Raw genomic sequence first — 254100 nt, forward strand, 5'->3', positions numbered from 1 at the left:
TTAAAGTGGTTCTATCAAACGTTTTTATTAGTTGCCAGCCGTACAACTCATGTAGCTATGATTCCAAATGGCACACATGTTTACAGCCAATCAAAATGCCCCGCTATATTCACACGGTCTTTCACAACAAAAATATGTTAGCAGATACTGGGTTAGCTGAAAGGGGGAGTTTGAAAGGTAGGCTTGAAAAAATTTACATGTGTGACTTCATTGGTAGTTTAGTTTAGATTAGAAGAACGCATAAGAGCTGAAAAATATTGATACATTTCACTTTACTGGCAACATTTTCAACACATGGGTATGCCTATGTTGTAACAAAGCTAAAAATAGCAACCAGAAACAGAAAACAAAGTGAACACTGGAATGTTTTGCCACATTTGACAAAAAGTCGGAAATGTAAAATATATCCTTCCTTTTTTAAACCACGATGGCCGAAGGACGGAAATGTGTGAATTTAATTGCAGATGCACTTGCGAGGCCATTTTCAAGAGAAGCTAGGTCGTCCAACACTCACTCAGTAGTGCATAAGCGTCTTTCTGTCTATTAATTCTCCAGCCGTGTTGTCATAAATGATGGTAATATGAGGGGGATTAATTCAAGTCGGACTAAGTAGGACTTCACTGAAGGCCTGCGTGTGAAATTCACGGCTCGCCACTAGTGACATATCCCTTTAAAGAAAAAGAAAAGACGTCAATCATTTGCCGTGCACTCGTGGGCACGCTGATAGTCAGTCGGCCACCACATCACATACGCACACGCAGACCCTGTTAACTTGGGCTACAGGGGATTTGCTGGTATTATTCTTGAATATCCACCTCAGAAAAAAAATATCATTAAAATGACTAGCTAGCTAACTAGCAAATGACTGGGCACAAAATTAACAAACAGGAGCAGTGTGACGGAACCTCAATATTTCTACTGGACATGTACTTTTATCAACTCTTTTAAATTTAAATGGATTGTATAGTTCCCCAAATTGTAACATAAAACCCAATTAATTTTGTGTTTTAGTAAGTCAAGCAAGTCACATAAACGCAGAGGCTAGCGTTGGCACGTTTACAGTTCTACTGCTATTTTAATATTGCAAGCACCGTCAATTGTCTATGAGGGGCGCAGCTTTGGTCAGAGATTCAGACATTCTAATCTTGCTCGCAGTTTTAAAACTGCTGAATCCCCCTTTAATATTGAAGCTTAATCTTTATTTGTATTCTTTTGTAGTGTGGCCCTAATGCTTCCTTGATTGATCCTACACGCTCTATAAGCGCCCTGTGATTTTTGATGACCAGTCCAAGGAGTATTCTGCCTGTTGACAAAAGTCAGATGGGGCAGGCTCGTGGTCCCTGTGACTCTATAACGAGATAAAAAGTGCAGTATGGAAAAGGTATGCACAAATGTTATTTTTGATGCCCCTCCCTCACAATCCTTCACTGTTGTGGTTTTGCAAAATGAAAATCAAGTTCCGTTAAGATCGTGTCATCAGTTTATTTATGTCTAAAAAAAAAAAGTGAACAAAAGAGCGCTCAGGTGACCTTCGACTTTGCGTAATCGTCTCAGTGCTAATGAGAGCAACAGACCATGTGGATGGAGCAAAAACACTTCCTGGTGTGGGATGCTGAGGAAATCTTTATTTGGAGCTTACAAACAGAGCACTAGGGGTCCGAAACAACCGCTGCGAATGTTTGGCTCTAAGAATGAAACCAAGGACTATTCGCAGTCTGGCAAGGGTGTGGGTGAGGTGAGTGTGATTGTTGTTAAAAATGTTGCGAGCTGAGAGTAACAAAATCAAACGGCCCTCAGTAGCCAGCTGCAGTTGCAGTTGTTGTCTTCCACTTCACATACAGCGCACGTGACAAGGGCATGTGCAGGTAATTTCTTTTTCAATTGTCTCTAACAGGACAGGCGCTGAAGCCACACACGTCAATTCCAGGAAGCTGTGTTTTGGGAGGAGAAGAGCCATTGTGTCATTAGTCTAAATGGGCCTCTTCTATGTCCAAACAAGCCCAGTGGAGCACAAACAACCTTTGCACGAGTTTAAGCCGTCACAGGAAATCAGGCGACTGCAGTGTCGGCCTAAAGGCGACAGATTTTCGAGCCTTTTTTCGCTGCACACATGCGAACAAGCGCCCTAAAGTTCAACCTTGTTTGCATCGGACCAGAACACATTTTCCGATATGTATTTGGGAGATTTTAAGCGTGGTTTGTTTTCCGGTATAAGACAAGGCTTCCATCTTGTCATGATACCCCATAGTCGAGATTCCTTTTCTTTTCAGTTCCAGTTCTTCTAATGTCACTATTGTGCCATGTTTTCTTTCCTTGATGATGACTGTGCTTGGAAATTCTTTCATACCCTTCTCCTGACTGAAACCTTTAAAAAATGACCCCCCCTCCCCCCTCCCACCCATGCTGTGGAAGCTCTCTGCAAATAACACAGCTTGAGCTTGAAGATATCACTACAAACATATTAGGGAAAAGATAAATTTGAATTATGAATTGGTATTTGGGGTGATTCAAACGGTGGCAGGTGTATGCTGACTCCCATTCAGAATGAATTTGAATGTGACTGCTTGATTTTGAACACAACCACATCTCCAGTCATAAGAGGGTGTGCGCACTTGTGCAACCATGCCTCAATTGTTGATTTTTACATCCCATTTCTAAAATAATCGACTTCCAATCAAATTGAACAAGTTATAAGTTACATTAATGGAAGAAAAAGTCGATTTTTTTTTAAATATTACGTACACACTAAAACCTGGAATTTGAACAGAGGTTTGTCAACTTTTTACATCCACTCTCGTTCTCTGGGTCTTGCTATACTTGGCTGTGTTATTATCCGAATTCATTTATTTTATTTGCATTTTAAATGGTTCTCATAGCATCCACAGCCATGGGAAAAGTAGTTTCTAGTTTTAAGAAAAAAATAACAGCACACTTTTCTTTTTCTCCCTGCCTTTTAGCTTTTGAGTAATCAGAAAATAACCGAATAATTCAAATAAGTCAACATTCAACGGTATTTAAAAGGCACCCATTCACCCTAATGAGTATATGGGAAATGGATGGACGGAAATAAAAAGCATGCTCATATTTGATTGGGAAATTTGCATATTTAAAGTATTTATTTATTTTGCTTGTCAGACACTCCAATTATCAATAGCGCTGATGTAAGCGTAACTAAAAGGAAAAAGCAGTGATGAATGATTAGCTGTGTGGTTGAGAACCAAGAATCCAGTCGTTATATTTACTCCAGAAGTGCCACTGTAGAAATAAGTGACATACTGTACTACAAAGTATTATCAGAGTGTAGTGTTCTTTGCTTTTTAATTGATGGTCATTTCTATTTCAAAGTCAAAATAGTAATTTTTCTGGCAGTTTCCAGTGAAGCAAACTGTGTCAATTCCCGCAAATAAATATTTACAGTAGTTATTATCTAATACTCTTATCAGCAAGTAGCACCACCCTGCTGGAGCTGTACAGTATTTGTTGTTCTTACTGCTTAGCGCTAATTTTGAAGTCAACAGGCGTGTGCAATTGTTTTGTGGTCTTACCCAGATTACAAATAAAGCAGTGTATTTGTTCATTATAAAGTGGTGTGTACTCCGTTGCTCATCATTATTGCAAACAAAGGCAGAACGTTTAAAGCAGTACCAGGGGCTAAGTGAAAACTATCAGAAACAACATGATGGAGTGTATTTCTGCAGCAATGCAAGCTCAAGCCATCCATCTGTCCATCATCCATTTCCGACATTGCTTTTCTTGTTCATCGCCATCGGTGAGCTGGAGCCTTGCCAAGGTAACCTCGAGTTACATTGCAACCACACTAATAAAACCTTTTTAATTAACTGTCAATCACCTCTAATAATTACTGTTGATGGAAAGTACTATTTCTTGGTACAGTTCCTGTTTTAAGATTAGATTATGCAAGTGTAACATCTCAGGATGGGTCCTGTGGGTGTATTTGTATGTCATATTTAATCAGTGTTGGAGAATGCGAGATAAGAACACTTATTTGGTATTCAAATTCACACAGGGATCAGTTGCCATTCTTAAATGTCTTGGTCCACATTGCAGGAAATATGTCTTCCAGCTACCCCAACAAGTGTATGGCCATCTTGTGCTCTCTCTCCCTCTCAAGATGTTCTAATCCAACAACAGGCAGGATTTGCACTTTTTAGGCCTCAATCTGAGAAGGGCATAACATGTATTTACACAAAACATGTCAAGTAGGATCAGATTTAAATGTCTTGGAAAACACGTGCAGGGGCCCTTTTACTAATGCTGCAATATTTTAGGTGCTGTGGAACCTCTTAGGTTGAAGGCAATATGTTTTGGGACACTGGTTCAGTTAAGTTAAGTCAAGTTATAAAAAAAAAAAAACAAGAGTCATAATCCACAGTAGACACGACTGTATGCTAACTACAGCTAGCTTCCAGACACAACTGTCCCTATGTCAGGAATAAAATCGGACATCAGCCGCAACGTGCTTCATTTTTAGGGAGCTCGTCTATCACTGGTGTGCTGCTATGAAAGGGAGCTTTACATTGTATGAAGTAATTTGGGCAAATGCACCCACTTTCGGACTCTGTTGCTAACGATAACACGGTTTAGCCATGAAACTACACTATCTGTAATGCTTCTGTTTTGCATCATAGATGCAGAGCGGCTCTTGTTGACATGGCGTTGCGAATCGATACTTATTTTTTTACACCGATGCATATTTAAAGCAGTTTAAATTGAAATCATATCGATTTTCAATGAATCTTTACATCCCTAGTGGACGCGGGTACTCACCATTAACGCTGAAGCCGCGTTGAATGTGAAGAATGAGATTATTACGACCATTTTTCATCCTTTATAATTGATGTCCACTTATTATTGCTCTATCCATATTGAGCTGAGCTGCCACGTGAGAGATCGGTGGCCCACTTTCCTACATGGCAATGAGTCTAATTTCCTTCCCGTGGCAAAAAGTCAACAAGAAATATAACGGACAGAGGATCTTCAATTCCATCACATGTCTTCAGGCTCTTTTTTGGGGGGTCAGAAATTCATCACCGTGACAATTGCAGACAATAAAGACAAAGATATATCTATAATTTTAACTTGCGTTAACATTGTTGATAGAACAAAAATGGGTTATGTAAAGACTTTCCTAAAACCCGTTATATATAGTTTTTGAATTCTCAATGACCTTTGAAGACTGCATGATAAAGAATTGAGGATGAGCCAGATGTTTTGACAGGAAGTGAAGGAAGACACAGGGAGGGTTGAAAGGGTTTCCCTCCAGCTTTGACCTCAGTCTCAGTGACCTAATGAGGCCTGACACCCTTCCAACAAGCACATGAAAGATTTCAAGCTTTCATTCATCATCATCATCATCATCACCGTGACAGGTTGAATCCCACACTACTAAAAGCATATCAGTCTGGACAAAGTAAAGAATTGACTTATAATGCTGCTTAGCTGGCACTCACCCACTGTGAACCCTCATACTGTTCCCACAAGCCACCACGCAGCCATGTTCAGAGGCTGAGAATAATTTTGGAGTTTCCTTCCGTCTTTTTATCTTGCTGGAACTCGTGTCGACCCCAAAGCTTGGCCTTGCGGTTATTGCTCCACATCAACACTGGCTGTGCATTATCAAATAATGGGATGAACTGCAGCCACCCTGACGACAACAGGAAGCCTTCAAGCAAAGCTACGGGTCAGAAAGTGGCTATTAGTTTCATGCTCATAACCATACAATCCGAGACCAAGACTTTTGGGTGTCGAAACCAAGATCAAGACCAAGACCGTAAAAATAATCCAATTTAAATACCATGACAATATTGAGCACTTAAATTGCATTCTGTTTAATTTCAATTTTCGTTTAATTGCATTTGAATTCCAAAAACAATATTTGCAATTCAACATACAAAAATATAAAATCTCAACAATTTCAATTCTTGCAAAAAAAAAAAAAAAAATCTTGTTCATATTGAAAATGGAAGTCAAGTCAAAAATGTTCTTTACAATATGCTCACAGTGTTACAATTAATATTACGTTGGTGGAATGTGAATGAACCTGTCTTCTGAGTTTGGTCATGTTTGCAACCTGAACTTCGCTCGTTACCTGAGCCGTGCACAAAGAATTATTGTTCTGATCGTTCTTTAATCAGCACTTTCCTTGACGACGTATGAAATTGTGGGGATCGGTGATTTTTTTTTTTCCCAAAAGACAAGCACATTTGGCGGAATCCTGGATGACATAAATGTACAGTAAATTCTTGTCTGTGCTGGTCATGTGTGGTCTTGAAAGGAATTTCCAAGTCTGGCCATTCAAGACCGAGGCAAGACTTTTGTGAATTGAGTCCAAGACAAGACCAACGCCTTCAAAATGTGGCCTCAAGACCATTATTGGCGTCGTAAGTTACAAGCTATGTGAGAGAGTGACCCGACAGATAGTGGGATACGTTAAAATTCTTCGGTGGCATCAAAATACAGTCATCTGAAGTCATGACAGAGCAGCACATGGAAATGCCTGAAACATCCCAAGCAACACTAAACTATAAAGAGCTTTATATGACCTGCTCCCACTGCCGTCAGTATTTTTGCCTTCATCTCCACGTTTAAAAATGACCTCTTTCCAATCATTGAGCTGGTATTCGGCCACATGTGCATCCCAGCTGAATTAATTTTCAGGCTCTCATGCAGGGATGAGTGGAAAATGCTGTTAATCATTTCTATGACTTGTGTTAAAGTAGTCTCTCAAGACTCACATAACCATTAACGGATCCTAAAGGACCATATTTCACGTCTTCATGCCCAAATATTCCAGATGAAACTATTTTCTCAGTGATTTTTTTTTTTTTTTTTTTGTCAAAAGACCAACGCATACCATATAAATATAACATGATGCAGTATATAAATCAAATAACTATTTTACAGTACATGGAGTCAACATATGGCGTCATTAATATAATTCAAACTCTGGCACATACGAGCCATTTATTGCGGCACAGATTCTATGATTAATCGTCGTGCCCTTTGCAATCATTCTGAGTGAAAATATATCTTGGAGAGTGAAAAATCACCACGGGTTGTGGGAAATTCCATGATAAGTTACAAGAACTCATTATTAGACTTCAACAAATGTTGTAGTTAAATAGAGGAAAAGTATCAAGTAAGTATAGATTGACAAGGAAATGAATGCGTCTCTAGAATACATGCGAGGTCGCTGACTGGCACGATGAGTGCAAGAAATAATGATTATTGCTCCGCAATGACCAAATGAAAAATGTACTGTGTGCAGTGGATGCAGGATGGATCTGATCTCAATCAAAACTCATCAGACACGTTAGAAACACGCTCTATGATGAAATTTTTAAGGCTAGTGCACAAATCCAAACATATTCACGGATGACTTTCCAAATTTTCAAGGTACATATTATTATAAGAAAAAAAATATCAGTCCTAACCTGCGTGGGAGAAAGCGCTTCTATGGTTGGAGAGCGTGAGCCTGCCAGACTCATCCCACAGTCCAAACTAAATAATTAATTATATGAGCATGTCACCCTTGTACCCAGATTCCATCGACGCAGTATGACGCCAGGACATTAAACAAGAAGCAACAGGAAATACAGAAGCCTTCAACTTCTCAGCATCCACTTCCACTGTGTCCCGCTGATCAAAAGAGTCACTAGCACCAGTATGTCGATGACACCATATCACGGCAGCTCATATAATCATGGCGGATGGCACGACATCGTTTGCTCTCTTTATGTAACTGACATTCTAGTTTGGATTGTTGTATCAAAACAATACTTTTATCAGCCATTTCACATTTCTGGCAGTTGGCTGGCTAATAGAGCAACATGTGCGTCTGCTGGTACTGAATACGAATTTTTAATGAGCAATTATGTTCCCCTTTGACAATTATTGGTTGATACCCAACATACTCGTACATGCAAGTGTTCACACAATGAGTTTACGCAAGCCAGTGGGCTGACTAAACACTTTCTAGTCTTTGCGGGATGGGGAATGACAGGTGCACATGTGGATAGAAATGAACACCACTCACAAGTGGAGAGCAGAATGTTGTGTTTGCTAGCATCTGCACACATGCAATGTGTGGGGGTGAAGTAAAACATGCAATGGTGACTCTTGGGAATCTGTCTTTGTGGGTCGATACTTCAGAAGAGAAGGCGTTCTCAGCTAATTAAGACAAGAGCATACTGGAGCTTTGGGAGTTGTTAGTTGAAAAATAATGTGCAAAATGAAATATGTATTAAGTATACTAAAGTCTCTCTCGCTCTCTCTCTCTCCTTTGACTGGTTAGCACATCTGCCTCATAGTGCAGACGTGTGGAGTTTGTATGTTCTCCCCATGCCTGTGTGGCTTTTCTCTGAGTATTCTGGTTTCCTTCCAAATTCCATAAAAAAAATAAAATAAATAAAATTTAAAAAATAACACAGTCGGCCACCAGATTGACAGGCAATGTGTGCTCATCTTGTCGGCTTGAAGCAAAGTGACGTTCCTCCCTCCCGCTTTCAAATATGGTGAACACACACGAGACAAGTGGTGCATCGTGAAAAGGGCGTCCGTGGGTACTTTTCACGGTTAGAGACGATTAAAGGGACGGATACACACCCACTTCCGTCCTTGCTTAGGCCGTGTTTTTTATTCAATTATTAAATGAATAAATTATCCAAAATGGTCGCCCATCAAGGGCGGACGGACCGTTCCGTCCCGAGGAAGGAATGCCCATCTCTGCTTGTCCGCTATTATGGGACAAGATGTTGAGACACATTTTTCACTTTCCGTAATAATTTCCAGTAAATCTCATTATTGACATAGCCGCGCGCTTTGAACGGGCATTTGTCTCTTCAAGGTGGTGCATGATGTAAAAATGATGCCCATGATGAAGAAAGCATCTCGACAATGTTTCATGCGTGAAGGATGGAGGTGAGTGATGGTAACCCCGTGATGTTTTGAAGTGGACGGAGGTACGAAGCTGGACTGAAGGCTGAGCGAGCGGGCTGCAGATCTGCTGCGACTGGGACGTGCGCTGTGCGGGGTCTTGAGGCATGGAGGCATGGGCAAGGCGGAGAAATGAAGTTGACTTGGGAGCGTGAAGTGAGAGAAATGTGACACAAACCAGGACAGGTAAACAATGGCGAGTAAGAGGAGAGAAGATTGGAGTGGACATGCGGGAGGGAGTCAAGTGGTAAATGAAAAGATGCCTTTCATATAAGATTAACTTTCATGATTTGATTTAATGTGGTTGACAATTTATCTGGGATACTGACAGTGAGTGTCAGTTTTGAACCACCAAAATAAAATCCCTTTAGCCACACTCATGACATGAGCACTTTGCAGACTTTCCTGGCGCTTGGAGGAAGGATTACGCCGACTTCTGGTTGCAGTTCGGCTCGAAAACATTTTGAAATCGCTCATGTATTTTGGTAAAGTCACCAAGGCATGAAGCGTTTCTGACTTGCCTCTGTTTCGCTTCAAGGCCTACAAACCTTGCCATCAGTGCATGTAATGTGTGTTTAGTGATACTTTGCATTTTGTCTTGCGGTAATTACAGTTTAATGATCGTCACCAAGGTAATTTCATCCATTTCATGCCTGTAGCTGCAGTGATTAAGAATTCAGCTCCTCGCTGTGCCAATCTGCACATTGGCAGATGATGTACATAATATTAAATTCAAGTGAAAACATCCCAAATCCATCACAGATGAAGGCTTCAGCAGCTGGACTATCAACATGCTGAATGCAAGGCCTGATTCTTTAAATGGAATTTGAAGACGTGAAATAGTTTTTACCATTTGTTTTGCATCGGTTCAATGGACATTGGCCTGTTCCATATATATATATATATATATATATATATATATATATATATATATGTTTATATATATATATAAATTAGGGCCGTCAAAATTAAAGCATTAACCCAGGTGATTAATCCAAAATATTTTAACTCAGTTAAATATTTTAACTCAGTTAACTCAGTTTGATTTACTTAAAAAATAATTTGCATATTGTGCCATATTAGCTGTCTTTAGCACGTCTCAGAACAAAACACTGTGTTCAAGTTACCACTGGGCCTTGCAAACCAACACTGCTGGAGTGTGGCGCTTGTGGGCAGTTTTGAGATGAGTTTAGAAGAAAAATGCCTGTAAAGATGTCCCCATTTAGACCGTATTCAACAATCCAAGAAAGCTATGAGAACAGTCTTTGAATCAAATATACTTCATATTTGGTGATTTTGCAGCAATTCCAAGATATTATTCAAGTAAATATCTGTTATAAGCTTCGCAAGAAATAATGGTTGAAAAATGTGATTAATCATGGATTTTTTTGGTGATTAATTAGTTTAAAAAAATCACTTGACAGCACTGTTCAAATATGCATTGCTTAAAGCCATGTAACACAACAACACCATTGCTATTTGTTAGCCTATCTGGAGCATTTGGAATTGTTTGTCATCATTCCTTAAGTAAAGCGATGTGGTCGTTTTATGTTTAGCTTGACAGTAAACTTCAACAGCTAGTGGCAATCAAGTTTTTGAAGAATTGGTCACCATTTGGCAAAAATGTTCAAAACATTATTCACAAGCCAAACACAGACATATGTGGTAAAGCTCAGTGAATTCTTGATTACTCAACAGCACGACTGTCTTTTTAAGTAACCTAACAAAAACGTTCACTGTTTTAACACTAGCTTTTGAAATGGCATATAAAGTGAAGTGAGCCGTTGCTTTGATTTGAAAATGCTACCTTTGAATAATGTGCCTGCACTAGGCTAATAAATTTTCAAGCGTAAATATGGAGTCTACTGTACTATGCAAAATTCTTAGACCACCACTAGCTTTGTTTTTCTAACGTAACTTTTTCATAGCATTCATTTTGATATAAAGTATAAACCAGTAAAGTAGGATGAATACACTTAGCAACTACGTGAAACAACTACACTGATTTCCACGAAACTTTGTTTAGGATGGTGGTGCACTTGTCCCATTAATGCAGACTTTTGATGCTTTGTTAGCATTTAGCACGGACACTTTTTTAGCTTCAGACTTTCTGTGAGCAAATCTTGTGTGTTGTTGCTTTGTGTTTACCACAGTGGCTAAAAGTAAATTCATGTCTATCGCATTCCTACTTGTAGGAGGGGTACTGGAGAAAGAGAAGAAAAACAAACTTGCCGTTTTAATCATACTTCTCGTTTTTTGAACCAGGACATGAGGCTGACAGATTGCAAGGCTAACGCAGCAGACATGGATAAAAATAATGCTTCTAAACATGGTTGACTGCGCTGACATAAAAATAATGTTTTTTTTTTCAAAGTGAACTCTGAGGATATGGCTTAGTGTTGATCCTCTCTATGACCATCTGCAGCACTTTACTTTACACAGTGAGCTGATTTTCTTTTACATTGCATCCTGTCCTTTGCTGACGGAGGTGAGCTTTCATGTCACATTGGCTTATTACAGCGATGGGAGCATGTACACTACCTATGAATTATGCAATACTCAGGAGGCTTTGACAACAATGCCCGACAATGACAGCTGCATAGAAATTCCTAACGTTTCATTCCCATGGCCCAAATTCAATTTTACAATCTTACCACTGAGGTGATGATGGGGAGATTGGATTTATTTGTCCGCTTTGAAAATTATTAAAGGGGCTTTGTCAATATTGGATATAAATCCAAACAGCATTTCACAGTTGGGAATCTGGAAGACCCATGGTGGTCAACACTGGCAAATCGAGACGAAAATGAAGGAAGAGTAAATATCCCGTGATGACAAGTCAAGGCACTATGATGGCCACAACACTTTATGTTTGGCAAAGCACAAGGAAAATCAGTTGGAATGCTGGCAAAATAATGAACTAGGAATTTTGTTATGGGGAAAAAACATTTTTAACGGATTGTCATTAATGTAAAACCACCAAATATGAAGTATAGTTTAAATCAAAGTTTCCTCTAAAAGCATTCTTTGATCCTGGAATACGATCTAAATGGAGTCATCTTAACAGGAATTTTTCTTAGAAACAATTCTCAAAACTTCTACAGTACCTTTAGTTGTAAGCACTCCAGCAGTGTTGATTTGCAAAGCCCAGTGGTAACTTAAGCAGGGTGTTTTGTTCTGAGATGATGTGCTAAAGATGTGCAGCTAATATGGTACGTGTTTGAATTTGGCTTTGAAGTAAAAGAACTGAGTTAGCTGAGCTAGAATATTTAATCGCATTGATTTTTACAGCCCTACTATTTAGATTTGGATTGCCTGTCTTACTTCTCGTCCCCTTCCCTGCATTTGGGTCCACCTTTTGCCCCCATCATCGCAAGTCCATGTCGGTCTAGAACAGGGGTGTCAAACTCATTTTTGTGGACGGGCCACATCGTAGTTGTGGTTTCCCTCAGAGGGCCGGTATGACTGTGAACCCATATAAATTGATTGGAAAGCCAGTTTTGAAATCAGAAGCTAGTAAGTAATTGTTCAACATTTTTTCAATTTATTTTAAAAGGGGACGATTGGTTACAAATAAATGGCAATATCTCATATCTCAATGTTGTTAAAAGTGAAGAAAATATGCTAGAAACAGGAAGTTGATGCAGATGATTTGCCCTTTGCGGGCCACATAGAATGAGGTTGCGGGCCAGGTCTGGCCCCCGGGCCTGGAGTTTGACACCTGTGGTCCAGAATGTTGCTCATCTTCAACCCCATTGGTTGACGTTAACTGAAAGTACGTATCACTGAAAGTGCGTACATTCGATCACGCAATATTTTAAAGACTACCGCCCACTCTGTAATGCAAAACGTTGATCCTAATAAATTTAAGGCCAAGTGAAAAAGGCCACGCGAAGTGTAAGCAGCCTAAGGGCTTCTCACAGCAGCTGCTGTCAACGGTGACAGCAGTTGTGAGACAGTAGCAGAAAGATAAAAGCAGCACACTGGGAGAGGAGAACTTGTTTGAGAAGAATAACAATCATCATGATGATGACACTATTATAGACAGTCACTGGCGAATTTTTTTCCCCTGGAAGTGACTGTGAAAGGTTGATTGTTCACCACCATGAGAAATGAAACTGAGACATTCATTTGCATTTTTGGTCAGTTTTCCTCTTCAGAAATAAATTGTTTTGGTGTAATGTTTGAGTCTTCATATTGCACGCTGTATTTGACAAGTTGGCCGCTTCTGTATTCTTTGAGGGATATTGGACAGGCACTCAAACATTAATAATCCTCCACCGACCGAAAAACGTGAGATGATTTTGTACAAAGATTTTTCCTGACTAACATTCACACTCATCGTCACAAGTGTCAAGTGAGATATTGCAGAGGCTTGCTGTCATTCCTCATCCCTTGCGTGCATACTCACACTCCTCTTTAAACAAACTATGAATACAAATATACTTAGTTTATTTCTGTATCTTTAGCTCTTTGCGAGTCAACCTCACAGCCTCCCTTCGTCTTCATCTTTTTAGATCGTAAATGACACGGACCACGTCTTCCTCATCGTGACATTGATTGATGTATTCGTGTGGAGCATCCTCCACTGCTGCTGTGAGGAGCAGTTCAGAAGGGTCCAACTATCTACGTCGCTGTCCTCACTTTCGCTTATCGGTCCGCACCTTGTCATTTTAGCCATGACCACCCGATGCTCCCTGAGCTTCCCTGACATTTTCTCACCGCACCTCATCTAACACCATTCCACTAATCAGCTAAAGTGTGCGATTGAATTTCTGAGAGAGAGATGGACAACTGGAAAACATGAACTTGAATTATATTAGCACCAATGGCAATATAATGGAAAATGTATTTTTAATATAGCCTGCCAACAATCACATTCCATTATTTTGCATTTTCATAATATGAGCCTCCCTTCAGAGAACAAGACATGATCTCCGTGTTCTTGTGAAATTTGAAGTCAGACTATTTTCTGATGTATCAAAATTGCCTCTTTTATAGCGGGAGCCCATAAAATTGCAGCACCAGAGCTGTTACTGAAGACCTGCGATATTGTCTCAACCGTGTGCGTTATCACACAGCGACACGGCATCGATGTAATCACACAATTCTGTTTGTGGTCAAGCTAAAATACTTGTTGGAACATGATATTGCATTAAACACAACATGCTTCCTGTCCAGCCTGGCGTTCTAGTATTCGATTACCTACAGAGTCTTTCCTCTGTTGAGATTTGGATTCTACTTCCTAAAATGGAAAATTGCCGGCTTATCTTTGTCACCCCATTCGATGTTGATGTTTTTAATACAGAACAACAAAAAAAAGTAAAATAAAAATGGAAGCTTTTGGTGAAAAAGGGGCTAAGTATCAAATAATTCACCACTGTACGGTTTGCTTGTTTTGTCTTAACATTCTTTTAATATGAGCGTTCATTATTTTTCATTAGCAATTTCTGTATCTTCTGTATCCTCTCTCATTGTTAACTTATTTTTTCCTCCATTCCCTACGTTTCAAAATTTTGGTTACCATAGTTGTATCATGAAAACCACAGATTACAGGCTGGTAGGGACCCGAGGTTTATAAAGTGGGGTTTATATCAGGTCCTCCGCATCCAGCACCTCAATTCAAACTCGGCGATTGAGTGAAAAAAAATGAAAGCCAAGTTTTATTAGAGTAAAAAATGTACTTAAGTTAAATAAAAGTAAATGAATATTATCAAAATTGCCTTAGTTGCATGGCGCTAAAAAGAAGTCAAAATCCAACAAGAACCAAAAGCTAGAGTCTGAACTGGTCTGGTTTCAAATAATTTATAGTCAAAGGCAGAGAAACAAGAGGGACGGAAACACAATGGGCAAAACACGTGCTTGTATCTAAACATTTAGGACAACCCTTTTTCTCAGATGGACTGATTAAAAATTGCGACCTTAGTTGGCATAATTGGCTTCCTGGAAAAGCGAAAACCAACCTGTAGTCTATACATCTTTCACCACACAAATAAAGCAGTCGGTTTCCTCCTCTCTTCAAAAGTTTGGCGGTGGGCTGTCTGACTTTCAGCATATTTGTTCACCTCTCCTTTTGCATTTCCGCTGAATTTGAAGCGAATGAAGGGAACCGCTTCGAATTGGCTGGGAATCAAGTCGACTGTTTTCACTCCTGCAATTGTGCAAACACTCACTTCTAACCTCGGTTGTCTACGATAACACCAAAACAAAGAAAACATCACCCATGCGCACAGTAATACTGCACTTTACTACACTTGTGCTGGGCACAAAAATTGGATCCTAAAAGACTCTCTCACACTTGAAAAATATTAAAGCTCTTAAATTGTAATCTAAAATCGTGACTGGGGAGCGTGTATTAGCATTCAGATAATAATTAAGTGCACCACCCCTTGATTGGATATTCCAAACTCGCATTTATGTTATGCTCTTCAGACATTCCCCACAAGGACTATCATTAAAATTGCATCTTTTCATTTTTATTTGTTCTGATCTCCCACTGATAGCTGCCTTTATCTATAACCCCATCCCCCAAGGGTTTAGAATTTTGGAAAGGACAGCCTGAGTCACAGCATTTTCCAGGCTGAATGGAAGCTGTCTATGTTTTCTTGTGTTACATTGTTATTATTGTCCCAATTGCCAAGCAGATTAATTCTTACACCATAACGAGTGTTTTTAATGGATGCTCATTTATTATGCAACTTTTATATGTGCAGCTTGATCTTTGCATGAATATCTCATCGTTCTCTCGTCGCACACGGCTAGTAAGTTAGCAAGGCGAGGCAAGCTTGTTATTTTTATATATAGTATCACATTTTTAAAAAAACAACTCAATGTATTTCACAAACTGTACTTTCAAAACATTTAAAGGCAAAATGGAACATTGATAGGCAAAAGAACACATTTGAAAGCTAAGTAGTGAAATAAAAAGTAGTTTACTCAAATTGTGAAAACAAAATACAGCGCAACATTTATTATTATTATTTATTAAAGAATGCTCTAAAAGACCTTAATCCTAGGATTTAAAAGCGTATTGTTTTAAACGTTGAAATACGTTGGTCGTGTTGCCTCTGGAGCTGATGCTTTTTTTTTTTTTGATGCGGTTCATTTTTGTCGAATCTGCCGTACGTCCAAATAATAGACGTATCGCCCGTCTATAGAACGAGCATCTCCCTCTCCTCGTCTACGGTGGCAGAAGTTACTTCCATTACATCCACTTCGGTACACGCCAATCACAGAAAAAAAACCGAGGTGCGTTACATCATGATCTACTTTATCAAAAGCTGCTGAGATCCAATAAGGCTAGAACTGATCCCTTTCCTCTGTCAGTGGTCAATCTTATATCATTTCGTACTTCAATAAGAAATGTCTCTGTATTGTGAGGTCGGAAACCTGATTGATAATTATCGAAAAGATCATTTGAGATCAGGAAATTGCTGAGTTGATTAGAAAAATACTCAACAATGTTGTATAAGAAGGAGCGATTTAACATTTTTGTAGTCATAAAACTACCCAATGTAAATGAAACTTTGATATTTCTGTAAGAATGAGATAGTTAATATTGTATGTCTCCTGTTAGCTATCGCATGCTCATCCGCAAAATAATATACCACTTTCACCTTTTAGACACCTCACCGAATTTACCCTTAAGGGTTAAGTAAATGTTCCTATTCCTATCATGTACAATGAAAAAAAAAAGTTCAAAATGTTATGAATAACCAATGCCTCTGTGACTAATTTTCTTATTGAATATTGCGTGATGCACTGCCTCTGTGAAAAGTTAATAAAGGATTTTATTGCACCAACATAAAATTATCATTCGAGCATACAGTTTATTGGTCATTTTCAAGTTTTCAATCAAATTAAATGCATAATGGTGGTTGCTTTATGATTTTTAGACGCTTTTGGAGTCCTGTCTAATGGTCATTTAGAAAAGTAATAAAACGTTATGATGTTAATCCTATCTGAACAACTAAGCACTGTATTTTGCGGAAAACTGGATTATTTTCCAGCAAGATGAATGTCACGTGACTCTCCAAAAAATGGAAAATCCTTCCAAAACAATACAAAGAAATATGGCAGAATTTCTAATGATTTGTTTTGCCCTAGGGCAGCACGGTGAGGTGCAGGGTTCGATTCCGGCTCCAGCCTTCCTGTGTGGAGTTTGCATGCTCGCCCCGTTCCTGCCTGGTCTTTCTCCAGGAACTCCAGTTTCCTCCCACATTCCAAAGACATGCATGGTAAGTTAATCGAACACTCAAAATTGTCCCTAGGGTATTGCCGGGCTGACTGATTTGATCATTTTATTTGCGATGTGCGAATAATAAGCAGCTAATTATGAATTCAAAATCAATGAGTTACATCACTCCGACAATAAAGTGACATTTTACACAACAATAACAATGAATTTAACTATTGTTTTCGTACATTGTGTTACAAGCCTTGCGTCATGTTTCACACTAGAAGTGCCCATTTGACCCGACAGATGCACTAGACTAAGAATATGAATGCTAATACTGAACGATGAGCAAACAATGACAAGGATGATTATGGAAGCATGAATAACAACTTCACACCACCATTGTGTTCATGACTGATCACCGCCTCCTGAGAAACAAGAATCAAGAACAAAACAAATCTCACCACACACACTCTGAGCTGACTGTCAAACACCTTTGCGCGTGTTTTGCTCTTATTAGCCTGTCATTGAGGCAGCGTCAAATGTCAGACTTGCCTCATGTACCTTTAAAGTTGCCCTGCGTGTAGCTGCGGCTCAAACCAGGCTTATATCAAATTGAAAACGATTTCAAAGAAAACATGCACTGATTATATAACCTTAAAAGGAGAGTTGCTTTTGAACCTTTTGATTGATATCGATTGAATCTCAGGTGGTGAATAAGAATGTCGCTCAGCACAAGATGAGGCTGAACTGTTAACAAAAGTGAAACAAAAATACAGCGCACTGTATTTCGTGAGTGGAATGGCGCAAATCAGTCCACTTACATTGAGTCGATTTGATGAATTTGACATCGAAAGCTGACTACGAGCCAAAAGATCCACATTTCACTTTTTTTCCCGCTAGGTACTAATATCTGGATACAGAAGATATTAGATTTTGTTTGAGCTCACCGAATTTTGATGTGAGCAGGCGCATGACTGACAGGTGTGTATTCAAACATGAAGTAACACTGAATATCTTCACTCAGTTTCAGATGTGAGTTTTTGTCTGCGCAGACTACATTTAGACTACCGTTGTTTGAGGTGTTACTCACATAAAAGCCTGGGAGCTTTCTAAGGGAGAAAAACAAGCAAAGTAAAACTAAGAAGATGGAAAAATCTGAGCCATTGCAATAATTTGTCTTTTTCAAAGTTCCTTGAGCCAGCAAAGAAGTTCAAAAGGAAAAACAGGAAGGAGTCTTATCTAGCCTGTTCAGAATTTAATAAATCTCCTTTTCTTTGATTGGTCCATCTTGGAAGGGCTGATCACCATTTGTGCCACAGAACTGACCATATTTGTGTAAGCTCTCTTCCATAATGTCAAGAGTATGATCTATGTGTGAGTCATTATTTTTTTTTACCTGTCCTGATCAAGGCTTCCTCAGTGACTCTCTTTGTCTTTTTTTCTTCTTTAATGTTGTCCCACTGTTTACTTGATTACATTGGAATCAATGATTCTGAAAAGCTATATTTTAAAAACAAATTTATGAATTCAAACATTTATAATAATGACAAAAGACTAGCACTAATTTAATAAAAAAACATTTATATTCATTGCATGTCACTCTCGGCTGGAAACATGCTTTATTGTTCATGGGGAATGACAAGACATTTTTAATTGATGAGCTTTGCCACTTGATTCTGAAATACATGGATGGCTTCCTTTTGACGGCATAGTAGATCACAGCAGAAAGCATAGAATCAAAAATAAATGAATAAATCATGCAATATTCCAGCGCGACTAAAAATTTCAAATGATGAAGTTCTGAAGAAAGTTCTGTCTTGGTGAATGTGCCACCTATCTACAAAGGTTTCTGCAAATCACTAGTGTCGTTTTTGCATAATCCTGCACACCAACCAACAGCAACCAAAGTCATTATTCCTGCCTTTGAAATAGTCACTCAAAAAGCAAAAGTGAAAGTATTCACCCTGTAATATCCTAAAAAATAATATGGGCTCAAGGTTTGCACTTTGACCGCTCTTTCAATGTAACATGAAAATCACTTGGGTGACTTGCACAGTAACAAAACGATACAACTTAACCTATCAAAGTTGCCATCTGAAAACAACGTCTGAGAAACTAAATAAAAACAGAATCAAAACAAATATTAGTTGTCCTCGGGGAAGAAATTTCCCTTCTGCCTCTACTCTGCTAATTTTACAATTTTTCCATGACTACATGCATTATCTTTGTGCTGCAGAGCACACAACCTCAAAAGCACCATCTGCTGCGCTAAGGTCACCCTGCAAAAGTGACAGGTGGTTGAGCATCATCCCGTAGCCGGCACTTAGAGGCTTGGTGTCAACACAGGTGACTAAAAAACTAAGAAGCAGAGAGCAACCCAGGATCCAAACCCGCTCATCTCCAAACCTGAGACTAAATACAATATGGATCGGTGGGAAAAAGAAAAAAAACAAGTGGCATTTGAAATGAGCTTCGTTTTTGTCAGCCCGCTTCCACCACTCTGATCCACCCCTCCGTAAGCCTGCCTCTATCAAATGAATCTTTTATGCTGGTGATTCATGCAAATCCTTCCTTTTATACCCTGCATTTACACTTAAGGCGCAGCCCAGCAGCGCAATACATTGCACATTTCTGACACTGTTTGTATCTTTACATGAATACGTAACATCGTCATCGCTTCTCGACAGGAAATATCCCCGTCCTCAAATTCGCCACATCTAATTCTCCTTTGCCTTATCTTAAAGTTCTTTATTTTTACCCTGCGCTGTAAGATCTTGCATTGGAGGGTGACAAAAAAGAAGCAACGACATTTTCCGTGTGTGACACCATTTCCTCACATGCATCAACGGCCACAATTTTGTCCATATGCACATTTAGCATAGTTCATTTAGTGCACATGAGGCATTCATATGCATTCATGGCCAAACAAGCTGCTGGAGGCACAAGGACTAAAGCAATTAAGTGCCTGGCAGTGCCACTGCTTGTTGGAATCCAAAGCAGGTAGCCCCCTCATGCATTACACATTGCACACAATCAGGCCAAGGTGCAACGGGAACCTGCCAATTAGAAAAGAGTCACTGGATTCTAACTCTAACCTATCATGATAGGTGGGTGGTGGTGGTGGAGCGGGCGCTTGGCGGGGAGGACAAGAAGAGGAGACAATATTCCCAAAGGTGTGAACACAATACCAGTTATTCACTGAGACAAGGACACATGTACGCAAAAGCCAGATAGTCACTTGTAGCATTCCATACTCTGGAAATGATTCTAGCCAGGATTGTCATAGCAACCCATCAACCCATGCACCTTTTTGTCAGCATTCTTGGATTATTAGCATTGAGAAGGCGCTGCGTTAATTCCAATGACGGATGATGCTAATGCAGCACATGCACACCTTGATAAATTAATCAGTACAGGCAGTATTCAATGGCTGGAATTGTGCTCGGGAAACCCCCCTGTGGGAATATAATGTAGGAATGGAATGGGAAATACAAAGTGCCTTACAGTATATCCATGGTATGGGCACCATACACAATGAATATATATATATAAAACAATGATGGAATATATACATACATGTTTTTTTTTTTTTACTTTTTTTTGTTGTTGTTCTGGTTCCAATTGTGAAAAAACAAAGTTGCCTTTAGATATGCGTTTAATTTGTTCTGTCACGTGATGCTTATGTTTACAAAAGGGTTTCTCAACTTTCCCCATCAAAAGGAATGCAAATGACATTTATCTGTTCTTTTCAAAGGAGAGTCAGCCACATTGCCAGCCATTTAAAGGAATTATCCAGTCGTGATGGCCCATTTTGCTAACAAGCTCAGTTTGTATTTTTTTTTTATCAGGAAACTGAAATCAGTAATCATTTTCTTTTTTAGAAATAAGTGATGACTGGAAAAACGCATACTTTTTATGAGGAATATGGCCACGCCCCCTCCACTCTCTCTATGTCTCGGTAGGGGTCAGTTGGGGAGTCGGCCGCCTAGTTGGAACCTTTGTGCTCAGAATTTTTCAAAATTTGTCTTTTCATGCATCCATTTCTGCAATGCATATTCTCACTATGGTCGTGCACAGGCGTGCTGGATGTTTTCAAAGTCCAAGTTTTCACCGAGGGACAACAACCGGCGTGGTCATGAAGCTTGCTATTTGACATTGACGCTCCTGAAGCGGCCCCGGCAAAAAGCACATCCCGCTCAGCGATGCGGACAGTTCAAGAAGACCACCTCAGGTGTTCGATGAGGTCGTTATCTGAAATCGACTTTCATAAAAAGCTCTCTTCTTTCACCAAAAGAAAAGTTTCTAGCATTTTCTGATTCTTTCACAGCATGTGTTTTTTTGGGCAAAAACAATTGTTTCTGACCTCGCACCTCCAAAAACAAGATAAAAAAATATGGCTAGCAGAACCGTGACTGCAAATCCCTGCAAAAAAATTGCAATTTGTACTTTTCACAGTACCCAGATTTTTTAAAAAAAGTGTCCTCCTGTGGCATCTGGATCACACTTCTTTTTCTAAATTGATTGCATTTGCTGTCCAAGCGTCACCGCCAAAGAACTGCCAACAAAAAGGAGAGTGTGAGCTAAAAAAAGTAACATGCTTTGACTTCAAAGGACACAAATCCCTCCGTCCATCTGTCTGTCTGTGTTTGTATGATGCGGCACGTCTGCCGGCTGTCGTCATTCATATTTACGGGCGATAGACTTGAAAACCCCAACTTGTTGTGGGCATCTCTTTTTGATTGACGTTGTTTGAAGGTGCAAATAATGAAGACCACACTGCATAAACTTAGTTATGGATGGAGTTTTTTGCCACTAGAGAGCATTAGAAACAAGTGTGTGTAGCGAACAGGTACATAGGGGTGGAGATATCACTTTTCAACTAAACACACATTACCGCACGTCTGTTCTCCCCTCTCCTTCTCTCTTGATCTCTCATTGGCTCTTTTTCTTCTTCGACGGTACGTAGGGCAGATGCACTGAAAAGACATTATAGATACAATGGGTAAACGGGCAGTTTTTTGAATAAAGTAAGATGACATCCATCACTTATTAGTGGAGTGCAGCATCGGTCTGCCTGCGCCTAGATCAAGCCCACCAACATTACGCGACACAACCCGCGCCACAACCTCGACCTGGTTTCACCCGGTCAAAAGTCTCATCTACTTTCTGTCACTAAACTGTCAGGAGCGTCACGGGCGTGTAATAGAAAACGCCCTCGGTCCGCTGGAACGCCAAGCGAGGCACAGTGCAATCTGCCAAATTCCCTAAAATGGTAAACGCGCTAGTTTTTACCCCGAGCGAACATATGGCTGTCTACGAAAATAGGGCCTTTTGTCTTTGCTGTGTGTATGTGCGTGTTTGCGTGTGTGACCTGCAAGAAAACGTGTGTAGTGTGTACAGTATATTTCCTTCCTGTTAGTAATTTACTGCATCATTTGGGATGTGTATTTTTGTGTGTAGTAATTGTGTGTGATTAAAGGGGCTGGTCATGAAAATGAACAAAACCAGACAAACTCCTCCATGGCCATTATCACGACAGAAAACAAAAGTAACAAAGAGAAGAAAAAGAAGAATAAGGAGTGGAAGGATTAAAAGGAACCACAGGAAAAAAAAATATATATATATTCAACGAGTTAGGAAGAAGCTGGCATTTGTTACTTTCTGGCAGGATCCACTGTGAAAATGTTTTTGCCAATATTCATGTTCCTGACATGGGCAACACCTGCTCTTCTATCACAAGGCTTTGTTATTTTAACTTTTCAAACGATGAAAGTGTCGAAATGGCAAGGTGACGTCAGTAAAAACATGGTGCAATACTTTCTGATGCCTTTAAGCAAACGATACATCATAAAAGTTAAACATTCCCGACTTAAAGGGGAATTAAAGTAAAAAATTTTCCTTTGTTGTATGTGACCCCTCTAGTCTAAACACTGCATTCTGATTAACATTTCCTCTGTGGAATGATTTAAGCAGCAAAATCCATTTCGTTTTGATCAGACTGTTTTTATCCATCTCTGGGTGCAGCCATTTTACCACTTGCTGTCAACTGAAAATGACATCACAATGCCTAAGGGCTTAGGTAACGACCAATCACAACTCACCTGTTTTCGGGGTTTGATCATGTGATGTTCGCAAAACAAGATGGATAAAAACAAGTGTATGTTGCCACTTAATTATTATTCCACAAATCTAACATTAATCCGATGGCCTTGTTTCGACTTGTGAACCAGCATTGGACATCTTATTATAAAGAAAATGTTTGGGTTGACTTCCCCTTTAAGAGCTCATACTGCTGGAAATACAGAGTGATTTATTGGCTTTTTTTAATGGCCACATTGGAACCCTACATACTCAAAAGCGCCTATTGTGCAAGAAAGTGAGGATGGAGATATTTTATAATGTCACAGTTCACCTAATTTGTAACATTCTCGCAGTAAAAATGGGTTCTTTTGATAGCGATAAATATAGTGAACAAAAATATAAACACAATGCTCATGTTTTTGCTCACATATTTCAAGAACTGAACACAAGCATCAACAATGTTTCTATGTACAAAAAAAGACCTATTTGTTTTGAATATTCTTCACAAATCTGTCCAAAATTGTTTTTGAGAGCACTAATCCTTTGAGATATAATCCATCCACTTCACGGGTGTAGCATATCGAGATGCTGATCACGCTTTAGGCTTCCCACAATGACAGGCGACTCTAAAATGTGCAATTTTACTGAACATTGGGGGGATGTGTGGAGGTTGTCAGGAAACCAGTCGATATCTGATATGACCACCATTTACAGCGCTGCATATTTCTTTTGCATAGAGCTGATTATTCGTGTCATTCATCTGAGCTGATTTTCCTCACTTGGGTCGCGGGCATGCTGGTGCCTCTTGCCGCCGTCTTCAGGCAGAAAACTTATCTTCAATAAAATCAATCAATCTATTAATCAATCAATCCATTTTTCTGTCCACCCCAGCTCAAAAAAAAAAAGACGCCAACGGCAGAGGTTTCATAAATCAATCATTATTTAAAGCTGATTAGCTGGCTAATTTCTTATTCACAACCACTTACTGTAATATCCGGACTATGTGATTAAAAGCCACAATAGCTAAATTTAACCATAAAAATGGATTTGTACATACACAAGGAATAGCCCTGGGTCTCCACATTATTAAATTGTGTATTATCTATATAAAAAACACCAGGAGACACTTTTTATCCCCCAAACAACAACAAACTCAGCTATAGTTACAGAGCGCACCAGAACCTTTCTCAGACTCTTGTTGTCACATGAGGCAAATTCACAGATAAGCTCAGACCGGGGTCGCACTGTAGAGATGGCTGTATTAATTGCACTTCATCCAAATTTAATGCAACTAAAGATATTTAATTTGGCTCTCAATTGCTTCTTCACAAGATTTCTATTCAGAATTCAGAACAAAATAAAATGAACAAAATGAATATTATAGATGAAAAAAATGTATTGTCAATGAAAAATACATTTTAACAGTCTCAGAAGTCTCTTATTGGGGTTTGCTAAGTGCAGATTTTGATGATTTGCTGGTTTGATGGTGATTTGTCGTCCATGTGCTTCCCTCCGACACAACACTTGTTGCGTGCCACGCTGACCGAGCAGCACATGGCTTTAATCAAAGCACTTAGAAAGCGAACCGATGTGTTGAGACTTCCGAATCGTAACACACTCTTGCTAAGGAACAAACCAGAAGTTCTCCTTTCTTCCTTCATAACACATTCATGCAGGGTTATTTAAGGATCACATTATAGGTAATTTTGTAATGGTAAAAAATGAGTCCAATTAAGTATAATTAAGATGATTATTATAATTGGCATTCTGTATCCGAGGTGATTCTTATATGGAGATGGAGGCCCTAAAAACTGTCAAAACAACAATACATATTTCTAATCAGTCACTCAACTGGCTGAGAGAAACAACTTTTTTCTTGTTGCCTCTACTTTCACATTCAAACTGTTTATGCGAATGACTTCATGTGAGTGGCACAGATAAAGAGTCATAATCTAATTGAATTGGACTGGTCTCCAATTATTTATATTCACTACATTGCTGAAAACAATCCTCCATTGTACCTCCGGATAACACCACCCACATACATTTAAATAGCAAGGAAAGTCACAAATATGCACCTTTCTGCAAGTCTCAATTTAAATTCACGACACTTTCTAGCTCGTTAACAAGAGTCAGAGAGAGGTGACCTGGGAGGACTTGTAATCACCTTTTTGTCCTCCTTTAGTCTTTAAAAGAGTTACATTGGGAGCTGACACACCTCCTCCAATGGTCACTGATAACCAACTGAGTGTCCATACAAGGGCATATGAACACTTTACTGTTCTATTCTAATTTTAATTCTATTGAGTCATGATCTTGTGTCGCTATGAACAGGCATGTTCACCCATCTTTGGATGCTGTTTCTGGAAGGCTCTAATCAAAATGCATCGTCATAATTCCATTAGGCCTGATCTAGTGCTAGTGACTGGAGCCGTAATGCAAACACGCATGATCAAATGTGCAGTGTAAACTCAAAGTAACAATGAAAATGCTGAATGAGAATAACAACAACGTGTATTAAAGTGACGCTTCATTGACGTTAACAATGCCTCTTATATAATAGGTTTGCAAGTAAAAAATGCCCCCACCTAAAAGACTCTGTAGTGATTTAAGGTCTTTTTTTTTTGTGATTAGATTTCCAACAAATTGGAACGCCCCCTTTAGGAGCTCGGCTTGTTAGATTTTTTTTCCGGTTTCAGCGTCTACGTCACAGCAAACAAGGTAAGATTCATCGAATTGTCAGTTCTGTTGTCTAAAAAACTAAATATAAAAATATTATAATAATTTTGCGCAAGAGCCCAGGCCAGGAGCTCTGTCAGTAGGAGGTTTGCGCAACTGTGGGAGTGGTTATAGCTGACTTCAATCGTGTGAATGGAAGAGGCTAAAGTGGGAACTATAATAAATTCACAGCACATTATAAAACAAAATGTGATAAAAAGTATAGAAATAAAAATAATGATTGCATTTCAATTCACTCACAAATGTACTGTGTGAAATTGAGACCTGTTTAGGCGAAAACAATGCTTTTATTCGGTTGTATGAATGGCAACAGGTGGCTACACAGGCTAATTGCACCGCCTGTCTACTTGAAGGAGAACATTTCATTTTTCTGCCTGTCGCTATATGTCACTGGAATAGATAAACAAAGAGACATCGTTTGTAGTACGTAATGATTTACGGACAAATTATGTGGAATTAGTCACAGCCACTGTGCTATTTGAACATTTGAATGTGCACTTCGTGGATGTTTAATGGAGGCATCTGAAATTACGGTTCTTGAGGACCACGTTTCATCTCTCCCTACTGCAACACACCTGATTCAAATGATTAGGATTGTTATGAGGCTCCTGCAGAGCTCACTGATGAGCAGATCATGTCATGATCTGTTTTAGTGGATTTTGGTTTTGAATTTAGTTTAATTTTTTCCTTGAGTTCCTTTGTCTGTCTAGTTAGTTTAATGGGTGCACCTGTGCTTGTCATCCAGGCCCCTAAGCCTCCAACACTTTGTGTCTTCTCCAGGTGTTCCTTGTTGTCTCATCAATTTCTCTGGATTTAGTTGCCTCACTCCTATTCACGTTATTGCTCTTTGTCCAAGTCAGGTTAAGTTGCTGTTTGTTTGTCTCCAGTCCAAGTTCTTGCCCTGAATTTCTGTTAATTTAGTATTTTTGATAAGCCTGGTGCCTTGTTTGCCTTTTTGTTTTGTTCTGTTGGAAATGAAAAGCCTTTTGTTTTGAATGGATCCTTGCTTCCCTGCATTTTGGTCCACCTGTATGTCGTACCTTGACAGATCATTTGAATCAGGTGTGATGGCAGCAGGCAGAGATGGTAAACGTGCAGGAAAGCGGCCCAGAGGACCGGTGTTTGAGACCTCTGTGAAAAATATGTAACTGACTAGTGCTGGGAGGAGTATGCAAATCGCTGTCGAGAGTCCGGTTAGAACTCCAATAATGAGGATATGGTCTTGTGTTTCTCGTCTTTTAATAAAGTTGCAGTCAAAGTACACATTTCTTGATGCTTCAAACGCTCTATTCGTGTGGTTTTGTCTCACGCACAACTCAAAGCAGGATAAATGTGGACTACAACTCAAACTTAGCTCGATAGACAAACTAACGCGATTCTCGCCACTTCCTCCTTCCTATATACGCCCACGCACGCCCACGCTACGTGAGTTGGAGCACTAAACTCCGCCCTCTTAAAGGAGCCGGTGTCACAGTCTCTGAGCAGCCTTTTCTACACTCTGTTTTAATATACCGTACTCTTTGGGGCTGTTTTCTCAGGGTATTGTGGCCTCCTGCCGCATTTCAAAAAGAAATGTTAGGCTGATTAAAGATTTAAAAATTGTGAATACGAGTGTCTTGCTATCTACCTATCTGCAAAATTATATCTCTGAAAGTAGTAAGATATTCCTTGTATCGTCTGTCATTTTTGCTTTAATATCCTGTCAGATCCCAAAATGGTTTTGGTTGCATGAGTGGTGACTGGCATGTGTGATGAAGCTCAAGCAGCTTGAGCACTTCTTCTCCACACTCTTGCCTGACAGTAGACACCAGGTGTGTCAGGTGAGCAACGAGGCCGCCACCAGTCTCCAGTGACAATATAATCAGAACCGACAGGCAGCTGAAACAATAGTTGATTGTGGCCTCAGCACAGGCTTTGCAATAATTCAGTGTTGACTCAGGTCAGCCGTCTGTGTGATTAACAACTCTGAATGATTGTGTTAATCTTCTCTTCATGCCCCAGACACTTTTGAATGAGAAATGTAATGAGAGTTTTTGGTTTGAGGGTGTAAGTACATTATGAAGGATTAATAATTGATAGTTATTACTATGACAAACATTTGGTGTGCAATTTGTCATGTGCTATAGTGATTCATGCCATCCATCCATTTTCCACACCAATTGGCCCCATTCAGGTGCTGGGTAAACTGGAGTAAATCCAAGCTGACTTCTAAATTGAGAGTTACACCGTGGACTGGTCGACAGCCAATTGCGATGCACATACAAACAACCATTCACATTCACACCAATGAGCAATATAGAGTCTTCAATTAATCCACAAGAGTTTTTTTAGAATATGGCAGCAAGAAAGGCACCCCATGAAAGCACCAAGAGAACATGCTAAATCCCGATTTGAACCCTGAACATTGGAACTTAATGTCTGTGGAGCGATGTATTGCAAACAGGTGGCTCTGTTAGCAGCTAACAAGCTAAGGGCTAGCTTGAAAGGCTTCGATGACGTACAGCAAGGCGCGTTTATCCGGACATAAATGTTTTCATTGTTTTATACTATTGGTAGTAGAAGTAGTAATGATTGGCATACTGTTTCAACCAAAAGCAGCATACTTCTGCTGTCACGAGACAATGATCCAGCCAACATTCTTCCCCCATCCGGACACAAAGTAATTATAAGCCTCAACGTAATAAATTTATTAGAGTAAAAGTTACTCTAGACTATATTTGGTCCCAGTAAAAAAAAATATATATATATATATATATATATATATATATATATATACTCTATTTACTTTTTACATTATAATGTATGCTATGACATTTATTGTTTAGATATAAGTAGACTCATGACCAATAACGCTAACAGTGGATAAAAATCGGAGAATATGTGCGTACTGCACATATCTGTTTGATTCCTTAGTGTATAGCTGAAAACAAGCAGTAGCTAACAACGGTTGCACTAATTGGTCAGAATGGCTGCAGCAAATGAGCTTTCATCTTTTTCTTCTGTGTCTCTTGCCTCCACAACCCGCCACACTTACCTACTTTTCGCTTTCTTCACCGGTGCTCATGTACTCTCACTCCACTCAACCATGATCAGGCCATCACCCCTACTCTTCAAACACTGTCCTCTGTGCCCATGTTGTTCTTCTTGGCGGTGATTCGGAAACGCCCGGCTTGACCTCGAACACTAAGGGGAAAGCATGCAAAGGTCTTTCTGTCTTCGTCATAAACACCCTTATAAAGTTTTCACCTGCGACTGCTTCTCATTGGACATAAAAAAACTCTAAATGGGTATTCTGTGTGGGGGGTTATGCATTAGTCATAGAGACCTGTGCCCTGTCACATTTCACAACGCACCGTGAGTTCTAATGGAGAGGAGAGGTGACTGTCAGCAGTGGGCGGGTAGTGGCAGAGGTTTATGGCTGATGAGCTTGCGTGATGTCACTTCAACACAGACGAGCTGCTGCCTACAGTCTGCCTTAATACTGAAAGGAAACTCTGAAATTGCTTTTTTAACGCGCTCAAGCAAAAGCAGAAAGAGCTTGGAAGCATTTCATTTCGAGCCAAATCCTACTATCCTGTTGTTCATCAATAAGCATGCTTCTCCAAATCTGAAACATTTTTTTTGTTGTTTTTTTACGATTAAAGAAAGCATTTTTAAAAATCTGGAGCTAGTCATCCAAGCGCATTGAGTCTACAATGGTAACAATCATTCTCAAAGCTGTAGACACATATTCTAGGTTTACATTAGGATTGATAAATGACATTTCATCTGCTAAATTAATCTATTTGGACATACTGGTACTCCTCTCACAACATGCAAAATGAGCTGCTTGGCAAATAAGACCATTTGGCAAGGCCTTTATCTCTATAAACAGCACTTAACTTCTGTTTACGTTTGGATGACAGTTACGAATGTTGTGCCTGCACTTAATAAATGCTTGATGATCGAGGAAGTTTGACCTCTATTTGTTTCCTGTGGGAAAAATGAATGAACCTGACCAGCATTGCAGAACAGTTTTTCCCCTGAATCCAAAAAGGTCCCATTATATAGGAAATGGCTCTTCTCAATTTCAGATGAACTAGTTTTGCAAAGGTGAAAACCAAGGTGACATTAATCTAAACATACTGCCTAAACCTGAGTGTCCTTGTTAATGTTTACAAGGATGCCGACCCCATTTACTCCATATTGCTTGGAGGAAAAGAAAAAAAAAAACGCCTGCACACATGACAGAGTTACTCAATGAAGAAAAAAAATCCACATTTCCCCTAAATCCTGTAATGGTCTGAAGCTTAAATGATTAAATACACATTAGGCTGCTCTGACTCACTACCTTGTCAAACAGGCTCCCGGAGTCACTGTGAAAACTCTGAGGGCTAAGCGAGGGCAAAACTTAGCTCCCTGCGAGGTGGTGGGCAGAGGGAAGAAACAAAGAGGAAGATGAAGAGCAGCGTCATCTAGGAGAGGCCGATGGGGACCTTTGGAGATTTTTGGCAACACAGCGGAGGGTCAACACCGGCTGATCTGTTGACACTAGAACTCGCAGGATTGCCTGACTTCTGGATATTAAACCTTTTAGATGAAGAATGTCGTCACATTAAAAACACTGGAGACCTATTCAGATTCTGGCCCAAGGCAGACAAAGCACCGTGTGAAAATTAGGAGAAGGCCAAGAGCCTTTAATACTTTGGCCACTCCTGTTTTAATGGCCAACCTGGGGCAGAACTCTATAGGATGCTTTAGGGTGCTTTTTGTTGTTGTTGCTTTCACCGGTGCCAGTGAGGGCAAAGCTTGAATAGAATAGAATAGAATGAAATAAATACACACTCGCACACTGCTTCTTTGCCGATCACAGAGAGATCACGGTGAGGACGTGCGCGGCATAAACGCACCAGTCGGGATATTTACAGAGACTGAAGTGGGAACATGAATATTTTTTTTTAGGATAAGGACAACCGTTGTGGTCGTGATGCTTGCTATCTGACATTGCCGCTGCGCGATGCGGACCGTTCCAGAAGAACACCTCCGGTATTCAAAGAGGTCTTTACCTGAAACCGACGTCCACTCACTCTCATGGCGAAGCCGGCGGCTGCAAGCGGTGTCAGACATGAAAGTACGCCACTACTTGAGCAGCAACAGCCATCCATGACATGAAGCCGCAGGCTGGACAGTAAAGAGGGAATTTTGTTGTGCCAACAGCTTGTCGCGTGTCGCTATTAGCCATGCCGTTATCCTACTGTTAGTTGGGGAGGGGGATAATCATCGTTGCCAGTCTGTTGGCTGCCAGCAGCTTTCTGCCTCCTGAGAGTTGACACGACTTTGGCGTAGCTAAGTGACCGAAATATAACCAGTTGGGGTTCGTGTGCACATTCTTGCTCTTGTCCGCTTCAGCCTGTGTAAGGGGAGAAGCGATTGGTACGGTATTTTTGATTTTGTGGAGGTGATCACACGTTTGTGGTCAATAAATCCAAACTATTGCGCAGAACGCTTTTGTACTTTGACAGGTTGAAGTGGAAAGAGTAGTAATATACATCTGCATTTTGGAGGCTGTTTTACACAACAGAACTGACAAGGCGAGCAATATTACGTTTGCTCCTCTGCTGTGACATAGACCGCTGAAACAAACAAAAAAACAAATAAGCCGAGCTCTAAAAGGGGGCGTGCCAATTTGTCATAAATCTCAAAAAAAGCCCTTAAATCACTTCAGAGTCTTTTAGGGGGGGTGGATTTTAGATCTAATATAATGTTTACATGCAAAAAAAAAAAGCACTAATGTTTAGCTCAGGCAAGCTTCCCTTTAAGCTGTTGATTTTTTTTCTTAAATGACATTAATTATATTCCTGTTGGGAGAAAACAAAATGTATTTTTTTTTTGCATTTTGTAACCTAACTGTACCCAATGTAAACCAAACTGTGAATTTAAAACCACGGTGATTTCTGGCATACTAGTGACATTTACTCTATGTAAATGGGCAACTTCTTCATTTCTGCGACATTTAAAAGGTACACGTTAGTTGACTTCATGTTTATGAAGGGTTCCTTAGGGATAAATCTCCCTGGAGTCGAAAAGTTTAAAGTGTTTGTGCTGGAAGAAAATAAAAACAGGTTGACACTAAAGAGCACATGTAGATGTAAATGAATGCGTTGATCAGCCTCCTGGAGCAGGAAGAAGATGTGCACTATGAATTAGATGAGGACAAAACAGCAGCCCACGTTGGTTCCTGCTCTTAAATCACATACACCGCCAGGCACCAACGAGCCTCTCCACCAATAAACACCCAGTCAGATTCAATAAGGGAACATCAGCAGCCTTTTAATGTCGTCCCTTATAAGCTGTTTCCTGCAGCTGCGGCAAGCCAGTCACTCCTTACTCTCTCCACCCGCTACAGAGCTCAACTCCATTCAGAGGCTGGCGGTTGAAAAAGAAGAGCCGTTTGTGCCCCTTTTCATGTCTGCCACTTCACTGTATTTTGGGGACTCCAGCCGAGGAGGAGGCGCGAACGTGTCTCTCAAAAGCAAAGAGGATGCAAGTGATTTGACTCATTCCAGCAGCCGGAATTACTGTAATTACATTCAGCGGCATCATTATCGCCCTATGTGGCATCCTGGTGGAGGCTGCATACAGGCACTGACAGCGTACACTGAGACTGTACCACATGTCTACTGCAGTCACTTTTAGGTGGGCGATATCATCCAAGCTACCTGCACAGTGCTTATCTATGGCTGTCACTCATAAGTTTCTTGTAAAAATTCATTATCCTGCAGGTACCTCAAGAGACGGATTACTTGCAGACATACCCTCAAGTCTGCACTGCTTTTGTTTTAAAGAACAAAAAATGGTGGAAGGGAACTTTGTTACTGGTACAAATGACTCTTTCTGTATGCAGAATGAGATTGCTCACCTTTTGTAGAGTGTAGCTCAGCGGTGTCAAACGGATTTTCATCACTTCATCGTTGTTATAACTTTCCCTCGGATAGCCGTAATGACTGTAAAAATCATATACAGTGATACCTCGACTTAATGAGTGACCCGATTAGCAATGTATGCAGCCGGTTTAAAGATTCTTTTTCTTAAATCGAACACAGTACATTTTTTTTTTACTTTTTAAGTACAGTACATTTTTCATTAGGTCAGATGTAATTTAACATTTAAGTACAGCACAATAGATTTGAATTCAATCTTCACACTTATATGGTTATTCAAGTGCAATTTTTTAATTTAACTTTAAGGCACATGGCTCAGTGGTAGAGCGGTTATCTCTAACTCAGAGGTTGGGATTTCGATCCCTGGCCAGTGCGACCATGTCCAAGTGTCCTTGAGCAAGATACTGAAGCCAACAGTTGCTTCTGATGCCGCATCATCAGTAGGTAGATGAGGTAATAGTGTGAAGTGCTCTGAGAGCCAAAAGTAGAAAAGCAGTATACAAGTACCATACTAAGTGAATCATTATTTAAGAACAGGAGCTGCCTTAATATTCAAACTCTGCGTAATGGCACAATGGCTTCCAATAAATGTAGGTTTATTTGGAGTAATACATTTGCCTCATTTTTGGGAGACACTTGGGCCTACTACACTTCTATAATATTGGTCATGATTGTGGCACTTGGAGAGCCAAGAATTTTGGGAAGGTTTTGTTATTATATATAACTTGAGAGCCAACTACTGCACTAATTGGTGACACCGAAGCTCAGAAGCAACATATAGTAAACAATTCTTCCAAAAGGACGCCTCAAGCTTTGAATTAAAATAAATATAAAACTATGAGAATTACACAGGGTGTGAAACCAAACCTCATTTCTTTGCTTTTCTGAGGATCCGCTAGCTTAATGCTAACACAATGTCAACGATGCAATCGATGCTAATGAGATTCTCATCAATATTGCAGTCGTTATAAAAACTCATGAACAACTTCTATTCGAACATAATAGGTAACTCGTTAAGATATAGAATAGAACAATACTCACGGGTTTCTTTATTCTGTGGGGAAAAAACGCATAGTTTTGCAGCTTAGTCGCGACAAGTTTCTACTTTGTTTCACCATCAAATCTAATACTAGGCTGTCTGTATGTATTATACTGCCCCCTGGTGGCAAAGGCGCAATCTTAATTTGCTTCCAATTGAATTAATAAATTGAATTAAACATTTTATATTTGTATGCCGTAGTTTTGTCCCCACTTAAAGTATTTTTTGTGGCTCCCAGTGTTTCTTTTCCTCCTGTTTTTCAAATTGGCCCCGAGTAATAAATGTTGCCGACCCTTGGCATAAACAATGTACGTCGATATTGTTCATTAATTTGGCCTCATTGGTCAATCAATAACAGTATTAAGTTAATGTTGCCTGAACATTGTTAAAGCATGCTTTGTACCAAGACATTAATGATTTGGCCAGAATTTCATAGTGACAAGATGCTGATTAGAATTAATGAGGAATGTTGTGGTTAAAGATAATTTATAAAATAATGGCCCTCGTGTGACGTCGAACACAAGTAGGCGTCTGCCATCTAGTGGCAGATATTGCTACACATTTTCGAGTTATTTTAATTGTGCAAAAGACTGGGTACATCCCAGACTTGTCGCCAGCCAATCACATTCAGGCACATATATAGGCATCCATTCGCACTTGCATTCACACGTATGAAGCATTTAGAGGGAATGTGAGAGGAAGCCAGAGGAATCGGTCAAAGCCTACACAAGGACTGAGAGAATATGCAAACGCCACACAGGAAGGCCTGAATATAGATCTGAAGCAGATCACACTTGCTAAACAGTACTAGTACACTACTCTGCCCAATGATGATGTTACTTGATGTATTAATTTGCTAGAGGCTCTCTTAAATATTTCCATACAGAATTCTTGAGGGGAGAGGAGAGAGAGAGATTTAACAAATGGCAAAAAAAAAAGTTAACTCGGTTGTTGCACATGTGGTAGTTAACAATTTGTCCATCCCCAGTTTTGTGACATCAGCAGTGTAACCAAACAAACGTTGTAAGCTCAACGTGCAGACCTCAGAGAAATGCAACTTAATCACTCCCACCTCCTTCCCACAAATTGTTTTCAAAGCAGTGATGAGAGCTGGGACTCAGAGGCATAAAAGCTCTGCGCACAGCTAAACTGAAGATGAAGATACTGCTGTGTCGGTGAAATTACACTTGAACTACCTAAAGTCTTCCTTTTTTTCTTTACAGATGGATGTTGCAGCTCCATTGTGTGCAATGATTCCTGTGAAGTTTTAACAGAATACTTCTTTCTTGCTGCAGTTTTCCTTTTTAACTTAACTACAGCCTCACGAGACCAGCTCTAAAACAGACAAACTTCAAAATTAATATTCCCTACATCATCCACATATCCTAGTTAGATTCAAGTCGGGAAGGATGATTCAGCTGACATGGTAACAAATATGCAAAACAGTAAAAGTTCACTCTTATTTGAGTAGAGGATTTTATTAATTTTCCCACCAAACCATCACCTACCGCAATAAGCGCCATCATGAGTTTTTAATGAGTTTGGGTTTGAATAACACTGAGTGGTCTTAACATTATCTTGTTGTAGGTATGCACTGTACTTGAGCGGCGCACCGAACTAAGCGGATGTCCTTTTACAAAATCGGTGTAGAGAAGAATAGAGAACCAACACCATCAACCATCACCATCTGATACATTAGCACTAACAATGTTCCATAATTACACCTTCTACTGGTAGGAGGCCAGGAGATGAAAACTAAATATAGCCCTTGATATTTTTTGTTCGATGACTACAATATGCACTCCAAAACGGGATTCATCTTTCATGGAAGGTGAACAGCTCTCCACTTTATTTAAAAAATAAATAAATAAAGCAACGATTACTATTATAAACTAAGGTCCAGCAAGAACCTCCCAAAAAAAAAAACTGATTTTTTTTCTATCCCCATCAGAAGGTATTTTATTGATTGTTTTTATTTAAGCAGCCAATTAATTGATTATTGGAATTTTACCCTACTAAGTATCAGAAAAAAAAATATATCAGTCAGGTCTCATTTACAACAGAAAAGGACAAAAACATGTTTATTTTTTTTTACATGCAATGTCTTAACGTCAATGCGTTTGTTAGTTTACAGTATTTAAGCCACGTCAATCTCCGTATCGCTCACATTTCCTTACAATTGTGTCATATTTGTTTTGTGTCCCGTGTATACGTATTGTATGTACATTTTCATGTTTGATGGCAAGATTGCTATTTCTTCATCCCTTTAAGTCTTCGGTGGAGGACAAGGGCGTCTCTGAACCCTCAAGGCACTCCTGCAAGACAGAAAGCTGAAAAGTGTGTTGTAAAAAATAAAAAATAAAAAAAAAATTAAAAAGTTCACCTTCACTCTGTCCAGCTCTGGTCTTCCTGGGAGGGATTTCTGTGAAGAAATCCCCTGTAAAGACAGACATGATGGTGACAGTGCATTACACCGAGGAACAATTTTTGTTGAGTTTGGTCTGACAGCTGTTTATCAAAGTTTTGGGTGCGGAATCCAAAACTTAGTTGGGTTTCTCCCTACCATGTCAAGTTTCTGAGCTAGGGGATCTCAAATAAAACACTAAGATGAAAATATTAGATGCTTTGACATCATAAAACAAACCGGAATTTATAATGATATAGCCGTGGTTACAAGATTAAGCGAAAAGCCTTATCCTCTTAATTCCTACTATGCGAGCTTTCTGTTTGCAGATATTGACAGTCCGGACCTATTAGGAGCCATACACACCTCTCACCGCACCCAATTGTGACTACAAACAAGCTGCCACGCAGCTGTAGATGAGTCGAATCATAATCGTCTCTTCTTACGATAGCTAATCAGTGGAATTTCCTTATTTTTAGGGTACGAAAGAAAGAAAGAAAGAGAGAGAGAGAGAGAGAGAGAAAATTATCTGCTTGGGGGGGAACAAAACTGACACCAGTTTTGAATTGGCATGCCAATTTTAGTTTTAATCATCATAAAAAAATTAAACATCAAATTGTTCCCCGGTCTCATCATCATCATCAGACTTGAAGGACTCCTGTACTGTCCTCACCCTTTTGGACTGTTGCGTTTCCTCTATGGATTTGGAGCGGTTCTTCAAGTGTTTCTGAGGTGAGGTGCTGGTGGAGCACTTGAGATAAAAGCGAAATATTAGCAAGGTCTTGCCTCCTCCAGCAGTACTCATTCATAATTCATTATTTTATTAACTTCATACCTCATTTTTCTTCTGCTCCATGGCTGACTTCAGTGAGGATGACTTCAATTGTTAAAATCCCTATAGACAGAATTCACAATTCTATTTAGTAAAACCTACACAATACCAACGAGTCAAGATTTGAGGCTGATTACAGTCAGCCAAGTAAACTTGGATTACGACTCCAAAGGAAACATTTAAATCTAGGTTTCAGAATAACTTGTCCACAGTTCTTGCTGATGTCATGCTCGCGTCACATTCGTGTTGCCAGGAACTAAATTGGATGGTTCCAGGTTGATGTGTCTGTACAGCCCATTGAAGTCACTGAATGACCCAGTGGGATGCTCTCCGCAGCGCACATACTTTGCATGAAACCCATTATGGACACACCAAGCTGGTTCACTTGGCAAACAAGGCTGTGCACTTAAAATGAAAAGCATGCTATGGACCGAAGATCTCGGCAGGATGGCTGAGTATTTCACTGACCAGCTCACGTAGGTAACGTGACCCAAACCCGGAAGATAGTCTCAGCAGGTCGTTAAGTGAGAATGAAGACTCCGGCAGAAATGAAAAGGCAAAAAAAAAAAAGACGGCTCGTACGACTTGCATGCACAAACATGTCCGTGCTTGTATATACAATGGCGTGCACTACGACAAAAGCAACAGATTGGAGTCTTAAAAGCTAATGCGGTACTCTTTCTGCAAGACTGGGCAAACACAAAATGTGTCCTCACAGTCTTTTGCATACATTTCTCCCACCCATCATCACTTTTGACCACACAATACAGTAAGAGGAGGCGGAATATGAGATGGGAAATGCGTAACAGTGAATTAGTAATAAAATACAGAAGCAAGTCTGTTCTACAGCTGATAGGTGGCTATCTTGACACAAAAAGCAGTGGCCTTGAAGCCTGCGGTAGGCAGCCGTCAGACAGGTGAGGCTCCTTGTGGGGTTAACGCCAGAGAAAGATGGTAAACGAGGGATACAGGGGATATAAAAAGTCTACACACCCTAGTTCAAATGCAGGCACTTTGGGATAAAAAAAAAAAGAGGCCAAGATAAAATCGTTTAAAATGTTTTGTACCATTTTGACCTACGTGTTAAAAATAGTCAATACACCAGCGACCATCAAGCCAAAACAAAGTCCTGATGTTTTAGTAGGCTTTCCATCCCATCAATGGCGTTGTTCAATATTTTATCTTGGTGATACTTTATACATCACAAAAAAGACATTTTAACAGCGGTGTGTAGACTGTATATGAATCACAGAATCCAAAAATTAAATGCCAATAGGAACATATAATTGGTATTTTAGCAGGGTGGCACCCATCTCTCGGCGTATGGAACACAGGTATTGTATCAAAAGGGTGCCGCTAGGAACACTGCTGTCCAATGATTGGTGGACAAAAAGGAAAAATCCCTTCCATGTCACAAAAGGAGTGGAATGGGGGAAATGGAGTCAGAGGGTCAGAGACCACCAAGGTGATCATGCGGACTGAACTCACAGCTGGGAGAAGAACTTGAAATGGGCTGTCAGGGATGAGGACAACATGTGCCGAGTTGTATCATATTGTCACACACATACCATGCTTTTTTGGGGATGGGGATTTGTCCCTGTGAAGCAAGCACATGCAGGCTCAATGATACAGTACACCAGCAAAACAGTGATGCTCATGCTCATTTATTTCACACGTTTTCCATCCCATAACATTTGTGTATTATTCTGGAAGACTAAAACGCAAATTAAGCACTGAAATGTTTAAAAAAAATGGTTGTGTCACCCAAAATGCAAGGCTACAGCATGGAACTAAGCTCAATCGGAAACAATAGCTAGATTTATGATCAAAACTGGAACTGGGTAGTTAGCATTGTCATCGTACAAAAGGGAACCACGCCGTAGTTGAACACAAATCAAGCACTCACCTGATTTTCTTCCTCGTCTTTGCAGACGTCCAGCCAAGGAGATGCTTCTGGTGTCACTGCTGCTATGGAGTCTGTGAGCACACGTACGCCTCTCCCCGTGCCCATTCAGAGCTCCACCGACGCACCATTCATGCATGGATAGATGGATTGGATGGAGACACGCACGCACACACACACACACACACACACAGAGAGAGACAGAAGGGGGAGAGAGAGAAGGAGAGATAATGCCAGACACCTGGTATGCCAAACACCATCCTGCTTGCTAATGTATGCACCTTGGCAAACAAGAGGCAGATATACAAAGTACTTGATTAATGGAATCCCTTTCCTTGAAATTGATTGTTAAAAGCTCTATGCTGCAGTCTATTAGTCTAAGAAGTTAACCATAAAGGGGCCAACACGGCCATACACTGTATGGGTCCAAGTACAAGTCATAATTCTGTTTCATTTAATGTGTTATGGATTGCAGTTGTGTTGTACGACGTGTAAATAGAAGAGAGAAGTGTTCGTATTTGACAAGATTTTAATTGTTTGGATCATTCCCCTCTGAGCTGTTAAACCTACTTATTGACTTCCTGCAATACAACACTAAGTGATGATTATAATCCTGAGAATTACAAGTGTCAACTGGCAGCAGAGCAGGACTTTTCAAAGTGCCATCACAGCAAACAAAATACTGGGAAAAAAAGCAATCATTAGGAAACCAAGCAGGCAAACTGGATGAAGTCCCTTCGAACTAAAAAACAAAACTTAAAACATCATTTTGACACAACATGCAATATTCTTCAAAAACTGTGCAGTCCCACGTAGCTATAGTTGATAGTCAATGCGAAGTGAAACTCAGCGCCAAGGCATTTACAGCAAGCTACTTTCATTTAGCTAAATTAAAATATTTCACATGAAACACTCTCCTTATAAAGTGTAGTGTTTGTCCAATGTATCCCCATGCCTTCTTTTTCTTCTACTTAGAGTCAAACTTCAGTAGAAGACGGAGCACAATGCTGCCTGCCAGCTTATTTGTTTACAGTGACAAAAAAAAGTGCGACACAAAAATCATGTGACCTCATGACTGTCAAACATGTTCTTTACATTTATGTTTTCTCCACCGTTCCAAAAGCAAGGTCTTTCATACAGATGTTTCCCGCAAATCTTTGTGTTCAGATTCTGCTGAACTAGAGGGCGGCGAGTTCTCAGTAACCTTGTCTGGATGTGCAGTAGAACAGGCGATTGTGTACGACTCTTTGGACTGCGGCTCGTTTCCCTGGTCTGCGGGTAGCTGCAGGAACAGAGGAACCTCGAGCTGTTCTTTGGTGAGAAGACCTCGCTGGTCGTCGACCCTGCTGCACTGGGCCCTCGTCAGCATGTCCAGGAGTCCTAATGTTCAGAGCACGCACAACCTGGCATTCACTCAAATAGCATCAATTCAACTAGGTGTAAAACCTTTAGAGGAAATTAAGGCTATTCAGAACACTAAATGTTTCTTTTGACAAGAAATCAGGGGTGTTCTTTTCTATTTGTCTGGTGCCGTCTTAGCAGCCTGGCACTTTCGTCCTTCCTACATTACTGCTAAGGAGTCCTACCATCCATGTCGGGGTTCTTACTGGGCTTTGGTGAAGTATTCGCTTTGTCGGTCTGAGGCGACAACCGGGCTTCTAGACAACCTGATCCTGCCTGGATCCAAGAGAAAAAGGAGTCACATTATGTGATTTCAAAAATGACTAGGCAACATTTCAATTCCAAATCAACAGCCAACATGTTATAGGAGGAAGAAGTACTCCCACATCTGCCATTCAAGACTTGCTGTTGTGAAGGCACTTGTGTTCTACTAGTGTTTAAGGGGCTAGTAAAACTATTGTACACGCTAGAGTGAAACCCGACATTGTGGTGGTTCAATAATTGCAAATTCGGCAATTAGCGAATTTTATTTAGGAGCCGAGACTCATTCGCTAAAGACTCACCTATTAGCCATTTTTGTGCTTAGGTCAAAGCCGTCTAAAGATAAAATAATCATTTCCTGATCGTGGACAGGAAATTTAGCGGTTACAACAGATTTACTATTATTGCCATTTTTTAAACATGCAATTTTTCATATGAATTTACTTCACAGCAAAACTTATAGTGTTGATTTAACTCTGGAGAGTGTGGTGCCATATATACTCTGAAAATGTGTTAAAAGCAACTCCGTGGGAGTCAACACAAACATGGAATTTTTGCCTTTACTGTAACTAATGTCACACAGCTAGAATGTTTCCTTTGGCAGCATCTTGTGCCTGAGTTACTATGTTTTAGTGAAGAGAACAGATTCAGTCATTTTAGTCCCGATAATGGCCGCATCAACATTTTTTCTGCCATCTTGTGGCATTTAAATGCAATTAGAAACATTTTGGGGTGGCCACCAATTACACAGGTTTTTACCGTTTGCGACAGGGCTCCGTCCCAATTCCATGCAAATAGCGAGGCAGCACTGTAAAGCAATTAATGTTGCTAATCAGACATTTTCTCACCGGTGTGGCAGCAGCAGTTCCACTGGCTCTCGTGATATTGCTTTGGTCCGTTCCTGCTCAAATGTAAAATGCAAAGTCAGTTCCTAATGTGAAAAAAAAATAAAAATCTTAAGAGGCCAAGCTCAAAGGAAAAGAGGAAAAAGAGAAAGGCTTGTGTTAAATTAGTGTTGTAAGGCGGAAAAAAAGGCACATTTTCTTCATGTCAGTTAGAATTTGGAAGTAATGTTCAAAAGGCTGTAGAGATGTTCCGTTAAATGGGACCTCTCGTGCTATAACCATATAATGTATACGCATCTTTCTACAGCAAGTGTGAGAAGTTGAGGCGAACGTCGCTGATCTAAAGTGAAGTTGGTGCTGGTCTTTCAGCAGGAGTTCAAGTGGGGGTGTTAACTAGACATGGCATAGCATTCAGCAAACCAAATGAACTCGGACATTGTGGAGGGAAGTAGTGAGACGCACGCTAATCAAGAATATCGGGCTAAGAACGATGACACATCGACCGCAACACAGGAAGAAACGTAGGACAGTTAAGTGGACGGTGAAAAGACTCTTTCGAGGGTGCATTAAAGAAACAAGTCAATGAACAGGAAGTGTGTGTGTGTGTGGGGGGGAAGGGGGCAAGCATGTAAATCAATCATTAGGATAAAGTATTTAGACAAGTACTATCAACAATAGTATTCAAGTTGACATTTATACCTCTCGCCCTGTCAAGCCGGAGTGTCTTATTGGCTAATTTGAAAACAGTAGTGTTCATGCTCACAGACTTGTCACTCCCAACCTAAAATAAAAACAATGGAACATCAACAGTTTCAGTGGAATTGCATACACGCACACCAATTTAAAAATTAGAAAGAAAATTGTTTGTGCTTCAAATACTCACAATGGTAACCAGGGCCTCGTGAGGTTGTAAACTATGTTTTTGTAACACCGTGGACAGGGCGTCCTGCAGTGTCTTACTGGACTTTGCCATGATTCCACCAGTCTTTCCAGTATACATATTTACCAATCTGAAACGCAAAAACAATTTCGTGAAGAAAAAGCTAGAACAGGATATCAAAATGAGTCAAGCTAAGGCTTCAGTCATACACGAATCTGTCATACACACGGCCGTCTAACTTCGCATTGACTGCAAATCATAACACAAATCATTCCCAAGACCGTGTCAAGTGTTAAAACGTGGACTTTCCCTCGAAAAATGTGACAACAGAAGTGTTGCGGTATGTGCGTGCGTGCGTGTAAGCCTACTAGGGTGAGAAAGACCCAATATAACACACAGAAATGAGTCAAGAATATTGACTCACACAAACATCACCCGAAGCTCAAGTGAAACCTGCTGATCTCTCAGTACAGAGCAGTCCTGGTCCAGTGATAATGGCTGCAAGGGAACACGGACCAAAGTGTGATTTTCAGAGATGTCATTCAGACTATTTGAAAAATTAACATACATAGCAAAGGGTAATTGTCTCATAACACCTGTTACCAAGCAAATTTGGCATGTGAAATTCCTTCCCTTCTTCTGATGGACTGTGTCATACAAGTCCTCACCTTGTCCTTGCCTTGAAGGTAGATGTAGACATCTTTCAGTGAGAAGCCTCTTTTCTCACATAGGCCAGCCAGCATTTCTCTGATGGGGAGGCCAAAAGGGGTCGGCGCCAAGGAGGCACTACCATCAGGCAGGTAGACACAGCAGTAGCCGCCCTCCACCCCACAGCGTCCTCCAGAGACACCAGCTTGCTCCGGGGAGCGAGGACACGATTGGCCGTTCTGAAGAATTTTGGGCACATTTTGAGACATCTGTCAACTGGCAGAGATCCTTCATCTAATTTATATCCCTGTTCATCCACCTCTGTATGATAGAAGGTCAGAACTAAACTTATGAAAACAATACCTAAAAACTATAACAGCGCTACTGTTAAAGGCTGCCACACTGCATCAGTGCACATTAAAGGGGAAGTCAAGTGTCAGGTTTAAATGCCCATTTTGGGAGGGCTTACTGAAATAACTTACTAAATGTAACGGCCGAAATAAAACGCTAGCTGAATGGCCAGGAGGAACCAGACACCGCTGTTCATTTTCACCGCCGGCGGGGGAAAAGAGTGGGACAGAGAGGCCGCGAGCAGCAGCTCGCCTGCTCGCAGCCGCTCCATGTAACTCCTCTCCTCTCTTCTTCTCACCGGCTCGGCTTTTATTAGTTTGACTCAAGAATCACATGAAATTAGAATACAATGAAGGTCTGTTTAGCCTAAACTAAATCACCAGAATACAGGAGATTAATTAACAATGGTGGTCTGTTTTAGACTAAACTAATCAGCAGAAGACAGAAAACATCAATAACTAATCATCAGTAACTCTAGCAGGCAGAGAATCACAACTCACAGTGTAAAGGTCAATTTAACTATACACATCATCAGGATACAGTGTCTGTGTGCGTGTGTGCTAAAATAACAAGTAAGTGTCTATGTGTGTGTGTTTAAACATGAATGAGTGTATAAAAACATGATTATAAATACACAAACTGATTAACTATCCTCAGCCCATCTTACACAAGTCAAACATTTTATACGTCCCATGTACCCTAACTAGTCCAAACATGGCATTTGCATTAATATCACATTTGTGGAATATGAATTCCACAGCGAATTCACCCATTTAATCCGTCACAGGGGGCGACCATTTTGCCACTTGCTTTCAAGCAGTGGCGGGCCGTGCATTTCACACCAAGGCCTTCAGTAAACTCAGACTTAGTTCGACCTGAATAAACGCCTCTCATATTATCATTTAGGACACCACGGCTGAAGAATCAGAAATAATATACAGACGCATACTTATGCACCATTAGGTGTTGGACCACCTCAGCTAGCTTCTTTTGAAAATGGTCTTGCAAATATATCTGCAATCAAAACCACACTTTTTTCTCCTTCGGTCACCGTGGGATAAAATACCAAAAATGTATTTTAGATTTTCTAATGGTTACCGGGTGAGACTGTCTGGTGTCAATTTGTTGATTCCGCATAACGCAGCCCTCTCAAGTGATTATCAAATCACAGGACACGTTCGCACCTTCAATGCGAGGCCTGCGAGAAGGCTCACTAACTCGATCTGATTGGCCATCGCAACTGTCCATCAACTTAAGAGCCCATTCACTGTCACAGCGTACTATGAACTCTGAATGGCAACAAAAGCTAGCTGAATTCTAATTGGATAAATACTCACCAAGAAATATAACACGGACTATAATGTGAAATGAATGTGTAGAATTCAAAATTATTTGACCACCCACCAATGCCGTCAAGCGAAAATGACATCATCGTGCCTAAGGTCTCAGGTAACGACCAATCACAGCTTACCTGTTTTGGTCATGTGACATTCGCAAGCTGAGCCCTTAGGCTTCGTGATTTCATTTTCAGTTGACCACAAGTGGTAAAATGGCCGCCTATTGAGATGGCTAAAAACGGGTGGATGTTGATATTCAAGAAATACCATATTGATCAGAATAGTGCGTTTAGACTAGTGGGGGCACACAAAACAGGTGGGATTTGCAAGCAGAACTGCCGTAAAAACTGAAAAAGAAAAGACTCGCCGCTGTTACAGATCTGTGCTTATTCCTTCAATTCCTGCGATTATATCAGTCATGAGTTCAACTAATCTAAGCCAGATTTCACATCAAGTAAGTAAATTTGGGAGATCAGTTTAAAAAAAAAGTATAATTTTGGTGATATGGCATAAGATTTTGTAAAATGTGATTTGGTTCAATAAAAGGGATAAATAACTCAAACCATTCATTCGTGATAAGCGCACTGACCTCTGTTGACCTGTAGAGGGAGTCAAGCTCCACATTACTGCTCGACTTGACAGCTTTATGCTCTCTGTGATAAAGGGAAACATTGCTGTGGGATGAATCTAAAATTCGACAAAAAAAAAAATCAATTAAGTGAGATCAAGCTGAATGAGTCACATCAAAGTCTAATTTAGTAGAGTAAAAGGGAATCAAATAAAAGATCACACCTCCCCAGGATCCTCTTTTCTGTCGCTGTTTGTTGCTCTTGCCAGCTGGAGAAGCGCTTTCATCTGACTTCTTGCTCTATTTGAGACAGTAATGACCTCATTACAAGGCTATTAAAACTCACATCCCGGATCCGTTTTGCAAACCAATGCACTGACTTTTGATTTATCTTCCTTCCCTGCCTGGCGCTACCTTTTTGTCACTTAGGTCCGGGCTTCGATTGACCACATCCTCCCAGGAGACCGTGCGAAAAGGTTCTGCAGACAGCGCAGGTAAACGTTTGCCTTCTACATTGGCCAAAGTGCAGCTTTGGTAGAGAGGAGAACGCACAAAGCGTCTGTAGCTGTCCATCTTCATCAACTTAAATATCTGGCACACAAAAGCAAACAAAAAGTTAAACCACATCCTAATTGGCTGTCGGTGTTGTGTCAATTGTCATTTAAACACACCTGTGCTTGAGCCTTGTCAAACATATGAGGAGTTGGTTGTTCCAAGTCCTTTTCACCTTTCTTGGCTGTGTCATCAATGTTGATGGAGTGGGGAGCATTTTCAGACAAGTAAATTTCATAGATGGAGCGAGCGCTTGTCTTCAACTACAAATTTAACAGATTCATCAGAGACGATACAAAAAAAAGCATCACGTCTTTGATTGTGCACTTTTATAAAGCCTGTAATTGTGTTTTAGTCTCTTTTTCAAACTCAAATAAGGTTTTCCATTTGCTTCACTGCAACCTGATCCTCAGACCAATCTAAATCTCATCAGCATAAAAGGGAGGGGAAGGAGTCATACCTCGTCCAATGATGTGGCTGGAATCTTCTTGAAATTTTCACACGCTTGCCAGAATAAAATGTTCTCCGCACTCACCTCAGATTTCAGAAAAGCCTGCAATAAATGGACACAAGGCAATTTACTGTACGCGCACGCCTACCTGGCAACAGAAAAACCTCCCCTTTGATTAAATGTTGCAACCCACTGTAAAGTAGTTGACTCCACTCGGGTCTTCCAGCAGCTTCTCAAAGGAGACAGCCCAGCTTAGCACACTGTTGGCCAGACAGGCCTCCCCGCCAGGAGTCCCAGGGAGGCTGCAGCTGCTGCCTGTACTGCTCCGTGCAGACATATTCAACTCTGCACACATCAGCATAACACACACACCCATTTACCAGAAAGCATAAGCAAAACAAAGAATGAGGTTGAATCAGATATGTTCTTGCATCGACTTGTTCCACTCTCCGATTAGCAGGCACTTCATGCTCACCTCCGTCTGACACTGCGAGGCTCTGTTAAGAGAAAGTGAAAGATTTGGAAAGGACTTGAGTTGCACAGGGGAAGCAAAACATTAACAACCGAGATTAAACATTTCAGAAATAAATGGATTTAGGATGATGCTTATGGTAACCTGCACACATTTAGCTTTTTCTTTGGCTCACAAGTGAGATTCTTTTCCAAAAGAGAAGAAGAGTTATTTTTTTTTAAATCTTTTAGTTCTGGTTCTAGTTTGAAGCTAATCATTTCCTATTTCGGCTATTGAGCAATTAAGAAGCGAACTTGGCTTTGAAAAGAATCAATACTTGGTATCAAAACACAACACCAATGTCATTGTATCGATACTATGGTGCACGTGCCCGCAGAGACCACCGCACGCACTCTGGAGCGCAGCCGACCCGGCCAACAGGTTTTGGCAGTATGGAGAGCCCTCACTGCAACCATGCTTGCAGTTCTACATTCTACTGCTGCGATGGCAGGAGGTCCAAACCAGTCAGTTTTGCTCACGTTAATAAAAATATTTAATTTTTTTTTTTTTTTTAATTCACGCAAGATTGTAATTTTTCCAGGGTATCAATATTGAGTTTCTAATTTTAGCAGCATCACATCCCTATATAATATAACATCGCACAGCAGCTGCATCAAAATGTGAATGGAGGATTTTTTGTCACAATTAAAGCTTAAGTTCTATAGAATAGTTGTTTTGTTTTACAAAATCAAATGTCGTGTAGGAAATCTGTAAGTAGGTGTGGCTCTATTTTTGTCAAAATGATGCTTGAAGTCTTCATGCGCAGTACAGTCCAAGTTAAGCAGACCATCATTCGAAGAGGCAAGACTAATAACGCCTAAATTTGTAACGCAAAAACCAAAAAAAAAAGAGATCATGCTTGACCTTATATGCTTCACGGCAAAACATTTATATTTTGAATTGAAATCATCTACTAGAACCAGTAAGTTATCTTAAAAACAAGAGCAGATTTAAAAGTGCAAAATCATGACAAATGTTTCTGTTTCCATTTCTAGTAGTAACAAAAAGGGCGTGCAGGAAGTGGTTATGACACTGATGGGTGGCTCTCATTCAGCTTTTGGAGCTCGAGATGTCTTCAAGCTGAGCCCAAACTTAAAGTTACCTTGGCTCACAGTAACATCGTCATTTAGCAGTGACAACAACGGTGAAAACCTCAAAGTGTTTCTCACAGGATTCCAGCAAGCACATTTTTTTTTTTGACAAACCACAAGTAAAAGGCATCAGTGCACACTTGAAATGAACCCAAACCTGAGCAAATGTTCATACAAGAGTCTGCACTGCCAATGACGGGAACAGTCACGTCACACAAAATGAAAAGCGTCGAGTGCCCAGTTCTAAAAATAAAACTGAATGCAACCAGGTCTTTTTCATAACAAAAGTGGACCATCAGGCATGATCGCACGCAGCCTACACATGACACATTGGCAAATAGGCCTTGTGTGATTTCTCCCTGTCAATTCTTAGTAGCAATAGAAAATGGTCAACAAATGGCTTCACGCAAAAACGTTATGAGCAGTGATGTCAGTTGAATAACATCCAAACCGTTCAACATCGATATCTGAGGACCTCCTTAGTTCACCCTTTCAGTGTGTAAAACTTGACTAACGGAATCAAACTAAAATAAAACCATTCGGTAGTCTTACTAACTCACCATGTGGCCAACAGGAATCCCTCGAGAATTACAATTCTTTGCCATCGTAACCAAGACACCACACTTGGATGTCCAAGTACAATATGATGCCCAGGGTGTCTGAAGACACAATGAAGATCTCCACCTAAACACCCAAAACCTCTTCACTTGGGTTCCCCTGGTCACTTCCTGCCTGGAAGTCGTACCATAGCAACAGGCCGCAAAAGAGGAAGTAAAGTTACTATGATCACATCACACTGTTCGCAAGCAACATCTTGAGAAACAAACAAAAATGCAAGTGAGCGGCTAATGAACAGCGGACTCCCCTGAAGCAACCAAAACCACTCGACTTGCTCACTTTTAATGTGCTCGCCACTCTTAGTAGTTTGGAATATTTCACTTGGGAAATTTAAGAGGCAAGTAAGCATAAAAAAAGTTTATCAATGAACAAACTGGGGGCATTTTTTAATTTGGTAAAACAAAACCCATGTTTAATTTCATTGCTTATCAAGATAATTTTAGAAATGTTCTGCTGAGGCCAATACGGTAACACCAGTTTCATAAAGGGGTCCACCACTTGAGGCGAGGAGTGGGCAAAGCACAGGCTATGGACCACATTTGGCCTGTTTTGTTCGTTAATCTAGCCCATGCAGAATTTACAGCACATTAGACCTGTAATATTTATTTTATTTCATTTACCATGAAGAGCTGCATATTCACCGCTCAAATTTACAGTTTTTTTTTCTTCCATAAACTATCCCCATTACGTTTTTGTGCTCCCACAAAAAAACGTTAATTACTTTAGTGCCATTTGGTGGAATCCTGGTTTAATTACATAATTGATGGCGTGCCATCTGTTTGAGACGTCCTGCTTTGTTGGCTGTCCTTAAATGCACCTCAAGCACAGTCAAAAGAGAAATTTAAAAGTATCTCTCGATCCATATGGTCTACTTTATTGTTTAATTTCCCAGTATTCCCGAACATTAACATGTGTAAATGCCAAAAAATAAATGAAAGTAATGACTAATATTAGTGAACTGTATCCGTAGCGGAGTGTTAATGCACACCTTTGTTTGTCCATGAGTGATACCAGGTCAGTTTGTGCAAAATGTTTAGGCTAATATACTAGATAAGACTCTAGCTTAGCATCATGTTGATGGCTTACATTGAAAAAAAAAATACCAACAAGTCATTTTTGTATCGTAGGGTCTTGAATGTCTATACTGTACAAGTGCGGTGTTGATGCTTTATGAGCAAATGAGTGAAGCTAGCTGGTGTTTCATATGTATGTGGTAATAGTAGGCCTGTCAAAATTAAAATGTTAACTCTGGGGATTCGTTTAAAATTTTTAACGCAGTTAAATAACTCATTTAAAAGTTACTTCAAAATTAATTTGCAAAGCCAAATTCAGATATGGAACCATATTAGCTGTACCTCTTTAGCACATTATCTCAGAAAAAAAACACCCTGCTCAAATTACCAATGAGCCTTGCAAACCAACACTATTGTTGGAGTGTGTTGTTTTGAGATTTTTTTCCAAGAAAAATACCGGTAAAGATTATTCCATTTATCAAGGATTAGAGATAGCCTTTAGAACAGTCGTTGAATTTAAATGCACTTCATATTTGTTGATTTTACATCACACAGGCTTCAAAAAATGAGTAGTTGAAAAAAAAAAGATGGCAATTACAGAAATATATTTAGAGATTAATTTTAAAAATTCGCTTTACAGCACTAGTTAACAGTAAAGCCAAGGTGCAATTTAGGCAACTGGATGAACTTCCTACTGTATTTGAACACAAAGGAGGAACAAAATGATCAATTTAAAGTATTCACAAAAGTAAATTTCCGTTCATGTGCATTACATGTTGTTCATTGCATTACATCATATTAAAAAAATAAATCAACCAAGTACATGGTCAATTTCTTTTTATTACTCACGATAGGGAAGGAAATTAGGTATAATTGTACAAAACAGTAATCCCCTCCTCCCTCGCCCCAATGTTTGGCTGGTAGCGCAGCAGCCCCTGGCCTGTATCATTAATTGTCTTACCTTTTCACCGTGCATTTCTACTACAGCTCGCCACTTGTCATATCTTCTTATCTGCTTGTGTGCGATGACCTTGGCCAGGTGGGAGACGTGACGATAAAGACCTTTGAAAGCAACCATGCTGCTTCTGAGTTGCAACGGAAGAGAACTGGCAGGTAGGAAGTGAGTGGCCTCTTTTGATTCTCCTGATTGTTGCCAATCTCACCTAAAGTATGACAGGTGAGACCACTAGCTAATTGCTAGTTAGCTGCTAACGTTTGCGACCAAGGCCGGGCTAACAAATCCCTTTTTTTAAAGTGTTATTTTTACATTGCCTGAGGTGAAAAAAAATGCCCCAATCGGACATTTCTTTTAGTTGATTGCTTAATTTGTGCCAAAGGTGTATTTAGTTAGTTTGTCTGGTTGTTTTTCAATGCATAATAGAAACTTTAGAATGGGACAAATGTGCTCAGGGGCCGAATTAGATTTTAAAAATACACGAAAAGAAAGGAAATTTGAGGGGAAAAAAGTTAAAATGTATGATTTTAAAATTAATTCAAATGGACTTTATTTATAATTAATTTTATATATCGAGTTGACCAATTATTTAATAAATGTATTTTACTAACATCATGAACTTTATGTAAATTTTATTTTGTTTATGTTTATTTCAAGGGAGCATGTTGAAAAGGTGGTTGGCACATCCACTACACAGGGTTTCAAAGTAGCGCTTTGGTTGTCCCGTGTAAAATGCAATGCAAATTAAAAAGGTAGCTCTTGTGTAGCACATTTTCGCAACAATATGTCTGCCTCACTGCTCTGAGATTTTGAATCTCAATATTGAACTCCCTGTGTATGTGTATGTTTTTGTCTGGCTTATGGTTAGCATTAGGGACTTATCAATTAATAGCTCACTAATATACGCTCTCAAAACTATTGTGTGGAAGGCAGTGTCAAGATTAAAAGAGGGTTTAGAAAGGATTAATTCAGGGTAAAATTGTTTCACATGGTTTAATTACATTCAAATGAACTGCTTGTGTACCCTTGTACATACAGGAAACATGCATGTGGCTTTTTTGGCTTTGAAAAGCGCATACAGTGGAGTTTAGTCATAAGCCGCATGGCATACATTAGTGTAAATTGTTAATGTCAGACTGCACCCTGAAAAGCAGCAGGGCTCTGCTGGGCATTTGGGCATTGTGCAATTACATTTTGTGTGGGAGGCACTTGCATGACCTGATTAAAATAATGCAGAATATTGTTGCTCCAATGATGCAGTCCATGATTCATTTTTTTGTCTGCAAAGGTACCGAGTGGCACTGTGGGCTGCTTCTACTTCATAGTAAATTTTCCTTGTGGATGAATGAAGTAGCTATCGATCTTCAGAGTTTACAGCTTTAGACTTCTTTTTGCCTTTTACACCCCTCTGTGCTGCTAACAAAATATGACTCAACAACAAAACAGCATTACTGAATTCCACTTCCTTGCCATGATTCCCTACACAAATCTCAAAAAGTTATGATAATAACTCATCCTGCTACTATTCAAATCCGACAAAATGTGAATTTCCATCGATATCTATGTTTTATCTGTTCTGCTAACAGGGCAAAATAAAGCAGCACATCAGCCAATACACCTGCAGTGATCCATTACAAAGTCGCGCTTGCTCGTGTGCACGCCTGCGTGTGTGTGCGTGTGTAACTATTGATCCTGGGAGGCGGAATGGAGTAAACGTATGATATTAAAAGGCGTCTTCATATGGCAATGCACAGTGAAGGTTTCTGGTGGCAATTACGCGTCTTTGCCACTTGGTGTCACTGTTAACAGCAAGAAGATTGCTGGATCTTGCTAAAAAAAAAAGTGGGTCGAGGAAACCACGACAAACCTTAGAACGCCCTAGTAGGCACGCTAATACTCCTACGTGCGTCATGTAATTACTAAATAAAAAGTAAAAGATTGGAAGGTGGGGAGTTTAAGGGACACTAGATTTAGTTTAACATTGGCACTTATATAATAGGTATGTTTGTAAAAATTACATGAGGGCTAAAATTCATCCCCCGAAAAGACTCTGTAGTGATTTGAGGGCATTTTGGGGAAGAGATATACACAAATTGGCACGCCCTCTTTTGAAGCTCAGCTATTCTTTTGGGAGTCAGCTGTCTACGTGTCTAAGTTTTGTAATTCCAAAATTAAAATGCACATTACTACTCTTGTCCACTTCAACCTGTGAATGTACAAAGAAAACAGACAAGAAATGTCAGAAAGTGCACATTAACTGCTCATTCCCTCTTTTTAGTCAGCCATGGAAAGGTGAATCGTTTTGTGATGTTTTCAGAGGTTGAAGTCGGCCAAAGTAGAAATGTCCACATACATTTTGGGGCCGGTTGGTCAAGTTATTTGCAACGTATTTACAATGATTTTGATTCAAAAAATTGTGATCGGTCACTCCCATGACTCCCACAAAGACAAGGAGCGAGGTGAGGGGCGTAGCCATATTCTTTCTTTTTGGGTTGCGGTTTTCAAATCATTATTTAGTCACTGATTTCTCCAAAAGAAATTGATAAAATAGAAAATACAAGCTAATATACTTTTCCTGAAAAAATAATACATAAATTGAGCTTGTTATTGAAAAATGGGCCGTCCTGGCTCGATGATCCCCTTTTGTAAAATACTAGACTGCAAAGTGCATACAGTCAGGAAAGAAACAAGAAAGCTCTAAAAAGTCAAACGTGCCAAAGTTCAGTCGGATACAAAGTGATGATGACAATGTAGTTTCCATTATGCTCAGGCTGCCATCTGTCTCTTGCCCTTGTGTAAGGCAAATAGCATCTGGCTTCTTATACATAATTGAACCAATTCAGACACAAAAATGCTATTGATCAAATTGTAATTGAAAGCAAACACGACAAATCACATTATTTTAGGTAAATGCGACCCCTCCTCTGGGCTTTGCATGAGCTGAAGCATGCAAACAAAGGGAAGGACACACGGAGCACACCATGGTGGTCCAGCTCCTTTTACGCTCATAATCGTTAATAATAATAAAAAAGGGGAAACAAATCCTGTTTATTTTGTCACATGGATATGTTGATTGATGATTTGGATCTGACTTTCAGCAGTCCTAGCAAATCAATCACTAAAAAGCCTTTTATGAGCTGAATAAAATACCCAGATTGAAGGCTTGCATGCTCCAAGCAGATCAAGAGATTTTTTCTCCAGTGGACTTGATTATTGGAATTGTCTTCTTCTGACTGAACTCCCTCAAAAGAGCATCAAACAGCTGTAGCTCATTCAGCGCTCTGCAAACAAAGAGAGAAGAAAAAACATATTACTCCAGTCCACTGGCTCCCATTTAAAGTTCAGCTACGGGTCTATAATTGACTGAATGGTTCAGGCCCTGAATACATGAAAGAAATGCTCATTGAATATAAAACCAGCAGCGTTCTGAGGTCAGCAGACTCGGGTCATTTTTTTGGAGTCCAGAGTTCAATGCAAACATGGTGAATTAGTTTTTAGCCGTTTTGGTGCACATAAATGGAATGAGCTGCCAACAGAACTGAAGTCAGCATATGATAACCAACGATTAAGGTCGTTTAAAGCATTTCTATAATCAGTTTTTCCAAAATCTTGTTCTTGCGCTGTAGGTTCCTTTAGTAATTTTAGTAAGCTGTTATTATTTCTTGACTTTGCTTTGAAATGGCTTCTCTGAGTATTTTTTCTTTTAATTGTCTTAAATTGTTTCTTTTGTAAATGCTTTTAAGTGTTGTGTCTTTGCTTGTGTGAAGCACATTGAGTTGCCTTATGTATGAAATGTGTTATACAAACTGCCTTGCCTTGCCTAAATGTTAGCACGCAATTTCACTTCTGTTCGAGTTGACTGAACACAACGGCTCTACGTCGTTTCTTTTTTTAAAAATTTTTTTATTTTGGGGCAGAATAAATTGCACCATCATAAATTTTAGTCGTTGAGCCAAAATATGGCAATATTGTTTTTCTATATCAGCAACACGATGGACAAATGGTTTTCAGCCCTAACACTTTAGAGGTTTTGGGTTTGCATGTCCTCCCCGTACTTACCCGGGTTCCAAGAGCATGCATGTTAGGTTAATTCAAGACTCAAAAGTCTACATAAGTTCGACTGAGAGAATATTCATTTATTTTATGTGCCTGTGAGTAGTCCAAGCCGTAGCCAAAGTCCTCTGAGATGGTCTGGACTTCATCTATGAGCCCAATGAGGACAAGTGGAAAAATAGACGGATGTATTTGATCAGGATTGACTTATTTGCCAGTGCCATATCTCATTCTAATTGCACAAATGCTGATATTGCAAGTTAAGGAAGAAATGTACTGGAAGCATGAATACGCAGTATTTCGTAAGGTACCTAACTGTAGCTTAGGTGTTGGTGAATGCTTTCTGGACCATTTGCACCGCACAGTTCAAACCATTGTGTAACATAGCACTGGCCACACCCACTGAGCAGAAGAGCCTTCAAATGTTTTAATCCAGACACAGAACAGGCGTGCTCAGACTAATCCCGCTGAATGCCCTGCTCACAGGAACGCTCCCTAACAGACACCGAGCAGCTTTAGACAGGCAGCCGTGGAAAAGATACACGAGATGATGGCGCTATCAGCTCCTCCACCGGAGAGGAGTGGATGTGAGAATGGGTTACGAGTCGATGCGTCTGCTCAGGAATAAATTCAATGCTATAATCCTTTTGAGTTTTACCGTCAATCCTCATCTTTGCTTTGCTGCATTAGCGGCATTCCGCCGTCAGCCATATGGCAGACTGTCCCAACTGTGTGATAATGTGCATGTGTGAACGTTTACTGGGTTCCTCTTGTAGCAGGTGGCTAAGGAGATAATCCAGGTAAAGCCACTGTGGAGTGGAGATGGAGGGATGGACTGAGGGAGAGGGTTGGGCCGATGGATAGAGTGAGTGGCCTTTGTATGGACTTCTTGGGCTAATTATGGCCTCCTAATCCTGCTCCCGTTCGCCCTCCCCCTCTTCCTGCTTGCCATCGCCACTCTGATGGTTTGGGGCAACCGATGGCCAGGTAGAGACAAGCATCACGCACGCTCACGCTAAACTTTAACAGGTTTTCTGAGCAGGAAGAGGGTGAAAAAGGAGCCTGTGTGTATCATTGCGGCTAGCTAGCCTGTCACACGCATGAGTGAGCCACATTGGAGAATGTAGCATCGGCCCTCCAGACAAGCTAAAGGATACGCGCCACCATGGGAGAAGCTCAGAAGGTCAGTGGAGTGATCCAACCACAGGTTAGTCAATATTTTTTGATTGTTCTTGTTGTTTCTTGTTCAGATTGTTTGTATTTGATGAAAAGCATGTTACGTATTTTGTGACATTTCTTGAATAAGCATCTGGTTGTATTGTATAGGTTATTTTATTGGATAAAATGTAAAGGCAAAACTCATGATTGTTTTATTGACTCCACAATTTGACATCCACTTTATCGTAATTTAAAGCGACAGTGCCTCAGTTTCAGTAGCACAGCATTGTTTGGCGCACCTTGATTTAGGCTAATCACGTTACATCGTGCATCGTTACATGAAGGGATACGCTATTCCAAACGAAGCTTCAGATTACGTCTTACAAAACAGGGCTCAGATGATGTTAGTTTTCTGTGTCAGGGGCGATTTGACTTCAAATTACGAGGAAGTCAAGATTTTGCAGATGTCAGGAGTGCATCGTTAAGTATTTCGTTTCATTTTAACAGTGTGGCTAAGCATTACATTTCTTTACTTATTTTTAGATTTCAGAATAGTTTAAGTCTGGTCAAGGTTTGGAAAGATTCAAGTGAGCCTATTTTTTTCAAAGTAAGAAAAATCTCATGACACATTACCAAACAAAAATGTCACCAAGAGTAGAAATAGTGAACTGATAATGAGCTTGACTCAATTTATTCACATTTTGTAACCCATTGTGAAATCTGGGGCTTTATAAGTAAAATAAAGCTGATAACATCTACTCAAAAGAAGCAATGACTCACTTATTCAGTAAGAGCTTTCAACATACGTCATGGGCATAGCTAGATACAGTATACAGATGTTTTTCTCTCTCTCAAGCCAATAGTGTGCCAAGGCACCTTGATTGGGAATCAGTCATTGTCGTGTGTTCATGTTGAAGCAGACTTCTGGAGTATGAAATAATACAAAAAACCTGTTTTCATTTATTGTTTCAGTCTTAATATTTGATAGTGTGCATCGATACAATACTGTACGTATAACTTGCCATAGACAAACATCGCATCTGAAAGGCCTCCCCTGCTCCTCTTGTCCATGCAGGGCTTACTTTCCGTCATTGAGAAACTAAAAGGAACTAGCGAGCAGGAAGTGCGAATAGTTCTTCTGGGCTTGGACAATGCCGGCAAGACCACTTTGCTCAAGAGCCTCGCTTCTGAGGACGTCAACACCATCACACCTACGCAGGTGAGGCGACACATGTTGTAATGTGACCTCGAGGACATAGTACGAAAGCTCAATTGACATCAACTTTAGCTAAAAAAAAAAAATCGACAGCGGATACCAAGCTAATCACTGGCTGAGCCATACAAAAAAAAAATCAGATTTCATGAAAGTCTAAACACAGAAGTGTTGTCTATTCAGATTTGTTTACTTGTTGTTCAACGTCAGCTAATTAACTCAGTGACTGTCGTGTTTAATCCCTTATCACATTCCTGCGAACAAACAAACATCCTGTGATGCTTTTGAACTTGAGGCAAACATTCGTATGTTCCAGCACTTTGGTTCTTGAGAGTACGGTAAACGAAGCGAATATGAGAATAACTCCAGCTTTGTGTATCTTTTCAGGGCTTCAACATAAAGAGCGTTGCCTCCCATGGCATGAAACTCAATGTGTGGGATATTGGAGGGCAAAGGAAAATCAGACCTTTCTGGAAAAAGTATCTGGAGAATACAGATCTGTTGGTGGGTGACCAAAAATCAAATAAAGTGTCATTTTCGCCTGTGCTCTGACAAACCACAGTCTGAAGCTAACATGCAAATTAGATAAATGATAAGAACAAAATGTGTTAATTCTTTCTTTCAGATTTATGTAATTGACAGTGCAGATAAAAAGCGATTTGAAGAAACTGGACTGGTGAGTTTGAGTCTGAAACAAATTGTATTCTCGCTGAATGGTTGCTACATACGTCATATCCTGACCATGCTTTTTATATTGTTTTTTTTGGTTTGAATAAATCACAACACACTACACAGTTAAGTTGCTTAACAAGCAATTTAGTTACAATGCAGGATTTGAAGTGGACTTGGCATCTGATTATTGGCATTTTAAATTATTTTCACCCATGATGAAATAAATGGACAGAGGTGTTGAAGCTTTGCATAATTCCTTGGCTTTCATCATAATCATCCAAAGGGTCGAGAATTTAGATTTCTTCATGCGTTGCTCTCACCACCCTCTTCATTTGGTGCTCATATACAAGTTAATGAGATCCATTAGCTCCAACTGATGCATAGAGCATGAGGAACAGCTCTCAGTCGGACCAACTTGAGTTCTCCATCACCGCAAACTACAAATTAACATTAAATCTACTTGTTTATCTGAAAATTTGGAAAGCAAATGCTTCAGTTGTTCCAATGAGAAAGCATTTTTAGACTTGGAAAGTTGCACATTTTTCATCAGATTATCAGGTGTATTTATGAGGGGAAACAAATTGGATACATGCAAAACTGCAGGCTAGTCTACAGCAGGAGACCCAAAAGCGGTTGGGGGGGAAAAAAGCTTTGAATAACCATATTTAAAGAAATACAGCGAACTTGCAACAGCAGAAAGAAAAGAACAAGAGATTTAAAATGTATATAATATAATGCAAAAGAAGCATTTTCATCATTGATCAAATAACCAGATGAAAGAGAAAAAAATATATATTGCACCGAATACCGAAACTGCATTTAATACAAATCCAGTTGAATGTGTACCGTTTACTGTACATGATCATATAGTAGTTGATTCTTTGTTTTTAGTAATTTAGTTAAGAAGTGCTATTCACAAAAAAAACATTTATATTGCAAAATAAAAATAACACGTTTTTTATTTGTAAATGGTACAGTTGGTATAAATGACCCTATATTTGTCGTTAAGTCCTTTCTCTTTTTTGCTGTTCATACAGTTCCCAGCAGGCACGCTTGCCAAGATGTTTCTCTCCTGCGGTTAAGGGGGGCGGGGGGCTTGACCAAAATGTGGGGGCCTGAAAAAAAATCATCGATTTTCTTTTTTAATGTGGTTCTCGTATTTTCAGTAAAGGCAAGATATAATGCACAAACACGCTCAGTATAAAGCTTTTTAACTGAATTGAACAACAATAAAAGTGACTACAGGGAGATGGCAAAATATTTAATGTGGCGATAAAGGAAGAACTCCCCCGGTTTAACTTCTGGTTTGCCCGCAGGAGTTATCCGAGCTGATAGACGAGGAGAACCTGAAGGGCGTTCCGGTGCTCGTCTTTGCTAATAAGCAAGATTTGGCCACAGCATCGCCGGCTAGCGAGATCGCCGAGGGACTCAACCTTCATACGTACAGAGACCGCGAGTGGCAGATTCAGGCCTGCTCAGCCGTGTCCGGGGAAGGAGTTCAGGTCAGCTGGAGACATTGGCTTTGGTTATTTCTCCTCTTACAAAGCTTTGTGAGAGTGCAGACTGAGAACTGTGGTCTTATTTTGCTTCTCCTACAGGACGGCATGAACTGGATTTGCAACAACATCATGAATAAGAAGAAGTGAACCCAAGCAACAATGAACAGGCAACTAGCATTATCAAGTCAAAAAAACACTCACTCATACTCACAATACAGATGTGAATAATTTCTTTTTACAGTCGTCTTGCTATTAAGATTTAGGTTATGATCAGTAAATTAGACTTCTGCAATGTTTATCATTACTAAATGTTTCTGCCCGCTCCTTCCTAAAATCCTTGTCTGGTGATCCTGTGAAACTATGCAATCTATGCTTAACTGTGTTAGCCGTCTTTACCATTCATGTTGGAGTTCAGTGTGGATGTAATGTGTATTTTGGAGATTTTTGACAATAAAATGTTTGATCGTCTTCGTTTTCTTCTTGGATATTCATCTCTGATCAGTCTCAAATAGTCTTCATCTGAAATGATGAGCCATGTGGTACGATATCCAGCCATCCCATGTATCGCTTCTCCTCACTGGGGTCATGGGTGAGCTTTAGCCTACCCAGCTGACTACCAGAAGCAGGGTATACCCTGAACCGGTTGACAGCCAATTTTAAAGCACAAATTGAAAAACATCCCTTCACCCACACATTCACACCAGTATGCTTTTGGAATGTGAGAGATGCCGGGGAAAACATATGAAAGCACGGAGCAAACTCCAAACAGGAAGTTTCAAATCCTCAACCTCAGACCTGTGAGGCGGATGTGTTAACCACTTGTTCTGTCTGCTGCCTTGTTATATCACACTTAATCATAACCAAAATAAAAACAACATAGCAACATATTTCCTGCTCAGTGAAAATGAGTTAGAAGTTTGTTTTACAATAATATGTCATTTGTGGGTTTGAAGGAATGGGTAAAAGGTATTTTGGGTTTACTAGTGATTCACAGGGACAACAATACTACTTTTTTATTCGAAGAAGTGCAAAACTACATTACAAACCACAAGGATAATAACATACTTGCTCTTAGCAGTGTAAATCAAAATGTCCTTGTATTTGATCTCATTGGCATACCTAATAAAGTGGCCCATGAGTGTCGATGGACATACAATGGAATGATGGCAACAATAAATAAATGAGCTGTCGTCATGAAGCTTCCTTTCAAATAATTGACTGAACGATGAATGCATGTGCGCCCTTGCTGTGTCTCGTTTTTACTGGGGGATGTTAGATTACTTCTCACATCACAAATATCTCATACACACTAAGGCTGTGCAGTTAATCGAAATTCAATAACGATTACGATTATTACACTCAACAATTACGAAATTGGCATCTTCATAAAAAACTATTTTTATATATACACATATTATTCATATAAAAATTGTTTAAAAAGTATTCGTTTCACAATGACAGATGGAGAGCATACTTGAGTTTGAAATTTCCAATTAAGAGATCTATGGAAGTTGTTTATTGAAATATATTGAGCCTAGTAGTCCGGTGTGCCAATGGCCCCAAACATATAGTAGTGGTTTGCATGAGAGTCTTTTTCATCATTTCAGTATGTGGATGAGAGCATTTCAGTATTGTGTTTAACAGTGTTTGCGTAATATATGCAAAAAATGAGTGCATTTTAGTTGTGTGTGTATATCTTTCAGTTGTGTATATGAGTGAAAAAATATTCAGTGGTGTGTATGAGAGCATTGTTGTGGTATAAGTGAAAAAATCAGTTGTACGTTTTATGAACGTGTATGAGAGCAATTAAGTATTTTGAATGAGAGATAATCCTAAATGATGTCCCTCACGTGCCCTCATACAAAATTGTTCTTCATAAGCACAAAACTTTCAGGTCATTCTCCTTCACTTTCATTGCTGTGATCTGCAGAGCAATTGTTACGTTACAAAGCCCCCCTCAAATCTGTCCAGAGGCCCACCCAGACCATATATATTTGAGTTTGACCCTGATGTTTGCTGAAACTTCCATTTGGCTGTCAAAGCTCAAATTGAATGGATCTTTTGTTGCTATCATGCGGCGATGTCATTAGACATCTGAAAGCACTTGAACACCACATCAGATTTGGTTGGCTTGCCTCCAAATGAAGTGATGACTTCTTTCTTGATATATGGGGAGGGCGGGGCACATTTTGGCATAATATACTGTATGTGGTGAAATTCTCCATGGCAACACAAAGTAGAAAGCAATCCGTGAACATTCCGTGGGCGGTATTATCTGTTGAAGGACTCTGCAGGAGGTGGTGGGAACCATTTGGAGCGTGAAAGCACACTGCTTTGTTCAGTGGTGCTTATTCAACCAACAGGTGGCAGTGTAAGAGAAGTTATACTGGATCAAATGCTCAAGCGGTTAGCACCTCTGCCTCGCAGAGGTTTTGGGTTTGAATTTCGTGTACACTTTGTCCCTCTGCTTGTATGGGTTTTGTCCAAAGACGTTACATTCAGGAAAGATTGTAAATTGTACGCTCGTTTTTTTTTTTGTTTGTTTTTTTATATGTTGCCTTTCGCCCAAAATCCGCTGATGCAAGCCATCCAGAAAAAGGATGGATCTCTGAAACACTCTGAATCAATGTGTGATGTCACATTGTCACACGTGTTTCCATGGCAACCCTCCTTGTTATTCTCCATCCACCGTCTCCCTCTCTCCTCCAGGCGCCCCCTGTCCCACCTCCTTCCCTTTGTACGGCTGTCCCTTAATCGCAGCCGCACTCCTCAAAAGAAGACACCCTGACAGACTGGATCAAAACACAAGCGCATCGGTAAGAACAAAAAGACATCCTGTGCCCTTTGGATTTTAAATATACTGTACTATTTCAACATGCCTTGTTTATGATGAACAATGTCAGTGAAGGGTACATGTTCAACAGGCCATTTTATTTTTGTTGTAGGACTCCAGTCATGCCACGAGTCACCCTCCCGATGCCCACATTAATGGCACCAGGCAGTCGCAATCCCGCACAGATGACCTTTCGCCCCCAGATATCCACTACACAGCTTCCGTGGGAGGAGGCGCACATGCAAGTGCACACCGTCGTGATTGTGGTGATTTTCTGCGCCGTCTGCCTTCTGCTCCTCCTGGCGTTCTTCTATGCTTTCTGTTTCCACTGCTCCATCACGTCGACGTCAACAGAGTCCAACAGCGGCACCAGAAGCAGCCCAGATCGTGAGGATGCCACCTTTAAGCGCACCTCGACTGAAGGCCTGTCAATTGGGAATCACATCTGACTGGCATCACTTGATTGTGTTTAATGGCATATACATGATGTGCCAAAAAATACAATATATGTGTGAAATTATGTAAAGCACACAAGTGTTCGATACAAAATCACAAAATTATTCATAAGTGCTTTATCTCGCCCTGAAGTACATGCAAAGTTAAAATGAAAGAAAATGTAACATTATTTTAAATTGGTTCATTTAAATACTTTTTGCTCAATTGTTAATTGTATTTAAACCTTTTACAGGGTTAATTAAATTGACAAATTATTAAATCATGTCTAAATTATATTCCTTATTTATTTTGGTTATGTTGTTAAGGTTTATGTTTTATTTACATTATAGTGGGTTCCATTGTGTTACCTTAAATATTGTTATGTAACATTACAGTGTCTACCAGAGCTGGGCACGTGACCCTTTTATGCTGGTCAGTCCCCCAGCCTCGGGCCACAATCTCTGTACAGTTCCAGCGTCGACCCTCCGGCCTTTTTTCATACAAATTGTCGTGCCCCAACCCCGTTCCGGCCACAAAAAAAAGTGTTTTGTAATTAAACCCTGTTTTTAAAATTTGTCAGTCTCCGCCCCAAAAATGGGCCTCCGTCCTGGCCAGAGGGCCGGAACCGTTCCGCCCCTGGGACGGACTGCCCAGATCTGTGGATTACACAACCCTACGTTTCACTAGGTTGTGTTACACTAAATTGCATTATGCTACGTTGCGTTACGCTACATTGCATCGCACTAGATTGTGTTATGCTACGTCGAGTTGCGCAATGTTGCGTTACGTTGCGTAACGCTACATTGTGTCATGCTGTTACGTTACAATACGTTGGCATTACGCTTTTTAATGTTACACTACATTGCATTCTGCTACTTTGCAGCTATAATATGCATTAAATACTTTGCGTTTTGCTGTTGTGATATACTGTATCATGCTATGGAATGTTACACTACACTGTTACATTGTTGCGCTAAGTTGCATTGAGCCACTTTGTGTAATGCTACTTTGCGTTATATTTGGATTATACTACATTATGCTGTATTGGTGGTGTTTTTTAATGTTATCCTATAATATGTTATTTATGTAATATGTACCAGATTACCTTACATGAGGTTGTGCTTTTTAACAGATTTTTTAAGAGACACATTTCAACAGAGGAAGTGGCATCCATGAGGGTGTACAGTTTGGTCCTGATTATTCTAGTATTTATTTTATCTGTTCAATGACATTTATATACATAGTTTTAACTTTTTTTCCGCTATTACGTTATTATGTCACACAATAGCTTTCATGCATGAGTGTACGTTGCAAAATGTAGAGTGTTAAAATAAACAATAACAAACAGGTCAGGTTTGCACACACCTTTGAAGTCAACTTGCTTTATTTCTAGCTTGTTGCTACGGGAACATTGCGAAAGAGAACGGACAAGGCCATTCAATTCTAGCTACAGCGTGCAACACTGCAAGAAAAAAACAAAAAAAACATCTACTGACCCACATAGCAGTGAACGCGTACAGTGGAAAAAATCCCCCGAATGCCTTGAGGTGAAGTTGTAATGTGTTAACTTCACACGTCAAGCATCAACAGACCAAAAGGTAAAAAGCAAATGTATCGTTTAAACAACGGGTCACATTCAGTGTTTTAAGTCACATGAACAAAGAGTCGATTACTGTCTATGGCATCAGCTAGCTTGTCCATTTTATTGTGTACCAGCTCAGGACACTGAACACATGGCACTCTTGGAGCAGCGGGAATCGCAGGAGTTGTCACGTGACTCCATCATGGAATCTCTGCCATCACACTCTGGTGACTCCAGCTCCAGGTGAGCGTCCTCCGAGCAGTCATGCAACGTGTCTTTGTAATGGGACTGATAATACGAGGAGACAAATTGTGATTTTGACCAAAAAAAAAATAAAATAAAATCAACAAAACTTAGGCAAACTACTTTTCAGGTATACCTTATGAACGGACATCTCCTCCACCCGACATTCTTCCACGGACTCCTCCAGAGAATGTCCTGAATTCTCCATCTTGATGCGATGAGAATGAATAGATTTGACATCATCCTCGTCTTCGCCTGGCACTAGCGGGAAAACCTGGAAGCAAGAATACAAAGTCCAAAGCAGTTCTCACAAAGAAAGTAAATGAGTAAGTCCACATTTACACACAAAATTAAGGATGTTCAGTTTTCAGGTTCAATTTCAGGATAAACCAAATCTGCAATATAACCTTTACAGTCATTTGATCTTCTCTAAACTTTTGAATTCACGTGTTCAACTGTTTCTGTACTCATTACACAAAATGAATCCTGAAATTTCACCCAAAAATTCAATATCCTCAAACTTCTTTGCCAGTCGAGTAAGGTCGAAAGGCCAAAAGCAACTGAAGTCGACCTTGGAAAAAGAAAAAAATTACAGTTGGGATCTGAGCACAATCGCCCAACATGATGCAACAAAAACACTTTGACCGTGTAACAAATTCTGACGCTCCACATAGAATTTCTACTGAACCACAAAAACATGGTGTGATTGTCAAGAAAGTAGTTGATGGCCTGTGAGGATTACAAGAGTGTGGATGTTTTGAGACACTGTTGGCAATGATCAATCACCCCAATCAGTGACTGCACATGTGCCTTTTGGCATCAGAGACTCCTCACGCTTTGCTTTCTAGCAATGGGTACATATTTAATTCTAAATGTACTTTTTTTACTACTGTTTTTGTGAAACACAATATAAAGTGTAGGTGTCACTTGTGCTGAAAACCAGGCAATCTTGTATGTGCATTTTTGATTGTCTGTTTCACTTGCGACCTTGTGACGCCATGTACCAGCGACTAGTGGTACACCCTACTCGTTTCACACTGTACACTATGCGGCAGTTCAGTCGCTTTCGTCCACTTCGCTCTGCAGACTCAAGTACAATTTTGTGACATTCCTACCAGTCCCTCCTCGTCTCCCTCAGTGATGACCTCAGTGATGGTGGCTTTGCTGATGGCCTTACTGATGGTTTGGGTATCGAATTGAGGACACGCCGCTTGGGCGTTTCCGTCTTTGTCCCGCTTACCTTTCAGCCAGTAGGTCTCAATCTCAACATTGCCCTGAAGGACGGGAGAAAGTATTGGTTGAATGGCTATTTTCCTCTTGCTGGAAATAAAACAGACAAAACTAAAAAAAAATTAGTCTTATCGTCACCTGGCTAAAATAATGATGATTAGAGGGTGACAATCTACTTAATAAGAAACCAATTGAAAGCATGGTCTGATTTGGGCACTTTACTGAGGTAACCAAGTATGGTTCCTTCCTGGAAAAACAACCTTTGCTGTTCCTATATTTAAACATTCATAGGACAAGTTGTCTCGTGAAAGGAAGTACAAATAAATAAATAAATGAATACAAACTTTTCTTAAGATTCTTCCTGACGGCTGCTTTGGGAGAAACGTTGCTGGCATTATCATCAAATGTATTCTACACAAGTCAGACTCGCGGAGAAAAAGAAAAGCAAGCAGGCGACACTTACAGACTCGAAATGCTAAATATGTTCGCTGCCCACAGCCAAAACATTGCCAGTTATTTTTGTTGGTTTGCACGTATTCCATTTGTACCAGCTGTAGCCTCAGGGAAGGTTTTGTGCATGCAGATAACATTTATTTACTGCCGACGCATTATCCCACTGTGCTATTCACATGTCCTGCAGCAATTAATTATGTTGTCAAAGCGCAAAATTACAGTACAGCCACAATTTATGTGGTATGTCTTGTTTTGACTCCAACCTTGATGGTAATGGTGCCCCTCCTTTCAAAAATAAAGTGGCTTCCTTTCAGGTGCTCATAGGTGGCGCTGCTGAGCTGGATATGCATTTCCTGATGAAGACAAACAAAGGTAAATACATTCTTGATCCATTACTTTTATTTTTTTCAGTCACCCCTACTTTGAATGCTGAGATCCAATGTTTACATTTAGGGAACATTCCAAGGAAATTACAATGTCCCATCACTGGTAAGGTATTCGTAGACCAGGCCCGTGGGCTATGAATATAGGTCCATGGGGGCTACATGTTGCCTTTGGACATTATTTTGGTGACCCTTGGCCGATACAGAGCTGCATTAAAATAGGACTGCTTCGACCTGTTGTTTGACCAATTTCTTTTTTGTCTTGGGATAAAAGCAAAAATCCGAGGCAAGAATGTGCTACAGAGTCCAATTGTTAGATGGTGGCAGCAAATTCCATACCATCTGGCCTGCACTAATTTACAAAGTTTGCTCTGCAGTAGAAGGGCAATTTCAGTTGGTGACACTAATATATCATTAAGCTGGTTTGCCAATTGCTAATAAACCTCACATATAAAAAAAAAAAAGGGGGGAAATAATTACAAAGAGTAATGTTTTGTTTTTAAATAAACGCCTTTCAGGTTATTTCATTTTGACAAATAAATCGCCAGAAGTGTGCATGTACATGCACATGCAGCGAACTTCCGCTAACAACCCAGGTTAAACTTTACTTCTCCTGAACATACAGAGCTCTTGGTCTTTCGCCATCTTCTGGCAAATGTGAACTGGTGACTTTATGAATTGCAGAGTTCATTTTTTTTTCTGCCCTCACCTTTCCGTTGCTCTCCATGGCAGACGCCGTGTGGACTGTGTCGCCATGCAGACCGTAACGGGGCATTTTGTGTCCGACCACACCTGCTACCACCATGCCAGAGTGGATGCCTGCAGCCACAACAAAGCGGGCCCATTTATGTAAGACTTGTTTTCATCACAGGCCTCATTGTAGTTATGGTCGCACTCAGGGGGCTGGTTATGAACTGAAACCTCATAAATGTATAATCACTAAGGATAAAACTGAAAAAAAAAACATGATTCAGTATGGACCTCATCTTTTGTACAAACAGAACAACCTGTAATGACTTTTAAAATGAAACATCAAACAGATTAATTATGTTCTTATTAGGAAAGTGCACAGTCACTAATTTGTCTTCTTTTTAGGGGATGAAGGATGCAATGGTAACACTTTGAACAGTCTGAATTATAGTCCGATAAATCACCACTGGCATTTGTTATTGCTTTTGCTTCTTTCTAAAGAGCCCGGGAGAAGCTCCTTTAAATGCCCCTGGAAGATGCATTTGAACTGTGCAACTTCTTTTTTCTCGTCTTTTTTCTCACGCTGCGCTGATATTCACATATGCTGTTTCAAATGAGTTAACAAGTTTGACGTCGTGCCAAAAATTATATCGCCCACACATCGGCGAGGCAGAGGCTGAGCTGCACGATATTTGCTTATAAACGAGGTGTGTGGCCACTTCAGCTTCTTCTCCCTATGTGGGAAGCCTAATAATCGGTCCATATTACATAATTGTTTGATTATTATCAATTATATCGCAGATGATTTGGAACACATGGAACTCACAAATTTTGGCGTGGAGGGCTGGATCTGGCCCGCAGGCCTTGACTTTGACACCTGTAAATTATTTGGTCTAACACCAGCATAGGCGTGAACTCCGACCCACCAACACGAATCTGGATGTTGTTTCCATTTGAAGGATCTTTCAAGTGATCAATGGAGCGCACCATGTCCAATGCCATGTCACAAATGTTATGGGCGTGATACTTGGTCTTCTCCGGAGCCCCCGCGACCACCATGTATGCATCTCCGATGGTCTCAACCTTGCAAGGCGACACACTTGACTTCAGCGTACAAAAACTCACAAGATACTAGCAAACCGAGGAATATATGCACGTACCTTGAAGACTCTGTGCTTCTCGCTGAGTGTGTCAAACAAAGTGTACATAGTGTTGAGCATGGACACCACCTGCAACGGAGTGATGTGGCTGCAAATGCGAGTGAATCCCACCACGTCGCTGAAAAGAATGGTCACATCTGGGAACACCTGGAAGAAACACGGTAAATTCATCCATCCATTATCCAAGCCGCTTCTCCACATGAGGATCGCGGGTGTGCTGGAGCCTATCCCAGTTGTCTTCGGGCAGTAGGCGGGGTACACCCTGAACTGATCGCCAGCTAATCGCAGGGCACACAGAGACGAACAACCATTCACGCTGACAATCGCAATTTAGCGTGTCCAATCAACTTACCATGCACGTCTTTGGAATGTGGGAGGAAACCGGAATACCCAGAGAAAACCCACACACGCACAGGGAGAACATGCGCACTCCACACAGAAAGTCCACAGCCCAGGATGGAACCCTGCACTTGTGAACTGCGAGACGTACATGCTAACCAGTTGTCCACCGTGCCCCACAGTAAATTCAGAATAAGGTCATTAATACACAGTGATGGAAATTGTAGAAAAATATCTTTAACATCTAAATGCTAACGAATAGTATCGATGTTTCCTGTCAAGTGCGAAATTAAACAGTGAAGTTAATATTTTCTTATGCGTGGAATCTTCATGTTATGAAATGTTATATGTCATGTTAGCTCCATGCTAGTGTACCTAATGTTTTAGCCTACTACTGTACAAAAAAATGATTAACCATAGTGACAGATGCTAAATTGGATATTATCTTTATTTAGAACCAGCGCTAAAAATAAAGCAAAGCCTGGATGGATGAAAGTGAGCTAAAGAGGAGCAATGAACTTTTGTGATGAAGCATTTGTTACTGTGTTTTGGCACATTGCATGTGATCTGCGCTTGCTAGCGTTCACATTATTTATTTAATTGTAACTCTGGGGAAATTATTTGCCTAAAATGACTTGAATGTCGATGTGCGTCATGCAACCAGAAAGTGCTTTTTGTTCTCCATTGCTGACCTCACAAGTGTTCACAGCTGGCTCTCCTTTGCGAAGCCTCTTTGCAACCGGCTTGGGAATCATTCGGTAAAGGAGGTCATCTGTCTTTTTCATCTCGTAGTCCAGCATCTTCATGCTCTCTTCTAGCTTGCTGGACTTCTTTTGCTCCTGTATTCAGACAGTAAACCGGATTACAGTACACAGTACTACATTATGCGCAGTAATAAATAAAGATTGCAGAGCCACAACAGGTATGACATGTAGCGTGTTGTTTGTTTTTTTTTTTGTTTGTTTTTTCAAAGTGGGAACCTGTATGAGTGCTCTTTTCAGCTCCTCCGACTGCTGTGTGCCTGCCAGCACCAAATCTCTGCTGGAGTCGTGCATGCTCAGGTCATTGATGTACAGTCCAGTTTTAAACATAGCACTCAGGCTCTCCATCCTGTCCATGCACGCAAACAAAATTAAAGACGAGGGGCAGATGGACGAAATGAAACTGGAAAATGAGCCTCATTGTACGAGAGTAGAACCATGTGATCGTGACACTGTCCTATTTTCAATTCATATTATGCCTTCTTCATAGGGTGAAGCGCAGCCTTCCCAGTCTAAATATACATTCAGTGAATATAAAAACACCCCGGCTATTGTCAGGTGACTCAAAAAATGAGACTAAAATAAATGACTTGTAAAACTAAATTTTCATCATTTTTTTTCCCCAAAACGTTCAAGGTAAAAATAAAACAAAGCAACTGAGAAAATGTTTTTGCACATGTGCGCACACCCTCTTAACTGGTATGTGGCTGTGTTCAGAACCAAATACCGTAATCATATTCACGCTGATGTTAAAGGGTCACCTGCCAGCATTTAAAACGTCACCAATTATACCCAAATCCATTTCAGATATTCAAGTAAGCTTTTCCTGACTTTTTTGCTTTTTGTCAATGAAGGCTGAAGGTTTTGGCCTGCCTTCTATTTTGAACTGCTCAGCTTGTCCAGATCTTATGTGACAGTCTGATTAAACTGAGCTGGAAATTCAAATTGGTCAAAATATGGTGGTGGCAGTATCATGCCATTTTTTGCCTTCGGTTGGAATTGAGGTCTTATAGAAAGAATTATGAACAGTTCAAAATAGAAGTCCGTGTTAGCATAAAACCTTCAAGCTAATGACATAAAGCAAAGAAAAAGTCTGGAAAGCCTTATCTGAAATTTATTTGGCATTTTAAAAGGTGACAGGTGTGTGATGATTTTCATTCGCCATTAGTTTGAATGTGCCACATCAACACTGTGAGTGTGCACACATGTGCAACCGCAGGATTGTCATTCTTTATTTTTACTTCCCCTCAAAGATCTTTTCAAGTCAATTGAGTTTTACAGGTCACACTGGTCTAAAAATAATTACATTCTCGGTTGTAAAAGTCACTCTTAACGTGTTTTCGCATAACATTAACGTTCTTTTGTTTTGTTTCCAGCATAGCTCAAATGCTATGCTTTACCCTGTAGAGACTTGAAAACAGTCTAATGCTCATTACTGCTTCAATGCAGGCTGAGCTCACTTCATCAAAACAAAATCTGTTTTATAGAAGGATGTGGATGTTTTGGTAATGTTCTCTGTGGAAAAAGAAAACGCTCTCTGTTGCAAATGAGTTCCCATTAGGCTCACAAGAGCCGCGCTGTCTGATTACAAGCTAATTAGCACTTCATTTCATGCATGGTGAGAGCCGCTCCAATGGGCCCCTGAACTGATTCAGTGCCGAGCCTTTTATTTGCACAGTCACTGTAGCGCTCTTTGCACTTAATGTTTCGCTTTGCAAGCTGAAAAGTATTCACGAGGGGTTTTGTCCTTGAGTGTGCACCTGTTTGTGTAGACGAGATGTGCGTCAATGTAATTCTTACACAGGCGTTCCAAGAAAGATGATAGACTCCCACTCGGGCATGTATCGCATTTGTCCTTTCAGTCTCAGGCATCGGCTCCCGTCGCCCCAGCTCTCCATGGCATTGGCGCTGTTGCCATCTAAAATAGGAGCACGATGAAATGTTTGACGTCCCGAAAGAGTTTTTTCTGTCTTGTTCTGTCCCAAACAAGGAGGTCCAAACCTTTGTAATCGTCTCCAATAATGGACTGAAAAGCCATGAGCTCCACGTCCACATCAGCTGAGCGATTGGCATTTTCATAGTCAGAATCTGTAGAGTACAAGATGGAGTTTCAGAGAAAAGTCGTGAAGGCCCTGTCAGTTTAGGACAGTGAATCCCGACAAGTCAAAGATTTGGACACACTTTCTTATGCAGCGGAAGGAGAATCGTAGTGTAGCAATAAAAGACTTGTGTTCATCTTCGTGCCAAGGAGCTGTGTTGAAGTGATTTGAGGGGCTTCAAACTGACAAAACGGGCTTTGTTACTATGTTGTGGCATCTTGGTACCCAAGAACTATGTTGGATTGAGCTGAGAAGATTCATTTACACAAAAGTCGTACTTTGTCACCATCTTGTGGCAATTGTAAATGCGAATGTTTACATGGCTTCCACTCTTACTCTGGACTCGATTGTGGAGATTCCTCTCTCTTTTCACAGGTTCCTTGGACATGATCTCAAACAAGTTGTTGGGATGGGAGATGATCTAGAAACCCACAAAATAAACACACACAGCACTTGTTGTACATTGCAGCCTGGTTGTCCATGAAATGCGTTACAGACAATTCCAAAATTGCCACTTTATTCGGTGTGGCATCATCATGGGAAGAGCTAAATCACCATGTTCCAAGTGAACTCCACCAGGGGACGAGCCAGCAAGAAAGCGTCATTGATCTTCTTTCCATCTAAATCCGGGAAGACTGTAGAAAGTCCCGAACCAACATTGTGCACCACCATGTCCTGGAGATTCAAAGCAATTTCAGGCGTCGCTTCTTATGCATGATACATCATTTTAGTGTATCACTGGAATCCGTGCGTGCAGCTGTTACCTGTCTGAAGACGATGTTGAAGGGAAAGACCTCAAAGAAGAAATCAGAGGTAATTGGCAGAATCTCTTGCTCTTCCTCATCCTCTTTCATGATGTAGCGGTAAGCGGAGTTGTCAAAGTTCAGCCTGAAGGGAGACAACATTTTTACGAAAAGTACAGCGTTGTCAAGGATAGGCAAGGATATACTTCTCCGAATCGAGGTGTTAAGCTTGATGTCAAATATTTTTTGCTGCCGTTGCAGGTCGGAGAGGAAAGTACAGAAGTTAGTCTTTCGCTAGCGGGATCATGGAATGAGGGCCGAGGTGCAAAGTGAAACATGTTATGTCCAATGAAGCCAAGGCGATAGCTGTGTGATAACAAGAGCTTTATTCATAGAATAGACACCAACATCACAACGCGTGAATCGCTTTTTAAATCTGCGGTCGAACACTTGTCGCGTCACAAAACATGGTTGTGCTTTGCTATAGCGAGTGGAAATATTTGACTAAAAACAAAATGGTAGCGTGGTCAGACTGGACATGTGCAGGGCTCCCACTATTTGCAACATGCATATTCAGTGCAAATTGATTTTTTTTTCTTGGCCAGTCGAAAAGACGTGGAACCGGTTAATGGCACAAAAAAGGTCGGAGACGCTGAAATGTGCCGAAACAATATCACTGATGTCATCGGTTAAACGACTGACTCGACTTCCATCACATTATATTTGACTACAAACAAATATTAGTGCACGCTACCATATTTTCCTTTCTAGCGACAGTTTGAGTAGCTAATTGAAAAGCGGTTGGACTCTTCATTGTTCATAGGATGTAAATGGATGTTTGTCAATTGGCTGGTGACCGGTTCAGGATGTACAACCCCTCGCACCCAAAAGTCAGCAGGGTTAGGCTCCAGGTCGATGAAGGGATGTAAAATTCAAGTTTCACCAAGCTCTCTTCTTTCAGGCTGGATTGTGGTACAAGCGGTGAACACGTCTGCCTCTGAGCCAAAAGCTTTTCTGGGAGGTGTTTGCATGTTGTCCCGGTCTGCGGGTGTGCTCGCCTACCTCATGGTGACATGGGAGTAGTCCCCGACCATCTGCTCAGACAAGACCTCCACATGGATGTCAGTGTCATAGAACTGCTTCCCCATCTGCCTCAGTTGACCCATGGCATAGTGCAGGTAGCCTTTGCGCTTACTCCTGCAGATCACAATGCGAAACAGAATTCAATAAGCACGCTGAGTCCCCCTCATTAGATGAAGTTCAGGTTGTACGTTCCATTATTGAACATGCTGCCTGAGCCACTCTCATTACTTTCCCAAGCAAATTCCACACTGCGACTGCGTTTGAAATATTTTTATGCTTCAGAATGAAGGACTAATGCATGCAACTCCATCAGTTTCTCTGACCTGTAGTGGAGGGTGACTCCAGTGGCGGATTCTTCCTGGCAGAAGAAGGTTGGCGGCTGCACCTTGGGGTAGCTAAATCGCAGATACTCATGGAGGTTGTCAAGACCATTGACAAAGTCACGGACATGACGGCCCAGCACCTTAGTGCACAAACATGAATGAAACATCAGTTTTAGTCCAACCGTCCACATATTTTTATCCAGGAGGCCAGAAGGGGCTGCAGCCAATCACGGCTGTCCGAGGACAGACTGTCAACTGTGGATTGGCCACCGTTTTGCGTGCCGCTTGAGCATTTAATTGATTTACTTGCTCTGCAGGTTCAGGTGCATGTACTAGTATGCTGTTTTCCGACATACATGCAGAATGAGTGTTTCCTTACTAAAATAATGTTTAATAAATGCTCAGTGGGAAGCCTTTAGAACACTGGTGTCGAACTCAAGGCCAGATCTGGCCCGCAACCTCATTTTATGTGGCCCGCAAAGGGCAAATTTTTTGCGACAGCTTCCTGTTTCTAGCACACGTATAACATTCAGATATGCGATATTGCCATTTATTTGTTACCAATCCTCCCCTTTTAAAATATATTGAAGAAATGTTGAACAATTACTGACTGGCTTCTGATTTCAAAACTGTCTTTCAATCAATTTGTTGCCCAATGACTTTGCAAAGTGAACACACCACTGAGGTGAACTTTAAGTCAATTACTGTTTGCGAACCACTACACTTGTGCATCTCAGTAGACAATTTGATTAGCTTAACTTTAATGACAGGATAGGAAGTTGAATGAATCTTTAGGCCTCAAAAGTTATTGACATCAGGTTCAAAAGTGCGTTTTTGTTATTCTTTGGCTTTTTATGTTTTGTCCTGATGGTACTACAAAAGGAACAGTGAACAGTGAGTGGCAATTAGCCAAGATTGGCAAAGAAACTGCCTGCTCAGTAGAAAGTACAGACAGAAATAATGAAATACTGCAGGCTTTAATAGAACACAAAAAATGTGACTAGTCCACTCTACTGGTCCCTCTCCATTAAGTCTTTTACACAAGATTACAGCGCCCCAGTTGCCAGCGTGCCCATATTTGGAAGTGAGCATGGCGATTAGCAGCTGATTTAGACGGGATTGGGAAGCGCACCGCACTTGGACAAGAACCATCTTTCATTGTTGCCAAAGAAAGGCAAGGCCTTTGCTGAGTGCGGTGTCAATGCATGTCATCTCTTATGTGTCCCAAAGCTCAGGACACTGAGACACCGCATTTATTAAAGCGTCCTCCTTTGAACTCATGCCGAGGTTAAGTCTGCCAAAATAGCACTAAATCACTCCACCAGCTCGTTTGCTGCTCTGACTTTATAGCGGCCATTCAAGGCGTTTCACGGAAGAAGTTCTCGTGCCACACTGCACCATTCCGCTCACCCCGTACACGATGGATTTGTCATCACCTCTTTTCACCATGCTAAGTGCAGTGTGAAAAGGGCTTGAGAGTCACAGATATCAAAAGGTAAGTAGCCACTTTATTTTAGGTGAATTTATAAAGTGGTTAAGATCTTGTAGTTATGCGGGAGGAAAAACACATTCACTGTATAGCTAATCAGGGTTTGACGAGTCGAGCCTGGAAGTAATTAATTCACTTATTTCCTATTTAATCAGAACTAGGAAATCAACAGATATCATGAAATGTATTGTGTTCCATTGTAAAGGCCAACACATTTTCATAGTTTAGAGTTCAATAGGGTTTTTGTACAGTCGGTTTCGCCACAAATAGTCAACATACAATTGGAACATGAGGTCGTTGGTTACCTTGAGGATCCTGTCATAGCCGTACTTCCCCACAAATCCCAGGAAGTAGACACCCCAAGAGTTCATCAGCTCATTGTAGGGCGTTCCCGTCACCCCACTGGCTGCCTTTGCAATGCGAGGAATCACACTCTCGCTGTACACCTACAAGTACAAAAATACACCAGAAAATCCACTACTTATGATAACGCTGGGTATTTGGGGCAAGTCCGACAAACATAGTGGTTCTTTTTTTTTTTTACATAGCAATTATAGAATGTGTATATATATATATATATATATATATATATATATGCCAGAGAAAATTTCAGTTGGAAAAGAAATTCCCAATGCACACAATGGTGTGGCAATTCCATTTTCACACGCAGTGTATAATAATGTAATAACACAACATTTGTGTTATTACATTTTAGAGAATACCTGGTGAGTGACAAAGGAATGCAATCTGACATCTGCTCTCTCTCTGACCAGCTTCCAAACGTCGTCCCCGTAAGACTCCTTGATGAAGTCGTGCAGACTCTCACAGAGAAGCCCATACATTATGACACCTGAGATTAAAAATCACACTGCAAACACGGCACGCTTCCAACAGTATTCCCAAAGGCACCTGCAAGTGAATGAGAAAAGTCCAGACTTCATGGTGCAATCATTTCAACAAGCCATTAATTGCACAGTGCTTGTTTTTGCCATTAACGCTGCTACCTGTGGAGCTCAGTGCTAGATCAGATTAGACATCCCAATTGGGTTTCATCTGAGGGACAACGGCACAAACTGTTTTAAAGGGCCTCTCATTACACAAGTACTTCGGTGCGGTCGGGTGTGCATTGTTCTTGTGTCAGCTGTCAGCACCTGGTGGCTGCAGAGCTCCATGTGACACAAACACACCACAAAAGCCATCACTCAAACACAGATGACACCAGTCACAGGGCGTAAACAATTAGAGGGTCGGCCCAGCTTTTATTTATGGACTCGGATAAACAAATAGACACCAGAGGATTTAAAGGGCAACAATTCTTCTCGTTTAATGTCTGCAGATGTGATTTTTTTTTCCGGCTTGAATGACACCACATTTTCTCTTAGAGGCCGCGGGGCTTTCTAATAAGGGAGGGTGGCTTTGTGGAGCCGGGAAGGAGCAAAATCGATATCTAATCTCAACAGAGATAAAACGAAAAATATGCTTTCCTTCCAGACGTCTGCTGTCCTCAATGAATCAATCTGTGTAGTACATAAAATCCACTTCACTTCAACAGGATTCCACAAATACAATTAAAATGTATTTAATTAAACAAAAATAAAAGAGTAATGCGATGGAAAAAAAACTCCAAATATGTTAAATACATAGATAGAGATATTTCGAGGTCCTGGACAAACAGATAACTAATTTACGTATATAAATACATCATCACCTGTCACAAGAAGGGAAGCTCAATCACAACCATTCGAGTGTTTGTCATAATTTTGTTTTGTATTGATGGGCTCAATGTGATTTGCATAAAAATATTTAATGTAATTGTCAAACGCACCAACGCCAAGAGACTGCGGTACCTTTTGACTTATGTACATGACTCGTGTCGCTGTAGGAACGTAACTTTCCAAGGACCACCAGTTTGTTACAAAAAATTGCAGATAAATCGGAGCTGCCACGTGATGTCAGTGGGTAAATAAAGAGACAAAAGTGACAACATTGGAGCTGCACAGCTCAGTGGTGGAGTGGTTATCTCCCAACCCAGTGGTTGTCTTGTGGATGTACCATGACATGCACTGAAACTCCTTTTATTAAAAAAAAATAAATAAAAAAAATCCAATTTACATGTAAAATATGACATTAAAATCCCATTTCAATTGTACAAATTAAAGTATAATGCACATATTATAGTTTAGATTTAGTTCAAAATGGATCCAATTATACTCAATTAAAGTCCCTGTAAAGTGAAAATAAAACCCGTTTTAACAAGTGTGTTTTAACAAGCTTGCCAAATTTGAATAAAAAAAAAAAAATAATCAGAAAGCATAAAAAATGAGGTACAGAATACAAAAATCGAGCTTCCCCTCCAGCTGTCAGAAGTTGTGTCCGTTGAATGAGCTAAAACACGGCCCACTCAACTCTTACCTGTCACTCAAATACATTCCTGCACAAAACCTTGTGCTGACAGTAATTGTCTTGGGTGTGAGCCACGGGCTGAATAATGAGCCGCTGTGTTTAATAAACAGCTAACATTCCCTGAAGTGAGTGTGAAGCCACTCACGATACGAAACGAGTGAGGCAGTGACTTGGAGGACGACGTCAACGGCGGTCCGTGAGCTACCGCGCTTACATGCTAGCTCATTAGCGTTCCAGTTCACAGACCAGCAACTGTGTCATCTAATAAGTCACCAATTGATTTTGTATCGTTTGTGGTTCCACATATGTGGGCTTGAGGGCTAGCGAAATGTAGGCTGTAAAAAAGTGGGGAAAAAAAGTTGAAACCTACCTCAGCAATTCAACACTAAACTGTTCTCAGGACGCATTTTTTTCAGGATTTATCTTTAAACGTAATTAATGTATTCAGAAACAAATGACTGAAATCGCCTCAAATCCCAAAACATGTATGCTAGGTTTGTTGTACCCTGGTGTTATCAGCTATTAAAAAAGGATGAATTACATTTTACAATTCACAAATACTTCAGAACCTTTCACAGCAGGTGGTCCGATAAATAAGAGCTTATAGCTGTTTGCGTTATTTTACAGAGGAAAATGAAAAACGAAGTGACTAGTAAAATATTTGTTTATGCAGTACAATTGTTAGCTTGGCCTCGTGTTAATGTCGGCATACCAGCTGTTATAAGGCGCAAACAGACTTTTTTTAAATTATTGTCAAATAGCTTTGCGGTCAGGATGAAAATCTTTAGACTTGCCCCCGACCCCCTAATCACTTCATTCATCCATCCTCACCCGTGTTAAAATAACCCGGTGAGCTAAGAGCCCGAGGCATTCCGCGATGCGTTTTATATACGGGCTATTCCTTCTCGGTTTGGGGAGTGTCACGTTGCTGTGGGGAGGCTTCTTGTCCCGGTGCGGGATAAACCCCACAGCCACCCAGATTAGTTCTGACACCCCACACGCAGAGACAGACAACCAGGCGCTCAGGTAAGGCGGCAGATGCAAAATGATTCCTACATACACGCAACATCAATCATGTCCTACACGTCTATTTCCTCGTTGCAAAATATTATTTATTGTTTGCTTGCGCTGCAGTGTGGCTGCCATGGAATACTGATTGTGATGTTGATTGTTAACAAAGAAAAGCAATCATACTAATGCAATTGCTGGCCCCCTGCAAGGCAAGATGAATGTCTCGTTTCATGTAATGCAGGTGCACCGCTTGTAAAGATAGTCAATGTTATAGTAGCCAAACAGATCACTGGATCAAAAGTCATGTTGGATTGGATTTGGCTCATAAAATCTATGTTAGGGTAGCAGTGTTAAAAGGGGATAAAACCAAATAAGGTGTCTTGTATTCAGGAAGCATTAATCAACCTTATTTTCCCACCTGTACTAGTGTATAATACAGTCCCCTGATTTGCTGGACTCCTTTATTATCAAAGAAAATGAAAAAAGATTCAAACCATTTCAATAAAGTGCAAATGCATTTAAATCCAGGATAAAAATTAGGCTACCTAGGATTATGATCTTTTCAAGTATTTTTTAAATCAATCGTAATTTTAGTAAGATGTTTTTTTTGTTTCTTTACTTTGCTTTTTTAATCTTTTTGAAATCTACTTTTAATTCCGGTATGTGAGGCATAGTGAGTTCAACGTTTTTTGTTTGTTTGTTTATTTATTTATTTTTTACATTCCCAAGGCACTTGCAAATGTCTAACCAATGTGATTAAAATGTTTCTTATTAAGCCCCCTTTTATATCTGCCCCTCAATTTTGGATCTTTTTTTGTTGTAAATAATGATAATAAATAGTATTTTCACAGGATTTTACCGTTGCATATATAATAAGGGCATCACAAAAACAATTTGAATCAAGGAAATCTTTTTTAATTTAAAAGAGGTGAGTGGATGCAATCGTTCCAATCCAAAATATATCATGATACATATCGAATTGTCTTTTATTGGAGTGATAAATCTTTGAAGGAAATGCCACATTTACAGTACTGACAAGTTTATTGATGTATGAAAAATAAAAAAAGAACAAACTCATCCATCATACACTCTCAAATTCAGCCGGATCGTAATCCCACTGAATCAAACCGAAATAAATTGCTTCACTTTAAAATGAAACGGTGCGTGAATCGTATGAATCGTACCCCATGCATTGAGATACATATCGAATCGTCTTTTAGCGTGTGATGCACGCCCCTAATACAAAATTAGGCTCCAATGTGTTGTTTTGCAAACAATCGCAACAATAATGAAAAAGTGCCTTTTCAACTAACAATCTGTCTTCAAGTTTTTGCTTTAAGTCAGGTGTGGGCAAACTACGACCCGGGGGCCACATGTGGCCCGTTAAACGCCCTCCAAACTTGAAAAAAAAAAAAAAATGAATAAACCTAATATTGATGTTCTATTTTCTAAATACTCTGGTTTTTCAAAGACATATTTTGTTGGAATGCTTTCGTTCACTTTCATTTAAAATTAAACGTATTTTTTTTTCTCTGATGAGGTGAGGTGACCAAAACACTCCATCCATCTGCTCCTGGTCCGGCCCCTCTGTCAAATTTTAGAACCCATTGTGGCCCGCCAATCAAAAGGTTTGTTTTAAGTTATTCTCAATCCTTATCTAGTCCTTGCAATTAATATACCTCCTCAGAACCATTACTTACACGAATAAATAATATTTAGTTAATATTGCACTTACACCTGTTGGGTTTTGAGACCTGAGCCATATGTCTTTGCATCAGAGGGACAAGATGATGTTCATGCAGTCAGGCCTGGATGACGTCACCAAGCAGAGAATGTTGCAGGCTCAGATGCTGTCGAGAGAGGCCAGAGGCGGTAAGTCATGAAGATGACGCACTTTAAAATGACCCACATAAACATGATACTGCACTTGCTGCTACAAGCAATGTAAAGGCTGCCTGGAGACGCTGCAGAGGTGCACATCCAAATCCCCAAAGTTTTGTCATGTTCTCCAAACATTCCAGCAGGGAGCGTCCCCCTCCTCTGTGTTTGTTCTCCAGTGTTGCCCCGCCAGCTCAGCTTTGAAAGAGCGTTATACCTCCTAACCTCAGCAAAATGCGACTCCCACCAGTGGATTTCATGCCGGGGACGCTCCTCGAAATGCCCCGGGGGCTTCTCTAAACTCTTATCATGAGCGGGACATACGGCTTTCCTTTCGTTGGGAGCGCCTTTCATCTGGAGATTGCTATTTATATGCCCAGTTACCCTTGCAACCTCGGACAACAACAAATACACGCTCTGACATCATCTTGAGGCTATTTCAGTGTCGCTGCTCGGCCATGATAGCATATGAGAGGAACTCTGTGGATTGCGACTCAATTATGCGTGCTATTATTTAAATTAGCGTTCCTCTGTTGTTTCGCTCTAGAAGGAAGCAGCGGTGGCCTACATTTAGTGTGAAACCTCAATTATAATATCTATTCCATGAAATTTTATTAATTTATTCATAATAGTCAAGTCTCTTCATTTTTTAGCATTTCTCTTGGTTGCACTGCTTCTAATGTATGGTTGTGAATGTGGGATTTTTTTCCCGACGAAGGTATATCTCCACGCGTGTCTCAAACATCCTTGAACAATGAAATGATAGCAAAGCCCACCAGAAAAAAAAACAACTGCAAAATTCATAACTAACCTCTATAAGTCACGTTTCACGATGCTGATAAAATACTCATAATGGCCGATGCAAAACAGATGTTTGCTCTCAATACCGCATACAGGGATTCTAGTTGAAAACACGCACTGATAACAGTGTTTTAAGCGAAAAAAAAAAAACAGATGTTGCCTCATATATAAACCAGTTGGGCACAGATAACATCTGCATTTTTTCGTCCTCTTATTGGTTGGTCAGAGCAAAACCTGAACTTTGACGAGCACAACACATCTGTAGCAATCTGCACACATTCAGGAATTTAATACTCAGCACACATCTCGGGTGAGTATGGTGTATTTTATTTGAGTCTTTTTGTTATGCTTTTCTCATTTTATTAAATGAATATACACTTTGAGTGATGTATATGATAAAGTTACGTGCTATTATATTGCCTTTTTGTTCAGTATTGATGGTTTCTATAATTGCAATAAATCATCTACTGAAAGCCACAGGCACTAATTGCTTGCTACTGACAAAAAGAAAAAGCACGAGGAAACAGTGAAACGAGAAATTGTTTCAGTGCCATCCAATGTTAGCCCACATGTTCCCTGCGCAGCAAGCACACGTGTGGATTGTGTGATCGCTGATTAACACCCATTTGTCTTCGTGTCACGTCAGGGCATTTGGATCTGGTGAAGAAGGTCAGCGTTCCAAAAGACGTGATGATTGAGGAGCTCAACCTACCGTCCAACCGAGGCTCTCGCATGTTTCAGGAGAGGCAGAAGCGGGCTGAGAGATTCACGCTGGAGAACGTGCCCAACAGCGCTTATAACGCCATGAGTGTAAGGCGGAGACACACATGATTCACAGCAACTGATTCAACTGCTGGTCGCAAAGCACATTCAAATGAACAATGGATGGATGGATGACATCAGTCGCACCTCAAGACAATTTAGAGTCTACAATAGCATGTCTTGAGAATGTAGGAGGAAGTTGGAGTGCCAGGAGAGTACCCACTCAAATTGGAGAACATGTAAACTCCACACAGGAAAACTACAACTGAGATTTGACCATTTCCATCTTGAAACAATCAGCAGCAAAAGAATATAAACAAAACCGGGAAAAATGGACAACATTCCTTTTAGGTCGTAAACAACCATTTACTTTGCTATTTCTTGGTTCTATGGTTCATGATTTAATTTTTATGTTAGCAGGCTTGTTCTCTCCGGATTACCTCAAACACTTAGACTGTACCAATTTGCATACCGAAGCAAAAGTATGGCAAAAAGACATCTGTAGTTCCTCTAACATCAAAAAGTGAAATGCTATATATCAATTTGTGGTCCATTGTAAGAAAAATGGCAAATATAGAAAATGAATTCCTACACAGAAAATAATGAAGTTAAATTGTGTTTTTAGTCCACTTCCTAGTTCTGGGAGGATGACATAAATTGATTGGACTGCACTACTGTTAAGCACTTGGAATATTTTGGCAGCAGTACAGTTGCCTCTTGCATAGGCTTTTCCAAAACACGCCCGTTATCTTAATTCAAGATTCTAAATTGCTCATTTGTGTGACTGTGAGTGGGAATGGTTCGTCCTGCGATCAGATGGTGTCCAATTCAGAGCCCAAAGTCAGCTTTGATAGCCTCACCTGATCCAAATGAGGATTGGTGGATAATATTTTAGTTACATTATTAGATTTAAATAAATAGTTGTCTGACAAGATTCAAACAATACTTTGGCACAGCTGTTTTTAATAGATCTCATTGTGAAGGTACAGTACATCAAATCTCTGGTGAAGGCACACAATAAAAAGATGATAGCTTCCTCAGTTGGAGATTCTGGTCTATTCATCTATCGTTATAAAAAAAAAATACATTCAATGTTGTTAGCAGCGTTGGTGAATTTCACATTGGCTGCAATGTTCACTTTTATTCGGCACATCTTTAGTCTCTCGCACGGCTCGTCTGTTATAGAGTCTCAGAGGAAAGCTTGGATAACCCCTGTCCTTTCATACTTAAGAAAACTTTGCAGAACTGTGTCCCCTGTAGCTCAGAGGCATGATTAAACTCAACTCCTAAAACCCTTTGACTGCAACCAATCTAATTGTCCCTTTCTCAGGCCCATCCAGTGGCTGTTCCTCCCCCGCAAATCATCCAAAAGCCTCAGGGAGGAAAAGAAAACCAAGCTTTCGCTTCCCCTGGTAAGCATAGCCTGGTCATGAACCTTCAGAAGACGCTCGCAAAGAAGGTCAGTCCTGATGTCCTCGCTTCAGGTGAATGGTGCTGCACTGCGCTCATTGGACGCCGCAGTGTGACACGAGCATAACGGCTCATTCAGCCGAATGCTGGACAAAGCCAAAGCGGGTGGATTTTCTGCGTCGTAGTCAGAAAACAATGAAAGCATTGTTTTGATTGCCGCTTTGTATAACTAGTGTAAATTATTCACACTGAGAATTTAGTAGTCACAATTCATTGCATTGAAATTTACAGAATATTAGAGCGGTTCTAGTGCCAATTTCTTGTCTGCAAATCTGTTTGATGTTTGGAAGCACTTGTAATCATCCTTTGGTACTGAGGTGCTGCCCGCAATAAAAGGGCACTCTGAAATGTCACAAACCAGTCAGTATCTGAAGTACCCGTAATCACCGTTTTCCTCACATAGCCAAACACATTTATGGCAGTACTGTGCCTTCGGCGGCCCACAAGAAAACGACTCTATCCAGTGCTCTAAAACTGCACAGTTTCAAGGGGCCTTTTGTTGTGGGCCTTCAAGGCACACCTGTGCGATAATCAAGCTTGATCATCTTGATATGCTACACCTGTGAGGTGGATTGATTCTTCTGGCAAAGGAGAAGTGTTCAGTAACACGGATTAAGAATAATATATTTGCGAGAAATAGGCCTTTTTGTTTACATTAGTGCACAAATACTGCAATATTTGAATTCGGCTCAGGACAAAACATGTGTTCAATGCTTTATGCGCACATTTGTCTTTGCACTCAGTGTCTGCACTTGCATTTGTTTGCTTACTGATAATATACTACTGGTGTACAAATTTTCAGTGGTTCCAAAACCAGTCTCTATATTGTCCATTGACATTTTGTTCAAATTTATTTTGGTTTCTTTCTGATAATTGAGTTGAGTTGTTCTCAATACTGTTTGATTTCTAACGTTAGTTTTGTTTTTCAGTGTCTTGTAAACCAGCAAGGGCTTGGCACCTCCTTTGGTGTATGGCATGATGAAATTGACTAATTGAAATTAAAAATCATAGTCTCAATGAAATCATAGCCTAAAGTATGACAAGCTTTTGCTTACCTAAACTGTGATGTTAACATAGCTTTGTAGGTGACGTATTATCGTTGAGGTGTAAACTTTGCATCTTACACCCTGTCTTAAAAAAATATTCCTTTGATCCAAAATGAATAATCTTTTGTTTTCCTTCCAAGATACTTTCTTCATGAAGTGACCTCTCCACTTTGCATCATAACATGCTGTTGTGTTGCTAGCTTAGCTAGCATACTCCACAAAAACAACTTTTCATTCAAAAACAAAACGAATGGCACACTATCTGGATCATGTGAACAGGCAGTCAGGTCAAGACTTTTGATTACCAAGTGAAAGTCAAGTTGAGTCTTTCATAAGCTTTAGTCTGAAATCTTAAAATTGGCGACTTATACGTATGACTCGCCCACTTCTCCGTTTGGCCACAATGACAAGTCTTCATTCAGTGCTATTTTGAATTCATCTTTTCTTCCATCAGGACACGCTGCCTCTCGGAAGGAGAGTCCCCATGAAAAATTCAACACAAGGGTGATTCCCATTTCCTACTGGTCTCCATGGAGGGAAGCTTTGCGCCATGACAAGGAACTTCTGGAAGGCCTCAATGCTAGGCAGCCCTTACCACAGAGACAGCAGCTTGCCCACCACAGGTGTTTTAACAGGTAAATGTTTGGAAACAATGCAGTAGTCTTACCTAAACCTAATTGCTTAATTAAATAAGAGGTGTATCTTAATAGTGTACACATTCGTCTCTAAAGTGTTCTCTGAAACTACAGTAATTATTAAAGGTGGAAAGAGGTCATCCATTACCAACAGATGATCTAACCACCACAATCATCTAGGCTCTAGTCCATGTTTCCACAATTTAAATATTCTGACAAGGTCTGCTATGCACTTCCTTGGACTGTAGCTGCATGACGGCTATTTTCAATCTCGACACTTGAGATGGCCCACTGAGGCTCAGTTTACAAATCTCTAGCAAGACATGGAGAAGCAAAACCATGGAACAGGGTGAAATGCATCCGCACTGCGAGGAAAGACAAATATTGCTTTTTGGCAGATGGTGAACAAGACACAACAGACTTTATGACCCAAGAGGTTATGTTGTTCTGGGCATAGGCTCGTCCATCTGTTGGTGTGTTTGCCACTTCCTAATTTGAAATACAGTCAATGTTTGAACAACTTTTTGACTACGGTCATTTTAACACAATAGTTTGAAATAGTTTGCAGGCTTGCACCAAACACACAAAACAATTCACAGAAATCGTGGCTAAAAAAAAAAAAAAAAAAACAGCCCAGCAAGATCTCGATATAAAGTGCAGAGACAGAACTTTCTTTCATTATTTCATTGTCCACCATGTAGAATCGTGAAAGAACAGACAAAAAATTCTTTAAACTCTTGATTTTTGACTTTGTTTATGATTGATCTGGGAGTGGATGAGATTTAAACTACTTTAAAAAAAATTGGGGGGCGGGATTCAGAACAAACCCCCCCCTTTTTTTTTTTTGTGAAAAATTTTTCATGGTGGAATATCCCATCGTATTCAAGAATTTGGCTTGTTTACATTTTTTATTTTTCAGTGTAATTGAATGACCGTCAAAAATTGACATGATTTGCAAGCCGGCCAGGTCCCTATTCCCTGCGAATGGTGGGTGTCCCTTTTATTGGTGGGCCACATAAAGTGAAGCAGCAGGCCGGACCTGACCCCCGGGCCTGATATTCGACACTGATGAGACACATGCACACGATATCACCATTTTTCTGCCAGCCGCTCTGAAAAGGAGCACCCTGTGGCTGGATCTATTTACACCCCCCCAAGATTTTGATGAAATTGTGAAACCTCTATCAAGTCAGAGCTCAACTAATGGACAGAACAGCTGGTGATAAACTGGTTGAGTCATCCTGAATCCCATGTGGCCCTCTGCCCCCTATCAGACCTTCAATTCAATCAGAAACATATCCAGGGAAGCTATTGTTGGCATTTGATTATTGCGTGAGCAGCATAAAGCATTTGGATCAAACTAAGGCTTTTCCTTCAACTTGCAGGTCTCCCATGCCTTTTGGAGGTGCGCTGTCCAGCAAGAGGGTGATCCCCATTATTAGCTTTGAGGCCCAGGAATCGCAAACCCTGCCAGGCGCCACTTCGGACCGCATTTGTCATCGGCCTAATTTTAACAGAGCGCCCAGGGGATGGGGAGGTCATCAATGCCCTGAATCTAATGAACTATGAAAAAGGACTAATTAGCTTAAGACGGTCATATCTCTGTTAGTCAGCAGCAACAGCAGGAGGTAGGCAAAAAAAAAAAAAAAAACTAATAGATGACGTGGTTAGCGGCTACACTGAGTGGTAGTGGCAGCTGAAGCAAAGTCAGGATTTTGAAATTGTAATTTCCACAGTCAAGCACTGGATTAGCAGGATGCATAAAGCTGATCCGTCACAGCCAACACTCATTTGTATATGCTTGGCTGAATATAGGCTTGCAAAATTGAAAGAATTTTCAAAGATGGAGACGAATAATAAAATGAGATTTGACATATTTTAAGGATATTCCTCATCTTTACTGTTGCAGGAAATGTAATAAACTTTCCTTTACAATGGTATCTTCATCTAAATATTTTCCAACAATTTTCCTCTTTTTTTGTCATATAGCTTGATTATTAATAGACAGACATGGAGACTATTAAAGACTAATGAATCTTTTAATAGGTGAAAGAAATATTTAAAGAAATCCTATCAGTAGGCTAAGTCATTACACTGTGGAATATTAACATTTTTAAAAAAAAATAAGCATGACAAATCTTGACAGACTGCACTGATTTTGTTTGTGTGCTGCACTGCTGATGCAAAATAAACCTAATAATATCCTGCATGTTGAATTTTGTAATTCCATCCAGTCCACAGCAGATTCCAGGCCCACAGGCAGCATGGCGCCAGGTGTGACAAATAGGGAAAAAAAACACCCATAGTAGAGTTTGAGCCTCGCCGCTAATCGCCGTGGCGTGCGCCATGTGCAGCATGGGCACCCATCCGCTGGGGATCCTGGGAGGGGTAATGGATTTGACCTGGAGGTCTCATGCTCATGGGCGGGGGCATTGGTGGAGCCATGGGACCCATGGGGTGAAACATTGGTGGACCAAAACCTTTGAGAGCAAAACATCAACAAAACAACATTAACTTTTCAGATCCAGGCGCTCAGATGAGCATTAGAGCAGATATTGGTTGCGAGTTTACCTGGAGGAGGTGGGTTGAGGCCTGGGGGTGGCGGCAATGTGAGATTCATGACAGCTGGAGAGGTGCCCGGGTCCAGGTTGAAATAATTCGCTGGAGCTTCTTCATCAAGAGGCGGTGGTGGGGGTAAGGCTGCAAAGTTGTCAGAAAACAACATCACTAATAATTCTGTGTTGTCAAATACATACAGAATGAAAAACTAATTTGGTTATTCATTTAACCAGGAGTGTCCAAAATACAACTTGGGGTCATTTGTGGCAGGGTGAAATTTAGGAGTCAAAAAGTGGAGGAGATTGCACTCACCTCCTGGTAGTCCTGGCACTGGATCAAGTCTGGTACCCATCTCAGTAATTCCCTCACCCTCCTTTCCTCTAGCTGCCTGAGACCTGGAACGGTTTAGAAATGCACATTTTAGGAGTCATTTCTTGGAAAATGCGCAGCCTCAATGACATCTTACCTTCCCCACTTGACGGTGAGTCTCTGACCGTTGACGATTAGCTTGTTGAAGGACTTTTCTGCAGCCATTTCAGCAGCTTGCCGTGTGGCAAACTGGATGAAGGCACACTGTTGCCTTTGGACTATTGTGATTGTACGAATCTCACCAAACTGGTAGAAGTAGCCCCTTAAAAAATAATAGAACAAAAACAAAAGAAAGGTCATAACCCAGCACACTTACAAGTGTCATGTCAAAGGAGAAAAAAAAAAAAAAAAAAGGAGGATGCCCACTTGAGATCTCCATCAGTGACTGTTTCGCCAAGACCCCCGATGTAGAGGGTGGTGATGGACTTGTCGTCCGGGGGGTCCAGCCTGGGCATGGTCGAGGCCCGCTTCAGCAGCTTGTCAGCAACTGGATCATTTATGCCATAGTAACGGTCCTTGATGTTCTGGTCAGCGAGCGGATCATCGGGATCTGTGGGCTTCTCATGCCTGTGTAAACCCCAAAAGGCATCAGGTGGGCCTACATCATACATTACTTATTAATAACAGCTGAGAATTGTATTCAGTGTTTCCACCCATTATATTGCATTTAGTCCTTTGCACCCCTGCTATACTGCAGATTTTTAAGCCATCACTTTTTATGAGTTTTTACAGTATACAGACTCTTGTCTAATTGCAAACATTCAGATTAATGAACACCTTTTTTTTTAATACTTTCAAAAGTCCAGATTGACCACCACAATGTGCTGCAACATACTGGGTAGCAAAGAAGTATTTTGTAAGAGATATATAAGCACCAAAAAGAAGAGGATGACCATTATTGGGAAACAGTATAGAACCACGTTTGGCTGTTTTTGTTCTACCAGACAAGAGAGAATTTATGCCTGTGAGCATCGCTTTATGTTCTGTTTTTGTGGTATTGCTCCATGTGTGTTAAACATAATTACCATAACATCTATCCTACTTTCTGTGAGCCAGTCAAGTTTTCATGTTAGCATTAAGATAGCTGTCTTCTTTAGATGAAATTTAATGGTTTGGTAGAACAAACTGGTGTTTAAATATACAATGTTTAATTGTCTTTTATTCATTGTGTCAGTATTACAGTAAACTTAATTGCTGTTGACCAACACCAAACCAAAGACATGTTGCCTCTTACACGGCAAAGGCCCCTCGTACACTGTGGTTCATTTTTCTCTGCCTTGTTTTACAGTTCTATTTTGCATGATGTTTTTTTTTTTTTGATAGCATTATGAACTCATACTGTGTCCGTCCTGTATTTTTCACAGTGCAATTCTGCATGCTGTTTTTTACAGCATACAAAGCAGTATATTGAATTATGCGTCCTGATTGGCTCAAGTAGCATAGACCAATTTGAATCCATCTCCTTGGTGCCATGTCAGCTCTACAGCGCTGAATGCTCGGTTAGCTAAATTTAAATTGGTTTTTCAGACTGATGCCGACTCACAATCGCTGACTGAAAAAGACCTGGTAGAGATGACAAAGCCACCAAGTGACTATGTATATACATGGTAACTGTACTGCAGATTTTCGGGGTGAGTCTAGAGCAGACCGTATCCCCAATAAATGAAGGTTTAGAGGAGCGGCCAGAGACCAAGGACACCTAAAGCATGCCTATAGCAGTTATAAGTCAAAAGCTGCATTTATGGGGAATCGATGGCTATCAGGCCTGCCAAAGTAGATAAAACCTCAAAGGAAAAGGCCTAAAAGCTACAATATAGAGAGCTTGCACTAGACAATTGATACCGCAAGTGTAGTGTGTTTTGTGGAGTGCCACTCACCGGTAGGGACACTCTTCCCCTCTCCTACACTCTCCCTTAACCCAGAAGGAGCAGATGTGCGGACGGTTCCTCTTGTAGTACGGTGTTGTGCGGGCCAGTTTCAGCAACATGTCACTAGAGCTGGTCGACTTGCCGACCTGACCGCCTGGCCGTGTGCCATCGGAATCGGCAAACTGAGAATAAAAACATGAACATGGAAGAGACATGAGTGCTCAATCAACTGACTGACAAGGCTGCTTAAAATAAGTAACATTCAACAGTCGCAAACACGTTCAACAAAATGTACATCCGTGCTATTAATTGAACACTGGGCACAAGCATCATAAATCAAATACCTCTCTCTCCATGTTCTGTGTAAAGTATTCTTTGTTCACGTCGGAACGAGGAATGTCATCTTTAATAGCGAGGCCAGTGTCACGAACCTGGATGGGTAAACCTGAGAAAAGGACAAAACACATTGAGAGGTATAACTCACAAGTTAAAAACGACATACATAAACAAGCATGTAACATAAACCATGAACATGTAACAAACCACAACCAAACACTCACCATACTCCAGATCCAGCAGACATGTCTGACAAACATTCTTCATTTTACTGCAAGTCTGACAGACTTCAGTCTTCTTGAAACGCATACGTGTCCCTGGACACCAGCGAAACACGGTAAAGGGTCGAGCACAGATCTGTTGGCAAAACATACAACCGTTAATACAGTGAAGATAGCATTACATGTTCAAACTTCAATTGTGTTTGCTGCTTGAGAGTATAAAAACATACCTTGCATTCTTTTCCATATTTCTCTTTGGTCTGGTGGGAGGCAAGATAGCATGAATAAGGTCAAGTGATACATGCTTGGATATGCTACAAAAACACTGAACGAGGCGGTACATTCATGATTCAAATGCTCACTCACCATTCGAATGTAAGGATTTTCTCCTAAACATGTCTGACAGAGAATTGGGAAATCCTGTAAAAGAAGCGTGATTTAGTACAAGACATATTTGATCAGCAGTGGTGGAAAGTAAGACGGTACAAAAAACGTCAGTAGATTTTTCAGGCAACTGTATTGGAATATTGATTTGTCTTATGACTATTTGCTTTGTCTCCCTACCGCTAAACATTTTATTAGTAGAGCACTCTGTAAGTTCATAATCGTAAAATTACTTAGAGTGTCGTTTTTACCCCACATTGGATCAATTTATTAAAACAAGGACAAGCACACAATTGACTGTAAAAAATATATGTAAATATATTTTAACTTTAGTAATTAAACGCATTTCACAGACTGTATGGTTTACGTTTTTTTGAAGTACGGGAGTTGAATCAATTATTGTACTTTACTGGGCTCTTTTTTGAAGTACATGCATTATTACTTTAGTTTGCCACCACGGTTAGTCCAGTCGAGCAAAAACTACAACAATCCACTTCGAACTTCGTAATCATTCAAAATTGACAACGCTAGGTTGGTAAGGCTGGACTCCATTTGGTCAACGTCCATCCAAACTTCCAAATGATGGTTTAATCGTGGCTTTTTCACCAGTTTGCCAACAATCTATCGATCGCGGATGCTTCTATCAACCAGTTTGTTAGTGTAACGATTCGAAATACCAGCCAGTGTTGAGACTCACGTGAAAAAAGGCTAGCATCCACGTTACTAGCCAACAGCAAAAGCTAGCTTGCTAATGCTAATGAGCCCGGCAAATTACAAACAGATTAGTGGTAACAAGCGGCATCTATTTAAGATTGAGTTATTCATGTACAAATGTTTCAATTGCAGCGTTTACTGTTTATAAAGTAAGTGTCGTAAAACGTACCGCGTCTTCCCAGTTCTGTCTATTGTAGGTGTTGGAGCCAAGGGACGTCGCCATTTTGCGAAGCGTGATGTCAGACCCCGATGCACTGTGAAGTCGTTTCGCCGCAGGGTGTCGCCCTTTCCAAGAGACGTCCTCAAGTGGAACTGTCCACGACTCAAGGAAAGAAAGCGGAACAAATTATCATGAAGCGTCCCTCCATTTTCATGATCATTTATTTCCAAATTGTACGAGATAGTTAGTAATACAGTACGACACAACTACTTATTTTCTCTGCCATTTGAAAACCGATAGCTTTACTTTCTGCTCCTTCATCAAACCAGGGTGGCTACTTTTTCAACAGCTGCAGGTCACAACATGATGTAAAAACAAACAAACAAACTAAAAAAACAGAGGGCGCTAACGATGATGACGCGAAAGATTCAGAAAAGCAAGATATTCCCCGCACAGTTGATGTTGTCAGCTCCGTGAATAATTCGTTATGTGTTGTGCCATTTGACAGCCTAAAAACGACAACATTTTGGCTATTAAAAATTCACCGTCTAATCTGAAAAGAAACACAAAAAGATTAAGTGTATTTTGCCGTTATCACTGACTAATTTGGCATTTGTTATTATAGTCAAGGTGGAACCAAGATGGCTGGTTAACACATCTGTCTCACAGCACAGAGGTGCAGTATTCAATTCTGGGCTCCGACCTTTCTGTGTGTGCTCACACTCATACCTAGGGACTGCTCCTGGTCCGGCCCCTCTGTCAAATTTTAGAACCCATTGTGGCCCGCCAATGAAAAAGTTTGCCCAAAACTGATTTAGTGTGTTCAATCAACCTACCATGCATGTCTTTGGAATGTGGGAGGAAACCAGAGTACCTGGAGAAACCCACGCAAGCACAGGGAAAACATGCAAACTCTGCACCTCTGTACTGTGAGGCCATCGTGCTAATCAGTCGTGCACGTTGCCGTCCCCAACTCAGTACAAAAAAGTATTCAAATATAAAGCAAGAAAAAAGGGAAACCATTTTATGTGCAGAAAAGTGTCTTCTTGTGGAAAGTTATTAATAGCATGGTGTATAAATGAAGGTACTTTTTACTTAAGAAGGCCGCAATCAAGACTGAAATACAAATCTGTCGTAAAATGCTGAAATTGTGAAAATACAACAAGGGGGAAGAAGAGCTTATAAATAGGTACTCAGTAAGCCAATTCCTTCGTCTGCTTACAGTTCAGCTACCCACCTGTTCACTCCAGGTCAGGGTGCCGTTTCTGCGTGAAACTCCAATTAGTGGTACACAGGATGTTTGCCATATCGGATTGGCAATAAGCCCCTGATGTTTAGTTAAGTTCAGGATGAGGTTGTGGAGTCAAAAGGATGAGGATTAGATGATGGATGTCTTTCTTGGTGTGTCTGTCTCAACATTCAGGACCTCATTAAAAATATTTAGCTCTGTTTACAGGCCATTCTCCTCCTTAATTGCATTTCCATGACAAACAGTCAAAAGTGTCACCGCCCCTTCCTGTTTCCCTTTCTGTGCAGTGAGAATTTGTTTAGAGTAGCTCTGAGACATTTAATGAGTCGTGTGACCCTGTCTTCTCTGTCATGTGACGTGGATGAGAAAACCAAAGCTGGTTTGAAGGACGGCTTTGTTTCGGATTTAGCCACTACCTAATCAGAATCACCACAACTTCATAAGTCACAAGGTCAGAGGACACATAGGTGAACAACCTCACAGCTGCTCCAAAAAGAATTACTCTGTGGTTGCCTCGAAATTCCAACTTGTGTTTATACCAAGCTCACATTTAATTTCCAATTACAGTAGTAATTGGAAATTGCGTGATCGTGTTGAGTCATAATAAGTACCAAAATGTGTTTCTCATTTCTCATACAAGTAGAAAAATGAACCTCACGAGGTACAGTACTTCTTGAAAATATTATATTATGCATAAATTCACTTGAGATGGTAATTTAGTGAACATATACATTCACAGGCCACTTCATTAGGTACACTTGCACAGTTTGGTTATGGTGACATCGAGGGATAGTTTCGGTGTGATGCCTGCCCCTCGGAAGTACTAGCTAAAAACCTAAATATTGATATAAAATGGATAGACAGACAGACAGATAGATAGAGCAGAGTTAGATAGATTATAGAGGAGGCTGACTTTAAACGTCAAATATACAAGTACAAGTTTAATACGATAATGTAGCCAGTGACTGAGTAATCTTACCACGTTACTGTAACATAGCCTTTAAAACTATCCTAAAATAGGCTAATCCCAGTAATACTGCATGCTTTTTATTCTCGTGTAGTGGAGATAGATATACACGCACCCAAACACAGTTCATCGCGGACACTATAATCTCTTGACTGAAGTGCACAGATTCATTTAAACCCCGTCAGGAGTATGCACACACGCAACGTTTCTTTGCGGACTTGGGCAGTAGGCATGTGTGTGAACGTGGGGTGGTGGGAGAAATGTCCAACGGCAGTGCCCCCTATGGACAGTTATGGAGCACTGCAGGTACATAGAGCTGCAGAAAGAGAGGGGGCATTCTCAGATTTCCCGACTTCTCCCAGCCGCTCCGCCGCTTCCACATCACCGCGGCGAGCCGAGACGACTTGCGCCCAGCTCGCCTCAATTCCGCGGTCGTTACACAAATCAACTAACGATAACGGTTGATGCTGCTCCAAATGAGGTGAGTACATCGACACCGAGCCGCTTCGTCGCGGTGTTTTCGCACATGTTCGCCCCGCCGCTCGCTTGCCCTCCCAAGCTAGGCTAGCAGTGTGTTGTTGGCGCAGGCGGAGAACGAGGCCAGCCTTCGGCCTCTCCAGGCTCCCCGGGCTGGAAAACGGCAAGTCCCGGTGGTCGAGCGGCTCCCTTCGCCGCTTGATGCTACTCCATTTGGCGGTTGTAACGGGAGGTGGCTAGCCATATTGTCGAAGTTGGGCTGGGATTAGAGCCGCTATGCGGTTGCATAGCGGGATTTAGTCCTCGTTTATTCCGCAATGGAGCCGAACCGCCACAGACGATAACTTATTTTTCCAACTTTGTAGCTTCTGCTGCGGTTTACTACACGGCCGCGAGACCATTGCGGTGATTTAGCTAAATCGGGGGGTCGGGATTGACCTACAAATGTCACCGTGTAATGTGTGTTTTGCTATCAGGTATTTAAAAGGCCAAACCAGTTTGTGTGCAAATGATATTATAAAGGTCGACAAGGCTCTCTTACGAAGGTGGATAAACACGGGTGTAACGGCTGTTTTATATTTCATTTTCCCAAACGACAATGGGGGTTCATAAATATCTCGGCTGACAGAGTTGATGCATTTTGGAGGTACCTGTATAAATAGTCTCGTAGGCTTTTGGATAACTAGTAATATTGCTGCACAATTGCTTGGTTCTATTATTGGGTTTGCGGTCGAAAATGCACGCTGGCATTAATATATTCTTGCCATGTATTTTGGTGAGTGTTGTGCAATGCTCCATTATTTTGGTTTTCGATTGTCTAAACAATGTCATTCTGCTTTGTTGTGTACAATGGTGTGAGGTTAAATCACACGCCCGCCCCGTTAAAAGAAGAGCTACTTCTAATCACGTAATTATAAACATTAGACTTCACACAAGAGGTAAAAAGGGGCAGCCCAGACCTGCCTGAAATCTTTTGCCCCTGGGTGTGCATGCATGCACCTATAGGAGTAGGATTGCTAAAGTGCAATGACTCATGCCCTGGATGTGTTTGCCAAAGTCCTTAGGACTTTCTGTGGAGTGTGTCCCATAAATGTTGTGGTTTTTGTTTTGATTCCAGATCTTCATATTTTTCTTGGATGATTTAATTTGAATCATGGTTTTTAAACAAATGCTGCCATTTATTTGTCAAAATTGTGGTGTGTTGAATCTTTCTGTTCCGTTCCGTTTGTCTTTGCCAAATATTTGTATGGTTGTTTTAACGCTCCATCTGACTGCTTCTGCTGCCTGCCAAACTCGCTGTGATCTAGCACGTCCACTTCATGAAGGCTGCCACAGTCATTTGATCATGTTTATCAGCATCTCTTACTTGGATATATGCGTGTAAAAAGCTGCAGCTCCTTAGTCATTATGTGTACGCCTTGTAAAGCACACAAAGCATGACAGTATGTCTGATCTAATGGTGACAGTCAAACAATGACTCGTGAGCATCAGTATCAGATGTGATTACCGCATTGTGCTTGAGTGTAAAGCGGTAAAGAAAATGTTGCTTCTTGTCAGTCGTCGCTTTGATTGGATTGTTGTGATTTAAAATTTTCTGGAAGAGAGCCTGAATGAAATGGCTCTACAGTCACTGCCCCATCTTATATATTAAGTAAGCTGCAGTGCCTAAAACATCTTCTGTATTTTTCCATGCCATCCTTCCTTGTTGCCATGCTGTGTATTTAGGATAGACCTCATTTAAAAAAAAACAACAATGGGTGGGGGGTGCAAGGCATTTTTCCAATATTCATATTCGACTCACTATAGTCTCCTTTAAGAAGAGATCCTGCAAAACTGACACAATGGAAGATCCTGCGCATTTATCCCCCTGTGATTTTTACATTGAATCCCAGCGCGACGCACTAGATTGCAGAAACTGTGTGCGCTTTCACACAGCAACAGTTCAGATGCCGATGCCAGCATTGCAGAATACCCTTACACACACATGCGTTGTTCCTCCTGTGTTACGGCTCCAATGCTACCTTAGGTGGCGGAGAATTAAGAGTCTCAACTTTGTGTGCTCCTGTTTCAGGCTGGTGCTATTTATACAGAAAATGAAAAAAAAGATGAAAAATGTTGGCTTTTGCAGCCAGCGTATAAGGGCTTCTCTCTCCCTACTTGTCGTTCTCATTCATGTTGTTATAGCTTTACAGTATTTTCCAGGGGGTCTTGACCCCAATGAAGCTTCTGGATGAACAGTAGGTAAACTGCAGTGCGGTGGCATGTAATATTGCATAAACTGAGGTCATTCTCCGTGCTGGGCTGTCGCTGGCTGAGAAATGTTTTATTATTTTTGGCTGTGGCTCCACTATCACGATTGAAGTTAGTGTAAGTACATTTCAAACATCATAACACAACTAAGTATTAGCAAATGATCCGTTACCGTTTGTAATCCTCTAGAAAACCTGGACAGTTGCATTTGAATGGTGCAAGCATCCATGAGATTATTGGCAGGCAGTAAGCGTATGCACATGTGTGAGTGACTGGACAGGCTAGCGATGCGGCTCAATGCTACAGTATGCAGGCGGGTCAGATTACTGAACGATTAACCATGACCGCCTATCCCAGCCTAGGGAAATGATTTTCCACTGTCATAATTCCCAAGACTAAATTACACAAACTGGCGAATCAAAGATACTTAATACTCCATACCTTATTATTGCACAGTTCAACTGTTTGAGTGTCTTACCATTGTTTGACTTGAACTCATTTCAATTGGGTTATTTTCAAGCAAGGGGAAAGTGGTTTTACATAACAATAGCCAACACCGGCGAAAGTTTTTTAGTAACACTGGAGATTAACCAATACACTTTGACATAAATGTGTCATCAGACAGTCAGGAAAAAAGTGCTGAAACAGGAAACTGCCCTTACATATTCCATTGTGACACCCAACACATAAGCGCGTGTCAGGGCCTTTGGTGGAATTCAGTTGAATTGAAGCTCTGACCGACAGAGAAGGGAAGAAGATAACGACTTTGGGAGAGGCTAGCTGCTGGAGGTAGGGTCGCGTTTCCAAAGTGAAAAGAACCCCCTGAGGCGGGAATCTGATACATTCCAGAGGTTCCTCTATCCAGAGGAATAACTGTTACACGGGTGTTATATTTCATCAGATGGCACATAATTGGAGTTTAAATGCTGTGAAAAGGAAGACTTATGTCAAAAGTTGAAGTACAATCACCTCTGGTTGTTTGGAAATTTAGGAAAAATATATTTTATATCCTTGCTTCATCATATTTTTGTCCCCCTGGTCACTCTTTGGTACTTTCGCATTACTTAGGCGTTATGGCCTACAGATGCAATGTGGCACATTTGTAACTCCCTAAACCAGATTTTTTTTACTATTTTTTATTTTTTTGCCATTTAGAAATTTGGTTCCTCCGTTACACCCAAATGAATAAAAAAGGTTTCTTGTATTGGCACGGAAATAAACAAAAGAAGAGCACATCAGACATGCAATTAATACGATGTGCATGCATCAAAAATCCTTTGCCAAGAAATTGCAATCCCTGCTTGATCAATAAAAATAGCCTTCGGTGTTTCACAATCTGACAATTCATAACCTTATAGAAATTGACCTGCAACCCATTTTATGCCCCTACCCTAAGTTTGGGAAGCCCTTTACGCTCTATACCTAAGGTGACAAGGTCCAGTCGTTTAGGGCCGCTTTCCTGCATACTTTCAATCTCTCCCGGCTGCAACCCACGTGACTCAAATGATCAGCTCATCAGCAAGCTCTGAAGAAGCCTGATATGTCTCCTGCTCATTTGAATCATGTGTGTTGCAGCTGTGAGGCATGGAAAACAGGCAGGACGCTGGCCCTCAAGGACTGGAGTTTGACACCCCTGCTCTATACCATCATACTCAATATTTTCTAATATATTTTAATATATTATTCAATATCTTCTAAAGTATTTTCACAGCCTGTTTCTACCAGACTGCGGTATGACGTGCTCCTGTTGGATCAACACTCGTGATTTTCTCGATGTAACAAAGTCAATTTTTTTTTCAGTTTTGTAATGTTCTCCATATGCGACATAGTGACATACAGTAATCCCTCACTGTCACATACAGTAACATATAGATTACGCATAATACCAATACAATATGCACATGAGGTACGGGTGTCATTTTTGTTTCCTCACATCCTGTGACTGTTTGAATTTGTGTGACTCCAAAAGGTGGGGTGTGGTCTGTCGGTGAAATCGGAGTCAGCAAATGAGAGTGTAGAGTTGCTTGGCTGTTAACTGGCTAAACCGTTCAACTCTCTGTATGGTGTGACTCTGCCTCATTTTTGGCAAATGGCTGTCTTTGTGTGAATATCCGCTTGTGTATTTTGTGACATATGTTAAATAAAGTGACTGAAAGTGCACCGATCATAGGGCGTCATAAAAGCATCAACCGTACATTATAATACCAATACAATATTTTAGATTTCCCTCTCTGCTACTAAGGGAGTACTGTAGTTTCTTTTCCTCCCCGGTCGTCTGTCACTGGCAGGGTCACCTGTTCTGGACAGTCGTGTTAGCTTGTTGTGGTATTCTCAAGAAGCAGTCGTAGTTCCTTTTTATTCACTTTATTTAAAGCTGAGTACACCGAGCTAACACCCATGTATGTACCTGCATATCCACACGACTCCACTTTCTTGTTCAGCTCTTATCTACATCTCTTAACTCTGTATCCCTTTTACATTGTTGCTCCTTGTAAACCAGGGTCTTTAGAACAAGCTTAAAAAACTTGTGTTTCTAAAACGCAACCTTAATTTATTCAGACCTTCACTGGTTAAATGGTATACTATGCATAATATTACATGTTTTGTTATTATACTGATTTTAATTCTGGAGAATTAACTCATTCACTACCAGCCGAGTAAAAAAAAAAAGAAATAAAAAAAAAAGGGATCTTTGACGTCTTTATCCGTCAATGGTAATGAATGAGTTAATAGCGTCCCTTTAAAATGTTTGTGGCAACAGATATTTTGAATGACACTTATTAGGCCACTGGATTAAAAAAAAATCTATTCATCTTTTGTTCATTTTATTTTCTATATAAAATGGATTTAAAATAAACAGAGAAAAGATAAAAGAAAATTGCTATCCTTACAGGGACATAAAATTAACTACTTTGGGATGTCAAACAGGTCCATATCGCACAGCAGTACCTTGAAGCGCTGTTTTATTTAGTTGTCAAAAACAAGTGGTCAGGCATTAATGGACTTCATATCGGCCGTTCGGATGGACTCTTGAGGTGCGGTGTTTTCACTCTCTCGGCGAGCTCTGTCCCGGTAATGAACCCATTTTCTGAGATGTCGACCGGCAGTAATAAGAATGCACCACTTCACTGTAGGATATTCTAACCCTGTACTCATCGTAAGTGCTATCAGTCATCAGGTATGATTAGATTCCCTCCAGTCCCCACTCCCCACCCCCTCATCTCTATTTAGCCATTCAGCATACTCTCTCCCTTGGTTAGGTTTGTTTGTGCGCATTTTGAAACAGTCTTCTACTTCCTTTGAATATGTATTATGGTCAAACTCTTGAAGTCATCCAAGATTGCATGCAGTTTTCCTACTTAACACAATTTATAGATTGTGTGTCGTTAGTTTTGGTCTAATGGTTGTTGCTCACGAGTGCGATCAAGGGGGACAGACAGGTGGACCAGAGTTGGGGTGGGGGTGGCTGCATGTTTATCCAGTTGTCCAGTGGGCCTGGCTCAGACCACACATATTCTCTCACCTCATGTCGTCAGTAATAATAGTTGGCTGCGTTTACATGCAGTCAGTAACTCTTTCCAAATCCGAATATAACCTGTATTCAGGTTTTGAAAGGCCAAGTAAATATGCACAAAAACAAACCAGAATAAGACCCCTGGTTACCCCTTTTCTAATCCGAATATTAGGTCATATAAACAGAATACCTCCATTGAAAGGCAAAAACGTTTGTGTTCTACACATGCTCTGTCCGCAAAGCATCTTTGTCTTTTGAGTACAGGAAGTTCTTGTATGGGCAGAGTTGTCGTAGCGAGAAGAGAAGCCACTGGCGGGTGTCTTGCATTGCTGACAAGTGACCCTAACTTGAATAAATTGATTTCCCTGCTGTGGTTTAACGTTATTTCTGTCTATTCGCCGAAAATGATATGGTGTGTATAAGGATACACATAAATGTGTGTTTAAATACGTCAGTGAGTCTGGCGTGTAACTCACCGGAAATACATTAGCGGAGGTAAACAAATTTTTGAAATGAAATTTCTGTTATTGGTCCAGCCCTAGGCTGAACATTGGCACTTATTTAATGGGTCTATATGTAAAAATGTCAGCACTAAAATTCACCTCCCTGAAAAATGTAGTTGTGATTTAATGCGTTTTTTATGACTACATTCAGCACTTCTTAATGACGACCATTATTTATTGGCGGCGACTGCTTCCCCTCGGCCCCCACAGATCAGCCTGACTCCGTCATTGAAGGACGGACAGCAAGAATTATAATATTCTTTAATATAATATTACTATTCTTACTTAGAATGTCACGTTCTGTTTTCCAATCGTTACCAAAATTCATATGCACAGCCATAATCACGTCCATTTCAATCAGAGAAAATATAAGTGATCAGGATAATATTTTCTATTATATTGTCATTAAATACAAGTATGACCTCCTTTGTGGGAAGAGCCATTATCACTTCCGCAAAATCGAAAATATTGTGTTGATCGTTTTTCATTTTTACAGGTTGAAGTGACAAGCGTAAGGATGTGCATAAGAGTTTTGGTGACGTTTGGTTGAAATTTTCAGACATTTAGCGACAGGGAAGTTTTTTATCTAGACTCCGTAGGCAGCCAGTCCTGGCAGCTAACCCCGACAACTAACTGGCTCCCACCACTGCCTCTGTCTGGGCAGCAATTGACCGCTAATACAGGCAAGGTTAGTGGGACGAAATTGGCTTCTTACGGGCCAGACATGGAGCTCTGCATCGTAAACAGTGCGCGTCTTCCCGGAAGTAACGTGTTGCCGCTGAGAGTGCGTCTATCGGATAGGCACCTGAACTAAAGCTGTCATGATGGGCTTGTGACACTGAGGAAAATGAAGAGTGAACATTTAGACAAGATCTCTCAGAGGTTCCAGTTGTACCTCATTATTCTGAGATAATAGACTGCCCAAACATCCATGCATCTTAACATCTCACCAGTGTCTGGTACAGTCCCCCATTCTTGAAAGCAGACCAGGTCATGACATCCCACCAGGTCAGAGTCAACTTAAGCAGGGCTTCTGGCGGCCAGTCCCCTCGCTTTCCTGTCTCCGAGCCCCAAAGCAAATCCCGCTGCCACACAACAGAAAGTCGCCTGGTGTCTAGTTGGCTCCCATCTGTGAATGAATTTGGCTGCAGTGCAGCAAAAACAAAGCACCGCAGCAAGTGAGTGGTCTTGACCACATCAAAGTATTCGAGTGGAATCTTTGGGATTTGGGTGTTGTGGCTAAAATCTGCCAATTGCACATGTGTTTTTTAGTGATACCCCCACTATTGAATATTTTTTAAATCGATTATTCCATCAATTAATAATACATTTATATTCTAACCTGATAACATTTTATTTTGCATTAAAATGTGATTAACATTTTTTTCACTATTACTGTAAAGTTATGTATGTATGTATGTAAAGTACAATGACAATAAAGGGATTTCTAATTTCTAATTTATTTGGTGTTGTTTAGTGATTTAAAAAAAAAAATGATCGCATTCGTCAATGTGAGGTGCATCTTTAGTGCCGACCTCAATGCCAACCACAAAGAGATTGTTTGCTTTGTTAAATGTGCGAGAATTGTGAATTCCCCATGACAACGTGCTTGATCATAATGCTCTCTACATTCTACAATTGCTGGCCAAGAAAAACCTGACTCAGCTTCGTTAATTTTTTTCCCTTCTTCATCCCGCTTCGTTCTCAAGCTCAAGGCCGTCATTAAGTGGACCCATTTTAAAGGCACAGATGACATCAAGATGGTCATGTTGATGGAGTTGCAGATGATCCCGTAAGAATCCTTCAAGGAGTGAATGAACGTGTGGCAGAGAAGGCTGAGGTAGTGTTCGACTGCAACAACTGGGCGAATAATTGTGACTGTTGGCACAGGTGGAAAATGCGCGTTCACGTCAGGGTTCCTTCAAGCCAGGCGACCGTTTGGCCAACATTTGCCACCTTGAACTATCCCTGACGAGAACGCAACATTCGTTGCCTACGCAAACACTCGCAATTGTTCACCACTCAGTGTGTTAGGAGCGTCATATAACATCAGTTGTTTTCATTAATAATAACTTCTATTTTTATAGAAGGAGATGTAAAGGAGACATGTCAACAAAAACATGCTGGATGTGCGGCATTTGTTATTTTTTTTTGTTACCAAGTTGCATTTCTTTTTGTTGGAATAAACGGTCACGCCGGTAAACTATTATTGAACCCTACACAGCTATCATATCCAACCTGTGAGGTTACAGAACCAGTCTGTGAAGAGCTGAATTGATCTGTACTGCTTGGTTCCATTACGCAACAGAAACTATAACGTGTGGGTCATTTCCAGGTCAGTTCATCGACTTTAATAAAAACCTGACCACAGTTCCTGGCATACCTTTTTCCCATTTTGAATTGCTGAAGTGGAAACATTTGCATTGGTGCCAGTCTGAGGTTTAGCTACTGGCTGCTGAAAGTGTACCCTTCACTGATCCCAGGCGCTGCCCTGTCTGCCAATCCTGTTTTCCTCTCTTCCTTTATGGGTGATGTTTGTGTGTGTGTGTGGCGGTCGGTGCGTCCCACGGGACGGGACAGGTGTTGGAAACCCCAGGGCTCACCACAGACATCACTGTGGCACTCAGACTGGAGGGCGACGAGAGATTGCAAATGACTGAGCTTTGTTTTGCCAGTTCGGTTCTGGATCTTTGAACACGGTCATTTGTGTGAGGGTTACGGCTGGTTGCTCTCTGTGGGATGCGCCGGAGCTGAAGGCACTCCATTGTGACAAAGGGGCTTAGAATATAGTTGAAAATAAGAGCAAAACCAGTGAAACCCAACGTAGTAGGGTCCACAAGCCCCAAAATACAAACCGCACCCCAGCTCCAGCGGTTAAGTGTTTAAGTGGCCGGATTTGTTTAGTGAATGGTACACGGGTGTCTGGGCCTTTGCGTGTATGCCTGCTGGCCAGAGGTTTTGTTTGTTTTCTGTTGCGACAACTCGACCCACGCTCATGGACTGCGCTGCCCTCGGGTGGCCCACCGTCACTTTTTTGTCCTTCACTGACCAGGGAGTGGATTTGGATCTGGTCAAGAATGTGATAATGAAATTCAAGACACCTGACAATGAAATGTCTGGGTTGCACCTAAAGCAAATCCTACTGCTTTTTCCTTCTTTCATATTTTTCGTTGCCCGTCAGCTCGTCAGCTTTGGCCCAGCAGAGCAGGTTTTTGATGTCGAGACGGCGGCTTTACCGTCGAGTCCTCAAAGCGATTCATGTGACTGGTATAGAAGAGCCGGAGGGCCGTAATGTGACTCCCACATAGTCCACTGCCTCTATCCTCCACGCCCTATCTCCCACTTTCTTCCCACACGCAGCCTGTCTCCCGAGTGATGTCACTCAGCAGAGCTCGCCTTTGTTGAGGAACAGCCCGAAGGTATTCCTTGGGCCCTGTGGATAACTCGTAGGGTGCTGCCGCAACCCCACATGGGTCTCCTTTGGCAGGGAAGCAAGGTTGAGATAATGGGCCCCTCGGTTGCTTCAATGTTTTGACAATGTACCATCAATGGCGGCTGATGTACTCGTTTCAGGAACTCCTGTGGCTGCTCCAGATGGCCCAGCCTCAGAGCAGGTTAATCATAAGCATACCCTTTATATCTGGGCCACATGACAAACTCACAGCTTCCTGTCTTTCCTTGTATACGATCACCGCAAACTTGTTCTCATTTCTCTTCACTGTCCCTCTGTTGTTTTCTCAGCGCTGCCCCGATTTTTTTACATTTTATTTTCTATATTCCTTCCATACTTTTTAAAATTTCAGAATCCATTTCTGTTACCCCCGAGGCACAACGGGTGATGGCAAGAGACTGTGTCGCAAATTAAAATCGGTCTCCCTTGTTTGCTTCCTGTGGATGTTTTAGCAATGGCAGAGTGAGCGAAGGAGAACAGCGGCAAAGAAAGCGGAGAGCGGGACAAAAAAGCCCATTTCCTATGCATTGTCTCTTTCCTGAGGATGTATGGTGGAGTAACACCTTCCCCATTTTTTTCTCTCTCAAAAGTCTTTATCTTCCCTCCCTTTTTTCGTCGAACAAAGCATGGGCTGCTACGTGCCCCAACTAGAAGGTCTCTCTGCTCTTTCTACCATGTGTGCTGACCTAGTTTATTAGTCTGCCTCTAGTGAATCATTAATTGACATTATCAAACTGTTCCTGTAGTGTTGCAGCGGTGACGCGCGTGTCAGAGATTCCGTCACGACCATTGTTCTTACTGTGGCACCAATATTGGCTTTTTACAATCACGTATCATTCTCAAAACTCAGACTATATGTGTTTAATAGGTGAGCTGTGCACTGTAATATGTCATTGTGTCAGAATACAATACAACGACTAAGTGCACTGAATGCAAATTAATCATGTGCGATGGCAGCAGTTGAATAGTGTTGGGTTGTGGGCAAGGCAGCAACAGAGGGAGGGCTAATAGTGGTGGCGGGGGCAGGGGGGGGTGTTGTAGGATGGAGGCAGTCATCGTTGGGCCCATTCATCATGCGAGGCCTGCTGGGATGAGCTGGGGTCAGTCCTCCGCAACACAATTACAGGCTGTTCTGCTGTGTTGTGCTCGGTGTCCGCCGCGTTCTGAGTATGTTCTATTGTTGTTTGTTTCCTCTGTTCTATATGTCGTAAGTGTGTTTGTTCTCATGCGTGTGTTTTCCATCAGTACTCAAGGTGTGGTAAAATGAGCTGCTGCATCTCAAAGGGATCATTTGGGTTAGTGTCTTTCATGTTCTGGAATAAACCATCTTTTCTTTTTTCTTTTTTTTTTTTCAGAATTTTTACATTTAAATTTTTAATTCTTTACACCCAAAACATAAACAAATCCTGTGATTGACATGCCTGTTTAACATGGTGGCATATGTTGGTTGTAAGTAGGGTTGAGTTTTAAAAAAAATCATTGAGTTTCCTAGTCATAGCCCGATATTGATTCATGATACCATAAATTGATCCAAAGTAGAATTTTTACTTTGAGGCTTGTTTTTTTTTTTGTGTGTTTTTCTGCTTTCTTGAAATTTACTGTTCATAGGAATGTATTTAGTATTTTCTTACATATACGAAAGTACTAACTTCTTACGCTTTAAGACAATTCAAAATCTTTAATTTATAAATATAGATTTAATTGTATGGCTGTCTCACTTATGTTCCAGTTGTATTTGTTTTGTAACCACTGCAAGAATTGCAGAAAAACGTTGAGGCAGTCACAGGAATGTGATTGTCATGAATTATGTTATTGCCACTTTATTACACAGCCTGTTCTATGGTTGAAAATTGAAAGTGAATTAAATTGGTTCTTGTTTTGATTTTGTTTGAAAATATAATAATGTAACAACATTGAGTTCAGTTCTTAATGTAAATATAAATTTTCTTACTAATGCACCAATTTAGCGCCAGAAGTTTCTACTATTTGCAGGATTGCGTCTGTTGAATGTCTTACAGGTGAAAGTAAAATTGTTATTGCATGAAATCCTCAACTGCATTGGAAATGAAAGTGAATCAAATCAATTTTGGCTATCTGAATCAATACCGTTTACCTGGCTTGCCTGACAGTCTTCTGCCAGCTTTCCAGTTGTTTCCAGCGAGCTGTAAATATCTGCATGTTCTAATGTCACTTGACAGCTGATCCAAGCATATCACTGTCTTCCTCTCTGGGCGCATTATTCATGCACTGACATTTTCCATGGCAGAAATGCTGCATGTGGTCTGAGTGTGTGTGAATAGTAACAACAAATGAGCAGGCGGCAACTTTTTAAAGATGGCTCTTTTTATACGACGCAGGCATTGTATCTATTCAGATTAACCTTCCAGAAAGCATTTTTTTTTTTTAAAATGACACTCTTTATGCTAATTATTATGCATATAATGCGTGGTAATGATGTCCAGTAAACAAACTATGGACTGTGTGGAACTGGCGTTTTTGTGAACATTGCTGCAAATTCAAATATTTCTGAAGTTGCTAAAACATTTGTAAAACTTGGAAACTGATAAGGCAATGGGAAGGAATAGTTCGATTGCTCCCTGGGGGGGTCTTTTGGAACCGAGAAGAATTAAACGGAATACCCAAGATCGGCTGAAAGGATGACAAAATGGGCCAGAAAATTCCGAGTGGCGTCTGGAAACAATAAGCTGCCTGCAACTGGCTCCACTTCTAACTGTAAGGATGCTTCTCATTTTTGGCTTTCTTGACTTTTGGCCTCTTGTGGCAATTTGGCATACATTAAAAGGCTGTCAGCATTTCTGGCTTTTATATTCAATACACTGAACTCCATATGCACATTTTTGTGTCAAATTGCTCAAATGGGCAAAGTGACTGTAAAATGTTTCCCCCTTCTTAAAGGATGCGTCGTCCCAGTTACAATATTAGCTGGTGTACTGACTATCCGATATTGATAATACACAAAACTCTGGATTCGTTTAGGAGTACAGATGACCCCCGCTAATTGCAAGCGGACCAGGCAGGGAATGTGAAAATCCACATATATTAGATGTCCATTCAATGCATCGGGTATGAGGGAGTGTGTTTTAATTATTCCAAAAACTCTGATTAACATTTGTTTTGTTTTTGGGCGGGGTTTGGGGTGCAGGCATTAACTCTTTCGGTTAAGTGAATACTGTATTTTGGATATTCCCAGAGAGATTCCGAGTTCCTACCGTGAATCTTTCATTAATAAAAGTGAAGAGCTACATGTTTTAAGGGTGGCAAAAAAGATTTTTAGATGCAAACTGTGATTTTATTGATGCATATTAGTTATTATTTTACCTACAATTGAAATATCCTGTTTTGGTAATGGTGACAGCCATTCGTTGGCAAATGTTTATTTGTGTTTTACGCACTGTCGACAGACTTCAACTCCTCACTAGTTACTATTACAAAACCCCTCGTATTGTTTTGGTCGGGCAAATAGACCATACTCTTTGTTCTCATTCTATCGACAAGTAAGATACAAGACCTACTGGAGGCTGTTTTCAATTTCAAGTGACCTTTGAGCTCTTTTATATCCACACTGCACAATAAACCTGTCTGTATTATCTCGGACAAGTTCTAACAGCGTCCCATGGCAACAGGTTGGTTGGCTTAGTACACCTCCTCATTGCCTCACAACCTGCGAAAGCAGCACACTCGTCGTCCGTTGTCAAGTCGCCTTTTGTGTGTCTTGATGAAGTAGCAGAGCACTAGTGACATTTCACTCTACACCGTTGTGCTGCGGTGGTGTGTCCTGCTTCCATATGGGGAAGTGATTCTTAAAAAAAAAAAAAGGGGGCTTTGGACTAGTCTTTCTTTGAATTTTTATTTTTTACTGGAACCAAAGCAGCCCCTGGCTTTAAATGTTAGGGGCACCAAATGTATGGGTGCGCACAGCAATTCCAACTGTCCACTTTGCTATTGTTCATTGTCTCCAAGAGTTATGCGAGTTATTTGGATTCAAACGATAACCCCAAGACGCGTCTCTTTTCACACACGTTGTCCGGTTGAAATTCCGTTCTCACAAATTCCACCGTTTCGATCTCTTGTTTTCAAGTGTAGGCAACTTGGAAGCTTGAATTCCTGCCCAAATACGAGTCGGAGATGAAAGTAATTGGAAATTGCACACATTAAATGGCTGAGTGGTACAATAATGCTGTGTTTGATTTTCCCTTGAGGGGAAACTGCAAGGAGTTTTGACTGACTAGGGCGTGAAGCCACTGGCTCTCAATTAGACGGAAGACAAGTCTTCAGCCCTTGCCAATGGGAAATCAGATGTGCTAATGGCTTAAAAGAAAACGTTAGAGGAGCTTTCACAAAGAGGTCTTCTACTTTTCCATGTAATTTACAACTGGAATCAAAAGCAATACATGTTGAAGCATTTGGATTTCATTGTCGTGTTCTCTCCTGTCGAATTTTCTTTCTCCTTCTCGCCTGCTGCTCGTTACATCAAAATTAGCTGATCCTCGGCTAGCTGTCCTCGAGTGACCAGGAAGTCAAACTGCACGAGGGTTGGTCAACTGTTTGGCACTCGTGTTATGAGGCTCAGTAGAGCTGGTAATGCAATATGACTGCATCGCTTCAAGGTGCAAGGATCAAATATTACATTAAGCTCACGTTGCCTGTCGACAACCTACTTGAGTATAGAAGTGCTGTGTTGGCAAAATAGATTTCGCCGACTCATACTCCGAGACTGCCTGAGGTCTTTTTTTTTTTCTTTGGGACAGATTCTGGCCGACTGCCAGTGACATCCACAGGCCTTTTTTCTCATATTGATGGCGATTAAAATACATTGCTCTTGGTTTAAGAGGTTTTGCAACATCCCGAACCTATAATTTCTACTTTTTTTTTTTTAACTGTCAAAATAAGCTCACCTTTGTGTTTAACAAATACAGGGGTGCTTTGAGATACAAGTGCCCTGACTTATGAATTTTTGGAAATGCAAGCTTTAGCTTGGCCTCATTTTTGGGATGTAAAGTTGTCGAAAAATCAAGATTTGCTATCACGATATGAATATGAATAAAGATAATTTAGGTATAGCAGCAAACGATGTAAGGTCAAGGTCAACTTGAGTACAAATTGCTTTTGTTTCTGAATGCGCAGATGTGGTAGGATATAAGGCTTGCTCGCCATCCCCAATCTTGAAAAATACTTTATTTGGCTTCATCCCTTAGCTGCGTTTTAGGACAATTTTCTATAATAAAACGATACAGAATTACTTATTTTTTACCCAACTGCTGGACTGATTTTAGCATGTTCGCCAAATTAAAGGTAAAGAATGTAAAAGCGGACTGTCCATCATTTTATGTATGCTCTTGGAGGAAAAGGTTTGGACACCCCAAACTGTATGTTTGTGTTTATGTATAATACATATATATATATATATATATATGTGTATATTTATATGCATCTATCTACATGTCATATCCTATGTCAATCTCTGAGTTCCTTCACCCGAGGGACGTATTATTCAGAGGAGAGATTTATTTCTCCAAAGTATTAGTGACAAATGGAGTTCCTCCGTGGGTTCAGCTGTTCAGCCTTCACCAGACTAGGAGGGCTCAGCATGACTTCTCGTTTGTTATTGATGTTAAAACGCAGGGTGACTAAGATTTGGTTTGCAGAGTTGTAAATGCCTTGGTTAATCTGAATTCTTGGTGACGTATTTGTGGTAGGCTAAATTTGGACTAACTTTGTAAGGGAAAATGTTCCTCTTCCCTAGAAATGTCTTGCATTCCAAAATATCCTTCAAAGAGATTTGTGACTTTTCATTGAATGGGTAGTTAGTTTGAAGTCAGCTGGTTTGGGCTGAATGTTTATGGGATGCTGCCGTTTTCTTTCAATTTTGAGACTAAGGATATGAGTGACAGGCAGAAATTTCAACTGTTTTACATTACTTTTCACTTTTCACGTGCCTTTTCTGTTGCCAGTCCTTCCCTATGGAATGAGCTCCCATTAAATGTTAGGCAAGACCCTACTCTGTCCATTTTTAAAGCCGTTTCAAGACACATTTTTATTCTTTAGCTTTCGACTCAACACGAGACTGTCAATGTTCTGCTGTTCTTCTGGATAATCTGTGTTATAATTACCGGCTCATTTATTTGACGGCATATGGAAAGCGCTTTGTTACTATATGAATAAAATTGTATTCTATTGTATTATCTTTGTCTCATGTAGTAATGTCTAAATTAAAAAAAAAAAAAAAAGAATGGCCTACTTTAAAAGCGCTATAAGCCAATTATATTGTCTGATTAATAAACCGGGACTTAGTTTAAAGTTCAAGTGGTTGCTTTTGTTTTTAAGCACCAAAATGTCGCCATATATCATATTGTTAGCTGCAACACATTTGAATGTTTGAAGGCCGTAAAATTACAAAACATATTTACTCTATGCTGTACTGTTTATCGAGATCTCAAGCAAATATGTTTGGTTCTTATTTCACATCTGTGCCACCTCTCAGCACTTGGCACGGTAATTATGTAAGAATCTGAGTACTACAAACATCAAATCACCAGACTTTTTCTAATAGGTACCTTTTTCAATTCATGACAGTATGAAATCAGAAGTGACATCAAATCTTTCTCTCTCCCCATTGGTCGCACAGGTTTACAAACATTTGTGGACATGAGCTTATTATTCAAATTTTTTTTTAGTATGTCAATAAGAGACGGCTGCCTAATAAGTTTGTAGTCCCGCAGGATTGCAGCCATCACTCCACCTTTCTGCTCCCTTGCCCTTCACTTGATACAACAGTGACATCATCCCTTGATGATGAAATTCAACCTCCTGTCGTCTTTGTCCATCTCATCAGCTTCTTGCTTTAATTAGATGACGGTGCGCACAATAAAGTTTCCCTCGTACTCACTCCATTAGTTATATTAACACTTGCCATTGCCATCTTGGCATCATATATCTTTTTATCTCTCCTTTGCCTTTCACTGTGGAAGCCAATCCTTTTTTTTCCCCTCATGGATCCATCCGTGTTAACCTAGTTACTGAGGCCCAGCAGGGGAGGCCAATCAATTAATGAACAAAGAAGCCCACTCACTGAGCAGCGGCGTGAGTCTGGGCACTCTAAAAACATGGTCACCGTCAGTTCAATGCTCATCTGATGAGATGTTTTCTGTGTTGTTGTTTTTGTGTGTCCACTTTATCGCTGTCCAAAGCCAATGAAACTGCTGTTACCTGTTTGATAAGATTAATTGCCATTACCTTACAGTACCTTCATAAATGCAATTGATCAAATTAAAAGTATAATTGCCATTCCGATCTTTCTGCAATCAGAGTTGTGTATTGTGACCATCGCTGCAGATGAAACGGTGTGGAAATTTTACGTCATGCAGTAAACAGTTGATTGTGACGACAATGATCATGGTTATCTGTTTAATCACAATGTTGCTAAAATAAATAGTGGACCCGCTCTATTCGTGGGGGATAGGTTGGCCCGCGAATAGCGAAAATCTGCATATAATTGACGGCCATTGGAATGCATTGGGGAAAAAAAAGACATTTATAAAGATTTAATATGAAAAAACGAGATTCAAACGAAATTCAAATTCACGGTTTTACACCCAATTTTTATTGTAACGCTTTGTAGCAGGGGGACCCATTATTTCGATCATGATCACATTTCGAAGTGCGTTTGCCTCATCTGCCAGTGTATTTTGGCTGCACCAAAGAAGAGAAATGTGGAGCGGCATTTTCGGGCCGTTGATTAAAAACAATAATTCCCAGCCAATTCATGACTAACGATCTGTTGGAAGTCTGCTTGCGACTCGCTATCAGCAGCCGATGTCCTGACTGTGCATCCGTGGCTGATTCCATTCAGTGCAAGTCAGCATCAAGGGAGGACAAAAAAGTACACTACTTGTATTGTGAACTATGGGTCTGATACCTTAATGCGATCTACACCAACCTGTCTTTATATTTGTTGTTTTTTAAGAAGCATGCTTGTAGGTTTTACTTATTTGCATTAAGCAGAGTCATAAGATAGCATTCAACAACAGTCTATCCGTACACTCCTTCTTCTCTGACTCTGTCCTTCTTATTCTCTTGATGCCCCCATCTTGATACTAATCTGTAGTGCCCCTAGTGGTGGAACCAATAAACTACAATATTAAAGTATTCTCGATGTCCTTATAAAGGTTTTTTCTTTTTTTTAAATTTTTTTTTTTTATTGTAGGTGTACCATTTTGGCTTGGTCGTTTTACAAGCATCGTAGTTCGCATGCTGAAAAATGCTGGTACCCATTCTGAGTAGTGTTTGGAAATTATAAACTGCCACAACCAACATTGATTTTGCAAAAGAGAGAGGTATAAATAATCAAGTTGTTTCTCTCTGAATTGTAATGGAATGTAGGGCTTGATATTACTGCACGGTCGTAATCTACCTAATGATCATTTTATGATCACTGCCCGACTATTTTAGCCACTGAATTAAAGAACAGGGCTTGTCATATCATTAGGTGCCCATTTTTATACATGATTAATTGTCCATTAAATTTTGATACACAACTGAATGATTAAAAGAAAGTTGTCTTGTCTTTTTTTTTTTTTTTTTTAAAGAATCATCAAGCCCAACATAGTTACTCACACTGCAATCCATTACTTAGTTTTATTGTCCATTTGTTTGGTTGTTACTACAGTGAAAAATTAATCCCCCCCGTTTAGTTTAGAAAGACTGTAATCTGAGATGAAAATGAATTGCGTGTGTTGGGGGAGGAAACCCAAATGCCCATATTTAGTGATTTATCTCCCTTGGCAGCAGGCAAGCTTTGACAGACATCCACCCTCTTCTCTGCATCTCACCCACCTGTGTTGGTTCCGTCTTTCACCACTTTTTCATCCCTCCCTTTGCTCAATACGTCTTTTCATCCCATTGCGGCTCCCGCTTTTCCCCCCACGTCTCAGCGGTTTTTTTCTATCACATCCCTCAGGTCCTCCCCTCATTCTATTATCTTTCTTTTCTTCAGCCGCTCTCCCAGTCATCCCATTTTCTTAATCCGGCTAGCGTCCTTACGCTTTCCTCCCTGGAGTTTCCATTGCTGTCTCCCAGTGTAGGAGATCAGGAAGCGGTGCTGTTGTAACAAGCTGTTGAATAATGTAAGCACAGGGAGGGCTATAAGGCAGGGTTTCAGTTAACCCTTTGATCTCTGATCACACGGTGGATGAGGTGGACACACAAATGACGGCCCAACAGCGGGACCAAACAGCCCAAAGGCCTTTTCTGCTTCCGTCGACATCATCCAGCCTTCACCTAAAGGCGGAAACTCAAACCCCCCCCCCCCCCCCCCCCGCCCATTTACATCATCATGGCCTTTGTGAGTGGCATTGCATTGACATCTTTAGCTTTGTTATTCCTAACATTGATGCATAATTAAACGGGTTGAAAAGGCGCTTGTTAATAATTAATTGTGGGGCAAAGATGTCATAGCATCCTTAACCTTATTATACTACTCCCTCGTATTTTTGCACAATCGAGGGATTAAAGATTTACCAGTTTGCTTTTCTTTCTGGCCATCTACTTGTGTTAGTGTTGATTCACGGTGGCACACGGTGCTCTCATGGCACTGAGGAGCTGTGCTATCTCTGCAACTCCAGACAGGTTGTATTAAATCTGCAGTAGCAGTTCACTTGGGCTAGTGTTTCCAATTTTGATCAAGTTGCAAGTTTCAGTCAACAATAATTCATAGCTGGCTCACCAGATCCAATTAACTCTTTGCAATCAATGCAGATTTTCCTATCCTTAAGTGTTTCGAGTTGGCTTAGTTTCAAGGCTTATAGCCCGAGGCTACGGTGTATTGATCTGTGGGGCTGATTGGATGCTTCCCTTCAGGAGGTGGTTAGTACGGGGAATGGGGATATCTTGATGATGGTGTTTATGGCTGGATCATCTTACTACTTCCTGCCCCCATTTCCGTGACCACACCTGTCACAGCCAAGGGGAGCACCAAGCCGGCACTCTTGGGCGTGTGTGAAAGAGCGCATGTGTGTCCGACCCAATTGATTGTCTGTTGTGAGAGCGCTGTAAAATGTTTGTGCGCTCAGCAAATGTCTGTTAGAGCCCTATCATGTGAGAAATGTTACACAGGGTTTATGGTGATGGCGCATAGCACAACCAATGTCAGCAGCTGTCGGCCTGTTGTGGACGAGTGGCGGAAGACTGATTTGAGATTTTACACGGCTAACGCTTTTTGGATCATGTTCGGACTTGTAACCCATCACTGAAATACTTGCACGCCGTCATTCCATGTTTCAAGGGCGTGGAGCCAAAGGAGTGCACATGTTTTTTTTTTTTAACATTTAAAAGCACTGTTGAATCAGCTGGTGTTGTCACTTATGCTAGATTTACACTGCATGGCCTTTTGTCAAATTTGGATTTGGTACATACTGTATGTCTCCTTTTACAGTCTTAAAAACATTCCATCTACAACTACTTTCAAGTGAAATCAGAATCTTATATCCCTGTAGCTTCTATTTGTTGTACCAACATGAACACTAGGGTTGTAATAATAAAGTATCAAAAACCAAAAATTGCGATCCTTGAAGATATGAACCAGTCGCCACGACAAAACCCTTTCAAGCGCCCAGAGTTTGTGCCTTCAGGTGCACTCACCATACTACAAGCTAAGCTAGGTCAGCGATATTTTTATCTTAATTTGATCAGTCAGACACATACTTAAATGTGCGTCACCTGCCTATATTTGAGCATTATTTTAGGTAATTACAATCAATTTACGAAGAATACTTTGAGCTTGCATATTTTGGTGCATGAAAAAAAATCATTAGACAATAAAAATGTCATTTCTTTAGGCACTATTTAGTGATCTCTATCAACGTCGCTGCATTTAACATCCATATCGCATGTTTTCCCGATATCGTGAAGCCCTAATATATATCTGTGTGTGCGCGTGTGCATGTTTTCAGTGTCGAGGTGGCTCAACAGCAGTCGCGGAGATGGTATTTTAGGCTAGAGGACGGGAGGGGAAATAGGAAGAGCTAACACGGTAGACGGAGCTCAGATAGACCTGTCAGCTCCGTGACAGCCACGCATGCCTCAACCTCTGCTTCAGCACTAGAACTCTGCGTGTTCGAGAGGCAAACGGCTTAAATTGTATCTTGATTCACGGCAGAAATAAGGCACACTGGGTCCTGAGCTGAGTTTATTTTGGGTAACCTGTGAGATGGTCAATAAAAAACCTGGCAGGTACATTACCTAAAAGACATTGCAGTCAGGATGTAATTATCTTTTTCAGCACGGATAAATTGGAGACTCAGAAGATGACTCACATGATATATTCTGAATATGAAATGAAATATAAGCTGTCACAATGTGTGATGGTAGACAAAATCTTAATGGAGGTAACGAACCTCTGCAAATGAGCTCAATGAAGTATAAAATATACCATATGGACAAAAGTTATCAAACACATCTTTATTCAATTACCAGTAATTATGCAATTAGTGCTTTGACTCGACTCCCTGAATTTCAAGTGTTTGATACGTCTTATTATAGACCATTTTATCCATCCAAGCCTCCGAACAGCAATGTTTTTTTTTTAATGATTGCATTTGTATAAATATGTAACAGTCTGATATTAGTAACAATTATCATTTTGCTTACAGTCAGGAGAAAGTTTCATACTTTCATCTACCGTCAACAGCATTCAAGCATTTACAAGTTTGGGTTTTTCAAATTTGATTTACTTGCAGGTTTTGTTCTGTTTTTCAATTGAGTAAAAAGAGTAAATCATTGCTTGTATTTTGATCATTGCATTATCTCTAAATTAAAACGATTGAAAATGTGTTATATTTTATAGAAACGGATGTTAATTTTACTCTTAAAACACACCTATAGTATAAGTAGAGAAATCAGAAATCAGAATTTTATCCAGAGCTGTATATAGAATGCTTGAATTTTTATGAACAAACTACAACTTTCTTCATTTCATCTTCTTTTCTACTCTAAATTAACATGTCCTTGGCTTTGAATAAGTTTGCATTAGTCTGTGTTTTCAGGATGAAACATGCTGTGTTTTGGATTTAAAAAAAAAAAAAGAAGGAAAAAAGAACTTTCCTCCGATAGTTTTACACAAGCCTGCAGCAGACCTTTTCTTCAGCCTCTGTGAACCCCGGAGGCTTTATGGTGGATAATGTTCAGAGTTCAGTTTGCACCAAGATTAGCATTTAGTGTGATGGCCAAAAAGCCTCACTTTGGTTTTATTGCTCTTCAGGGGCTACTTTGGTTTCCGTTTCCTCCAAATGCCTCTTGGCAAACAATAAGATGTCATGTCAATTTTCACTAGCACACTTTTTTTTTTTTTTTACCACGCTGACTGGTGAGTCACCCATGCCAATTTTTTATTTTTATATATTTTTTGGGGGAGGGGGGGGGGCATACAAACAGAATCTTGTACTCATACTACCCTGCTGCTTTAGAAAGTGCCACAGGCCTCAAAGTGCTCTTGACATTTCTTTGCAGAGATGTCGCTTTTTGAGGCTTTCCTTCTCTAATTTGTCATTTGACCATCATTTTTATACCACCTTGTGGCTTTTATTGGAGCATCCTAACGAGGGATGTTTGATCCTACTTTTTTTCAGACCGATAACAGTACTAATGTTCATCCTTGTGAGTGATTTTTTTTTTTTTAAATGCGTTGTATGGAATAAATATTAATCACGATTTAGGTAATTGAAATCACGCTTATTCAAGTGAGCATTTATTTTTTGCTACAAAACAGGAAAGTGTTTAAACATGAAAAAAATATTAAGACTAATTTTGGACCAAACATTTTAAAATTAGTAGTTATTTTAAAATAAAAAAGGGGCAAATAAATTCAAGTATGGATTCCTTGTATAGACAGCGCATTGGAGTTAACTTGTGACAGACTTATAAATTGCCATAAAAAAGTAAGTTGAGATTTAAGTTACGGTAATGATGTAGTGGAATTTCTGTTATGGAGAAATTGTAAGTTGAGAAATTTGTTTTTATTTCTTCATTATATTTTAGTAGGAGAGCAAAAACGTTAAAAAGAAGTAGCAGGGTGCCACACATCTACTGCTTGCCAGCACGAGACCCAGTTCTCATTAGCAGGCAACAAATTATACAGTTTTGCATTCGGTTTCTTCTTTTCAAAATAATAAGCACTGAAACTCCTTAGTTTCAAATTCCAAATGCCTCAAGGGCTGTATGTGACTGATATTACATTGATCTCAGAACCAACAGCCTAATGGTTTTTCATAATTGGCTGCAGCATAAATTTGGACTGATACTGGGCTCTGAGTTTGGAATCAAATGATTAAATGACACACTCTGTTGCTTTCATATCAACCTTGCAAATGCAAACTAGTTAATAATCATATTTTTATCCAATCACAGTAATCTTGTTGCGGTAAACAGCGTCCAGCCTAAGAATGGACTATAAAAGCAATGAACTGTTCTTTGTTTATGTGGAATTGATAAGATGTTGAGGCGACATTGTGTTCATTTGATTCAGTTGCAATTGGTCATCCGCGGCTTGTCATCATGGTACAAGCCCCCCCCCCAAAGTGTTTTATTCTGCACACTCAACACTCAACTGGACACAAGAGTTCAAATCACTGAGAAAAATTCTCGTTGCATTACATCAATTGTTCCACCATAGTCCATGAATGACATTTAGTCCAAAACTTAATCCTCGTAAAAAAAAAAAAACTTTTGCGTACAAATTTGTTAATGTATGATACGCCGTTTACGTATGTCACCGTTTAGTTTTTACAACTACAGCAAAGTTAACACACATTGACTGTACATTGTTTACATAAACCCTGTTTGCATCCATTTCCCCCCTCTCCTTGAGTACTTTGAAAAGAGGCTGGCAATTATGAGCACATTTTAAAGCAAGAGGAAAAATCCTATCCGTTTGATCTCAGAAGCATAAATATGGGCAGCACAACAGAATCTCATCTCCTGTGTCAGCTCTTCCACCGCAACATGATATTCTCATGGGAATGCTTTTCTGCTCTGCAAATCAGTCAGATCAGTGCGGGCCGTTTCTTATCTGAACACGCGGGGGTAGGTGGGGGGATGAGGGAGGCAAGTTTCTCCACTCAGGAATAATACCTGAAATCTCCTGGGCGGCCCCAGAAACCTATCTCATCATCATTTTGTGATGAGGTGCGGTACTTATTGCTAATACAGTCCAAAATCCTTCACTGCTTTTCCCCCTTAGTCTATTCCATTTTGATTGAGTAGATTAGTCACTTCTTTGCAAGCCGTAGTAGCGCTCCTGCCTGCCTTGGGCCTCAATTATTAGTTTAGCTTTCATTTATCTGCGGCCATCATGCCATCTTGGTTCTTGATAGCATCACCGTTTCATGTCAGCTCAGCAAATCTGTTTTGCTGTTGTGCTGCAGGTGTTAGTCTTGATAAAATGGTTCTGTGGGGCTTTGGGAAAAGGTTTCTTAGCTGAATTGACTTTTGATTGGTTTGGCAAGACCCAGCGGGGCGATACCACACAGACTGCTGCTATTTCTACTTGTTCCTTTCACCCACCTACCACACTTGCTCGGACATGACTTGCCTTGGCCACCAGCAGTATGACTTTCACCTCTGAGTGATATCTATTGTCGACGTGGCGAGAACCATTAAAATCCCCCGGCCCCAGTGGGGACATTGTGCCAGTCGCCATACTCGTTCTTCGTCCTTCGCCAGAATCACGAGTTGACAGTGGACAAACAATGGGAACAAACAGTCACTCCCACCAGCATCGATCCGACTCCCTCACTGCCGCCTGCTTTTTGCTAACAAACACCACGCTGATTCCACCTAAACACAATTTATATGAAAGCTCCCCCCCTTGCGCCCCCTCCCCCAATGCCCCCACCTTTTGTACCACAACTGACAAAAATGATAAATGACCCACCACTTCCTCCTTCTGCATCCACCTCTCTGTGCGTTGGCTGTCCAAGGCACTACAAGCTTATTTCTCCCTTCAGAAAATCCAATAGCGTGCTCCATCTCTTGAAAGTGTACATTTTATTCTTTGCAGGAAGTTGAGGAGGCCTGTGCCTGGCAAATTCATTGCTGGTGCCCAGTCCTGTAATTTCTACTTGTAAACACGTAATTGGCGTATATTCAACCACGCAAGATCAAATATTTGCATGACTTCAAACTTTCAGTCTACAAGGGCAGAAAATTGTTTTCCAGTGGTGTGCGCAATAAGGTCCTCCTTTCAGTGGTCTGTCTGCGGTGCCACTCAAAAGATTAAATCAAACCGCACAGCATCCAAAGTGGGGTCAATTATTTCTCCTTCGCCTTCAGTCTGTTCTCTTGTTTTGTATCTGATTAATTTGTCCTCCATGTAATCACACGGATGAGATTGCAGATAATTTTGACATGACAGTTGGCGATCGGGATCTGTTGCCATCTGTATTAGATAATGACTTGGCTGTTCATTTCGACTCCGATTGCTTCTCCTAAATCGGCTACCCAATACGAATGACCTTTATTTTCCGAACTCTTCCTAATATTTCATTGTACCGATCTAGTCTCCCTCTGCCTGTAAATGGCGCTCATCATGTCTATAAATAGGCTGCGGGAGCAAACTAATGGGGTGACGGTGCAATGTATGTGTGATATGTTTTATTTATTGCATAGAGGTGATCAAGGCTATTGATGAAGGCGACTCTCACCACCGGGGGAGTAATACCGATGAGAAATGTCTTCATTTCACCTCTCAGCTCCACCATTCCCTAATGACTCCTAGCGCACTATCTCTACCTCTCTGCAGTATTCCCATCACCCCCAAAGCTCATCCACTCAGCCTTTCCTACTGTGTGGTAATTCATTTTACACTATCATGCGCTTCCCAGATCCTCCCGACCATATAGCTTCTGCTTGAGCTTGCCGGGCTAAAGTAGCATGAATGATTTGTGAGATTAGCTGTTTTGTTTTCATCTTGGCACTAATTATCACCACAAAGTGAAATTATGAATGTGCCGTGATGGCAGTGTCTCGCACGGTCTATTGTTTTGGATGACTTTTGCTTCGATGGGATCTGACAGGATTCAATCTAATATTCATTTAGTCTGAGCTCCTTCGTTGCAGAAAACATTTCCCTGTCTTGCCTAGTTTTTCTATAATCACTCACAGAGAAAGGTTATGATGAGTCAAAAAGATAGCTATCAAGTGGTCTGAAAATGTGCACAGTTTAGTAAGTTAATCACTGCTTTGACATCAAATAAATTGCTGCAGAAGAAGCAATTGTGTAAATATTTGCATCTCAACTGAAGCTGCTGACTTGTGCATTCAGATTGCCTTGCTGGTGTAGGTGTAGGAAGCTGGAGTGGGAATTTGGCGCAGTGTTCCACACTATTTCACAGCGCTAAGCCTTTAGTCACAGCAGTCTCAATGAACGCGCAAAATGGAATGCACCTTTCAAATTGATTCGATATTGACAAATGACAGGGTTGGCTTGCATCAAAAAAGCAAGTGAGGCTTCTGAAAGCAACCTTCACAAGCAAAAAAATCAGCATGTTTCTCTCACTTCAAAGAAAAAGTAGGAGGCAGAATACAAATTGCACAATTATTGCTTCTACTGTAATTTTAATATTTATGATGGCTGGTCCTCCACCTTTGGCCATGACATCATATCACATTATCACATCAGTTTACTCTCATTCTCTGCCTGTTTATACTGTCAAAGCAACTTGTGTAATTACACACCTGGCATACACGCATTTGTTACCGTTTACAGTGTCAAGATTAACAGGATTACAGATTGCGGTTTAAACGATTCTTAACTATTTAACTTTGACCCATGCTCACTCGCAGCTGAGCTTGTTTTTGTTGCCATGTTTGTCCATTACGCACCATCTATTCCGGGAAACCTGCGAATCAATAAACTTTGGGGCAGTAGTGCATCCATAGATTGTGTGATTTAGTCTCCTAGGTTGTGCTTATATATGATATACGTGGTGAATGGCGTCAAGTTCACCTTTTGCTCTGATTTCAGGAGGACCTGGCACCTGCCAGTACTGTTTATTTTTTAACTAGACCCATTCTGGTTAAAAATAAAAATGGTATGTCCACGTTAGGGCTAGGCAATATATTGTCATTGTATTGACACCAAGGTATGAACGCACGGAAACACAATAATTCTTCTGCCATAGCATAAAATTGTTATCATTAAATCAGTACAGTGTGCATTCAATATTTTTTATTTTATTGCTGACTTTGTTTCTAGACTGTAGCTGTCAGTAAGTGCTAATAAAAATACCCTTTCCCATCCTTTTGGATTTTTTTTTTTTTTAATTTATCGTATCACGCAGCCCTAGTGCATGTCGAACAGTCACACATCCTCTTCGCGTTCGCGGCTTTTCACAAATTGGGGATAGACTACCAGCTGCGGCTTGCTATCTGGCGTGGCTAAACACTGTCCTTCCACGCTGCGGATCCTCTCTTCTAAGTAACTAATCCTCACCTCTGTGGTGGCGAATGGAGCGCCACTTCTGAAAAGTATAGAACAAGGAGTAATTGAAAGAGAACAGGAGGGGATGGTGAATCCATACTAACTGATTACCTAATTAGATTCAGTTATTTGTGATTGTTTTTTTCTTGTTTTTATTTTTTTATCAATATGGCTTTACATGCACATTGGAATGAATCTCTTTTCCGTCCTATTTAATGGAAATTATTTAAATTTCATATTTAAACACCCCATTTAGAAATGGCTCCTCAATACAATTTACACTGATATGTTACTGTTACAGCAAAAATGATTTTAGGCCATATTGCCCAGCCCTATTTAGTGACGTTGGTTGATAAGCGCCAATAATCTCTCAGGAAGGCAGAACTATGTGACATCGACAGTTGCCTGTCCTAGTCACTACGAACCCCATCCCACACACACACACCCACACACACCAATTCGCCATACCTCTGAATGTAACATAAGTCCAGTGTTACCATGGATAATATGTGGTTGCCAAGACGTGAACACGGTAATTCGTTTACTCGTCTGTCAGCAGCAAGGCAATGAATTGGATCGGGTTTGCTGGTGCGGAGCAGAAAGCAAATGGGCAATTTTCATTTAATGGTTCTTAGAGATCTAGAATTCCTTTGATATTTTGTCAAATACATTCAACCAACTACCTCGACTGTTGTTGGTTATATTAATGCACTGACTCTCCTCCTCACAAGGCCTTGGCATACTTCGACTTATTCACATAAGTGCAACGACAGTGTCACAAAGGATGAGGAAGCACTGTGGTGGGGGAGGGACGTGCTTCATGAGGCTACATATGGCCAAACCTAGCAATGTTTACTCTCAGAATTGTTACAGCTGAGAACCAGGCTCCATCTCCCTGTTCCTCATCACTTCTCATTAATCTAGCTGTGCAGCTCTGGCCTACTTCCCATGAGAGGGAGCAGGTTTGACCGGCCTCCTTCTCTGAGTGAAATCATTTGTCTAGCCTCTCTGCCATCACCTGCTTCTTTTTGCCAACATTTCCTTCTGTCCCTCTCGCCCTTCAAAACCATGACTGCGTATATTTTAGTTGATGTGGTGCTCTAATGTGGTTTCTCAACCCATTCATAATCTTTTTTTTTTTTTTTTTCCTTCCTCGCTCCTTTTCTGCATAGATATGTGTCTGATGGCTCTATTTATGGTGACTGTCAGTCCATGTGTACAATTACCGGGCTCATATTGAGAATGAGCTCTCTCTGCATCTTTTTGAGGGCAGAAATGGTGTCTTGCTGATACACATTATCCTCCCATCTGCCTCTTTGTGCATGACATTAGACAGTGACTTACTTTGGCAGTCTGAAACACTCTGGTCTCTATGCACCTTTTGGCTGCTCTTTATCTTGTGGATCTGGCAACTGGCAAGCATATAATATTCATGCTCTCGTGCGTTCTTGCTCTACATTGTTGCATCTGTTATTTTGGTGGAGCGATGCATACAATTGTTTGATATTTCCCTCATCAGAGGTAATCGGATGAAGTAGATAAAGGCGTGTTGCTTCACTCGCTTTACCTTTACCCCACTCTCGAGGGTTAACTTGGGGTCATCACAGTCTGAAGGTCAATACCGCTAGACAGATGTCAACGCCGTGACTTGGGAAAGATGTGTTGTGTGTTCCAACTCTGTGTATTTTGTGTCTCAATGCAGTCTGCTCTCGGGCCATGTCAACACCATCATCATGGCTCAACGTACCTTCTCCCTGCAATTGTTAGTCTTTATTCCATGTTACACATTAACGCAAAAATGAGGTTGACGTTTGGACACACCAAGTTCGTTATGTTGAAGCTGGATAAAATCCCAGGTTGTTAAATAAAGAAATAAGTACATACATGATGACATATCCGCCCGAATTGAGCAGTTTTAAAAGTCCTCACACATTTATGAAACTACTGTACCACAGCTGACATAATGTATTCTAATTCTTATTACGTGGCAAAGAAATCCTGTTTGATTGACTGCAAAGGGAAGTTTTGGCTAGATTGTATTTGTTTTTCATCAAAACATACCTGGTTTTAAATTTTGCTTGTGCCTTCTTGCTCCTAAATATTATATCTTTAAAAAGGATTCTGGGACTATAACGAAAAAATCAAAAGAAGTTGTTTTGTTTATTTAATAAAGAAAATAAAGCCAAACTTGTTCAGGTATTCAACCTCCTCGAGGGAAAATATGTCAATGCTATTCTTTCCTGTTTTTTTTTGGGAACTGTTCAAACAATCAATTAGTAGAGTGGATCTTCACATTCTGGAGAAGAAAATTATTTGTTCTAATGTTACGGATGGAGAATCAGTGATGAAAAATTAGGAGGGAATGACAGACATAATTTAGCTTCATTTGACAGGCAGAAAGAACATTGTGGTATCGGGTAAAGTCTTTAAAACAGGGCTCCTCAATCCTATTCCTCGATGGCCAGTGTCTTATCTGTTTTCCGACTTTCCCTGCTGCAGCACACCTGACGCAAATGATCATATAATCAGCAAGGTCTCCAGACGCTAGATAACAATCCTGATCATTTGAATCAGGTGTGTTGCAGCAAGGGCAGGCAAAACATCAGCCCTCAAGAAACAGGATTGAATACCCTAGCTTCAAAGTTTGACTGAGAGTCTCTCCGTGATTGAGACCTATTCAGTCTCATTAATTTAGTCTAATTCAAACTGGTGGTGTATACAGCGGACTGCTTTCACATCAAAAAGCAAAACAAAACATTTGTTTATATTACTGTGGTTAATAAAAAAAAAAAGGACAAAAATAACTTGGATCCAACTGGTACGAGGAAGTGTGATTGCACTTGCAGAGAGATGCAGACGTGATGTTGAGATTAGCTGCAAGGCTTGGGGGAGGAAAGAGCGTGTCTGTTGACCTTGATCACTTTAAATGGAAACTGTGCTGGCTCCATTTCCCACACCCAATAGGCTGTGTAAAACGATAGTTATCTTTATAGTATTCTGTTATAATCTGTGGGGTGTTTTGCTCCACTCAGTCTGTGCTAAATCAATGCATCGATTGTAACCGATGGGCCGCATTGTGAGTGTTTAGCTGTGTTTGGTGTGTGTCTGCTCTCATGCTTTTAACGTGAAGCAATTTTTAATTAAGCGCCCTTCAAGCAGTAATGGTTTTGTCAAATCAATTATGTGGTTTTGCTGGTGACTGTTAATTTTGTTGTTTTTGTTCTTATGACCTTGTGTGTTTTTTTTTTGTTTGTTTTTCCCAGCATGTTTGCGATTGCCCGTTGTATTACATGGAAAAGTAATATTGCTCAGTCTCTTCTCCAGCGGACCTCTTTATAGAAATGTTTTTTTCCCGTAATGTACGGCTTGAACCAGGATTTGATGCCCTCCAGTCTTAGTTGCTACTCATACTCTGCATATTAATTATGTGAAGCCTGCATTTTTGTGGGAGTTAACTTGTGTGCACGGATTGGGTGTTTGCGTAGGGGGAATTGGCACCTCTTTACTTTTGCGTAGGTGAGCACAAGAGTGCTGTGGATTGAACCTTTGGCAAGCGGGCACAGGCAGTGTTCGCGCTATCTCCCAAAAACCTTTAAACCCACACAAAAAAAGATGCCAAGTTATTATTTTATGAGGTGTGATAGATAGTTAAATGTCTTGTCTTTTTTTGCAGATATTCTGCTGCCAGGATGACATGTGATGTCATTGGTCTCATGAGATCGTTCTCCAATCAAGAACATTAATCAAAACCTACTCAGGACAAGGTTGAGAAGCTCGCGTGATGGGCAGGTGATGGAGTCTTCCATCATTTCTACCCGCCACTGACTCATCCTGTCAGCTTTCCTGCAGAGGCAGAAGTGTGTACCTGCGATCCAAGGCCCTCCACTTCTCTGCCATGGTGACATAAGCAGCATTGCAATATGAGGGACAGTCGACGCGAAACCATCTCATTTCTTTCTCCAGTAGCTGCTGCAGCTGCCACCTCAACACCTTTTGTGGTTTGTTCCAAAAACGTCTGATTTTTCATTCGTGAACAGTCACAGCTCGCCGTTTTCAACCCTCCTCTGGGGGGGAGCGGTGTGGCGAGAGACGATGCTGGGATGCGTGACTCGCCTCCGTCGGCTGGTCCGTCTCCTCCCTCTGCAGACGTCCCTCCTCCTCCTGTTTCTCTTCTGCACTGTCAGCGTGTTCATCTCGGCCTACTTCCTTTATGGCGTCAAGCGGGAACTAGAGCCATCAGCAGTGGCCGTGTCGGGTGCGGAGGGCGCGTCGGCCGACTCAGACGACCTGAGGGTCACGCCGTCTCGACTTTTGCCGCTGCGTAGCGTCTCAGGAGGCCCCGGAGTGGATCCTGCTGGGGCCAGGACAGATCCTGTTGTTCTGGTGTTTGTGGAAAGTCAATATTCTCAACTGGGTCAGGAGATTGTGGCCATTTTGGAGTCTGGCCGGTTCCAGTACCGGACTGAGATATCACCCGGGAAAGGGGACATGCCAACATTGACGGACAAGGAGAGAGGACGTTTCACACTGGTGATTTACGAGAACATTCTCAAGTATGTTAACCTGGATGCATGGAACCGAGAGCTGCTGGATAAGTACTGTGTGGAATATGGAGTGGGCATCATTGGCTTCTTCAAGGTTAGAACACAACACCACAGTATCTCTGCCTCCTTCACTCTGCTTCCCCCCAGCTTTAACTCACACCTCCTGCCTTGTCCATCTGGTTGTGCCATCTTAAAGCAGATGGGATTCATGGGGTTGGAAAAATCTGCTTGGTTCAATATCACTTAGTCCCCTTCCACGCCTTTGCATGTTGTTTTTGTCAGTCTTTATTCGGAAGTCCCGCCACATTCACTTTCTGTCCTCCTGTTTTTCTTACCTCTTCGTTTTACTTTGACTAAAATGTAGTTCTGTCTCTCCATCTCACTCTTACCTTTTAATCCCCAAAGTCCATTAGCTCAAGGGCAGTTTTCATAGCTTAGTTTTTTTACCCACTCCTGCAACATGAAAGAATATAGAGTGAGTGAAAGACATATGGATGGTGTGTAATGATAAGCGGTGCATGGAAGCTTGGGGGGGATTATGTGAGAGAGGAGCAGAAGTGAGGAGTGCATCCCAATGACTAACATGCTATCTATCTTTTATTTATCTGTCTATCAAAGTGATACAGCTTCATTAGCACATGGTCAACACTTAATTTATTTCTTCAGGAAAAAAAAGGCCTTTTGCATTGATGGGACGTGCACTAAAACATTTTCCCCCATATCGTGAGGTGTTCAAAACCATTCTAGTTAATTTTATGCGCTTTATTTTAAAAAAATATATTTAAATTATTTTGCACTGAAGTATGGACAAGTATTAAAGCAAATATTAGAATATTATCCAAACCATATAACTGCTTGTTTTTGTTTTGTTTGTTTTCTGTATGTCAATTTAGGTCAAGTTTTTCACTTTACGTCACATTGCATTATAGCGTATTTATGTTTTTAATTCATTTTATATTATTGCACCCACTTCACACGGGCTTGTCAGAAGGCCCAAGTGGTGCTACTTTTAGATATCCAGCTACATGTTAGTGAGACACCACATACCATGTTGCTGCATGCTTAGAAATACATACGTAGATCATGTGAATTGTTATGAATACTAGAAGGTTAGGATTTAAATTGAATTTAAACGTACAGTACAATTACATACACTTCCCTGTCAATAATGTCATTGAATATTTAATGCGATAATGATATTGTTACTGAGCAATGATAGAAAATGAACAAAAGCAGAGATTTGTATAGCTTGGTTAGTCGGGCAGCAGGATAAATGATGGTGCATCAAAAACACCTCAACACAAAAGTGGAAATTTGCAGCCATGGCAATAGAGATGTGAGCGACCTGGAGAATGGGGATTTTAGGCGGGGAATGTTTCAATGAATAAGCGCTGAACCCCCCTATCTTTGAATGTTAAAGGACACAGCAGGAGGCTTTTTCATTTTGTCTGCAGTCTCAGATCAGAGCAGATTGAGCATAGCAGGTAGAAGCTGCCTCATGCATTCACATTTGAGTAGGCCTGACATCCCTTGTTTCACACATGATGGGAGAAAAATGGGAATTTTACCCGATGCATTTCTGTCCTCATCACTGTGCTGTGTGATGAATTGGTGTGATTTCTCTCTTCTTTTGATCAGGCCAACGAGAACAGTCTGCTAAGTGCACAGCTCAAAGGATTTCCCCTCTTTCTCCACTCCAACTTGGGTCTAAAGGACTGCACGGTCAACCCCAAGTCGCCTTTGCTCTTCATCACCCGATCCGGGCAGCCGCTCCCTGGACCTCTCCCTGGAGATGACTGGACCGTCTTCCAATCCAACCACTCGACGTACGAGCCCGTGTTACTGGCCAAGACCCAATCGGCTGAGAGCATTCCATCCATGGGACAGAATGCTGCTCTGCTGCCGTCGGTGGTGCAGGACTTGGGCCTTCATGATGGCATCCAGAGGGTCCTGTTTGGGAATAACTTGGTTTTCTGGCTTCATAAACTGGTGTTTGTGGATGCCGTGGCCTTTCTTACCGGGAAGAGGCTCTCGTTGTCCCTGGAGCGCTACATCCTGGTAGATGTGGATGACATCTTTGTAGGAAAAGAGGGCACCCGCATGAAGGTGCCTGATGTTAAGGTGAGTTTGTGTGTGTGTGTGTGCTCGTATGTCATTCAAATTGGAACAACTTTATCAGAGGGGGGGGGACTCAATTCACTTTTAAAATGTATCACAGAGTAGTTGTCGACCATCTGTTTGCTGTAATAAAAAGTTGCCTCCTGGTGGCATGCTGTGCCAGTCATATTGACAGCTCCTCTTCTCCATCAGCTTTTCCTTTTGAATGCGTTTGTCCCTGTAGGCCGCTCAAAGCTGACAGGCCCCACCGCTCACACAGTCACAGAAGCCCCACCGTGATGAATATTTCAGGGGCCCGGAGACATAGAAAGAATGTTTTAAAGCTCCTTACCCGTGTCCCCTCGCAGTGCAACAGACCCCCCCCACCCCCCTCATAAGTTGAGGCAGAGGATGTAGGAAAAGTTATGGCGGATACATAAAGGCTTTCTCGTGGGCGACGCCGCAGCAAACTTTTAGGAATACATCACACCATGACAAGATGGTGAAATGTGTGAGCGGATGTGTGCTGGGAGTCTCAACCAGCGAGCAGATCAAATGGAACAAACACCCAAAATCAGAGGAGAGCAAAATATCAAACGGAATGGAGGAGAGGAGTGAGTGAGGCAACAGGGAGGGGACGGTGGATGTTTACTGAAAGCAAGCTACAGGATGAAATATGCATGCGGGCCCGTGTGCATCGTCGTCTTCGTGCTGCCTCATTAATGTGCCCGTGCACCAGCTCACTCCTCGCTCACACTCGTTTCCTCCCACTGTGTGTTCAGGCCCTACTGGAGACGCAGAGGGAGATGCGCACCCATGTTCCAAACTTCACCTTCAATCTGGGCTTCTCAGGGAAATTCTTTCACGCTGGTAAGGCTCCTCGTGTGACGAGCGCGAGCATGACACTGAATAAAATAACGCTTTGAGCTTGTGAATTTGGGGCTCATAATATTTTTATTCCTCTTTCACCCTGACCTTTTTTTTTTTACTCCCCCTTTTCTTAACACCCTCTTATGTGTCCTGCCTCACTAATATTTGATCTCTGCTCTACTGACTCATTCATTTCTTAAATCACTCACCCCATTTCACCTTCTCTCTTTCTTCCATTATTTTCTGTTTTAACACATCCTCTTAACTTTCCCTTCCTGTCCTTCCCTCCCACCTCTTGCCTCCTCCTCCTCTGAATATCCAGGATCCGATGAGGAAGACCTGGGCGATGACCTGCTTCTTTCCTATGTGAAGGAGTTCTGGTGGTTCCCTCACATGTGGAGCCACATGCAGCCCCATCTCTTCCACAACCAGTCTGTGCTGGCTGAGCAGATGCTGCTCAACAAAAAGTTTGCTGTGGTGAGTGGAAGCTGGGATAAAAGGGACGGCGTAGTATATGCTAAGGTTTCCTGGGCATTGTGCCTTGTTTAGTGTTTCATCTCATCTCACGCCATTGACTTGACAATAAAATCACAACTATCTAACCTCTCATCTAAAAGTACATTATGCCTTAACACACTTTTTAGGATTGGTGCCAGTGGTGTGGTATGTTCAACAGTGCTGGGTTTTAGCCCTGGAAAAGATATAATATGGCACTGTTGGTTCGGGGTGGCAAAAATGCAGATTTAATGCATGACTGCAAGTCTTTGAGGGATTGCCTCCATTGGGAGGTTCTCTGCTCTCTAGAGACACCAGCAAGCTTTAAATACATGCTTGCTGCTCATCAGTAGCTTTTTAACAGCTTCTCGCTTGCATTTGCCTCTTGGAAACGTTCCTTAAGACGCCCTTATTGGAACAAACCCGTTTGCTCAGTCACACACTAATTATGTAACACTACCATGATTTTCTTAAACTGTCTTTTTTTTATTTATTTATTTTTTACTCTTTTCGCAATGCATTTCACTGTTCCATGATTTTTATCAGCACAAATAGCCTTCTTTTCCCCCATTATTCATGAAAACCTCGCCAGCCTTCGTAAGGAATTTTTTTCGTTTGGTCGGACTCACAGATCAAAAGAATTGGCTGACCTGGTTGATAGCAGTGATTTCAATAGAAAGGAGAAACGGCATATCGTCGCTGCTGCATGGAATCCTCGCATGTCTGATTATGGTAGATTTCTTTTAACCGTCAGCCACGATCTGCATAAAGTTCCACATTTAATAATTTGAAACATGAATTTTGGAACATGCGAGTTTGTCCCAGAGACCATCCAACAAACATCATGAAGTGCTGGCAAAGGCTTTTTAATTTTCAGTGAGCTTTCAATATTTTACAATTACAATATTCTGGTATATTATCCAACCAAATAAACATACACAAATGTTTTTTTTTTTTGTCAATTACCAGTGCTACTAATTTAGGACGGCTGTGGCATAAACTTCCCATTATGTGCTGTTCTAAATCATTTGTTCTGCGCTGTCTACCTTTTACAGACTCTGACTGTTCTTGACCTTTTTTCTCTCCTATTGTTCCCTTGATGTCCAGGAGCATGGAATACCTATCAACATGGGCTATGCTGTGGCGCCGCACCATTCCGGCGTCTACCCTGTCCATTTGCAACTGTACGACGCCTGGAAGAAGGTTTGGAGCATCAAAGTGACTAGTACCGAGGAGTACCCGCACCTCAAGCCGGCCCGCTTTCGGCGAGGTTTCATCCACAGCGGCATTAGCGTAAGAGCACTTTTCTTCTGCACCCAGACATCCACGAGGCCTCATTACCTCGTTACCTCTGGCGTCTTGCCATCCATCAATGTTCTCCTTCACCGTTAACATGCGCTATCCTTCATTCATTAATGATCTCCTTCCTCTACCTCCTCCAGTTATTTTGCATTCACCTCCTCCTTGGCCTGCAATAAATCTTCATCCTATATTCTTCAGTGCGCAAGATGATAGTGTAGCACTTGCATGAGACATCTGCCTGACTACAGCTGTCCAGTATAACGAAGACTGGCATCTCTACATCACCAGCTGCCCCTAGAAAGCTGCGCTAAATATCCGTCACTGTGCTGAATACAGTGGGCCCGCCCCCACTATGCGTGGGATAGGGACATTGCTCATGTAGCGAGCTTCCTCAAATAAATGACATGCAGCGCATAAAACGGCTTTCTGCTAATTATGCAGATAGTCGCTGTGCTGTATGTACACAGCAAGAATTCTGATGATGATGAAGTGATGTCTGTTGTTTGGCTGCTTCGCAAAGCAGGACTTGTGTCAAAGGTGCAGATACTACTGGGGTGGCCTTGCTGGTGGGAAAGTACGCTGCTTTATATCCCGCTGGCCCGATGTAGCAGTTAGCGCTTTGGCGTTTACTCACTAATTGCTGGGGCCACGATGTAACAACACAGCCTGGCAGTTTTAGATATATCCAGCTGAGCTACTCCTCTGGATTCCACTTCTTTTGATACTGTTGTCATTGTTTTATGAAACCTTTGTGAGGCAAACAGACATGGGTGCCATTAGTTTGATGTTTTTTGGGTGTTTAAAGCCAACAGTAACTAAAACACCATACATAAGACATTTTGACAAAAAAAAAATCTGACTCCAGGGCATTTTGCGCCTACAATTTGAGACAGCGCAAGTCAATTTTTCATTTACCCTCACATGTGTGAACAGTAAATTATTATTATTTTGGAGTATTTTTTGTTGCTGATAAACTCCTGCTCCACACTTCAGCCAGTTTAACCAGTAAAAATTGTGGAGATGAGAACATTTACACAAGTGAATTTACCATGTGCACCCATACCGTTTGCGCACCTAAAATTTCCGGTTAGGGGCTTCTGTGCGCCTAGAAAAAAAAAGTGTAATCCTGAAGCCCTTGACCAGTTGAGGGAAAATTGTTTTGCTTCTCTCCTTGAAGTGGTGAATCTTAACAGTTTCTGTTAGGCTTGTAATTGCCACAAGTAGGATGTCATTTTTGGCGTGCTTTATGGCCACTACAAACTGTTCATTGCCTCAATTATGGATATGCTCTGGTGAGGAGAAGCGGTACCGACGATGGATGGATAGATGGACAATAAATGTATAGCTGTTTAATGTAGGCAGTATTTTGCCACAACAGTTTAAAATTTTTTAGACTTTTGTTTTTGTCATGTCACCGAAAATCGTGAATTGTTGACTTTTTCTTTGAATAACTGAAATTAGGTTTAAAACAATATGTCGAAAGAGTTGTATTTGGGCATGCCAAACCGCAAATATGCGGGGGTCCTCTGTATTAAAGTTCCAAAGCAGAATCAGAACCGAATAAATTACATTCAAAAGGAACAAAAAAAATAATCTTATCTGCTTCTCTCCCCGGGTGACCTTCATAGCTGATGGAAAACTGTGCAGCCTCAGTCCAGTTTCTTTGTAGTCTTGGCATTCAGCGGGCCTGCGTGGTCTCTACGCTGTCCTCCCCGTCCTTGAGATAGTCTGAATGGACTCGACTCCCCTGCTTAGCGATGATTGATATTCAGTCCCCAAGACACTTCAAACTGTAAATGCAATCCCATCCATTTCCATATAGACGTGGATGTGAAGAGGTTTGCTTTGGCTAGATGAGCTGCTTATTATGGATGTTATCGGGAGCAAACAATATATGGGGTAACTGCCTGCAGTCCGAGCCGCACGGCTCCTCGTCTCAGCGGTGGGCCTGACGATGTGTGTTTTCAGCTGAATGAAAGCATTTGGTGTGTGCGTGTGGGGTTTTTATTTCATTTCCGCCATTTGGTTTGTTGACTTTATGTGTGTGTTCTCACAGGTGCTGCCCAGGCAGACGTGCGGCCTTTTCACACACACCATCTTCTATAAAGACTACCCAGGCAGCCCCAATGAGCTGGACAAGCTCATCAACGGGGGAGAACTCTTCCTCACGGTTCTGCTGAACCCAGTATGTCCGAACGCAGCCTTTGTCTGACACATTTGGGATCTTGCCTAACATTTGATGTTAATCTGAATTTAAATAAGGGGAAGAAAAATGACTCGCCGGTGAGTCATCCAAGCGACATCGCTTTCTGATTTGCTGTCCAATCTATAGTTGTCTCTTGTATCCTTATTCCAAATGTTACTTGTATTTCATCCTGTTCCACTCAACTATGCACTCTGGTTATCTTGCCCTTGATTAACTAATCACATAAATATTTACTGCTTGCACTGATAGTTGCAGTAGCAGTTGCATATTTGCTGTCTTACTATCTTCATCACATCCTAGCTGTTTGGCGTTCTACAGACATACGTCATCTTGAAAATTAATTCCAGTCTGTGTCCTTGTGGTGTCTCGTCCAGTTTTAGGAGTTCTCTGACCATAATTAATTTTATTTTATCTCCAAGCAAGGTATTATGTGGCAATAGTGTTCCAATGTTTCGGAGCGGTTTTCTTCGATTCCATAAAACTAAGAAGATTGTTTTAAAATCTACTTTAGTCTCAAAGCTGCTAAAATGTCATCATTGTTTCCATAATCTCAACCTTTTATGAGAGTCCAAGTGTTTTGTCACTTTGGCTGATCCTTTCTCATCTCAACAACTGTTTTTCATCATGCAGTTTAGTCTTCACTTCTGACAGCTGCTTCTCTCCCAACAGATCAGCATCTTCATGACGCATTTGTCCAACTATGGGAACGACCGTCTCGGCCTGTACACCTTTAAAAGCCTGATGATGTTTGTCAAGACCTGGACAAATTTAAAGATGCAGACCCTCCCACCAGTGCAGCTGGCCCAGAAATACTTCAGCCTGTTTCCATCTGAGAGAGATCCACTCTGGCAGGCAAGAACACAGTGCTAATTAGGGCACAAGCAGCGACTGCTGCGAGGTCCCATTGTTTTCCTTTCTTGTTTATAAAGCCTCATTTCACTTTCACTTAGGCTTTAGTAGGCCGAATAAAGGGCTATAATAGCTAACGTTGTTTTAAATGAGTTAAATTCAATCAAATTATTCAATTGAATTTATTGCGACATCAAGCAGTCATTCAACTGTGGTTTAACATCTTCATTAATTTGATGATTTCAATTTTGTGAAATTAGTTTTTTATTTTTGTTACGACTACAGGATCCATGTGAGGACAAAAGGCATAAGGACATCTGGTCCAAAGAAAAGACATGCGATCGCTTCCCCAAACTCCTTGTCATTGGCCCTCAGAAGACAGGTGAGAAGCTGTACTTCATCCCCCCCTACAGGTTGCAGAGAAAGTGTTGTTGTGCCGTCTAGTTGGTTAGCCCTGAAAGCAGCATCATGATTTGCTCTCAGGAAATTAGATATTGCTTCTTCAATGGGCACTGGTTTGTTATTAAGGTGTTACTGCTCCGTTACGCAGTTTCCATTACACAAGTGTCAGTCTTCACTGTACGAGGTGCAAAGTAATTGGATTTGGCCTCGCGTAATCCTCTTTTCTTGCTCTTTATTTCCTCCCTGCTGTCAACCCCACTCTACCTCTTTCTGTCCTCTCAGGCACAACGGCGCTCTACCTGTTCCTTAGCATGCACCCCGACCTGACCAGTAACTATCCCAGCAAAGAGACTTTTGAGGAGATCCAGTTCTTCAATGGCCACAACTACCACAGAGGAATTGATTGGTAAGGCAGGACATTCACGTCACAAATAGAACATAAAAACAGCAAATAGTTAGCTGAACACCATATATGAAGACTATCTGAACATGCCTCAAGGTGGCGCCAAAACCCGGTCTCTTAGAAAAGTAGTCCTACTTGTGGCATCTTGGTGCCAAGGAACTATGATGAAATGACATATCTTGACTGAGAGACAAGCGTTGATGTTACGGGAGTCGCTGCTGCAGTTCCACGCATGCTTTGGGTGCATAAAAAAAAAATAAAACAAATTCATCTATGAGCCTCTTTTATTTACTGCCAGAAATTTTCAAAGTTGGGTTCCACATATTGTTGGCCATTTTAGAACATTTAGATTGATCTTTTCAAGGACCACAAAATAAAGTTTTAGCTTTTTCCTTTTTTTAATTAATAGAAAAATACTGGTTGATTTCACCAGAACCACCTGTTCTGAACCACCAAAAAGTGGAGGAAACAAGCTTTTCATGTAAAGGAATTTGTCAAGCTGAACAGAGATTTTGGGAAGCATTGTCATATATATGAAGGCGATTCTGTACAAATTGGTAATTTCCACTGTAAAAATAGTCTAAAGCAACAGACTGTTTACAACGGAATTTCTGTGCAAATGGTGCATTAGAAATGTAAATTTATACCAGGGACGATCACGACAAATGCGCTTATTAATGAATGACGCCCCCAAGCTGAGTGATATTTACATCTGCCCATAGCCACACATGCACTCAGAATTTCAAAAGATTCAATGAGAACGGTGTGAAAGAGAGAATGCAGGATTGGAATGCTTTTCCCTCTGCTTCGTGATGCTTAGTGGGCGTCAAACCATGTGTGCAGAGAACGGCAGCAGCCACATCCACAGAGAACAAATTGCACTCGATCAACTGGAACCGCCATTAACTCCCTGTGTTTGTGTGCTGTCAGGTATATGGAGTACTTCCCCCTGCCCTCCAATGCGAGCTCTGACTACTACTTTGAGAAGAGTGCCAACTACTTTGATTCTGAGGTGGCTGCTCAGAGGGCCGCAGCGCTCCTGCCCAAAGCCAAGATTGTCACCATCCTCATCAACCCAGCCGACAGAGCGTACTCCTGGTACCAGGTGGGTAATACCGAAGAACCCACGCCTCATTAGATCCACTTCACTTTTCACAACACCTGTGCACCTTCTGGTTCTATGATGAACATTTTGCCACCTTTGCTGAAGCTGTGCAGTTTCTAATGAAACAATCTATTTCACACCCACCACAGCACCAAAGAGCCCACGATGATCCGGTAGCGCTGAAATACTCATTCCATGATGTCATCACTGCCGGCCACGAGAGTCCGGCCAAGCTCCGGGTCCTCCAGAATCGATGTCTTATGCCAGGCTGGTACGCCATGCACCTGGAGCGCTGGCTCAACTACTACCATTCCAGCCAGGTATGGATACGTAGTATTTAGTCAGGCAGCCATCAGCCCAGAAATCTAATCTAAATCTAAAATGTCTGCATCATTTTACCCAGCTGCTAGTCTTGGATGGGCAGATGCTGAAAACTGAGCCCGCCTCCGTTATGGATAAAATCCAGAAGTTCTTAGGCCTGACTAACATCATCAACTACCACAAGATCCTAGCGTGAGTATGCACCTGCTTGAAAACCTCCCAATAGAATCTGACTTTGTTCTGCAATGCCGATGAATTGCCTATTTATTAGAATTTTCAAACAGTTTGCCTTTGCACTGCAAATACCGGCTTTGGGGGAAAAAGTAATCGAATGAGAAATATTGTACTTAATTTAAGTCAATTCGTCTTAAAAGTGCTGTGTATTCATAATACCTTATTAACTTGTTACTTGTCTTAATATAAATCTGTGGAATAAGTGTCAAACCAAAATGAGCCAGAGCCGCCATTCTGTGTTGAGATATTTATTGAATTGGACAAATAGTCAAACGTACATATCAACAAATGCTAACCTGCTATGTTCCTGTCTTCCTTCACTAAGACACACCCCTTAAGAGGCACACATGAAACACTGCAATTGTTGCTCTCTCTCCATCAACCTGTCCATCTTATATCAGAATTAAAAACAAGTTTAATTAAACTAGGAACACTGTATAATAATTGGAAAAAAAAATCCATTGCATTTATTGCCTTCTGATTAGTTGGTCATATTCATACTTGATTGTATACTCAATGGCGTATTTTTTGTCTGATGCAGGTTTGACCCCAAGAAGGGTTTCTGGTGCCAGCTGCTGGAGGGTGGGAAGACAAAGTGTCTGGGGAAGAGTAAAGGGCGCAGGTACCCTGACATGGACCCTGAGGTACAATCATTTTCACTTTGGTGTTTACCTACACAGCACAGACAAAAGGGACTCCTGGCCGGTTAGTGTTGAGTGAACATTAGCGTTGCCACAAATGTATATTTTTTGTCATCTAGTCGCCGACAGCCCCATTTTGGAGCTCAGTTTATTTTTTGGGGAGTTTCAGCAGTCTACGTCACAGCAGCTCACCTCCACAAAATCAAAAATATCGTGCCCATCGATTCTCCACTTACACAAGCTGAAGCAGATAAGAGCAAGAATGTGCACACAAACGCCAATATCTCGGAAATTTAGCTCCTCTAAAGTCGTGTCAACTCTCAGGAGGCAGACGGCGGCTGACAGAAAAAACTTACAACAATAGTGTGGCGTGTGTTGTGGCAATTGAGAGACTCTCTTGAAAGTACGGCTGAATGATTTTGAAAACTAATCTAATTGGGCTCATCCACAATATTGTGAATGTGATTTAATGTTATTTCTCCTTTTGATTTAATGTTGCATCTGTGGAAGATTTTTTTTAAATATCTTGACACTTGCTGTCAACTGAAATTGACATCAAAATTGATCAAGAATCAGGTAACAACCAATCACTGCTCCTCTGAACCCAGTCGACAACAAGTGGCAAAATGCCCCCCCCCCCCTGAGGTGGATAAAAATGCTTGGATTTTGCTGCTTAATTCACGTTTCACGAAGGCGATATTAATCAGAAATCCGTGTTTAGTCTCGAGACGCTGCTTAGAATCTAATATTGTAATGAGAATTTTTGGCTTGACTTCCCCTTAAAGCACTCAACATATCTAAACACAAAAGCATAGGATTGTTCAAAATGTCTTGGGATCAAGATTTAGACTGAGCCCAAATTGATTGATTGAATTAATCTGCTCCCCCCTCTCTCCTTCAGTCTTTGGCATTCCTGAGGGAGTACTACAGGGATCATAACATTGAGCTGTCCAAGCTGCTGTACCGAATGGGCCAGCCGCTCCCCAGCTGGCTCAGAGAGGAGTTGGTCCACACCAGGTAGCAGCCCAACCAGGGAGAGAAAAGCAGTCCCGCACATTCGACACCACCATGTTGAAGGAGACCGTTTCGCTACGAGGATCTGCGGGTGGGACGTCCAGCTGGAAGGCAAAACAATCACTTCTGCATTCTGTGATCTTCCATAAAATGTCGGAAACTGATGGAATGGTGAGCAAGAGTGTTTACAGATGGAGCACTCCTCTCTCTGAGCTTGGAGATGCCGCGAACCTTCCAGTTTGACAGGCCAGGACCTCGAAATCCTCTTCATGCCCCTGAGGAGGAAGCGCGATGAGTAGGAGGCACTGCATTTGCTTGCGAACCCCCCTCCCTCTCCCACCTCAAGAACACCCACCAACCCCCGCCCGCCCTCTCTCCCTCCATGGTCAAATGTTTTCTCCCACGCGTGGACTTGAAAGAAAAGAGTAACCCTGTCCCACGTGTGCAGGCTGAGTTTCAGATTCAGTCTTCAACATTTCAGTTCTGGAAATAGACCGCAGCTGAAACCAGCGTCACGGTGCTGATGTGTAAAGCACAGAACCTTGCGCTGAGGGACAAAAAGACGTTTGTTGTAAATGCCTTTCGAAACATGAGGAAGTTTGGACATATGGCTACATGTTGTAGCCTTTTTTGATAGGCCTTGCTAGAATCTTGTAATTTCATTTACAAATGCCAGGACATAATCTCCATGGACTATTACCATTTGGATGTTGTTGTTTTGTTTTCAAGACTCTTTTGTTTTTTTTTTTTGTTTTACTCAGACATTGTTCTGTAGAGTCGTGATACTTGTAGAATGTACCGAAACTAAACATCAGATTCCTCCTTCAGGCCGAATGCAAAGGACGTCAAACTGCTGCCTGCCATCACTTGACCACTGAATGGGCGAAAGCAGGAATTGATGGACTCAATCGAAAGCACAATATTTAACGGTACTCAATATACATCAAACTGGATAGCACACGAGCATTTGGTTAACCAGTCCAATCTGTGAAGATTATAAGCTAGCTGCTCTGTCAGAGACTCGGACTGTAAAAAAAAAAAAAAAACACGGTTTCCCATGCTTTTCTTATACTTTCTTTCATTTCGTGTCATAAATTAGTCAGCGACGGAGTGTAAAAATATGTCTCTTTGGAAAATGTCAAGTTGTCAAGGCAAAGCTTCCCACAATAGGCCCAGTGGCACCGCACCAGACATGTTTTATTTTGGGGTTTGAAGGTGTTATCACTGCAACTAGATGTCAAAAACAGAAAGCTGCTCTTACTGCAATAGTTTTGTACAAGGTTCTGACGTAAGAAAAAGAAAAATGCACACAGCAGTCGTTTTTTGTTTCCTGACTGTAAATGTACATAACTGGCTCCCCTTTGGTAGACCTAAATTATTTGAATGTGTTTGGCTCTCCATCGGTGTGCAACGTCAGTGCTGTAGGGAAATTCAACGCGATCATTTCCTCCAATGTCCTCTCACTGCCAACTGTTGTCTCCATATAAAAGTATTAACGTGATAACACATAACAGCAATGATGGTACTAATAATATCCTGGACTGTATGATAAAGATTTGTAATTGTTGTCAATAATTTTTACAGTGTAACTAATATTGTCGGTGCTTTTTAATTTGCAAATAAAACACCACTGTATTTTTCACAATTGGGATGTTTTTTTTCACCGCTATACTCTTTCACTTCTGTCTTTCGTTGCTAAACTCCCTTTTAGTTTCTGATTGCATAATGGGAAGATAACCTTCTCCCTGATTTTTTTAGATAATTTTCTATTTGATTACATACAGTGGAGCTCTAATTGTTTTTAAAAGTGTTGAGAAAATTTTATTTGAATGATTTTTTTTTTTTTTTTTTAAAGTTCCATGTGCACAATTATTTACGCTCTTTCTCAATGCATACATACCTATTGTTGTAGAGCTGAGCTAGGCAACTGGTGGCTCGCGGGCCGTATCTGCCTTAACCCCAATTAATAATTAAAATAAATGCCCCCCCCCACCAAAAAAAAAATTTGGGGGATAAATTGTAAATTGTTTCCTGTACTACAGTGGAGCTCTGCATACTCACGGTTTGTCAGCCGCAGATTAATTTACATTAAATTGGGATCAACTCTATCTCACCCATGACCCTAATGAAAATAAGCACAACTGAAAGTGTATTGATGGGGAAAACCCTCTAAAAACACGTGATTTGCTGGCATATCCTCTTGGCCAGGACTTCCTTGAAAAAGAGTTTTTTAATCTCAATGGGACTTTCCTGGTTAAATAAAGGTTAAATAATGTATGTGTGGGTGTGTATACATATTAGTGCTGTCAAGTGACGAATTTTTTAAACTAATCCCCAAAAAATCCATGATTAATTGCGATTAATCAAATTTTGAACAACTATTTATTGCGAAGCTTGTATCAGATATTTACTTCAATAATATCTTGGAATTGATGGAAAATCACCAAATATTGTTGGTTTGCAAGGCCCAGTGGTAACTTGAATGCAGTGTTTTGTTCTGAGACCTGCTAAAGATGTACAGTTGATATGGCACAATATTTGCAAAGTATGCAAATTATTTTTGAAGTAAATCAAACCGAGTTAACCGAGTTAGAATATCTAACTGTTAAAACATTTTGGATTAATCGCCTGAGTTAACGCTTTAATTTTGACAGCCCTTATATATATATATATATATAAACCCCGTCTTTAAATTCTGAATTAACTAGCTAATTGGTAAAACATGCTTTTTCCATTAATGTGCTGTTAGTATTCATTTTTATGACAAATACTCGGGCAGGCTCTGAAGTCAGTACGCTTTAGGATCTTCTGCCTCTACCAACAAGTGATGCATTTATAAATTGGCCAATCACAGCTTTGCGTTTACTTAGCCCGCCTACTTCATTTGTTTTTTTTTTCTCCTCTCCGGTTACCAACCTGTCTGGTGTCTCTTCCTTGTTCTTGAAGGGAGCTATATATACAGGAAAGCTTCGTTATAGACCCAGTGCCAGTGTGGGCGCAGTCGTGTGTCAGGAAGAAATATCGAGGCAAAGCCAAATAATGGAAGAGGCTGGAGAAAACTCTCCTCTGGAGAGGACAGGCAGTGCTGAAGGTTTGATTGGTGGGGCAAGATCCAGAGGGTGAGTACTGGTACCAGTTCTGAAAGTCCAGATGAAATCTATTCATTTTTAATTTCAACCATTTTATTGTTTCCCTTTCGTTTTTTTTTGTATTTAACTCTAAATAAGGATAATAATAATAACAAAGAGCTCATTTACACGAGGAACAAATGTTTGTAAATGCGTAGCAGTTTTATACTTTCGGTTTTCATTTCACGAGGAAAAGTTTTTTGTTTTGTTTATTTTTTTGTTTGTTTTATTTATTTATTTATTTTTTATGGAGAAAGTCTTATAATCATATTAACCAGTCTTTTTTTCCCTCAAACTGTTGAATTTGTAAGTCAACTTCCTCCTCCTGGGACCTAGGTGCTTCTAATGGCAAGCACGATCATAAAAAAAAAAAAAAAATGCCAAGACGTTTTAATATATATTTAGTAAAGTAGAGATACGTCATTTCGAAGTTATGAACTAAGAGCGGTAGAATACCTCACCGTGCTTGTTTTCGAATTAGCACTTGTGTTTTACATACAGATTTACCGAAACTAGAGCCCAATATTTCAAATTAATGTGTTATATTTCTAGGTAACTAACCACGAAAATAAAAAATGCTTTAGTGATTATTTTATTAATCAATAATTGAATTAAATCTACAAAAGTACTAATCAAATAAGTGCTGTTTGTGATAGTGAAGTTAATGTCCAGCATCTATGCAGATATTTGTCATGTTTTATGTTTAAGTGGATCCATGCAAGTGACTCTGAGCTGTTAAATCATTCTTCCTTTCCCCCTCCTCAGTGGCTCCACTGGCTACGCCCTGAAAGTGGCAGGCCTGACGACGCTGGCATGTCTTCTGCTTGCCAGTCAGGTGTTTGTGGCTGTCATGGTGTTTGACCAAAGGCAACAGATCCAAACGTTGCAGAAGGACTCAGACAAACTTAGCCAGAAGCTGCATGCATCTCAAGGTAAAATAATGCAACGCGCTGCGTGGCGTTACAGGGCACATGCAGACAAAACAACCATTCACACCTTTGGATAGTTTAGCATGTCTTGGGACTGTGGGAGCATGTCAGAGAACTTTCAAAAAAGCGACACAAGCAAGGGGAAACATACAAACTTCACACAGGAGGACTTGAGCTCAGATCTAAACTCTGAAGCCCTTGACTGTGAGGCATACTTGCAAACTGCGCCGGATGTTAGGTTTATGTTATTTATTATCGGAAGTGTTGCCCAAACCTTTTGGAAAAGAGGCACATATTCTACACAGCCCCTCAAAAAAAGTCACGCAAATTGGATATGTAAATTGTAGCCTCTGCAAACTCGTGGGTTTTTTAAAAACTATTTTGCAATCAGATGTTTCATACTAGAATTATAGAATCACTGTAATTGACACACATAATGCACAGCTATGGATAGCAAATTAAATAGATTACAGAGTTACATGGTTTACAAGTACCACATAAATTCTGTAATTTAGTTTTTTTTGTACTGGTACTTCTGCACAATTCAGCTGATAGCGAACTTAACAGGAAAAAGAAGTTTAGTGTGCTTGCTGGTGCGCTTGCAAGCTGTTTATTAGTCACTTTTTTAAAAACAGGTACGGTATTTGTAGGTATCCATGTCCAAATTGACTTACTTTTCCTAACAGCTAATTTCAGAAATTTAATAATGACTGCAACAACATTCTCAGGACACAATATCAGTTTCAAATTTGTCCCCACAGTGGTTCCAATAAAGATGAACGAGCCAATGAATCACTTCCCAAAGATTAATTTATTTGAGGACTTCGACTCACTGGCAACCAAGGCGCCCGTGGAAGTAAGTTCTACCCCTTCCTATCTGTAATCAAATATAATATAAAAGGAACAAACATTATAACCTACAATATTATTGAAAATGGTTATTATTAAAACGATTTTTTTTCTTTCAGAAGGAAGAGAAAAAGATGGATTTCGTTGGCGTGGATGAGATGATTGGTCTCATGGAGGTAATTTGCGCTCCGGATCTTTTTTTTTTTTTTGTTATCCTCATCATTTTAACTAAGCAAATGCGGTGACAATTTCAGGAGAACTTTGAGATGCCCAAATTCAACGAGAGCATTCTGGGTAACCTGAAAAGCCTCAAGAAGCAGCTGAACCAGATTGACTGGAAGGTGAAGCAACCATGTTCACAAACACCAACACACACGCATACAAATATATTATTTATTAATTGAAAAAAATATTTTTGCAGAGCTTTGAATCTTGGTTGCGCAACTGGATAATCTTCCATATGTCTACAACCCCTGCGATTGGCCGGCAACCAGTTCAGACTGAACCCCGCCTACTGTTCGAAGACAACCCTCGTGAGTATGCCTGGTTATCTTTGTTTATCATGGCAACTCGATACTCAGGTCACGATACGTTACGTACCTCGATATGATTCGACATACAAAGTAGTCTGCTTCGGATTCTCCCGGAGATTTTTGGGCAGCGACGAGACTATCTTTTGAGCATGGTGTTGTTTCTAGTGGTAGCGCAAGTTGGAAGTATTACTAGTCTATGTTTGCAGATTGTGTTTGTTTCATCAATTCTGTGGTTTCCTTCTTTGGCTTTCAAACCAAAATGAGTCCAAACATCTGCCTTGAGAGATGACAGTGCTTCAAAAATTTAGTTGGCCATTTTCCGCATTAACTTTCCTCATTTCGGTGCTTCTTTCTCATGTGTTTCACAGGTGCCACTGCGCCCCCTAGCTTCAGTGAGTAGTATCGATACTCAGAACTAGAATACTGTATAGTTTTTAATTAATATCGGTAGGTACCTCTGTATCAATAATAATTAGAAAATAATTAGTTTCAGCAGGCTTTTCAACGGTCATAATTGAAATAATAATTCCCTATGAATTATTTCCCACTCTGCCTACTCTGATGCTCTTCACTACATCAGACTCAATAGACAAACTTTACATTTAAGTGTTTTTCCATTTCAATCTTCCATTTAGGATCTTCCTCTAAGACCAAGTGTCAAATGAGGGCAGAAGTAGAAGGCCGATCACTGGGTTCCTTCCGTCCTGTGTGTGACTTGGAGGGTCGCTACGAAGCCATTCAGTGCTGGGTCTCCATCGGTGTCTGCTGGTGCGTGGATGTTGACAGTGGCGATGTCATCTCTGGCACCTCCACGAGAGGCCGCCCCCAATGCGACACAGGTAGCGGTTTATTTTAGGACTTGTGATTCATGTGAGGCTGTCAGTCACGAATGTTATCAGATGAAATTGATTTTTTTTTTAATCTACTCTATATTGTCTCCCTTTTACAGTTTGAAGAAGTGAAGCCAAGTGCTGATTAATTCTTCATCTGCTTGATGTACGCAATAATCATTTCACTTCATCTACTGTAATGGGACTAACGAACTACAATTGTGGGGCCGGCTGCATAATGTGTGATTGCTTTTTAAGTGGAAAGCTTTTGAATGTCTTTCCTCATTTTCATCTAAATATCAAAATAAATCACAGAATATTTGTTTATTTTGTTTGCCTTTAAAAATATTCAAGGGGGTGATTTTTTTTTTTTAACAGATTCCTTGTATTGGCTCACATTGGTTTATGGTAGTCTACTTAATGAACGTCTGAGTGTATTTTGTCTGCATAATCTGGTATTTGGATTATCTTTTGTCCATTAACTGCTTTACACCATCATGCAGATTGACATTGTGATGCAGGCAAAGTTACACTAAAATTTGTTTTTTGTTTTTCCTACAAACTTGCATGCGAAATATATATTGCAAAGCTTGGGTGAATCAGTTTAATAGATTAACCAATAATTTTATTTGGGTGGAAAGAAGTTGGAATAAAGTTTGTTGTGATTCAACTGTGCCTCTTAGGCTCGATTTATTCATTTATTTTTATATATTTTGATTCAATCAATATCTTTGGTACAATTCTGCACTAACATCCTGCAAGCAAAAGCTAACTAGCAGAAAGTTGTTTGTTTTTTTGTTTTTTTAAAGATGTACAGTGCTGTGCCATCATTGTCAGATTTATTAAACCTTGGAACTCCATTTGTGTAGTGTACTCTCTTGAACCATTTCTAAATAAAATTACATCAAAACATAAAGAAAAAAATACTAACTTCATTAGAAATAAACATTTGTAGGCATAAAAAAACATTTGCAATATCAAGTGTCTTGTTCAGCTCATAGTAAAGATCTGTTCTCAAAAATAATTCATTAACTTCATTTTAAATAAAATTTTCAGATAATTTTCAGGTTATTCATGGTGGCATATGACAGTTTGCGTTGACCCATTCTGGTATAGTGGACACTAGATTTTGAGGATAATGAAATTGAATAGCTTACCGAATATTAAATTCATTTTATGATCTTATGTTTACATAATTTAATAAGTATTTTAAAAGAACATTTTCCCTTATCCCTTCACTTCAACCCATTTGAGAACCACAAATGTTGCCAGTGCCACTTATTTCTCATGGTCAAATGTCAATTTTTATTAAATACTTAATTTGTTATCTTACAAACCTTTGGAATAATAATATTTAATATTATTTCGCACTTGAATTTTTTTTCACTGGCCTCTATAAATACATTCAGAGGCTGCACTGACACTGTTGACGAAAGACTCATCTGGTGTGTGAAATGGGTCAGGAGCTCATTAGTTGCTGTATTTTCTTGATATTTCATCATTTAGCAATGACATGGGCCATTAGCTCGAGTTAAACCAACTTCACAGTACTGAAACAAGCCAGAAATGAGGCAAAAACAAAAAAGAATTGTCCTGTACTTTAATTTCTGCCTTTTCCAATTATTCTAATAAATTACACTTTGGAGCATATAATGTCTTTTGCCAGACTCAACCTTTCTTTTTCATCTTGGTAAGCATACTCCTTGAGTGAAAGTAGATTGTGTGTCCTTAATAATTTAGCAGAGTGTAATATAATCCATGTCTGCTTGTGGCCATGCAAACTGTACATAAGCGCAGCATGGCCTCCAAAGGCACAAAAGACACTGTGAGTACTCATTATTTTGCAAAAATGGCAAAATGGCTGATCTTTTATCTGTTAAATCTCCTGTGACCTTTATTTTTTTTTTCTACAGATGGTAATAAGGAATGTTGAAGCGGTAAAAGTGGGAGTTGTACTAAATGCAATATCAGGTAAGGCTTGTTCTGACATGTTAACCTACGATACTGGAAGTGAGTTAAATGTGTGGCAGTGTGATGAACGTTAGCACGTCTTCCTTGCAGTTCGAGGTTCTGAGTTGGAAACTTGGTGTTTGCATATTCTCACCATGCTTGTGTGGGTCGGTATAGGCAAGACCGAGCAGCAGGAGTAATCTTGAAAAAGTATTTATTTCGAAAATCTTGAACACGGAAAACAAGGCACTTTGGAATCGTAAAAAATACCGAATTAATAAAAGCTCCAAAGGGTAAAGATAAGATTCAAAGCAGGGCTGTTGTGTTTGAGTCTGGACTCGACACATTTTTGTTGTCTCAGACTTGACTCTGAATCCTTTGCATTCGACTCAGACCATTCAATTTATAATGAATAAATATAAATAAATGATAATGAATAACAATTTTTAAATAATTTGACCGAGTCAAACTATGTTTTTATTCCTCAAATGTAACAACCTCCTTCAAAAAAAAAAACGTAAAGTTTTACTGATTATCAAAATATCCATCTGATTGGTTAACGTGACCACAAGCGCCAAAGCACGCGTCATGTCAGTTGATACTGGGGGTAATAAAATTTGATTTTGCCAACCAACAAGAACTGGCAACTACCACACCTTTAAAAAAAGAACAACAACAACAAAAACATGATGCAACAGATTGTGTAAGAAGACAAATTCTGACGCATACGGCACCAAATTTAATTTTGTTCGACATTTGCAGAAAGGCACCACAAAAAGAGTGAATTGTTTTTCTTGTTTTTTTTTTTTTGTTTTTTTTTTGCAAACACCGTTAAATTACGTAAGCAAAGGGTTCCATGCCTTATCGAAGAGTGCTGAGCATAATGACATTTCTCTCATTTGGTGGTTGTGAAAATTGCATTTTTTTGTGTCTTAAGGTTTACTCTTGGACTTGACTAGAATCCTGAAAATAACGAACCAAAACTGGGAATAAACTCACTACACTAGGAAAAAACACAGGGCAGGGAAATGTGACTGATGACGAAATCAAAAGGATGAACTGCCAAAAACGTAAAGAAATTAAATACAAGCAACATGTTTACGAGTTTCACCTGGATTCGGTGAGTGACTCGAGGGAGCTAATTGGTTGACGCAAGGGGTGGGGCTGATGAGAACAGGCAGAAACAAAAACCTAACAAGCAAGACAAGACATGAAGAAAGAGACATCGGCAAAACATCAAACTAAACTCAAGTTAATCCAAACAAAGTTTGTTTCTGCACAATGTTTATTTTTCTGTCAAAGGTAAAGAGTGCGTCTTTATTCATGAGGATGGACGAAGTTTGGATTACATATCAAAAGAGGAGGTACATCTCACAGTCACCATCTCCAAAATATTAAGAACTCGCCTCATTTCAATGCTTCTCCAAACAGAAACCACAGCGCTTGTCGTTTGACCAAGTCGTGACTGTAGAAAACATGCAGGTAACAGCACGTCTGTTCAATTTGAGTCTTGCACGATAGAAACCAGCTTTAAACTGGTGTACGTGTCTCTGACAGAGTTTCCACGGAGAGCTCTTGCAGCCACTCACTGATTGCACGTGTGGAGGTTGCAGTGGGACACTGCTCATATGCGGCGCCTCCATGGAAAACATCGGCACGCTGATTGACGATGTTATCGTTCAACAGGTTTGTTACAGTTTTGTGACATTGCCTCAGCTTTTCATGCGGGGAATGTTGCTCGTCACACTGAATGCAACCAGTGCCAAGGAAATTAATAAATAAATATATATATATATATATATATATGGTCACCGTGTTTGTTGCCTACCTTGTGTTTCTCTCAGGTGCTGACAAATGTGTTCAATCGTGTGATGCCACCTGTGAAAGAGGACCTGTTAGTCTCTGTGTACTACATTCAGGTTTTTTTTTTTGTGTAACATCATAACATGGCAGCGTGGACATGACATTGTGAACACGTGTTTTTTGTTTTGTTTTGTTTTTGTGCAGTTCCATCCAGATGGCAGCACGGCAGACCTCTTGAACCCTGACACACAAACTCTAGAACTTGTCTCTCATCCGGTCCTCGGAGGGTGAATTTAAATCAGTTTCCCATACAATGTGCCACAGTGATCATTAGGAGTGCCATGGAAAATTATCCAATTTTTCTTAATTGGTTCAAAATGTATTATTTGCTTCCTCCGACAACTGTTCATCTATCTAAGCCAGAGACTTATAGTGACAGACGGAACAATTACAGGAGAAAACTAAAAATGACAGGAGATGCAATTCACTTGTGTATCCATGTGATGCCATTCAAACAGGATAATGCATTTTGCCCAACAATACCGATTTCACACGAAGTAAATGTATGTGTACATTCTGATGAGCTCATGACTGTATTTCAGTACAGAATGGATGTAAAAACAATACACACCGCTGTTGTAATGTCAATCTTTTGTAAAATAATTAAAAAAAAAGTCCAAATAAAAACTGGCAAAATAAAATATATCTGGTAAAAGAAATAGAAGAAAAACAGGGGTGTGTAGACTTTTTGAATCGCCTGTCACATACTTTTGTGAACAGGAGCAGTTCAGCATTAAGATGCATTGCATAACATGACAAAAGTATAAAACATTTCAGTCCAATGCATTGCTCTCACCAGAGATGCTGATTATTAAACGTATTCATGTGTGAAGATCGTTTCAAGTGTGGTTGGCTGGTTGAAGTTGAATGTAACAAGTTTGACTCATCAACCAATTGGAGGACGGAAAAATGTTGTCGTTGCTGAGAGGCAGGCCGATGACATTGTGAGGACGAATTTACTATGAATCGGTCAGTACTCATGATTCTGAAAGCCTTAGGCAGATTCAATTGACATGGCAACACAATGAGGCTGAAATCGTATTGGACCAAAAATTCTAACATGCACATTATAGTACTGGAAGCAGTGCAGCCAAGAGAAAATGCGACGAAATGAAAAGAACAGACTGTTGGAAATAAATGAAAACAATTTCATAGAATAGATAGTACAACTTAGCTTGTAAATGTATTTGTAAATAACCGCTCATCACTTATGTAAACTACGTGCATTGGCTCAATAAAAGATGCGAAACTCTGGCAACGCTTTCAATGACAAATACTAACACTGACGCATGTACTTTGCTTTCATTACATTGAGAAATTGACTTTTGTTTTCCATTCAGTGTTATCAGAGGATTGGGCGAGGTGTGCGTAGGCTCTGCAGAGGAAGCTTACACGCTCTATAAAACATGCCGGGAAGCACAAAAGGCCAAAGAAGAGTTTATTTCTACAAGGTAGGTCAAATGAACTCTGGCTGTGTGAGGCAGAGACTCACACTGTGTGGTGCTTACACAACCTAGAAGTGTTTGACTAGATCACGTCAAAGGACTCACCTTGCCTGGCTCTTTTTTTTTTTTATTTGCTTTATTTTATTATTTATCGACTGCTTTTGTGTTCAGCAGATGTAGTTGGCTTTTCACAGTGGCAGTGGAGTGGAAACTCCGAGAAGGTGAAGAGGCCTTTCAGCTCTGTTGTAGCAGACTGCGGGTGTTTGGTCTGGTGGGAGGAGCCAACGGGGTGGACCTTATCGGGTCTGTTGACAACATGCACAGGTTTTACACAGTAGTCATCGTGATGTTTGCCATAAAGTATAATTGCAATGTAAATTTGGCTCAGATATGGAATATGAAAATGACCAAACCGTATCGGGATCCAGACGCACTGATACACAAATTTGACTACACTAAAAGACATCGTGGCCAGTCTTCAAAACTTCAACCATAAAACGTGCATTTTTTATTCTTAGTCCAACAGTTTGTACAAAACATAGCAACGCAGTTCATTTAGTGATTCTTCGGAGTAATACTATATATGCAAATAGATGCCTGTGCACCGTGATTAATCAAACCTGAAATGCTTTACTTTTAGTGTCTTTGAATACAATATCTAGAAAAACGATAACCACATAATTTTAAGAAATATCTGGCGGTGTTTACGTTTTCAACAACATTTATGGAAAATCACAATGGCCCACCAATGGCTATTATTTTATTTTATTTTATTTTATTTTATTTTATTTTATTTTATTTTATTTTATTTTATTTTATTTTATTTTATTTTATTTTATTTTATTTCATTTCATTTTATTCAGAACAGTCCCATGGGCTAATTTTGTTGTCTCTGGAAGCTACTTAATGCCCGCGGGCACCATGCATTCTAAGGAATGGCTTGGAGCAAGAAGGAGCCATGTCTCTTATGACAAAACTCCTTTCAACTCTGCATTTCTTTGCATCTGGGACATTTTAGTACACTGTGAAAATTGGCTTCTCTACAAGGGCAATTTTTAGGGTGACCAAATTTTAAGTGCGATGGCATTCATTCTTGGTTAAGTTAAATCAAGCAAACCATGGCTTTTGTGCAGTCGCTGACTTCACCAATGTGATGGGAGTGATAAGAGTTCGTCAGTAATAATGCTTCTCTTCTACTGACACTTCCAATTCTATCACCACAAACATTGTATAGTGCTTGTGGCGCTGTTCCAGATTTCATGGGGAAAAACCAAGAGTTGTGCAAAACACTCTTAAACATGCCATTCTCTGCTTCACTTTTACGCTTATTCCCAATAACGCCTGCAGTTTGTTTGTGTGAACAAGCAATTTAGCACCTGTTAGTCAGCCACTTACTTTGTAGTAAGTCAGTTCCTATGTGCACCTTGCAACGGATGTTTTCAATGACCGCAATCTAAAACGTCAAAGAAATGTTTAGTAAACGTTTTACCATTCCATATCATTGTTGGCAGCATTGTCATTTCATGTCATGTCTCTAGCGTCAACCCACTGCTGAAGGTTTTGGAGCAAATCCCACGTGAAGCCACCAAAACCGACCCGCTTTTGAATTTCCTTCTCAGCGACGCTCTCACAGGAAATAACAGGACGGCGCTCATCTACTTTATCCAACCTCAAGGTGCTTTGCTCTGCTTTTCCTCCACATTCAATCTAACCTTTGCTCACAAGACGAGTCTCACTCCTCCTCATTACAGGCGATTTGGATGACGAGACGCCATCTGCTTTAGCTTTGGCCCAAAAAGTCAAGCGTTTAGTGACGAGGGCCTCCCAATTTTGCTGGAGTCCAGAGAAAACGGAGCAAGAGATCCGAGGTCGTATTATGGAGCTGAGACATGCGATGATATCAGATGCGGCTAACGGGACGTATAACATCAGCAGGCTTGCTGAGCTCATCCAAAGCCTGCAGGTCATTTTGAGCGTCAACATTCAACTATGTATCAAATATATTGAACTCATATGTGAGTGGTTCCTTCAACAGATTGTGAAAGAGCAGTCGTGGGAGAAGAAAAGGGACTTGTCAGAGAGGATTAAATTCAAGGTTTGAATATTCCTTATTTGCCATGTGCAGACACAAAAACTGAACTATTCTAAAATTATTTTAATAAAGCAACAGGCGTGTAATACTTTGGGATTTTTCATCATCGTTTTTGTTTCCTTTTGAAGTTTTAATTAGTTAAAGCAGGTTTCTTCTTTTTTAATCTATTTTTTAAATGCTTCATTTTAGTTTAATTTTAATCCTTGATTATTCTTTTTTTTTTTTAAATATTTGCTGTATTTGCCGAGTGAAATCTAAAAAAACAAATAAATAAGGTCACTAAATATTGTGCAATAAAGTAAACTACAATTGTCAAACAACAGCATTACCGAAATAAATACATTAATAATGAACCCCGAAAGCCAATTAGTAAACTTATAAAAATAAAAGCAAGATTTAATTTCAGTTAGTTTTAAAATTATGGAAAATGTTTTCTCAATTTTATTTGGTTATTTCTTTAGTTTTTGTTATTAACAACCTTGCAAAGTAAGGTGTAGGAAGTTCAGATGTCGGTTGACTAATGTAGGAAATGTAAGCAAAAAGTCAAAAGCACAAATACATCAAAGGGTAGATACCACCACTGTTTTTATCCCCCCCACCCTTCCAAAATAATATTCTGTTGGTCTGGCAGCTGTTCGGGCCCCAAAAGAGCCAAATGCTCGGTCTCTTATCTGGAGGTGACAGCATAAGGAATTCAGAAACGGTGAAACGCTTGCAGGAAGAGTTGAGGCAGGAAATGGAGGCACATGTAAGAGGTAAGAAGACACACCACACTTCAGTACACAACTTTATTGACCCTTACAAATATCCTAAATTTGAGTTGTTGTTTTTTTATTTTTGCCAATGTTTAGATTCCAAATACTGTTATTTCCACACAAAATATGAACATGTTCCACAATATATCCGTTTATCTCACAAAATAATCCACATACTTCCAAGAATCGAATATATTTGATTGCACAGGTGTACCTAATGATGTGGTCACCGAGTGTATGTTCTGTTTCTCACGTTTGCAGGAGACACAGGAAGCGAGGAGAAAGTCCAGGAGAGCGTAACGAGGATCCTGCAGTTGTTGGAGACTCTCCGAGAGGAACCGATGAAGGACATTCCTGCAGAAAAATGTGACCTCTGTCTGCAAGTAACACGCTTCATCTCTCTTGTGCCTTTTCAATCAGTTTAAGCCTCTTCGTATGCACACGACACTCTCAGTAAAGCCCCCCCCCTCCCTGTTTCCTATCTTGTTTTAAAAGTTAAATGATGAGTATCAGTTGGAAGAATGCCATGCGCAGGAGCGTAGGAGGCAACTGAAGGAACTCAGCGGGAGATTAATTCAGCGGGAGGTGGAAAAAATGGAGAGAGACATGATGAGGGAGCAGCTTCCAGTAAGCTAATGAGATGAGCTGTATATGTTTCATGCTGTATTATTCAGTGTGTTATCCGTCTTGGGAGAGCATGCTGAGTCACTCGTCAAGCAGATTCATTGTGAAAAAGGACATCAATCAGTGCATTTTGTGGGAATTGTGGCCGAAACTGTAAAACACGCGGTAGTAACGAGAAGTAAAGCTCAAATGAAGAAAATAATCAATCTGCATATCCTTTGTTAGAGCGAGGGCGTGCAGAGAGAGCTGCTGGTGATGAGCCGTGAGAGACGGGTTCTGGTGCTGCAGATGGAGGCCCTGCGAGCAGAGGCCCAGCAGGCCCACAAGGACCTGCTGGAGCAGCGTTACGAGCATCAAAATGAGCTGCGGCGTCTGAGAGAAGAGAGCCTCCAGGTGTGTCCGAGCCGGTCAAAGTCCAAATGTAAAACTAATTATTCTTATTTAATCTTCCACTCTTTTACTGTACTTTTTAGGGGACTACTATGACTGTCTGCAGGTTATAGTTTAACTTCCCCTTCAAAATATGCAGACTTAATAAAATTAGCGGTCAACAATGTAACATATGTAGACAAACAATATGACAAAAATCACACAGACATATATTCTTTATCGTCTGCAAGAAATCTTGAAAAATCTCGACTATTACAGCGACTTACTGAGTCAGTTGTGTAAATGTTCTATTTAGGTGTTTTAATGTGTGAGTTACACAGTCGCCAAGTGGCCAAGGCATGCACAGAAAGGACAGCACAATGTCCAATGGAGTGATGTATTATAAAAAATAAAAGAAGTAAAAAACGGTTTAAGCCCTAACTGGCATCAGCAATTAAGTAGAAGAAAGTTAAAAAAAAAAAAAGAAAAAGGCAAGAGGATTTGTGAGAAATTTGTTTTATATACAATAACTACTCCGTATAAATACAGATGGACACATTTACATTTTCTATTGCTATTGAAATATTCATTAATGTAAACTGCCCTTTGTGAACAAATATAACACAGATCAAGGAAACAGGACAAATTTCAACCCAAGATGGATTTATGTTTACCTAAATGTATTTTTGATGCTGAGTTTAAAAAACGTCATTAGTTTTTTTTTTCTAGTTTTTGTTAAAAGCTTGCACGATATGGATTTTACCCTGCCTTGTAGTATGACGTAACGGAAATATGTTCTACCTGTCCCACCTTAATTCATAAATATTACTGAATATATATTATTAGATTTTATATATATATATTTTTTCTAGTATTTCATTTGCACTAAAGCCTTGTTATTAAAAAAAAAACTGTAAATCTAGTTAGTTGCTCACTTGAAATTTTTTGACACTGAGAACGAAGCGTGCCATGTTGTTTTTCTTTCATGTGTCTCGGAAGGTGTTCAGGAGGTTTCATGAATCGAGCGAGGATCTGAGGAGGACGTCTGAGGCCAGATACAGAAGCGTGCTCCTGGAAGCTGTGCACGATGCCGTTTACCTATCTGCGCAAAATCAGCAGTTACATGCTGACAACAAGCAACTCCATAAAGGTGGATTTCGGTCGACACTTGCTCTTCCTACACTGTGCCTCACTTGCTTGAGTTTTTTTTTTTTTTTTTATAACAGCTCTGGGGGAGTTGAAGGATACTCTGACCAAGCAAGGTGAGCACAAGGATTCTGTATAACATCCCCAAACCGGGTATATGTCAGTAAAAGATGCAGATGTATGATCATTCACCGGACCTTATGATAATAAATCAGATACTCCTTAACATTTATTTGTCACTCAATTGGAACTTTTAAAACAATGACACTTATGCCGTGAACAAAATTCATTAGGTTTGCAACTTGTGTCTGTTTCCATGGTGGGAATTCACAGTGGTGTGAAAGTGTTTCAATGCATCCCTCCGTCCAGTTTCTGCCTTGTCCTTATTAGTGTTGTGGGTGATCTAGAGGCTGTCCCACCTGACTTTGGCCAAAAGGTTCTAAGTCTGCTTCTGTAGCCGTGACCCTAATGAGGACAAGCAACACAGAAAATGGATGCATGCCATTCATAAGGCTAACGAAGGGCAGACATTTTGATGCAGCTTTTATATCGGATTCTATTACGCATACATACATACATAATTGTCCAGTGAGTACAAATGAACATGTTACAATTGTAAAGGAAAAGTTGAATTTTCATCTACAAACACACGCGCACACACACACACACACACAGAATACAGGATTGAAAAGGCAAGGGAAAAATATGAGAAACCAGACAATGAGTAATAAAACGGCGATTGGAACTTTAGTGAAGACTCCACTATGTGTAGTAAAGAAAAGCTGCAAGGGCGACCATGGCCAGTGGCATCAGGAAGAAAAAAGTAAGCTGCAGCCCTAAAACTGCCCACGACATCACAGCGTTGACCAGCATGGAGCAGGAGATGACAAAGAGCCGAGTGATGCCGCTGCCGTGTTTCAGCACGACAGACATCAGGAGGCCGTTAGCCGCCTGTCCTGCTACGATAACCCAGACGGTCCACGAGTATCCTTCCAAAAAGCTCTTGTCACTCGCAAGGGCAGAGAGGGAAGATAGCCCGTTGATGAGTACGCCAAAAATGTAGAGGTAGAGATTTTGCAGGCTGAGTGGCAGCTTCTGACTCTTCAGCACCCTCTCTGTATAAACAGCCGCCAGTCCAGATGCGCAGCAGTACACCAGCATGAGGAAGAGCCCCCACACTGTGATATGAAGCCTGACCCCTCGCTGCGTCGTGCCCACGTCTGCCGAGTCCAGGCTCGTGTAGCTGTGGCACACTCCTGCCGCAATGAGGAGCCCCATACTGACCCACTGACCCCAGCGCAGCCTCTTTCCCAAGCACAGGGAGTAGAGCAAAGCAGTAGCGGCAATTTTGAGGTTGCTGAGAACCTGGAAAGAGCTGGGGTCCATATAAGCCTGCATGAGGACAACCAGGTTGTTGTTGAGAGCGTAGAGCGTGGCAGGGACGGCGTAGGGGGCCACGAGAAACAGGGAGGGAGGGGTGAGCAAGGCTGAAGCGCCCCCGGTTGTAACAAGAGCGGTGAACGACACAAGCAGCTTGGCCAGCTCGATCATGACGACGCACGAGGAAGGGTCGAAAGGGACGCGGCCCTCGACTTTGCTGAGAGCGATGAGCGGTGCGTGAGAGCCGTAGATGAGGACCATCACGCACAAGAGGGCCCCCCACCTAAGCTTCGGCAGCCACCGCCTTCTGTACCTCGCCCTCTCGTTCTGGATCACAATCATTGTTGATAACACAAAATTAAATATACAACTGCAGCGCAATTAACTTAAGGCAATCTCAAGGAGCAACCAAACAAAACATGTCATGAAATGTGACAGACCAAACTTAAATAAAAAGCAAAAATTGCTGATTGCAGTCCATCACTGACCAAACAAGAAGCAGCACCAGGCTTTCGTTGGTCCCCTCAAATTACTTTTTTTTCAAGTTGTTGAGAAAGTCTTTGACAGTTTTTTCAACGTTGGGCACTTGATAGTTCTGTGCTGCGTACATGCCAGTGACGGTCCCAAGCAGCACGCCAAAGATGGCGGAAGAACGCAGCTTAGCCGCCACATAACCAGCGAGGAAGCCCTTCAGGAACGGAGATCCCAACAGTGAGCCACCCTGCAAGAGGAAGATGACATTAAAGTCCCTGTACACTGAAAATAAAAGTCTTATAAATTGTACACGCCACAGAGAAAAGTGTTGATAGCAACCCTGCCAAATTTGAATGATTAAAAAAAATGTCATGCAAACACGGGGAGTCCACACACTGACGATCACGTAAGACAATTCCAGATAAGGTATTAAGATGCAATTAAAATGTTTAAAATTGTGAAAAAAAAAAGGCCATAAAATTAATGTCAGCTGCCTATGAACGTGAATAAAATGATAGGCACAAATATTTTCTAATTGTGTATTGGATAGAGTATGTATAGTTGAACAGAACAACATACCAGTTATTACTTTAACATTTAAAAACAATGTTCATGCACATTCTTCCAACTTATGTGCTTCAATCATGAGACAGTAACCACCTACTTGAGGAATTCCTACAGATATTTCGTTCTCCACTCGCCTCTGGATCTCCTCCAACTGATTTTTGAGCTGCGTCAGGTCTTTCAACTGTTTCAGGGGATCCTAAAAATAGACAAGCGCTTCACGTTTCCGTTGGTCATACGAATCATCCCAATTCATCATGTTCATATTTTCATAAACAGACAGCGATGATATATGCATTACTCTGCTGCAAAGATTCCCATCAAAAAGTTAAACACCTCCGTTTATCGACACACTGGTGCGCCCACGGCTTTGGTAACAGATTGTCACCTTTAAACTACACCCATTTACACTTTTTCGCACCTTGTCGTCACTATGGACTCACTTAATGTTCAGAATTAACGCAGTAAAAGCCGGAGCGCTCTACTAACCTTGTCATCCGCCATTTTCCCTAAGCGAGTTGCTCAGTGTTCGATTAACTAACCTAGACCCAGCTTTGCGATTAGTTTGGTCTGAATGCAACGCCCAGGTAAATCAGGATGTAGTTTGGCGTATTATATCGGACACACTACTATCAAAATAAAGACTTTACTTTACTTTTTTTGTTTTTTACTTCAAAATTATCGGCGTTTTTATGTCCAATCCGACGAACGCGTATCATTCAAACCGGAAAAAAGGCTTCACCTTCCGTGTCAAAAACATCGAACATGATTGGCTAATGCTTCCATGTGAACGCGTGCGATTGGTTTAGAACCCAAGCAACAAAAACGCCATGTTTTTCGCTAGTGGGTGTTAAACGAAGCGACTTTTGCAGACATATCTACCTCGCAAATTGCATACTTTAACTCTAGCATTTAGTCTGTAGCGCTGTTATCCAGCGTTTTTTGATGGATGTATTTTACACCAATTTCAGAGCATCGTGAAGAGCAAGGGCCACCCGAGGTAAGATTTCAACAAGAAGCCATTTCATTGGACAACGCTGTGGATTTCAGGCAGCGCAGTCGGGCCATTTACGCTGCTTTAAAATGTACAAGTGCCGGTGTTTTTAACTTGTTAACGCCCCATTTGAACTCTTGTCGGCCATCCGCGTGATATTTCAGTCGAGCGTACTTGACTGTGAATAAAACATTGGTCGTTTGGTGATTTTTTCTTTTGACTTACATCGTAGCTGGTTTCAGGATTTCAGCATCTCAGAACCACGGAAGAGTTAACAATTTTGAAAAACGTTTTACAGTTGTTTTTCTCCTGACTACGTGTGGTAATAATAATAAAAAAAACAAGCAAACGAACAATGAAGTTGCAGTCAAACTCATTGGACAACAAAAATCAACTTTATTATTCAATTGGTCCGGGATGCAATTGTATCTAAATGTAAAATACAAGTGCATTTCAGAGTGTGAAATTTTTACCAATTATGTTGAACTCCATTGTTCAAATGGTCCTCGATCCAAGGCCATCATGGAGAAGGTGGACGTTTATGAGGTTGTGAGGCTGACAGAGGAAGTGGAGAGAGGCTGCAACCAGGTTGGAGTACATTCGCCCAAGAAGCGAAAACGCAAAAGTCAGGAGGATGGTGATGTGAAACCAAAGAAGCCCAGGTCATGCTTGCATCAACATATTTGCACACACACAAACTGGGATTTACCTTCCATGATTTAAAAATCCAAATGAAATGTCTTACAGGTCTGCCTACCTGCTATACTACTTTGATGTCCATCAGATTATGCAACAGGAGAGGCCCAATCAGCCACAGTCAGAGATCAACAAGCGAATCAGCGAGAGCTGGAAAAGGCTCAGCGTGGCAGAGAAACGCTACTATCTGGAGAAGGCCAACTTGGAAAAGGATGGCACCGATACAGTAAATGACAAAAATATTTTGTTGTTGTTACGCTACTCAGAAAAAAATGGCATAGTTTGCTTTTTGAGTGAAATTTCAATATGATGCAAAAATGCACTATAATATGTACTAGTAAACTTAATTCACCTTCTCTTGCTTTTGAATGCACATGTTCAGCCGTTCCACTCCTCGTTAGAAAATAGTAAATTGTGCAAAAAGTACTGAAACATATACAAGTTGGACATATGGATTCAAAAGTTTGAGGAATTAAAATTAAAATCACCTATAACATAAAGGTGAACCAAAAGCAGAAAGTCCCTGACTTTTTGTAAGTATTTAAGTAGATGGGTATTAATGGCCAAACCTCACCATATGCAGGAGTTGATAACCCTCTATAAAAGTCTTGCTGTTTAAATGATAATTTTCACGGATATCCCAACACAGTAAACAGCCGCATTCGAGTCATAACAGAAGACCTGACATTCAGCTGCTTTTACTTGCAGAACCCACCGAAGGCAGAAATTTCTGTAATAACGTGTGCTTTTGCACAATGACACAGCATCCTGCAATCAGTTGATTAGATATGTGACAACAACAGTGGTAGCATCCAGTAAAATGCACAGTATGGTGGAGAGCGATAATTTCAATCCAGCAGGGCTGGGGGAGTGAAACTTTTCATCTTTATCATTCCATTCTGGTGTGCTGTTTATATAAGGCAGGGACCTGAAAAAAGGTGGAGAATTCTTTTACAGGCAATGCAAAAAAGAGGCAGCAGTGCAAAAAGTAGGGGAAGTACACATCTTAGTAAGGTTTGGCTCGTTAAAAAATGCCACATTTTATCTTGCCACTGTCTCACAAATCTTCCATTGGGCTAAAGTGGCGTTTCAATTAACAAACAACAAAATTATGAAAAATAAAATCATGAAGGATTTTACTCATCCACAGTGACTTTCTGAAGACCCTTATGAGTCTCAGTTTTGACTTGTGCGACTGGAATCTGTTTTCCATTTATTGAGAGGCACTTATAAAGTATGCCAATTTTTGCATTACCAAAATAAATCTAATTGCAGCCAAACATGAGCACAGAACTGCTTATGTATGTTTTGCTGAAAGTGCCCGAAACTAATGTTTTAGAAATCATGTCCTACAATTAGAGATTTTAGAGTAATAATGTTTAAAGCTCTTGATGTGTACAAAAGTTGCCATCCAAAGATCTTTTTTACACAAGCCTTTTCTGAATCTCATTGTTTTTGATATTACAGCTGTCTCCCAGTCCATCCAAAGACCTTCCAGGCTTCCGTAAGATCCTACCCAGAGCTAGTTACCTTGTACTGACCGACGATCCCCAGGTGGGAGGTTCTCTGGCAGAGTGTCCCAATCATCCAGTTGATGGAAATGTGCCCTTCCCCACTCTGACTCAAGAGTCAAAAAAGGGTCAAACGCTTGGCTTGGCCTGTCAGGCGAATGTTTCTCAGAGCTCCATGGCTAACGCTGGAAACGACATAGGCGAGACATCATATTCGTCGATTGCAACCACGTCTCCAACTTCCAAAGACGTTTCTTCCTCGCAGAGGGCTGCGGATGCTTTAGAAAACGTTGGCAGGAAAGTATGTGAGATAGGAGATACTGCTGGTTTTAATTGTGGGGTGACAATGCATCAAACCCATGGAGAAACGACACAGGTGGTTGCCATCATCCCCAACCAGGTGATGCCTTCACATCCGATAATCATGCTTAATGACAGCATAGTGTTTTACTCATTAAATTGAATTCCATCATGCTTCTCTTATTTCAGAACCTGCTTGAAGCAAAGTCCTTGGCAGGGGTGAGCTCTTTAGGCTCCGTAATGATGCTTCCCGTGGCAGTCAGAGAAGAGCAAAATACTGTAGGAGTGCCGCCATACAAAATGGTAATCACAGACTTTGGAACATCCTGATTGTGCCGGCACATATTAAATGGGAAGATATCAAAGTTAACTCCATGTAAGATAGCATTTTGTCCAACTGTTTTTTTAGGCCGTAAAGACGTACACCAGAAGAGGCAGAGGGAGGTGTCTGAATCCTCAGTGTCCATTTGTGTACGTGACTCGCCACAAGCCAACAAAATGTCCCGACTGTGGAACCCACCTTGGCGGCAAATGGATACCTGCTGTGAGTAACACATATTCCCTGCGAATAGTGAGGTGCACTGTATTTTCATTCCGTGTCAGTATTTTTACACTTTGTGTTGCCTAAATGTGCCAACATTTCTACATCAGGCAAAGAAAACACAGCAAAAAGATGTTCCCGAAGCCAAGTCTGTTTCAAGCTGCCAAGACACAACGCAAGAGGGGAATGCTAATGCCAGTAAAACCAAAGCCAGTGAGAGCAAAAAAGAAGGGCAAAGGTGCTTGAGAAAGATAAAACCAGCTCCTAGTGTAACGCCAGCAGAGGGCGGCATCACGTCGCCAGAGAAAACGTTATGTGTGGCCGTGCCGCCACTAACTAGGTGAGTGGATGTACAAATTGGTTCCTCTATCTGTGTTTTAGTTTCCCCTGGTCTAATTAGACATCTTACTGTGTCCCTGTGTTTGAATAGGCGCATGAAAAAAATAGCACTCAAAAGTCAAACCAAGTGCGATGTTCAAGGGAGGCCTGTAAGACCCATCTTACCTTCCTGTTACAGTCCAGGTGAAGGGAAACCACCAAACATTTTTGATGTTTTGATGTCATGTAAAGACTGCGGTTCCATTGTTTTACGCTGACGTTGATAATTGTTTCTCCAGGTCCTGCTTTGTTCCAGGTTATCGCCGTCCCAACCGTGAACCGAAAAATTCCAACACGAACCAACAAACCACCAACTGGTACATCCTGTTCCCGTTTTGTTTGCATGGACTGTGTTTCATATGATGTCATTCTTCACCGTACTTGACGACAACAACAACAGGACGTTATATCGGCAAAAACAAAAAAAACATTGGACATTCTTTGTGGTCGTGGGATGATATATTTGTTCTTAACCACAGAGCCACGAGAGAGATTCTCGGGTCTCAAAGCTGGTACCTTAAAACAGCTCGGCCAGCAAATCCACTCCAAGCAGGTCAGCACACGCTAACAAATTTATTGATTGCATCCAATGTGCCTCACGGTTTTTACTTTACGGTTCGAACTCTGCTCTGGCCTTCTAATGTCGAGTTGACGTATTCTCCCTGTGCTTGCATGGATTTTCTGCAGGTACTCCAGCTTTCTCCCTCATTGCAAAAATGTTTATCTTTGCTTTGTTGCGGGCTCTAAATTGTTCTTTGGTATGAATGTGAGTTCAAATAGTTATTTGGCGAGCATGTATCTGCTCTGTGATTGGCTGACAACCATTGTTTGGTTTACTCCGCCTCTCACCGAAGTCTGCTGAGAAAGGCTCCAGCTCACACGCGACCCTTATGAGGACAAGCACCATTGAAAATGGGTTGATTGATGTAGTAGGTGTTTGTAATCAATTTTGGTTGTTTTTTGTTTTTTACAGGATGCTCCTGTCACAATCAACGAGCCTGTTTCTTCCCCATCTGATAAGAGCATGACCATTGTGTCAGTTGTTCCTTTCAATCATGTGACAGTCAACAGTTTTGTAAGTGTACCTTTACAAATCATTTTAATGTAGTATTTTGTGAGTAGTGTTGTTGTTGTTGTTTTTTTTTTGTTTTTTTTTTTTTTAATTTTGCTCCCGCATAAGTCCCACTTCTTTCTTTTCTAAGGACCTGGGACTGTCAACATTGAGAGGCCGAGGTCGCTGTAAGAACACGTTCTGTGACTACATGTATAAAAACAGACACAAACCATTAGTGTGCCCTAAATGTGGTTGTGAGCTGCCTAAGGGGAAGCCTAAAGCAACCAAGGTGAAAGCTGACTTTCTACATATCAGACATTGCAGACTCGTATTTAAGAGTATACCACACAAAAACAAGGATTCTTAAGTACTTGTTTAGAAAACCCCAAACAAAGTTCAGACATCCATCCATCCATTGTCTGTTCTGCTTCTACTCACAATTTTTTTTAACATTTGTGTGTTTTGATTGGGGGGGTATATATTTTTTTGTTCGTTTGTTTTTGTTTTGGAAACGGTCTTTCTCTTTAATATGTTCTGTCTTTGTAATTGTCCGTCTGTTTTAGAGGTTGAATCGATTGGTTGATCCATACCAGCCTCTGAGTCCACTTCAGAAGGACATCCAACGGCAATCCACCCTGCTGCTGATTCGCCATTCCCTGCAGATTCCAGAGAGCGAGGACGAGCTCCAGGAAACACTTGCCCTCATCCAAGATCTTAACAGTCTTCAAATTGTGTTGGTCCAACCGGGGGAGCAAAAAGAGGATGGGACGTTTGAGACTGAGACTCTGTTAGAGTCCGGGTGGCCTCAATTCTATGAATCATCAGCCACCCAATGTGGGCTGTGTAAAAAGCCCCTTTACAAAGGCGATCAGAGGTGAGAAGACGGGAACAACAACATGGTCATATTTATAAGCGCTTCCCAATTTCTGTTTCTGTTTTTATTACTTTACATCACTATGATCTGGTTTTGTGGGTGTCTGCTTCCTTAACAACATGCTCTGTGTATCATAACAAAGCACCATAGCGGGACAGGAGGACTGCTGGCTCATTACTGAGATGCTGATTCAGACAGCGTCTCTGCAGCTCAAAGTCTGCCTCAATGCCAAGTGTCTGGCTCTGCACAGCTTCACTGACCTGCATCCAGGTAAATTCCATGTCTCAGACTAGTACAATGCGTTTAAGTAGGTAGCCAAATGTCTCCCAAACACTCAGTGAAGACCTCCACCAAAGAGGAATTGTTCTAATTGTGCATGGGGGGGGGGGGTGTTGGCCGTATATTGAGTAGAGTGGGTTTTGTATGTGGTATTGTTTTACTCATATCACGAGCATGTGGGTTTAATATTAGCATTATGCGACCGAGACAAATAGCATCTTGACGTGCGTCAACTCCCAAGTTTTTTTTGTTTTTTTTTCCGTCACATGCGTCACTGCACACCGGTGGTTGGGGACCACTGCTCTGTAACATCCCACAGCACACAAACTCTCCGTTAGCAGAACACAATGCAACCGGACCAGGAGAAAGAAAACCATACAACACACCCTCACACTCTGTCTATACGCCAAATGGGCTGTCCAAAATAGAAATAAAAACAGCTAAACAAAACCAACAAAAGAAAAAAAACAAACATGTTGCCAACACTGAAAATAGGGACACAATAACACTTGCATATGGCAGAGGAATTCAACACATCATGAAAAAAACATCAAATGCATACTGCACTAAAACCACACTAAAATCTTGGACAACTTATGCACCCGTATGACCCGATAATATTGGACAAGTAATGCGCTACATCACCTACAAAATCTCATGCAATTACAATTATTAAAAAAATAAATAAATGAGCACCATACACAATGCAAAAAAAGAAACAACACTATACTAGAACACAAACGAAAAACAAAAAGTCGAACAAGACATAAAGAAATCAGCTATCAAAGATCACTACAGATGCAATAATTACATTCTGCACTAGGAGAATAGGAAAGTCATCACATCAGATACCAATAAATTCAAACAATGGCCAAGGCAATACAAGTAAGGAGGCGAGGAGATGGTGTAAGAGATTTTTTTTTCTTTACTTGCGAGGGGGGGGACATTCGTCTGAAGAAGGAAAAAAAAAACACACAAGATGTAACTAGTGTTATGTGTTTAGCTTTCCAAAGAAGTCAATCATGTGCCCCAACCTGACCATATCTTTTTAGATTAGATTAAATGCAACTTTATTGTCATTATACAAGTCAAAAGTACAAATAGAAGGCAACAAAATGCAGATTAATCTAACCAGGAGTTCCTTCAATATAATTAAATGGCATATGCTGTACATTTGTGCGGTAAATACAAAATGTAAGTGGCATGCAATGTCATATAAACATGTCATCATTAGGGCTTATTTCTACTGGTCCTGTTTATACCGGCTTGCTTTAGGACATGACAATTATTATGAGATTATGACCGGATGGTAATAATTAATATGACAACTGCTTAAAATGCACAGTGCAAATTCCTCTTATTGGAGGAGACCAAAAAAAACGATGATAGCGAACATGCCTTACATGTGCACAATGGGATGATTTTTAACACGAGAGCTAATATTTTTTAAACTGAAAGTTACCTCTAGAGGAGATACTGTTTAATTTGAAGCGTTTCCAGTGAAGCTGCTAGTCCATCAAAAAAATGCCGCCATTTGCTCTGGATTGTCTACATTTTTAGGCTAATGCTAACACAATATGCACAAAACATATTGTAAACAACCAAAAATTGTAATAACATGAGATGTGTGTAAATAACTGACCATGTAGCATGATTTTTCTTTTGAATTTGTTTTCTTTGGCAGGTTTGTTCAACATTGGAAACAGACTACTAGTTAGTATTGATCTGTTCCTGAAGATCAGAGGCAAAATCAAACAGGGCCTCCCGCCCTCTCTGGCTGTCAGGACGTTATTTGACCATGTCTCCAACCACCCCGGTAATTAACGTGTAATAATATCACAACTGCACACTATTTAAACTGAACAGCGTATTTTTATTTATTTTTTAATCATGCCCACATCTCTGTGTTTGCATCAGTCCATTCGCTGAGTCCAGAGGAGATGCCTCAAATTCAAGAATTTCTCTTGATAGGCTACTGGGCCTTTGAGAGCCTTACGTTGCGAGACTATAACGATATGATCTGCGGTGTTTGTGGTGTCGCTCCCAGGTTAGAGATGGCTAGGCGACACACAAACAATGAGCTGGAGCTCAAAAATGTGGAGGTGACACACACACACACACGCACGCAACTTAAGAAAATAATGAAACAATATTTGAGGTTATTACATGCTAATTAATCATCTCTCTGTAGTTCACCTGGCCTGAGTCTTCAGCGTCAGACGAAGTGCACGTGGATGACTTCTGGCTGACCATGGAGACTGAGGCAATTGAGCAGGCTGCGTTCCCTACCGACATCCCCATCACGCGGATGGATGCTTCAATTATCGCGCCCTTCATCCCCCCGCTGATGAGGAGCCGTAATGTTATCAACACCGAGAAGGACAAGGTCATCTCACAAACACAGCAGCCTTCAGGTACACTTTAATTATAATCCGCTGCTGCATTTCAGTCCCAAAAAAATTCTGCATCTTGCATATCGTGCTCTACACAAAAGCCAGTCAATCATTAATGATTTACCAAAGTCATAGTTACTTAAATCTGTATGAGAAAAACTTTTTGGCCTTAAAACATCATAACTGTGATATGTGCCAGCATTTCCTTATGCCTCTGCCAAGCGTAGTTTATCGCATGCTGTTTAAGCTGTGTAAGATGATCCCCTTTTAAACATGAGGCTTACTAAATCCTTGTCTAAATATATAAAATAAAATATAATAAATAAATATGGATAGTTCGATATGATAATCGCTTCCTGTTTCAGGGGCGCCGTCAGTTTTGGTCCGGCTCATTCACGATGGTGAGTTAAAGCTGGACAAGGTTAAAGACTACAGTGAGGACGAACTGAGAAGTCTTTTGGAGCGCTGTGGGGCGAGCATCACTCTAGGCGCCAGTAAGGTGGGTGCGCCACAGTTCTGCAATATCTACACACAGTAATAATACTGGATTAAGACTGTAGATTCTATTAAACGTATCCAAACAAACACATCAACTTTTGAATTTCTCTTCAATGCTTTTTGATGCACATTTGTGTTCCATTTAACAAACGAGATCTGCCTGATAACAATCTTGACAGTCCACGTGGCAATGTAGATATTTTTTTTTTTAACATGTTGGGATTCTTTGTTCTCATGTCTACCACTTTGAATGAGTATAGTGGTCATTGCTTCTAATGCATTTATACTTCTTACAACATTTTTTTTTAAAAACAGTCAATGTCGTTAATTGTGTGTTTTCACAAGATAATCCGCTGTCAATGTTTTATGGCTCCTCAGAGGGGAAAAAAAAGCAAATGAGACATTGATGGTTGTCATCGAAAAGTGGCCATATGTCAATACCCCCTCAAGCATCTTGAATCATGCCTTATTCATGATTCTTCAAACTCTGACATACAGTAGGGATAATAATAATAATAAAAATTAAACGAATGAGCTCAATTCTAAAGCATTTGTGACATTTTTTTTTGTTTGTTTCTTTTAATGATGACCTTAGCTACCATGACCATGGTGTCGTTCCGTATGTGTAGCACTGGACATGAACCGGTACCAACTTGCCCTTCTAAAAAGACGAGTACTCTTGTTCACAGAGTTTTAAGATGAGATGAGAAGTCTGATCGTAGAAACCTGATAATGAACATCTACTGTAACGCACACAATGCAAGTCCAATGATTGATAGATTCACGACTCACAAAATGGTTTGACAGTACTCTTTGCACAATTTGTTGTGTGCGGAATGGCAAAATTAACAGCAGGTAGCCTACTTGATCCATTAATGGATACAAAAAAATGTCCGGCTTCACTTATAATTGATATTTGGACAGTTCTCAATCTCACTATGAGAGAACAGCAAACATGTTGCATTCGTGTGCATTCAAAAGTTAGGAAAGGTCAAATTAAGTTCACTTGTAAAGATTGTAGTCCATTTTAGGTTCATCCTCACTTTTTGTGAGCAGTGTCGATTGAGAAATAACTTACCATCTACTTCATGTACAATGTATGAAACACCTTTTGCGATAAAACGTGTGACTGCGATGATGTGACATGCTCCATTTTCTCCCCTTGTTAGAAGGAGCTGCTGACTTCTCTGACCGCCATGTGCACGCTTGTTCATAGCGGCCTCCCTACAGGCCCGCAGCCCCCTCAACACCTCACTGCTGGCAAGCTGTCCAAGGTCTGCCCTCATAAGGTAAAAGACAAATAACCCTTTGTTGCACTGTACACATTATCACATCAAAAGATGACATAAATACAGTGAGTCAAGGTCAGACTGTGTTTTTTTTTTTGTTTTTTGTCAGGTTGTGTGCGGTTCCAAGTACTTGGTGAGAGGCGAGACGGCCCGGGACCACGTGGATCTGCTGATGTCCTCCCGTTACTGGCCCCCGGTCTACGTTAGTGACTGTGCTCGACAAGTGGCTCTTTGTACAGACATGCAGTACCCGGAAATGGCCGCCCGGATGTGGGGCAGAAATCAGGGTTGCTTTTCCGAGCCTTTTGATATGCCAGAGGTAAGTTGAAATCATTAACAAGTCAACGGAGTAGGATGAAAATGGACCACGATGTTTCCCTGTAAAATGAAAATAAATGTCTCCTTCTGCAAATGTGACCCCCCCCCAACAGAAAATGGGGCTGTTAACAATACGAACGATTTAAAAATGATCAAGTACATAAACGCCATCCATCCATGTGGAGGGTTCCATAACTTGAAAAATCAAAGTATTGTTTCCATTCTCAAACGCTGTGGTCGTGCCATTGAAAGCGCGCGCCGCTCAACTGACACGTTGAAGTGCACGTAGTGCTCAAGAGCGCACGTTACAAGCAAATGAAAAATTGCAGAATTGGGACAGAATTGGGGCAATTTTGCTGGTTAAAATGATTTCATAACTGCAGTAAGGTAGTTGTCTAAAAACTCCGGCTATGGCTTCATTGGTGCAAATAATTTATTTATTTGAATGTTTGCGGCCACTGCAGGATATGTGGCGCATGTACAGAAGTAAGTACGCCGACTACACTAGGACAAAATACGGAAGTGACATTGAAAATTTGTTGGTCATTTTAATAGAACATCGATTGAAATTACACATATAGAAATGATCAAATTGTAATCATTTGAGATTTACTCTTAAAGAACGATTTTCGGCACTGGCAAAAGAAGTCCTCCAAATGCCGCCTGTTTCCCGCTGTTTTGGTCAAATCCACAATGAATTGTTAAAATCGGAATACATGGCTGCATGTAAACCCGACTATTGGAGCGCACAAGGGATTGGAATTGGGCCTTACAAAACCGGATGCAAGTTCGACTTGAATTTTCTTTTGTGACACATATAAGTAAGAAAAAGTATTTGCCCTCTTCACAATTCTTTTATTTTTTTTGTGCCATTTCCCAACTTTAATGATTACGAATGTAAATACCCAAATAAGTTAACCCATTTCAACTTAAAATGCTGTTTTTAAGTGTGATTTTATGTTTTAAGGGGAAGAGAAAAATTCTACTTGGCCCTGTGTGGAAAAAAAATACTTGCCCCCTTGTTGAATTATGAATTAACTGTGACTAGCGTAGTCACATTTTCTGGAAGGCTGACTTCATTTTCACTGCTCGCACCTAAACCTGCTGACCTCCAGACCTGTTCAATTAAGAAATCACTTAAATTGAGCCTGTCAAGACAAAATTAGCTCAGTCAAATGATCACAAAAGCGACAAAATGCGACGATCCAAAGAAATGAAAGCAAAAATAAAATAAAGGACATCTTGCAGTCTAGAAAGGATTGCAAAATCATTCCCTCAGATTGAAGTCTTTTCAGGTTTTTAGCACTTATCTTCAAACATGTAGAAAGTATTTCGAAACAAATCGATGATCTCACTTAACATGCGGACAATACTGGTCACGTTCGGTACACGTCATCATTGATTGCAATCAAATACAGAAGTAAAAAGTCTGTCCCTGCAACAATGATGATAATGCTTAGCTTTCATTGACACGGTGAGAGCAGAAATAATATTAAAAAAAAAATTGTGTGGAGTTTGCAGTGGTATACAATTGCACATCACACTGTATGATGTCGGTTTTTAAAATGAACAAGGTAACAAAAAACCTGAACATGGCATTGTTGTTAAATTGAAGTTGAACTGTAAAATATTGATTACAGTTTAGTCCTTTAAAACTTGCATGCAAATGAAAATAATCAGAAAATGGTTCCATTTTATTTTTCTTTACAATTTTTCACAGTAACCGAACCACTTCAAATTGACTTCAGACTTAAGTTGTGGTCACATTTTAGTGTGCGTGTCTGAGACAATTTCCTGGCGTTTGCTCCTCAGTTCGTGTCATGTGCTGAGCTTCAGGAGAAGCCGTACAATGCCGATCTTTCTATGTTGGGGGACAGCCAGCATGTTCACCCCCACACCAAGTCATCCTCTTGTTGGCTGGTGCATCCTTCTGCGAGTCACAAGCCTCCTGTTCCTCCGGAACACCACTCCATGGCCTTGTGCAAAGACCTAGAGCATCTCATTTGCACAGTGACCCAAATCGTGAAGGAGGAAGGTGAAAAACAAGGCGATCAAAGTTCAGTCAAGCGTACACTTTTCAACAACCCGGCTCATTACTACCTCTACAATCGCCTGCTGGATTTTCTCTCAAGTCGAGACATTGTGAATGAGCAGATCAGCCAAGTGGTGAAGGTGTGCCAGCCCGGCGAGGTCGTCATCCGGGATGCGTTGTACCGCCTCGGCGTGGCAAACGTCAACCTGGAGACGGTGCCAGAGGAACTGGAACAAGGGGCAGCGACGGACTGTGATGTTCTGCCTCAGTGAAAGCAGTCATAATGCAACTTTTGTGACTCAATGTGGACATACTGTAAACTACTCACACAAAGTTGCAGGTGATGAACCTCAAATGATCATTGAATGTATGTGGCTTCAAACACGTTCTCAGAGGGGAAGTGGCTGATGCAACAGAGAGACTGGGAGTGTCACAGAAAGGCATAGAAGTGCATATTCTTGAACTATGATGATTAATATCAAAGTCAGCTTATTTATCTACTTCAATTAGAGACGCTAACTTCCTAAACACTTTGACTTGCAATCTTAAGAGTTCACTACGACAACGTCACAAAATTCTGCGAAACAGGTGTGGCATGAACATAAGTCATAAATCGCAATCGGTCTACAATGATCCAAAAAAAGCTGAAGCTTTGTCACTTCAACATTTTATGTTTCACGGGACTATGACATGTTAAATTGTGAACTGCACTTCTTAAGCACCAAACGTATCTAGACACAAATATACTGCATACAAGGTATATAATGCCTACAATCTGACCAAAAAGAAACAAAGCCTGTATTTTTTTTAATGTACTAAATTTCTTTGCCATTTCAAAATTACATTCTACTTCATTGTGTTGTGTTGAATGCAATTAATTGTTCAGCCCTAATAGCAAGTTATGCAAAAAGTAGTTAATTGAAGATTTGGACATTCAAGTTCACCTGTCAAGGTTATAGTCAGCTCTTGGTTGTTCCTCAAAGCCCCCCCCCTAAAAAAGCCCAATATCGCGAGGTTTTTGTGAGTAATGAATATGGCTAGCATAAGAAGCAGATGTGAAGAAAAGTTTATATGGATAAAGTGGAGCCTTGAGATACGAATTAAATATTGAATTAAATGGAAATGACATTAATCTGTTTCAGCAAAAAAAAAAAAAAAAAATAACGAAGTTTTTTTTCCTCTTCATGCATATTGTGCTGCTGCCCCTTTTGGCCACTTGGGGGCAGTACGATACACAGACAGATATGCAGTCCTGTCTGGCTTGTCTGTAAATAGCCCTCGCATCTCCCTTCTGCTCGTCTTAAAGAATGTATCACTGAAGACTAAATGTCTTGGTAAACGTTTTATTTTGCTTAAATGGTTTTATATGCGTTTCCCATGTTTTAGCATTTGCATGAAGCGAGCTGACGAAATGCTAAGCTATGTGATGCTTTAAATCTTGGTTGCTGGTGTATCCGCCACTGAATGGCTCGTTCCCTCCTTTTCAGCCAAGCACAATATAATTTATGACGTGGAATAAGTGTCCTAGTTTTAATTACTGCTTTCACTTTTCTTGAGCTCAAGAGCGTTATGCGTGATATGACTTGGACGACACTGAATTTAGAGTTGACGAACCCTTTTTTTTTTTTTTTTTCAAATCCTTATACCGGTATTTATAATATATAAAGTAAATTGGTCAACGCACAGACACATTTTTGCAGCAGTTCCCAACTATGATGTTCCACCAACCAACAATTTTCTGACGCTTCCAACACTGATTTCACGAATTATCAACGACAAGCTACTCTTAGCTGTCATGTCTGTTCCCTACGATGTATATGAACAAACTTATGGAGTGTTTGTTCTTTTCTTTTTTTAACTTTTTCCCCCCAATGCTGGCCACCCATTTTAAAGTGTTCTACAGCAATAATAGTTGTTATATAGCCACTTTTGTTTTATTTTACTACATTTATATTTGTACATTATGTTATTATTTTAATTATATATATATATTTATATATATATAACATAACTTAACAATATATATATATATATATATATGTCGTTAAGTTATATTATATATATATATATATATATATATATAAAACTTAACTTAACAATATATATATATATATATATATATATATATATATATATTAGGTTTCATCACAAAAAGTTGGACTTCAGATTTTTTTTTCGTTTTATATTCATTGTAGTTTTCAAATTACGATGGTTATTTTTATATACTATTATTTATTTATCCTGAAATTAGCTTATTGTTTTACGTAGTGAATGAAATTAAGTAATTAACAAATAATGAACTTGTTTATTATATCTTGTCCGTTTGTTAAAAGGTTTCCCATGAAATGAGCCTTTTGAAAATAGGATGAAGAGTAAGAGAGCTATGAAAGTATGGAACTCGTATTCTACATAATTCGAGACATCGAGAACTCCACTGACCATGAATTGTTGCATTTTTTTTTTAAATAGTTAAAGCTTTAATATTTAGTATAGGAAAAAATGCTCTTCATGTCACTCGAATCATCTTTAAATGATCGGTCCGTTAATGCTGCTCTTATGTAAATTATTCATATTTCGTTTTGAAACTTTACACACGTAGCTATTAAATATAACATATTCCTCATAGTTTTAAAAATTTAGCGTGACAGTAAAGTTCAGCTGGAAGTAACATTAAACCGCTTGAAGTGTCTTTCTTAGTGTCATATATATATATATATATATATATATATATATATATATATATATATAACATAAAATTCGTTCAATTTGCAAAGTGCTGCTATCGTGAAGTGAGTTGAGTTCACTGTCACATAGTATTGTATCTCGAGTTTGAGCGCACAAGTCAAAGCAAAAAAAAAAAAATATATATAAAATTGTCCGAATGACGGCGCACATCTCGAAACACTCGTATCTCAAGGCACCACTGTACATCTCAATTTAATGTCTGCTTTGCTTATGGTGATGGATCTTCAGAATTATTACATTTTTACAAATATGTGTTGAAATACAAGTTAAAATTGTGTTCCTTTAGAAATAGTTTTAATGTGGAAGTAATCTATACACACCCCTCGTAAATATTGGAACATAGAAATTGGAAAATGTATCGATTCAATCACAGGGCGTTCGTTATCTTCTATTTAGTGGATGCAATGCAGGTGTCAAGAATGGGAAATAAAAGCAGAGCGTGAGCTCTTCTGTCATCTTCTGATGTCAAACCCAAACATTTTGGTGCAGAGCAAAAATTGAGTTAGCCTCACCGTTCCAATATTTTTGAAGGACAGATGAGTTTTTGAACTTGAAATGGAACTGTGTACCTGTATAAAACTTTGAGCGATTGTATCTGTCATGCTGCGCGCTTACACACACTTACCTCCTTATTTGCCATTTGTTGCCTTATATGAATATCTTCTGTATTTATAACTGCTTTCACATAAAACATTCTAAGATGAGATATATTGCATACTAAGTTTTATTTATCCAGAAATGTTCTGTAAATGTCAAGCTTCATGTTCCATTTGGTTTGTGAAGGGACAGAAAATGTTTCTTCTGGGAAGTTCATATGGGGAATCTTGGAAATATTCTGAAGTTGGAAACGTTCCATGGAATCAATTAGAAATGTATTTAAATTACCCTTTAGAAAATCCCCGATCAAAGCTTTAGTGGAATTTCTAAAATGGAAATAATTTCTTGACGAAATAACTTGTCTTTCGTTGTATTGTTGCAAGGATAAATGCAGTGCAGCATAACCGTTGTAATCGCTTCTCGCCAAGTGTGTTGTCTGTGGGTGAGATGTCAAGATTTCGCGTGACTATAGTAAAGCTATGCGAAGCATACGACGCTTATGATTGTTGAATATTTATTATCTTTTCTTTTTTTAAATTTTGGGTGTCTTCTGGCTGGACGCAATGGCAAGAGACATTTTGGTAGTAGTTCTGATGACAATTTCAAAGAATTTTGACACAATCTTTTGCACCAGAACTCTGGTTACGATTCTACAGCATTGTGAGAACAATAGTTCGTAATTCAATGTAAAATAGTAAAAGTAACTGTGAAATAAGACGACGTTCGTTATGGTTGCACGTTACGAGGAGAGAAGTTTGTTAATAATGCTTCTACTATTTGTACGCTTACGCTTGACTGTGTTTGTAAAGTACGCTAAGTTACATTTTAATGTATTGCTGAACTCGACAAATGAAATCTTGTGCCCTGCTATTTAAGCTGCTAAAACAAACAAACATTTTATTAAGTTATACTGACTGCACGTTTGTAGCGAAAGTGGTATTTTTTATTTTTTTAACACACATCTTTAAACTGGAAGTGACACATGAAAGTGACAAATGACTTGGAAGTTGTGTAACTATTCTCGGATTTTTTTCAAACATATTTTATATTTGAAAAAATATTCACATAACAGATCTTATTGGATAATTTTGATGAAAAAACCCTTTGCATGATTGCATAAAGGGATGCTAAGAACTTCTTGCATAATCTGTAGCCGTTTTAGCATTTATTCCGAACATTGTATTGAATATATAAAACATCATTTGGGGAATTTAATCAAGATTTTTAAAAAAAATGTTATTAAAATTATTTCCAACCAAGATAGCCAATCAACAATTGAAAAAATGCTGACTTAAAGACGTGTTTATTTAGTTGCATAGTCTGATATCGAAAGTAAAAGTCACATAAAAGCACGTATGATGGCGGCAGGCAACACTGAACAATGTTTTTGTTGAATTTACTCCATTTTATTTCATCAATTTGTTGCACGAAAAAAAACAAAAAAAAACGAGCATGAATCCAGATTATTTTAGCTTGTGCAACCACTTGATGAAAAAAAAATGGAGTAAATTCAACACCCTTTTTTTTCCGGTGGAGGAGCATCATTATTTTTGTTGAAACCACTCAAAGGGTGACTGCATGCAACGTTATCTAAGTTTGGGCATTGTTTCCTTCCTGTGGAAAACACAACAGAAGAAGTGTCTTAATTATCAAAGAGTAAGTCATGAGAGTTGCCGTCAAAAAGTACACTTGAGGACAAAGTTCACTCTGGCGTTTCATTATAAAGCTTTTATTCTAATCGAAGATTGTCTCACTTGCACACATCTCGCACTTGAACTGTGCATTCACTACAATATCCACAACCTTTCCTTAACGCTAAAATAAACATACTTCTTGATATACATCAGGAGTTATATATTTACATGATCACAAATCTCACTCATTTAGATGCAAGCACATGTGCGACGCATCTCTCACAGTTTTTATATTACTTCATTCAGTTGGCAGTGGAGGCTGACTGCTACATGTGGTCAAAAGTCAGGATTATATAGGACTCTATAAGAAAAAAAGATAAAGTCTGAAAAACGTCACATTTTCTGTTCTATCCTGGCTCCATTGGTTGCCATGGCAGTTCCGATATACGGTCCTGAACCTGTGGTGAATGGATTTGAATTGAGTGGGGTGATCACATGTTACGAACAAGCTGCTGTAATGGTGTCACAAGAGATCCGACTATGACCGAAGCGTGGAGGGTAAAAACAACACCGCCATTCTTTGCCTCCTTCACAGTCCCATTTGGCACGTAGTAGAAAAAAAAAAAACCAGAAGGGTCAATTAAAGTGATCGGAGAAGAAAACCGAGCTTGTCTAAGCACTTTATACACAGTCGTCATTTATTTTGCGTTTGACTGCCTACGTGAGGTTGTCATGGATTGCTGTAATGTACAATCGTATTTTTATGATCTTCTCAGGATTGATGGAGTTGGCTTCCTCCTACACCGATTGCGCTAAAATAGTCCATGATGAAGCATTCCCGCTCGTTTCCTGCAGTCACGTCTAAAAGTTTGATGTTGACAAGAGCGGAAGTCACAGACGTGGCTTTCTTCCGTTCGGCGACGATTTTCAACAAAACTGATAGTTGTTGGTCTTCATCAAAGGCTGCTCCTCCTCCTCGGGGTCACAAGACTGCTCACAGGGGCCGTCACAGCACTTGGGGGGGTCACACTCTTCGCGCTCTTCAGCCTCACTGACCTGCTGTTGTTGCTCTGGCTGCTCTTGCTGCGGCTGCTGCTGCACATTCTGGTAGATTAGCTGTGGAGCCAACACAATTTAGGTGGTTAACTTGGGGAAGACAAAAAAAAAAAATATGCATGACTTTTGCTTCTAATTTGCTCAGTAAAATATTATCTAGGAAAGGCATAAAGAGTGATTGGATCGGTTTGACAGCACACTTGATTAAATCTCTTGTCTGAGCCACACGGTCCATCCATTTATTTATTTATTTTTTTATACCGCTTATCCTTATTAAGGTGACTTGTAAAATGGAGCCAATCTCAGCTGACTTGGGGCGAGAGGCAGGTTACGCACCTGCACTGGTCCATCACATGGCACACATAGACAATCAAGGATTCACGCTCACATTCACATCTACAATATACTGAATGTCAAGATTTTTGGAAAATGGGAGGAAGACTGAGAAAACCTACGCAAGCATGGGGAAAACATTGCACACATGAAGGCCCGAGCCCGGATTTCCGTGTGACGAATGTTCATACCACGTAACTGGTCACATGGTCTCAGTCGAAAATAGTTGTTCAGTTCACCTGTTCCTGTTCCTGTTGCGCTTCTTCACCGAGCTGTCTTTGTATCATCTGACTGATCTTGCTGAAAGTGGGGCGCTTGGTGGGCTCCAGATCCCAGCACATCTTCATGATGTCGTAGCTGAAGCGAGAGAGTGAAAAGAAGGATTTTCATTTTTGAAGGGCTCAGTTGGCAGAATCCTCGTCTCCCAACCCGAAGGTTGTGGGTTTCGATCCTTGAGCAAGATTCAGAACCCCACGTTACTCCTGATGTTGCATCATCAGGCAAAAGTGAGACAGTGACTACATTTATATGCCGAATTATTGTTTGGGGAAACATTTGGAGTCACCCGCTTACATGCGTGTGCAGGCAGTTCCTCCCATATACATGGTAATTGTGATCAATGCAAACGACACACGGACGACATGATGCAAATTGATGGCATTTCTGCTTCTTGCTTTCTACCGTCAATAAAATATATTATATACATTTCTTTCACCACACTAGTAAAGTAATTGGTTTCTTCCACGCTACAAAAGTGTGCTGGTATGCTGTGCTCAAAAGACAAAGTTTCCTCGCGAATAGAGCCTGCGCAGAACACAAATGAATGTTCCTGTCATTCAGGATATTCTAGTACGTGGTTATATACCCAAATATTCGAGTTAGAAAGCGCTACACGAGTGAAAGTCCATGGATCATTACCATTTCACATTCCATTTCCAGGTGTTGGCTGTTCATTTTCCATGGGCACATACTAGATGTGTCAGAAAAGTTCCAGGACTGCCCAAACTATGAGTTTCACCCTAGAAATGACATTTTCATACGCACCAGTTTTTGTTTGATTCCGTTTTCAACAATTTCTTTCTGAGCTATTGTCCCGGTTTTCATAAACTCACTCGAGTGAACATTATGAACATTCACTTCACGCCGTTGAAGCATTTCCGTCCGAAGCATTTCGTACGATGACTAAAAAGGATTCAACCAAAGGCATTGTGCATTCCACTGTTTCAGTTTGTTCTATATTCACATGAGGACACACTCTATCTGTTGAAAGTATAGAACGTGTGCAGTACATTCAACTCGGTCTCACACGTCAGAGGTGTGCCAACAAGTAACCAAACAATTACTATTTCTATATTATAACGTCCACAAAGCAAGCTTTTGTTGGCAATTTCAGGAAACATCGGCGCAACAGATCCTATCACCAGTCGCACCTTCAAAATAAAAGCATACAGTATAATAGCAGCTGCGGAATCCTTTTTACACAAGATTGCTAAAGTAAGCCGACGACAAAAAACAGATGAATTCAATGCTCATTGCAAACTACAGAAATCGTCTCCTCCTCACTGCTTGCTTCTGTTATCAAAAATCATCATGGAATGAGTCAGTGACTATTAGAAAGAGCAGTGTTCAAGTTTTGAATAGCTGCCAGAAGAGCTCTCACTGTTCCTCCAACAATGTTCAGTTATTTGATATCCTCGAAATGACTTGCCTGTTGCTTTCTAGATCATTTTTATTTATTTATTTATTTTTATTTTAGATCTAATAGAATAGAAAATATTGTGTAATGAAATCGGAGTAATCTGTCCTGGAACTTTTCTGACACACCTCATACAGTAGTATGTTCTGGGTCAATTTTGATAAGATACAGATCCTTTCAAACTATATTTTAGCAGCCTGTCCATCTTGAATAAATTCCAAGGGATGATTATTCATTAATCAAACTGCTGATGCCCTCTGGCAGGCGCTACAGGTGCATCAAATCAAGGACCAATAGACTGAGAAACAGTTTCTTCCCAAGAGCCATCTCCATTCTAAACTCACACACACACACACACACGACCACCCTTACTTTGCAGAACAGCAACGTGATGTGTTTTTATATATCCTATTCAGTATTATTCTCCATTGCACTAACTATTCTCTTATTTATCTAATTTATATATTTATCTGAATTATTGTTGTATTGCACGGGAGAGGGGAGCTCTCTAATCTCATTGCACACTTGAGTACAATGACAATAAAGGGATTTCTGATTCTGATTCTGATGTGTGATCATTCTTCAGCTGTTTTATTCATTCACTGTTTCCAAGTTCTCTCATGACCTTTCAGGCACATGTTCTCGGTGGAATCCTTGCAAATGTGGTGGATACACAAAACTGTCTGGTGTAGTCTTGTGTTTTCGTGACAGTTCCAGTCCCCCTCTCCCCTCGCGCTTTAACATAGTTACCACTGACCCATAAAAAAGACACACTTTTATTTCAGTTTCCCTGTCTCAAGATTGCAACCATTTTCCTTGATTTTTAACCCTCTGATAAATCTACAATCCACTTTTAGACATGTTATTGATGTCAAATGCCACTATGATTTAAATTCGACTTGAACTGTACAGTCTGCAAAGGTTAAAGCTGCAGTGATAACAAGGGGAACTACAAGGAAGTGTTTACATGCTTGGACAAAAGACACTTGTTCCCTGCCCCAGTCTGTTTTTTGCTGCCGTGAAATAGCAGTTCCATGGCTTACCAGCATGGCGATCATGTGGCTAACAGGCAGAACTGAGGCCTGACTCACACGGACAACAGATGATTGGGAACTGACTCACATTCACTGCACCGTTTCCACAGAACAGTTATTCCGGGGCGGTGTGACAGCCGCGACAAATACGTTCACGCTCACACACACACACACACACAAACACACACTAGAGGTGAAAAAAAAAAAAGGAATTCTGTATTTTCCGCTGACTCTTTAGCTCGCAGTTTGTCCACCATTCATCCTCATACATTGTCTACAATCTACAATCAGTCTTTCTAGTCACACATCTATCATCAATACTTGTTTGCCTCAATCCATCTCCATCCATCATCAAAGGAACTGTTCAGTCTGTTCGTCACTCAAAAACTCTTTGTATGTTTTGATCAGGAAAATGTTATGAGCTTGCACTTTCAATTTTTTCAATTTGTTTTGGAGAAATCAGTAAATAACTAACAACTCTCAAAACGCCTCCCCCCCTATTCCCATGTCTTGGTGGGAGTCAGCAGACGAACAGGACACAATTTGTCCTTTCAAAATCATTGGACATACATTAATAATAATGTCCAAAAATGGTGATTGATCGGCACCAAAACGAATGTGGACATCTCCATTTATGCCCACTTCAACCTCAGAAAATATCGTAATGATTAGCTTCTCCATGGTTCACTTGTGAGAAAATGAGGAAATGAGCAGCTCACCTGAAGTTTCTCTCATGGCGGATCTGTTTTTCTTTGATAAGATCACAAGATGCAAACACAGTACATTCGCGAGGCTTTTTGTAAGATGAATTGTTCAGTCATTATATTGTCAGCTCCATCTCTGCCCGGTTAGAAACCATCGTCCTGCTGACCACTGCCATGACAGCGGCAGTGAGCCAGTTAACTGCAGGGGGCTATGGAGTCTAACAAAATGTTGACCAACTGCCACCAAAATTCCAAAATTTAGTGCTAACTTAATTTGAATATACCGACCTATAACGAAAGTGGCAACATTCAGCTCAATCTAGGGTAGAGGTGGTGAAGCTTACATCTCAGGCGGTGCAAAGTCTGGCTGACACATCTGGTAGCCTCGCTTCACCATCTTGTAGAACCTGGAGTCCACAGCCATGCTGGGGTACGGGCTCTTACCTGATGGAGCACAAACATGTGAGAAAACAACACCACAAAAATAAGCAGACGGGCACGGTTTGAGTGTATGTTTTTGAATTTGACCTAATAGGATGATATCAATGATCAATTACGAAACGATCATTATGCAAAATTGACTACATTTCTGTTCTAGGTATGTTTTTTGATTTTTAATGTATTTTCTGTCTCAAAAAGATGAACATTTAGTGTTATAGAAACAAACCATTCAGCCATACTACAAATTTGGCAGCCTTGGTTAACGTTGTCTTCTTTAAAGTGCGAATTTCTACCTTAGGATCGCGAGCAGTGATGTTTTCTTGAAGCTGGTCAGCGTTCTCTGTGACTATTTAGCAAGCCTGTGCACTTTCAGAGTTGCATGGCCATTTATGAATGCCCATGTTTGACGCTTGTGCACATTAGTGAGGAGCCAGATTATGGGCTTTCTTGTAGTTTTAACACTGCAAAGTCCCCCATTAAGGAAATGAATCAATACTTCAACTTTTGCAAGAATTGTTTTTATCCCCTACTTTGTGTCTATGTAAACTGATGTTAAGAGTGAGAGCACCACTGGTGAGTGTGTGTCTGTGTGTGTGTGGGTGAGGTGTATTCTCACCTAGAGAGAATATCTCCCACAGGAGTATTCCATAGGACCAGACGTCACTTTGGACCGTATATACGCAGTCGAAAATGCTCTCTGGAGCCATCCACTTCACTGGCAAACGTGCCTTCAAACAGACATGACACCCCAATCAATGAAACAAGTACGCTCCGATAACGGATTTACGGTTGACAAATGTGTGCTTACGTTGCCCTTCACCACGTAGTTGGAGTCGTTCATGATGTCCCGTGCCAGGCCGAAGTCGCAAATCTTGGCTACTCTGTGGTCTGTCAGGAGGACGTTTCGAGCAGCCACGTCTCTGTGAATGCACTGCACGCAAGAAAGAAGCTTTTCTCATTGAATGCTAACGTAACAGACCCGGTTATATAATGGCTTTTCTGTTAAACAGCAAAGTTTCTATCTGATTGCAGGATGTGGGAGTGGTGCTTTTAGGCTTTAACCATTAAACAAATGTTTTCCTTGTAATTCCATAATTATCCATCCATCCATCCATTATGTGAGCTGCTTGTCCTGTAGCTCATCCAAGCCGTCATCGAGGTATACCCTGGACTGGTTGCCAGCCAGTCGCAGGGCACAAAGACAAACAACCACTCGCACTCACAATCACATAGAGAGTTTTATCAACCAAGTAGTTTTTTAGAATGCAGGGGTGGGAGGAGTACCCAGAGAAAACCCATGCAGGCATGGGGAGAACGGGAGCTGGAATGGAACCCTGCACCTCTGTGCTGTGAGACCGAGGTTCTCTCTGTGCCTGGTTCTAGGCTGTGATTGGATTAATGGCATGTCGAGAATGCGAGAAGAGCGATGTGTTGAGAACTGGCCGTCACGGGATGGTTGGGTGGAGGTCTTGTCATAGGTGAGGCCACTCGGATGCTCACCTCTCGGGAGGTGGCAGTTTCGATGCAGTGGAATTCTGTGATCGTATGGAAGGTGTTTTGAAAAAAACAGGTTGAATATGTTCTTTGTTACAGAACAATTCTTTGTTTTGTGTGTGTGAAATTAGTTTTAGAGCGAGTTCCATGCAAAAGAAGCAATGTAAATATTTCCAAAATGTTAGTAGCCAGTTTTATCGCCTGTATTAATATCCTGAGAAAAAAAAAATCTGTATGTTTCTTCCTCAGGAATCATTACAGATTATCAGTGCATGCTGCATTACAGTTATACTGAAGCAAACAAATTATTTTATGTCATTTATTTCCTTCACCAAATGAGAATCATTAACAGAATGGATAAGGAATTGGTCTGAAATCAGTATTTATAATGGAACAAAAATAACAAAATTTATCAATTAAATTTGATCAATTCCCATCCTTGACTATGATTGACTGGCGACGAGCCCAGGTGTTAATTGTTGCTTGCCCAAATTCGGCAGCGACACTAATGTGGAGAATGTGGATTGCAATGAGGATGTTCTTCTGGTATCTATTGTATATGTGTTTATGCGTTTTCACTTGTGTTCTATTTTCCCTCTAATTTATATTGAACCATATGGAAAGCTCCAGCTGTTGTAAAATGTGCTATATAAATAAAGTTGAATTGTATTGTGCATCAAATGGTTTAAATAGCTGAATATGCCAAATGAATTTTCCTCCACTTATCTTGTTTAGGGTCACAGGTGAGATGAAGTCAATCGCACCTTTGACTGAGAAGTTGGGTACACATTTGACTGTTTGCCAGTCAATTGCCAGTGTACATTCACACCTGTCTTTCATAAACGTAACATGCATATGTTTTTTGTGAAATGGGAAGATAACTGAATACTCTGAGAAAAGTGACATGAGCACGGGAACAAAATGCAAACTCCACACAGGAAGGTCATAGCCCAGATTCGAACCTTTGACAATTGGGGAAGATGTTTCCCCACACTTTGCACGACTAGATAATTAACATACTGCCAAAAAACACTCACATTTTTGGCAGCCAAAAAGTCCAAGCCTTGAGCCACTTGATAGGAAAACCTCAACATGTCATCCAAATCCAACGGCCATTCTCCAGTCTCCTCGCACACAGCGTCTAGGCACAAGTCCCATCATGTTAGACAAGACAACGAGGCTATGTTTGTTTAAGGAAAAGTGCTCATGTAATTAGTGACAATGTTACTTTGTATTGACTCGCTGTTTGGCAGCTGACATGGTCTCATCTCCAAGTAGCTGCTCGACGACTCGCTAGAGATCCCACTGTCACTGTGGGATGAAACGGTCACAAAAAAAAAATATTATTTGACCTGTCCTGAGTTTCCCTGTGAACTTTCCATCCATGCATATTCCACATTAATTATCAACTTTTAGGTCCATAGAGGAATCATATCAAACATTACCAGATAGGACCCGCCCCCTCCACAATTCACCCATAGTCAAAATTCTCATGCCTATGTGCTATGACAACCCAACTCCGTGGTCGGGAGGAGGAGGGGCTCCCAGACCAGTTGCTCACTGGGCAAGGGGCGTAGGGCATCCTCTGGATTAAGGGGACCCTGGTGGAGACCAGGCCCCCTGTCAGACGAGAGGTCCGAAATGGTACCAAAACGTGGCACCCATGTGCTGATGAATGTGCGGGCCACGTTAGAGGACGCAGTTGAGGAGCGGGGGCCGCCTTTCAGCCAGCGGTTTGTCCAAGGTGAAAAGGCAAGAGAACTCATGCGAGAGGGGGGAAACGGGCCTATGGGGTCAATTTTTAATGTGATCGACCCTCCTTTTGGGCACGGTAAAAAGACGGGCGGTGGCTGCCTGGCCCCGCCCAACCACCGTTCATGAACTGCACCGACTGCCAGATCCGAGTCAATCGTGGTCACAGCGACCAGGACCCCAGGCAACGAGTGAGCCAACAGTCACATGAGCCAAAGCAGCTTTCATCAAAAGTGGATCTCGACTGTCCACTTAACAGGTTGGTTGCCGGACATGCCCAGCGGATGAAGCGGATGAATGTCACTATTCCAAGGAATTCACAGAGCGGCCGAGCAGTGGAGGGATGAGAGAAAGGGGAGACCGTTCCACCCTTGTCCGAAGAGGGGCAGCGCCATTCTTGGTGATGAGATGACCAGGGAAATAGATGGAGGGCATTCTGGAAAAATGACTTGGCCGTTAATGATCAGGCCATTTGCGGCAACCCCCTGTCACAGAAGAATTTGATGGTGAAGAGGGCATTCCAGACAAACATTTTTTCACATCTGTGCCCACCACTGCTATTGGGTGCACTCTTTGGTATTTCCAGCAGCATCAAATTTGCAAGTGGGACGGCTCCTTGCCTTGGCACCGAAGCGGGCATGGAGATAGCACATGTGTGTCATCAGGCCGTCGGTGGTAGCAGGGCCCCTTCTTACCCTTTCCCCATTTTTTGGGGGAGCATCACTACACGTTGTGGTCAGCACAAAGCTGGGTAGCGAGGACGACGCAGTCCGCCTCCTCCGTCAGTCAGAGTAGTGTTGGCGAGCACTGTCTGAGCAAGCGGAGGCATGTGGCGGAGAAACAGTTCCATAAAAAGAAAATTAGGCTCCTCATTGTCAAGGCTTAGCATCATCTCCATGAGTTTAGAAGGTTTCCTGTGCCCCCTGCCCTTGATAGTAAAAATCCATCGAGCATGCTCTGACCATGCCAAGTCTTGTTTGATACTTCACTGCCTTCACTGGCACTTCAGAACTGCCATTGGTGTCACCAGTGTGGTGCCAAAGGTGAGCAGACACAGGAGGTGTGTCGCAAAAGACTTGCCTGAACATCATTTTACAAAAAACGGAAGTTAACCTTAATTACAGCATACAATACAACCCTCAACTGTTAGTTCCATTGGGGGGAATAATGTCAACAAGCATCATACAAGCACATTTTTTTAAATGTGGAAGGAAGCCGAGACGTTCCAGAGAAACGCCACGCAAGCAAAGAGACAACCTTTAAGGTCCACAGAGAAAGGCCGGAGCTGGGATTCAAACCCTAAACCTTTAGGGTTTCAGACTTTTACTTTACTTTTACATTCTCTATCATCATTGCCATTTCTTGGCTGCCTACCTTCTTATGAAATGTTTCTGACTGCAGATGTTCTTATAGTTGTTGGAGTTCTCAGTTATGGTAGGCATGTTCATGACAAAGCTCATAAAAGTTTCTGCCTTCTGGCGGAGGAAGTTCAGTAGGTCCCCAAGGCTGCAGTACTCTGTGATTACAAGCACGGGTCCTGAAGAGGAACCATGCCACATTAAGACCATTTCAACTAAAACATGTTCTGGATCTGCACGCATATTATCATTATTACGATCATAATTTGAAGTAGAAATAGGCTTGCGAGTCATGTTACCTCCATAAGTGCAGGCCCCCAGTAGATTAACAATGTTCTTGTGATGTCCCAAGTGACTCAGAATCTTCAGCTCTGACATCAGAGCTTCTCTCTCGTCAGAATGGGCGCTGGCTTCAAAGAGAAGCACAACACACTGGCGTCAGTCCGATGTCGCTGACTCGATCACGTGAAAATACTGATTATGTCTTTATCACGTTTTCTGGAACAACATTTCATAGTCACACCTTTTAACATTTTCACAGCAACACGCATCACATTGTCTTGCTCTCCCAGGCCGATGGCTGTGGCCTCCACCACTTTTCCAAAAGCTCCGGCACCCAAAATCTTTCCTGCAAAGTTGGATCTGACGTCATGACTTGGAACCACCTTTCATTATTGTAGCGCTGCCTGAAAGCATTGCTGAATACCCAAATCAACATTTCTCTGCCAGTATAATTAACATCAAACATTACAATAATGGTCAAGTTTTTAAATACGATTCTTGTTATGGATCTCATTATAGTCTGCAGATGTACCAAATGGTTTGAACTACTTGATATGAAACTCGCTTCTAACCTAGCTTGAGTTTATCCCGTGGGAATTCCCATTTATCATTGTAGGGCAGCTGTGTGGGGTCAACAAAGGTGTAGTTGTTTCCATCTCTTGCCTCAATGATCTTCCAACGGATCTCATACCTGGGCTTCTGGATAAGGGAGGAAGGGAAAGAGTCGTTTTAAAAGCAAGTCGCGTTTGTTTGAAACCAGTCATCATGGTACGTTACCTGCTTATATTTGTAAAACAGAAACACCAGAAGCAGAAGGAGGATGGACAGAATGCCTGCCGATCCACTCAAGGTGGAGGTGAAGAGTTTGTCTGCATAACCAGCAAAAGATCGGTTAGTCGCGGCGGCTCAATGTCTTACAAAAGCCCGTTCTTTGAATATGGAGCTGTAGAAAATGGGCTTAAATTTGCATTAGCTATGAGAATGGATCATTAGTGTCATAAACAGATAACATTAAGTTCCAAAGTAAGCAGCTGACTGTGAGAAAAACAGACATTTTCATGCAGAACATCAAATGTGGTTTAAGTCACGTCACTGTGAGTCAGCAAAAAAAAAATAAAAAATCACAAGAACGGCACTTGTGATTGGATGTTTACCAGAAACCTCCATGGCGAATGTGTCGCTGCTGACTCCAACGAGGTTAAAGGCTACACACTCGACTGTCATCCTCCGGCTGGATGGTCCCACGGTCAGAACACTCTCCACCGCCACCGCCCCGTACTCCTCCCTTTGAAGCTCCACTGTCTGAGCATGCAGGAGGGTTGCCATCTGCAGCCCGGTATTGCTTTCGTTGCACCTGGCTCAATGCAAACATGTACACATTTAGATCATATCAGTATTTAGTATGATTTTAGACAAAAAGCCCTGTAATGTCGAGGCACATGGTCAACCATCATTTAGTGACATTAGAAAAATAACGATGGTGAAATTCCTTTTTTTTCTTTTTAAAACGACATTGGTCACTTTCATAAGTTTATGTTGTCCTAGATCAGATATGTATCAAATTTTTTGCAATGCGACCTTAGTCTGAATGGACGGGTCACATGTATCTGATATATATGTCAACAAAAGCCCAACATGTGCTCAGAGCGAGCGGAATCGAGTTCTTGGGAGTGTGACTGACAATTGTCCAAGAATCTGCAAAGTTGTTTTGAGTCACAGTATTTACTTTATATTTGACTTTAATTTATTCCCACTTGAAACATTTAGCATAAACTGAACCTTTGTGGTTATAGTACTAATTCAGCCATGTAGCCGGTTCATTTATCATGTGCGGCAATGAGATCATCTTTAGTAGACATCTCCATGAAATGAGGAGATAAAAAAAGTCTGGCCTCATTTCCTCAAATATTTTGACCTCCTCCCACATTGCTCTCCTGCAAATATGAAATGATAAAAAGATGAGCCCCTACACACTGAACCATAAACGCTACGTTGTGAAAAATGTTCCCTCTGAACATCAGACATGCACATCACACCAGTCCCAAAAATGTGATCAGACCAAGTTACATGATCTAGATATGTTAAAAAAACAGTCAAACTACCTCCATATAAATGAATTAGAGATTTGAGATCAATAACATCAGCCCAAGTTCATGACCTAAAAAAAATATACATTTTAGCACACAGGTCATTTTTAGCATACAATGATTAATGAAGTCTAAAAAAAACGCGCGAAAGATCCTCATTTAAGGTGCTCGTAAACTACGTCCATGTTTGGACTTGTTGAATAGAGCAGTTTGTTTGTCGTCTTGCAGCACCACGTCGGCGGTGAGGAGTGTGCGCACTACTGAAATTGTACGGGGGTGGAAACAAAGAAAGGAGTGTAAACATATAACGTGTGTGCGTGGTGTGCGCCAGCATCGGCATGTGTGCTGAGAGGGTGAGAGCAGTGCGCAATTGCTCACGCACGCAGCTTAGAGGGAACATGCGACAAAGGTCGCAATTAATTAAAATATAACGATTTGACCAAAAAAAAAAAAAAAATCGTAATTCACCAAAAAGTCTGAATTGAGTATGCAAGACCTGCAGTTTGAAGGTAATCTTAGATACGGTGTTTTGATCACTTCGCTGACACTTGGATAACTGGAGCAATTAGAAAGGTAATACAGTAACTTCACATCATATTTTAAAGAGTTTGCTGCTATCATTGTTATTGCTATCTGTTGGACTAGTGACTGGAAATTAGCATGTCGCCGTACCCCAAAAGTGGAAATGGCGCATGCATACAGCACTCTCCTATTTAGTTCATTTATTGAGTAGTATAAAGACCCAAGGCTCCGCTTATGGCACTACCACCCCAACAACTGGCGTGTTAACATTTTAGCTATAAAATGGCTGTTAAATATCCAATAAACACTATTTTTTTGTTACCATTAAATTGAATAAGAACACATTGCTTCGTTTCCATTCGGCAAGAACACTCACGTGGGGCGTATACCAAAACATTGGTACCAGATGATTCGAGGGGCAGGATAGCCAAAGGATGTGCACGTCAGAGTGGTCACATTTTCCCATCTCACCATGGCAACTGGTCTCTCTGCCATTGAGAAGAAAATACTGGTGATCAACATAGAACAAAATCTGAACCAGGGAGTTCAAGAAAAGCTGCTTAACTGAAGCTGTCACTTACGATACATCTGGACTTGGAATGTGACGGAGGCGCTGGTCAATTCGCTTCTGGCATTGAATGTGTACTGGCCTTGCTCCTGCGCATTCATTCTCTTCAATTGTAATGTAGCGTGGTATCTGATGGGTGAAAAGGGAAGGTGAATTGAATTGTGACTTCTTCAGAATTTTTACAGTTGCACGTCGGTAAAGAACAGAACTTTTGTTGCAGCAGTCATTACCTAGGAACAAAGGTGGCAAAAGTATTCACTCTTTGTACTATCATAGAAGTGCAAATTGAAAACAAAACTGGAAAATTTACTGCTCAACTATTTTGCTGAAGTAAAGGCTAAAAACAAATAAGAAGATCTATTTGCAGCTACCTGGTGGCGAGCGTCTCTTACCGTGGAAATCACCGTGACGACCAGGTGGGATACATTCCTGCCACTATAGGCCTCAAGTGGCTCTATTTTCATAACTCAAACGCTTCGGGATTTGTAGGCATTAGATAAGTTGTTCGACAAAGCAGCATTCCTTTTTCAGCGGGGTGAGGCTTCACGCATTAAGCATTTTAAAGCGAAGACAATTGCTTGATTTTTCACAATTTGGAAGCCACATTTTACAAACTCTCTCCGTGTTGGGGTTAATTTAGAGGACATTTCTGTTCCCTTTGCAGGGACTGAAATAAAAAACTGAACTGAAATGGCATTCATGTCCTATAGCCTATGGAAAAACGTGCTTCTCCTCGGAGCTGTATTTGTAGAATGGATGTACATGTGCAGGCTATGCGATGAATTTTCACCTGTTGTTATATCGGATGAGCTTGTTCTCCTGTGCGGACGTGCTGGGGGATGTTGGCGTTTGCCAGCTGTGTTCCACAATGTGGGGGTACGCCTCAATCAGCACTGTGAGTTCTAGATCTTCTCCCTCATTCACCTCAATTGCAAGACCCTTGTGGGTCAGCTTTGGGGAGAGCTGAGGCAACAGTCGAATGTATGGCTTGTCTGCGTACATGACGCAAGAGAATCAGTCCCTGAATACATATTTTTTATTCTGTCTCAACCATGCCACAAGTGATTATTCTCATAGCTTACCTACAACCAGCAAGTATGTCGTTGAACTGTTCACCCCTGCTTCATTGGTGCCGATGCATGAAATATTGCCCGTGTCTGCAAGGTCCACAGCAGGTATGGTGAGGATGCTCTGTATGTCCAGACGGTTTTCTCCACTGGAGCGGACCCTCTCTTCTACGGTGGGTTTCTGAAGGCAATAGCAAGACAAAGAAGAGTTCGTGATTTTTGTAAAACCCAATTCCTATTCCCAGCATGGATCATACTGACTGATTTGGTGGTGTATATCCAGGTGACATTGTAGTTGAAATTGGGATTGTGTGTTGTGCAGCCGATCTTGAGTTCCTCTCCAGTAATCCGTATGTATTCATCCGTTTCCAAAAATACATACGGAGGGAAACGGAGCTCTACATAGGACAACATTTGACAATTAGTCCCCCAAAAGGCTGCAGGTGTAACCTGAGTGATTGAGGTCTGTTCTCTCACTCTGGATGACGTTAATGGAGAAGGCTTTGGATGTGCGCTCCACTCCGTTGACTTTGGCTGTGCATACGTAGTCAGCGTTGAAACTGGGGTGGAGGCTGTGGATGAGAATACCACGGTGCCGGTAGACAGTAAAGTTCATCCCAGGAGGAACGGTGGTGCCGTTGTCCATGCGGAGACTCATGTCTGTGGCGCTTGGGTCAGTCAGGAGGCAGGGTAGCATGTATCCCTCACCCTCTTTTTTCACCACCCTCAGCAAAGTGCTACTGGTCCAGAACACACGGCTGGGATCTGGCGTAGGGAGAGCAAAGGATTGGAATCAATAACCAGCACTGACCTGAGTGGAATGAATTGCGGAATGTGTCGGAGCTCACCTTTTACAAACAGGTGAACTGATGAGGTCAGATTACGATGCTGGGTCCCACCCGTGTAAAAACACTTGTAGGTTCCGGTGAATTCGGCGGTGGGACGTGTCACCTTCAAAGTGGAGACATTTCCTCTCCCCTTGGACATGTAACGTTTGTGTTTGGCCAGCCTGGGTTGCCAGTTCACAGGTGCATCACCCTCACACCTCAGATCCAATGGGCTGCCGGACTTGACCACCACCTCAGGACCTGACACCAACTTTGAGTTGAGCCTGATCACTGGATGCCTCCACTCCACTAGGAAAAAAGAAGATCCATGATTATAGTTACGCAACCACATGTTCTTAATAAATTCTTTATTTGGTTGTTTCGGTAGACGGGCGCAGTCAGAAAGCGCCGTTGTGGTGGGGAACACAGCCGACTTGTTTGCCATCCTATGGAAGAGTCTCTCATCATTTCGTTTAAGTACAGCGGACGAGGCGTCTACATGGTAGAATGACTCGCTGGAGTCCATCCATGAGATCGGCGCACTCAAAGTATATTTAAAAGGAACTGCGAGAAGATCTCCATTACCAGATGATGTAATGTGAGCCACTGTGGAGTGGGCACTTGAAGATCACATTCATTCATTCACCCCCTGTTACTCCTTCCCCCGCATACATAGCGGTGACGTGGTCAGGTGCGATAATAATAATTTGTTCAAAGAATGGATTAAGTGGAATTGACGCTCTGTTGTCATATTTATGAATGAATTATAACCGTGGCGCTGTTTGATGTGCCTTGATCAAATGCATCAAAATCCCATGAGCCTATCTGCGCCACAACTTAGACCTGTTTTTAGCATTGGCGACCCCCTTGCATCATCGTCTGTTCGCTATTTTATAACTGGCGGTAAAAAACTATTTACAAGGTTAAGTAAGAGCAGTGGTGGGCGCATCAGTATTTTTTTCAACTTGTCATTATTTCAGGCCCGCCCAGTCTATCATCCGTCACTATGACACAGGCGCCGAACAAGCAGACACACAGCCAAATAAGGTTAAAAAAATAAAATAAAATAACGACAAAAAAAACTCTTTAGGCTGTTCCATTAGTCTGTTAGCACTTCAAAGTTTCCCTCATTTGTCATTCGACAATAAAATGGGAGCCCGTCAGTGTGGAGTCTGAACCTCCATCACTGCATTAAAAGGATTTGGTTCAAATTATTGACACTGAGACGATGCGCATATGCAGACCGTTTTAAAATGAGGTTTTAGGGCTTCCTATTATCTTCTGGCAGAGGAAGTTTTTTTGTTTGCGTAATTTTGACAGCTAGAAAGTTCGGACATTTGGTCAAGGGACCTATTATAAAAGTAGTGCGTTTTCAGTAGAAGGCTGTGTGTTTCAGCCATCACATGGTTACACTGTGAACAACTGTCTTAAAATGTCTGTTCTACAGTCATTGCCTCGTGTTGCATCATGAACTGAAGTTTCATTCATTTCAGCGCAGGTGCAAGTCTGCAGTTAGGATTTAAGCAAAACAACGAGTCAGCCAAGGATGTTCGAGACATATCAATCAGTATTTAGGCACTAACATGTTACCTGTCTCTCCTACGGAGCCCCTAAGATGACAAGGAAGGTTTCCCAAAAAGTGAAAGACCTCTGAAGCGAGTGCTATAGAAAAGAGGGCATCTCGTGATTGCAAGAAGCATCCCAAGTCCTGCTTTTTGATTCTTGTCGTCTCTCAAACACAAAAAAAAAATACATTCTGCCGCTCAAAAACTTTGAGTTGTCTTGCAACCATTGCGGAGAAACGCAAATATTTTTGAGGAACCCCACTCTTCGTGAGGGAACTCAAAGTTTGCTAGGGGACTCAAAGTTGTTGATTTATTTATTTTTTAACTTCCACGTCACCGTTGGGGCTCCGTACTTTCCCACCAATTCATGCCGTTCACTCAAACTCCCATTGACCCTCCGTCCCCCCGCCCCATCCACACGTTACACAGTAATCCAGTGGAACGCGAAGCCAATTCAGTCAGTCGGAATCAACACAACACAAAGGAGGCATTTGTGTTCAAATGCTAAAACATGAAATTGCAATTAGAGGCCAAGCAGCAGCATCCCATGTACATGCTCGTCTTCTCCTAACACCCCCTCAAACACACACACTCAAAATCAAGGTATCATCATCATCACGAGAAGGATGCCTGGAGAAATTCATTATGCTACCAGAAAACAGCATCCCACAGAAACAAGCATGACTGACTATACTTGAAAAAAATATGCAATATGTAACACAAAAAGGACAAAGTAATTCACACACACAAAAAAAAGGGTTAAAAGTAAAAAAAAATGATTTGATTTCCTGCCTTACCTGAGGCGACGGAGACCACAAATCCCAGCAGCAGAGTGTAGAGCGACTGCATCCTGAATCGACTCCAAAGCAGTGATTGAGTGTTGACGTGTGCGAGTGCAACACAACACTCTTTTGAAGTCTGCAGCGTGCCACGGAGACAAAACCACATTACAAGCAGCGCTTTTAGTCATCACCCTTATTAACTTCTCTTTTCTCAACACATTCCATTCGCTAACTTTATTTTCAAAAGGAAAGTGAGCACAACAAATGTAAAAAAAATCCCCGGAAGCAACTCACCTTTACCTATTTCATGAAATCAGACGTTGACTCGTTTCTTTGGTATTACAAAAATGCCAAAATGCATTACATACATAAATGAAGGTTCAGTTTAGGGAGTCTTTAGTGTATGTACCCCTATGTATAGGCGCCCCTAAAAATGATCGGATACTATGTATGCAGTGCACCGATACCACGTCACCAGCCTGACGGATACCGTACGCGTACATCAGCCGTGTGTGCGTGTAGGGATAAGTTATGGCCAGCAAAATGGCCGATGAACACCCAGTTTCGCGAGGCCTGTTGCCTACTTTGCTCACGGTGTGGTGAATCGTGCATTTTTAATTTCGATTTTTATTTATTTATTTTGGTGGGAGAATCTGGAATATCGTTATTTATAGCACTGGTTGACAGCAAATGTAAATCAGAGAAGGCTTTATGTGTCCTTAAATTTTTGATGCTGAGTTAAAAAAATTAGTAAAGGTCTTTACTTTTTTTCCCCGCATGTCAGGTTTTGATATATTTTCTTTTAAGTTTGACCAAAAAATCTTGTGCGATATGGACTTTAAAGTGCTTTATAATTTATAGTTTGTGAATAAAATTCCACCTGTTGCATAACCCCTTATTTCATAATGACATAATTATGAATGATTATTATTATTATTTTTACGAAAACCTGATGTGCTATAGAAAAAATAAGGGCAGATTAGAATCAATGCAAAAAAAAAAAAAAAAATCATTTAAAAAAAAAAAGTGTGCTTGCATCGCTGATTAAAAAAAAAATGTATGGTGGCATAATGGTTTTGCTTTGTATTTTACTCGCTTTCAGTAATTGTTATGATCCCAAACTGTGATCTGTGACCTATGAAGCCACATTTTGCGGACGGAAACTACATGCATTATTTTCCATACTTCGTGAGATGCATTCAGGTGCAGTTAAATGAAAAATGATTGTTTCTTCAACTACGGTATTATACAAGGATTAGTCGGGTAAGTGACCTTTGTATTGGATGTTGCAAAATGGTGTTTATTTTGTTTTGTAATGCAAGATTATGACATTAGTGTTGTCATAATTTAATGTTCCTCGAAAAATACGGTTATAGTTGAGTGAAAAGTATGTTAAAAAAAATTTTGGTATAGAACAGTATTTGTGATGTACACTATAAAAAATGGCGAGTGATATTTACTTGAAAAAAATCTAGTAACGTTTTTTCATTCAGACATTCTGAGTAAATTTTACAAGTAAATTTCAGTAGTTTATTGAATTTAATAAAAAAAAAAACACTCAAGGGAAGTTAGCTTTTAGTTTTTCACATTTCTCATTTCATACACAATGTTACTCAATGTGATTGAGGATTGAACCGACAAACTCCAGACTAGGCGACGGCTGCTCTACACCTGACGTCTGGCTCTGCGACTTGGGGTGAGTTAATTGTTGGTATCTCCAAAAGGAGGCCAAAAATTACATATTGACGATAGGATTCCGATGTTTGCACCTGACACCAATAATATAATAAACAAACCATAGTAGTGACATGACTCAAGTTTAGAGTGGCCGTCTCCCAACTGTGAGGTTCTGGGTTTGATCCGCTACCGCTTTGCGTTCTGTTGTGTATGAAATGTGTTGGAGTGACTTCTTGAATGAACTTGTAAAATGCACTCAAAAGCTCTTCTTGCAAAATCTACTTAGAATTTATGAATGAAAAAACTTTACTAGGATTTTTCAAGTAAATATCACTTAAATGCATTTAAGTGTGCGATATAATACCATTAGCAAGTATCTGTGCTTGATATCAGCTCATGTTTGGACTCACGCTTGCTCTGAAAACTGCGGTATCGGTGTATCCTAGTTCATTTAAATAAACATAAATCGGAGTAAACATAAAATTGAGCAATTTACAGTTGTTTTTTTTTAATTTATTTTTTATTTTTTACCAACTTCAGAAAGTGTCAGAGTCATTTCCAAGCTAAAAGGAGCGTTTAGTCGAGTTTTCCAAACGGGCAATATATTTGTCACTTTGTTGGCTGTAGAACAGTCTACTTTCAGCAAATAAAGCTTAGTAATGTAACACACATATTGGAAAAAAGTACATTGGGTATTGATGTCAGTGAGACAATGACCACCACTGTTTTGACGCAATCTCTAGTTTTCAATATGTGGGCCATAAAGGGTGACAAAGGCCCAGATTCAAATAGGGTTAACTTGTAAGACATCAAACATGAAACGTACTCACCGGTGGTTGTGTTCAGCCTGGCAGAGGAGATGTTGAAAATGCAAGTGTCCCTGTTTTGAACATCAGGAGCAGAAGCAAGAGTCTCCTCCTGCCTTCTTCTTCACACAGTCTCCGCCACTCATGTCACACAACAAACATGAAATCTTTGAGGCAGGCAAGCGGATGGTGGAGGGGAATGAGTGGGCGTGTAAGAGAGGGACGCTCTTCACCACATTATGCTTAACAAATTAATGAGCCAGCTCCAATTTGCCAAATCAAGGCCAAATTCTCTCATGACGAGTAGGTGCGACGAATCGCCTCCTCTGCAGAACTACGGCCGCCTACGGGCTTATCCGGCTGCGGGACCAGATACGTTTAATGGGAAAAGCACTGAAAATGAATGAGTTTTTTTTTTTTGTTGTTTTTTGTTTTTTTTGCTGATACACATTTATTGACACGTTACAAAGAGCATACACGTGGTAAACTTCACGTTGAGCTTTGGTAGCATAGCTTGTGGTTGTCCGACATGATGGACAAAGTGTTGCATACATGACTTTTCCATCAGCGCACAGTAGCCCTTCCTTATAAGCAATATGTACAGTGAATAGACTGTACAAAACAAAGGCACTCATTTGTTACATTTTTGTGCAAAGGCAGTGATACGCTGTTTTTTTTTTTTTTAATTCTCCTCAGTGGAACAACCACACATCCTCACTGGCGGGTGGACACCTGGATCTCTTACTGCTGTCTATATTTGTTTTGTTTCTTCTTTAAATCACTCTCTATTTACTTATTTATTTATCTTGTTGCTGTTAATGCAAACTATACTTGAGATATGGGATGAGACCTCCTGGCTATAACTGATTCTCAGGTTCTTCTACACCAAACCCATCCAAGCAGGCTTGATAGACCTTGCTTTGTCCATAGAGATGTAAAAAATCTAGGTTTATTGAAAAAATAAGATTCAGGAATAACCAAGACGTGTGTCTCAATACTTTTGTGCCTAAAAATGTCTCAATACAGTTAAGATTATCCCGCCCAATTTAGTGTTCATTGTCATAAATGCATTGCGGAAAAGGGCCGCACACATTCATGCTAATTTCTTAAACATGACCACATGCCAGCGAGGATGTTCAAGTCAAACATCATTTAACAGAATGAACATTTCAAATGATCATGAATATACATAGATTTTCGACATAAAGTGCAAATCTGGCACAGACCTATGAATGAAGGATTTTACACAAAAACAGAAATACAAAGTGAAAGTCATACAAAAGGACAAAAATATTTCATAGAGTTCCCGTTAGCTTCTTCGACTAAAACCAGCGATTATTATGGCAATCAAAACAGTGCATAGAATATCGGCCCGCATTTCAACATGCTTATTTCAAAACACGTTATCTTAGTTTCTATATAGAAGACCTGCCGATCAAACATCTGCTAAATGAATATTCACTAACAAATATAATGCAGTACCAAGAAATATTATAAGGAATGTACCGTATCTGTGTCATTGCAGCCTTCTAAGAATGACAAAAGCATGTTGATTATTGTTTGTGTGGACTTTCAGAGGTATTAAGTGAGAAAAAGAAAAAAAAAAATAGATGCAAATTAAAATAGAACATCTTGAATGCTTAGTGGAAATACAAAGCTTCTTTTAGTCTCCACGATGCTACATTGTACTTTAGTCATGTTCCCTTTTTATGGCCTATTTAATAATAGAAGGAAAAAGTCCCCAAGTAAATGTTTTTTTCCAGGATTCCTAAATGTGACTACAGAAAGCTGTCCTCTACCTCGGGTGTCCCCGACAAGCTCAGCAGAGCGTCTCTCTCGCTGGCCCCTTCCAGCCGGTCCTCCTCTGGAAGCGTATCGGCCGTGCCCTGAGACGCCGAGTCCGTCTCCTCCTCCAGAGCGACAGAGCTGAGACGGAGATGCAATGACACAGTTACAACGTGCCGCCAATCTGTTCGTCACGTCACACCACTTTTGTTGCTTTTTGCCCTTAGGGTATCACGTCTCATGCATCTCTCTTTATAGATCGCAATGTCTTTTTTTTAAGCTCAAACAAACAAATAGAAACAATCATTTGAGTAAACAATTGTTCAAGAAATCCTAAAAAGTGACGGCTCTTTCTTCAATTCTGAATGAAATTAAATCAACCATATTTTGACAATGTGATCGCGGCCCACTTTATAACTTCCTTCATTGTGACCAGGAAAACAATTTGCATATTTGTGGTTCAGCATTTCTGAATTTACCTCTTACCGATTGTGGGGGGGAACCTATCTGCCATTATTCAATGAAAACAAACCTAAGTGCTGTTTTGTTCTCAGGCCATAGTAATAAAAAAAATATTTCTCTGGTACTATATTGTGGCATTGTGATGTAGTTGAAGTATGTTGAAGAGATTAGAAAAGTTTTTTAAAATATCACCCAGGAACGAAGGAAATGTGATTTGTTGACGTGATTGGGTGAGAAAAAAGGGTTCGTAAAACCAGTTTAAGTGACTGAAAATAGCAAGACCTTGTGCATAAATGGAAGAAAAAAATAATCAATTTTGCAAGAAACATTTAGTGGTCATACTTTGGGCTTGTTTTAGGAGGGTACATAAAGGGATGTTTGCCACCTGTGCTGCCTGCTGTTTTGATCAAATCACATAAGTACATTTAAAATATTTTTTCTGAAGGACCTCCAGCAACAGGAGTGGTTAGAGAGACAGAAAACCAAAAGCCCAGTTCTCAAATGTTGTGGTTCCAAATATTATCTTCCCTGTAGTTGCTTGATTGACAGTCTGTTTCGAGACTCCAATCTATTTCACGAGCATGAGAAAGAGTAGACATTCAGACTAAGTAAGTGTAAAAGTTGATCATTAGATTTGGAAGACAGCTCTATGATTTGTGGCTATTTCACATTTATGTTATGGCTTTACATCCCGCCCACACCCCCTTCCTTTTGACTGGCTTTTCTCTTCAGGGTTAATCTAACGAAAACATTAAACAACCCCCTTGAAAGCTCAATAATTTATTTGGCCTCCAAGGCCAATTGCACTTGGCTTCATATTCATCTATGTGATAAAAGCGACTTACAACATGCAGAGCTGTGCTATTGTCTCAACCTAACATCTGGATGGGTGGGTGTTTGATAGCGAGAAACAGAAACGAAGCATTTGGTGCACATGTGCAGGCTGCGTCCGAACGCCACTGGTTGGCTACCTTGCGGGGCTTTCTGACTCCATGTCAGTGAACACGTCCTCTGGCTTGGGGTCAGGGATGGGTATGATATAGTCGTTGTACAAAGGAACGACATCCTGCGGGGGGGCCGGGCTGGAGTGCTGAACCCGAGCTCCCGGAGCGAAGGAGAGGGCGACGGGGGAGGGGCTGCTGAATGTCGAGTTGGCATCAGTGAAAGGGGAGGCGAGACGTGGCTTTGTGCGGGCCACTGCTGGGTGGTCACTTTTCAGGAAGTTCTCACTGACTTGGCTGTATCTCTGTTGAAAAAACAACACTTATTGATTAGCTCCTTAAGGCGATGATGCATTCACTGACCTTTGGTATATACAAACATTTTAATGTACATAGTATTGTGTTTATGATCAGCGCTTTATGCGTTTTATTCAATGTACTTGATCGTAGAGCTGAACAATTCATGAAATTTAATATACCGTATTTTTACAGCCAAAAGACGCCCTGTATCAAAGGGCGCAGCACCAGTTGAGGGTGCTATTTCTGTATTTAATACTTAGACTGGGCGCGCCGCCCTACGAGGCGCAGGCTAGCTCGCGCATGCTAGCTCACGCTTAGCTAGTGTAATACAATTTTCAAATAGCAAATGCTGCCATTTGAGGGGAGGGGGAGTAAGACATCATGGCTTTAGCTTCACAAAACAGACGAGCTGCAATTGGTCGTTAGGTCTGCGATGTAATTTTCAGTTGACACCAAGTGACAAAATGGCCGCCCGCAAGATGTGCAAATGTTAAATAAATCGATTAAAAAAAAATAAAATAAAAAAAGTGGCCGCCGCTGTGATGGCTAAAAATTGGTAGATTTTGCTGCTTAACTCATAATTCACAAACACAATGTTAATCTGGATCTTGTTTACATTATAAACAAGAAATGTTTGCATTATTTACAATTACTTCAGAGAAGCTACTGTGATTTAAATAAAATGTTGAAGAGCACAAACAGAAAGCTGTAGTGTGTAATCAAATACCTTTTGAAAGCTTTCAGTCAGCATGTTACCCATACTGTGAACGAGGAAGGAGAACTCGGGTCGCTTCTCAAACTTCTCGTCCCAGCACTTTTTCATGATCTCATAGCTGAAATGTAAACAAACCCCATACACCTTTCTCTATTTTTGCATTGCTAGCCCCGTGCTATTGTCGACACTGAGCCTTCGGTAAAACTTACACTTCATCAGAGGCGTGCGCAGGTTTGGCCATCCTGTAGCCTCTCTTCAGGGCGCTGTAGAACATCTCATTCATAGGCAGGTCAGGATACGGGGTTCCTCCTGCAAAAAGTGCACGAGCACATTGTTGACCTGAATAGTCTCAAATAACAGCAACAAAGTCATTGAATAGTTTTAAAAGACATTGGGAGGAAAGTTGAATAGCAAGCATGGTTTTCATCTCTTTCCAGAAATCAGAGTTTAATTGATTAGAAGAAAGGGGGGAAAAACAATGTTGAGTTACCAAGTCACAGAGGCTCTGTTTATTTGTAATGCCTAAGGGGGTCTTAGTCTTCAAATGCAATAAACAAATCTATAAACTGCCTCATTTATTTAACGCTAATTTTCAAAAGGCATGCAACAAGCTTCTTTTTAAAAAGTAAATATGCATATGCTAGCCATATCCAAATGCACGAGGAATGCTAATTTAAAAGTCTAACTAAAGGCATCTCATCTGACTACAGCCGCAGTTGGCCTCATAGAGGTCCTTTTAGGATCACTCACAGCACCTGAATGGTTTGTAATGTTTATAGTTTGCCATTGTCTGTGTTGATGACAGTGGGAGATATATATATATATATATATATATATATATATATATATATATATATATATATATATACATATATATATATATATATATATATATATATACAACTACACTACCAATAATAAACATGACAGAATATCATATTAGTTTGTGTGGTCAGATTTTGAATCCAGCTTTCATATTACATTACAGTGATTGGCTGAATGACGGTGAGGTTTGATTTATGGTACAAAATAATTACTTGGTAGCGTGTGTCTTTACCATGGCTACTTTTATCTAGGAACTAAAGCTCATCAAGCAAGCTCTGCAGGAGATTGTTAATCCTGATTATTTGAATCGGATGGGTTGGAGCAGGCAAACATCAAAAACATGCAGCATAATTGCCCTCGAGGACCGCAGCCGGAGACTTGCGTTGTAATGAGTTACTGTATCCCAAAAAGGAGAAAGATTGAAATGACTTTTTCTAGTCATTGTAAGTTACAACTGCGGTATAGACAAGCGATTCAAGAAATGTCAAGTAATGGTTTAGGGTTGGAGGGTTAAGGTCAGGATTAGGTTAGGGGTTAGGGTTAGGATTTGGGGTTTAGGGGTTCGGGTTAGGGTTCGGGTCAGGGTTGGTTTAGGGTTCAGGTTAGTGTTTAGGGTTACATGGTTCGGGTTTAGGGGTTGGTATTGGGGGTAGGGTTAGATTTAGGCTGCCGGGTTTAAGTTTAGAACTGAAACCAAACCATATCGACTGTTTTGAAATAGTAAATCTGTGGGTGATTTGTGACGCAAGCTGAAATTTACTGAGGTGCTTTGGGCAGCATCAAGTGCCTTCATAACAGGACTCTGATAGCTCAAATGTTTCCTTGGAAATATTATTTGAGATAAATCCGTGAGTACATTCCAAGCAGTGAATAGCAGTCACCACTTCCTCCTTTCCTCCGCATGCGGAGAACATGACATGGCCAGTTCCTCTTCCTCCCGGATTGTACATTCAAACTCTGTTTGCTCTGAAGTGGATGTACTTTTTAATGATATATTTTCAGCCATTAGATGGAAGTTCATTTATTTGTTGTGTCTGCCTCTATAATTCTCTGGCATAGTAGGATGAACGAAGAGATGTTATAAATATATATATTTTTTTACTGTGTTGTGCCTCATGCAGATGATCAATGTAATTGATAAACTAACTTGTCATGTTACCTTTTTATTTTAAAAATCAAGTAATCTGTGAATTATGAAAGTCACCTTTGAAAAAACAAATCATCTTATCAGTAATCAGATTACTTTTTCAAGGTAACTGAAAATACCTGAAAGAATTAAATGGCTTATGTGCTCTTCAATTGACTCACTGTTGCCTCTTGTGGAGAAAAATGGAACAACAAGAGCCGACCAGTCCTGTTAGTTCAGCATTTTATCGTGCAAGTTGCTCCCTTATTTAGCTGTCGAGAAATAAATCCCTCTCATGATTGATTTAGTGTGCTTGGACTTACCCAGTGTGAAAATCTCCCAGAGAAGAATTCCGTAGGACCACACATCGCTTAAGGTCGTGTACAGATTGTGGAAAATACTTTCTGGTGCCATCCATTTGAGGGGCAGGAAGGTCTGAATGGATTAAAAAATGAAAAAAAAAAATCAATAAAATTGTTACAAAATGGAATACTTACAAGGGAAAAAAGTTTGTGTGAAAAGTGTTATTCAGCAACCATTTGTTTTGATGGTGATTCAAGAACATTTTGTTATTTCAAAACGAGCCAACACTGATGGAAAAATGTTATTTGACCACCACTGCACCTAATGGTCACAATGTCTTATTATGTATTCAGATTATTATAGTATTTACACTTGTAATCTAAATATGGCGCATGAGAGTGGTAATAAAGGTTATTTAAGAAACTTTGGATGTGGTATGCTTGATGACGTCTGGTTACATTAGAGAAGTGCTTCTCAAATTGTGGGGTGGGGGGGGGCGCGTGTGACCCTGGGGAACATGCTTTTTTTCTGCCGTACTACAATAAAGTGTAATTGCACATTCACTCTAGTAGTTGGCAGTATTGATTTTTTTAAATGTTATTTTCTGCAGCAAAAATGTTTACAGCTTGAACAAGGATATTATTATTTTTTTAATTTCAGGCAAATTGATGCACTTAAAATCTTTTTATTTTTTACAGACTAATAAACAATGTTAATACGTTTATTCTTGTAAGTTGAACTATATCTCTCTTTTTGTTTTGTTTGATAACAAGCATATGATGTTATGCAGAGGAGCACCTCTAACTATTTTATAGACAAATACAATTATTTATAGTTGCGGCGGAAGAGTGGGTGGTGGTGTGGGGGCACCAATTGTTTTCTTCTTGCTCGGGGGCGGAGGGTGACAGAAAATAATTGAGAAGCACCGCATTAGAGGATATTCTCCTCAAAACACCACTCATTACAATTGAGGAGTGTAGAACAACATTTATAAAGACACAATCTCTCATTCTGTATAAAACATGGCCCCGCAAAAAAAGCTAACAAAAAAAAATCACGCAGGGTGTCTTTCCTGGCATCATTATTGGAAAAAAGAACATTAATTGTATGGCCAACACAACGTGAAAATACGGATCCTTCCTGTCTTGTATAGTGTCATGGATCGCAGAGGATATTTTCTTCTCACACTTTAGGGCCCAATAATATCAGTGGAGTGTTGTTTAAATGTACTCTCGAATTGTGGAAAACATGAACTTAACGAACAAACCTCTCCACGTGCTACTTCCTGTAAAATATTGCAGTCTGATACAATCACAACTAAAATGGTTTCTTAAACAAGACAATGATTTGACTACACACAAATAGCAACTGCAGTCACCAGATCTCAATCAATAGAGCATCTTTAAAATGTTCCGGAAATGTCATATGCGATGATCACGTGCCAGTATCGACCGCAGCATTACAGGGAGTGCGCGAATTTCCATCCTTCCAGTAAGGATGGTAAGGAGCAGAGAACACAGGACATCGACCTGATAAAGTGACCAAGAAGATGATTTTGTTCAGTTTTTTAAATGACTATTTTAGTACATGTAATAATATATTGCATTTGTTTGCAAGCAGTCCAGGGTAAAGCATTATTTGTTCATCTGTCTGTCTTGCACTCACACTGCCTTTAGAGATGTAGTTGGAGTCGTGCATGATGTCTCTGGCCAGTCCAAAGTCGCAGATCTTCACTAGTTTGCCCTCACAGATCAACACATTTCTGGCGGCGAGGTCACGATGAACACACTGCATGTGTGGAAAGCCCCCGCACCAAACAGACAACAAAACTAAATGAAACCGTGCTAGCAACATTCATCTGAATCGTTTCTTCAAACCAAATTTGTATGAGCATGTCAATTAATCATTGATGTCTCGTAAATATTTCTGTCAATGACGTACATTCTTGGAGGCCAGGAACTCCATGCCCTTAGCCACTTGGAAGCTGAAACTCAGCAGGTCATCATAGGTGAGTGTGGACGAGTCACTGATGACCAGGTCCAGTCTTCCGCCAACTAAACAAGATGAGAGCGATCATAGGAGAAGGTGAGCGGCTAAAGATGATGGAAAGTGAGGCTCACTCTTGGAGGAAGCGCAGCAGTCCTGTGTCTGCATGTGTCAATAGTGAGTGGTGCATTTTAGGTTGAAAAAAATTAACTCGAAGCAACTATAATTATCATGAAAATGTCATTTGTTTTCATCTTTGTCGATAAGTTTATTTTAAATGTATTGCGGTTTTAAGGCCATACAGAAGAAAAAATCGTTTGGAAATTGTAGTTAATCTTTTGCTTAAAAAATATTCAATTCACAATCATTTAAAAAAGAATTTAAAAAAAGTAAAGCAAAACATTTTTGAAAAAAAAAATTAAACTCAATGACAACAAATCTGCAATAAATATGAATTAAAAAGGAATTGAATTTACAAAATGAAAACGTAACTATAATGAAAACCCCCAAACTATTATACCGCTGCCTCAATTTGTGTCCTTCATATTATATGTACATGACTCCATTTGTCTTTAGATCAGGCGTGGGCAAACTACGGCCCGGGGGCCACATGCGGCCCGATAAATGTTTTAATCCAGCCTGCCGAACTTGGAAACAAATTAAATGAATAAAACTTGTTAATGTTTTATTTTCTAAATACTGTGTTTTTTCAAAGAAATAAAAATATTGTTGTAATGCTTTTGTTGACATTCATTTCAAATTAAATGTATTTTTTGTTTCTTCAATGAGGTGAGGTTACCAAAACACTCACACATCCATCTGCTCCTGGTCCGGTCCCTCTGTCAAATTTTAGAACCCATTGTGGCCCGCCAATCAAAAAGTTTGCCCACCCCTGGTATAGATGCTACGTGGTCGGCTGCACCGCATATAGCGTAAAGCAGTGAAGACGAATTTTTGTAAACACAAGACACACATGTGCACTCAAACCTTGTTCCTGGTAGAGTTCCTGCTGGTAGGTCGACTCATATGGAGACGGCTGGATGTCGGCATACTTGATGGAGTCCATCTGCTCCTGCATGGGGACGTAGATGGAGGGCTCATCTTTGCTCATGTCCATGTAGCCTCCGTCACTCTCGCTTCCAAATGACACATAGCTGCAGGGAGGGAACGACATGATCAGTTTTCTAATACCCCCGCACGTTTTGTTTTTTACAGAAAGGATCAATAAAAAGTTTCTGTCTCACCCTTTCCCTTGACTAAGCGGACTGCTTCCCCTTGAGATCAAGTAGTCTTCATCTTGGGTCTTCTCGGCAAAATATTGCAAGAATGTGTGCTTGTTTCTGTGCATGTAGTCCACCAGGTCGCCATAGCGACAGTATTCAGTCACCAGGAACAGAGGACCTGATTGGTCGATCAAAAAGGGAAGGAAAAGACCAGATCAGAAAAATTAAAAAAAATCATATTTGTAAAATACATTTTATAAATATGCATTAAACTAATCTAAGATATGTAATATATAGCATCAACGATTTTAATAACTTGGTAAAAGAGCAACCTTTTAATTTAAATGTATTTGTTGATCATATATTATGTAAATTTGAGTCTCACGTATATGTGGGAAATCCTGTTATACAGTCAAGCCAAGATTTCTTGATATGCAATAAGTTCTAATAATAATATTCCCTTTTATTAGTCCCACAATGGGGAAATTCAAGATTCGAACCCAGGCCTCCTGGGGAGACTGGGTCCTGAACGTGGCGCCTTAGACCACTCGGCCATCCTACTCATTCTTTAAAAACACATGCAAAATAATGCAAATGTCATGTCGTGTTTGCTTCAAGATTTTTTTTGTCATTTTTGACAAGCAAGTGAAATTACATGAACCATGAGATGAAACCTCAATCTTTCATCCTTTGGTGTGAGATTTGAATTCAGATCCCACTCGAAGCTGATGTCCAAATAAAACAAAAGGCTCAAAGCCAGTTGGGTTCAATGCTTTTTTTTTTTTTAAATGGGAAAACCACAAAATAAAACGAATGCTTCTTGTGTGTCATGAACTAATTGACTATGTTTGGATTTTTCTAAAATACAAAATATTCCTGCCAAAGAAGTTAATTATTAGCTGAATTATGATTTTTTTAATTTCTATTCATTTTTTAAATTATTTTTATTTATTTATTTTACAATTTCCATAAACCTAAGGGTATATTTTTGAAAGTAAAGTAAGAAACTGTGATGATGATGGTGCAGATATTCAAAATGTAAATTTACTCAAAGTGCCATTTGAATTTTAAACATGACCAGGGGTTGAACCACAATAGAGAAATATTCCCCCCGAAAAACTAAAATCCATTTGAAAAAACTTTTTTTTCTTAAAATATAAAAAGAAAAAACATATCTGTGAATATACAAATATGTGTGTTTTGAATTGCGAATTTGCAGAGGTTGAGTTTTAACTTGTAATATCACCAATCACAGTTAGTTAGCATTTCTTTAGTTCTCATTTACTACAATGCAGATGAGGAATGATAGTGTGTCGACCAAACATCAATAATAATTTAATTTTGAGTGAGTTTATTTTTGTGAAAAAATAGACAATGAGTTTTTCTATGTGATGTTGGTTTGCTGTTTGGCAGTTTTGTGCCGTCATTGAATGGAAAATTCTATGCAAGAGTCCCTGGCAGTGGAAACAAAAAAAAAGTGTTTATGTTATTGTTTGCTTCAAAATCCTTTGTTGTTGGGTTAGGGTAGTAGTGATGGGTAAATGAAGCTTCAAATCCGCTTCATGAACCAGTTGTAGTATTTTTGGACTCCAGTAGATGGCACTCTCGCTTTAACGTTGGGCTGAAAGCACACTGACTTGCCATTTTTAAACCCTTTATTTAAAGCAACAGTGCTATCTACAGGACTTAAAAATTCAACAACTGGTTCAATGAAGCAAATTTGAAGTTTAATTTTCCCATCACTAGATAGTGGCTCTTTTATATACATATATTGAATAATATTATGAAAGATATAGAAGATATTATGAAAAAAAGAAACATAATTAGAGCACATATTTTGCATATAATGCACGTATTTTGTTCATATTTAAAATAGCAATTTGGTCACACATGGTCCTACTGTGTGTGCCCCCTCCCCATTAGCACTGATGAATAATTGTGGCCCTCTCCAACATGTTCAACACGCTGCCCACCATGCTTGGTGCAGGCTCCCAATAAATTGACGACGTTTAGATGAGGACCCAAGTGACTCATAATCTTCAGCTCTGACATCAGGGCTTGAGTCTCGCTCCTTCTTGCAGTTGCTGCATGGAGGCAGAAAATGAGTCACATTCAGATTTTGGATCAGTACAGTGAAAGCGCACACAGTTCACTGGCTTGTTGGCTGAACGTCAAAGGGGGCTGACATGCAAAGTAAAGCTCAGTAGAGAGCGGCAACAAGTCCGCCGCCTCCCATACATTGTGCGCATGATACTTTCCACTGCGTGTCTTACATTTCAGCATTTTCACGGCCACTTTTGTGCTGGACTGGGAATGAGCGAGACCATACGCAGTGGCTTCGACCACCCTGCCAAAAGCTCCCGATCCAAGAGTGCGACCTGAAACACAAACAAACGATGACTACAACCAACAGTGTATGTACAATAGTCGTGTAAAATGAAAACATATCCAACAGCTTCATCAACAGTGACGTTACAGAAATGATATCGGTTTAGTCATCATATAAGTAAAAATAGGTCAGGTTCAAGTCAGATGGAACCTTTCACAAACATCTGTACAAATATGTCATTGTTATTTGGCCTTATTTCTGACTGTATCGATGGAATGGAATTTAGATTAAGGAATTGACTCAAAGAAAAATGATCCAAATGTAAACATATGCAGATGAATCTAACTGTTTTAACAGTACATAATATATATTAAACACAAAATAAGACATTTTCTACATACTGTACACAGTTCTTATATCAAACTTTAAAAATACATATATTTTTGGGTCCCTTGAAAAGAAGAATCTAAATTCCATTTTTATCATATTATCATTACTCTATTTTATTATTATTATTATTATTATTATTGCAGCTGCCACAAAACCAGCATCTGCTCATGGAGGACTCATTCAGTCAGTCACTCACCCAACACCAGGTTGTCTCTGGGCATCTCCCAGGTGAGGTCATAGGGCAAGTGGATGGGATCCACGTAGATGTACTCATGACCGTCCTGGCTCACAGACTCAATCACCTTCCAGCGGATCTCGTAACGAGGTTTCTGAGCACGCACGCATGGGCACAAACAGCCGTGTGACTGACTTGGCCCCGACATGCGATACCGGCAACAGGATGTCGCTTGTGTTTGCGTCTTACCTTCCTCCACATGGCGATGAGGATGATGACGGAGAGGATGATGATGACCACTAAGGCGAGGACCGCTGCCAATACTGCCACCTGGGAGAAGAGCGCTGCAACACACAAGGAACACTCAGCATCAACACAAGCTCCTTGAAAGCTGTTTCAACAGTAGCGTACTAGTATATATCTGGATCCAAATGATTTTATTTTGTGCATCCACTTGATGAAATAAAGTGAAGTGTTAGATGTTAATTACCATTTTATAATGTAACTAATTTTACCAAGCAGTTGTCAACGATTGGCGTCATTTCCACAACTGTATGACATTTGTGCGCACTCGTGGCCAACTCTGCACACAAATCACCTACTCTCCAAATTATGGAAAGCTAAGAAATGTTAGTGGATGAAAAATGTATGATGACGTGCAGTATTTATGCACCAGATATTTACGACTAAGTACAACATCGAGAGTTACTATTTGATGAAGCTACTCACGACGTCCCTAAAACAAACATTAGCTCAATTAATTGTGAGAACTGAAGCTTTTAGCAACAAGCTGCCAAATATTTATTTGACTTTGTTTTGTTTTCGTGAATTTATTAAGGAAATGTAAGCCAAGATGCTTTTACCAAATTGATGTAAACGTCTCCAGGCGAGTGCAGTACTATATAAAAGGCATCACATTTTTTTGTTTTAAAGACCATGTACAGCAGTCATTTAAACATTACAAAAACGTAAATAGTAGGAAACATTCAGTCCATGAATTAGCAACGGCATTATTTAGGGATAATTCAGTTTAAGTTTTTTTTTTTTCATGAATGGTGGGTTTGTTTATCCTGGGAATTTCACGACATGAAATCCCGTTATAAATACTGATCCATTTTCTATATGGCTTAAGGTGGGCGAGTGAGGCGCAGCCTATTTCATCGGATTTCGGGCGAGAGGCAGGGACACCGCGAGCTGATCACCGACTAATTGCAGGGATTTGAACCCGGAACTCCTGAATGTGAGTCAAATACGCTGACCAGTACTTTTAAAAGAACCAGTTGAAATGACAAAAACAAGGACACACGACACGTCATTTGCTGCTTCCCGACACCTACTGCTGGACACCAGTTTGACGTCTCTTCTGTCCACCTTCCCTGCCTGGTTGGTGGTCTCGCAGCGAACGGTGACCTGCTGCGGCTTGTGGAAGGTCAGGCGGCTCCACACCTGACTGGTTTTACGGCTGTCACTGTGGGTGACGTTGGTCTGGATGCTCAGCACCTCGTCTTGAGGTGTTAGCACTTGCCATATTGTAGTCTTGTTATCGCACCTGTGGAATAATTAGAATTAGAAATCCCTTTATTGTCATTGTACTCAAGAGTGCAACGAGATTATATATATAAGAGGAGTTTACAACAACAACAAAAAAAGCAGCTGTATTGCTCTCTAGTGATCACCGTTTGGGGGCTTACTTGAGCATGCTGTCACAGCTGTACCAGTGTATGCTCGGGGTTGGGACTCCCTCAGCTACACAGGTCACAAGGTGTCGCTTCCCCGGAAGGTGGTGGTCAGTCAGATCTTTAATCTGAGAGGGAACTACATAAACACACAACCATGGGCACAGGTCAAGGACAGAAAAATGTAAGCCTCTATGTGCCACCATGTCAATCAAATTTGCCTTGGACGTATATAACTTCACTTAAATTATATTCACAATGGGGTTGTTTTGTTGAACAAATATAATTCTATGTTCTGTTACTCTGTTAGATAATTTATTATTATGCTCTGAAAACCTGGTGTGCTAGAGAAAAAAACAAGGGTGTTTGATTGAAATTTTCTAATATTCTGTCATGTAAAATAAATATTGATTCTGAACTTCTAATCAGAGCAGAGTGACTAAAAAAAAATAAAAGGCAGTTGCCCCGGGTCCTTGAGATTCCATGAAGCCTCCAAACATCTAAATACTAATTAATAAAGTTTTAAAGCAATCATTATAGTTTTAGTTGAAATTTACCAACCACTTCTCATCATGCAATGGACTATTTCAATGACCTTTTCAAAGAATCTCACCTTGAACTTCCAGGTCAAAAGTCACTTCTTTCATGTCATCTCCATTGGTGACCTGAGCAGTGTAGAGGCCCCTCTGCTCCGGCCTCACCCGCACCAACGTGAGGATGCTGACATATCTGAAAGGAATACAGAATCATTTGAACAGGACAATTTAGTAAAACTGTTGGGCCCTAACTAGGAGATCTTTAGCCAGTGTTGCAAATGAAATTTGCAGTTATACAAGCATCCCTCTTGTGTGCTGGTGAAATATTTTTACCCTCCGAACATTTGAAAATAAGCACTGACGACCATCACAGTAATACAGCGCCCTCTACTGGTTAGAATGTCAGGTGTGGACAGCAAATATGAGCAAGTACAAGTCTTCGGAGCTCTGAATCATTAAACCTTTATAAGACATAAATGAAATACTATGCTAATATACATATTTTTCAAAATGCATTTTTTCTTTAGTTAAGACATTTAAAAAATGGTTCCAATGGTTTGAAACGGCATATTCATATTCATTCATTTGTTTTTGTCATACCATCCACATTTATGGTTTCATTAAATACAATTCACACATATACCAATCAATACGAATGCGCTGAACATTTACCAGTTCAATGCATAAATTCAAATTAGTACAAGAAAGCAAATCTACTACAAAAAAAAGTATTATCGTGTGAATTAAGATCAGCAAATGTTGCTTTTTACTTTGATTGCTCCTGCTTGATAATGAGTGTGATTAACAATTTTTCTGGATTTCATGACACGTGACTGTGCACAATATGATAAAGAATTACTGTTGGACAGTCACTCCATACTGATAATGTCTGGCTATGCCCGTGTATAGAAATATACTTTTGGTGACATTTTCATTCGGCATCATGCCATTTTTCTGATGTCAATTATGTGCCTCGGCTCAATAAAGGTTAGAAAGTGCTCAGATGTGGTCCCTGTCCATATAAAGGGCAAAGTCTGCATTGCATTTAATTCTAAGCAATTTCCCTTCAAACAATATTTTGATGTCCTAGGGGTGGAAGGAGTACGTATGCCGTATGTTGGCCCTTTTCAGGTTTGGTCTTTTTTTTATGACCAATTCCTTCAATTAACAAATCGCTTTAGGGATGACCAAGACTTGTTTATGGTTCCTGTGTTATGGTTGCGAGGTAAGCCCCACCCACCACCAAAGACTATTGTGTTACACTCAGCCTTATCTTCTGATGACTGACAAGAACCGATCATCTCTGCCAAGAAGGCCGTAGCGCTAATTGGTTAAATGTCTGAGCTTTGCTTAATGGTTGTGGTTGTACCTGATCTCATGCTCTTGTCTGTTCAAGATGATTTTGTCTCCGTTGATGGCAGTGCCGTCTTTGCTCCAGCTGATTTGAGGAGGGGGGTAGGCCTCCACCTCCACCTTCAGCTCAACGTTCTCCTGCAGCTGGGCCGGAATGTGTCGATTCTCAGCAGGATGTAAGGCCACGAAGCCACGTTCTGTTTTCACAATCATGAGCCACACAATGTTTAAAATGAATATTATACTGATGGAGTTTTTCAGACTGACCTCACTGGCTTAAGTCTATTTAGATGACTTCCCTGGGCATAAAGATTGAGGAAGGCATTCAGTACACCAACTTTCTTTTCCATGGAAAAAAACTAAATCTGACTGGCAGAACTCTAGAGCTTCAATTTATTTGAAGATTTCCTAAACATCACACACCTCACTGCAGATAGAATAAGCAACCACTAACTCCCAGACGGCAGGGACACTATAAAATGAATATAGTGGTGCTTGAGGAGCTCCTCACACACCGAGCGCTGTGGCAGAAAGGGAATGAACTGGTGCGACTAGTGCAAAAAAAAAAAAAAAAATGCAGTCTGCGAATCCCTGATGCACACTTGGCGATTGACCCGGGCACACACAAGCAACTTGATGCAATGGAAAAACTGAACTCTAGTGTTCTTATCGGTAAACAAAGTATTGCAGAGACCATACACTATATCATGTTTTTATTAAACCACAATCAACATGAAAAGCGAGCCAGAGCATGTGAGAGTGTTTATATTTCAGAGGCCATTGGCTCTATTCAGTGACTGATTTCGTGCATTTTAAGACCCTCCACGCTTGGCTTTTTCATCCACAGGTTATATATATGTAGGAGTTATGGTTGCACAATAATGGATAAATATGAAATATATGAAAATATGATTGTTGACTACAGCGATATTGATATTATTGCAATATTTAACACGTACATTAAAAAATGACATTGTTATTACCTAATTATATAACAAATTTATTGATGCGTCAAAATAAGCAAGCGAAATTAATTCTTAGCTAATTAATTGTAATTACCCTACAGAATGTTCAACTATTAGATTGCCGCTGCACATTTAAGTTGGCGTCTGACTGGTCAAATTCAGATAAAAGCATACAATTCTATAATAGATGTATTGCATGTCATTGCGTTATGCATATTGCATGTACCAATCGTGCAATATGTATATTTTTTCCTTATATTGTGCAGCTCTAGTATGTATTATTTTAAAATGCAGTACTGTATCTATATTAATACGGCTTTTTTTGTGTGTGTGTGAAAGCTTGCACACCTCGCACACTAAATTATAAAGTAATAATAGTAAAAAAAATAAAAATAAAAACAAAAATAAAAATAAAAATAAAAATATTAAATATTTGTACATTATATTGATATCTCACATCATTGTTATTATTTCCAAACAGTGCCTTTTAATTTTATTTATTTATTTTTTTTATGTCATTCTCATTGACTTTAAGTCAGCTTTTCTTTTTAAACATTTTGTACACAGTATATGCTTCCATGTGTGACACAGTTTTTTTTTTCAGGACATGAACTCCGAGGCAAAGGTTTATTTCACACTTTCACTTTTTCTGTAACCTAAATAAATACAGCAGATATTCATTTCTTCTTAAAGAAACTTCCCTCTTGGCTTAACTTGCATAAACTTCACATAATAAGCAGTCTCTTGGGTTTGTGAGCCACAATAACAATCTTTCCTGCGCGAGTTTATTATTTGTGTCGGCGTGTGCGTGTGTGGGGGTGTGTGCGTGTGTGTGTGTGTGTGCGTCTCTGACCGAGCACTGTGATGTTGACACTGGCAGAGGCTGTCTGGTCCTGGACCCCCTCATGAACATGGCACACATAGTTTCCGCTGTGGGCCACCGTGGCATGAGGAAAGATGAGGCAGGATCTCATGTTCATGGCTGACAGGACGTCTGTTAGAGGTTCCACATCAGCAGCCTGGAGAAGATATTTTATTAGCTCGGTGGTTAAACAGCAGCACCTCTGGGGTCATGGAGCAAGGGGAATATTGGCATCAAAGATTACAGTATATCACAGGTCTAACATTTTTTAGATTGGAAAGGATAGCGGTAGAACAAGTACTTACACTCTGTATTTAACTAGAAGCACAGATACTAGGAATAAAAAGTATTATCTGATTTCAAATGTAGGGAGTAAAAGTTGGCTACATATCCCTAAAGAGAGTACTGGTACTGGGATAGCAGATGTGTCACGGTGGTGTGTTTCCACATCTTGATATGATTTGGGCTGGGTTATGAGGTCTTGAGAGTGATGATCACAAGGGGAAATGATGAACAAAAGCTCCTTCTGCTCCCCTCCTACTCACCTCACTGTCGGGGACATCCCAAGAAAAAAAGACCAGCTCTGCTCCGTGCACGGTGCAGTTGACTGTCAGCGGCTCGCCCTGCTTCAGCACCGTCTTTGATGCGTTGATGTAGGCGTCGATAGCCTCTGGGACTGAGGAGGGAAGTGACGGCAACAGGATTCAATGACTGTATTTAACAACTACATCATGACATTCAACTGCACTGAAAGTTAAATCAAAACGATAGTGACGTAAAGATGAAATAAAAGTAAAGTGAAGATAACACTGTTCAACTATAATTGTCACTGAAATATATTGATTATGTTTTGATTGTTGTTGAGAATGGACTTGTGAAATGAATTCCCCCCGGAAAACTAGATTTTTGGACACAGTCATGCAGAGGCGCAAGAACAGGGCAGGCAAGCATGGAGGCAATTGACTAAGCCAGAATCCGAGCTGAAGGGAGCCATTTGACAGCTGGCATTGGCCCATATCGACAACACAAGTGGAACTAAACACTTCAAATGACACGTTGGTGAGCGAGAGCTCCCTGATACGAAATGTCAAAAATATTGCAAAAAAGTTGAAAATGTTGTCTACCCACCAAAAATACTGAAAACGTAGAAAGGCTGGGATTCTTTCACCTCTCCGTTCATCGTCCCGCGACACACATACGTTCTGTCCTCGAGGGCTGCAGTATACCCCTCACTGGGGACATAGAGCCCCTTGACTGGGAGGTCCGTGTCCTTCTCGTAGAGGGAAACGTTGATCTTGGGGTTGGTGACCACACATGGGATGGTGGTCAGCTCACTGGTCTTGGTCAGCATGCCATGAGCGCTCTCAACAAACCACACCTGAGGGTCTGTGGGCAGAAACGCTCACATAATTCAGGAGGGGATCAAACACTGTATTTAACGTTTGCTTAACAATCCATACCTGGGACAAACACTTCCACCTCCTTCCTTTCTCCGGTGTGTCCATCAATACACTGATACACCCCAGTGTGCTTCCAGCTTACGTTCCACAGGCTCAACGTGCTGGACTTAGCGCCGTGTGGCACAATTTGGTAGCTCTGCACGCCACTTTGGCCCTGCTCCACCTGGAAATAAGGAACGTCATCCCTCTTGAATGTCCAGGTGGTCCCCCCTGAGCCTGAGCAGGTGCGCGTGAGAGAGGAGCCAGCGGCCAGGATGAGCTGGCCGTCATGTGGCGTGACCTCCAGGCAGCTCACGTCGGCGCAGAGACACAGGAGAGCTGCGGTTGACACAGTAAGGGAGGGAGAGGTCAGGTTGGAGGTCAAGGAGACCGGGGCGATGCGGCGTGGGGTCAAAGGTTATATCAACACGACATGCCAGATCCCGTTCTGTCTTTCGATGTTGACGGATAAGAGTTGTGCGGTGAGGAGATGATGATGCCTCGTCAATGACAGATGTATTGAATTGGGAAAAGGTCAGCTGGGATGCATCCGTCGTGTTTTACATCAATCACAGACACACACACACACTTATCCCTTGGCGCATTTCAATTGAAAGCAAGTTTAAAAAAACAAACTGCTTTAATAAGAGTTTTGTTTAACATCATAGAGATATTCAAGTGAATATGTTGAAACCAGATTTGGACATTTAGCATAATTACATTTTAGGATTTTTATTTTAATTGCACTTCTCCATGTTGAGGTTGTTGTTTCCTAACTTCCCAGTTTCCTGAATGCAACATCTTTGTCATTCATAATAAAGCTAAGAATTGAAAAACAAAAGCACGTTGACTAAAGATTAAACAAGGCATTCTTTTTCCACATTGAAATTCGGGATCTGGTTGAACCTTAACCTTTTTTTGTCCGGATAAGATCCTGATAATCGCAACAAATGAATACCCAAACTGAAATTTGGCGGTCATGTTGAGCATGAAATTGCAGCCAAATTTGCAATCTGGATCACATGTGGAAAAATGTTTTTCGTTTAACTTTTTGTGACATGAAGCCTATCTCTGTTTACCCTGCGCCAGAGGAAATCAGAGTAAACAGAGAAAACCCACACAAATACACTGAGAACATGTAAATTTAAAATATTTAACAGATATTTGAACCCACATCTCATGACTGTGAGGCACACGTGCGTATAGTACTTCCTTGAAGTTTGCCACGTCTCTAAATTTTAGTAGCTCTAAAAATATGAAGTTGACTTTTGTGTGTATTGTGATACTGTTGCGATGCTCCGCGTCTGTTTGGCTTCCCCTACGGTCTGGTGACAACGCTTTCAGATTTCTGCATTCTCACCTGTGACTGCCAAATGGAGGGTGAAGACGGTCTCACTCCTCATAGTGGAGCTGCTCACTTTCTGAAAACAAACACACATGATTCTTTAATGCAACACTTTTCCATCGTGCATACACACTTTTTGCATACACACCTTCAACTGATACCTAAAGAAACGTCTGATGCATGTAAAAGCGTGTTTAGAAAGTGTTGCTTTGCCCATAACATATTATTCATTTCGAATGACAAAAAAACAGGAAAATCTGGTTTGTGTTCACCCCAATTAGCATACAACGTTAACCTCTTCCCATGAGCCTTTGACCTCCCGTCATGATGGATGGAACTTTACTCTCATAAAACCCATTAGGTTGACTTGACTTTGAGCCGAATGTCAAAGCGATCTGCTTTCAATCAGAAAACAGAGACAAAAAAATGTGTTGCCCTGTGTTGATTTGATGTGTTTTATAAGTGTCTCTCTGTCGCTGGTGGTGATGATGCCTCGCTGCACCAGAACAGAGCGCCAATGTCAGCCTCCTTTTTTCTTTATGCCTCACCACGGTTTTGACCACCAACAAACGGGTCACTGTGTGCATCTTTGCAACGTGCGCACTGGCAGCAATGCTGCGTCCAAGCTATTCTAAGCGCCACGCTGAGCCATTAATTAGTGAGGCTGTAAACAAAAGAGAAATTGAGGGCATTCGCATAAGCGGTTGACGCAGGAGCAGCCTGAAAGGCTTTTGCAGTACTTGGACATGGACATCATGTTCTCGACTCACAAGCTCAATTCATGAATTGGACCCTGACTTTTGTCTGTTGAGGTGATTCATGATAACCAGCATCATCCCCCCCAGCTTGGAGTACTCAAGAGTTCCAAAGTGTGAAGTCAGAGGACTGGAAGGGGGGGCGGAGTTTTGTTGATGTGTTTGGGCTCAAGGCCGGCAGAACACAGACGTCTGGAAACAGTTAAGGATGCATCACTGCTAGCACGTACGCAGGAGGGTGGGAAAGAGAGAGAGGGCGGAAGAGCGAGGGTGGAGGAGGAAGCGAAGGAGGCACTCAATTGAAAAAGAAAAAATTTAATTCACTTGGATGATATATTAATCATTAAATGTGATTTAAATGGAATCGTTTTCCATGAGTAATTTTCTTTCCATCTTTAAGATTGAAACTAACAGCTGAAATATTTCTCAAATAACATTCTTCTAATTGTAAATCATTTATTTTTACACCAATAACAAAGTGTGCAATAAATACCTAAAAATGATTTGTGCGTAAAATTCATTTATATCATCAGAAATTCCCAAATCCAGTTTATATTCACATTATTAGCCTCATTTGTTGCCTAATAAACAAGCTGGGTTGGGGACATGAGCATTAAGCAAAGGAAACCGGACAAGATCAAAAACCAAATGTGCTCTAAGGGGATGATAAGTCAGTGCCTGATTGTAAGATGGGCTGAGGATAGTTAATCAGTTTGTGTATTTATAATCATGTTTTTATACACTCATTCATGTTTAAACACACACACATAGACACTTACTTGTTATTTTAGCACACACGCACACAGACACTGTATCCTGATGATGTGTATAGTTAAATTGACCTTTACACTGTGAGTTGTGATTCTCTGCCTGCTAGAGTTACTGATGATTAGTTATTGATGTTTTCTGTCTTCTGCTGATTAGTTTAGTCTAAAACAGACCACCATTGTTAATTAATCTCCTGTATTCTGGTGATTTAGTTTAGGCTAAACAGACCTTCATTGTATTCTAATTTCATGTGATTCTTGAGTCAAACTAATAAAAGCCGAGCCGGTGAGAAGAGGAGGAAGAGGAGTTGCATGGGGCGGCCGCGAGCAGCCTGCTCGCGGCCTCTCTGTCCCACTCTTTTCCCCCGCCGGCGGTGAAAATGAACAACGGTGTCTGGTTCCTCCTGGCCATTCAGCTAGCGTTTTATTTCGGCCGTTACATTTAGTAAGTTATTTCAGTAAGCCCTCCCAAAATGGGCATTTAAACCTGACATTTATTTGGTGGAGAATGCGGGCAACCGCACTCGGACGGGCGTCGTCTCGGATCCTTGGACGCCATAGAATCTGACGTCAGCGCTTCAACATTGAGAAAGCGAGGCCTCCAAGTTCCTGCGACGGCGCACCGCCCGGATGCCGGTTGCCGATCGGACAAGGCTGACCCAGGAGCAACCAGGTATTGTTTTCAAATTATTTTGTGCCACCATTTTAAAATTTAAAATAATAAGGAATTCGTAAGGGGTGATTTTTGTGAGTAAGGAAGCGCGCGCCGGCCGTTTTGCAGTAGTTCGGTCGAAAAGAAAATAAACTGGATCGTGCTCGTCTAAGGAGTTATAGAAAAATAATTAGGCCATAACTCATCGCGCTGAAGGGAAGCTGGACTTCTCGGGAGGCTGGATCTCCCCTACGGAGGGCACGGTAGTATAAAAGAACGTTCTGAGGTACGTCTAAACCACGATCGTGTTGTTTAGGGAGTTACAAAAAGAAGAAATTAGGTCGTAACTCGTTCAAACCGACATCACGGTAGCATCGATTAAAAGTTCCTCGGTGTCGATAAATAGAGAAATTATCGACGACTTAGAGGTCTACTCACAATTTCACATTGAAATTTAGGGAATAATAAGGCATTATTTTCGGTGGTTTTTATTTGAATTTTTATTTTGGTAAGCAGACTGCTTGTTTGACTGAGACGTGTGTGCGTGAATTGTGGCGCTGTGCAGCTGTGTGTGTGTGAGAACGAAAAGCGTGTGTGTGTGAGGTGAGTGAAAGTAACAAACGTCATACAATCACAGATGGATCAAAAGGTAGAAAAAGAGTTGTAAGCAAAGTAGTGAGAAAAGAATTTGCAGAGAAAGAAAGTCAGACGTGGAATGATAATTTTGCTTGTGAATGTTTGCGAAAAACTATGCAAAGTGAGTGAATGGTGTGATTGGGGATTAGAAATACCATTTGGTATTTTATCCCATGTAATACAGTAAGTGTTATAAACAGAAAATTTGAGTTGCTGTCCTACTGATGAGAAACCAGTTTTTAGAACGCCCTAGGTGTTGACAAACTGGACCAAATTTTCTAAAATGGGGATACTAGGTAGTAAAATAAAACCCAGGAATATGCTGCAGTGTAAGGATTGGACGCATGTGAAAAAAATAGGATCTTAATAAAATAAAATAAAAATTTGGGTTAAATGGAAAATTAAATAAATTTTATATAAATTCGGAGGTTAGTTAAAAACTCATAAAAGTACTATACAGTACCGCCAAAATTACTAACCATAGACAAGACAAAGAATAACTCTAAAGAGATAGAGAAATTTGCGCATAAATAAATTTAGGAAATATTCAATTGAATAAATAGTGGATATGGGATCCATTGGCATAAATAAGAGGTCAATAGAGACATAGTAGTTCAATTGAAGGACTTATTATGGGCCATAGATAAAGATGGATTGTGTTGCTGTTATTACTGACATGTTATTGTTGTTTGTAGTTGTTCAGTGTTGAGAACTATGTGTGTCGCCCGTGTATATGTCTGTGTGTCTGTCTGTGTGTCTAAATGTCAGGGAGAGTGATAAAAGTGGTTGGAATTGTGTTAGAAGGATTGATGAAGTAAAGATAAAATGGAATTAATAATTAGTAACCAACAAAAGGCTACTTATGAGTGACGAGATCTTATTGAGAAAAATAATTCCCAAATTTACAAAAGAAATTAATAAAGAAGATGATTTGAGGAGATAAATTCATTTAAATTTGAAATTAAACAATTTATACAACGGGATAGGCTTAAAAGAAAGGCCTGATGTGCGTTTTCTGAAAAATAAAAAATTGAACCCAGACGCCTAGGCTGGTTTAAAAAGTTTATCAGATGAAGAAAAGGTAAGATGACGAGACCGGAGTCAGAGGCAAGAGAGGAAGTGCACTGTTCAATGAGCGAACCCACACTGCCGCGCAAGCAGGAAGACAGGCGGCCACAGCCCCAGAGACGGAGCCAAGTGACGATGAGATGCCGCCCCTGGAGAGCGAGGAGAAAAATGACACTTCCCGCTCCTCACACACGGCCCCTCCTGCCTCATTCGATTCCACACAGCGACCCCCCGCGGCTGGAACAAGGGAGCAAAAGAAAAAGAGAGCACAAGCACAGCCGATGGAAAAATCACTCAATAACCCTGAAAGAGCATAAGTCTTTCAAGCCACGAACCTCTACCCATCGCTACCCAGTGTAGAGGCCTACCCGATGGTGGCCGTAGCCAACCCAGCTTTTGGGACGAATGATGCAAATGGCCACCCACATGAACCTACCATCATGGTCTACAGGCCCTGGACCCAAGATGAATGCAAGGCGGCCTGCCAATCAATCCCACCAATCGAAGCGGATGTGGAGAAATGGATTGAGAATATGCACGACCTAATGAATAGCTACCACCTGAATGGAAAAGAATTTGAAACATGCATGAGAATGATCTTAGGGTATAGATATGGCAGAATCAGAGGTGCCTTCAACCCTTACGATGTCACAGGCCAGCCTCTCCCGCCTGGAGCTCCCGAGCTCGCAAACGCAATCCGCGCCATGTTTGATGAAGCAAGAAAAACTTCAAGAAGCAACCAGACAACACAAAGATCAGACAATGTCACCAAGAAGACATGGAATCTGCCCGCCGGTATTTGGAAAGGTTATCTGGAGTTTACAGGCTCTATTGCGGCCTACAGGAAGACAATGCAGACAACAGCCCATACCAAATCCTCTTGGAGTCGGCCTTCCTAGATGGTATCCACGAATCCACCAGAGACTTCATCTGCAAACACCACGTTGGGTGGCGAACTGCAAACCTTGACACGCTCATCGAATATGCCTCCCATGCCGAGGAAATCCAGAAGAAAAAGGAGGAGCGAAACACATCAACCACTTTGGCTGCCGTGATGACAGGCCTTTCCACAGCGGCCTCCGCCCCCATCTACTATCAAGGTCAAGGGGACAGAGGACGAGGACGAAAGCGCGGCAGATATTCTGGCGCCAGGGGACAAGGTCGAGGATGGTTTTCTAATAGAGATGATAGCTGCTACAAATGCGGCAAATTAGGACACTTTGCCAGAAATTGCCGTCAAACATTCAGGAAGACCACACCAGAGGAAGACTATACCGGTAACATGTGACTAGTAAGTTACCAGCCACAGGGCGAAGAACAACCTGAGCAGAGGCCGCTCAGCAATAGCGAAGATGAAGAAGAAGTAACCTTAGAATCGCCACTGGTCGTTCTAGATTTATCTGTTTTGTTTTGAATGGCCTCTACAATGGACCCACCAATGAGAACACTACAATTAGGCCCAAAGAAAACAACAAAACAATTTATCGTTGACTCTGGAGCAGAAAGTTCAGTAATCAAGGCCCTACCTGCAGGGACCAAACTGTCAAATAAAGCTGTCATGGTGATAGGAGTAGGAGGAAAGGCAGCGCAACGGTTTTATACCAAACCCCTCACAATAGAAGATGAAGATGGAAGTTTATATCGAGGCAAGAGGTTAGTCGTAGTTCCAGAATGTCCATCCAACCTTTTGGGAAGAGACTTAATCAAAACCCTCCAGCTCGTTCTCACTGTAGAAGGAGAAAAAATGACAGTGATGAAACGAGGACAGGAAGTCAAACAAATGATGATCTTGGAAGGAAAAGGAGGCCCTTTCACCTTCTACAGCTTGGACCTAATAACCACAGGACCACAATCGAGTACTGAAGACCTCCAAGAAATGCCCAATAAACTACTCCAAGGGAAAGACAAAGAAACAGGAATGAGAAAAAAATACAGGCTTTTCAAATAAAACAACCTAATTTAAATTGGCCAACTTGTAAAATGGAAAAGAAAATCCTAAATTATGCACAAAAAGCATGAACGTGTTGAGCAAAAGGAAGAAAAAAGGAGAAAGCAGAAAGTCCTGTTTTAAACATTACTTTTTCAGGACGAGTTGTGGTAGCAACGGAGGATCACGTGACATAAAAAACAAACATAAAAAGAGTGTGTAGAAGGAGTTCTACATCAATATGCGTTTTACTTATTAGGCTGTGATACACTGATACAATTGGACTTTAATATCAGAATTAATAAGCAAGGGCGAATTCAAACAGACGTCAAAACTTTAAAAGGGCGCATTATCGGTGATAAGCAAAAAGGAAAAACATTGCCAGAGCATTAAAACCAATAACAGAGAAGTTAATGATGTTTTTATAGGTGTTTAATTCATGATTTGCAAATTACTCAGAAATCACACGACCATTGCTGGACATCATTTATGATAAGCCAATGATATTTGCAAGAAGAGAATAATTGTTTGAACACTTGAGGCTGACAAAGCTTTTGAACTTGTCAAGCATGAACTCATTGATTACGATGTGTTAGCACTACCAACTTGATATTTAACTGCTAAATTGAGTCATGGAAATTCCCATGTCTCAACAGGGGGGATTGATATCCATAGTACAGCTAGGACAACAAACCTTTTTAAAAAAATTTTGTAGGTCATGTGTAGTGTGAAGGAAACATAATGTTCGAGGGAACATGAGACCAAAAAGGAGATTCTATCGACAAAGCATCTTAACGCACTACCAAATTACTATGAGCATTGAGCAAACAGTGACTGCAAAAAAAAATGGCTTCATGGACTTGTGTTGCTGCAGAAACACAGGAAAGTGAATCCATTTGCATATTAGTCACAATAATTTGATCCCGTGGTAAGAGCCACATCAGAGTGTGTTCAAGCAGTCTTGACTGCTGCTTCAGGAATTAAAAAATTACATTCTTGTCCACCACATTCACATTGCACGGCGACCTAATTGTCACAGGGACACATTACACTGATAAGGTGCGGTGCGTTTCAGCCAAGCGTCACTTTTCCCGCACCAGTAGAAGGCGCCACACGACTGTGGAAGCCGCTCCAAATTATTACCAAACCGCGACTTGACCTTATGGACACTTTTTTTTTTTTTTTTTTTCAGGACATTTTTCTCCCGACTGGAGGTACGTTTTTTGTTTTGGGGATTGCAAATGGAAATTTTGTTTCAAGGGATGCTAAATTCTGTATGTTCAAGACAAGCAGCATGATGTTTTGCACTGATTCGGGCGTGTAAGACACGAAAACCAGGTGCACATTCCAGACTGTTAAGAAAGAAATGGGGTGCACATTCCGGACTGGTGAGGAGTAGAAGCGTTTGAGAACTAAGGTCACAAAACAGATCATTTGTAAGAGAGAAATTGTTAGGATAAGCAGGAAGAGCGTAGCAGGTGTGAGCTAATTAAAATTTAGGGTTTCCCATCTTGTATGGGTTGTATGGTTACAATGTGAACTGACAGTCAAGATGAATGTTCATGTGTTCTGTCGACATTGGGCGGACAAGGGCTTTAAAACCACAACAAGAAACGAAATGTTGTGCATAAAACATGCCTAAATGGTTATTTGAAAAGCAAAACTTACTTAATGAAATGACCCAATTACAATTGGAAACTGCCTCGCTGACAATGCAGCGAAGGCTGCAGCCCAAAGCATGACCTCAAAGTCGGCACTGCATTACTATAAAGGAAAATGAACACATACACACACACACACACACACACACACTCACACACACACTCACAGCAAGTCAACTTGACAATTTGATATCACGCCAGGAAAAATACACCACTAATTGTATGCACACATTGGGGGATCAAAGGTGCAAACATTGCTGAGGACAGGATAAGCAAATTGGCAGATGGCAAATCCTGGCTGCCTAATTCATTGATTAGAGGAATAAGATGATTGACACACGTGCAGATAGTCGTGTGTCAACAGAGGGGAAGTATGATATGAAATTGTTCCCACATACAGACTTTTCAACAAAAAAACTTTTTTTAGACAATGTGTTATTTGTTTGAGATGCAATGTTGTTTGGTTGTAATTAATGTTATCAAAATGGGTTAAGTTGTTTCCAACAAGATATGATGATGCTAAAACAGTTGGAAAAAGTGTTGTGTAATCAAATTATCCTGACATTTGGACTTTCAAGAAGTGATTTGAAGTGAAAATGATGCATTTTGTGAATGATGTAACGAAATGGGACACTCATGGAACTATTAAGGCCAGACTTATCAAGAGAAAAAAAAAAAAAAAGACAATGGCCAGACTATTTTTCAATCACAGCAATGAGGATAGTGCCAGCCGAAGGAAGGACACTATCCCCTTTTGAAATCCTATATGGCTTCACACATGGACTCTCAGGTTCATCAGAACCACCAGCGACTGGCACATCGGTCTCAGTCCACATGAAAGACATGTTTGACAGACAAAGATGCAAAGACACAATTACTGGTCAGTGTGTTCTGATCCACAGAGAAATCACGTCCGTGTGGGAGACCAAATCTTCTTCAAGGTGTTGAAACGACTTCGTTGGGACAAGTGAATGCTGAGATGGCCCTCGCCAGATGATGGCAGTGACCCCGGCGGCAGCAAAGGTCGCGGGGCGTGGTGACTGGATCCACCAGTCGCAGTGCAAGCTGAAAGGCCTAGCAACGCGAATCCCTCGAAAAGGAGCCCACCTGAGTCACAATCTCGGACCACACGCACATCAGAACCACACAACCAGCCACAGATACGAATGTTGGAGCCACAGAACAAAAGGATTAGATAATGTTTGGAAATTAATGACGTACATAACAAAATTTCAGCCTTGATTGGAGAACATTATTGCATTTAAATTTTTTGATAAAAATGAAACAATTATTGATGTTATGATCACTATGAAGAATTTGAAAGACACGATTTATCGCGATAATTATAGTTTTCATTTTGTTATGTGTAGTATGTTCATGTTGCATTATTTTTATGACAAAGAGGATGGTTAATCGCATGTTTGTTGCCCAAATGTACCATTACAACCTGATTGATGTTGAGAATGACGAATTCGAACTGGACAATGACGAACTCGAACTGGACACTGAAACGTAAAAACACATGGACCTTTTACACCTGCCCCCTACACGTGCGCACACACACACCATACATGAAGATCCGAGAGGCAAAGACAGCTGTCTCCTCTTACAACAAGGCAAGGGGCCTTCATCAAGTCACCCCAGGGACAAGCTCTGCGTGGAGACAATTTTATTATTTTTCACTAGGTATATTGAAATGTTTATTTATGTTTTATTCCCGAGTGGTCATCAGACCATGAGGTTCTCGTTTTGTGCAGAGGGGAATTTTTCCCTAATGAGAGGTTTTCGCCCATCCACTGATCACTGTTGTATGATTTCACTATGATGATCTGTCTTAAAGCCATAAGGCCATGATTTTTAAATCCACAACAGGGGGGAAATGTAAGATGGGCTGAGGATAGTTAATCAGTTTGTGTATTTATAATCATGTTTTTATACACTCATTCATGTTTAAACACACACACATAGACACTTACTTGTTATTTTAGCACACACGCACACAGACACTGTATCCTGATGATGTGTATAGTTAAATTGACCTTTACACTGTGAGTTGTGATTCTCTGCCTGCTAGAGTTACTGATGATTAGTTATTGATGTTTTCTGTCTTCTGCTGATTAGTTTAGTCTAAAACAGACCACCATTGTTAATTAATCTCCTGTATTCTGGTGATTTAGTTTAGGCTAAACAGACCTTCATTGTATTCTAATTTCATGTGATTCTTGAGTCAAACTAATAAAAGCCGAGCCGGTGAGAAGAGGAGGAAGAGGAGTTGCATGGGGCGGCCGCGAGCAGCCTGCTCGCGGCCTCTCTGTCCCACTCTTTTCCCCCGCCGGCGGTGAAAATGAACAACGGTGTCTGGTTCCTCCTGGCCATTCAGCTAGCGTTTTATTTCGGCCGTTACATTTAGTAAGTTATTTCAGTAAGCCCTCCCAAAATGGGCATTTAAACCTGACACTGATTCAAAATGATATATTTTTTTGAATGCTCTACATAAAAACGTACAAATAAATAAAATGTAGTACGACTCGAAGTGAACATTTAACCTCATTATCTAAAATTCCTGAATATGTTGATGATTAAAACCCAAAAAAATTTTAAATGTATTGTTTTTTAGAAAAAAGTAATCCTCTGGTCAGCTTGCTCGAGGTCAATATCCTGTTAAAGTTTCAAAGTCATATTTTTTTAAATGAGTTGCCTTTGGCATTTCCGCTCCTGAAAATGAAAAGGCTCTTGAGTTGATCCAAAAACATGACTGCTCTGTTTCCTGCCCCGCCTCCTGCTTCTAATAAAAATAGGTGAAGGAGTAACAGAGGGATACTTTTTTTGTTGTCCTTGTTAACACGAACATGGTTTATATGCCAGGGAATGCATGATGTATTATTGCACACCCACAAAAACACACACAGGCACACAAACACACACACAAATAACCCCCCCCCCTTTTTGTCACTGGTGTGTGTGTGGCTCACATTCCCACAGTATTCCTCTAGAACTTTCCCAGGACCGCTGATACACTTGGGACTCTGCTGGTGATGATGACGAAAATGGAGAGGTCGCACTCACCCACTTTGGGAAGGGAGGGGGCCAAAGAGGGGAGCGCATCCACTGAGGGAGTCTTTCACCCGTGCTTATGGCTGCTGAGTGGTGACAGCTCCACGTGACAACAAGTGGCAGCATGATGATGCCAGTTGGGTAAAACAAGCTCAACGCTGCGTTGAGGGGCTTCTGTGTGACAGGGCAGCCGATCAAATATCATTTTGGAAGTTATGCCATGTTTGAAAGATGATCTAGTTCTGCTGACATATGGAAATGACCTTCAACATGGATCGTCAGAACAAAATGGGTTGAAAAATAGTTTGGGAAGTCCTCAATGTTGTAATTGCATTGAGGCCCCACCGTTTTAAAATTTGGAACAGCATGTAAGGTGTGAAAAGTGCAAAGAGTGTACCAAGGCAAGACGCAAGCACGATTTTAATCAGAGATACCGACAGCATCACTTTGTAATTCAGTAAAGTTGCACCCATGAACATAATTTCTCAGCATTTTCTGACTACCACTCGAGGTACGCGGGCTCACTAGAGATATGCGAAAGAATGACTGAATTAAATATGAATATTGTAGCACATACAGCCCGTTTTGTTTTGCTTTGTTTTGTTTTCTAAATACAGTAAAATCCATTTGTTACATTTCATGTGCAGTACATTTTTAAAATTCTGTTGCATTTAACTTTTAAGTAATGTACAATACACGTGCATTCAATATTTTACTGACGTGAAACATTTATTCATGTACAATTTTTTATTTAGTGCAATACTTTTGAACTGAATCATTTAAGTATAGTTTTGCATTTATTCTGTACTTTTTTAGAAAAAAAAACATATGCCTCATTTTTGACGAACACTTGGGCCTACTTTGCTGCTGCATTTTTATTTTGGGCATTGTGACGGTACTTTGAGAGCTAAGAATATTTTTTCAGGAGATAGGTGACTGGGCGGAAAAGCTTTGAGAACCACTGTGGGTTGTTATGGATACTTCTTACAGGATTTGAAATTGGCAAACAAAATATTGTAGACTTCCTCCAAGAACATTTACTTTCTGTTCATGAAAATTATGAAATTTTAAACCATTTCCACCTAATTCTGCACAGAAAACCAATGGCATTTTGTTGCTGAGCTATTGTTTTACGTGTGAGAGGGATTTTTGTTTTATTGCAATAGACATTTTGCCTCATTGACCGAAATGAACACAAACTACTGCCTTTTTCTAAGTTTTGATTGTTGTCAGAAAAAGAACCTTGTGTAAATATAGCTAAACATTCCCATTCTGCCACATTTTCTTTATTTGTCAGCGCATCTAAGCTGGTGCAGTTTTAAAAAAAAATTTTTTTTTTAATGAAGGTGGACCAAAAAGAATAAATTGGCCTCAATTGCACAATGGAAAACCTTACCGGCATTATAACCATGGAGGTCTGATAGAGTTGGTGTTTATTTAAGCGATGGTACAATAATCACCATGACGGATGAACTGTTATCCCGCAGCGCACGAGTTTTTTCAGAGATGCTGGGAATTCGGTGACAAGAGTGACCCTTCACGCTCTCCATAAACAAGAACAGCTCCCCTCAAAGTGTCACCGGTCGAGGAGGGAGGATGCTAAAATTGACCGCAGCGAGAGGCACTCGGCCCACGCGGGTTTGTGAGCGTACACTTGCGTCCCTCAGCGATTTGTAATCCCACCTCTGGGTCCAGCTCAACACACCGTTGCTGCATGTTTGATTTCAAACATCTGGCATTGATGAAGATGTGCGTGATGAGGTGGGAACTGCTTCCCAAGTCATATTTTTTGTCAAATGTTAGCTCGTGTGTGTCCCTAGGGGGGTTGATACTGCACTTTAAAAATAGAAGGATAAGCTTCACTTCACATACGCTTGCCAATTTACTAAGCACACCTTCATTAATGGAGTCGAACACAAACATTTGGCAATAAAATCTCCATTCGTGAGAGCTATGATGTTAAGCTTGAAATCAATCTGTTTGGAATAGCAGTTGATTTATTCTCAGAGAAAAAAATTCCAAAAAGGCTTGTGAGCCACAGCTGGAGGGTTCGCACTTCCTGTCCAGAAATCTCTCCTGACCTTGAGTGGGTGTGAGGCTGTGATGCATCAATGAGACAGCACACCAAGAAGACCACTAACCAGAAACGTATGCAAACAATGGGTGGACGACACCATGAGACTTGTAGACGGGCCGGAGAAAAAAAAAACAGCTTTCATTAACATGCTACAAGGACACAACAAAAGTACACAACATTCAAACAACATTCCATGTATGAGAAAGACCACATCACACACATACACACAATCACACACAGATGTTTATTCTCACAGGAAGTGTCAATCTAGCTCAAAGTTAACAACTCATACATTCACAAGTCCTTCCTTTCACTTATTCAATGATTAAATGATCGGTGTAAACTGGCCTGTGCTGTGGGAAAATAATGACCCGGCGCGTCTTTGTCCAAACAGGCCTCCATTTTTATCACCCAGCCAAATCCCCCTGAGGCCAAACTTCTGCTCGCTTGGCAGAATGAACGCGACAAAATCAGCGGTTAAATTTGATGTGAAAAGACTCACCTCCAAGGCGCATGCAGTATTTCCCCTATGTACGTTGATTAGACCGTATCTTTTGACGATTTATGGCAGTTGATGTAAAAATTGAAATATTGCATTGTAAATATTAATGATGCGCCAATACCACTTTTGTGAACACCAATTATGAATAATTCCGATACTTATTAATGTTGTTCCCTGTTGTAATTGTGTAGGAAATGTGTTTTATTTTAACCAAATGATGTTCACAAACACAAAGCACAATCCTTTTCTGCACAAGGCATAGCTCTTTTTTCAGATATAACACTTATTAAGGAAATAACTAATGCCTGTTCCCTAACACAAAATGTTTTTTGAACAGTCTTGCCACACATTTCACTGAAATTTAGCCTGTAACAAAAAGCATTTCAGTTGGGAGGTTTCTTACTCTGAAGGCTAGAGGCACAATGTTAAAGGAGTACAGAAGGAACAAAAAAAGAACTTTGAGTTTCGTGGATATAGTGTAGGTCCCTCTGCGTGTCATCTACCAAATTAGAGAGTAAAAAGAAATACAATACTGCTTCTGGAGAATACTAAAGTTATGAAGAGGACAACTGAAGTGATACTTTATTGAACCATCGCTTACATCTATTTAGTGCGCGCCATGGCTTTGTGACAGGAATGCCGCTGGCTCGGCCAAAGTCAAGCAGTGCGGAGCAGAGCGCTCGACGGGGCTCGAAACTGTGCAGGCTGGATGGCACGCAGAGCCCAAGCAAAGCATAATTTGCAGTCAGCTAAAAGCGGTGTCACTCATGTTCACCCCGAGGTAATTCGCAGAATGTAAATGTTAAGCTGAGGAAGTGGTACGGGTGTGCAGTAACGACGCATTTTTATGAATGAACACTTTTTGTCCCTAATAAATATGAAATATATGCCTCCAATTGGAATAACTTTAATAAAATAAGATAAAATGGGAGTTTCATCAAATTTTTCTCAAATTAACAATGTTGGTAAGAGACGAACAAAATGGCAGGGTTAATGAACTTAGTCAAGATCACGTTATATTAAACTAAATCGAATGTGTGGAGTTTACATGTTGTCCTATGCTTGTATGGGTTTCCTCCGGGTACTCTGCTTTCCTCCCACGTTCCAAAAATATGCATGGTTGGTTAATTGAACATACTAAATTGTCCCTTGGTGTGATTGTGACTGTGAATGGTTATTTGTCTATGTGTGCCCAGTTCAGGATGTACCCTGTCACGGTAATCCTGCGGGATTCCCACAGGTTGGAAGTCAACTGTAATTTTTTGATCACACTATTGGGACAGGATAACAAGTTGTCTGGAACAGACAGGTGCAAGAATCCTCTCCCTTGTCACCTTCTAGTGCAGAGCAGGTGGTCCATATGCATTGTGATTTTCATTGGGCGTGAATCCAAGCACGTAAGTGTAAACACGGCAGAAAGGAACAACATGAGTAATTGGAATAGGATGACTTTGATCCAGATCAAAGAATTTCTGGGAATGGGATAATTGACAACAGACTCAGCAGAAAGCATCTTGTATCATGTACTTTTGAAGTACCACTGAAGTTTTCACAGTTGCATGACATGATCAGATTGTGGTTGAACAATAAATAACATCCACCAAAAATGTCTACAAATAAAAAAATTAAGCTGAGATCAGCTTCGGTAACCAAAAGCAACCAAAGCCCTCCCCGTTCACGTGCTCAAGCAACACATGTTCTGGAAACTGTTTTTGTGGTTTCCTCCATCAAATTGTGGAGTGAACTGCGTTTGTAGTGGCAGTGGTGCGATATTATAAAGAGGTCTTGCGTGAAGACCAATAGTGGAAGAGAATGACAGGTTTGGATGTGGCTGCTGTTTGATATGCCTTTAATGGATTTAGTTCTCTGCACATTTCGGGGACGGGGCTTTACGAGAGGAAACACATTAAGATATTAAAAACCGGAACATGTACATGTTCCTGTTCTCCTTAAGTAGTAAATCTTAATGTTATCGCCAACTGAGCCTCTTTTCAAGCAGCCTTTTTTTTTTTAAGTAAAAGGTCCCACCCACGGCTGAAACTATTTCTGTTCATCTGGGGATAGATGGATATCAAATATTATTGCAATCACCCCACCTTCTTCTTTGACACTAAAGAGTCTGAGCTTCTAAGACTGCTTCATGAGCAGTGGAGAAGGCCTACAAACATTTTTAGGTCCCTAGGCTCTTACACACCCCCACACACCCCTCAAAAAGAAACAAAAACAGCTGAAGACAATTAAAGCCAACTGTCTGAGTCCCACTCTTTTCCCTCTTAAACAGCACCAGCTTGATAAGAATGGGGGCGACAAGTCAGGACTGAGTAATCGGTTCCACTATTTGTGCACTTCTAGCTAAAATGGAATCCGTCAGATTAACAGACTTGTAGCTCTGAAGCTGGAGTACAGATGGGCTTGTTTTAACTAAAGTGCAGTGCCGTACAGAATATTTTTACCACGGAAAAGCAACAGGATGTTTTTCTTGGTCCTCCTGTGTCACTGCACTGTATCACAGATTGCCGTGCATTTTTGTTGGCGTGAAGACGTCACTAGCCCAACAAAAAAGAAAAGGCGCCTGGCAATAGTAATGTAGACTCATGCATAATGAAAACTCGATTTACTTTCATACGCAAACATCGTTCAAAACAGAGCATTTAATAGTAGAGGTGGATAGTATCAAACTGGGCACATCACTGTAAGATAATAGGACCATTTCACTTGCTCTCAACCAACCCAACCAATCGACAAATGGTAGATAATGAAAAGGAAGAACTCATAGTAACATAAATGAAAAAGAAATACATGGAAATAAAAATGTAAATACACCCATCCATATGGATGGATGGATGGATAGATAGATAGATGGAGATTCCATGCCACTTGTGAGAGCTTTGTGTTGTTGCAATATACCAGAGAAAAAAATCAATCAATCAAATCAATCGATCAATCAAATCTGTGATCTGAAGTGGCAGGATGAGGCAGCTATTCTGCATTCACTCAATAGCACACAGGTGTTATTTCGGAGATATGGAACGTATGTATTTCAGAAAGTGTTGGAACTAATGCATGTTACCAATATTATAATTTTATAAAGACAAAAGTGCACCAAGTAAGTATAATGAGGACTTTGGATCATTTGTGCATGTGTAAATTGTGCAAGTCGCACAATTTTTAAGAAGCTCTTTATGACGTTACCGTTATGCACTTTCGTCTTTAGTTTTATAAAAAGAATTGCAAGGCACTAACTGGAAAAAAAGAAATAACTGCTGCGCTATATATGTCTCCATCACAAAGAACGTCAGGCTTGTTATGGACCGCTTATTAGCTCGTACAATGCGAACATGCCTTTGACTTTCATTATTCCGTCCAAAAGTCCAGTGTTGTAACTCATAATGAAAGCATTTCCTCCTCGCAGTGTCCTGCAGGAGAGGCCGTGCTCAGTGAGGTGCAGCTGCCTTGTCAGCGCTGCGCCAATGTGGTGGGAGCAAAACAAGGATGAAGCCAGATGGCAATAACACTTAGTGCTCTTCATTGACGATACCTTTTGAATAAGTCTCTAAGTGCAGCATTAAAGAAGTGGTGACTAATTGAGGCCTGACGAGCCAGGTTCAGTGCAAAAGTAGTGATTAATAATGAATCAGCCAATAACTGACCGCCTCAGAATGAGTCACCAAGCGCTGTATTTGATTATATGTATAGATCATCTTTTTTAATAGCTATTATGGATTTTTTTTTTTTAAACACAATAGTTTAAGAAACATCCAGCAAACAAGGGAAGGGGGCTCGGTCTTATTTTATAAAACATGAGCGTGACAGAGCACTTTGTGAGCTGAATCAGACTGCTGGTATGTTTTGTACATGGTGGTAATGTGAAGCACATTTTCTCAGAGTGGCTGGCATGTGGCGAGCGACGAGACCAGGAAACAGCTGATGACGAAGAATTAGCCCCGACCCGGTGGAATGGAGCCGACCGCACCAGAGGAGCTCGTACATGCCACAAGTTTGATGCCATCTGAAAAATATCCTCAAAGGTGAGGACTTCAATTTCAACAAAAAGTATCATTTGTTTTCTTAGACATCTCAAGAAGAGGTGTTTTGTTTTTATTCCAATTATTTTTTTTAAATATTCATGAAATATTCCGAACTATGGAACCAAGAATGATAAACTAAATTATCCAGGTTCAAATAGTCAAGGTCATTAAAATGTTATTAATTGTACATGTAATGTTTGTTATTATTCTTAACTGTCCTACAAGTATTAGAAGTTAATGAATTTTAATATAACGCATGAAAACTAAAACAAAAATCACCCAGTGTAACGTGATACAAGAGGCAAATGTAAACGCAACAAAATACCAGAGCACCGCTTAAAGATAGGTCGGGAGAAAAAAATGGGCAGATTTCTAATTCTCTTGTCATAATTCTTCGTAAAGCACACACAAAAAATCATTAGTTGCTTGGTAAGCAGGTGTTTTAGACAATATGCTGATGTTTCGTGTAATTAGAGAAAGCATTGTGCAGCTTTTGCAGCCTTTTTAAGATGAATATTTTCGCAGAATTTAAAATGAGACATCAGTGTTACTTGATGTCAGACATTATTATGTTTGCCCATTGATGGTGAAAGCAGGACATGCATGCACTTATCCACCAGCTACTCGAAAATGCCAGGACCAAAAATATCTAAAGAGCAATCTCCAATCGACAGTCAACTCATCCAAAAGAAATTCCAAACAGTCGAGGGGGAGAGTAGAAAATGCATGCCAGCGTGCTGAATCCTCAGCTTCGTATTTCAAATATCTGCATACACAAGGTAGACGTGCCGTTTTCTGACCCAGCCACGCATAGCGCGCTGTGTTCAGGTGCTGAACATCTGTCGGCTCGCAGTATAGAAAAATATGCATGCCGCGTGTGTCTCACGCTATTAAACAGCTCACATTTCCATAGCGTTACCCCCTTTTCATGTAGTAAAAGCTTCCTTTGTGATAAACAGAGCAGTGACGTTATCAAAGATCCCAGGTTAAATTTCACCACCACGTCTCCTCTTTCCTTAAGATGTTTCTATTGGGGTAATTCCGGAGAAAAGCCATTGATGAACAAAACGGTGAGGACTGTTGGTTCACTCGGGGTGAGTGTTTGCACAAACAAACGCTTTAGAGGAGAGGCACAAAAAGTGGAGAGCGTACAAACAGTTTGCGCAACGATGCCGGTGTTGTCCGACCACAGGATGCCTGGTGAAACGAGTCGTCTCAGTGAGAAGACAAACATCGTAAAAAAAAGTACACTGCTAAGAGGGGGACGTCTAAGCAAGGACATGCTGGTCACCGACATGTTGCTGTTTGAACAGGTTGCAGTGGAAGTCTAAGTGTGCACTTTCACAAAAAAAAAAAAAGTGGCCAACAAATACCACGGGTGACGATTAGTGTAGCAGCACCGGCACAACGGTTCTGACTTTGGCATGAGTTTGCCAGAAGTTTGTTTTCAAATGTTAAACTCCGTACAAACTCAATGATAAGGTGTCACCAACAATAAAAAAAAAAAACAGTCACGCTCCCGAGCAGACATGACAAGCGCTTGCTTACCTTCCAAAAGATCCCGATGAGCTTCCCGTCCGCTCTTCGTCTCTTTGTATCCAGAAGTGGTCTCCTCCTTCTCCTCCTCTTGAAAAGAGAGTCGAGACTTCCAGCTGCTCCTCTCTACAGGGGCTGCTGCTTCAGATGCAGAGATGTCTCAGATGTTCAGAGTCCGAGAGGGCTGTGAGGTTAATCTGCGCTGTCCCGGGAGTCGGCTGGAGGATGGATGCCTCAGAAGCGGGCTGTTTGGACAGTCAAATCATAGCACGGCAGGGCGGAATCCTCTCCTCTGTCCCAAAGAGTTCTGTTTAAAAAAAAAAAAAAAATGGTTCTCAATGAAGACACACGTGTACACACTTTTTCCCAGGCACATTCACATGAGAGGGGAGAGTGTCAGTGGTCCGGACCTGCTAGAGCTCTAGGAGGCAGGCGGAGGAGGGGGATTGTGTGAGGCAGGGAGCTGGGAGAGGCGAGGGGGGGGGCTAAAAGTAAAAGAAGGAAGTTTTAAATGTAAAAGAAGTAAAAGGGAGCTGAAAAAAATACAGACAGGATTCTGTGCAACGCTCAGTGGCCATTTGTTTGGAATGACGAGAAGCTTTTGGAGGTGAAGGGAGACAGTCTCAGTTGGCAGCGACAATCTGGACCGCATCAAGCCCTCCATAAAACAACAAACACAATGAAAAGGAGAGAGAGGAGGAGGCGAGAAAGAGGTCCAGCTAGGGAGAGGGGAGAGAGAAAAAAAAGGATTTGGCAGTGTTTGTGGTGGCCTGCTTGGGAAACAAACATGGATGTCTCAGTTTCACAGGAAAATAACCTGGTCCGCTTTGAAAAAAAAAAACACTTTTCAAAGCAGGTGTCGTTTAATACACACAAGCCAAGCTACTAAATGCGAGATTTTAGAAACGTAAATAAGTTTGAATCATCTCTAAACTTCTTCCATATTGGAACAAACACTTTTTTTAATGACAAATGCTTGTTAAATGATCCGTACTCTTAGACAATCATCTTATTATCACAAAGCTTTCTTAGCAAATTTTCGAAGAGAGTCACATGAAGGTCCTCAGGGAGGACCGAGTTCTCTCTAAGACTTTTAAAAGATGATCTTCAGCACTGAAAGTAGGGAAACATGAGTCCTAAATCGCAAAACAATGTCCACAACAGACCAAGACAAGACAAAGAAGAGACAGAGCTGAAGTTCTGAATCTTAGATTAGCCCTCTTGGCAGGTGAAATAAGTTTGTTTACTTTGTGGCATGGAGAAGAACATTGTTTGCATCTCTGTATTTTACCCTGATCTTGGAAGTGACATTGTGTTCATCTGTAATTAGTTTTAGTAACAAAAACAAAGTAGCCATCACAAAATGTCTCGCCTGCTCATTGAGCTGCGAGACAGCTGCAGCCTGGTTTCCTTTGCCACGTTGGATGAGGATGCCAAAACAATGTTTTTCCAAGAATTTACCAGGCTTACCAGTGTAAAGAAGCAGTAGTAAAGAACGATGTACCGCACACAACAGGCAGAAATTCCTGCAGCTCTTCTACTGTTGCTTACCCTTCGTGTCTTTTCATGAACTCTGGAAACAAGTCCAGTTCTAAGCGAGGCTCCTATCACATTTATACTTTGCACTTTCCTGTGCAATACGAAATCCTTTGATACACTTTGACTGGCTGATGAGTTTCTATAATATAAATAAGTAAATGTCAGAATACTGCAAATTGAAAGGAAAAAAAGTATAGAAATTAATCACTGTTAGTATTTTAGGTTGAGTGCAGTTTTACGAGTTTTACTATGTGTTCAACCACCTAAAATAAGATCAGAAAGATTTGAAGCATGCACAAAATATATTTTTCTCTTTTAAAACAGTGTTTCTGCAATTCAGAAATTACCGTATTTTACGGCCAAAAGACGCGCTGCATAAAAGGGCGCAGCATCAGTTGAGGGTGCTATTTCTGTATTTAATACACTGGGCACGCCACACTATGAGGCGCATGCTAGCTCGCGCATGCTAGCTCGCGCATGCTAGCTCGCGCATGCTAGCTCGCGCTTGCTAGCTCGCGCTTGCTAGCTCGCGCATGCTAGCTCGCGCATGCTAGCTCGCGCATGCTAGCTCGCGCATGCTAGCTCGCGCATGCTAGCTCGCGCACACCAGCCCCCATTTGCATAAGGAATATCACAAGAGAAAGCGTGATGGCAAGGGTGTCACGAGAAGCAGAAATAGCCTAAATTGGACAGAAACCATGTTGTCCTCTAATTGTGAGAGCGTTTCTTCAGTCCTTGTAGGGATTAATCACAGTGTGCAGAAGCCCCTTCATTACATAGGAGGGTAACAACACAGCACTCGCACCGTGACCCTTCCTATATGCGAACGAGCACCTCTCCACCCTTCACCGCTAAATCCACCAATTTAACCACCATGCATCTAGTACTGGGAGAGTGCGTATGAGAGCCATTAAACTTAGCCCACAGGCAGAGGTGAAGCATTGATGTCCATCATATCTGCGTTAGTCCTACGCCACATGAGCAATTATGTGAATTATGTGCGCGACTTCCAGTGTGAACTTAAACCAGTGTTTTGTTTGTTTTGCGAAAAGAAGTTAGCCGTAGTCTTGTTTAGCTTCAAGTCTATGTAGGAACTAGGGATGCAACAATTCACTCAAACCGATTCGATTCGAATTTTCAGTTCCCGATTTTGATTCAATTTGATATATTTTATTTTTGATTGCTGCCATGCTTGTCTCCATGCGCTCGTGTAAATGTTTACTGCCTTTTAAATGGAACCACTATACACTATGCTGGGTTGCATTGTTACTATGAAACTACCTATAAATACTAAAAGAAGTACTTGTGAACATATTTCACTTTTGTTGAGCACAATCCAATTTTTTATTTAACCTGAATACAAAAAAATTTGTCTGCATAATATATACAGAGAGAGAGAGAGAGAGAGAGAGCAAAAGCGAAATCTCGTGTGTGATGCATATCTTAAAACTCGGAAATCACATAGCACAGCAAAACACAACTGTTACCACATCAACACGGATAACCCATTAAGAGTTCTAAGATCACAGTTCTTTCCAATCAGGTATAAGATAAGAATTAAATAACGATTAGATTTTTCCTCCCTATAAACTCTTTCAATATAGCTGTCTTTAGTAATTATATTTAATTGCAAGTCAGATTGTTTTATTAAATTAGAACCTACTTTTCATTCCTGATTATATATTTTTTTTAATCACTTGGATTGCTGAAGTGGAGTTTGCTTGGTTTTAACAATTCCGATTGCTTTTCAAGTAAACATAACTTGTCAAGTCATATAAGTTAAGTGAAACTAAGATAAGTATATTTTATGAAGAGAACAGAGTAAATTTTGCATGCAATCATTTAGTAGGTTAAAAGAGTAATTCTGAGTGGTCTTTACTAAATCAAGAGTTTTTCTACAAAGGAAGTGCTAGTTAGTGCAACTAAAAAGAAAAAAAAATACTTGTTTAAGTGCAACTGGTTGCGTGCTTTTTTTAAGTAATGATAACTAATTGTATTTTACAATGTAATTTATTTATTTATTTTTTTTAAATATTTTCATTTTTATTATTTTTTTTTAACAAAAAGTTTTTTTTTCTATTTTAGTTTTAGTTATTTCTTAAATTAGCACAAAGCTCAATACGCACGTTTGGGCGCCATCCACAAAATGAAAAGGAGCACAGGTACAACGTTGAGGTAGTCTTGAGACGATCAGACTAATTCTTCTGTGATGCTCATTGTGCTGGAAACTGTCGCGATTGTCACAACACTACTCTCCAGTTCAAAACATTGCTCTTGCAGTCACAAAGTCAAATTATTTCGCTTGTTAGTACAACCGCCAAGAGCGCAACAAGTTCCCAAGCCATGCAAGACATTTTTCACTGTAATGAGGGCTTATAGTTGGGACGTTCAAATAAACCGCTCGGTGAAATATTACCTGTGGTAACAAATAGCAAAGTTCTACTTCCAGTGTTTTAAAGGAAGTCGTGCACATAATCATTGCAGGAATAAGGAAATACACAAAGCTGAATCAGCTGGAGATAAGAGACGAGCTGTAAGAGGTCAAACAAGGATGAACATTTCTATTGCACTGGCGAAGTAGTCTATATTATATATCAAGGCTGTCTAAAGTCCAGCATGCCGGCCACTTACAACATTTTTAGATGCCAGCGACGAATATGAAAAGTAGAGGTGGAGCTGAGAGAAAACTGGGCAGCATCTGTATTTGCGACGTCTCCTGCTTGAAAAATATTTGAAAATCCAGAAAATATTTTGTCACTCAAACAGAAGCTATGTTTGTGTTCATAATGCCCCAATAAATTCAGTTTCCAAAGTAAAAAGTTGGAATCGTGATTGTTTGCTCCACTTGAGCATTGGGTCTTGGTCCAATTTTTCAAGCCTATCAAGTAAATTATCTTTGAAAGATTGCCAGCTCATTACAGACTTTTGTTTTGATATTGAATGAGGAAATGTTATTGTGACGCTATTCAGTGAACTGGAGTATCTATTCTAGTGGGATAAATACCAAAACAACAAAGAATCACACACTATTTACACTTTTGACAGAAAGCTGTGATTTAGCAGTTTTTAAATAAATAAAATAAAAATAGTGCAAATAAATGAAAAAAATACCTATTTTGATTTTTGATGAATGTATGCTATAGTGTGTTTCATTGATCAAAGATGAAGAATTTCAAAGTGCGCTTGCATCCTTTGATTTTCCTGAACGCGGCCCTCAAGAAGAGAAGTTTAGACAAGCTATGTTTTGAATGTAACCAAAAATATGACGAGAATATTCAAAGTGGGACAACACTGGAATGCACTTTAAAAATTCATCTAAAAACAAACTTTGTTCTGACCAATTCAAGTGTGTTTTCTGTCACTAATGGTTGCAATAGCAGGAACTGTGCTTGCTGGTCGTGTTTTCAGATAAAACTAGAAATAACATGCTATGTCAAATGATCTCCCTGTGTTCAAACCTCCCAGAGGTCTTTGGGGGCCCCTGGACTTTTAGGAAGGGAGCAAAAATCATGTAGATCAAACTGAGAAGAAGTTGTGCCTCTGGCGCATTTAGATGGAGGGATCCAAACAATGTTAGATCTCATAAGACCCCTGGAAAAAATTATGGAATCAACATTTCAACAAATGATGGACTCACCATGCAAACTCCATTCCCAAAACTAACACCTGCAATCTTCTTAGATCATCAAAGCTTGAAAACAGAATCTAAAAGGGAAGTCAAGGAAGACATTTTCTCTCCAATAATATGTTATATGCCCAAAAATGGTATTCTGATTAATATTGCATTTGTGTAATATTGGCAAAATCCATCTGTTTTCAGCCATCTCAGGGGCGGCCATTTTGCTACTTGCTGTCAACGGAAAATGACATCACAGTTGCTCGTGTATCAACCAATCACGGCTCAGCTTGTAAACATCACATGGGCAAACTCAGAAAACCGGATATATGTCTGGAAAAGGGGCTAGCTGTGTATGCTGTGCAAATGAGCATGAGTGCTGTTTGATTAAATGATTAATTGAAGCTGAACTTGCTTTATTTTTTTGGGCTTCCGACGAAAATTAAATATATGTATATCATCTATTTGTACAAATATGACCTGATATACAGAATGTAAAGTCATACAAAGGCTAAACATTGACGCTTGTCTTCTATGGTGACATCTCAGAGTTAGAATAGTTCCGCATTTTTTATGATACTGTAGTTACTTTTTATTTCGTGTTTTCGTATGTTCTTTCATTAATTTCAGGTAGTTTAGTTTTTAGAACAGACACATTCATTTTATTATTATTTTTGGATTATGTTTTGTTTTCATTTTGTTAAAGGGATTGTGAACCCCCCAAAAATTATTTGTAACGAAATGGCTTAGGTCCTTCACTAATCTATAAATATGGCATTCTGATTAATATTGCATTTGTAGAATATGAGTCAAGCAGCAAAATCCACCTGTTTTTAGTTTATCTTAGGGGCGGCCATTTTGTCACTTCTGTCAACTGGAAATGACATCATAGTCGATGAGGGTTCACCTAACGGCCAAGAATGGCTCGCATGTTTTCAAATTTTTGACTAACGGGCCTGCATAGAACATGTTTTGTAAAGAAAATATGGGGGCTGATTTCTTCTAGAAGATTGTAGGGGAACACTGACCATTTAATAATTCCTTACCTGATTTTGCATTCAAGAAAATTATGTCACATAATTTCATTGTGTACTGTTAAGGGGCAGTGTCATGAGGATATATAAAAAACCAGCAATAAAAATAAAAGACATCCATCCATCCATTAACTGTACCGCTTGTCCTAACAAGGGTCGTGGGGGGCGCTGGAGCCTATCCCAGCTGTTTTCGGGCAGTAGACAGGATACACCCTGAACTGGTTGCCAGCCAATTGCAGGGCACGCGTAGACAAACAACCTTCCGTGCTCACACTCATACCTAGCTGCAATTTAGAGTGTCCAATCAACCTGTCATGCATGTTTTTCAAATGTGGGAGGAAATTTGAGTACCCGGAGGAAACCCTCGCAGGCACGGGGAAAACATGCCAACTCCACACAGGAAGGCCGGCGCTGGAATCAAAACCATGACCGCTGCAATTTGAGGCTATTGTGCTAATCAGTCGTCCACCGTGTCGCCCAAATAAAAGGCAATAGAATAAAATAATGGAGTAGTGGTTAACAAGTCTGTCTCACAATTCTGAGGTTCGGAGTTTGAATCTTTGCTGGAGTTTGCACGTTCTCCCAGTGCTTGTGTGGGTTCTCTTGGAGAGCTTATGCCTCCTCCCACATTCCAAAAACATGCTTATTAGGTTAATTGAAGACTCTAAATTATCCTTCGGTGTAAATGTGAGTGTGAATGATTGTTTGTCTACTGAAAATCAGATGCTCTTGGTTCGGTCAAGACAAACTCTTGAAACGGGTGGCTAAAACCATTTGAATGTGTTCTGAACTTTTGTCAACTCTCCTCTGAGGCCACTTCCTTCCTCTTCTGTCTCCATGTGGCCTTATTTGACACTCCAACAAATGCGGAGAAAGAAATCAATATACATGTTGCGTGCACTGATCTTTACATTATAATCTGAGGCAGTGCCCTTTAATGGACATTAAGTGTTTAATGTGTGCCGGCCCTCACTCAACTGCAGAGGAAAAGGTGAGGGTGGAGGATCGTATCGTTTCTTGTCAACTCCAGCAGTCCTCCGTCATATGCAAACTCTTCAATTTGGTGAAACGCGCACACAAACCACTTTTTAGTTCTCCTTCTGTGTTCTTGAACCAGCCGAGAAACAAAAGGGTGGGGACAGTGTTTGAATCCTTACACATACAATTCCTTGACATGAAGTCCATTTTAAGATAAATATTGAATATTTATAGACACTGAAAAGGCTGTCTGGGGCTCATTCAAGCAGTAAAGCAGGACTTGAATAATATTGTAAACATATTTTTAGTGCTGAAGGGGTATGCTCAGTCAGCTGTCACGGCACAGTACATTCATGCATGTTCCTTTATTTTTAGTAGGGTTGTGTTTATTTCACAGCTGTGAGATGTACCGTTTTAGTTTCTCTCTTTTTGGGAAACACAATGTTTATGTTGCTTTCACACATGGGCTTTTAGCACTTGCACTGCCATTAACGCAAGCCGTCTTAGGCTTGTTGTTAAAGACGAATGTAAGCGTTCTGACCACATTCTGAATATTGAATGAATGTTTGGGAGCCGTTGATGGTTTGATAGATTCCTATACAATGTGACATAACAATGGTTGTGGAAAAGTAACATTTGTGTTATAATGAATGGGACGAGCAGATTTTGTGACTCAAAAGGCCTGCACGCCTGAATCTGGCCTTTAAATTGTATTTTGCTGCCCTCTTCTGGCAAGAACATTTATGACTCGCCATCGTCTTCCTTTTATTCTTATTATGTATATGCGCCTATGTAAGTATTGATTCTGGATGTTGCTAATTATATTTCAAAAAGGGTTATTTTAATATGAATCTAGCCTTCGTCTCCATTCTAAATGACAAAATTAGAGCAATGTCAGGAGCATTACTTAGTCAGGATTTGAAAACTGAAGGTATGTTTATTTTTTATTTTGTCCTAACAAGGTTGAACAATGTTTAGGTCAGAGTTGTTGTATTACGCATACAAACTTCAGTTTATGATCACGACACTTTAACTATAGCCACAATAAAACACTGCTCAGGGTAACTATCAGCAGCAAAGAACTTTACAGCAGAGCGGTTACAGGGGGCTGTAATTTTACTTTCACTCTGTGCAGACCTTTTGCCCCCTTCAACTTGAATCAAACTTTAATTACTTCCTCAGCCACTGGAATAAGAAATCACACATCTTGACTGGCTCATATGATGCACAAGTTCAAAACATCAGATACAAAAGGGACAGCTATATAGATAAGTTTGTATTGTATTGTATTGTATAAAAAGTGCTTTTACACAAAAATAATAAGAGACACCCCCAAATTCAGAATTGTTGTACTACAATATAAAACATAATGAAATATGATAAATAAATATATATATTTATGTATTATAAATTTATATATAAATATCATTATAACTCATTATAATCACATACCAGTAAAATCTAATTGTTTTTTTCTATTGTATTTACATGCTCTATGTAGTGGGTCTAAAAAGTCTTCACACCCCTGTTCAAATTCCAGGTTTATATACAGCAAAAAGCAGACCAAGAAATAAATCACTTCAAAGCGTTTTCCACCATTTTTGGACCTCATGAACTGCACAACTCAATGCAAGAGTTTTGAAATATCTTCAATAAGAATCAACAATTGTACTAAAGTGATTGCGCTCATGTGTGCACCCTCTTATAACTAGCTTTGTTGAGCAATAATCTAAATTGCCTCTGATTAAAAGAAAAAATAAATGTTAGCAGTTCGCGTAGGCTTTTCCCATCTGACGGTTTTGTGCTAACACAGACTAAAATTTTAAACAATTAATTCCCTCCACTTTGCCATTTTCTCATTTGAAGAGGGGTGTGTAGACTTTTAATTCCCACATGTGGCATTCACTTAAAGACAAGTTTAAGTTACCAATCATGGTCAGTTCCTTTTCTCAAGGGTTAATCATTGTTTGTCGTTTGTGGTCGTGTACAACTGCACAGCATTACAGCGGAAGTTATTTGTAGATTTCTTGATAAATTCACACCAAAGCCTGTATAATGCAAAACAAAACAAAAGAATTAAAAAAAAAAAAAACAATTGCAAAGTCTTAATTTGGTGTTTGTGCTCGTGTTCGAATCTCAGCATAAGGTCAGGTCAATGCACTCACGTCGCTCACAAGAGTAGGCCAGGTGAGTCTCAGGTAAGGTGTGACGTCATCATGGTACTTTTGAACTCCTCGGCTGTAAATCTATAAAGGTGTGTACTTGCTGCTCAGGTAGCCGGCCATTGTGTGTGTATGTATGTGTGTGTGTGGAGTCGGAGTGGAGGGAAAACAAGACGTCTTAGAATCTGCTGGGAATAAACACCGAAAATGCACCAGGAGGTTTGAGTGGTTCACCTGAGAGAGGCTGCTGGTCGCCAGCATGTACCCGAACTCCCAGCCGGCCAGACTCCCGGCCCAGGCGCTACCTATCAACAGTCAGTACATGATGCCTCCGTATGACTTTACCGCTTACCATCACATGCCGGGAGTCGCCGACTCATCCGCAAGTGCCTGGAATCCCGTTTACCGCGAGGAGTACCCCTTCAGCTTCCCAAGTTCGAGCCCTGGCACGGGGCAGGTGAACTTCAACTCAGCAGAACTAAGCAGCGTGTCCACCACCTCTGGAGGAGGAGGCCTCAACCCCTACAACTTTTTCTCCAGTCAGGACTCCTTTTGCCGGAGAAGACCTCAAGACCCCGTCAAGGTCCAAGCCCCTGCAGGTTTGACTAATTTATCAGGAGACATGAAGTTAATGTTTGCCTTCAGCTTTTGTTTATATTGATATTGATAATGCGTGGTGTTTTTAGACAGGAAAAAACATTTTCACACATGCACACTTACAACATACTTATCAGTGCACATTTATTTATGTGATGTATAATTCAACACATTATCAGACATGGGCACTTTACTCTATTTTGCCGGGTCATCCTACGTCCTGCGTTATCCGTCCGCGACCTGGCACCTTTCCGTCACCGTCCCTCCTTATTCATAATATAATCATCCTGTGTCCCCTCGTGTCCCCATCGGTCCTGTGTTCTTTTAATGCGTTTTCCTTCTTTTTATATTTCACCAGTTCGTCGCATGTGTGTATATATATATATATATATATATATATATATATATATATATATATATATATATATATATATATCGTGGGTTTCCTCCCACACATGCCTGGTAGGTTAAATGAACACTCTATATTGTCCCTAGGTTTAATTGTGAGAGTGAAAATGGTTGTCTGTGTATGTGTGCCCTGCGATTGGCTAGCAACCAGTTCGGGGTGTACCCTGCCTACTGCCCTAAGACAGCTGGGATTGGCTCCAGCGCCCTCGCGACCCTCGCGAGGATTAAGGCTTGGCCAATGGATGGGATGGTGTCATGACATGTAGTAATAGAATTTGTATGAGGAATTTTGTGCCATTGTGAAGTTGCTCTTGCACGGGACATTCAAGGGAGGAACACCACTTGTTCAATGGCAATTTTGAAGTAACATAATTTTTTGTACAATTAAAAAAAAAAAAGTCCTGCTAAATTGATTTGAATTATCTATAAATATTGGATATGCATGTATTGGGAAAAAAAAATGTAGTTCTGGACATGGAAAAATAATGAACATATCTGAATATATTTCACTTTCTTGTGTTATTTTAAGCCAGACATCAACAACTCAATACCAAAAAAATGCACACATTGTGAGTCTGTATTATTAAACCACAAAATATTCTCCAGTTCCTTCCAAAAAAAGTGACTGTAATCTGTATCTTGCACTGCTCTGAACCTGGTGTATAGTATTTTAAGAGTCAATTTCACCTAACCTGTGCTATATGTTGCTTTCCACGTCTGGCTAATATAAAGCACACTATCTGTGAAATGTGCTATCATACAAATTACTCACTTATTTACTCAAGGATTGAAGCTGGGACATTATTTTTAAACTACTCCCCATGACAGGCGAACCACTAATGCTTGTTTTCATGCACATCAACAATTTCGACATACACACGCGGAGTTAAGTCAGTGTGACTGCACACACTCATCCATCAAGCTTTTGGCCTCTCCCTTCCGCAAGCTTGCGTGAGATGTCAATGCAAAGCTAACAAAGCAGGCGCTACAGGCTGCTAAAGGGTCATTCCCCGCCCTCTCTGTCCACCGGGTGCTAGCTCAAGGGTGACAACCAGGCGAGATAATGCGGCTTAGAGGGGCGGCAGTGTGCAGACCCTCGGGGCCTCACTCATGTCTGCGAGTCCCGTTTGCTCTACTTTGATCGATGTCATCACGCAGTCAAGATTTCCCGATCAATAACTGACTCACCTTTTTCTGCGACTGTGTGTGTCAATGAATAGCTGGCTGTGTAAACAACTGTGCAACGGACTCACGGTGATAAGGAAAACCCAGCCGCAATGCACTGGAGAGTCTTTCCATTATGTAGCGTTATGTTTGCGAAATAAAACTGATGGGCCTTTAAGTGGTGCCTGAACTTGAACGTGGCACCAGACAAAAATCTCAATGTCAAAATAGTCGTCTGCTTGGCTACCCCACATGTGACTGACTGTCATGAGGAGTCTATAATTAATATAGAGCGAGCGAGCATGATTCCAGAACTTTTTCTATCCAGGGGCTAAGAGAGGGTTGGGCAAACTTTTTGATTTGTGGGCCACAATGGGTTCCGGACCAGGAGCAGTTTTGGTAACCTCACCTCATCGGAGAAAGAAAAATACATTTAATTTTAAATGAAAATGAACAAAAGCATTATAACAAAATATATGTGTTTGACACACCAGAGTATTTAGAAAATAAAACATGAACAAGCTTCATTCATTAAATTTTTTCAGGTTTGGCGGACCGGATTAAAACGCTTAATGGGCCGCATGTGGCCCCCGGGCCGTAATTTGCCCACGCCTGGGCTAAGAGGAGGTTTTGACTGATCGCGGGGCTGAGAAAACATATATTTTAGAATATTAAATCAAATTAAAATTAAGGTCATCGTCCCCGTAATTATAGTTCGTTTCAATTAATGTAAAAAATAGCTTCTGTTCGTGTCCGTTTTTTGGGGGTTTTTTTTAGAAGCATTATCGTTATTTTGTTCACGAAAATGTTTTTCAATTTTAGTTTTACTTATTTCATTCGTTTTCATTAACTATAATAACCTTGCCTGACGCCAACATGATAAACTTTATTATTACTTTGGCAGAGCACTAAATAGCTGCAAAGCATTTTTTTCCCATTAGACGAGAATAAAATCAACACCTCCAAATCCGAGACCAGGGTGGATTACTCTCTCCAGGTCAGGGATTCGAGACTATGTCTCTTGGCTGGCCTTGGAACACCCCCAGAGGAATTGGAAGGAGTGGCTTGGGAGAGTAGAAGTTTGGGTTTACCTGCTCAAGATGCTGCCCCAGCGGGCCATTATATTTAATATAGAATAGCAATATGCAAGCAAATATATTATATAAAGAAACAATATATTCCTGTTTTTAAAGTCATTTCTCACGCTGATGTTAAACGGCATAAATCATTGGCCTGGCAAACATGAAAAGTAATCCATTTTGTATTATTGAGAATAATTGTACTTGTTTGTATGTTTTAGGAGGAAAGACTCGCACAAAGGAAAAATACAGGGTGGTTTACACGGACCACCAACGCCAGGAGCTGGAGAATGAGTTTCTGTTAAACCGCTACATAACAATGAGGCGCAAGTCGGAGCTGTCCATGACACTGAACCTCTCCGAACGACAGGTGAGAGCCAAGACGCCATGGGAATTAGATGCTAATAGGCGAAAATAACGACATTACTTAGTCAGATTGCTAAAAATTTAAATTTCAAGCACTGACTCGAGAATTGTCGAAATATTGAAAATACGTTCTAATTCAAGTATTGTCAAGAATTCAAGTCACATGTGGTAACCCCATTTTATGGATCTTAGCCTCAAAATGACTGCCATAGCATGCGTACTGGAGTCCACTAGGCAAAAATTTAAGTTAAAAGGTTAAAATAATTGAAAAATCTCGAATCTTGAGGTTGATTATCCCCCCCAAGCACTTAGATTATGAAACTAACAATTGAAATTTGATGCAATGCACGATTGTAAAATGAAAAAAGGGCACTGAAGATATTTTTTTCATCCAATCATATATTTTAATGTGAGAAAAAAAAGTCATTATGTACTGCGGCGGAACTATTTTTTAAAACCAATCAAATTGCGATTTTTTTTTTGTTCCTTCAGTATTGTAATTGCAATTTAATATGAGATGATTTTTGAAGGATCCCCTGACAATGTATTTTTCAATATCAGATTTATTTGACACAAATGTTTTCATTTTATACTTTATTCTTACGCTAAAATAAAGACAAATGAACCATTAATTATTATGAAAGAGTCCTTTTTTTTTTTACTTGCAGCATTCACTGTGACAACTTCACAAAATTCTAACAAGCAAATTTGGCTTAAACATAAATCAGTAGATCATAAATCAGAATGCCAAAATAATTTGAAAAATATCTGTGACTTTATGACTTCAAAGTTTTATGTTCCATATATAACAATATGTAAACAAGGACTGCACTTTTGAAGCACTGTACACTGTATAAATAAATTAATGAGTAAATTAATAAATTAAGAATATGGATTGATTGAAAGAAAGCTTTTTTTAAATAATATTATACACTTATAATATTTTAAAATTATGTTTGTACTCGTAGTTTCGTGCTATTTAATATTGCAAAGAAAACTTTAAAAAACTAGAATTAAAATAGACCCCGGAAAAAGATGTATAAAAAAAAAACTATTTATTTATTGATTATTACCCACTGAATAGCCATAAAGAGCAAGGATGGAGGAGGCGACAGCTCCTCTGTTTGGTCTGTTCTCAACAACTCTTAAAGTAGATTCTTTGCCACCTTTCCCAGGTGAAGATCTGGTTTCAGAACAGGCGCGCCAAAGAAAGGAAGATAAACAGAAAGAAGCTGCAAGATTCCCAGCAGCCCTCCACGTCCACCTCCACCCCACCTGTGCCCTCTGCGTCCAGTGACGACCACAACGCACCAAGCCCAGGCAGCAACATTCTGTCAAGTGCCATATCAGAAGAATACAAGATGGAGTTCATATGACTGGAAGTTTTTTTGTTTTTTTTTTAACAGGATGGGAGACGAGATCAGTGAAATGAGGAACTGTGAGCTGTTGACAAGAACGGCATTAGTCTGAAATGAACTATTTTTGACAACTTTAATCTGTGAATGTGGATCACTCCACAGAAGCTGTTTGGACCGAGAATTAATGGTCACGATGAAGAAATTTGTTCAAATTGCGTTTGACGATGCTAGAATTTCTTTGCCAGATAATGTTAACTGTCTGTGCAGCAGACTTTCTTCTGTTTACCATGCTTTAAATATGTAACATAATGTGAATTGCACTTGAGCGCATCAGGGAATAATACAATGTAAGAACAGATGTGGTAATCATTTTGAGGCAAGTAAAATCATATTTTTATATGGAAAACAAGAAAAAAGAATCGAAAACGTAGGAAAGATCGGCTTGCACCGCACTGAATATATTACAGATTTAAAAAGTTTGGTGAATGTGTGCAAAATGTGTCGACTTGAAGGTGAAAAAAAAATGATTGTGAAAAGATTCGGCCCCAGCACAGTCATGACCGTCGATGAAGAGTGAAAGATATTGTCCTTAGAGAAGTATTAGACAGACATCAGCCACATCCTGACGAGCGGTTGCAGATTGCTCAACAGCATGTGACTCATGGCCGTGCGGCCTTTACACCTCCACACACTCTATCTCATATTCAGCAACTGCCTGATTTACTGTAAAATTCAAAACAAGCCCCACCCTTTGTTGCTCCTCGGGGGAGGAGGGGGAGAGTTTGAGGTGGTCGTCCAATTCCATGGACTGTGCAGATCAGACAGCTGCAGGCAACTTCAGATTTACTCTTCTTATCTTTCGGTTTAAAAAGAAAGAGGAAGGAAAAGTTTCAAAAGTTGCACAGGTAAATCATCTCATTAGCCAAAAAGACCAACGAGCCGTCTTGCTGTCGAATCGTCGGGTTCAAAAAAAGTCTTTACGTGTTGAAGTGTTTCAGTTTTCTTATTAAAACTTAAGGCTGAGCAGTATACAAGATTGTTGTCATTGTTTTGAGTTCCTTCGAGGTATTCGTGCATTTTTTATTGGCAAAGTGTTGGACACGAACCAAGAGTTGTCCTCAGGTTCCCTCAAATTGGATGCAAAAGAATCACAAAGTTCAATTTTCAAACGGGTTAAATTATTTCAATCCAGATTAGTACAATTGCTTACAACAGTTAAGTTGTCTTTAACTTTTAAGTTCAATACATTTGCATTGAATCTGTTTTTGCATTTATGAGCAATACATTGGAATAAATTTTTTTATTCTTAAGTAAACTTGTTATTTTCCTATATTTACAGTGTTTCCTGTTGCCTAAAGCACATTTTTGTAACTATTTGCTATTTTTGCAAAACTCTTCACACAAATAAAAACAAATATTTTAATGACAACCCATTGCAATTCTCTTTCAAGAGCAAATGAAGTCTTGCTGAACTCTTCCATTTTTGTGTATCAAACAATTCAAAATTATTAGTAAGCACACAATGTGTCCAACTACACACTGATAGGAAGAATTAAAAAACATCTTTCCTTTGCTTTCTCTGTGCACACGGTAGGCTTTGCTCTGCTCCCTCCATGTGTACTCACAGCTTTCTTGTGGCGTATTTCTAGTGCACAGGTTGCAAAGTGAACTAATTATCCAGAAGTGTTTTCACCTGTGACAGAGCCGCAAAACAGAAGCGTGTAAATAATCGCCCATGAATGTGTATGTCTTGATCATTTGGAAATTGAGTGTAAAGTCAGAGTTTTTTTTTTGCTATTAGTTTTGCAAACTCTATGAGAGGTTTTGCGATAGGTATTACATTTTAGAAATTGTTTTGCAAAAATCACTTTAATAGTTTGAGCCATCAGAAAAAAAAACTGTTAGCCCGGGTTGATGTTCAAACTGTGCATAATGTTAATGTGGCTTACAAAAATATTCAATATCATTTTTAGAAATAATATCACTGCCTAGTTTTTTATTAGCTACTGTATTTTGATGTTGAACTATTGTGATACTTGGAGTAAAAATTTTGAAACATGAGCGAATCCTACTCAGTGTTGTAGGCAACTGGAGCCTATGACAGTTCACTTTGGGTGAAAGGCAGAGATGAGTAGACTCTCGACTCTCAACTGGCCGGCAGTCAATCACAGGGCACTTAAATTAGTCACACTCATTCACATGATCACTGAGTGGTAAACTGAAGCAAAGCTGCCCACTGGGGACATAGGCAAGTGAAGCGCAACACTATATGGGACTTATTTTATAAGTGATTAAATTGAAAATCTGGCAAAATACTCATCGTCATTTAGGAAGAGTGTTGACGGCATTTTAATGAAGCTACAAGAACAACCAAGCTTAAAATATATATTTGCTCTCATATATTTAAAAACATTTTTGAAATAAAAAAAATAGTTTGGGTTGTACAACACACAACATTAAAACAAGGGACTCCAAAGCATTTACATAAAGATTTAGGCAGATTTCAAAGAACAATGTCTTGAGCCACCAGTTTGGGTTTATAGTTTTATATCTTTGGCATGGTAGAGTCTGATCACATGGATCTGTCACAATAAAATGTTCAGTTTATTGAAATGTCGTTTAGTCTATCTTTTTCACAGATCAAGCATTGCGCATTTTTTTTTAAATTACTTGTAATGAAATCTAAGATGTGGCGTGGGCGCTTAACTTGACGCAACGCAAAAGATTAAGATAAAATGGCAAAGAACTCTTGGAGCTTTTTTATGACACTTGTGTTGCATTATCAATTATTTGCTTGGTAGATTATGTCAGTCAAAAGTTCAACTGAGTTTTCGGCAGAACGTTCAGTTAAAAACAATCTCAGTTGGGTGTTTGAGGACACTACAACCATCACAGACCATAAAAATGTTTGATGGGGCTGTGAATGAGCTAAATGGTTGACTGGGATCGCCAAACTTTGACCTCGAATTACCAATCCTAATTAATCATAGTCAACGAAGAATATATATATATATATATATATATATATATATATATATATATATATATATATATATATAAAATACAAACACATTGTGGAGCACTTTACATAAAAAATTGGGTCATGTTGCAAAGGGTGTTAAAAGGAAGAAGTCAAGCCTATAATGGGGAGCAAAGGTTTGACCACCACGCCCATGACCAAATGCAGATAGGACTTGGTAACATGCTTATAAAGTTCACTCTCAATCTTCTTCCTGTTGAATTGCTTTTCCACAATGTTCACTGTGAGTTGATTTTTCTTCAAGTGCATTCATTGGGCAATAATTGTGGCAAGCAAGACTTAATGCAGTTCTGCTGTGTAAAATATGGGGGGAAAAAGCTAAAGTAAATCAGCATAACAACTAAATGCAGCTTCACCATGTTTACTTTGAACTCTGGGCTCAAGGTTTATATTCAAGCAGCATTTCTTGAATGTATTCAGGACTGAAATGATCTATTCTTCGACTGATTGGGAGCCATTGTAAAGCCTTTGGGACTGCGGCACAGGAGGTTTTGCAGGGTGGCAAGGAGTGGCAGCTGCCACCACTACCTTAGGTTTTGCCACGCCCCCTGCCAAACCAATGATTCTAACATTTTCCTTATTTTGTCGCCATAGTGTGTATGAATATTTGAATAAAAATTTTTGAGTTTACTCCCAGACTCCGACTCACCATCCATTCAAGAAGCATATCGTCCCATCATCTAATGCTGGGCTTACACCTAACAATTTTCACAGTCTCAGACTAAAAACTGGATGTTTTAGACTTTTATGGGAGTCTTTGCACTCCAGTGGTCTCGATCATTTTGTGGAAAGTGTTACTCTACTCAGTACTAACTATGGTCCCAGTAATCACATTTTACTATGAGTGAGACACTAATGGCGATTGGCGGACATTTAGAGCATATCAGGGCAACGTACTGCCCTGGACCCATATTTGCTACCTCCACAGTCTCTCACCGGCCCTCACAATGACCTTGAAGTCAAAGTAAAAGATAACATATGCAGTGCATATTTTATTTTTTATTTATTTAAAGTTGTGCTTTCAGTTTATGTGGCTGCGGGTACAAGCGGTTTAGTGAGCAACTTACAGAATGTCTACATCAGGCGTGGGCAAACTACGGCCCGGGGGCCACATGTGGCCCGTTAAACAATTTGATCCGGCCCGCCAAACTTGAAAAAAATTAATTGAATAAACCTTGTTCATGTTTTATTTTCTGTGTTGAAATGCTTCTGTTCATTTTCATTTAAAATTAAATGGGTTTTTTTTTTTCTCAGGACTGTGATGCAGAAATGCTAAACACCAATTCCTCCAGGCATCCCACACCAGTAAATGCGAAAAGTAAAAAGTTTCCGTTAATTTGTTGATTAGACAGTTGCCGAATCGTTTCCTAAAGTAGATCGTGCTTCTGATGATGTTTCAGGAAGGGTAATTGTACATTTAATAACGTTCCAATAATGATCTTTTCAACAGTTGAAATCCCAAATGATGTGAAAAGAGAAGAAAAGCTAGAAGGAAAGCAGAAGTATGTGCATCATGGAAACAACATTCCTGCTGACTGGGACTTGTGATATTTTGTTATCTTGAAACGCGACAAACATCTGCGCGTTGATCGAAATGAAAATAAACATCCACACGAGCACACTGCAAAGGATTTTTTTTTTCTTTGGTTTATTGCAGTCCCCAAACATTTTACACCTAGCAATTGAATGAATACATTCAATATGAAATGCCTCGCATTCAATTCGAAAAGCCAGTCAAATTTGTTTGCATGTTTGCAATGGACATAGGTGAACAAGTATTCACAAGCCATAGCAGCAATCATATTGGCCTTTGCAGGTGCACTTTTACTTTCAACAGAAAAAAGAAAAAAAAATTATACTACTTTTAGTCGTAATACAGTAATTATCCATCCATCTAAACATGCTCATGATTCTTACAACCAGTTATCATTCTCATTTCAGAGTTCTCTTCTTTAAATATTTTTTTTTTATAAGGCAACAATCCACAATCAGTTTCAAATGCAGTGCAATCTTGGCTCCTCCAACGAAGAAGTCTTTTGCTCAAGTATGACATGGCAAAATTCTGAATCAGGAGTTTTTTTTTTATGATAAAATAGACCTTTTTTTTTTGTTTATATAAAGTCATTTGGCAGTGGGTCATCACATTTTTAATAAAGGTATTAACTTAATGTGTAATCAGAAAAAAAAGCTACTCAGTTTTGAAGACTACTCCCACACTAGAGATGAAGTGAAGTTATGGCAAACTGATATGTGTATATTTTGCCATAT

At 40.4% G+C, this 254100-nt stretch overlaps 15 protein-coding genes and 2 long non-coding RNA genes across 28 annotated transcripts; 8 read left to right on the top strand and 9 right to left on the bottom strand.

Moving 5' to 3' along the window:
• Positions 1-22055: 22055 nt before the first annotated feature.
• LOC148338199 (uncharacterized) lies at positions 22056-32937 on the bottom strand. The gene is made up of 3 exons (XR_015842975.1): positions 32853-32937; positions 28989-29137; positions 22056-22110 (listed from the first exon to the last, which is right to left on the bottom strand). It is a non-coding gene; the product is annotated as an uncharacterized LOC148338199 (long non-coding RNA).
• Positions 32938-35435: 2498 nt separating this feature from the next.
• On the bottom strand, positions 35436-39235 carry LOC148338200 (uncharacterized). The gene is made up of 5 exons (XR_015842776.1): positions 39056-39235; positions 37153-37212; positions 36991-37068; positions 36297-36350; positions 35436-36228 (listed from the first exon to the last, which is right to left on the bottom strand). It is a non-coding gene; the product is annotated as an uncharacterized LOC148338200 (long non-coding RNA).
• Positions 39236-39563: 328 nt separating this feature from the next.
• rgs14b (regulator of G protein signaling 14b) lies at positions 39564-50743 on the bottom strand. 3 transcript variants are annotated; one of them, XM_088292485.1, is made up of 15 exons: positions 50541-50743; positions 46822-46843; positions 46540-46691; positions 46356-46448; positions 46015-46158; positions 45758-45934; positions 45568-45643; positions 45365-45462; positions 43108-43326; positions 42864-42937; positions 42443-42569; positions 42259-42340; positions 41563-41615; positions 40639-40729; positions 39564-40432 (listed from the first exon to the last, which is right to left on the bottom strand). In XM_088292485.1, the coding sequence occupies exons 1-15, from the start codon at positions 50655-50657 to the stop codon at positions 40185-40187; spliced, it is 1773 nt and encodes a 590-aa protein (XP_088148611.1). In that variant the 5' UTR covers positions 50658-50743; the 3' UTR covers positions 39564-40184. The 3 variants fall into 3 exon arrangements, with proteins under 3 accessions (XP_088148611.1, XP_088148610.1, XP_088148609.1); XM_088292484.1 differs by lacking the exon at positions 50541-50743 and adding an exon at positions 48509-48646 and having other exon boundaries at positions 40660-40729; XM_088292483.1 differs by lacking the exon at positions 50541-50743 and adding an exon at positions 48509-48646.
• Positions 50570-64509, top strand: LOC148338202 (uncharacterized). 2 transcript variants are annotated; one of them, XR_015842775.1, is made up of 5 exons: positions 50597-50699; positions 61839-61945; positions 62075-63995; positions 64114-64222; positions 64353-64509. XR_015842775.1 is itself a non-coding variant. In XM_088292487.1 (3 exons), the coding sequence occupies exons 1-3, from the start codon at positions 50656-50658 to the stop codon at positions 62351-62353; spliced, it is 423 nt and encodes a 140-aa protein (XP_088148613.1). In that variant the 5' UTR covers positions 50570-50655; the 3' UTR covers positions 62354-63761. The 2 variants fall into 2 exon arrangements, 1 of the variants encoding a protein (XP_088148613.1); XM_088292487.1 differs by lacking the exons at positions 64114-64222; positions 64353-64509 and having other exon boundaries at positions 50570-50692; positions 62075-63761.
• On the top strand, positions 54902-59597 carry arl3l1 (ADP ribosylation factor like GTPase 3, like 1). Its single transcript, XM_088292486.1, has 6 exons — positions 54902-55794; positions 56821-56964; positions 57346-57462; positions 57584-57634; positions 58947-59132; positions 59229-59597. The coding sequence occupies exons 1-6, from the start codon at positions 55753-55755 to the stop codon at positions 59274-59276; spliced, it is 588 nt and encodes a 195-aa protein (XP_088148612.1). The 5' UTR covers positions 54902-55752; the 3' UTR covers positions 59277-59597.
• On the bottom strand, positions 63764-76043 carry LOC148338204 (soluble guanylate cyclase 88E-like). Its single transcript, XM_088292482.1, has 19 exons — positions 75980-76043; positions 75698-75884; positions 75281-75421; positions 73487-73626; positions 73143-73277; positions 72102-72225; positions 71893-72012; positions 71674-71758; positions 71240-71326; positions 71039-71156; positions 69458-69587; positions 69170-69316; positions 68139-68285; positions 67905-68061; positions 66998-67107; positions 66169-66258; positions 65338-65496; positions 64359-64496; positions 63764-64267 (listed from the first exon to the last, which is right to left on the bottom strand). Exons 2-19 carry the CDS (start codon positions 75815-75817, stop codon positions 64115-64117), a joined length of 2301 nt encoding a protein of 766 aa, XP_088148608.1. The 5' UTR covers positions 75818-75884; positions 75980-76043; the 3' UTR covers positions 63764-64114.
• Positions 76044-78369: 2326 nt separating this feature from the next.
• On the top strand, positions 78370-87180 carry LOC148338205 (myozenin-2-like). 3 transcript variants are annotated; one of them, XM_088293088.1, is made up of 7 exons: positions 78378-78404; positions 79930-80017; positions 80168-80261; positions 81715-81878; positions 83161-83242; positions 84801-84981; positions 86367-87180. In XM_088293088.1, the coding sequence occupies exons 3-7, from the start codon at positions 80177-80179 to the stop codon at positions 86548-86550; spliced, it is 696 nt and encodes a 231-aa protein (XP_088149214.1). In that variant the 5' UTR covers positions 78378-78404; positions 79930-80017; positions 80168-80176; the 3' UTR covers positions 86551-87180. The 3 variants fall into 3 exon arrangements, with proteins under 3 accessions (XP_088149213.1, XP_088149214.1, XP_088149215.1); XM_088293087.1 differs by lacking the exon at positions 79930-80017 and having other exon boundaries at positions 78370-78404; XM_088293089.1 differs by lacking the exons at positions 78378-78404; positions 79930-80017 and having other exon boundaries at positions 80142-80261; positions 83161-83314.
• Positions 87002-91754, bottom strand: rbm22 (RNA binding motif protein 22). 2 transcript variants are annotated; one of them, XM_088293084.1, is made up of 11 exons: positions 91602-91754; positions 90701-90754; positions 90565-90594; positions 90338-90470; positions 90122-90222; positions 89787-89959; positions 88276-88476; positions 88007-88171; positions 87853-87935; positions 87553-87681; positions 87002-87461 (listed from the first exon to the last, which is right to left on the bottom strand). In XM_088293084.1, the coding sequence occupies exons 1-11, from the start codon at positions 91653-91655 to the stop codon at positions 87307-87309; spliced, it is 1278 nt and encodes a 425-aa protein (XP_088149210.1). In that variant the 5' UTR covers positions 91656-91754; the 3' UTR covers positions 87002-87306. The 2 variants fall into 2 exon arrangements, with proteins under 2 accessions (XP_088149210.1, XP_088149211.1); XM_088293085.1 differs by lacking the exon at positions 91602-91754 and adding an exon at positions 91416-91567.
• A 2345-nt stretch (positions 91755-94099) lies between these two features.
• On the top strand, positions 94100-139622 carry LOC148338207 (bifunctional heparan sulfate N-deacetylase/N-sulfotransferase 1-like). The gene is made up of 15 exons (XM_088293083.1): positions 94100-94289; positions 125168-126132; positions 127677-128159; positions 128918-129005; positions 129328-129482; positions 130608-130793; positions 132859-132987; positions 133678-133860; positions 134143-134239; positions 134542-134665; positions 135593-135767; positions 135917-136087; positions 136171-136280; positions 136864-136966; positions 137865-139622. Exons 2-15 carry the CDS (start codon positions 125587-125589, stop codon positions 137982-137984), a joined length of 2670 nt encoding a protein of 889 aa, XP_088149209.1. The 5' UTR covers positions 94100-94289; positions 125168-125586; the 3' UTR covers positions 137985-139622.
• Positions 139623-140889: 1267 nt separating this feature from the next.
• cd74a (CD74 molecule, major histocompatibility complex, class II invariant chain a) lies at positions 140890-144916 on the top strand. The gene is made up of 8 exons (XM_088294453.1): positions 140890-141096; positions 141871-142037; positions 142796-142890; positions 143003-143059; positions 143138-143224; positions 143305-143416; positions 144052-144255; positions 144366-144916. Exons 1-8 carry the CDS (start codon positions 141017-141019, stop codon positions 144368-144370), a joined length of 807 nt encoding a protein of 268 aa, XP_088150579.1. The 5' UTR covers positions 140890-141016; the 3' UTR covers positions 144371-144916.
• Positions 144917-147468: 2552 nt separating this feature from the next.
• Positions 147469-154678, top strand: LOC148338209 (uncharacterized). Its single transcript, XM_088293751.1, has 16 exons — positions 147469-147560; positions 147628-147678; positions 147754-147882; positions 148041-148115; positions 148204-148286; positions 149400-149510; positions 149679-149828; positions 151043-151179; positions 151256-151467; positions 151540-151599; positions 152228-152351; positions 152613-152734; positions 152847-152978; positions 153201-153368; positions 154344-154494; positions 154571-154678. Exons 2-16 carry the CDS (start codon positions 147673-147675, stop codon positions 154627-154629), a joined length of 1719 nt encoding a protein of 572 aa, XP_088149877.1. The 5' UTR covers positions 147469-147560; positions 147628-147672; the 3' UTR covers positions 154630-154678.
• A 23-nt stretch (positions 154679-154701) lies between these two features.
• LOC148338210 (putative UDP-sugar transporter protein SLC35A4) lies at positions 154702-156215 on the bottom strand. Its single transcript, XM_088293747.1, has one exon. It carries the CDS (start codon positions 156210-156212, stop codon positions 155253-155255), a length of 960 nt encoding a protein of 319 aa, XP_088149873.1. The 5' UTR covers positions 156213-156215; the 3' UTR covers positions 154702-155252.
• On the bottom strand, positions 154702-157935 carry LOC148338211 (SLC35A4 upstream open reading frame protein-like). Of its 3 annotated transcripts, XM_088293749.1 has the most exons (4): positions 157791-157935; positions 157009-157107; positions 156479-156591; positions 154702-154955 (listed from the first exon to the last, which is right to left on the bottom strand). In XM_088293749.1, the coding sequence occupies exons 1-4, from the start codon at positions 157818-157820 to the stop codon at positions 154877-154879; spliced, it is 321 nt and encodes a 106-aa protein (XP_088149875.1). In that variant the 5' UTR covers positions 157821-157935; the 3' UTR covers positions 154702-154876. The 3 variants fall into 3 exon arrangements, with proteins under 3 accessions (XP_088149875.1, XP_088149874.1, XP_088149876.1); XM_088293748.1 differs by lacking the exon at positions 154702-154955 and having other exon boundaries at positions 156398-156591; XM_088293750.1 differs by lacking the exons at positions 154702-154955; positions 157791-157935 and adding an exon at positions 157398-157654 and having other exon boundaries at positions 156398-156591.
• Positions 157699-171994, top strand: hmgxb3 (HMG box domain containing 3). 2 transcript variants are annotated; one of them, XM_088293746.1, is made up of 21 exons: positions 157699-157908; positions 158419-158564; positions 158650-158824; positions 160066-160509; positions 160599-160712; positions 160819-160953; positions 161061-161290; positions 161381-161472; positions 161568-161645; positions 161808-161881; positions 162302-162403; positions 162531-162671; positions 162946-163256; positions 163399-163526; positions 165220-165351; positions 165453-165637; positions 165727-165949; positions 166294-166427; positions 167596-167715; positions 167825-168034; positions 169846-171994. In XM_088293746.1, exons 1-21 carry the CDS (start codon positions 157858-157860, stop codon positions 170335-170337), a joined length of 3717 nt encoding a protein of 1238 aa, XP_088149872.1. In that variant the 5' UTR covers positions 157699-157857; the 3' UTR covers positions 170338-171994. The 2 variants fall into 2 exon arrangements, with proteins under 2 accessions (XP_088149872.1, XP_088149871.1); XM_088293745.1 differs by lacking the exon at positions 157699-157908 and having other exon boundaries at positions 158140-158564.
• Positions 171995-175115: 3121 nt separating this feature from the next.
• csf1ra (colony stimulating factor 1 receptor, a) lies at positions 175116-195232 on the bottom strand. Its single transcript, XM_088293858.1, has 22 exons — positions 195117-195232; positions 192625-192745; positions 190284-190571; positions 189913-190200; positions 189697-189833; positions 189451-189616; positions 189159-189360; positions 188382-188497; positions 188177-188288; positions 186346-186545; positions 185969-186060; positions 185764-185890; positions 185433-185537; positions 185209-185319; positions 184926-185088; positions 183028-183110; positions 182837-182940; positions 181114-181236; positions 180922-181033; positions 180209-180308; positions 176670-176787; positions 175116-176157 (listed from the first exon to the last, which is right to left on the bottom strand). Exons 2-22 carry the CDS (start codon positions 192674-192676, stop codon positions 175969-175971), a joined length of 2988 nt encoding a protein of 995 aa, XP_088149984.1. The 5' UTR covers positions 192677-192745; positions 195117-195232; the 3' UTR covers positions 175116-175968.
• A 297-nt stretch (positions 195233-195529) lies between these two features.
• On the bottom strand, positions 195530-236493 carry pdgfrb (platelet-derived growth factor receptor, beta polypeptide). 3 transcript variants are annotated; one of them, XM_088294721.1, is made up of 24 exons: positions 236378-236493; positions 234504-234798; positions 215844-215904; positions 214505-214822; positions 214173-214430; positions 213590-213720; positions 213036-213201; positions 211234-211414; positions 209942-210057; positions 209344-209467; positions 208990-209201; positions 207902-207996; positions 207674-207806; positions 207032-207136; positions 206732-206842; positions 204780-204936; positions 204523-204689; positions 203491-203603; positions 203215-203337; positions 201570-201681; positions 199505-199604; positions 199308-199413; positions 198311-198585; positions 195530-197018 (listed from the first exon to the last, which is right to left on the bottom strand). In XM_088294721.1, exons 3-24 carry the CDS (start codon positions 215884-215886, stop codon positions 196871-196873), a joined length of 3294 nt encoding a protein of 1097 aa, XP_088150847.1. In that variant the 5' UTR covers positions 215887-215904; positions 234504-234798; positions 236378-236493; the 3' UTR covers positions 195530-196870. The 3 variants fall into 3 exon arrangements, with proteins under 3 accessions (XP_088150847.1, XP_088150846.1, XP_088150848.1); XM_088294720.1 differs by lacking the exon at positions 236378-236493 and adding an exon at positions 234902-235146; XM_088294722.1 differs by lacking the exon at positions 236378-236493 and adding an exon at positions 235042-235056.
• A 7586-nt stretch (positions 236494-244079) lies between these two features.
• cdx1a (caudal type homeobox 1a) lies at positions 244080-248810 on the top strand. Its single transcript, XM_088295142.1, has 3 exons — positions 244080-244419; positions 247290-247438; positions 248610-248810. The coding sequence occupies exons 1-3, from the start codon at positions 244080-244082 to the stop codon at positions 248808-248810; spliced, it is 690 nt and encodes a 229-aa protein (XP_088151268.1).
• The last annotated feature ends 5290 nt before the right edge of the window (positions 248811-254100 follow it).

This window comes from Idiotropiscis lumnitzeri, chromosome 4 (genome assembly GCF_059441095.1).
Source record: "Idiotropiscis lumnitzeri isolate Australia: NSW breed Sydney's pygmy pipehorse chromosome 4, RoL_Ilum_1.0, whole genome shotgun sequence".
In the NCBI taxonomy this organism is placed as follows: Eukaryota; Metazoa; Chordata; class Actinopteri; order Syngnathiformes; family Syngnathidae; genus Idiotropiscis; species Idiotropiscis lumnitzeri.

What these genes read in the sequence shown, in the direction of transcription:
- LOC148338209 (XM_088293751.1), top strand. An exon ending in TCTCTGTGTACTACATTCAG is followed by an intron (nt 148,116 to 148,203) that starts GTTTTTTTTTTT and finishes GTTTTTGTGCAG; the next exon opens with TTCCATCCAGATGGCAGCAC. An exon ending in AATGGAGGCACATGTAAGAG is followed by an intron (nt 152,352 to 152,612) that starts GTAAGAAGACAC and finishes TCACGTTTGCAG; the next exon opens with GAGACACAGGAAGCGAGGAG.
- pdgfrb (XM_088294721.1), bottom strand. Translation starts at nt 215,886, where the DNA reads ATGAGGAGTGAGACCGTCTTCACCCTCCATTTGGCAGTCACAG. An exon ending in GGTGGAAGTGTTTGTCCCAG is followed by an intron (nt 214,431 to 214,504) that starts GTATGGATTGTT and finishes TTCTGCCCACAG; the next exon opens with ACCCTCAGGTGTGGTTTGTT. An exon ending in GCGCACGCCTCTGATGAAGT is followed by an intron (nt 199,414 to 199,504) that starts GTAAGTTTTACC and finishes TTTACATTTCAG; the next exon opens with CTATGAGATCATGAAAAAGT.
- hmgxb3 (XM_088293745.1), top strand. Translation starts at nt 158,320, where the DNA reads ATGCAATTGTATCTAAATGTAAAATACAAGTGCATTTCAGAGTGTGAA. An exon ending in GGAAGCCTAAAGCAACCAAG is followed by an intron (nt 162,672 to 162,945) that starts GTGAAAGCTGAC and finishes CGTCTGTTTTAG; the next exon opens with AGGTTGAATCGATTGGTTGA. An exon ending in CCATGTCTCCAACCACCCCG is followed by an intron (nt 165,352 to 165,452) that starts GTAATTAACGTG and finishes TGTTTGCATCAG; the next exon opens with TCCATTCGCTGAGTCCAGAG.
- LOC148338202 (XM_088292487.1), top strand. Translation starts at nt 50,656, where the DNA reads ATGCTGCTTCTGAGTTGCAACGGAAGAGAACTGGCAG. An exon ending in CAACGGAAGAGAACTGGCAG is followed by an intron (nt 50,693 to 61,838) that starts GTAGGAAGTGAG and finishes TCTCTCCTCCAG; the next exon opens with GCGCCCCCTGTCCCACCTCC. An exon ending in ATCAAAACACAAGCGCATCG is followed by an intron (nt 61,946 to 62,074) that starts GTAAGAACAAAA and finishes TTTTTGTTGTAG; the next exon opens with GACTCCAGTCATGCCACGAG.
- arl3l1 (XM_088292486.1), top strand. Translation starts at nt 55,753, where the DNA reads ATGGGAGAAGCTCAGAAGGTCAGTGGAGTGATCCAACCACAG. An exon ending in GATTTGAAGAAACTGGACTG is followed by an intron (nt 57,635 to 58,946) that starts GTGAGTTTGAGT and finishes GTTTGCCCGCAG; the next exon opens with GAGTTATCCGAGCTGATAGA. An exon ending in TGTCCGGGGAAGGAGTTCAG is followed by an intron (nt 59,133 to 59,228) that starts GTCAGCTGGAGA and finishes CTTCTCCTACAG; the next exon opens with GACGGCATGAACTGGATTTG.
- rgs14b (XM_088292485.1), bottom strand. Translation starts at nt 50,657, where the DNA reads ATGGTTGCTTTCAAAGGTCTTTATCGTCACGTCTCCCACCTGGCCAAG. An exon ending in CCCTCTACAGGTCAACAGAG is followed by an intron (nt 43,327 to 45,364) that starts GTCAGTGCGCTT and finishes AAAATTCTTCAG; the next exon opens with AACGGCCAATCGTGTCCTCG. An exon ending in ACGAGGCCCTGGTTACCATT is followed by an intron (nt 42,341 to 42,442) that starts GTGAGTATTTGA and finishes TTTTTATTTTAG; the next exon opens with GTTGGGAGTGACAAGTCTGT.
- cdx1a (XM_088295142.1), top strand. Translation starts at nt 244,080, where the DNA reads ATGTACCCGAACTCCCAGCCGGCCAGACTCCCGGCCCAGGCGCTACCT. An exon ending in CAAGGTCCAAGCCCCTGCAG is followed by an intron (nt 244,420 to 247,289) that starts GTTTGACTAATT and finishes TGTATGTTTTAG; the next exon opens with GAGGAAAGACTCGCACAAAG. An exon ending in TGAACCTCTCCGAACGACAG is followed by an intron (nt 247,439 to 248,609) that starts GTGAGAGCCAAG and finishes CACCTTTCCCAG; the next exon opens with GTGAAGATCTGGTTTCAGAA.
- csf1ra (XM_088293858.1), bottom strand. Translation starts at nt 192,676, where the DNA reads ATGCAGTCGCTCTACACTCTGCTGCTGGGATTTGTGGTCTCCGTCGCC. An exon ending in CTCCATTAACGTCATCCAGA is followed by an intron (nt 189,834 to 189,912) that starts GTGAGAGAACAG and finishes TGTCCTATGTAG; the next exon opens with AGCTCCGTTTCCCTCCGTAT. An exon ending in GGATATACACCACCAAATCA is followed by an intron (nt 189,617 to 189,696) that starts GTCAGTATGATC and finishes TATTGCCTTCAG; the next exon opens with AAACCCACCGTAGAAGAGAG.
- LOC148338204 (XM_088292482.1), bottom strand. Translation starts at nt 75,817, where the DNA reads ATGTATGGGCTTCTCTGTGAGAGTCTGCACGACTTCATCAAGGAGTCT. An exon ending in TCAACATCGTCTTCAGACAG is followed by an intron (nt 72,013 to 72,101) that starts GTAACAGCTGCA and finishes TTGAATCTCCAG; the next exon opens with GACATGGTGGTGCACAATGT. An exon ending in TGGAGTTCACTTGGAACATG is followed by an intron (nt 71,759 to 71,892) that starts GTGATTTAGCTC and finishes GTGGGTTTCTAG; the next exon opens with ATCATCTCCCATCCCAACAA.
- LOC148338207 (XM_088293083.1), top strand. Translation starts at nt 125,587, where the DNA reads ATGCTGGGATGCGTGACTCGCCTCCGTCGGCTGGTCCGTCTCCTCCCT. An exon ending in TCAACAAAAAGTTTGCTGTG is followed by an intron (nt 129,483 to 130,607) that starts GTGAGTGGAAGC and finishes CTTGATGTCCAG; the next exon opens with GAGCATGGAATACCTATCAA. An exon ending in ACTACTACCATTCCAGCCAG is followed by an intron (nt 136,088 to 136,170) that starts GTATGGATACGT and finishes CATTTTACCCAG; the next exon opens with CTGCTAGTCTTGGATGGGCA.
- cd74a (XM_088294453.1), top strand. Translation starts at nt 141,017, where the DNA reads ATGGAAGAGGCTGGAGAAAACTCTCCTCTGGAGAGGACAGGCAGTGCT. An exon ending in CAACCAAGGCGCCCGTGGAA is followed by an intron (nt 142,891 to 143,002) that starts GTAAGTTCTACC and finishes TTTTTCTTTCAG; the next exon opens with AAGGAAGAGAAAAAGATGGA. An exon ending in AGATGATTGGTCTCATGGAG is followed by an intron (nt 143,060 to 143,137) that starts GTAATTTGCGCT and finishes TGACAATTTCAG; the next exon opens with GAGAACTTTGAGATGCCCAA.
- LOC148338205 (XM_088293089.1), top strand. Translation starts at nt 80,153, where the DNA reads ATGTCTTTGCATCAGAGGGACAAGATGATGTTCATGCAGTCAGGCCTG. An exon ending in GTCGAGAGAGGCCAGAGGCG is followed by an intron (nt 80,262 to 81,714) that starts GTAAGTCATGAA and finishes GTGTCACGTCAG; the next exon opens with GGCATTTGGATCTGGTGAAG. An exon ending in CACCACAGGTGTTTTAACAG is followed by an intron (nt 84,982 to 86,366) that starts GTAAATGTTTGG and finishes TTCAACTTGCAG; the next exon opens with GTCTCCCATGCCTTTTGGAG.
- LOC148338211 (XM_088293749.1), bottom strand. Translation starts at nt 157,820, where the DNA reads ATGCTAGAGTTAAAGTATGCAATTTGCGAG. An exon ending in TATCTGTAGGAATTCCTCAA is followed by an intron (nt 156,592 to 157,008) that starts GTAGGTGGTTAC and finishes TTCCTCTTGCAG; the next exon opens with GGTGGCTCACTGTTGGGATC. An exon ending in CTTGGGACCGTCACTGGCAT is followed by an intron (nt 154,956 to 156,478) that starts GTACGCAGCACA and finishes TGTCCTCATTAG; the next exon opens with GGTCACGGCTACAGAAGCAG.
- LOC148338210 (XM_088293747.1), bottom strand. Translation starts at nt 156,212, where the DNA reads ATGATTGTGATCCAGAACGAGAGGGCGAGGTACAGAAGGCGGTGGCTG.
- rbm22 (XM_088293084.1), bottom strand. Translation starts at nt 91,655, where the DNA reads ATGGCGACGTCCCTTGGCTCCAACACCTACAATAGACAGAACTGGGAA. An exon ending in GGGGAAGAGTGTCCCTACCG is followed by an intron (nt 88,477 to 89,786) that starts GTGAGTGGCACT and finishes GGGTTTACACAG; the next exon opens with GCATGAGAAGCCCACAGATC. An exon ending in AGTGCCAGGACTACCAGGAG is followed by an intron (nt 87,682 to 87,852) that starts GTGAGTGCAATC and finishes ACAACTTTGCAG; the next exon opens with CCTTACCCCCACCACCGCCT.